Consider the following 278,569-nt stretch of genomic DNA (forward strand, 5'->3'; position numbering starts at 1 on the left):
AAGAGAAGCTTTGAAATGGGGGGAAAATAACGCTTGTCATTTTGGAAAAAAATAATAATTAAGCCTAGGGAGTTGAAGCGTGTCAAATTCCATCACTAGTTGGCTTGGCACTTTCTTGGTTCACTTTATGTCTTTTCATAGGCACTATGATGGCTACAAGATCTTCAACATTGGGAACCTATACATTATCTGACTAAATCATCCAAAAGTCATGATCTGCAACTAACACTTCAATGACATCAGCCCCAACTTGCAACTTCTTTGATACTTTTTCCAGCATCCCATATATGGCAGTTAACTTATGAAGTTCAAAGATTTTAAATTGGTGGGACACACCAATTCATCTATGAAATCTTGAAACACAGTCTTCATATGTTCAATATCAACCACTTCCCCACATGTGCTCACATGAGACTCTATATGTTGCTCCTAAAGATACCCAAAAATGGTTTCTTCTATTTTTTTTAGTAACTCATGTACTTTCTTCAATTGTTTCTTTGACCATACTCTCTTTTTAAATTAAGAGATCACATCCAATGAGATAGAGGTTTGTCACCATTTTTTAGGATCCCCAAGTTGATGGCGTTCTCAATCTTCAAACTCATAATTTCATGCAATAAAGACATGGAATCTTTATATTTCTCCACATTTTTTCTAAGAGATCTGAGATTGGTGAACATAATCTCATTCAATTTCACAACCCTTCTGCAAAGAGCGCCTAACTTCTCAATTAGGAGTAAACCCCTGATCTTCATATCTTCACCCCACCCACACCTAATTTGACCAAAATGTCTTTCCTCCTGAATCTAGCGATTAAGGCTTTGTTCTCCTCTGTAGAAAAATTGAAGGACTTGGTAGTAGAAGAATCTCCTAGGAGGAATGCCAATAGAGTGACCAATTGTTGGATGTAATCTGTAAGTTCTTTTTTGGAAACCTTTAGGCAAGCTTTTGATACCTTCAACTCCTCAAGCTCCTCCTCTATATGTTGATTACTAAACTTCCACATCTCAACCATGGTGTCATGTTGGGCTAGAACCATGTCATGTGCCTACACAATAAAATTTGTGAGGGAGAGGGATGCCAAATCTCCTTTCTAGGCCTAATCTATCTCCACAACAACATGACTGGTGTTGACATCTCTTTCGAGGGAAGCTATGATGCACAATTTCTTTTCTTTTTGGACTAGGGTAGAGGGCTTTATACCCTGAGGGATTAGGTCCTTAGTGGGAGAACTCTCCTCTACTCTTTTCCTTTTCTTCTCTAAGGTACCCCCTAGCCATGATTGTGTAGCTAAGACATTAAGTGAAGACTAGAGGGAGTCCTCATCGAATATATTCATTGCTATGGGAGAGGTTTGCTTCTACTTGGAAGAGAAAATGAAAATAATGATTTGAGTAGAAACACTAGTAGTAGGAGCATTACCTTGGTCCCCCAGGTTTTGTGGTGTTCCCTACTTCTGTGTGTCACTGTTGCCCCCATTTAAAGGTTGGCCACCATTAGAGCCATTCAAGTTGATAAATTGCACACCAACGTATTTCTTTGGCTCCTTGTCTCCTTTTTCTTTTTCCACCTCTTTGACTATTCCTACATTGGGATCTGGACCACCTCTGCATGTAGACTGAGTGGGGATGTTCTTTTCAGGAGGATGATCTCCTCCACCATTAGTTTGTGTGGGGCTAGGTGTGAGAGCTGAGGTGGTTGCAAAACTGGTGGCAACAACAACAGGCAAGGTGAATTGGAGGCTGAGGGTGAGGTTCTAGTTGATTTCTTCCTTGCCTTAGTCTATTCTACCCACCCATCTATCCTTTGAATAATTCTAACCATTATCTCATCCAAGGTTTGAGTTGTGGGCTCAAGACGTGGAGTGCAATTGATGGGGGTGTCCTTGATTTCCTTCAAATATGTAGACGAATGCATATATCGTATGTCATCTTTGATCCCTTCTACATCGATATTCACATTATACATCTTCACTTGCTAAAGTTTGAGCCTTGAATAAAATATTTTTCTGCTCACCAACTCTGTGTCATAGTTCACCCAATAATCTTCGAGCTCAAGGAAATGCCTAAAGCTTGACCCCAACTACATATTATCCCAACGTAATTTATAGGGTCAAATTTTAGTCTCAACAACCCGTAAGATTCCATCTTGTATTTCTCCTTGAATGCTTTCAATAGATTCTTGGCATTTGACCTTGATAAACATGAATAGACTCCAATAATGACAGGAAAAGGGATTCCTACCTTCTGAGCATCAATGAACAGAGTGTTCCCTTTGAGGATTCGTCACCAAAGCTCTACTAGGATGATCTTATCATCTAGGTATCATGGAAACTTCCACAAAAATCATCAAATCCTCTAATCTTGATGTAAGAGAAGGAAGGAAATTGTATGAAGTAAATTCTATACTAAGTGATTGCGGAAAGGGCTTTAGGGGACAGTCTCCTTTCCAGACAACCCTACAATTCTCTACATAGCCTCATGGTGAAGGCATTGTTCACCCTTGAAAATTTTGTGCAACTCATGAAGATGGAGGTTGGGGTAGAAATCATACACTTGGATCTCATCATATAATTCCTCAACATGGGGTAGACCGAGCCACAATTGGACCATAGCTACTGCTTTTTAACTTTGGCAGTTTGCAACCACAATGCTAACCGTTGCTTAGAATTTGCACCCAATCCACATATTCATTGTTCGTGCAAATTACTTGCACCAAGTAATAATAATGTTCAACAAAATTTAAGGTATCTTTGTTACCCTTCAATCAGTGTAATAATACTAAGATGTCTACAATGTTTTGCTTCAAATTGGTGCCATACGAGGTTCTTGATAGCTTACTCTTACTTCCCTTGGGGTTCTAGAACCATGAGGCTAACACATTCCCTTTATTTATAGTCTTCTTCTCATTGTAACTCGATGCAGAGTTCCATAAATCCATTTTTTTGAACACTTGGTGGGCAAGCAACTTAAAATAATTTTGCATAGTATGCATGTCTATGATAAGAAACACCTCATTGTTGGGCATGGTTTTGATATGATGAGTAGCCAAGTCATATTGATCTATACACTCAAGTATCCTTATGGGGCCTAGATAGCTATTGAGAACCTTGCAGTCTCCACTTGGCCACTCTCCTTCAACTTCCAAGTAATTAGGTGCAAATGTTCAAAGTTCAACCTTCTATGCAGATCACCCAAGTCGTAGAATCACAACTGGGTATCAGTTATGCTCTTCAACTTATTGTCAATCCCATTCAAGTTGGCATATCCTACGAATTTGGTCACCATGTCCTAGAATTGAAAATAATTTGTAATAGCTTTAGTTCGCTGTGAAAATAAAAATGCTTGTTTGAGAAACAATGATGATGACATTTACTCAAATTTATTTCATAAAATTTCCTTTATGGGTTTCTAGCCTGAATTTCTCGCATCGCACAAATGAGAGGTATTTGCATTAAATGGGAAGTGGCCTTTTTATGTAATGATCAAATTTTTGTTTAATGCCCACTAGTTAACGACTCGAAAGTGATCTCATCCCATCACATCACTCATGGTTCATATTCCAAGAATTAAATTTTCACTTCACCTTCCTTTTTTTAACATGGAAGTAGTGGCTCGTTTACTTGTTTGACTTCTATTGTAGCCTCTAAGTTGGTGGTGTCCCTTAATCATGCAGGATCTAGTCTCCACCTTGATTAATCTTTTTGGTGAAGTGAAAACGTTATAGAAGCCATTTTCTTACTTTCTTGATTACTCTTTTTGGTGAAGTGAAAACATTGTAGAAGCCATTTTCTTACTTTCTTGCAAGCTTTAACTTTGACATTCTCCAATTTCTCACGATGTTGCATGAGGAGAAGCACTTTCCTTAAATCTTGCCTTCAAACTTTTTGAGACTTAGTTCTTTTTCAACTTCCCGTGGGCCCAACTTGGCTTCAATTAGTGGAGTCGCAACTTGATAGCCATTTTCTTGAATTGTGAGCTATGTTTATAGCATCTTTGTTGAATATTACCACACACAAACTTAGCCTTTCATAATTCGAGAAATAATTTATACTTGTGGGTGTGAAGCTACTCCAACTCTTTTTAGGTCACAGTAGAAGCTCAAACCATGATAATCTAACTTCTCCAAAGGGGTGGAAACAACACACTTGACTCACTTTACTTCTCATTGGGGGTGATCCTAAGGACCTATTCCACCTAGCTAGACTTGAGGCCCCATACGGTTGACTTAAATGCAAGATTTTGACCTAACCCATATGATGAGGCTGGAAATGCAAAGGGAGAATGGAAAATCCAAAATCCTGATGAGAAGAGACTAGACTTAAACAAGACTTGGACTTACCCATTTTGGGATTCGACTAAGACAAGTTATTTTATGTCAGATAGTAGGAGACTAAAACAAGGGCAACATAGAGGACAACTAAGATCAATGAAGACTAGGGACATGATGGTACTAAGTTGAGGAATGTGCAAGTACCCAAGCTTATGATATAACAATACAAGAAAAAAAATACAAAGAAAATAACGTTAGTATTAAATAAAACAGAAGGTTTCAAGTCAACTAGGTGAGAAGACCTTGATGTAAAGGTTCTCTCAATAACTAGTACCATTCTTAGAGTACTATATCAAAATCACAAGAAACCTTATAGAAAGATAAAGGAGTATACTCCATAGGATGAGAGAAGCATCCATAATCCATAAACTAGTAAGTTGCATCATGTTAGGGGTCCATCAACATGCCATGAATTGCACTAGCCAACAAGTTATGTTGGGTGATTCAAGTATTACAACAGAACAATCACACTAGCAAGCCATAGTATACTAGGAAATCAACGCCTCAAGGAGGATAAAATAAAAAATGATTACAACGAACAAAAAACACAATGCAAGGTGATTAGTAGACCACTAAAGCGTGTGTTCCCACAAGGTTAAAGGAAAAAATGAGCATATATTCTTGTACATGCAGACATAAGACACATAGAGAAATACACACATAGACAACAATAACAACAACAACAACAAAACACACCCACACATGCACAATCATAAACATAGAAACAATATGCAAGGTGATTCATAGACCAATAAAGTGTGTGTTCCCACAAACCTAAAGGGAAAAATGAGTGTGTTTTCTTGTACATGCACACATAAGACACATAGAGAAAGACACACACACATATACACCACCACCAACAACAACACACAAATACACATCCACATAGACACCCACACATGCACAATCATAAATATAGAAATACACACACACAAATAAACAAATACTAACAAATGTATACACACACGTGCGCGCGCACGCGTACGTATGCACACACACACACACACACAATCTTATAAATGTGTTAATCGTATCATAATAATAAATCCTCTATTCCAATCAAAGATTAAATGTATGCTTCCAATTAAGCTCAAATTAATTCACATAAATAAATAACATTAGACAATCATTAATCGAGCAAGAGATAGTTTCATATGCATATGACTAACAATATTATGACATCACGTTAAACTAAGGGAGAACATATGAAACCATGCTATCAATGGTTGTATTATATAAATCATGATGTAATGCTAAAAAATGTAATTCCATACATATCAAATGTCATCCAAAAAATATCAATATGACAACATAACACAAATATTCCAATATATTGGTAAATGTATCGAAATATACAAATATTGTGCACCCAAGTTATATTTGTTGCTTGTTCAATTTGGTCAACATTACACTAAAGTCATATTTCACTATTGTCTGATATGGTCTAATAAGATCAAGACAATATTTTAAAATATAATATAACACAAAATTAACACAAACATATAAACTAGGTTAGCTCATTACTACTAGTAAGTCAAACAAATTTAGTTTTAACTTCATTTTAATAGATATGAGACTATCAAATTGACTTGGATCAAGTCACACTTGCAAATCTAATCCAAGATAGAGAATGATTGATCTAGAAAGCAAGATCGACCTTTGAGAATAAGAGGTGTGATTGATGGGGAATCAAATAAACTGATAATATGAATCAAATTCACACAAAAATATGTGTCATTTGTCTAGTTGTTATTGCATGAAATGCACTCTAGACAAAGGAAACCCAAAACATTAAAAAAACATTGATATGCACTTTTCATCATTACAACAAGACAAAAGTAGCCAAATTAGTGATGATTTGAATATACACATATTCACAAATAGATGATATTTCTATAAAGAAAAAGAGGAGAGTATCTCTCACCTTTTCCTTGAATGCCCATATACTCTAAAGATTTGGTTGTTGGTGTGGGAGAAATTTCGACTGTGTTGGGTGCTGAAAGAAAATTTGAGTCAATTTGTGAAAAACTGGGATTGTCCCTTTTATCACCCCAAGCTGGTATTCCTATGGAGAATTGTCCCACCATACATTTGCTGGCATATATGGAAGGAAAGAAACAATAGAATCTTTAGGGAAGAGGAAAGGCCTATGGAGGTATTAATGGGAATTATGGAGAAACTGCTAAAAGAAAATATAATGATTACCAAATGTAAGATACCGAAGGAAGAACTAGGAAGGAATGAATACCAAATAGCGAAAAGATGGGGTATCCACTGGAACTTTAATCATTTTGATAACTCTAAGGCAATAAAGAGACAACAAACAAGATGGAAACCACCAACAATAACACAACTTAAATTAAATTTTGATGATGCTGCAAGAGAGGGTGTTGGGATTGCGGGTGGAGTGCTGATGAATGGGAATGGTGAAGTGCTGCTAGTATATTATGGGAAAGTTGGTGGAGGAAGTAATAACATGGCTGAAGCGATGGCTCTACTTTGGGGCCTACAATTGATTAATGATATGCAAATAAAGGAATTAACTATAGAAGGTGATTCTAAATTAATAATTGATATGGTGATAGGGAGTCTTATAGCCAGGCTGGAATATCCAAAATATTATCACAGATATTAGACATATCCTAAATGGGATGAAAAAAATATAGTTACAACACATATATAGGGAAGGTAATATGGAGGTGGATGTTGTTGCTGCCATGGGGTTTGGGTTAAAAGAAATTACGTGCTAGAGAAGCATGGATATCCTAAAAGAGGAAATTAAGGCACTAATTTGCAAGGAAGGGGGGGGAACAAAAATTGAGCACGGCTAAACAAATAAAGACCAGTGCCAAATTTGGCAATATCATATCTAGGAAGGCAAAGCTTGCTAAATTTAATAAGAAGTATAAAGGTAAGATGACAAGACACTGTACAGGGTGGATAATAAATAGATGCAATTTGAGGCAAGAGTTACTTTGCAATTATGGTAACATAATGCAAAATTTTAAACATATTCTTTTTGAAAGTACAAAAAATATCATTACAGATATTGTCAGAGATTTCAGGGATGTTAGAGTTATGATGCAAAGTATGCATGAATCCCATAATGAAATTGTATGGGATTTCGAAGTGCCTCAAAACCATGCTTGTAGGATGTTTAAAGGCCCTAGAGATGTTATTTTCAATGTCGTAGTGCTATTATTGATTTAAAATATCCCTGTTGTCAGCAAGCTTGAGGGTAAGAAGGTTCATATGCAAATTACTGAGGTTGGGGGGTCAGGAATCAACAGAGAAGAAATGGGTGGAGATTTGAATCAATTAGAGCCAACAAAGATAGAAAATTTTAAGGATAGGATGGCGACTGCAAAGTTACCATAAATGGTATCACATTCCAAGTAAATGAGGAGGTTATTGCGATGGCCACTGGTTTCTCTTTGAAAGGGAAAAAATGGAAGAAGGTTATGAAAACAATGAACGAGGCCAACATGAATAGCTTTTTTGCTAAGGATGAAGAATTTATTCACTATAGGGGAGGCTTCCGGAGGGATAAGCTACTGGCTCCTTGGGATGATGTCTATTTGGTGATCATGAAGTACCTCATGCTCGAAAGTAGGTTTATAGTCTATTATTATTATCACTTCCCTCTCCTGAACCATTTTAGAAATAGAGACTTTATTTCTATTCCGTTCTTTCTGTTACATTCCCTCGAGGACATGATATGTGATGTTAGGGAGAAGAGAAGTAAGGCTAATAATTTCACTATCATTCACTAGGGTTTGATTTTTAGACTTTACCAATTCCATCTTGCCCTCTGTCCCTCAAGGGTTGTTGTTGTTGATAATCAACGCCATCACCAAAATTCCCCTTCAAGTACCAGCACTGGAACCATAATCCACATGCCACACCCTTCCCCTAGTAGGGATAATAAGAAAAAAAAAAACCCAAACCTGATAATTGAACAAAAGGGTAATAAAAAAATCAAAATTGAAAAGCCAGTGGAGGTGGACATGGGGATTTAGAGGAGGAGGGAGGAAATGGTAGAAGGTCGAGAAAGTTAGCCAAAACACAAGCAAGGTATAAACAAAAGGAAAATAGATTTAGGGTCGAGGAGGCAGAAGAGGACAATTCTAAGAACAATGAAAGAGAGCTGGAGGAGGAGAAACATTCTGACTCCAAGAGAGAAAAAGGGAATGAGGAGAAAGAAAAAAGTGAAAACTCTATTGATAACACTCAGGTGTTTGTTGGTAATGTCAATACCACTGAGACTACTCATGTCGGCTAGCTTTATCTTGCAGCCTATTACCTTCTGTGAGGATAGCAATAAAGTGGATACCTTCCCTATCACCATCTCCTCTCTGGAAAAGGAAAAAACCAATGTTTTTACTAACCCCCAAGTTTTGCAAGATGAGAACCAACCATTAACAAAGACTAAGGAGGCGCATAAGAATGCAAGAAAAAGAAACAAGGAGAAAGAGGAGGAACAAAACAAGAAGAATGAACAGATGGAGAAAAGGGTCAAATCTTTAGAGGATGGGTTTTACTCCTCTAAATTTGCCTTGAAGGTTACCCATGTTGCTGCTACTACCCTCCAATTATTGGTGCAGGAGAAGGATGAGACGGGGTTAGACATGGAGGGCAACAAACTCCTGTATAAATTTCTTGCTGAGGATTGGGCTAGGGTGCTCCTGGTTGGGAAAGGAAAAGATAAGGATGAGAAATAATGTGGTGGTCTCTAGGGGTTTTTAGCCCTAGTTGTTTATTTGCTTTTGCTGCTACCTGGTTTGTTGGTCTATAGCTTATTCTCAGACTTGAATTGGCTTGTTTATGCCAACAGTTTTATATTCTGAACTTTAATAGTATGTTTGGTACTATAGTCTTTAGATTGGTATAGATGATACTCTGGTAGTTGTAAATGATCGTGTGTTGTTTTTGGGCTGGGTTGGTTTGTTTATGCCAATAGTTTATGTTTTGAACAATCATAGTATGTTTAGTGCTATAGTTTTAGAATTAGTATAGTTGATACTTTGGTAGTTGTGTTTATTCGTGTGGTGTTTTTTGGTTGCTAGTTGTTCTCTGTAGCAGTGACCACCATTTGCTTGTTTTTACTGGCAGTGTGCTGGTTGTTAGCTTTTTGGTTGTACGGGCCAACCCCCTTATTTTTGTTGCTTTTTATTTCAAAAATATTATAATAAGAAATACAATTGATATATCATTAACATAATATATATTACAATATAATTATTAATATATTTATATTATCAATAAAATATACTTCATGAAAAGACATGACTCTTAATAAAAAACTATATATAGAGATTTTTAACATTGGGAGGCCAACATGGAGAAATATAGAAAAATATGAAAATATGAAAAAAAAAATACAAGGAAATATAAATAAATTAAGGTCGGTCCCTATAGGGGATATTACAAAAACAGTGAGATAACGAAGCACCCTAAAAATGAATAATCTTAATTACACACAATCCCATTATCAATTTTATATATACAAAGACAATAAATTTTTCTTATGTTCAAATGCTTTGAACAATAATTATATTTATCATAAATACATTTGATAAAGAGCATCATTGATGAATTAGTTGGGTGCAAGAATTTTAATTCCAAAAATAAAATTTAAACACATTCTATTTGAATTTTTTTAAACAAAAAATTTGAAACTAAAATTTATAATTACGAGAAAAAAGAAGAATACTTCTCTATATAACATCTCTTTTATAGTTTAACATAGATAAGTTAAATGTAATAGCCAAAATGAATGTCTGTTTCATAAAAAAATAGAAATAAATGTAATTTTTAGGCTTATGTTTTTTTTTCCCTTGTTAGGTGCCTTTAGCTCATTCCTAATAACTTTAATGATGATTTTTCCAAACAAGCACAAGCTTATCGACAAATGTCTCCTCTACTAATATAAATATCTAGACACTTAATCTAAGATAGAAAATAAAATTAAAAAATAAACCAAGAACTTATTATTAAAGCCCTTGTCAAACTATTGACATGCCTTGAAACTTCCCATTTAACTTGTTTATTAACTTGATTCCTGTGTTGCATGATTTGAAAATTGCTAATCATGGTTCAAGCCCAATAATTATCAAGATCCGAAGAAACTAGTTGCATCATTTTTCAACTCTATGAGCAATCAAATCCTGCAAATTTTTTAAATTACATTTCTTAGTCACCAAGGAAATTGTAATTAGATATTTTATATTTGAATCCATGTACATATCAATTTTGCAAATGGCACTGTCTAGACAACAACTTATTTGCACCTTAGTAAAAAACATATTGCTAACAAATAATAGTATTTCAACATATATGTTAGCTAATTGTAAGTGTTTGCAAATTACTAATACATATTAATACAATTAACTAACATAATTTTGTTTATTAGCAATATATTTTTTACCAAGGTGCAAATAAATTATTGCATGCATGTTCAAAAAGAAATATATAGTTAGACATACATACATATTAGACTATTTGAACTTAGTACTATTTAGATATTTAAAATTTAAACTTTACCATTGAATCAAATTTCTTTTAGCATAATTGTACAATTTTATAGAAATACTATTTCATTGTTCATACTCATAGTTTTTTAATATACAAAGTTCAACACATATTCTCACTATATCTCAATTCAATAACACCACGGCTACAATTGTTTGATTTTGATTGTGCTCTAGAAAATTTTCAATAGTTGAACATTACCAGTTTATCAGTCTAAAATTTGTCTCAGGCCAAATTAGTTCCGATCCTCCAAAAATTATAGCTAAACCATCTCAGATAAACTATATTTATCTCCTCCATAAGACACACCTAGGGTAATACTCAAGTCTCTTATCATCGCACTAAGACAAAGATAAACTAGATGATATATTTTTATTATTACAAATTATGGAATGACTTTTTCCTAATTACTTGCCTTTTGATAGAATAAACTTTTATTACAGGCCTTCAACTGAAGAACACCTGACTAATCTATTTTCAAGAAAAGATTTTTTATTGAGGTCTATTTTCTAAATGTATATCATTATTGTTAAAGATAGTGATATTTTTGGGTAAGTCGAATAAAATCTTTTTAAACTGAAAACGTATTTCATATAGGAGACATCTATAGAGGAAACAGATAACCTCACGATCTATCATACATTCTAAAGACCAATGAGATTTTATCATGTTTAACAAATCATGTCATATTATATTGGCACACCAAAATAACACATTCACAAACATTTTCATCTCGTATTTTATACAACTCTCCAGCAAAAACATGTTGATGTGGCCTGACATGGACCTCAAACCTAGGTTTCAGCAGTTGATTTGCCAAGTCGTTATATAAAAATGAGTCATTAGCATTACCATGAAAGTGTTTTGAGAGGTACAGAGCCATAACATCAATTGTGTCCTCTCGCCTAAAGTTGTACAAATTTGTCAGTCCCTCTTTTGAACAATTTCTAGTAACTGTCCTCTTCTGTTTCTGGTCTTCTCAGATAGTATCGTAGACAATTTGTTAACACCTGTAAAAAAATACAATTATTAACTGAAATTCATGTATTGTGTATCATAAACAATTTGTTCACGCCTGTAAAATAAACACAATGATTAAATTAAATCCATGTAATGTGTAATTGAGGATAAATATAAAAAAGAATAAATAAGAATACCTCTGCCATAGAACTCCTCAGGGCAGCTCCTTGGTAGCTTACATGAAACTTATCTTTTGCAACCAGACCCTGAAAAAGAAAATGGTCGATAAGAAGACTAAAGAAATAAAATGATTGCTCCTAAATTCCTAATAATTTAAAGTTTAGCAAAACCTTCATTTTGTTATTTATAAATGATCCCTACCTCAGTATCAATCTCTGCAGACTCAACAGTAACATTAGTATCAGCAATGATCTTGATAACCTCCATTAGCAATCCAGGACGGTCAGCTGTTTCTAAATATAGCATGCTGCAATTGCAAATTTACCAACACCGGTCTTATTTCCCATTTAAATGAAAAAACAACATTACATGAAATGGATAAATCTGCTGCCTAAAACAGAAATTAAGACTCTGAAACGCAATTATAAGATCTGGTCAGAACAGGACATGGTCCAGATCAGAAACTTTCACACTGGCTACATCAGTAGGATCTGGCTCTATATATATAAGGGTTTTGTTTGCAGTCAACTGAATGTTAATATTCTTCTGGCATGAAACTCTACTAGCTCTTCGTATAAAACTTTTTTCTTTCATTCTCTCTGTATTTTGTATTTCTTTTGTGTTTTACATTCATTTTGGGTATTGTAAGCTACTTAAACTGCTTATGAATCTCTTGCCTTTGGAAAAAAATACTATTTAGTTCTAGTACATATTAGATGCGACATAAGAGTAAGTATTTTACCCTCACTAAGAAGTTTGCCTCCTTTGTTCAAGTGTGTTACTCTCACTCACTGGAGCACATACTCCACTCTAGCATAGAAATGGTCTTATGAAGCCTCTTATAGTAAGATAAATAACATTTCGGATAAACCCTTGCTAATTTCTATAGTACTATACAATGGTATTCTAATCAATCTCATCTAACCCCTGCACAAATTAATGGTGCACCCTCTATTATTATCAACAGAAACAAGGTGTTTAGGACCAATGCACTTCAGACCATGAAAGAACCATTCATTGCATCATAGTTATAACATGAATATGTAAGACCTAAAAGAACTAGATGAATATCGTATAACGAAGTATAGCTTTATCTCAAGTAGTGAGATAATATTCAGTCACCTTTCATTAAAACTGACTTCTTTCTGCTAATTGTGTGGTGCTGAGGCACTTAGTGCAATATGCTGCCCTGTTAAGTGTCTTTTTTTCATTTTTCAAACATGAAGAGAAGATAGAAGAGAATGCGGATTTGTGTTGCAAATTAAGAACAGAGATAATATGTTCAAAAGTTTAAATTATTCACTCAAAATCTGACACAAATTGAAGTAATATTGAAAACTGTAATGTCCCTTGCAAGATTTAGGTCCATTATAACCAAAATTTACCCATTTTTAACATTCTCATGGGCAAAATTAAATGGACTAAATTACAATGATTCCATTTCTATATTATTACATAGAGAATATTGTTCATTTATTACACATATTAAGTAATTGAACTCCTTGTACTGTTTATAGTTCTTTACTATTTAAGTCTAATCTTGTTATTACTCCAGTATGGGAAGGGAGAAGACTCAAATGCAATCCAAAACGCTTAGAGACCACTTGATAGTTTCCCAGAAAGTTTACAGATCCAAGCCCATATCTGGTCACAGAACCATGCTCTCAAGGTTTTAAAGGGAGGCCGATCACTACCTTATCTTGTAAAAAAAACTATCCTTTTGGGATTTAGACGACTCCTCGTTGGGAATAATTCAATTCCCAACTCTTCAAGTACTAAGTAGTAACAAATCTGAACACACACACACACACAGACTGAATATAATATAATATATTCTGATTAAACAGATGTGTACATATGTGTGTGTGTGTATTGCTGCTGATTACTTAATATAAATTGATTCAATGTATATTTCATATCACCTTGGCCATATATTGGCTGTTAGAGCCATCAGTTGTGAGAATATATATATATATATCCCATGTGTTCTGGCTATCAAACTTGTTGCTAGACATTGAACACAGATTTATTAATCTGTCAATTTACTTGTAGTTTCCTCTATAATGTCTTCTTTCATGATGTTCGATGCCAAAAACTAATTATCTTTTTTTCCCTTCCCTATAAAGGAATGACCAAGTCTGTTTCTTATAGGATATGTAAGAATAGTAAGTCCCTTGACAAGAGATATGTCTCATGTGTTTAATACTTACATTCTCAAATACTGATGCGGCCTCCCGGAGGTTGGAGACGGAAGTGGATACAGACAGGTGCTGGATGTGACCAGAAGCCCTGTGGATGCTTCTCGGAAACCATCCACAGGCTTCTGGATGCGTTCGGTACTCCTTTGAGAAAGCTATCTCTCACCCTCCGATCAATCCTCTTCCAAAACGCTCAACTTGCCTTCACAATGCAAAATGGGAAGCAAATGAGAAGTAGCTGCAAACAAAGATACAAAATGACTTTGGAATGCTTCAACATTCACCTCTGGGTCATTTTAGGGTTTCCTTACTTAAAAAACACTTTACAATACATGCAAATTATTTTTTTAAAGAAGTTTGCCGTTTTTTTAAATTTTTCTGGGCATGGGGCTTGTGGGTGCCTACGGAAGCCCTGTGGAAATACCTTCATTTGTAAGAGAACAAGAAACTGATGATGCATTGGTCCAAAGTAAAAAAAAAAGCTACTACCAACCTCCATCCTCAAAAAGCAAGATACGTGCAACCACTAAACCAATTGTATCCTCCCAACACCCATTCTTGCAAGTATCTGTACCATGAGAGGATGAGGAAGAAGTGGGAATTTCAACCCCCAAAAGAGGCCCATTGCACACCGCATTTAAAATCCAGTCAAGAGACCATGCTGATGAAGCTATTGCACATAGCCTCTATATGAATGGGCTTCCTTTCAACTTGGTGAGATCACCATATTGGAAGGAAATGGTGGAAGTAATCAAAGAAGCACCAGCTGATTACACAAGCCCGGGGTATGAAAAGGTGCATACGACTCTATTGCAACAAGAGAGAACACATAGAAAAAGACCTTCAACCAATCAAAAGATCTTGGAAAACTTTGGTTGTAATTATTGTGTTAGATGGTTGGAAGGATAGAAAAAAACCGGCCACTAATTAATATGATTGCAGTGTCCCCCAAAGGGGCAATGTTTTTGAAGGTAGTTGATTGTAAGGGGGGAGTGAAGGATTCCCAATTCATTTCTAGAATTCTCATAAAGGCTATTGAGATGGTGGGTGGTGAGAAGGTGGTAGAGGTGGTCACAGACAATGCCAAAAACTGCAGGAGTGCAGATGCTTTGGTTGAGAGTCAATATGACCATATTTTTTGGACCCCATGCACTGTACACTCCCGTAACTTGGTAATGCAGCAGATTGACACTCAAATAGATTGGGTGAAGAAAATACCAAGAGGGGGAGGAGATACAAATAGTTGTGACTAACCACGACATGTTATAATCTATTTTTAGAACATACTCCAAATTGGAGTTGCTGAAAGTAAATTAATTTTTTGAAACTACTAATTTCATGAATTTGTAATTTAGCTAAAATTTTAATGCCAATTGTCAATTGACATATTGTTAACTTGCTTAGGTTGTTGAGACCCATTTTGCATCTCATACAATTGTTATGAGACGACTCCTCAAGGTGCAAGATGCATTGAGCCAAATGGTCATCTCTAATTAATGGGGCATGTGGAAGGCCTCAAATTCAAAAAGAACCCAAAAGGTGAGGGCTTTGGTTTTGGATGATGGTGGGCTCGTGTGGCATATGTATTGGATTTCTGACTATGATCTGCTTTTGTTATACAGATACACCTTGCTTGGGGGATGTGTATGATGGCATATACACCATGGTTGAGAAGGTAAAACATTCTGTACAAGCACATGAGACTGACCCCACAGAAAGAAAAGCCTTATGCAATCAAGTGAAAGAAATAATCCACCATCATTGGGAGAAGATGACTACCCCATTACACCTCCTTGCATATGCCTAATCTCCTAGGTACTATAGCGAGGAGGTACTTGGTATGCCGGGTAGAGTTGCACTATTTTTGGATGAGGAGGTTGCTGAGGGGTGCCACAAAGCTCTTACAAAACTTTTCCCAATGGAAGAAATGCATGAAAAGGTAAGGCTAGAATTTGGGCTGTTTGCTTCAGGATTAAAGCATTCTCCATTTGCAGTAAAAGACCAAAAATAGAATGGGAGCTATCACATGGTGGTACATTTATGGTCAACCTTTCAAGCATCTTCAACCTCTTGCAATCAAGGTCCTATAACAAGTTTTTTAATTTTTTTTTAATGTTTACCACTTGCATTCTAGAATTTACTGTTTCACACATTCTTTAAAAGTTAAAATTTATTTGCTTTTCATTTGTATGTTTTGTGACCATTATCTAGGCTGCTAGTTCTTCAGCTGTTGAAGGAATTGGAGTACATACTCCTTTATCCATTTAGTGAAGTGCAACCGATTGGGCTCCAAGAAAGCTGAGAACTTGGTCTTTGTCCACACCAAATTGTGTTTTTTGTCGCGTAAGAATGATCATAACAAGGAAGGGACAACAAAGTAGTGGGATGTATCCCTTGAGTGTGTGAATTTAGATGCAACATTCCATGATCTTACTACACTTGGAGATGGTGATGATGATGATAGTGTGGCACATAGTGCATCTAGCACAAATGGAACCCATTTTGGTTCAAATGATCTTTCAGCAGTTGGAGGAGATGATGATAATGTAAATTTTCTTGGGAGTCCTTTTAATTCAGACTCTAATTCAGATTAGTTGATTGAACCTTCAATCATGAACCAAGTTTTTATTTTGTTGGAATCTTTAACACGAACAATTGGTTACAGCTTATTGTCTAAACTCTAATGTTGAACAAGCACATATTGATATGAATTTTGAAATATCTTGAATTTTGATAAAGGGTGAAGAATCATAGTCATACTATCAAATGATTTGTTTTTGTATATTTCTTGCATTTCTTTGTGCACACACACGTGCGCGCGCACACACACACATGCTTCCTCCCACATCCACATCCAAAAAATATTTTTTCCCTGCATCCTACATCCACTTCCCAATCCGCTTCCAAATCAGTAACTTAGCTTACATTTCTTTATGCTCTTATTAATCGCACCCTTTGAACTAGTAACCACCATCTACTCAATAATCCTCTTTCCTGTCTACTAAAATATCATGTTAAGTATATAGACCGCTTTAATAGTTACTTTGAATACCAATCCATCACCCTTTAATCACTGCAAAAATGCCATCGTCTTCACTCGATAAACTTTATATGTGCCCTACATACAATAGAAGATATTGACTGCGTATGTTGTCAAATTCTTCTTCGTCATACATTTCTTATTCGGTGGTAATTATTTTAGCACTGCTTCTTACTATTTCTTAACACTTTCAGACATCTTCCATATTAATTGATATTTGATTACTTCATTGACATAAAAAATCTATTCTATTATTTATTTATTATATATTTCAATTTTATTCAATCTTATTCTATTATTAATTATTAAAGCTTATTTGGGTTACAGGACATCACAGAAACTGCGAAAACCCAGATGAGTAAATCAGATTACAAGCACAAATTTAACATACCCATTTGCTGGAAATGAATATGACTGTCTGCAGCAATTATAATCAGCAAATACAAAGGGTTTCAAACCAATACATCGACATAATGCCACAATTGGAACTGGTATGCAGCAACAAGAATAAAGATAGCAATAAATACACTTGCTGAACTCCCAAACTTCCCAAAACAGCTGTTATATATCAAATCTGCAATATTTTCCATTGAAGATTTAAGTGATAACTCACAATAAGCTCCAATGCGACTCCTATAGTTAAGCCGCTCTTAATCCTCTAGATTGTTATCTCTCAACAACATGGAGAATGTTGCCTGCAAGGGTTTCCCTTCTCACAACCAGCAAGAAGAAGCACCATCTCCTTAAGAGCCAAAGCATAAGCAATAACAATATTCAACAAAGCAGAATAAATGAGCACCACAATATTACTTATATATTACTCCTAAGATGCTTGATCCCCTTCGCCAATGCATCTCCATAACTTTTTAAAGATTTTTTTTTGAAAAAACACCATCTTTTGCCTTTCCTTATTTTTTCAGGATTTTGTAATTCCCTATTTTTAACAAATGCTTTTCTACCCAATGTTTTTGAAAATGCTTTTTCCCTATTCTTTTCACAAATAAATTTTCACTATTTTTTGTGAATATTTTTTTGCTATTTTTCGCAAATGTTTTTTTTTCCATCAATACTTTTTCATTAATATTTCCCTGTATGTCACTTTTAAATAAAAGGCCACTTCAAAGCTATATACTTTATTTTAAACATTTGGCCTTTCCATAGTCCCTTAAAAAATAAATGATGCAGTTAAATATTTAATTTAACTTCTTGTTTATCGATAAAAGACCAAAGCCAAGTCTTATATTAATGAAATTTAAGAAAAAATTACAAAAGATCTTCATGAGGTCCATGGCATCATAAGATATAGCCATTATAAGGACCATACCATTGTAAACTATAGCCATTTGAGAAGACTAAATGTCTAAAAGTTCTGAAAAAGTTTAACCAAAGTCTATTCCCCTAACATGGAGAGATCTCTAGTCTAACAGTATGAGAAATTAAACCCCCTAAGCAATACTAGAAACAAAATGAGCTAATCATCTAGAACACTGAATTATTTCTACCAAATTTAGCTCCTAGAACAAGGGAGAAAACTTAAAAACCAAAAAATTATCTTATTTGGACAAATTGAGTCCTAATGCCATGAAGAAGGCTCTCCTTCATCCATTTGGTTCATTGATGGAGCCCGGGATCTACTGCCACTTCTTTTGTTTGCCTCAAATAAGTTGTCAATAAAGAAACAATCATCGCTATGGGATGAGGAAGTAGAGTTGTCATTTGTATAAATTGAAACTCTCATTTGTCGATTCCTTCACATCTTCCATGAATCAACATTCTTACCCTTATCCCACTTCTTTTCCTCAATTGACTATAGCCTTCCCTGGTTGTCACTTTCTTGAATTTCCTCTTGAGAGGAACATACCCTTCTTTAATGAGGTAATTTTTCCACTAATCAATGTCTAGGCTGCCTTTTGCCCTAACCATGTCTGCAGAAATTCAATATTCCTTATTATTGCGAGTTTCCATGCTTCAAAATTCCTCTTGTCTGTCATTATTAAAATCAGTCTTTTTGTGATTTCTTCCTCAGGGGGATGACCAAAGCCATCTCCATTATCAAAATCCACTGGATATGGGATCATCAGATTGCGGTCCACATTTTCAATGGCTCTCTCATATCTCCTAACAGATTTTTCTTAATAACTCCTTGACACAATTGCATAGCTTCTAGCTTGGGTATTCCCATAACTAATAAAATGGAGATAAAAATAGCTAGGATATCACTTTTAACCTTGAATGTATGATTAGTATGCAAAAACCCATCCCCTAAACTATTTTTTACTTCCCTCTACGTCAAATCATCAATGTCATTCACAACTCTACTCCATCTTTCTTGAGTGACTTCACCCAGAAAAGCCATTTTCCTCCGATTTTTCAATGGTCTGAAGAAGAGAGACAATTCCATTTCTCATATCTAACAACTCTTTGCAAAAGCCCTGAGGAAAGAGAAAATAAACTAGTCTTTGATAGGTTTTTGGGTAAACACAAGACTCTAGGCAAAATGTGAGGTGTCATTATGAATAAAGCTCCTTGTTGTTCGACATGTGCTTTTATTTTCCCATACTTTTTTTAATCTTTTTGCAAAATTTCTATGTTTTAGAAGTTTCTATTTTGGGAAGGCTGTAGGATAGGTCTACAACTAAGAAAAGTGAGAAATCACCCGAGTGGAAAATATTTGTTTTCAAAGCCAAATTCATCTGGGATTTCATGGAAAAAGCATGGAAAGTTGTGAAGATTTCTAATTCCAATCAAGGAAAAGTTGTGAAAGTTCTTGGAAATCCTTGTTCCGATATCAAATTTATTAGAATTCTTGGAAAAGTTAGGAAAAGCTTTGGAAAAGAACACTGATGGAAGTGTGTCAATTACTGAAATCTGGCACTGTCTGAATTTTCTCAAGTCTAAATCTAGAATTTCCATTATAACTCCTAAAGATCTGAAATGTAATGTACTCAATGGCTAGATGCTAGACACACCCCTGTACTGGCAGTGCCAGGTGAGCAGTTATGTATACACGACCTAAGTTGCTGAATCAGGAACGAGAATGGTTACAAGTACATGGGTACGAAGCACTCGTACAACATGAATTTTTGTAGGGGCTTCGGTATGTTTTTGGTACATTCATATATATATAAGTATATATATGTGTATGTGTGTGTATATGTATGTATCCATCTATATATGCAGCTTAGAAATAGAATTAAGTTTTAAATGTCATATACCTATACATAGGCTAAACAAAACCATTACAAATTTCAAGTTTTGAAACATATCATTCTAATTTAAATTGAGTTTTTTGTATCAAGAAGATCAAGCCAGAATCTCATGGTAGAAATGTTCAAAGTTTGCTAATTAGCAGTCTACGTCTTAAAAATATCTAAGAGATAAATCTAGAACACTAAACATTTCAGCATTTAAAAACACAAATCCTAGATGTGTGCCCCCGAGAGATTTGTTTTAGAATCAGATTCTGATACATTTTGTAACCGAAAATGCCCAATTTTTTTTTCATGATTCAGCAATTTAGCAAATGACAATAACAGAGTATGCCTCCTTTGTACGAATGCTAACTACATGTTGTGTGTGGTCCAACTGTACAACCCAATATCTCTGAGCACAACTTCGTACTTGGTCTCTACGACATATCACTTCCCTCTAATAGACGTACGATATACCAATCACCTCCACCGTACGACGTTATCACCATATGGACAACAATGCCTTCACTGTGTATGACAGACACTGTATGGTTACTGTTCCATACAACAGATGTAACTCTGTAAAACAATTAATACATTTTTTGTGAATGCCTCCTCTCTGGCGTATGATCTCTACAGATTCAAACAAATAATTGAATTCCACTTGATAATGCCAATAATGCTAGTGCTAAGAAATAAGAAGATCAACACAACATAATTAACTAGAATGCACATGCAAGAGAAATTCATAATAATGATAGAACTGATTATAGTAATTTCAGACAAGAGCAAAGAATAATAGGGTGAGGAGTTACTCCAACTGAAACTGTCGATGCCAAGTAGGATCTTTCACCTCCGAAATGGTAGACAACAAAATCACAACTGGAATTTGTGCATACAAAGATACTACGAAATTCGCATACCTATAACTACTAACCCGACCTTATATGGTGTGGGAGAAACTTCCTTAAGGATTACAAAAGAGTGCCGACACAACTAAAATGTTACTAGCAATAAATTAAAAAAAGGCCCAATATTTGTCATTATTGATTGTTCAAATTTTGACTTGATCTAATCTATGGTAGGTTGAACGTTCTTAGATTGTTTGGCGACCCAAACAATGTTCTTTTGCTTCTTTGATTGAGACTTACTATTCTTACTTGTGTATGCAAATTCATGTTGTAACCTATGAATAGAGTGTCCATTGAGACCAATAAAATCTCTAGGGATTACAAAAGGTTCTCAGTTTTGTATAGCATGATTGCCAATCACACCATCATATCCATTGTCATGTCCCCTCTTTAGTCTGACTAGCAGAGTTATGTGAGTTAGCCTATCGTGGGGGTCTTGTAGGCTAGCGATTGTGGATAGAGACTTATACAGGATATTCAGTGACTAGGCTTGACTTTACAGGCAGTTGGGAGCCAGTTGAGTGCAGTTCCTTGATTTTAGGGGGTATCTCTACATTTTAGGAGGATGTGGCAGTTTTCAGATGTGAGGTTCCACAGGACCATTCCATGGTTTCAGTTTCAGGATGACAGGATGTGTTCCCTAGTTTCTAAGAGCATCCCTAGATTATACGGAAGGGACTGCCAATTGACCCATCTCGTCTGGTATCAATCACAGATAGATGACATGGTCGGTTTCATGTTTATTTGGTTGGTTTGGGCTTTCAAAGGCAATTTCCTAAGTAAGCATTTAAATAATTTATAATAAGGCTATTTATATAGCCATTCAGAGTAATAAGGGGAATATGGCTTCGTTTGGTCAGATGTGCCTTTGTGTTATAGCTTGTTGGAAAGGTCTTGAATTATTATAAACTATTTTCACTATCCGGAGACATTTTGGCACTTTGAGTTATGACATTTTACTGAAGTAAGGTTTTTCCTATAGCCTTGACGCATTTATTTGGAAAAATGTTATTTTATTATAAAGTGCGAAGTGTAATTCTCATTTAGGGTTTGATTTGCACTTGGGAGGAGTTGTAAGGAGATGAAGTCAATATTTTGGAGTATCTTTTGACATTTGAAACTTGTGAAATTGGAAATTGCTCTAGTGGAGCGATTCAGAGACTTGGGACGAAAACCCAAGTCTGGAGTGTTGAGACGCAAACCTTAACAAGGATTTGGTGATTTAATATTGGAGTTGGAAGGTACTATTCTTTGTGGTAAGGACCGACGTTCTTCATAGCACCATTTATCAGAAGTAAATATCACATTCAGCTAGGCGGCCAGACTATTCCAGCTTGGCCGTTTCTTCCAAAGGCAGCTCGGGCTTGTATTGTGGGCGCCATTCCTTATTAGCAGCCACGTTTTGCAATTTGGAGATCATATAGGGGTTTGTGGCAGAAAGCTTTCCATCTTTTTTGATTGTAAAACCCTCTACAACTAGGGTCAGGTTCATTGTAGCCAGCAGCAAATCCATTTGATATATATTTTTCTTTGACTGCAAAAATTTGAATATTATGCTTGGTATGATTTGAATAATTTTCAGATTGTTAAGTGTTTTCAATATATGAATGCTACTCATCATTCTTAGTTCTAAGCTATTTGTTATTTGTTATTTACTTGCATATATCTTCAAAAACACCTAAAAACTTGAAAAAGAGAAAAAACCAAAAAGAAATCAGAATTCTATATAGTCTACTCAGAGGTACAAAATTCTGGTCAAAGTCTTGAATTTTGAAACAAACATCAATTTCCAAGGTCACCGGGATTGGGGATCTTTCATCTATCTATTGCAAAATGGACAAAAATTAACTCATCTCAAATCAATTGGTACTTTGTACAGATGATTAGAAATACGTTTACATTTGTTGAAAGAAATTTATGTAGTGAATGGAATCCATTTGTCCCCTAGAAAACAATTGAATCTAACAATATTTAAATTTACTCCAGTATCCCATAAAAATGCTAATGGATATTTTTTAATTCCAAGAAAATGAATTTGGAGCTCTAGTCTCAGAGAAGGTATATTTACTAGTTATTTAACAATTGTGCAATGGTTCCTATTTCCTCTCTTGTATCAGGATTATATCCTTCAAAGACTAAAATTGCTTCTATTAATGGGCTAAGTTTCGAATGACAATAGAGACTTTCTTCTTCCGGAGAAACTTCTTGACAAGGTTGGCTAGAGTACATTCCAACCTCTTTTAATGAGGAATTCAACTAATTAATAAACTCTTCCATTTCTTGGGCTTTACCAAGTTCCTCATTTTCTAACTCTCATTTTTCTTATTTGGCTTGAGAAATCAATTTCTCAAGAAATTGTATGTCCTGTCTGCGACACATTCTCCTTGCCATACTTCCTACTGCCGATGCTTCAGCAGGACTTCACTAATTCAAAGGTAGGAGTTCTGATCCTGGACTAGCAAAAGACCTAGGGGGTTTGTTCTGTCCTATTGATGAGGATGACCTTTGTTGTAATTGTAGCAAGTGCCTTTTCTTAACTTCTAATTGAGCCATATTTTCTTTCATTTTCCTCCAGGTTTCTGGCCCTACATTCATAGCTTTCTGTCTGTTTTCTAAGATGCAGATTTCATGTACAATATTGGTTAACTGCATGTCAACAGAAAGAGAAGAATATGGAGATCTTTTCATCATTCTACAAAATAACGAAGATTCTGAGTCAGATTTAAAATCTAACTGTTGTTTTTGTTGCTCAACTGCATCGAAAAAATGAACAGATTCTGTCTCAATGTCATCATCTGATCAAATAATATCCTCTGAATTTGAGGGATAATCATCAACAAGTTCGTATTCATCAGAGTTATCCAACCCTGCCTCTTATACCTAACAGGCTCTGCCCTTATTTCTTGATTAGCATAGTGTTCTCCTTTACATATGTAGCAAACTAGTTTTCAGTTTCCTTTTACTTTTATTTTTTCCCTTTTTTTGAAATATCCTTTCTTTTGGAAAACCATTTTCTATACTTGGGCTTTTTAGAACACTCAATGCATTCTGAATTTTCTTCCTTTGGTTTTGTGTTTGAATTTCCTTCCCTTATTGTCACATCCATACCCAGGGGTAATCTTTTTCCATACTATAGGAGATATTAAGGGTTTAACTCTTTTAAGTTCTTTCTTTTGTCTGACCCATTTGCAAGCTTGCGCATTAATTTCTGTGAGAAAATGAACAACTTGAGGGAAGGTAATTGGCCTAAGTTCTATTTGTTCTGCAATGAGGTTTTCTAAAATCCTTTTATGGTAGTATTCCCCTAAACCTTGAAAACTTTATATGAACACATTATGCATTCTTGGTTTTGTTCATGTCCTAATTGGTAAAATTTTTAATATTTCTCAACATAATATTGATCAAACTGTTTTAAATCACATCTATTATTCACAAATATATTGTAAGCCATTCTCTCAGATGCATTAGTTCTACCCACAAAGAGCCTTATTAATTGAGAACATACTTGATTTATTCCCCTATTTATTACATCAACTTTGTAGGCATCATCCAATATATCCCATATCCTTTTTGCTACGCCTGTTACAGAATTAAGAGCTTGTTTAATATCATCATACTCAGTGACTCCCGTGTTGGTTGACATGTAGTTTGTCATCCATGCCCCTATGGCATCAATATTTCTGATGTTCTCAGTTTCACCAAAATTGTCAAAATTTACAAGAGGCAGAACCTCTGCTCTATAATTCTGCAGATTCTTGAAAGGTGTATCATCATGTCCAGAGCCATTGCTACCCCTTGCCATTTGCATTTTTCCCTTTTTCTTTTCTTCAGAGGTTGCTTCTCTCATAGCTCATAACGAGGTATCCCAAACTTTTTGTATGGTAGGAGCAGGTAGATTAGGATTAAGGCCTTTTCCTTCATATTGGACTCTGAGGTATCCTAATTGGTTGGGAATTTATGTATTTTCTGTGGCTAGACTGATTGAATTGGTTGGGTCGAAATTAAAGAATTTTGATGGCTTAACTCACTCATTGGATTAAACACAGTCTTTTCTATCTGCATTGTGTTTTGACTAATGTGTTGTGTAAGAGAATCAATTCTTTGAACAGTTTGCACGACAACAGACACTTCAGATCTTATTGCTTTAATGGACTGCTCCTTGGATTTGAAAACTGGATTGTTGGGCTGCCCACCACGCTTCAGCATGTTCTTTAAATTGAAGATAAACTTGGTGAAGCTGGGTAACTTGATCAAGAAAACCAACTTTCCACTGACCAGAAAGATGATCTTCTAGCCTCTAGGGTTTTCAGGTAGGCAATAATTTCCTGGGCATTAGCTTGGTAGCTAGCAAAGAGTTGCTGGTTGGCAAGGACTTCAGCATGCTGCTGATATTTTAGGTCCTTGGTAAGAAGCATATTCTTGTGCGTGCAAAGATTAGACCAGTTTAATAGCTTGCTCTAGGAAGGTGCCTGAGATTCATTTACAGCTGAGACATGCTGTGCCCAAAAATCTATCTGATATTTGCCAGTTGGATCATATTGAATGAAATCTTTAGATGAGGGAATGAACCTGGAATAACAGATTTGCCTGCTGGTGTACCTAACGTGCTTTCTTCAGGATTCAAATTATCGAGGACAGGAAAAGAGATTGCTTTTCTTGACATCATCTTATCTTCATCATCTTAGAGGATCTAATTACACAGACTGCACCTTAAAAAAACACAAAATTACAATTATCACATTTCTATAAATTACCTTCAAGTTCAGAAAATTGTACATGAGAACAAGAAGATACATCTAGGCCAAGTAATGGCTCTTTTGTTGTAACAAGAAATTGAGCTGAGGGTGGTTCTGACACAGGTGGAATAGTTAGAAAATGAAACATATTATACCAGACAGATCCTGGGATTATATCTACACCTTGTTTGAATTGCCATGGTGGAATCCTATAATCATGGCCTAACTCATTTACAAACTTTGAGGAAGATCCAGAATGGTATCTAGATGGGATCCGGATGAATTGAAACCTTTGTAACTGAGATTTTGCTTGCCGAGTAGAAAAGTTTAAGACAACTCTATTGTCAAGTTTCTTAATACTAACATTGTGCAATTGAGAAGGTTTCTCTACCTGAGTATCTTTATCCCATAACTCAAGTGCCCATTCGGTAGGCATTTGGATATCCTTATGTTTTACTAAATGGGGTGCTCTCAGTTGAGTTGTATGACTGGCAGATTTCCAAATGTTGACAAGGCTTCCACTCATGACATGGCTTTTCTGGGATTCAACATTAAGGGTAATGACTTATTGTACAAACTATAGTGGATCAAAAAGGTAAGGGTATGATCAACTGAGGCTTTCTTCATATGCAGGTTCATGGTCTTGAATTCACATTTTAACACATCATTTAGATTGTCATCTTTTAGACTGACTGGATAATCATGCACGCAATCTATATAAATGGGTCCACAGGACATAGTATCACAGGTTGCTCCTAGCAAAGCATGTGATATTTTTGTGAACCTAGCATGTTTTAACATCATCGTTAAAATAATAGGAAACCTTTTCCTATAATGACCTAAAATCCCAATTCTGATATAGGAGAGATGCATGTACTGATAACTATGGGGATCTATCCTTGCCTGTCTTTGCCATTCGCCTATTTCAATTTCAGTGAATAATTTTAGCTTTCTCTTAGAACCATTTTACACAGTATGCTGCAACTCAGCAATCTTGCATTTACTAACAGCTTTATTGACAAAGAATTCTTTTACAACTTTGGGAATATCTCTATAGATATTGGATGCTTCAATCCTAGGGACTCTAAACTCTTTATCAACAAACTCTTCCATAATCATCATTAAAAACAAACTCATGTAGAACATTCACATTTGTTTCTCTTAAAATAAAATCTTGTCCAGATTGAGGAAAGAAGTTTCTGAAACTTACTTCTGCATTTTGTGCTTGAGTTTGATCTTGAACTGCTTCCTCAGTGTGTTTCATCCTCTGGTCTGCCATTGATGCACACTCATATCTGCGCTCAAATTGCAAATTTTACTGCCTGAACACTGCCCTAACAACACCTAACTTTGGCTTAACAACGAGACTTACAATACCAGGTCTTACAACAATTAGATTGAGACTTGCAAGAGTTGCACAAAGAGCTATATGTGTTGGGTGGATATTTTGCAACTGGCAATTTTGGGTAAAAATCCAGTTGCAAAATAGGATGACCAGCCATAGCGTGTGAGACAGAGTCTCTCCTACCTTAAAGGAAAAGCTCCCTCTTCTCGCCGTTCCTTGGATCAACTTAAGGTAAGCAAGAAGTCGAAAGATTTTGTAAAGGGGTGTTACCAATATTCTTTCTTCTTAACTTTCAAGAAAGAATCCACTTATCCGTGGAGCAAGTAATGAGCAAGGTGAAATCTCTAACTACACTTCTATCTAAAGCTGAAAACGGTGATACCGATAAACCAACACCAACTCAAAGGCTAACTGAAAGTGTACCGATTTGGCTCTAAGTTCGGTCATACTTCTATATGGAAAAAGATTTACTAATAGGGCACAAAGACTTGTAAAAGTAAAGATATCTTAACTGTTTTGTTAATAAAGAAGGAAATACAAGCTACAGACAAGCTTCTAACTATATATTTCCACAATTGCTCCTAGTCAAAGCTCCGGCTCCAATTGCTTCTTAACTCTTTTTTATACTCAATTATCAAGAACACAAGATAACATGAATCAAAGATAATGTATGCAAATTACAGACAAAGCTTCTAATTCCAACAATTAATCTCACTCAATCAAAGTTAAGTCTCAATTACTCCTTTGTATTCACTTTTCTCTCAAAATAGTGCTACACAAACAAAGTTGTGATGGCACAATTTCTCCAGAGCTCTCTTGCATACAACATAAGATAAAAGATGATTTTACAATGAAGGGGGCACTCCTTTATATAGGCATAGGAGTTGAGAAAAAGATGGAGGAAAAAGTGGGAGCAACGCAACCAACTTTGACCTAGTCTAACTAGAAGAGAAATTATTGGGTTACATGTAACTGCACTTGCAATTTGCATTACATGTAATCACATCTTTTCATGCAATGCATCCTCTTAGATCTACAAACAGAAACAAAAAGAAAAAGAAAAATCTTAAAGATTCTTCTTTAGTGCCTTGAACTTGATGATAACATCACGCATTGTAGGAAGATCAAATATCTCCATTGTCTTTGATATGACCTCTACCCTTACTGCATCTGCATATGCTGATTGTACAACCTTAGAATTTGTTGCCAAAGAATCTAACAAGTGCTTTGTCGAGAATTTATACAGGACAAACTTGTTCATCGTGTGAGAACCAAAAACTTCAGAATCTAAATCAGAATTGATCCTGATTGTATATTCCGAACTTGCCCTTTCAACTACAATCAGATTGCCACGTTCATCAAGAACCTGACATCCCATTCGTCCCAAATCACAAGTGACACCTGTTTCTACTGCTTGACAATCTCTAAGAGTTGCTTGCAACTTTGTAATCAGCTTCCTCAATGTTTCTTCTTTGTAGCCCATAAGTCCTTGATACCTGAAGAACATTTAACATGACGGGAGAATGTCACATGAGACCAAGGCATCTAGATCAAATTTTGCAATTTCATCCCAATCATTGAGTATCCCTTTCAAATCATTTGCTTCTCGAGTCAAAGAAGAGATCAAGTTTTGCTCCATTTCATTCATCTCTTTGACACGCCCAAGAACTGCAAATGTTTCTATAATGGCTCAAACCCCTTCTAAGATGACTTCTCCTATCCAAGACTTTGTGGCTTCAATCAAATTTCTTTCCTTGGATGTCTAAGACATAATAACAACACATTGAGAAGATTGTTGCCGAATGACTTCATTTAGGTGAGAAACCTCTTGTTTGAGTTGATTTTTCTTCTCCTATAATTCATGATTGCTTTTCGATACATTAGCTAATGCATCTTGAGCATCTTGCAAACAATTCAAATGTGACTGCTTCCTGATTTCTACCTTAGTGAACTTGTAATCAAAACGAGTAAGTTCCTCAATAAGTTTGTCCACTAGTGGCTTAGCAACTTCTACAAACTTGGTTTTATCCGAATCAACTAAAATCCTAGAAACATTCTTATCTTTCAAAGATTTGGACTTAGTTTTCTTTACAGGGAGATTATCTGGAGGTACAACCACTTTTCTTCTCTTTGTTGTGATCCTACTCAACCATGCAGACAACTTTCATCTGTGGAAGTAGGTACAGTGGAGACCACTGGCATTGATCCAAATTGTATCTTCATTGTGGCTGAACGAGATTCAGTCTGCACAGTTGAATTCATAGGTGCATGATGAGAAGATTCTGTCATGAAAAGCTCAAAGCCTATCGAAGATGTATCAAGTTGAGAAACTTGACCCTTTGTAAGAGTTGGAAAATCCTCAAACACATTTCCCAAGTGTTCATATTGTTCATTTGCCAAAATGAGAGGAGCAGTTGAAGAAATAGAAAAAGCCAATGTATTTACTTCTGAAACTAGAACAAAAAGTGTGAAAATAGTGGAAAATGAATCCACATCATCATCTATCTCATTCAGAAAAGGTGCTTAATGCATGGATGGTGCATGAGTTTGTGCAGGCCTTGAGAGAGAAATGATCACGACTTCCCCTTCTTCCTCCTGATCTTCTTCATCTAATTCTATCTCTAATTCCTCCGACTTTTCTTCTGATTTGGGGATTAGTTTGGGGATTTGAGATGATTTAGATCCTTTTCCATCCTTCAATTTAAATTTAAGGGACTTCTTTACATCAGAAGAAGAAGCTCCATCTTTTCTTGCAATTTCTAGCTGCGACTTCCTTCCAAGAGGGCCAAAGCTTCCACAATCCAAACCCAATTTAGGATTAACCCTTGTTAGGCCTTTAATTTTCAGCCACTTGTTGGTGTTGGCCAAAATGGATTGCAATCTATCTAGGATAGATGTACCTTATTTCTGCTGCCATTGAATGGGAAAAGGGTACCTTTTATTGAAATTGGCCTGATGAAATTCCGGATCAAGAACATTGCCATCATCTTCGATTTGGAAATCTGAAGGTATCTCAAGCATATGTTAAGATTGATGATTTGCTGCGAAGCAATCTACAGTAATCCATCTTCATTATATCCAACTTTGTCCTCGTATCATCCAAACATTCTCGATGCGATGAACATGCGTGAAAGCCCTCTTGATTTGAGAATTCATCTCTCTAAAATCAAAGTCAAATTTGGCTTTGAACTTCTTCAAAGTGATTAATTGCAATTTTGCTTCCATATTTTTCACTTTGTGCACAAAATTAATTGAATAATTACCAATCACCAAGGGTTTGGCAGGAAGAAATACTAAAAGCAAGCCTATACAAAGTATGTTGATCAGACTGTACTTCCATGAGTTGTCTGGCTAACTCCATCAGAATGATTTTATCAGTAGCATACCTAGGTAAGGTATACGACTCACCTTTAAAGTATCCAACTCTCAAGTATGTAAAAGTTGGAAACTAGATAAAGATACAACCATATTGATTTACCTTTTCCCAAGCTTCATTAGATACCCTTTGATGGATAACTGTCTATCAAACAAGCACCGGAAATGCCCAAAGAAAGCATCTTGGACTCTTCTGTAATGGAATTTACTATTAGCCAGAGTGATTTGATCATAGTAATCCCAAACTGGAATCTGAAGATGACCTCCTTTGGTTGAGAGACCAGAGAAAGATCCCATGGCAGCAACAATGTATACAAGGTAGGAGTTCATGTAAAAAGGCACCAAAATCCCTATGTGGAGCAATTGTTGACAGAGTGCAGCGCTAATCAACTCTCCCCAAAAGATGTGTTCTTTGTTTTCCATGATTTGGAAGATGAATTTGTACATCCATGGTTTGAAATCAGTGGAATCTTTGAGACCACAAACCCTGCTGAGAAGAATGATAAGGTCTTTATACTCTTGCTTGAAGTTAGACCTATGAACGGTCTTTGACCATCTCGAGAAGTTATTCCTTTTATTATCCAACCCGTACTGATTTACGTATTTTTGATGATCTCCTTTCTTCTCATTCCAGATTTTCAAAGATGATTCTTTGGTCAGATCTATGCATTTTGCATTATGTGGCACTTCGAAGATTTGCTCAATAACTTTTGGATCAAGACTAATTATAACCCTACCATCAACATCCTTGATTGTGTTCGATTTTGGGCTGAAACATTTTGCACATCCAAGAACGAACTCAAGTTTCATGGTAGTCATAGGAAATGTAGATACCAAGTGAATATTACTTCTCTTGATACGTTTCATCTTGTGACCAACAGGAGTTTCTACTCTTCGCAGAAAGTTAGCCATGTCCACGTGTTCGATCACCGTGTCCAGCACGTTGTCAAGAATAGATGTGACTTGGGATGGAATTGCATGACCCAACTCTTTGTCAAACTGATATTTCATCTTGCCTTTAGATTTTGATGGTGAAGGCATCTCTTGTGCTTGTGCTACAACACAAAAATCCCAAAACATAAACACATCATTAGAGGAAATTGCCATACAAGTTGATTTTCGATCAACAACAAAGGTTCGAGTACAAATTTGAAACTTTATAGATCCGATGAAATGATCTCAAAGAGAAATCATATACATATGTAGTGAATGGAGATGAAATGTGGAATCAAGTATAATGGAAATGAAAATGAAAGGAGATGAATATGTGTGAAGGTGGAATGCATGCGAATGCGTGCAAATGAAAACTGCTGATTTTCAAAAATATGACTTAGGTTTTCAAGATGTTATTGCATGAAAAATGGATTACATGTAAGTGCAACATGTAATAAGGGATGGAAAGTGAGATGAGATGCGAATGTGGATGGAGAATGAGCTTTACATGTAAGTGCAGATAACGAATGAGATGCAAAATGTGGAAAGACACAGAAAGTGGAAAAACATGTATTTGCCTTAGTTGCCGATTTGTGAAACGAATCCAATTCGGGCATGTGAATCAAATCCATGGATTCATGATTTTTTTTTCCAATAATGATTCGTGTATATATATATATACTAAAAACTAAGAGAAATTATTTCATAGTATGAATCTATGATTCTAGTATGCGTCTATGAATCTAGTGTACTTGATAATTGATCTATTTTCATGATTATAAAGAAAATTAGAACATTCACATTCATGATTTTATGTTTTTGTGCCTTATATTGCCATGGATTCATGTTGGATGCTTAGGATTCGTGCTTGGATCTTTGAGGATCCGGGCAGGATCCTTGATCCTGCCCGTAGATCCATCAGGATCCTTGGGCCACGGATCCTGATAGATCCACAGGCAGGCAGGATCACGGACCCTGCCCGTATCCTCACGGATCCACGTGTGAATCCGGATCCGGATTGGACCCGAATGAGATTACATGCATGTGTGGATGATGAATGAGATATAAAACATGTAATCACATTTGACAAATGAGATGTAAAGTGTCGTGACATGGAAGATGGAAATCAAAAGTGATGATGCTTTCGCATGAAATGGAAGATGGAGTGAAGTGAAACGTGCTCAAGTTCTTGGGAAAGAACTTGCAACTTCTCCAGAATGGAGAAAAACTAGAAAGCAACACACAAAACACAAAAACTTCAAAAGAAAAACGTACCTTTGACAAATGATTCAAACATGTCAACATGAAGAGCACTTCAATATGCAATTTTGAATTTGGAGTTGGGGAAAAACCAAAAACATGACAATGAACCATTTCTTCATTTTTAAAGGAAAAATACACTTTCCTTAGCAATGATTTCAACAAGTGGCAATCATCAAGCTAAAATGTGCATAAAATCAGCAAGATAAGCACAAATAGCAAGAAAGAATATGTCCACTTACATGATGATTAAGTGCCAAAAATGATAGAGGGAAAAGCTCCAAAATTGAAATTTTCTTCAAAAAAATTGGACCTTTTCAAACTTTGCAAAGGGAATCCATAGCGGGCAGCAAATGAGGCGTTTTTAATGGCCAATGCCAAAAACATGCCCTAAGAAAGCTCAAAATCCCAATGTTTTTGGCTTTGGCATGCACATGGAATGTTTTTGTAAAAACGTGAATCTCCAAGGGCATGAATCAAAATGTTTTGGCTTCCAAAAGCCAAAATGTGAGCCAAAAATGAAGATTTTTGATGATTTCCTCCAAAACGTGCCCTTGAAAGGTGTTAAAAATAACATTTTTAGCAAGAAACCTCAACATTCATTGTTTAGAAATCCATGGATTTGCAAAAATGACTTCAATGGAGAAGATTTCAAGAAAATCCATGAAGGAAATCAATCAAAATCCTCAAAAACATGTTTTTGAGAGTTTTTGAGAGCTCTTTGCATGTATTTTCTCCAAAAACGGGTTTTGGAAGGGCACAAACATGAGTTTTTATGCAAAATGCACCTTTTTGTGGTCAATGCATATTTTAAAAACTCACTATGATGCAAAACACACCTTTTACTGGTCAATGCATATTTTAAAACATGTCTTTCGTTTAAAAACTCACCTTTTGGAGATGTATGCATGTTTTAAGTGAAAACTCACCTTTTTGGTGCAATGGCATATTTAAGTTTTAAAGCTCATTTTTTTAATGTCATTGCACATTTTAAGTGAGTCTACATGCAATGGCATCAAAAAGGTCTACCTTTGAGTGACTTTACATTCTAAGTTGAATTTTACATGCAATGGCATGAAAAAGGTCCACTTTTGATGGATTTTACATGTAATGACACGTAAAAGTCCACTTTTGATGACTTTAAGTGATTTCTTTAGCACATGTCCATTTAATTTCAACAAAATATTAATTAAATGGGACAAATTATATTTACATATCATATTAATAATACATGATGTAAATATCATTTAATAAGTAATATTTACTAGAGCATTTGATTTAAATGCTAAAAATTAAATTGAACTATATAGTTAATATAGTCACGTGAAAAATTAAAAAGTAAACTCAACTTAAACATATAATATAAAGTGCACTATAGTTACTTTAAGTGAAACTTTAATTGATAAAGTAACTCAAAAACATAACATAAAGTGAATTTAGAATATATTTTTAAAAAAGTGAATGTCAAAAAAAAAATATAACATGATATTTTTAATTCGTGTTGTTGCATAAAAAAAAAGTCCACTTTGTGGGCACCAAAACAACCATATTTTTTGGCTAACAACTCCGATTAAGCTCTAGGTTAGATCAAATTGAAGGGGAAACCGAAAGCCATGACTTGAGCAAGACCAAAGGACTGAAAGCCAACAAACACACACTCAAAAACAAAGAAAAGGATGATGAAAGCCTCAAAAATCAAGCATAGGCTCGACAAATATAGAAACGAAATTGACTTGACGAAAGCCTTCAGTAAAAGAATTTGATATGCGAATTGGAGTTGATTGATTGATCAAACATTAAGCAATTGAATAACAAATTCAAAACTTTTAAAGTTTCGTACTGTTACTAGCATTTTGTGTTGACAAAATGCAGGACAACAATATGCATGGCAAAACAAGAAAAAACACAATAATTGGCAATACATTAAATAGGAAAACATTTTAGACAAACGATCTAAGAAACATACCAACTTTGATGAAAGTTGTGAGAACAAAAGGGACCAACTTCCATTACTTAATTAGCATACTTTTACAAATAGATAATGACAGACATACAAGACTCATACTACTAGATATGATTAGAGAAAGGTCTGTGTTTAATTCCCATTGGAGCATACTCCTCTATTTCTCTTGATCATATATAAACTTTACCATACTTACTTGAAACTAGACTTTACCAAAGACTCTCCTAAGGACTTAACTCTTAGCTTCACACCTTCTGCCTTGAGAGTAGGCTCTTTGCCTAGTGTGCCTTGGGAAACTGAAGCAGATTTTATGAAATTTGAAATCCTGACCATAGAGGAGTGACACGAAGCAATCCTTATCCGAATAAGATTCCCACTATGTGCAATGTATAGCACTGGGTGGACCCCAATATCTTATGAACAAGATAAGGATGATCAACAAACTTTATGTACAATCTCCTTTTGATCACAGGAAGGATAACCCATGGTAACGTTAAGGTGGTAACCTTACCTCTTTACAACCATGGTTTGGTCTATGCCCATCTTTTTCTAACCAAGTGATGGGTAACTTGGATGAGTGACAAACCCACCCATTAGTCATCACTATCTTCTTCTCCACATACACATCTAGGACAATGATAGTCGTCATGAGGTTCTATTCTCGACTATGGATGCAGAACTGTCGATTCATGTTTACCGTACAAGTAAAATAAATCAATGCATACAGACAATGGAAATACGAATAGCAGAACTCCTTAGATTATTCGCATATGCCAGAACATTACATTATGCTTGATAAGATGAATCATGATTTACAATGATCCCAGATGGGATATAAATACTATCCGCTGAACCTTCCCGAAGGAGTCTGTCGGCCACAAACATTATGTCCGCTACAAACTATTTACTCGTCGGCTACAAAATTTGTCAGCCGACTGGATGGTCACGGTGGTGTTTCTGTAGCCGACGGAATGATTGTCGTCGGTGTTTTGTATTTTGTAGCCGACGGGTAAATAGTTTGTAGCGAACATAATGTTTGTGGCCAACGGACTCCTTCGGGAAGGTTCGGCAGATCGTATTTATATCCCGTCTAGGATCATTGTAAATCATATTCTATCTACTATTAGGGATATTATGAAGCATAATGTATGTTTGGCATATGCGAATATAATTCTGCTATTCTGTTCGTGTTCGTGTTCATTGTTTGTATGCATTGTTTTCTTTACCAGTACGGTAAACATTTGGTGCCGTTGCCCGATGGACCTGGTACGCAGGCAGGTAGATGGAAATTAAATGCCGACTCTGTTGAATAAAAATAAGAACACGGTGAAGGATAAAAATGAGATTCATGTAGCTCAAGCTAATTTAATTCTGGCATAGCAGGCAAAGCGCCAGAGGAGATTCCAGAAGATTGCTGACGAAAATCGAAGCACGGAGGAATTGCTGGAGGAGACTCGACAGCGGGTGGAGTTGGTGGAAGAAGCACAGGAGGCCTTCTTGAAATTGTGTTCGCCGAGGGAAGAGAATTCAGACGGAAGAGCATTGACTTGCACAGCTCGGAGTGCCGAGGGAGCACAAGCGTGGAGTGACCTCTTCGTCCGGGATACACTTCCACGGGAGACAACTTCAGAAGATCCTTCTTCTTCACCAAGGTTCGCAACTGTTGAGACCTCCGGTGTGGGAGTTCAGACCTCCGGTGCGGAAGTGTAGACCGCCAGTGCGGGAGTGTAGACCGCCGGTGTGGGAGTTCAGATCGCCGGTGTGGGAGTTCAGATCGCCGGTGTGGGAGTGCAGACCTCCGGTGTGGGAGTTCAGACCTCCGGTGTGGGAGTGCAGACCACCGGTGCGGGAGTGCAGACCTCCGTGTTGGAGTAAACAACGCCAGTGTTGCAGGACCCAGTAACGCCTCTCTACCAAATTTAGTTGTGATGGCGGGACCCAAAGAAAAGCTACCGAAGTTTGAGGGCAATGGTATAGCCAACCCCATCCGACATTGTAAGACATGTGAGACGATCTGGCGGGCAAATGGAATCACAGATGCCAACGAATGGGTCAGGCAATTCCCGGCAACCCTACGGGGTGTGGCGGTTGATTGGTTTTCGGATATGGATCCACAAAAGCTAAATAGCTGGGATAACATTAAAAAGGAGTTCTTGGTGGAATTTAAACTCTTGCGGGATGATAATGAAATCGTAGTAGAGATTTTCAATACCAAACAGGGGAAGCATGAAACTGTCCACGTCTACGCCAGGAGATTAAAAGACTTAATAAACAAAATGGAAAGCAAGCCGGCGAACGGATTGTAGAAAAGATGGTTCGTGGACAGCCTACGCTCGAAGTTGCGAAGGAAAATGAAAATTGTGCCACCGTCGTCATATGCAGACGCGTATAACATAGCACTGGACCTTGAAAGTGAGCAGAAGACAAAGAAGAAGAAAACTAGCTCTTCTGATTTTGATGATGACAAGCCTGCCGGAGATGATAGCAGCGACGACGAAGGCAGCAGCAAGAAGGTTTGTGCCCTACAAAAGGATATGGTTCGCATGATGGAGGAGTTTAAAAACATGCAGAAGGAGCCAAAAGGCAGTGAACTGTGGTGCACGGAGTGTAAGACCGACGGTCATACTAGAGGATCGTGTCCAAAGAACCAATTCTGCGACATTTGTCAAATCATGGGTAATTCGACAAAGGAGTGCCCCCTTAACATGAAGACAAGAGGATCTTTGCAAGTGTTTCTTACACAGGAGGCTTCCTCGTCGGGCAGTATCGGAAATACGAATAGCGTAGGTGCCACATCCGGAGGGTACAGGAATAATAACAGAGGGCAAAATAACAACAATGTGAACAATAACAATAATAATGGGAGCCGAAGTCGAACCCAGTATGATGCAAACGGCTGATTGTTCAATGCCGAGCATGTAATTTGTGGGGTCATTTTGTGCGGGATTGTATAGCGGCAAACACACCGAAATTATTATGCAGATGGTGTGGACCCGGCGATCATGAAGATTCCAAGTGTCCAAAGTCTGGAGTAAACTTGATCACTGTCGGCACGGATGTAGAGGAGGTTCTGGAAATTACACGGAGGCAAGCAGAGGGAAAAAGAAAATTGGGGGAAATGCAAACGGAAATTGGAAAGGCATCGTCGGCAGGGACATCTCAGTTGAAGGACATCATCGGCACCTTGGCAAGGAACTTCGCAGAAGAAAACATTGTACGATAGATCTTACAAACACAGATACCGGTCAAGATAAGTGACCTCACAATGCCCTAGTTACAGACGGCCATTCTGAATCATGCACCGTTTCCGAAAGCAACGAAGGACACAGGAAGAGACAGTAGGTAAGTGATGACAACAGACCCAATGCTGCTGGCACTCACATTCGGACGGCGTCCGGCGATCGTCGAGATGGGGATTTTGGAAAATGTTCTGACAGACACAATTGTCGACGGAGGGTCCAGCGTGAATGTGTTGCCGGAGGATACTTGGAAGAAGTTGGGAAAGCCGACATTGTGGCCACCTGCATTTCAGTTGCTCATGGCAGACCAACATGGAATCAAACCGTTGGGAATCTTGAAAGCGCAACCGGTAACCATTGGTATGCAACCATTTTTATTGGATTTCGCAGTCATTCCATTGAAAAGAAAAGGATATGATGCTATTCTGGGACGGGATTGGTTGGTGCAAGCAAAAGTAAAACATGATTGGAAATGAAATACCCTATCAATGGAGCGTGGAGGCAAAAGATTCATAATTGACCTGCACACACAAACGGTAGGTGAGGAGGCAGCATCGTTAGACTCAAAAGGTGAAGGCGACAGTGATGATGAAATAAATGATGACGAAGGAAAGAGGAGAATGGAACCGGATGAAGAAGGAATATTGAGACTAGATGGAGGATCAAATGACGACAACCTAGACTTGGTGAAATTGGCCTTTACCATTGGCAAATAGAAGACTACGAACTCTTTCCCAGTTGTAATATGATAAGGGTCGACGAAGGTGAGAAAAAGGAGGAAAATGGATGTCCGGAGGAATACAGAGAAGCAGATGACACAAAGGAGGTTACGACTGAAGAAGGGAAGGACATACAATACAGACCTAGAAAAAAGAAAGATCCCACCATTTGGTACACGGTGAATGGACTGCACAGGAGGAAAAGAACGCATCACACCATAAAATTACTTGAAGGGTACCAACAACAAAGAAATAAGCTAGATGCGCGACGACCGCAGGCACAGTGGGCGACAGAGGTGCCTCCGATAGTCAACGGATTTAAATTGCAACTATATGATACCAGGAAGACTTCGTCGCTGTCACAGAATGGTCAACTGACTCCGTCGTCATTGCAGAATGGTGATGCCTGGAGACAAAATTGAGGTGCTGTCTTTCTATTTTATTTTATTTTTGTCAAAAAAAAAAAAAAAACAAAAATTAAAAAAAAAAAAATTGAAAAAAAACAGGAAATATATATATATATATATAAAAAAAGAGGCCTCCGCGGGAGGTGCCCCACGGGCACTTGGCCGCGGGAGGTGTTCCGCGGACCTCCTCCGTGGGAGGTGCCCTGCGGGCACCTGTCCGCGGGAGGTGTTCCGCGGACCTCTTCCGTGGGAGGTGCCCGACCTTGCTGCAACCCCGCGGGTTTCTCATTTCCGCGAGCTTCTTTTTCAATGATTTTTGCCGCCTGTAAAACAGTCTCCCGCTAGTGTTAAGCAATCTCCCGCAGTGTTATGGTTTATGTTTTTTTTTTTTTGTGGCGCTGGATGGCAATTTGCAGTGGGGGGTTGAGATAAGCAACTGTATTTTTTGGGAAGGAGGTTTTTTTTTGGAGGTTGAAGGATTGGCGTTTATTATTTCAACAGATTTTTTCGGCTCGGGCGACGGTTTGATCTGGATACAGAATGCACGCTAGAAGGGAGCATGTGCATGTTGTCAATCTAGCAAGCGGCAGCTTTGGCTTTGGGTGAAGGTTTGAGTCAGTAGTGGGAAAGGCGTGTGGCGGACTGAAAAATTTTAGTTGGAGGATTGGAATACAGGAGGGGGAAAGAGGTGTGTGTAAGCCTGGAAGCCATGGAAGCAGTCAGAAGTGAGGAGCTATTAATTATTAAAATTTAAAAAAAAAAAAAAAAAAACGACAGATTCAAGTTGTTCGGAATGAGTAGTAGACGATGCCGAACGGAAGGGGAAGCAACAGTGGTTACCAGAAAGAGTGCAGAATCGGCAGAAAATGACAGAAATGGTGTGTTCTGTGCAGTTTTGTGTGGGTTTCGAAGTGCTAATTTGGTCTTGGCGGCGAGACGCCGCCGGGGGTGTTGCCCCCTTGACCCCCAGTCATTGCGGATATCAGTCGTGGGAGTCTGACCAGTTGATGAAGACCTGGAGCTGCTGCAGGCATAGATTGTTGTGTACCAAAGGCACTTGGAGTAGGTGTTGGCTGTGAGGCTGTCTTGGTGGATGCGTAGAGAGCTTGGGAGAAGCCGATCATCCAGCTGGAGGCAGTGCAGCGACACTTGGTTCGGGGTACTCAGGAGTTGGAAACAGAGAAAGTAGCGTGGGTGGCTATCAAGGTCAGCTTGAGAAGACAATATTGTGTTAGCAGAGGCTACAGATGCAACGGGATGAAGCTGAAAGTGATGTGACAAGAGCAGATTTTTCTTGTTACAGTTAGTCCGTTAATGTATTTTGTTTGTTAATTTGTCTTAGGTATTTTGTAATTGTCGTCCGAAGACGACTTTTCTTTTTGGGGGGGATGGTGTCAGCCGACTGGATGGTCCCGGCGGTGTTTCTGTAGCCGATGGAATGATTTTCGTCGGTGTTTTGTATTTTGTAGCTGACGAGTAAATAGTTTGTAGCGGACATAATGTTTGTGGCTGACGGACTCCTCCGGGAAGGTTTGGCAGATAGTATTTATATCCTGTCTAGGATCATTATAAATCATATTCTATCTACTATTACGAATATTATGAAGCATAATGTATGTCTGGCATATGCGAATATAATTCTGCTATTCTGTTCGTGTTCGTGTTCATTGTCTGTATGCATTGTTTTCTTTACCAGTATGGTAAACAAAATCTTTACCGACGACGTCGGCTATAGTATACAAAAACATCGACGACAATCAAGTCGGCTGAAAACATCCCCCGAAAAAGAAAAGTCGTCTCCTGACGACTAACAAAATTAGGAGACAACTTACAGACAACAAAAGAAATACTAAAGAGAAGGAGGAGGCGTCCCAGAAGGGGGCTGCTGGCGACCCAACTCATATACCTGCTCTGTCTTGATGCGCAGATCTGTCTGAATCTGAGAATTAACCTCCACGGCTTCCTTCAGTAGAAGCGCGGCATCCATAGCTTGCCTCCTGGCTAACTGCAACTCGTGCTCAGCCGCATCTTTATCCCGTACAGCCGCTTCCCCATCTCAGATAGCTGCGTCTCTATCTTGCACCAATGCTGCCATATCCTTCAACGGTGCTGCCCGCTCTGCGGCCCATGCTGCCTGCTGGTCGGCCAAGTCGGCAGCTAACTTCTCTCTCGCCTCTTTCAACTGCTAGAGATCTCTGAGCTGCAACACTTTCTGCTGCCCTGTCGGCCTCCGTGCGCTGTCGAGCATAATAAACCTCCTTGTACAGTCGCACAATCTCATGTGCTAGCTTCATCAACGGAGTGTCACTCGGTCCCAACTCCGGCTCTATGGGCCAATCTAACAACATCTCTGGTGTCTTAACCGTTGGCCAACCTCTGTCCACAAAACAAGTCTGAAATCATCGAGGACAAACCCCACAAATATATGCTTCGATCAAATGCCACTCCCTCCGCCAAGTCATAGCCTGAATTGCCACATCGTGTCCCTTCTTCAACGCAAACTTCATAGTCTTGAGGTAGTCCCTGCACCTATCCTCATCCGACCCGTAATCCTCCTTGGCGAAGCCCTCCAATGACCATTCCGCATCACTATTCTCCTTCTCGTCAGGGGGAGCCATGCCGACATCCGGTGCCGCCTCCTCTGCTGTCGGCGCAACCACGACCTGTGGCATTCCCTCCTCCTGAGGTTGAGGCTCTGGTGCTGTAGGTGAGTATTCCCGCCTGTCATGCGGGTGACCCGGGTTCGTTCCCTGGCAATGGTGCCAAATTTTTACTGTACAGGTAAAATAAATCAATGCATACAGACAATGGAAATACGAATAGCAGAACTCCTTAGATTATTTGCGTATGCCAGAACATTACATTATGCTTGGTACGATGAATCATGATTTACAATGATCCCAGATGGGATATAAATGCTATCCGCCGAACCTTCCCGAAGGAGTCCGTCGGCCACAAACATTATGTCCACTACAAACTATTTACTCGTTGGCTACAAAATCTTTACCGACGATGTCGGCTACAAAATACAAAAACATCGACGACAATCAAGTCGGCTGACAATTCAATGATGGTGGATGTTGCCAAATGTTCATTCCACATGATTCTCATTGTCATGGCTTTACAGGCTCCACAGATACCCAGTGAATGAGCGTTAATATTACCTAGTTCTTGCTGATATGTGGTGACTTGATTCCAAACCAGTTGTTGTAAGTTGTATAGATGCCTAATGCGAGTGCCAATATTCCATTGATGGAAGATTGAATCCTGCAAATAAGGACCACAGTTTTGACAGACGTAATGATTAATAAGATTGTTAACATCAGATCTAAAAGTTAATTTACATAAAACTCCTTTATAACCAAAAAAGCTAAACTGCAGTTGTGATTGGGGGTATGACCCCTAGAATCAAATTAATTGGCTCCCCTTTTCTTGTCTTTCGATGGATGGATTTAAGAATTGAATTGGCATTTGAAACTGGATTTTAGGACAGTGAATGATCTCCCTGATTGCTTCATTCGTTGGTTCTTCTTGATTTACAACTTTAAAGTAGCTATTGGGATCCCATATATTGTAGTAGTTAACAAGTATTTAGCCTATAACATACACTGCCTATCAAGTAGATAAGCATTAGCTATATTGAAGTTGTCTTTGTGCAAATATGGATTGCTAATGGATTAAGGACAACTTTTGTCATACCAATGCTCTTCTCTTATTCTAATTATCCGAACAGTCCAAGTGAATTTTGATTATCCTTCTCTGGTAAGATAACTGACAAACACATTTTTGGAATCTGGCAGATGTTCAATATCAAAGCCAAGTGTGTTTAAGACTAAGTCCATCGCAATAGATGTCCTTTGATGACCTTATCCTTGGATTCTGTTTTGAAGAATCCTCTAAGATTCCTGCAAGTCAGTTCTAATAAGACATTACTTGTGTGCTACAAACATATAAAAAGATTTCAATAAATTAATCACATCTAGAATTTCCTTGTGGGTGTTGTGATAGTTCAACTCACTACCCTTGAAACTAGCAAAGACACGTCGGACAATTTCTCCTGATTACGTTGATTCTTTATTCAAGACACCATGCCAAGTAGTCTTGCTCTCATCAATTTCAATAATTTTATCTCTATTACCTAGCAGGCTTAGTGCTGGTAGCTGTGTGCACTTTTGCTTTATGCACTTATTGATGGCATCATGGTTGCTACTCCATGCTAGAGGATTTTTCTTCAACAACTTATTGAGTTCTAGGCAACCCTGTGCGACGAATAAAATCCAGATATATAATTCACAAATCATATGAACCGCTGCAATTACTTAAGAGTAGCGACTAGTAAAGTTGCAATGTGGAACAATATATGTTGTTGTGCCTCTGTATGACCCCTACTTGGAGGATGTCAATAACCAGTTTTCAATGTTTATTACTACACAAAAAACTTAATTAACTTTTAAGCAAACAAGATATAATGCATCTAGTAATTAACAAGATTAAACCATTGATTCCTTGCTTCCCTCCTACATCTATCCTAAGGAGTAGGGCACTTGACACCAGTACATCCTCTGGTTTTACCCTGCCTCTCCCTACACAACAACATCTATCAACTCCCAAGAGTATAGCAAGAGAACAAGAGAATTGGCTAAAACATCTTAATCCCTCTACATTACGAAATATAAGATTAATAAATATAAGTCTACGTAATATTTCTTTATATAATAAATTATATTTTATGAACATACATTTAGTTATGTATATTTCTTTATTGAAAATAAGTATATATCACATACATAGTGTGTTCTTTAAATTCCTTAGTTGATATCGCTAAAGTACCTTGCCAAAGGTCAACAAGATTAACTAGAATCATATCTAGTAATACTAATATATGATGTGCATAGTATTTAATAATAAGTTAAGGATCATGGAATTGGTATGGAACAAAATACTTGCCGAAAGAGCCAAATGGATTGTGCCTTACCACATCCACATGTAATCACCTAGCAAATATCACTCCACCCTTAATTCATCTAATTTGGCATCTGCCACTAATTCTGCAGGTATCAATAAGCAATGTTTTCCCACTCATGGCTAAGGACATTTTATATCCTTTTATATCATTTGCTTGACAATCTTGTTTGATCCTGATCATAACGTGAGTCTCCCATTAAGTAGGGTAATGTGACCCATGGGGAGGGTTGCGTCCCATCAAGTATATACATCCCTATAATGAGTGGCCTATTTAGATTAATTAATAGTTAGAAACTTATAATGTTTATGAACCCTTTATTATTATTAGTTGTATATCTTGATATTAAATGAAATGATAGTTAATTATTGTAATAGAGATCTATTGATTCTTATGTTGAATAATATTGATTTATATAATTATTTGAGCTTAATTAGTTATATTGATTATTAATAATATTTAGTATTTTATTATTTTGACCTCTAGTCAATATTGATAATAATTACTGATGACATCAAATCAAATTTAGTAATGAATTGAATCAAATGTATCTATTATCAAAATTTGTGTATACATCATTTGAGGGTCCATGACAGTCCACTCCTCCCAACTTGCCAGTCAAGCAAATATATATTTTCCTCTTGACGAGTCGAAGTTGGTATTCTAAGTGTCTCTCTTGTTTTCTAAAAGAATGGACTTATGGACTTATCCCCTAGTGATGCATACCTCATTTTCATCTTTCTCAAGTTGTTCGTATCAATATATAATAGAATTTCATCAAATTGAAAATATTGGATGATAGTAAAAAGTATACATTTTAATATTTTACAAATGAAGTAAGATCAACATGAATGTAAGAGGGCATAAAGTATATGCACTCTTTCTTTTCTATTGATCCATCTTCACACTTGCATTATACAATCCTTCCTCAAGCTGATTCCTTAAGGCTTACAAAAAAGTTATATTATTAATATTGTCTTGCGGAAGGAGGTTGACAATTTATGTTTTCAAGTGTTGTAGAGACTAAAGGGGTTCCTTGATAAAGCTCCATTTGTTTCCCAATCCTTCATTTTTCTTTTCGATGTCTTCTCTCTCCCTTCATCACGTCTTGCTCTTTTGTTCGACTTTCTATCCATCTCTATATTTAGTATTGTTTTTATGTTGGGGGTTTGTTCTTTGTTGCCACATCTATGCTCTGGACTCCATTTTTCCTTACACCTGTAGCACCAATTTTTCTCCTCTAATCCTTTTTGGTGACATGTGTGCCCTCATCCCTAGGGTTCTTGGCATTTGAAACATAAGTTCTTTTTCTTAAGCTCTTCCTTTTCTTCTTCTAAGTGCGAGTTTTTGTGGAATTCTTCTCTTTTGCAAAAATCATCTCTCATAGGATCCATCTTTTTTGTGAAATGTCATAGTATGGATATTTGTTGATCCATTGTTTGATGAAAATTCTAAATTCAATGCTACCTCGAATGCATCCTAAAGATTTCCTGGTTTTAGTGCATTGACCAATCCTTTAAGTGGTTCCTTTAATCCATCTATAAATAGATAGGTGAATCTATCCTCGTCCATTCTTGTCACTCACACTGATATTCTTTCAAACTCGTTACTGTAACTTTCGACTGTTTCATATTGTTTAATATGTGGTAGTCTTTCAAAATCTTCTTGGGGATGTTTTCTATCGAATATTTTCATTAATGTTTGTGTGAATTCCTTATATGAGGCAAGATTAAGATGACCACGGGTGTTTATCCCATGGAACCACCATTCATGTGCTATGCTTGCTAGACAAAGAATGACAAATTGGAATGCATTTTTTTCATTCATGGGGTTAAAGGTCAGGTAAGTGTTCAGTGTTTGTAGCCAATCATATGCCATAATGTTTTCTGATCCAACAAAGTGTCGTCAGGATGTTCCCGACGGTGTATCAAGAGCTTCCCGACAGTGTATCGAGAGGTTCCCGACGATGTATCAGGATGTTCCCGACGGTGTATCAGGATGTTCTCGATGGAGTATCGGGAGGTTCCTGACGGTGTATCGGGAGGTTTCTGTCAGTGTATCGGGATGTGTGCTATCAGGCCGACATGTATCGAGATGTATCCAGAAGGTTCTATTATTGTAGTTGACATGTTGTATGTGGCCGACGGATACCTTCGAGAAGGTTCCTCGAACAGTATTTATATCTCCCTTCGGGATCATTGTAATCGGATATCAGAACCTAATGTAATATCTCGGCATATGCGAATAATAAGAAGAGTTCTACTGTTCGAGTTCGTGTTCATTATCTGTGTGCATTTCTTAATTAACCTATGCGGTAAACATTTGGCGCCGTTGCCCGATGGACCTGGAAAGGAAGGAGAATGAAGAGTAATGCCGAATCAGTTGAACAAGAATAAGAACAAGCTAAAAGACAAGGACAAAATATGCATTGCACATGGAGATTTGATTTTGGCGCAGCCAGCCGAACGCAGAAAGAGGTTCCAGAAGATTGCTGCAGACGGATGTAGAAGCACGGAAGCATTGTTGGAGGAGACACGACAGCAGGTGGAATTGGTGGAAGAGGCAAGGGAGGAGCTTTTGAATTGGTGTTCGCTGAGGGAAGACAGTCCAGATGGAAGAGAATCAACTCGCACGGCTCGGAGTGCCGAAGGAGCAAGAGCGTGGAGTGAACTCTTCGTCCAGGATCCACTTCCAGAAGGAACAGATTCACTTAACGGAGACCCTTCTTCACCAAACACAGCTGTTGGGATACCAAGTGTGAGCATCGAAATACCAAGCATGAGCGTCGGGATGGCGGGACCAAAGGAGAAGTTACCTAAATTTGATGGTGATGGAGCTGCTGATCCCATCTGACATTGTAAAACCTGTGAAACGATTTGGAGAGCTAATGGCATAACGGATACAAATGAATGGATGAGGCAATTTCCGGCAACCCTACGGGGTGTTGCAATTGATTGGTTTACTGATACCGATCCACAAAAGTTAAACAGTTGGGATAACATTAAAAAGGAGTTCATTGCCAAATTTCAACTCCTGCGCGATGATAATGAAATTGTAGTGGAGATATTCAATACTAAGCAGGGGAAGAATGAAATAGTCCGAGTCTTCGCAAGGAAATTGAAGGACTTGATCAATAAGATGGAAAATAAGCCAGTTGATGGGTTACAGAAAAGATGGTTCATTGAAGGCCTTCACCCAAAGCTGCGGAAGAAGATGAAGATCATGCCACCATCGACATACATTGAAGCGTATAATCGGGTAATGAACTTGGAAAGTGAGCAGAAGACCAAGAAGAAGAAGAAGAATAGTTCATCCGATTCAGATGATGATGCCTCTTCAGGAGAAGATAGCAGTAATGATGAGGGGAGCAGCAAGAATGTTCGTGCCCTTTAGAAAGACATGATTCGGATGATGAAGGAATTCAAGTACATGAACAAAGAAACTAAAGGCAATGAACTATGGTGCACGGAGTGCAAGAAGGAAGGTCATACGAAGGGATCCTGCCCGAAAGAGCAATTTTGCGAGATCTGCCAGATTATGGGACACTTCGTAAAAGAATGTCCTTTCAATCTGAAATCAAGAACACCACAGCAAGTGTTCTTGACACAGGAAGCGTTTGCGTCTGCAGAAAGCAGGAACAACAGTACAGAGGGTGCCACGTCGGGAGGATATAGAAATAATCGGCGAGGTCAGAACAACAACAACAATAGTGGCAACAACAATAATGGCGGAAGAAGTCGAATCTAGTATGATGCGAATGGCCGACCGATAGTTCAATGCCGCGCATGCAATCTATGGGGTCACTTCGCTCGAGAGTGTACAACGGCGAACACACCGAAGTTGCTATGTCGATGGTGTGGACCTGACGATCATGATGATACTAAATGTCCGAAGTCCGGAGTAAACTTGATTACCGTCGGGACGGATGAGGAAGAAGTTCTGGCTATCACTCGGAAGCAGGCGAAGCTCTACCTTGATCCGACGAAGGAAAAGAAGAGACTGGACGAAGCCTGTGCAGAAATCTAGAAAGCAACACAGGGAGAAACGATACACCTAGTACCTCTGTACGGAACTGTGTAGAACAAAACATTGTAAGGCAAATCTTGCAGGCCGAGGTACCCGTTAGGATCAATGATCTGTTGCTCACTATGCCTCAACTCCGTACGACACTTATGAATATAGTCCTGATTGCTAAGCAACTAGTAGAGCGAGAAAATGAGAAATAGGGAGACACAAGTGCAGAAGACCCGATGCTGTTAGCTCTTTCATCGGGACGCTATCCGACAGTTGTCGAAATGGGCATTCTCGAAACTATGTTAACAGACACGATCGTGGACGGAGGGTCTGGTGTCAATGTGCTGCCAGAAGATACCTGGAGGAAGTTGGGACAACCGACATTGTGGCCACCTACCTTCCAGTTGTTAACAGCCGATCAACATGGAATCAAGCCATTGGGAATACTCACAGTGCAACCGGTGATAATTGGAACACAACCATTCTTGTTCGACTTCGTTGTGATTCCTCTAAGGCAGAAAGGGTACGATGCTATTCTGGGTCGAGGGTGGCTGATACAAGTTAAGGAAAAGCACGATTGGAAGAAAAATACTTTATCACTCGAAAGCAAAGGCCGAAAGTATGTTATCGATCTGCACACTCAGATGGTTGGGGAAGAAGCCCTATCGTTAGATTCCGAAGGCGAAGAGGATGAAAAGGGGCAAAGTATGGAACCAAATCAGGAGGGAGTTCTACGACTGGAAGGAGATGACGATTTGGATTCAGTAAATGGTCTCTACTATTGGTAGATAGAGGATTATGAATTGTTTCAGAGCTGCAACGTATTGACAATAGAAGGATACAATAATGATGAATTTCCAAAGGAGTTCATTGAAATGAAGGAAGGGGATGCATCACTCGATGTGACCCCGGCACATAAGTTTTCTAAAGGGGAACCCATCAAATACAATGAAGTCGCATTGCAGACCATGAATTTGGGAGACGAAGCCGAACCACGAAACATACTGGTAGGAGACAACTGGGACCCAGTACTAAAGGCAACAGCATTCAAGATATTTTTAGAGTATTAAGGATGTGTTTGCATGGACATACAAGGACCTGAAAGGAGTACCGCCGAAGTTGTGTGTGCACCGCATTCAGTTGATCAAAGGAGCAACACCTGTACAGAAGCGGCCCTACAGAATGAACAAAAATTATGTGGCACAGGTTAAGGAGGAAATCAATCGGATGTTAGACGCCGGCATTATTTTCAAGGTGCAGACCGGTGAATGGGTATCCTCGATAGTGATCTCACTGAAGGACTCCACTCAGATCCGACTATATGTCGATTTTCGATGCTTGAATGTAGTCACCATCAAAGATCCGTTCACGATCCCATTCACAGATAGCATCCTAGAGGACGTAGCGGGACACAAGATCTACTCATTTATGGATGGTTTTTCTGGCTACAATCAAATTTCAATCACAGAGAAGGATAAGCTGAAGACGAGATCTGTTGTAGATGGGGTGTATGCCTATAATCGGATGCCGTTCGGTCTGTGCAATGCGCTTGCGACATTTCAGCAAATCATACTACACATTTTTGATAAGATGTCCATCGAAAACTTCAAGGCATTTTTGGATGATTGGTCGGTGTTTAGTGCGGAGGACAAACATCTGGCAGCATTGGGCGAGTGTATGGAAAGGTGTCGACGTTCGCGCCTAGCCTTGAACCCGAAGAAGTGCAGATTTATGGTTCCGCAGGGAAGGTTGCGCGGACACATAGTCTGTAAGGAGGGACTGAAGACAAATCCGGACAAAGTGTGAGTCATATTGGAGATGCAGCCGTCCACCAATGTAATGGAGGTAAAATCTTTCCTTGGACATATAGGCTATTATAGACGCTTCATCAAAAATTTTGCTTGGGTAGAATATCCACTGGACAGGTTGACGTGCAAGGGAGAATCATTCCGATGAGAAAAGGATCAAGATGAAGCATTTGAAGGGCTCAAAGTGCGGTTGGCTACTGCACCCATTCTGGCCTACCCGGATTGGAATAAGGAGTTTCATGTGCATGTTGATGAATCCAACTATGCAATCGGAGCAACTCTCGCGCAAACAGGAAGCCATGGGGTAGACCACCCGATTTACTTCGCTAGTCGGTTGCTATCAAAAGCCAAACAAAATTATAGTACGACCGAACGGGAAGCATTGGGGATGGTCTATGCTATGCAAAAATTTCGACATTACTTGCTGGCTACTCCGTTTGTGTTCTATGTCGATCATCAGGCCCTGTTGTATATGATCAACAAACCAGTCATTCAAGAAAGGATCAGCCGATGGTTACTCCTGTTGCAGGAGTTTACCTTCAAAATCATCGTACGGCCAGGGAAGAAACACGTAAGCGCGGATCATTTGTCACGTATTAGAACAGGAGAACCGACAGACGGGGTGAATGATGACTTTCCTGATGCACAGTTGTTTCAGATTGCTACACTACCGGAATGGTATACAAGCATCGGCGAATACTTGTCGACGGGACAATTTCCAAGTAACATGCTACCGAATGAAAGACGGAAGTTGGTGATACGGAGCGGAACATTTCAACTGATTAATGGACTATTGTATAAAATGGGACCTGATCAGATCCTGAGGCGTTGTGTCCTAGAGGAAGAAATCCCATAAGTACTGAAGGAAGCGCATGAAGGACCGACAGGAGGACACATGGGGCCAGACACAACTGCACGAAAGATACTTCTAGCAGGATTATGGTGGCCAACGGTATACAATGACGCTAGGGAATGGGTTGTTGCATGCGATACATGTCAGCGAGCTGGGAAACCCTTGAAGAGAGACTTCATGCCTCTGAATCCCTCTCATGCTCAGGAACTCTTTGAACGGTGGGGTTTGGACTTCATAGGACCTCTGAAGACAAGTAGAACTAGAAGGTGCCGTTACATTGTTGTCGCAATGGAGTACTTGACTAAATGGGTGGAGGTGCGTGCACTGCCAGACAACTCAACAGTAAGTACAACAAAGTTTATTTATGAGCAAATTATTACTAGGTACGACATTTCGTTACAATTAACAAGTGATAGAGGTGGACATTTTGTAAATCATGTGATTCGACTGCTTACCACGGAGTTCGAAATTTATCATTCACTATCAAGTCCGTACTACCCAAGAGCAAATGGACAGGCCGAAGCTACCAACAAAATCCTGGTATCAATTATATACAAATCCTGCACAGTCGAAGGGGAGGATTGGGAGGAGAAATTACCTTCTGCTCTATGGGCTTACCGTATGGCATATAAAGTTACAACAAGACACACGCCATTTCAGCTGATGTTCGAACAGGAGGCTGTAGTACCAGTAGAATTTATGATACCAAGCCTGCGAATAGCACTAGAAAACAAGTTGGGCGACATGGAAAGCTTAAGGGAGCGGCTGTAAAAACTGAACAGGTTGGAGAAGCAATTGTTAGCACAGTGGGCCACTGAAGTAACACAGAACAGGCGGAAGGCGTGACATGATAAGCACTTGAAATTGAATAGGTTTCAGCCCGAACAGTGGGTATTGAAGTACAACGACCGGAATGAGATCAAGTCGGGCAAGTTCAAATTTAAGTGGGTGGGACCGTATCAAATCTAGGAAGTAGGAGACAATGGAGCAATAAAATTATGGACTTTGGATGGACAGGAAGTGCCTCAGGCGGTGAATGGCTCGAAGCTAAAGGTATACCACAGCCAAAAGACTTATGTGTCAGAGAATGACCTTCGGGCGACCCCTTCGCCGTTGTAGACCGACGATGACGACAATCGAAGGGAAAACTGACTTTGCTGCAAATTGAAAAAAAAAAAAAAAAAAAAAAAAAAAGGGAAAAAAATTTAAAAAAATTTAATTTAAAAAAAGGAGAGAGAGAGAGAGAGAGAGAGAGAGAGAGAGAGAGAGAGAGAGAGAGAGATCACCGTACGGCCGTACAGTGGACACCGTACGGGGCCAACCCATGTCACCGTATGGCGTTATCTTCTTACCGTATAGTGTTATCCATGTCACCGAACGGTCCTATTTTGTTGATTGTGTAAGCGCATCTCAAAAAGTCAAGGTAAATTGTAAAGAGAGGTCTGTACAAATAGTGCACGTGATTCGACCTTGAGCAATCGTCAAAGATGACTGAAGATTGATCGTTGGACAAAGGCCATTGTCACTTCATCTGTTCTCATTACAGAGCGCTTGTAGATTAGGAGAGATAGGGAGAAGGGTGACGAAGCAAAAACGGGGTTGAGGGCAAGAACCTTCATGATTTATCCTCTTGGCGTTCGGAATATCACCAAGGCCCTTGACGTGGTGAATGAGTAAAAACAAAGTGGAGAGTTTTCAGACTATCATCAGCCCTACTCCGTTTGGGAGAAGCAACGAAGCACTTGATAGTCTTCCTTTCTCTTGATGGACGATCAGAAGGCATTGTGGTGAGTTCCTTGGTTTTTTTGTTTTTGAATGCATGCGATAGCTGAGGGTTGTATATAGAGAAAGAGATTGAAAGAGAAAACAGTCAGCAAAGTTGGTTGTGCATCTGAGGGAGAACCGACTATACTGCAAACAGATTTCAATGCAAACCATGCAAATTGGAGGTGTAAAGTAGCAGGGTCTAGTTCTGGTGATGGCGATGACTCTTGCTGTTTTCTAGTTCGCAAAATGCAAAGTCGAGGGTTGGATTAGGAATAAATCATGAAGGCATAATCATGGCAAAGTTCAGGTCGCAGTTGAAATCTAAATCATCATGGACCACGACTGCTAAATTGGGGTAGTAGCGTTTTGTAAATTTGTTGGTATTGGGGAGCATTGAATAGTGTTCCAGTCCGGTTGGGTTGTGTTGGGAAATCTTAGGCGAGAACCAGCATCCGTGCACAGGTGGAAGGAGTTGTTGCAGCCAAATAACTGCTCTAACGATGCCATTTTCTCAACAATTTGTAAAGCCATAGTATGCACTCAGCCGGTAGGAGGACTTGGCGAAAGCAACTGGAGGTGGATTCTGCCATGAATCGGGATGTGCAGGTGGGACCCTCACAAGCACAGCCACGAGGGAAACAACAGGCAGAACAACAGTTAACCACAGTGGAGCAACAACTAGCCGCAGCCGAGCAGCGGTTGGCAACAACACTTCAAGAGAAGGACTCAGCGCAACAGGCTCACGATCAGAAGGAAGCTGAGTGTTAGGAGGTTGCATTGATGCTGAAGGAAATGGTGGAGAACTCACAGATTAGAGCTGATTTGCAGATACAGACAGATCAGGTGTATTAGCTTCGACGCAGCCGATTGTCACAGTCAAAGACTCAGCCTTCGGGTTCATGATGTATAAGTCCATATTGTTTTTGTTTTATGAATAATGTAGATAGTGTGGGTTTTTTGTTGTCTCGTCGTTAGGAGACAACTTTTTTTTTTGGGAGAGATGATGTCGTCAGGATGTTCCTGACAGTGTATCAAGAGCTTCCTGACAGTGTATCGGGAGGTTCCCGACGGTGTATCAGGATGTTCCTGACGAAGTATCGGGAGGTTCCCGACGGTGTATCGGGAGGTTTCTGTCAGTGTATCGGGATGTGTGCCGTCAGGCCGACATGTATCCAGAAGGTTCTATTATTGTAGTTGACATGTTGTATGTGGCCGACGGATACCTTCGAGAAGGTTCCTCGGACAGTATTTATATCTCCCTTCGGGATCATTGTAATCAAATATCAAAACCTAATGTAATATCTCGGCATATGCGAATAATAAGAAGAGTTCTGCTATTCGAGTTCGTGTTCATTATCTATGTGCATTTCTTAATTAACCTATGCGGTAAACACAAAGTTCGGTATATCCATCTTCTCTTATCTTCACAAAATTCCCTAAATGATACTACTTCCCTAATATGAGGTTCTAATTTGCATAGGCTCTTGCTATATCCTAGGTTTGATTCATGGGTTGTTATATCCCTTCTTCCTCTCTTGGTGACTCTCCTCTGGGTAAGAATGGGGGTTGCATATGGGACCATGGAAGACACAATATTATTCTTTGAGTAATTTGAATCGTGTCTCTTATATGGGTAGGTTGACCTATCAGATTAATACTGATTGAATTTCCCATATTTTGTAGTGCTTGAAGAAGTGCTTGGTTTGATTTTTCTATTTGACCAATTAGAGTTTGGTTGTTTTGTTCCATATAGGATCTCATTTCATTTGCTATTTTGCCAATGGTGAGTCTTTTTGTCCTTCTCTCATGAGTTTTCATAAACATCTATTTATAGGATGACATTGTTGACATTAAGGTCAATTTGTCTATTAGTGACTCACACTTAGTCAAAATACAGTTGGTACCAAGTTTCTCAGTTGCTACCAAGCTTCATAACCTATGTACAGTTTATGCCAAGTGTAGCAGTGTTTACCGAGTTGTTTAGTGCAAGTGATGAAAACTTTAGTATTAACCGAGTTTCACAGTGTTAACCATGTTCTCCAGTGTCTACCAAGCTTGCAGTGTTAGCAATGTAAATCTAGTGTTGACCAAGCCATCGAGTGTCAACCGAGTGATTCAGTATATGTTGAGTTTTATAGTGCTCACCAAGTCACACAGTGTTGACTGAGTTAAAGCTACCTGGAAGTGATCAGTATGAACAAAGCCTCTTCATCAACTGAGTGCCAGATGATGTTGAGTGTTGACAGTGGTTGCCGAATATTAGAACATCATCGAGTTTGTCTTCAGAACCCGAGTTACAGTAGTTTGGCCGACTTTAAGAATTTTGGTGAAACTTGTATTATAGCCAACACCAGTAAGTTGTGATTTGGATTGGAATATATGTAATGCATTGTATCATATCCAAATGAGAAATGTAAGCATATGATGAGTAGAAGTGAAAATTAAAGAAGGCTACAAGCAGTATAGGGGACAACAAAGTATTATCTATCACAGTATAGGGGACAACAAAGTATTATCTATCACAGCAAGGTGATCATTACAATTCAAGGAATTTCAACCAACAAATCAGAGTTGCAGATCAGAGATCAGCCACTGGTTCATCCTAATAGGTGCATCAGTCAAATCCTTTAACAAGGTAGACTTAACAGTCTTTGATAAATCTCTTTATCGAGTGCATACTTCATTGTATGTTTTGTAAATCCTTTGACAAGGTGGACCTCATAGTCCTTATTGCTTTAGAAGTGATCAATTGTAAGCATTAACAGGCCAACTTTATATTGTAGTACTAAAGCTTGTGGGTATTATCCCCACCCCAGATTTACTTTCTATTTGGAAGGTTTCTGAGTCACCATATCTTGTATCAAATTGCTATGAATGTTTATTTGCTTTCATTCTTCCATGCATGTAGTTAGATCAGAATATTATATGAAGGATTGATTGGTGAAATAACATTAAGTTTTATTGGTTCTTGATTCACCCCTCCCCTCTCAGTAACCTTGCCTATCTCATATTTTCAACAAGCATGATTGTGCTCTGGTACCACTTGTAATGACCCCTACTCAAAGGCTGTCAATAACCAATTTTCAATTTTCATTACTACACAAGAAACTTAATTAATTTTTAAGTAAACAAGATATCTCTTAGAATGCATCTAGTAATTAACATGATTAAAGCATTGATTCCTTGCTTCCCTCCTACAATTATCCTAAGGAGAGCGCATATTTACTTTTCCTAGGGCATGTGAAACTTGTACATCATCTGGTTTTACTCTGCCTCTCCCTACACAACACCATCTATCAACTCTCAAGAGTATAGTAAGAAAATAAGAGAATTGGTTAAAACATCTTAATCCCTTTGCATTACTTATTATAAGATTTACAAATATAAGTCTACTTAGTATTTCTTTATATAATAAATTATATATTATGAATATACATTTAGTTATATATATTTCTTTATTGAAAATAAGTATATATCACACGTAAATAGTGTGTTCTTTAATATATGCATATATTATATTCCTTAGTTGATATCTATAAAGTACCTTGCCAAAGGTCAATATGATTAACTAGAATCGTATCTAGTAATACTAATATGCGATGGATTTTTGTGTACGCTATTTAATAATAAGTTAACTATCATGGAATTGGTATGGAGTAAAATACTTGCTGAAAGAGTTGATTGAGCTGTACCTTACCCTATCGATGTGCAATCACCTAACAAATATCACTCCACTCTTGATTCATTTGATTTGGCAATTGTCGCTAATTCTACAGCTATCAATAAGTAATGTCTTCCCAACTGTGGCTAGGGACATTTTATGTCATTCGCTCAACTTTCTTGTTCGATCTTGACCATAACATGGGTCTCCCATTAAGCAGGGTGATGTAACCCACTGGGAGGTTCACGTCTCATCAAGTATATACACCAATGAGTGGCCTATTTAGATTAATTAATAGTTAGAAACTTATAATGTTTATGGGCCCTTTATTATAATTAGTTGTAAATCTTGATATTAAATGACATGATATTTAATTATTTTAATAGAGATCTATTGATTCTTATGTTGAATAATATTGATTCATTTAATTATTTGAGCTTAATTAGTTATATTAATTATTAATAATATTAGTATTTTATTATTTTGACGGCTAGTCAATATTGATAATAATTAGTAACATCAAATCAACTTTAGTAATGAATTAAATCAAATGTATCTATTATCCAAATTTGTATATACATCATTTGAGGGTCTGTGACAGCCTCCGTTCCTCCCCCCCCATAAGAAGTCGAATGCCAATAAAGGTAATTGAGATTTGAGCAAAGTGGCTTTTAGAGGGATTAACCACTAAACTGTGCTATTGGCAAAGATACAGGAAATGAGGTAGATGATCAGGATGAATGGAAGGACTTTGGCTAAACACAAGGATATCATCAATATAAGGTAATATGAACTTGGAGTAATTACGGAAGATGGTACCCATATGCTGTTGGAAGATATTGGGGGTTGTCTTGATACCAAATAGTAGGACATTATATTCATATAAGCCATGTGGTACAGAGAATGCAGTTTTGTACCTATCATCTGGACAAACAACAATTTGCCAAAAGCCTTTTGTAAATCAAACTTTGAGTAGATATGGCTGCCCCGAATAGTCTGCCAAATATAATCCTTTCCTGGTAAAGGATGCAGGTTATCCTACAAGCAACTATTTAGTGCCTTATAATTAACTACCTTGTAATTAACTACCTTGTAATTAACTACATTGAGACAAAATCTGATCATTTTTCCGATGCAGTTAAGCAACAACAACTGTCAGATTTTGAATTTGACTCAGAATCTTCGTTCTTTTGTAGAATGATGAAAATATCTCCATCTTCTTCTCTTTCTGTTGACACATGGTTAACCACTATTGTAAATGAAATCTGCATCTTAGAAAGGAGACGAAAAGCTATGAATATAGGGCCAGAAACCTCGAGGTTAAACAAAGAAAAACTGGCCCAACTAGAAGCTAAGAAAAGGCGCTTGGTACAATTACAGCAAAGGCAATCCTAACCAATTGGACAAAGAAAACCCCTAGGTCTCTTGCTAGGCCAGGATTAGAACTCCTGCCTTTGAATCAGCAAAGTCCCACTGAAGCACCAGCAGTAAGAAGTATGGCAAGGAGAATTTGGCACAGACAACACATACAATTTCTTGAGAAAGTAATTTCTCAAGCCAAAGAAGAAAAACAATAGTTAGAAAATGAGGAAAATGAGAACCTTACTGAGGAACTTGGTAAAGGCCAAGAAATGGAAATATCTATTAAATAGTTAAATTCCTCATTAAGTGAAGTTGGAATGCACTCTAGCCAACTCTGTCAGAAGTTTCTACAGAAGAAGAAAGTTTAGCCATATTTTTCCTTCTCTTCTTGAGCCAGCAAAAACTCGCCATCCTTTAAACTTAAATCATGAGTGTCTAACTAGCTGTTTAAGATGACATCATACAAGTAACCATAATGCCGACCTACTTAGGTTCACGTTGTCTACTCAATGCATCCAAGGTAAAGCAAGCAAAGTGGTATAATATTCAACAACTTCATTTTCAATTTCTATGATTCATTCAAAGCCCAAATTGAGGCTATCACTTATCAACAAAGGGAAAATTATCAAAGCAAAATTGCAGGAGTCTCAATAAACCTTATATATGCATTTGCAACATTTCATGCCAAGTGCACACACTTTAGTAGTTTTTTGCACAAGCATGCAATCTCCAATAGTGTTGCACACTGTATGCGCTAGCGTCAATGTCATTGCATGCCACCTAGCATTCACCAAGAAATCAACAATCTTGCACCTATGGCATTCACATAGGTTACATACTTTAGAATTGGAATAACACTATCAAGAATTTACCCACCAAGCAATCGTAAAGTCAAGCTATTTAGAACATGAAAAGTTTCATCTCCTCATGCCCTTTTAGAACTATAATGTACATTTAGACATTTTTTCCACAATTTTGATAAATGGATGGAGAAATTGTTTATATAAAAACCAATTCGACGTGTTTACCCATTTTTGGTCACAAGAACTCGCATTCTCAGCCTTGCTATCTAAAACATGTATTCTAACCTATTCATTTCTGTTTTCAATAGAGGTATTATATTATTGCAAATATCTTTCACACCCTTTTCAAATGTACATTGGTTATCATGTTTTTGTTTTCCTTTGCATGTTCTATTATATTGTTTTTCACTAAAGATAGGATACTCCTCCAAATGTCCTTGGATCCAGCTCATAGTTTGCGGATCGAAAGGACACATACCTTTCCTTTTTTTGTTTATGGACCACTACATTATCTTAATATATGCCTTAGTGTCTTACAAGCCTAGTAGTGTTATCTAAAGGGGTTTGTCTTTTTCTTGCTGATGTACGTAGTTTAAGCGTGGTTGGAGCAGATTTTCAACATCAGCTATGGTTTTCCTTGTTTTAAAAGAAAGCAATTAAATGATCTATTAGAACTTTTCTGTAATGCACATCATGAGTTTCTTTCCCAACTCCAACAGTGTCATGGATAGTGAAGAGTTCAGTGGACATGGATATTAGGATAGCTTTAGATAAAGGTTTGAGATGGTGCCCATCACACTCGCTAGGATCATCCAACCAGGGCTGAGACAAGGCACATCATCCAAACTTGCATTGGTGCCTTCACAATAGTTATCTTTATTCTGCAGCTTCTTTGGAAACTTCTTTTGGCTCCCTCTTGCTATTATTTCTAGTTGTATTTTGGGCCCCTGGGGGTATTTATATTATCTCTCTAAACAAGAGAGAGACTTTGTAGGCCGTTCATTAATTCATAAAACAAACTAGCAAACAACATTTAAATGATGCAAAAACCATATGAAGTGAAAGATTTAAGAAAGTTATAGCTTCTATTATAGACAGGCACAGATTGGAGACGATGTGGAGTAAATGCATTTGCTGAATAGAGAATCATGATTTAGTGCAAATACTCCATGCCGACACCTGAAAGCGCAGAAATTCATAATAGCTAAATGTCAAATGTGAACAGATGTAACACTAGATAGAAAACTGAAAGCAAGAGAACATGTGTCTGTCTCCATTCTGTTTACAACTTCATTCTCCACTAAACGAAAACATACTTTTTCTTTTAATCTTTATTTTCCAAATGGTTTTCAACTCTGAGCCAAGAAATCATATATGGGTGACAAACAGATTATTTAACTGCTATTAAATTGCAAGAATGATGACAGTAATGCATATTTTATTAGCTTCCTTTTATCGCATACCTCCTTTTGGGGCCATCATCCTCAATGTGAATATGAGTAGCACCATCAATGTCCAGCTGCAAAATAAATCCCACTACCAAATCAGAAAACATTTAATGTCAATATCATGCTGCCAAGATATATATTTCATTAATAGTTACTGAATTTGTGTCCTATCAATCATGAGGATCGAATATCATATATGGTAATAAAGTTTATATTTTTCCCCTTTCAGATGATTTGCACCATATGTGCAATGCACTTATATTTCAGTCCACAGTCCAAGTGCTACTTTTGACCAGCAATCTCAAGGAACTAATGATTGCTCAGTCCATTCTAGTTTTTTATCAAACCCATCAGTATGGCCTCTGCTAAAAAAGCTATTGATCTGATCATTTAAGAAGCATGAGCATGAATTTTATATAACTGAAATACAAGGCAAAAACAGAGTTATACAATAGACATGAAGACTATGGTAAGGAGTACATCATTGATATAAAATCTTATTTTCCCAAAATCATTTACTTCAGAGACCATCTTTAGTTTTCTTTGAAGCATAATGAACTTAGCCGCTATGTTTTCATCTCTATTTGCAAACTCGTTTATTGCTTTCAAACCTTAAAATCAATTCAATCCGGCATCTTCAATATCCAGATAGAAGGCTGGGATATCTCTTCTGTTATTTGAAGAGATTCATGGATTTTACTTAAGACTTCACAACATTTTACAAACCATAAATTGGTAGTTACAACTATTTGTTAATCACATATGATTCTTAACTAGTGATTCTATATACTCTTGAAATCATCATTAAATTATGTCAAAAAGAGGCTTAGAACAAAACCACTATTGGTACAAATATTAGGGGTAAAATTTGCACTCCATCATCTTCAATTCCAAAGCCAATCAAGATAACTATGTAGAAATTTCAATTGGGAGCAAATTTTTTATATTTGGCCAGAGCTAGGATGGTTTTTTTTTTTTGAGTTCCAAGGATGACCTATCCTAGTTTGGATTGCTCCCTGGGAGCTAAACATTGATCTATGCTCAATCACAACTTGACCAAACTCAAACGGCACTTTCTCAAGTTTCAATGTCCCCCTTATATGCAAGAAAAATCATTGTATGAAAAATAATAAAACAATGAACATGTAACAAAAATATAAAGTTTAAACATCCCATCCAGGAAAAATTACAATTCATGTGGGGAAGACAGGGCTACATGAAGAAACTTGCATGCTTTCCCTTATAAATTCAAATCTGATCCATAACTAACCAGCAACAGGCTTAGGTGCTTTTTTTCACTACTGCCAATCAGGATGAAATCTATCCAGATTTTGTAATGAAAATGACCTGATCCCTGCTTTTCTATATGGTGCAAGTACAATTGATAATCTAAGTTGCCGATTCAGATTCGGATGTGGATGTGAGAATTGGGTGCATGGATGTGCAATTTTTATTTGGGAGATCTTGGATGCATTTCTACATATATCTATATATGTGTGTGTGTGTGCACACAAAGAAATGCAAGAAATATACAAAAATAAATTGTTCCACAGTATGATACTTCACCATTGATCCACATCATTGATCAAGATTCAAGATATTTAATATTTGATAGTTCAACTTCACAAACACAAATATACAAATTGAAATAAGTTCAATAATTAATTACTATATTAGTAAATTATTCATGCTCAAGGTTCCAATGCAATTTGAATTACAAAATCAAAACTTAGTTCATGATTCAATGTTGATCAAACAAGTGTGCCCAAGAAGCGCTTAATACACTCATCCATAGGGCACCCAAAGAGCATCCAGCTTCTGAACGCGTCAACATCAACTTCCAGCCTTGGATGCCACACTGGTAAGGTAGTTGATAATCACAATAGTATAACAAACTAAGTTTATTTTCAACATATTAAAAAATGTGCACAGCACTCTAGTTACATGAATTTAAATTTATTAAGCAAAATCTTGAATTAATGTCCACTTTTTTGGACCTAGTCAGTTGTTAGCCTATCGCTAGGTTCCCATAGGCTAATTAGTGGTGGTTAGCGGACAGCAGCATTCTAGAGGAGCTCAGAACCATCTTCTCTTGGCTTCCAACAACCATTGATCAAATATCAATTGATGTTCTAATTTGTTGTGATGCTCCTTGAAGCACTTTTGGCTTTTTGGGTCATTCTCCATCCTTCTTGAAGGACACAAATATTTCAAGTAAGCGCCCATTTAGGTATCCAACATTATCCTTTTGCCAAAGTTTCTTCTTGGTATGATTACTCTTAGTTTTTGGTGCCTCGGTGCATTTTCCACCAAGTGGTCAAGATTATTTAAACTATTCAATAGCAGTTAGTTATATTAAATTATTCACTCTACTGATTTGATTTTATGAAGTACTTCCCTTCAATTGGATGCCTTGACAAAACAAGGACTAAGACTAAGATAATTTTAGTGTAAAAAAGGCTTTTGAGGAAATAAGATTTTAAAAAAAATTCAAAATGTTCTTTTTCTCTCTTACTCTACATAATGGGGACTTTGGCTCTCATATTATTTACAAGTGCACATCTAACACGATGTTGTCAAAATAAAATGAAAGGAAAAGTCCTTTTATGGTCCATGGTACCAGACATATGTTTTTGGGTCTACATATGGTGACAGCAATATGGGACGACACTGTACTCATTGCAGGAGACACTTAGCTATGCTACAAACAAGGCATACATACCCTACAACCTTGTGGGATTTGAACTTGTGATCTCTCCTTCAAGAGTACAAGGTCTCCACCACTAGACCAATTCAAGGTACTTCCAAGGAGCAGAGAGTTCTTCCAAGGATTGATTGAGGATGAAAAGTCTCATCAAATCACTTACTTAGTAGTGAAGATCCTCCCAAGCTGGAAGGGTGATTTCATACATAAATCATGTTGCTTTCACTAATTCTTGGAGTTCAGGGTTTCAAGGAGAGATAAAGATATAATTGTTTGATTGATATTTTGCATTGGCTTTGGAGTATTTTCGTTGTGTCTTCATGTGGTTCTCTTGGTCGTACAAGTTGAATACAACCCACATGCCCTAGCTGATCGAACATACAGTTTTTACTCACATTGATTATTGAAGGGAACTGAGTTCATAGTGTTAGCAATTTCTAACTCCTCAGACCTGGCCGGCCCTGTTTGAAGGGCAAATGTGATTGTTTGAAGAAGCAAAACACTTAATATCATTGGTCGTACCATTGTGGCAAGGCTCCTGGAGGGTGGCATGGCTATCCCCAGTTGGAATGCCTCAGGTTTTGGTCTCTTCTCTTTGCAATAAGTGGCGCCCAGTGCATGACAAGCAATATCCAGCCTTGATTTGGTAGAGGCTTGAAGTTTGGTGAGCAATTTTGAGGGTTTGATGACTAACTGACATTTTATTCGATGACATTACATGCTAAATGTAGTAAAATACCCTTACAGACCTGATTTTTTACTTTTACAACATTATTAAGGTGCACAATGGTGCTGGTTTATTAATGAGTGATATATTGGCTTTCAGATGGTATTTTATGCATTTTGATGTTGATTAACAGGGGTGAAATCAGTTATTTTTGGACCTGTTAGAGTCTCATTCAAACCTGTAGGACATTATCTATTTGACCTTGAGTCTTGGCAGTGCTGGTTTCCAAAGAAATGCTTGGTAGGCCTATCTTTCCAGCTGGGAGGATTGTGCATGGTGATGGGATATCAGTTTGACAAATGTTGTCCACATTCTACACTAGCTGACTGTAAACAGGTCTGTGACCAAATGTATAGTGCCTCTGTCTTTAAGTATTTCGATGTTTTTTGTTGAGTGATGAATTGGTGCTTCATAGTACTTTCTTTGGATGTATTTTGCTTCAAATTTTGTAACAGCATGAATTATATAAATGGAAACATCATAAGATAAAATTCTCATATTTACATGTTAACTGCTTTGATCATTGTTGTGGCTTCTTTCAAAAAATATTTCAAAAAAGGGGGGGGGGGGGGGTGATTATAGTTGTATCACAGTTGGTTTTTCCCACTAGCATGTGCTTTACCTGTTCGTGCAACTGAACATCATCTATGATGACAAAAGAAACAGATACTACATCAGAGATTGAAAAAGACGTCAATAGTTTGCTTATAACCAGCACAATCCAAATATTGATCGTCTATCTAGAACTCAAAAGCCACAAGGGGGTTTGATTGATGACAGTGATAGTACTCCAGAGTCCAGTCATCATAGCCCACCTAGAATATGGCAAATAGATACAAGGGAAGAGCTTGTTCAGTCAGTCCTAATTCCAGAGCTGAAAGAAAATTCAGTCCCATGCTAGAGACAATGTTTGAAATACTAGCAAAGTTCAACTAAAACATGCCAAAGGGAGTTGCAGAGCGGAGAAACAATTTCCAGAATCCAACAGAGTACTAACAAATGCACAACTGCAGCAGTTTTAGGGTCCATTCCTAGGCCTCTACAACTTCCTTTCATATGCAGAGAGGAGATACAGTTCATTCAAGAGTTCAACTTCCATGGTTGATGAGAGACGATCGCTTATGTTGGGCATGATGGAATTTTCAATGGGATAAAAAATCACTGATCCCTAAATGAGTATCTACATAAGAGGAAGAAAAGGGGAGGTAGTCGAGTTGAACAGAAGGGACCAGCAGTTCAGAGAGAATTCCAGCAGGCATTGGGAGAAGATAGATTGGCACACTTTGATGGTAGTAACAAATGTCGTCGGTAGATTTTATATTATGTAGCCAACATGTTGTATTGGGCCGACGGACTCCTTCGGGAAGGTTCGGCGGATAGTATTTATAGCCCCTTCGGGAAGCATTGTAATCATTAGTTCGGATAAAAGCATAATGTAATGTTTCTGGCATATGCGAAAGAGTTCTGCTGTTCATTATCTATGTGCGTTTCTTAATTAATCTATGCGGTAAACATTTGGCGCCGTTGCCCGATGGACTTGGTACGCAAGGAGGCGAAAATGAATTAAATGACGAATCAGTTGAACAAAGATAAGAATAAGCTGAAAGAAAAGGATGACATACGCATTGCACAGGAAAATTTAATTCTGGCTCAGCAAATAGAACGTCGAAGGAGATTCCAGAAGATTACCGACGGAAACAGAAGCGCGGAAGGATTGTTGAAGGAGACTCGACAATGGCTTGATTTGGTGGAAGAAGCGAGGGAGGAGTTTCTGAACCTGCATACGCCACGGGAAGAGAATCCTGATGAAAGGAGATTGACTCGCACGGCTCGGAGTGCCGAGGGAGCACGAGCGTGGAGTGACCTCTTTGTCCGAGATATACTTCCGAAACGAACAACTTCGGTGGACGAAACCTCTTCTTCACCAAACAACGCGGAAGTCGAAAATAGCGCGGGTGTAGGAAACAGTGCAGAAGTCGAAAATAGAGCGGGTGTAGGAAACAGTGCAGAAGTCGAAAATAGCGCGGGTGTGCAGAACAACGCGGTTGTGTAGAACAGCGCAAGTGTTCAAAATAGCGCGGGAGCTTAGAACAGCGCAGGTACACAACAAAACCCTCAACATACAGTGATAATGGTAGGTCCAAAAGAAAAGTTGCCTAAATTTGATGGTGAAGGAGCCGCCGATCCAATTCGACATTATAAAACATGTGAAACGATCCGGAGGGCTAATGGCATTAACAGATACAAACAAATGTACCGACAATTTCCCACTAATCTACGAGGTGTTGCGATTGATTGGTTTATTGAGACAGATCCACAAAAGTTAAACAGTTGGGATAATATTAAGAAGAATTTATTGTGGAATTTCAAATATTGCGAGACGATAATGAGATTGTAGCGGAGATATTCAATACTAAGCAGAAGAAGAATGAAACAGTACGGGTCTTCGCCAGGAGGTTGAAGGACTTAATCAGTAAAATGGAGAATAAGCTGGCAGATGGGCTCCAAAAAAATGGTTCATTGAAGGCCTTCACCCGAAGCTACGGAAAAAGATGAAGATCGTGCCACCATCGACATATACTGAAGCATACAATCGGGCATTGAACCTCGAAAGTGAACAGAAGACAAAGAAGAAGAAGAAGACCAGCGCATCCAATTCAGATGATGATGAGCCTTCAGGAGAAGATAGCAGCAATGATGAAGGCAGCAGGAAGAAAGTCCGTTCTCTTCAGAAGGACATGCTTCAGATGATGAAAGAGTTCAAAAAAATGAACAAGGAGACTAAGGGCAATGACCTATGGTGTACGGAGTGCAAGAAAGAAAGCCATACAAAGGGATCCTGCCCAAAAGATCAATTTTGTGAAATTTGCCAGATTATGGGACACGTGGTAAAGGAATGCCCTTAAGCAAGAACACCGCAGCAAGTGTTCTTGACACAGGAGGCATCCCCGTCAGGAGGGAACAGGAACACTAGTACGAAAGGTGCCACATCGGGAGGATATAGAAACAATCAGCGCGGTCAAAACAACAACAATAATGGCGGGAGGAGTCGAATCCAGTATGATGCCAATGGTCGGCCGATAGTTCAATGCCGCGCATGCAATCTGTGGGGTCACTTCGCCCGAGAGTGTACAACGGCGAACACACCGAAGTTGTTATGCAGATGGTGTGGACCCGGTGATCATGAAGATGCTAAGAGTCCGAAGTCGGGAGTAAACTTGATCACTGTCGGGATGGACGAAGAAGAGGTTCTGGCCATCACGTGGCAGCAAGCGAAAGTGTACCCTGACCCGGTGGAAGAAAAGAAGAGACTGGAGGAAGCACGGGCAGAGATCCAGAGAGCAATGCAGGTAGAAACGACACACCTGAAGGACATGCTGAGTACCTCCATACGGAACTGCGCAGAATAGAACATTGTACGGCAAATATTGCAAGCCGAGATACCCGTCAGGATAAATGATCTGTTGCTCACTATGCCTCAGCTTCGATCGGCACTCACAAACATCGTTCCCGCTGCTCAACTACCAGGAGAACATGAAAGGAAGCAGGAAAGTGGAGCAAGTACAACGGACAAAAAGGAGAAGGAAAGGGGCGCAAGTGCAGAAGATCTGATGCTCTTAGCCCTCTCATCCGGACGCCATCTGACAGTCGTCGAAATGAGAATCCTCGAGACTGTATTGACGGAAACGATTGTGGACGGAGGATCCGGTGTCAATGTGTTGCCTTAAGACACCTGGAAAAGCTTGGGACAACTGACATTATGGCCACCTACATTCCAGTTGCTAACGGCTGATCAACATGGAATCAAGCCATTGGGAGTCCTGACAGCACAACCAGTGACCACTGGAACACAACCATTCTTGTTGGATTTCGTCGTGATCCCACTGAAGTGGAGAGGATATGATGCCATTCTGGGCCAGGGGTAGTTGATACAAGCCAAGGCAAAACACGATTGGAAGAAAAATACTTTATCACTTGAAAGCAAAGGCCGAAAGTATGTCATCGATCTACACATTCAGATGGTTGGAGATGAAGCTCTATCGTTGGATTCCGAAGGAGAAGAGGATGAGAGGAGGCAAAGTATGGAACCCGATCAGGAGGGAGTCCTACGATTGGAAGGAGATGACGATCTGGATTCGGTAAACGATCTTTACTACTAGCAGATAGAGGATTATGAGCTCTTTCCAAGTTGTAATATGCTAAGAATCGATGAAGGTAAGAAAGGAGGAGGAAATGAATGTCCGAAGGAACACAGAGAAACCGACGGAGGAAATGAATGTCCGAAGGAACATGGAGAAGCCGAAGGAGGAAATGAATGTTTGAAGCAACATAGAGAAGCCGAAGGAGGAAACCCAAGTATGACTGAAGCTGAAGGAAAGAACATATAGTAGGAACCCAAAAGGAGGAAAGATTCCACCATACGACCGCGCAAGAAGAAAGTATTACGTCGAACCACAGATATAGTAGAAAGGTGCCAGCAGCAAGGAAGACACATCATACGGTCCGCACAGAAAACAAAGTGGAAGGGTTTAATAAAAGTTGCAGCAGTACGGAGTGGACGTGTTATTGACGGCCAGAAGGGGCAACTAATGGAGTCCATGGTATGGAGCTTCGGGAACAAACTGGGCGATATGGAAAACCTAAGGGAGAGATCGTGTAACTTAAATAAGCCTCGACGATTGCAAGCACAATGGGCCACGGAGGTAACGCGGAACAGGTGCAAGGCGTGGCATGATAAGCACCTCAAACTGAACAGGTTCCAACCAGGTCAATGGGTGTTGGAATATGACGGAAGGAACAAATTTAAACCAAGCAAATTCAAAGTTAGATGGGATGGGCCGTACCAAATTCAGGAGGTAGGCGACAATGGAGCAATAAAATTGTGGACTATGGATGGACAAGAAGTGCCGCAGGCAGTGAACAGGTCGAGGCTAAAGATGTACCATACTAGGCAGACTCCGTCGTCGCAGAATGAATTCTGAACGACTCCTTCGTTGTTGCAGAACGGTGAAGTTGGGATGGAAAATTGAGTCTACTGTTCTAAATTTGAGAAAAAAAATTTAAAAAAAAATTGAAAAAAAAAAACGAAGAAAAGTGTGAGAAAGTCACTGTAAGGCTTTTAAAGCTGCACTGTATGGGCTCTAAGTCATATGAGCATGCACCGTACAATCTACCGTACGGCATACGGATATTGGAGAATATTATTGGCGACTTACAAATCACCATACAAATTTTGGGGAGTTCTCTTCACCGTACGGATTTTGCAGGGAGGAATGTCTTTGCTGTACGGATTTCGAAGTTATCTAGAAGATGCAACCTGGCACCGTACGGCAAATTGGGGTCTCCTGAAGGACACCGTGTAGATGTGAAGGATAGATTCATATAGTTGGTCGTACGGATTTTGAAGAAGACATTGAATCCCAGTTTTGGCATACGGATTTCCTTCCCCGTTTGTCGTACGGATTTAAAGAATAGCGTTTGGCTTACGAATTTGAACAATATGGTACCTGATCACCACCGTACGGATTTAAAAAGTTAAGTGTCCCACCGTATGAACTTTCAAGTAGGGTTAAGATATTTCAGTTCTCATCATTGATGTATCCGTACGGTGATATATCTGAGGTGTCCATACAACAAGTTTTTGGAAGGATATTTGATGCATTTGTACAGCGATCTTATCAAATGAGCACCGTACGGCTTCTTCTAAAAGTCTGATGTCCGTACGGACCTTGCAGTTAAGAGCAGAAAAAATGTATATCTCTGAATGCAACTGTACGACTAGTAGCAGTATTTGATTTTGACTAGCATATAGCCATGGGAGTGTAGCATACGAGCAGAAAGAAGCAGTCAGAAAGGAAGGGCAGAAGAAAGCAGTCAGAAGGGAAAGGCGCTAAATAAAAAAAAAAATCGACAAATCAAGAATGCTCAGAATGAGTATTAGATGATGCCATAGGGAAGGGGAAGCACCAGCGGTTGCCAGAAAGAGTGTGGGATTAGGAGAAATTGCAAAAATAGTGTGTTTCGTGCATTTTCCTGTGGGTTTTGGAGTGCTAATTTGATCTTCGCGGCGAGGGACGCTGCCCCTCGACCCCGCCAGGGGCGTTGCCCCCTGGACCCCCAGTCATTGCGGATATCAATCGTGGGAGTTTGACCAATTGAGAAGACTTGGAGCTGCTGCAGGCATGGATTGTCTATGTACCAAAGGCACTGAGAGTAGGTGTTGGCCGTGAGGCTGTCTTGGTGGATGCGTAGAGAGCTTGGGAGGAGCTGATCATTCAGTTGGAGGCAGTGCAACGACACTTGGCTTAGGGTACCGAGGAGTTGGAAGCAGAGAAAGTAGCACAGGTGACTATCAAGGTCAGCTTGAGTTTGGGGGGGGGATGATGTCGTCGGTAGATTTTATATTATGTAGCCGACATGTTGTATCGGGCCGACGGACTCCTTCGGGAAGGTTCGGCAGATAGTATTTATACCCCCTTCGGGAAGCATTGTAATCATCAGTTCGGATTGAGCATAATGTAATGTTTGGCATATACGAATATAATAAAGTTCTTCTGTTTCATATCTATTGTCTGTGCGTTGATTTCTTTACCTAGTACGGTAAAACAACAAATACACAATGAAGGCATGGGTTCAGATATTACATAACTATTTGGAACTTATGCTAGATAATGACAAAACTACGTTTGCACTTTACATTTGGATAAGATAGCCCAGGAGTAGTGCTAACATGGCTTAGATACATTGGGCAGCCATCTAATCACTACATACAGTGAGTTCACAAGCGAACAATTTTAGATTATTGATAAGAATGATCCTAAATTGCACTTAACAGAGCTTGCACAGCTCAAACAATATGGTTCTTGGGCACAAACATATCAGAGTTTTAGAAAACTTTGGTGATAGTTCCTAGTATCACAGAGAGGAGAAATCTAATCCTTTTCATTGTACGATGCAAGGCTTAAGGGGCTTTCTAATGAATGGTTCATAAGGCACAACACTTGGTGAAGGTTTTGCAAATGGGGTTGCAAGCTTTGGGTTTAACCATGGAAGAAACTCCGTAGTTAAGTGCGCTCAGGTTGGAGTAGTACTGGGATGGGTGACCTCCCGGGAAGTCCTGGTGCTTCACCCCTATGAGCATCACCTAGATCCAATGAGTGTTAAGTGTTCCATTTATTCTCATGAGAGATGGATTCATGTTGAATCACTACTCATGAAATATGGGTCAATGAGTTTGACTCAAAATCACACAGTTAAATCCTGATAGCAATATCACAATTTGACTTGCTATGGAAATTATCTCCTACTTATCAATTGATGAGCTCAAGAGGCTTTCTAATGAATGGTTCATAAGGCACAACACTTGGTGAAGGTTTTGCAAATGGGGTTGCAAGCTTTGGGTTTAACCATGGAGGAAACTCCGTAGTTAAGTGCACTCAGGCTGGAGTAGTACTGGGATGGGTGACCTCCCAGGAATTCCTGGTGCTTCACCCCTATGAGCATCACCTAGATCCAATGAGTGCTAAGTGTTCCATCTATTCTCATGAGAGATGGATTCATGTTGAATCACTACTCATGAAATATGGGTCAATGAGTTTGACTCAAAATCACACAGTTAAATCCTGATAGCAATATCACAGGCTTCCAATCACTCTATGATGATCAGTTCTGAACTGAAGGTCATAATTCACTCTAACCAAAAGGGGATTTGGGGTAGCAGATTGGATGCTAAGCCTAGCAAGGCTTCAGTTGTGACAAGGCCTATGTTGGGGATGGTAAGACAACGATCACTATGTTGAATTCATTTGTAGTTGGTGCTTTCCAGGCCACAGATTGTTATGCCTGTTAGGAATAGTTGCTTTTGCTCGTCTGGATTTATTTTGCAGGCAAGACAGTATCTGAGTGTCTGACATCTGTCTGCTTTATGTTGAGTATAAGGTAGTTCTTTCTTCAAAGCTATATGTTTCACCTCCTAGCTCATGGTTACATTTGTGTAATTATTCAGATGTACTTGTGCATTATGGGGTATTTTGTCAGCAGTATTCTACCATAGCATGACACTGTTTAGTGCTTTGCTTTATGAATGAGGGCCCCGAAAAGATCTCTTGTTTTACAAATTATATATATATATATATATATATATATATATATATATATATATATATATATATATATATATATATATATATATATATATATATATATATATATATATATATATATACACAGCTTTAACTGTCTTGCTACTTACATATAAATTAATGACTAGCCATGCAGCAGAGAGAAAACTACTAGAAAATGCAAGAGTTTTGGCTTAACAATATGACAACAAAAACAGAAAATGATAAAGTAGAGAAATCATTTCTTTGATGGTTAATTTGAAGTTAATAAAGTTCTGTGTTTAAATTCAAGATGGTTACCATAGCACCAAAGAATTTTGGCAGACCAAGCTAATAATGAACTATGAACCACCACTTGTGTACCTCTCAACAAAGAGGTAGCAATTGGATATGGCTATCAAGTGGGTTAGCAGTTAAATGAGAGACAACCACTACAAAGTTGGAGCTCATTTCTACCAACACCATCAAATCTCTTGACAAAAAAAGACTATTGTAGATTGTTGGTGCTAGGATCTGCAACCAGAGTAAAAAATCTCATATTGGAAAGATGACTTAGATCCTTCTGCTAGGTTAACACATCTGCTTAATCTTGTCTTGAATTTTGTATTCCTCTATATGAATAAGCCATTTTTTGGAAAAAGAAAAAATCAAAATATTGTAATGGCATGGGCAACGACTTGTTAAAATTAATGTGGGCAGTTATGTTACCAAATAAAACTTTGATACCCATATGTAGTTAGCTTCAGTTGATAGGATTACAATATACACAATTTTTTATGGAACATAATTCATGGCAGCCAATGTATTAACCTCTCTCAAACGAATTCTTATTTGCAATCTTAAACATAGATTTCAAGCTGTTGTATTATACTACGTCAAACTCACATTCTGATACATACATAAGACAAAAGATTTTTGCACAACCTTATGTATATTCTTTTTGAATGGACAATAAAGTAGGCAAAAACTATATGAGGCAATTCATATAAATAATAAAACACACAAGAAAGGAAAATAGATGATGTAAGATGAAACAAGCTGATAGAACAATCAAGCAGCCCGAGTTTTCTGGAGAAAAGGATATTCATTATTTGCAAATAGATATAATTTTATTCCAGTAAGTAATATCCCGACCATCACATATATTACTGCAACAGAAGCCACTATAAGAAAAGCCACAGATTCATAAAAATTTAAAAAGAATGAACAAAAGGAGATTCATGTGCAAGCATACCTTTTTTGTTGGAGGCTTTATCCCAAAGGCTTCTCCCATTGCCAAACACTCACTACTTTCCTGTATAAATAGCGCATAGAGTAGAGTCCATTGGGGAATAACATCAATCATTAAAAGGAAAAACAATTCAGCAAATTAACATATAACAAACTTTTCAGGAAGTACAAAATCATACAGGGTGATACTTCAATAAATTGTTAATAATGGTTAGGCGAATTCGTTCCAGCACTTCAGGATCCTCAATTTTACGGCCAGTAGTCCTGTAAATGAAAGCATAAATAATTGGAAACTAGACATTCCAATACTGTTGCATAGTTAGAATGTAGAATGTTCTGCAGAATAAGTGTTATCTAATTGTGCAATTAGCTCTTGACAGTCAGTATCCACATTCAGATAACATTAATTGTTTCTGGAAGAAAAGTATATATAAACTTGGGAGAGATTAATATTTAGATAACTCCATTAATTGTTGAAAATAGCAACTGTGAATATAAATGGCATCTCAAAAATTTCACCAAATTCAATGAAATCAACATGAAAGGAAACTTTAGGAATCATAATCTCCTTACCAGATTCCTAGGTAGTGCTCTCAATCAGCTACCTTAACAATCTTTCCTAAGACCTTACCTTATAGAGAATGTGATTAAGGCATGAGCACTTCATCAACCCTTGATTCACAACCTAGTGGTTATGAAAGGACTTTTTTTAAAGTAGTGGGTTAATGTAGTAGGGAAATCTGATTATTATTCAGTTATCAAGAAATAAGAGAATAAAGTCACAAAAAGAGCAAAAAATTAATCATGTGATAGATATGATGATATCGTACAAGAATGAGTCAATTGTGTAGTTTGTCCCACCTATCACAACTCGCAACCCATTGAAGAGAAAGGTGTTTTGTGTGTGTGTTTGCATGCAGTAGGATATCAGAATTGTAGTCAGCACACAATGCCTACTGTAATGTTTGATAATATTGGTTATCCAGCAATGTATTAATTGTGTATTTTAAGTTGGTTGTCACTCTTGGGTAATTCTAAGTGTCAATTGGTTGATGTTTGTGATTCTCTTGGCAATTGTTGGGTCTTGTAAATCTATCGTGTATCGTCAAGGGAGGTAGTATGGTGCAGTTGGATGAACTTTACTTTGGTCAACTATTTATGGTTTTCTTCTTTATAATAAATTCATGAGAAAATAAAGATATATTTTTCTCCTAAATCTAATAGCATTATTATCTTTACTATTACTTTGTGTACATCAGATATAGTAGTAAACATTTGGCAACATTGCCTTATAAGATATGAGGTCAAGATTCTGTGATTCATGCCCTTAGATCCCAATAAAGGCAAGAAGAGGTCACTAGTGTTTATTCTATAGGCTCCTCTGGCTATGAAGACCATGATGCCTACATATCCCCACTCGTATAGGTCTATGTGGATCGGAACCCTATCAAATGTTGGACCGGGCAGTTCATCGGCATGTCCCCTAACCCGCTAGTTCGAACTAGAGCACCGTCCCGGCCTCTTCATTGCTGCACTCGGCTTGCCTACTATTCTATGGGGGGTCTTCATCGAAGCGAGAATAGTTCTTTGCCCGCCCTTACCCTTACCTTATAATAGTAGGGGGTAGGGCTGAATTCTTTGATTAAACCATAAACCCATAGAATAGTAGGGGTATGGTGCCCTTATAAATAGTAGGGGTGTCATAGCAGCTCGCTTTGCCATATCTATACCCGTACAGGTAAAAGGATACTTATCTCATGTAGTATAGTAAGATATAACGCAGAACAAATACTTTATTCATATACGCAATATGCTTATTACAATTACTCCGATGATTACAATGATGATCCCAAAGTCCCTTCCAGATGGTGTACATATACTTTCCCAAAGGGGTAACTAAACCGTCACGTGCCTACTTGGATACTATTCTACCCATTGGCTACAATATAGAATTTACCGACAACAACTAGGTGGTCAAGACCAAGTGATCTTTAAGAATTGTAGAACAAGGAGTACAAAGAAGATTATGAGAAACATTTAAGGCCCTTCCTGAGATCGACATAAAAGCCAATGCATAAGATGAACTCATAATGAAAAGGAAAGGAAGCAAATTTAGCAAGTAAGGTGAAAATTGTGCACAGAGTGAGTGGGAGATTGCCAAACACTTAGCACCCCAAGACAAAGCATATCTCAACCTTGCTGACCAAACAAACAGTCAACATTAGAAAAGAAGTACAAAGGAAATATGAGCTGATAGACATATTGTTAGCATGAATGACAATGATGTTCCTATGGGGGAGTATACTAACATTGCTGGAGCATTTGGGAGATTGTTAGTATGATTGTGTGTTGCATTCATGACTGTGTTTGTCATTGGTGTCAACATACTTATGATTCTATGAAGAATGACAAAGCAATAGATAGAGATTGAGATTGTACGGTTCGAGGTTTAAAGATGAAGAAAAGCGCAATTGAGGACGTGTTATATAGAGTATCCTGATTCCATGGCTAAGAGTGCATGAGAAAATATGAAGACAATTGACAGTTATTCAAGATTTATTGAAGACAAAAATCTGGTAGAGTTCTTGAGAAGTAGATTTTGGTAATTGGATTATATCTCCTAATAGAGATAGAATCTGGTTAAGCGCAGTTAGACATAGGAAGAAAACATGACAATGATGGCGTGGTTGATTGCACTAAGTCTGAGGTTGCACGTGTGAAGATTTGTGAAGACTATGAGTTGATAATTTTATGTAATTATGAAAAGATGTATTGTAACGTGTATTGTATTATCTTTAATGTGGTCCTGTATTAATTGTGAATTGAGAAAGCCTCAAGGCTGACTCAATTAATTAGTTTGAGGACTTGGTATAAAGGAAAGATTATTTTCCTTTTGGTTAAGTGTTGAAAGAAGATGTGAAAGTAATTGTAAGCGAAGTTTGAGTAATGCGAATGAGCGAACTAGGATGTGAGATCTAGCGAATCTGATATTGAGTATCCTAAGATCAGAGAAGTATTTGGTGCAGAAAAGGCACAACAAGCTAACAAAGAGATTGCATTTGGCAAACAGATAGCAATGGACAATTGTTTATTGGTATTATTCTGCTAGGCTAATACAGAGGCCAGTTGGACAATGAGTTCGGTGGTCTTGCCCTTGAAGTTGTTTGGACAATGGGTCCTTCTACCTTCCACAACTCCTAACAGGGCTGAAATCTCCTCATAGGGATTCAAAGTCTCCTAATAGGGACTTATATGTGTTGAATGTATTTGACTGACTCATAATAGGGTCCATCCTCTTACAAGGAACCTATATGTTAGCATGTCATTTTGTGGGTACCATCCCCACCATAGTTTTCCCTCTGATCAAGGGTTTCCCTTGTTAACAAATGTGGTGTTATTGTGTATGGTTATCTTCTTGTAGTTGTTGTACTTGTTGATTACATGCTTCAGATTTAATAAGGTTAATAAGAGTTGTTTTAATTGGATAACTGATTTACACCCCCCCTCTCTGAGTTATCTTGGTGGACTTCAATTTTTAACACATATTCCATTACATTAATCTATCTATCCTAGGGGAAGTCAAGATTGGAGGATTTGAACTAAAGACCCCTAAAAGGAGGGAGTGTAGGAATGAGTCAAAGCCAAAAAGTACTTGGAGTGTTGGGGATGTTGGAGGAAAATGTGTAGAGGAGGCACACATGGCCAATAGTGCAAGGAAAGCATCCAAACATAATAGTCCAAATAGTCCACCCAAGTTTGGCACACAAGGGAGTAAGTGAAAAAGATCGCGATTCCTCTGGCAACTTTGAAAGTGGATCAGCAAAAATCGCCAAAGTTCATGTAGGACGGATCAAAAGATCCAACAAAGCTCTATAAGGCTTGCAAGAACATCTATATAGAAAGAAGGCCATCAACTTGAGAGATCAAGTGGTGACCAAGGAGTTGGTGTCCTCCAAATCAACATCAGAAGATGGAGAGTCAAGAATATGTGAAGTAAAAGCATGAAACCAAATAATGAAACACTGCTCGAGCTAGAAGTTTTCTCTCATGACAAGGCAAATCCTTTAATGGACTGTTCCATTGGAAAATAGAGGGCTATGAGGTACTTCTATGAATGTGTAACTTTCTAGAAGCTACAACTCTTGGTGAAAAACAAACAATAGAAGCTATAACTCTAAGTGAAGAGCAATTGACAGAAGCATGTAAAATTACAGATGATATTGATTACATGAGAGAAAAACATGTAATGTAAAGCATACAAATAATTGTCAAGGGAAATCAATGTAACCAGAAATTCACAAGAGAATAAGAGAGAATTTGGAGGAGTGAAAAATGGAATGAAAAGGCAAAAGTAAAGGACTTGGAGAAAATTAATAAATTAAAATTGTGAAAAATGGGGTTGGCTAGTTAGAAATATTTTACAAAAGGAGGTTTCAAACCAATACAAAACCCAACACTGGTATGACACCCGATATTGAGCACATGACCTACAAGGATTTACATCATAAAACATCTTTGCACATCATTTGACAAAGCCCATCCAACAATGTTGGCACAATAGTTTAAGATTTTGGCAATTGCATTTTGAGATACAACATATTGTATGACATTTCCAAACCCTCATAGTACAAAAAATCCCAGATCCTCTTATTTGAGGTAGTGCCATATAGGACTCGGTTTCTATTCTCATACATGATTTACCCTTCATTGTACAACACTTCAACTTCCTAATATGACTCTTACTTAATCGTACGACCTTCTGTATGAGAAGTACATCAATTTTATACAGTATGGTCAGTTTTCTTGTACAACTCAGCCATCACATATGGCTCTCATGTATGATGTTGCAAGGCATGGAATCCTCTTACACAATACAACCACACATGCAAACAACACACCAACAATTCCAAGCCATACAACCTCAATTTTCTATGTTTGGCATCAACTTGGTAAGACTCTTTAACATTGTATGACTATGTCAAATATTACTATACATTGTAAGGGTATGGTAGCTCTACAATAGTCTCCTCCACATCGTACAAGTACAACTTCCCTACGTCACATAGGAACATCTTTTGACTATGGAACCCAAATACATAGCTTCTATTACAATCTCCTCACTTCTTATGGCATAAACTTTTTATGCTAACAAAATTTTGACAAAATACAAGTATGGTTCTTTGGCAGTGTACAACTACTTTCTGGTTCTTGGCACGTTGTATGACATAGGCTGGTATAGACAATTCATAAATTGGTAGGGGCAGTCCATAAACTTGTACAACATCATCCCTTGGCATTGGTATGAAAATCTTATGCAAGCTCTATATGAACACTTCTAGTACAACCATCAATTCTAAAGTGGAGAATATGACTAGATCAGAATTTTCATATCATATGTTGGTTGAACACTACGAAATCTCTATTTTCTAGCTTTATCAAAATTGTGTTTAACATCTTAAGAAACCATAAAAATGATTTGTGTCATTGAGATCTATGTGGTTTTGAAGGTTTTTAAACGGGGGCACTGCCCCTTGACCCCAGTTTGAGTTTTTACTATAACATTGAATTTGCATAGTACAAGTCATTATCTACACTCTTGTCATTAGTCTTACTAAGATTACTTGCATACTTTTTGTCAAAAGAAAACTTTTTTCTTTTGGGGGAAATGATGTATAAGTGTACAAATTCCTATTGTTATGTTTGATAATATTGGTTATCCAACAATGTATTAGATGGTGCAATCTAAATGAGCATTTCCAATTGAAATTAATGCTTGCAATAAGTTTGGACCAACCTTGTACTATTAATTGCAATCAATAAGAACCGAAAGGTATGAACATAGTTTCATTGAAGTTCACCAACAACAATATCTTCCATTCATCTACTTCTACTCCTATTCAACATGAATAAAATCCTACCCTAAGTGAGGGAATATTGGAACCATGCAACACTCCAAAACTTTAGAAACATTCCCCATAATAACAACAATGAAGGAATAGTTTTGGCAGCATTATAGAAACAATCTCCACAAGTCTCCCCCTTAAAAAATGAGATGGCTTGCCTTATATAGGGAGCTCAATTACAATGAATGGCCAACATAACTTGAGATCAATGTGTAATGTACCATTTCTAGGTCCATTTTGATTGACGTCTTTAAATCAACTATAATATTCATAATTTTTGCTTATCAAACAATGTTTAATTATTTAGATTTACGATCAAAAGATACAAATGTTATCCAAGCTGCCTAGACACCATCTATGGACTCCCTCAAAGTTTATAGGTCCAAGCCTGCTTCACTAATGGGATGCTGACCCCTACCTTCTATTGGGATACATCCACTAAATTGGATTTATACAAGCCCCTTCTTGGTAACATTGTATATTTCCGATTATAAATCAAATAATGTCAAGGATATTATTATTTTGATTACTCATAATAACAATATAATTAGGGAAAATAAAATATATAATTACTCTGGAAAGTATCTCTAATAGATTATAAACATGCATTAAGATTAATCTTATGTTTGATAAATGCTGATAACACTATTTTTCAAATAATTCCTTCTGAATTACTTATATCTATATTAGGTATTGTCTTATAAGACATTTATTAGATCTCATATTCTCTCACTTTAAATTTATAAAAGTATATCTTCAGGCTGATTTTATTGTATATAAAAGCATTGTTAGTTTTGGTGGGCCATAGGTTTATTCCATCATCGAAATGGAGCAACTTCGTGACATTGGTAAACTCTCAATAATGAGCATTTGAATGTTTATTGTAAGTACCATTTATGCCACGTACTTACCTTGTCACTTTGTATATATATGTAATGGATATGTTGTAGCAGGCCATTGATTACGTAGACCTTATAATTCCTACTTTGGAGGTTTCTATGTGGGTTTACAATACAAGGTGAAGACACCCTCGTACCTCACTTAGTACTTATCCCACACGTCTACCAATGCTTAGTTGGGTTATTTGTATTTCAAAAGCCCTCTTTATTGTGATCGGTCAAAGGCAAGGGTGTGACGTGGGAAAAAATGTATTTTCATTTAATATTTATTAACGGGATGAGTTGGTAATTTCAGCCTCTTAAATGTGGTTTTATCACACATTATTGTTGGACAAGACACTTCTAATATAATATGTGCCATCTCATATCATATCCTAGCAAATAAGAACTTATTACTTTTAAATATGATTTTTTTCCTTATGTATTTTTCGGTTTGTTTAGTTCTTTTTCCTGTCGGATGGGTGTGTTATCTTCTTGGATCTATCATATTCATATGATGATGTGATCTTTATGTTAGTTTATAGCGAAGCTTTTAGGTCTTATTTAATTGTTTCTTATAGTGTTTGTTACAATAGAAATTTACTTATGTAATTATTTATAATAAATTCGTCATTTCATTATATATATTTTTAATCAATTTATTGAATGCTTACTAAGTATAATTAAAATTCACTATTAGAGGGTTATTAAACAATGACCAAGATTAAGCCAACACAACCTTATGTAACTATTAACTACAAGCATTGAATGCTTATCCAATCACATAAAATCACCTCCTTATGGGCCGATGAAAAAATTGAATTGCTTTTACGAACCAATGAGAAAATATGATAGGTAGAGATATGAAGTGGACTTCACATGTACACTTGGAACAATTGATTGCATGAATTAGGGCATGTGGAGCTATGATCCTTTGATTGGTTAAAGATGAGTGGGTGTCACCTCAACCTACTTATATCATAAACTTTATCAATTCAACTTCTCTATCTTTATAAAGAAGTCTACATTCTGACAATATCTCTTAATACTCAACATTGCCCATTCTTTGAATGAACATGGTGGCTCATTTTCCCAAATTGCTTCCTTTGAAGCCTTTAACTTAAAACCTTCACTGATATGACTTTTAACCTGCTTGTACTGGTATCTCACCTTGATCTTTCTCTAATGGGATTGGTGGCTGGATTGCTCTAATTGAACTAGGATTTCTGAGGGAAATTCAAGTTTGTAATACTCTTCTCCACTTCTAGACTTGGTCATCATATGCACAGAACTTTCTCTTTGAATTCCAACTTGATGACTTGAACTTAAACTTGTGGTGGCCTTCTTGACGCTTCATGTTATCTTAAACTTTCATGTTGGTATTGGTCATCTTTTGCATTGATCATAAAATCTCTTGTGATTGCAAATCAAACCTTGCCATTCCAACTTTTCCTTTCACCTTACTTGAGGTTTCTTTACTTGTAAATCGGCCTTCCTAAAATCTGATCTTCAACTTCTCCTATTCTCATGCACTTACCCAAGCTCCACCCTCCAAAGTCACCTTCATATACTCTCGTGAAACCAGAAAAAAACATGTGAAGCTTGTCAATAATAAATCAAAACGTTTTTTTACATGATTCTAATTAAGTGTTAGGGTTGTATTTGAAAAAGTCTTACTTTGAAATTGCACTTCATTTTTATCATTTTCCTCTCCATCAAACTCAAAATCTCATCATAGGAAGTACCCTCATTAATAGTCAAACCTTGTTCTAACATTGGGCGAATCTGGGAAAGTAGCTAGGCATGGAGCGGAAAACATGCATCTCTTGGCTACACATCATACTTTCTATAAGTCACTTTGTTGTTGGGTGAGCACTCTTGGCATTTTTAGAAATTAAATAGCTTGCGTGCTCGGCTACCTAGTGCAAATCGAATATTGCATTTGTGTTGGGCTCCTTGCCATGACTAGGCAACAAATGTAGCCCTGTTGGGCTCATGTCATAAACTTGATCAGAGTTTTACCTTGGGGAAAATGTTTGAGTTTAGGCACAATACATGCATTTTGAAAATTGCCCTTTCCTTGGGCTTCATTGTAAAAACCCCTGATTATGATTGCCGTACATAGCCTGGCGATCCCAATAACCCAAATCGTATTGGTGTGGAAATGAATAGATCAGCACAGTCCAAAATCACAAGTCCTTCAAATTGCAATAGCAACTCACCAAACTGACTGCCAACCCCTCCAATAGTGAAATGTTGGGTCTGATACGAATTGCAGGGCATAGACAATAAATCGCAGGCCCAGAAATGTTTAACGTTGGGCTGCAAACAGGATCTCAGATCAAAGAAATGGCTATAGGATTTTTGAACTGCAGCCCGCAAGTGCTGAGGATATGACGTCTAGCCTTTACAGCATCAAAATGAACCACACATTCCCCATGTGAATTGCCAAATGAACACTGGATATTTATTGCAGAAAATTGCACCGCCAGGAACAATTTCAGAATTGTAATAAAATTCACAATTAATTCCTTCACCAATTCCGAATGCACATTCCAATATCAGCTTCTTTGTAGACACAAGCAAAACAGTAGGGGTACAATAGCAAATTATTATAAATCAGCAATAATTTGCACAACACTCGGAATTAAGAAACCAATCCCCCAGTCACGGAAAAACATAGTAGGGAGATCTATCCAACGAAGCAACTATCCATCAGCAGTAACTCCAAACAAACTTCAAAAACTCAAGGACCCTTATACTTCAGCAAGGGCTCACCATTCAAAACTCAGAAAAAAGCCACAAGGCACAAAAAGCAAATATATTTTCAAGCGTGCCTTTCCCATTGAAATGAGCTCTTATTTATAAGCTTTCGTTGGCCAAAGTTTCTTTAAAACTCCACTTCAGAAATTGTGGAAGTTTCTCAAAAGAATTCAACACTAGAAACTTTCCAACTCGCTTTTTTAGAAATATCTCTCAAAGTCGTTATTATAATAATATAAACATTATTATAATAATGCAACTCAATGATTAATAAATAAATAAAAGCTCATGCAATTTAGTACTTTATTAATTGTAGGTGACGACCAACTGCTGAAGCCACCCACTACACTTCCAAAAATAGAAACTACTGAAAATAGACTTACTAAAAATAGTAAGTCCACAATTAAGACCCCCAAAACACCCTATCAGCTCACGAGGGTCACTATGATCAGCTAACTCCATCAACTGCATAGACCTGCCATAATTGGGGACATTACATTCATGGAAAATGTCAAATCCCTTGGGGGCAAGAACGTGGCATTTGCGGAAATTGATCACTTTTGGGGCGCAAAACAATTCGAAAATCGCATAGACTTGGGGCTTAGACAACTTGGTGCAAGATGGAAATTCACTTTGTCTTGGGGTCCATGCAACGTCTTTGAGAAAAACTTGTACACTCATTAGGCACAATGCATGTTTGAAGTGGAATTTGCTCATGCCTCAGGCTCACACAAACTCACCTCCAAAAGTTGATTAAGCATTGAATTCAACTTGTCTCTTGCTCAAATTTCTTGCATTTCATTCTCTTCAGTTAGTCATGTTAATTTTAATTTTACCTCTCCTCAGTTTATTCATCAGTTACAGGGCTTCGCTGACTCCTCGAAGGGTCTCAACATATACTCTTACTTAGCATATTGCTCCTCTGCAATAGTCATCGAGTCCAACCCAACTAGCAGATTTGTTGCTGGTTCACTCAGGCTTCTACCTTTCTTGGCTCTATTGGGATCTCGATTGACCACCTTCCCCCGTTTCAATTCTCCCCGGATGCCTCAGGTCACCTCCTTCCATCCCTCTAGGAGCTAAACGAGATCATTAGGGCTGATAGCTACAGACAATACATTATCACGACTTGGATTAACCCCCTTGGGGGTCTCCAACCGAGGATGTTCTTCTACGCTGAGCACTACTGTTGTGAGGTTTTCACACATCGCCCCAAATCTTAGGGACCCCATTTTTTCTAATCGCCTCAGCAAATTTTTGGATTGCCCAAAATTTTTGAGTTTTGAAAATTTCACGCCTTGGCACCTTCAGGACAAATGTGGGGAGGCTTAGCTTATTTTCACCCGGTTTCAACTTAATTTTTCAGAGCTATCAATTCTATCCCTAGGCCGAATAATTTTCTAAGTTAATTTCAACTTGGCAAGAAAAAATTGTGAATTATGCACCTAGATGTTTTCTTTTGAAAATCTGGATATAAATGCGTAAATTTAAAAAATCTTTCAAAAGAAAATTTTTGCTAGGCTTAAGTTTTGGAAAATCTCAAATTTTTCTTTGGTGAAAATTTTAATTTTGTTGAAAAGAGGCTAAATTGCAAAAAAATCGATTTTTGGTTCTAGATGCAATTTTAATTTATTTTTATTTTAGCTTGGCAAAATCGATTTGGTAGAAAATTGCAAAAAATTGGCTTTAATTGGATTAATTTGCCTTGAAAACTTTTAAGTTTTTAATGAATTTAGTAATTTAATATTGAAAAAATGGCTTTTGGTTAGCCAAAATCCAAATTTAATGACGTATTAATTACTAAACCCCCATTAAATGGAAATATTTAACACCCTCCAGGCCATTTAATTTCGTTTTGCAATTTGGAGCTAATTGGCAAATTTTAAAGTGCAATTTTCTTTTGGCAAAATTAAATTTTTTGAGCTAAGTATTTAATTGTGGGCCTTAGCTTGGATTTAATTTTTGTTTTTTTTTTTTCCTCCTCCAGGACTTGGTCAGCCAGCTTAGAGGGAAAGGAAATTGGGTATAAAGGAGACCCCAACTCCCATTTCTTCTTCACAATTCATTTCTTCCTCTCTATCCTTAGGCGAATTTCCTTGGGAGCAGATTTTTCCAGACTTGGCGAGTTTGTGGAAGGCAGTTTTCTTGCATTTGTTGGGCGAATTTCCTTAGGAGAAGATTTGATGCTTAGGTGATTTTGTTCTAAGGCAGATTCCTCTTCATTCTTGAGCGATTTTGCTTGCATTTAGCCATTTCCATGCTTGGGCGAATTAAGGCAAGGGCAGAACTTTCACTCTTGACATTTTCTTGAGGCAGATTTGATTTGGTGACATGGGCAATTCATGGTGAAGGTCTAATTTTTCCTATTTAGGACTGCATTTTTTTTAAAAAATCAGACTTGGCAATTTTGTTGAGACAAGGGATGCATATGGAAGTCTGAATTTTGTTTGTTGAGCAAGTGTTGGATAGTTTTAGAAATTTAAATTTCTAATTTGCAAAGGGATTTGAAATTCTTGAAAGTCATATCCTAGGTTCCGAAAAGTCGTTGTAAGTTTATTGGTTAAGGTGAATTTTCATCATCTAGAGTTGCAAGGGGTGCTTAAGCTGACATCCATCTTTTGTTCTAGTCTAAGGATTGCTCCGCTTGGTTCTTCTTGCCTTCTGGTCCACCACTCTATCATCCCGTAATAGGGCGACGAGCATGGAGGATGGTAGTGCAAGTAAGAATCCCAAGCAGGCAAACACTAAGAAAGACAAAGAGAATAAGATGCCCAAAACTTCCTTCTTCTCGAAAATGAAGAGAATAACCGACACCAATATCGGTACAGTGGACATGATACGGATGAGGGACAAACTAAAGGAAGGACAATCCCCCTTGGCAAAAAGGATATACAAGAGCAGAATTGTACATGCAACGACTTTTCCTCCCACATTGCCTTGTCCAGAATTGATTATGGAATGTGCATCCAGATTTAATCTAAACAGTAAATCCATCATTTTTGATGAAGGGAAGAGAGTGTTGGCCAGCATTGGCGAACAAGCAATTGAAGAAACATTCAACATTCCCCAATACAAGGGCATGACGGTTGTGATGATGGACCAAGCAACTAAATCATTTCAAGATAACCAAGAGGCCTATTACACGCATCTAAAGCAGAATTGGATACACGAGGGAAGGAAAGGAGTTAACAGATCATCGAGGCTCACAATGGCAGATTTCAAACTAGAATATGGTGATCTCGTTGTTCTACTCAGCCGGATCATGGGCCTAGCTCAAGGGATGCAATTTGAAAACTGGATGTACTTCTTCATTGATGAGATTGAGAAAGGGAAAATAAGGTTTGATTGGGCCAAGATCATAAGCGAGAACTTAGAATTGCAACTTAGAACTGTGCAAAACCAAAGGCAATTCTACATGGGTTCCTATCTATTCTACCTAATTGCTAGATTGTACAAGAGTCCGGGACTTAAGGCCTTAGGAGAAGTTGGTAGCGGACCGAGACAATATTTGGTACATGAATGCTATTCGCAGCTCCATTTGCACAACAACAAGGATTACAAGATATTTTGCGATGCCTTCGCCATGAAGACAATAAGGGTATTACAAGGGACACCTGCCAAGAGACTTTCATCGGAAGTAGAAGCAAGAATTAAGAAGTTTGGGAGTTGGTTCATCCAATTTTCGCAGTTTACATACATTAGAGTGGCAGGAAGTACAGTTTGTCCCAAGAGGCTTCCAAGGTACCCACCCGACAAGGTAGTTTTGTTAGAATTGGCTAGGCAACTTGAGCATTATGATAGAATAATGAGAAACGAAGAGAAAACAGGCATTTCATTCTCAATCGTAATTGGCAATGATAGTTGCCCAAATCGGGCCTCCTTGAAGCCGTGGAGAAGTAATTGGAATGGTATCATCTAGGATGGTACAAAGCAAGGCAAGGATTCGATCCTAATGGTCTTATCAAGGTATCTCATGGGAATGAATTCAAGCATGTTCCCACCATAGAAGACTTTTGGGCCAACGCCAAAGATGACTTTCATGTGAGAAAGCTAGCTTTCTCAAGGTTGTTGGTGAACATGATGAGGGCTATTAGATAGAGAGGCCTTGATATTCCAGATCAACTGGAGGATGATGGAAATGTGTTGAGAGAAGACTATGATATAGTAGAAGGAATAGAATTGAATCCAGTGGATTAGGATGACCATCAGAATCCTTCCTTGGAAGCAGTCACAAGGGTAGTGGATTTACATACGGAGTCATGGTATAATGAAGGACTAAGGAATCTACAAAGACAAAGGACTCCCCTTACCTATGAGATGATGAAACCAAAAGAGAGACAAGCAGAATCAGTCAGACAAAGAAATGAAGGAAATAGCCGGCAACAGGAAATGATTAGAAAAAGCAAGAAGAAAGTTTTGGAGGTAGAGAAGGTAAAAGAACATCCAGAGCCTCCAACCAAGAGACAGTATGCAACGCCATCAAGAGAGAGTATAATTGAGGCTAGAAGCCAAGAGGTCAATTCAAATGATAAAGGGGCCGCGGTGGAGGTGAGCTCCGATTTAGAATCAAGTGGCTATAGTGAAAGCACCGAGTACTCCCCTCTCTCGGAGAACTAGCAAGGAAATGATAAGGAAGAAACTAATAGAGAAGAAGATGGACCAATCGACATCGAGGCAATAAGTCAAGAACCCGAGGCTATTGGTGATGCTTTGTTGGTCGAACCAAATCCAGATTTGGGGAGATGCACTGCACCACTATGGTTAAGACAAATGCTTATGACAAGAGGCGAGGTGGTAACGACCCATATAGCTAAGGACATCCAAGGGTTAATGGAAAAGGGTGATAGTGAGAACCAAGAACAAATGGCAAGAACGGTGGCAAGGGCAATTAGGAGCGACAATGATGATCACCGAAAGGTTCAGATTGCTATTTCAACAATCAATAAGGCAGCAGATGAGATTGTGGCCCAAGAATATGACATAGTGGAACGTAACTTGGGAAGGAATACAGATGATATGGAGTGTGAGGAGGTCTAGCGAGGTATAGCATCAATCAGAGAAAGGTTAAGGAAGGCAAATGAAAAGATAGTAAAATTGGACGCTGAGAACAAATATTGGAGAGATAGCCAGCCTATCTAACAGCTGCACCAGGTAGCCCTTCCTCAAGACAGCGGGAGCAATTCAGGAGAGATATGAGCTCAACTACATGAAGTGAGGGATTGGATCCATGATACAATCCAAGATGGGCGAAATTTCTTGCCTTCCTTCATCTCGACATTCCAGTCATTAGTGGCCATTAGAGACAAGTTCAGATTATTCGAAGAGGAGTGGAAAAGTTTCCTTTCCATCAGAGATTTGGCTATTCCTAGGCTACAGGCGTTCATTGGGCTACCAGAGGCATATTTGCAAAGGGCTAGATTGGTTGATGAGAGAGGATTGAGTATAGTTGAATCTTGGTTTCTTGCATTAACTACCAGATTTAGAACACTTTAGGAAATACATGAGGTTGCACGACACAGTCCAAGCATCGACACTTCTATTTCAACCATGATGAGCGATGTTGGGGTGGCACCTGATTTTGAGGATATCAATGAGACAGATTTTGGATCGAGATTGGATGAGTTGGGAAAGGTTGCCATCAGGAAAATGCATTTGGGCACCCTTTCCTTTCTCAGTGCTTTTATTGAATTTGCAAAGGAATATGAGAAGGATCATGAAAGGATACTACAAGTAGCAAGCAGCGTGGCTAAGTCAGCAGAACTCAAGGCGAAGCACACACCTTGTCCTCCTATGGAAGAAGTTAACGAACGGCTAGCTAAGTTCATTTCCTTAGCTAAGAAGATGAAAGAAAAGGGAAGATTTATATTAGAAGATCATTTGATGTAAGCCCAAGTGGCAATTTCCCTTTCTTCTAGAATAGGACAAGTGTCTATCTCTGATTGGCCACCATTTTGGTGCCTTCTCATTGGTTGCCACTTTTTGCACTTTTTTCATTGGTCCATTGATGAGGTGGTAGCTTCTCATTGGCCGATGGGGTGGCAACCCTAATTAGGGTTTTGAGGATCCAATCTGGATCGTTGATTTTGTTTTGATCTCCACCGTTCGTTGTATTTCTAGCCCCTATAAAAGGCCATTTGCTCTCATTTGTAAAGTGGTTGGAGAAATTGTTGCGAAGATAATACCAAAATTGCTCTCTTTTTCATTGTTGTGATTTGCATGTTGATTAAGAACATTGGGTGTTATTGCATGTTTTCTACTTCCACTTAGTTAGATTTCCTTTCAAGTTGTTAAAGTTGGTTGCATTTGAAGTTGTTTAAGTGAAGTTAAAGTAGATGGATAGTTGTATGGTAGCATTGGTAAATGTTTGATAGGGATCAATACTAGGCCACTAGCATCCTAGCGGTTGGTTGTGAAGCTTTGTGTTGTAAACTAGTTTATTATTCCTTCGAATCATTGCACCTGTGGAAGTGAGGCCGCTAGTTAGCTCTCATTAGGTTCGATCTCCGTCCATTTGCTAACCTTCCATTCATAGGAGTAGGAGTAGAATATTGAATAGCTGGGTAGTTGAAGTTTAGAAAGAAGTTAGAGTAGGTCGAGTATTAGAACACATCCACTCACTGAACCACCATCACTTTACCATCAACATCACCATTGGCAGACACATCCTCCATCATCGCCACCATCAATATTATCTGCCTCTGCACATTTCACAAACCGAGCCACCATCACCTTCATTCCACCAAAATCCAAATCATCCTCGAATGAATAGCGTAAGGCTGCCTACGTGATTACCAGCAAATCACATTGATAAAATTGAGCGAGTATCCAACGGTGTAAGGAACATTGGAGTTATACTCATGTCTCATGAGCATTAACTTTTCAAGAGAGGAGTTGCATGTTTGATATCCCATATTGAATATTCAAATCCTAATATGTTATGTAAGTGATACAAAACTCACATCAACAACTACATAGATATTTAAGATGAGATCATTGTTCTCCCTTGGCACCTTTCTCGTCGTTGGTTTCATGCTCTTCATATCTCTTTGGGTTCCTTCAGGGTGGGCTCGCACCAGCTTCACATTCAAATGGACCATCAAAATTGCCAAGGATGATAGGATATGTCTCCTCTACTCTTTTAGGGACATGAAGTTCGAGACTCACTTTGTTTTTCGTTGTTCCATTTATGGAAAGATTAGGGGGATATTTTACTACTTGTTTAGAGGGTGTAGGAGCCTATCCTCTTTTTTCAAATACACCGACCAGTGCGACTACGATTCACATTCTCGAGTCTTAGTGCCCTTCACGATAGGATTTTGATCAGCTCAACACCTCCTTCACTTTGGTGTCTCCTACCGAGGGGACAAAGAGGGCGCCAGCTCTTCCCTCTACTTCTCAATGTCACTCTAGATCTGTGAGGCCTTGCTGTGGGTACACTTGGCAGCCCCACCCTACCTCCAGTGGTGTACACCACAAGACCAATACTCACCTTTGCCTCAGGCCTTATCCTTCAGTTCTTGGGTATTCCTCTCCTACAAGTACTTAGGCTCTTCTCCTTTCTTTTTGTTTTCTTGTTTCGCTATTTTTGAAGACACCACTTGGTGCTCCTTTTGCTGGTTGCAGCCCTGTTGTACTCTTTAGTCCCTTAGATCCATTTGTAGTCTCTTGTTGACATTAATAAAGTTATCTTATTTGTACCTTGGTTGCAAAATGCTGAGTTGATTGGAAATTCCACATTCCTCAAGGTAATTGGATCAACTTGTCAGATCACTTGTATTTTCAAACACTTCACACTCCCACCTTCTCCAATTCAAAAGCCTTAAATTGACTACAGATTTGGAATTTGATGTTCAATACTTACCTCAAAATGCTTCAATTCACACCCAAGACAATCTCCTCACTACAACCTTGCCCAAGACTTAGACCTCTATGCTGCCACAAAGACTACTAAACTACTAGCTCCTAAAGTGAAAGGAGGGGGTCCCCATTTGCATTGGGGCAATGGTGTGAAAACCTCACAGCATATCAATACCTTAATTATGAAGATCTCCCCTCCAAGTGCTCTCGTTGTAACAAGATTGGTCATGAGGTTGGTAGTTGCCCTTCTCCTGGGGCAATCACTTCAAGGAGATTCAACTTCAAAAAATGGATCAAGAAACCTGGTAATCTTGATGCTGATTTAGTTTGGTATAATCAAGCGAACTTTATGGCACATCTTGTGAGGAAACTGAGCCTACTGCTTAGGCCCTGGCTATGGAATCCACTCCTTGAGAGCAACCCTCCTCTATGTCTATTGGCGCTCCTAATGGGCCACCTCCCTCTTAGCTCATAGCAGACCCTCCTAGTCATGTCCAGCCTATTGAGGTAGCTGGAAATTGTGTTCACTCTAAAAGTTCTTTTCTGTTCAAGAAATTTTCTGATTTCTTGGATTGAGACAATTTGGTTGATTCAGTTAGAAAATGCACCGTTGCCCAAACTCCTAATGGTGTCTCCAAGCCAATCTTCCCAACTAAAAGGAGAAATAGATACAAATCAAAAGCAGATGCAGTTGATGGAGGAAGGACCATGAATGCACTCCTCAAAAGGAGCATGAGGAAGGTGACAACCAAAAAGGCTAAATGAGTTGTTTCTACCAAGTTGTTGATTCTATAGACTCTGTTACCACAACAGCTCGTTTCTCTGTTATTTCTTTTCCTTAAGCTCTATAATATTATGAGATCTCTATAGGATTCAATTATTCATTAGTCAGTTCATTATTTTTTGAGCTCCCCATTCATGGATCTGAAGAAGTCTTTATTATGTTATTTGTGCTTATAGTGGGAGTGGGCCATAACCCCACAATTTACCAATTAAAAAAAGAATGTATTCAGCACAGTGTAAAACGACAAACAAAGAACTCTAGACTTCTATTCTATATGGTAGCAATTTCATTTTACAAAATATAAATATCAGTGTTACCTGAGGACGTGTGCCTGTCCTGGAAATGTCTCGGAGACTTGGAAACACCTAAGGGACTTTGACGTTGACTTCTAGAACAAATTAGACTTTAACTCTCAAAGCAACACAAATTTGGCATATGAATTCTGCTGATTCTTATATTTAAAGGTTCTATTATCTACAAGTACATGCTTTATCCATGTTTTCATATAAATATTTTAAATTTCTCTATATATTTTTATTTTCTCTATTGTTATATAGCCATCCCCATTTGCAGTCCTCTGCCATCCCCATCCAGCTGTCCCCTACCATCCCTGTCTTGGAAACTTGGGGGAACATAGATAAATATGGCTGCTAAACTCTGACACAAGTAAGATCTTCAATAGAATAAGATATGCAATATAAGACAGCAGTTCCATGCAGCTTACACATGGGGTTGTTCCTTCAAAGTTCAAACTCATCTGGCCTGCTTAGGGTGCCAGCATGCAAATTGCAACATGTCACAATTCAATACAGAATATCAGATTCAAAACAATAGAAAGCATGGAAACTCATTTCATAAAAATAGTAGCACAGAACCACACTGAAGAATCTATCAAGTATTATAGCTAGTCAGTATGAATAAATTGATGGAATAATAATTTGTAGCAGGAAATGATTATTAAGTCAAACAAAATAACAAATTAAAAGGTAAAGCCTGTCATTCATGCAAAGAGTCAAATTATGCAGAATCTCTCAAGGAAGGAATCAAGCTTCTAGCTCTTTTTGCATGTTCAAACTTGATGGCTACATGGTAAGTTCTGAGATCACAGGGACATCAGGGACAGTTTGTCCACAAATAATTTGGGACTCCTGGCAAACGCACCCCACTTACGGAGACATCCCCAAAAGAATATTTTGCAGGACAGGAAAGAAACAAGATATCTCAAATAACCCATGGATGCATTGGGTACTGTTTGTAAATCAACTGTCTTGTAAATGGATAGAGCTGTTCCTATGCATTACAAGGCTTTGTACTAGAATTATCCCAACTCAACTCGATCGACTGCAGCTGGATAGTTTGACAACAACCAGTACAAAAATATTGTTTAAGATGAAGATCAATCTGATATTTTCATTATTTCACTCCTGATTTTTTTTCAATTAATAATACATCTAGTGCTCCATGCAATCTCCAAATACTAATGATGTCTTTTGCAATGCAAAAGTCAAAAGGTAAGTCAAACTTACAGATGTGTTATAAAGAATTTGGTACGAATAACTGATGCATCTGTGAGAACACTTCCCTTCACCACATCCAGGCCAAGATCTCTGAGTGCTTTCATCTGCATTAGAGTTATTGTTAACCCAAAAAAAGCACTAAAATCTGAATCCAAATCTACGTTAAAGTATTCACATATTCAAACATTATTAATCAAATCAAGACTCCACGAAGTAAATAATGCCTAGTGAAGATATTAGTGTTAATCATTCAGTGGCACAGTCACTGAGAAGAAAAAGATATGGCATACGAAGTATCACAAACAAAGCAACAGCAACACTAGAAGACTAAGTAATGAAGCAGGTAACATCTACAGCATTATATTTATTATTCACATTTTTGCCTTTCAAATATGAGCATAAAAGATTTTCTGCAGACTATTATCAAGAGCTAAGCTGACCAAAAAGATTCTTAGTTTCAGTAAACTATTAGTAAATTAGATTGTATGAGATACAATAAATTTTAATTCATACCCAAAGAAGCACATGAAACATATTATCAGAAAATATATTAAAAATGAAGGAATGCAATCTTATCAACTTACTAACAAACAAGGAACTCAACAAATAATATAAAAATCAATTGCCAAGCCTTTCTTGTTTTGTAAAACAAAAATAACCTCCTCATAGAAATTTTAAAAATATCATTTAATGACAATTTTACATAGTGACTGGTCAGCTGCAATCTCTGTGCAATTAGCTGATCTTTCACAATGCCTAAAATACTGTGAATCAATCAAAACTTGCTATGCATGGCATTTCCATCATTGCAAAATCAGTTCTAGTTTCAGGACAGTATGAAAGCTACATACCAACACTGTAATATTTGATCTCATGCTTGAGCAAGTTATTTGCATTTTGACCAGGATGGACCTTGTTTACCGTATGGATTAATTAAGCAACGCACACAGGAAATAGACACGAACACCGAACAGCAAATAGCAGAACTCTTATTATTATTTGCATATACCAACAGTACATTATGCTTCGATGATAAGATATGTTCTCTTCCATACAATGGTTCCCGAAGGGGTTATAAATACTTTCCAAAGAACCTTCCCGAAGGAGTCCGTCGGCCACATACAACATGTCGCTACATAACTATTTACCCGTCGGCTACATGACAAGACTTTTTCCAAAGGGACCCGTCGGCCGATGCACAATTTCTTTTCCGAAGGGACCCATCGGCCGATACACAATTTCTACTGACGACATCATCCCCCCCAAAAAGAAAAGTCGTCTCTTGACGACTATTACAAAATCTCTGAGACAAATCAACAACCAAAATACATTGACTGACTAATTGGTCTTCAACACTGTCACCTTAGCCAATTTGACATCTGACCCTAATAGCCACCTTTGCCGCTTTCTGCCTTCCAATTCCGAGTACACTGAATCAAGTGTCGCTGCACTGCCTCCAACTAGATGATCAGCTCCTCCCGAGCTCTCTACGCATCCACCAAGACAGCCTCACGGCCAACACCTACTCTCAGTGCCTTCGATACACAGACACTCCATGCCTGCCGCAGCTCCAAGTCTTTTCAACTGGTTAGACTCCCACGACTGATATCCGCAACGACTGGGGGTCCAGGGGGCAATGCCCCTGGCGGGGTCGAGGGGCAGTGCCCTGGGTGCGCTATAGGGCGGGGTCGAGGGGCAATGCCCCTCGCCGCTAAGACCAATTTAGCACTTTGAAACCCATACAAAACTGCACGGAACACACCATTTCTGTCGATTCTACACTCTTTTTGGCAATCGTTGATGCTTCCCCTTCCCTATGGCATCATCTGATACTCATTCTGAGCAACTTGATTCTGTCGCCGTTTTTTTTTTTTTTTGTAGAAAACCTCCTGTCACCCTTCTGTGATGAAATCTGTACGGCTTCCAACTTGACACAATCCGGATTCCAATCTGCTTAAAAAAACCGTACTGCAATATCCCATCGTCTTGGAAAATCCGTACAATGAAAATTAACAAATTTTGGCTCCAGAAACCGTACGTTAATCTTCTGAGGCACAGAGCAACTTTGAAAGTGGAAACCGTAAATTGCCTTAAAACCGTACTTCAAATTTGAAACCCGTACCTTATCTGAAAAAAGCCGCACTACAAAAGCCGTACTGCAAAAAATCGTACTACACAAATCGTACTACAAAATCGTACACCATTCTTTAGATGTTAAAACCGCACGGTCCAAGAAAAAACCGTACCACAGCAAAACCATACACCAACTTTGAAGATGGAAACCGTACATTGTCTTTAAAATCCGTACTGCAAGCATGAAATCCGTACATTGTCTTTAAAAACCGTATTGCAACATGAAATCCGTACGCTGGCTTTGAAAACCGTACTGTAAACATGAAATCGGTACGTTGTCTTTAAAAACCGTACTTGGCAATGAAATCCGTGCCCTGGCAATGAAATCCGTACGGGCAATGAAATCCGTACCCTGGCAATGGAAAACCGTACAGTACTATGAAATTCGTACCTTACCAATGGAAAACCGTACGGTGCTAATGAAATCCGTACCTTAACAATGGAAAACCGTACGGTACTTTTTTTTTTTTTTTTTTTTTAAATTTTAAAAAACAATCAGTTTTCCCTTCGACCGTCGTGACTGTTGGTCTGCAGTGACAGAGGGGTCTCCTGAAGGCCATTTCCTGACGCAGAAGTCTTCCGCTTGTGATATATTTTCAACTTCGACCCATTCACCACCTGAGGCACTCCGTGTCCATCCAAAGTCCATAATTTGATTGCTCCATTGTCCCCTACTTGCCGAATCTGATACGGCCCGACCCACTTAACCTTGAACTTGCCTGGGTTGAACTCATTCCGATCGTCGTACTTCAACACCCACTGTCCGAGTTGAAACCTGCTACGCCTGTTCTGTGTCATCTCCATACCGCCCAGTTTGTTCCCGAAGCTCACTCCATCAATTGCCCCTTTTGGCTGTGAATAACACGTCCACTCCGTACTGCTGCAACTTTTATTAAACCCTTCCTCTTTGTTGCCTGTGCAAATCGTATCGTGTGTTTTCCTTGCCGCCGGTACCTTTCTGCTATATCTATGGTTCGACATAATACTTTCTTCCTGTGTAGTCGTACAGTAGAAACTTTCCTTCTTTTGGGTTCGTACTGTATGTTCTGTCCTTCAGCTTCAGTCATATCCGCATTTTCTTCTTCAGCTTCTCTGTGTTGCTTCGGACATTCATTTCTTCCTTTGGCTTCTCTGTGTTCCTTCGCACATTTATTTCCTCCTTTGGCTTCTCCGTGTTCCTTCGGACATTCATTTCCTCCGTCGGCTTCTCTGTGTTCCTTCGGACATTCATTTCCTTCGGCTTTTTTGTGTTCCTTCGGACATTCATTTCCTTCTTCCTTCTTACCTTCGTCGATCTTTAGCATATTACAACTTGGAAAGAGCTCGTAATCCTCTATCTGCCAGTGGTAAAGACCATTTACTGAATCCAGATCGTCATCTCCTTCCAATCGTAGGACTCCCTCCTGATCGGGTTCCATAATCTGCCTCCTCTCATTGTCTTCTCCTTCAGAATCCGATGAGAGAGCTTCTTCTCCAACCATCTGGGTGTGCAGATCGATGACATACTTCCGGCCTTTGCTTTCGAGTGATAAGTATTTTTCTTCCAATCGTGCTTTGCCTTGGCTTGTATCAGCTACCCCCGGCCCAGAATGGCATCATATCCTCTCCGCTTCAGTGGGATTACGACAAAGTCCAACAGGAATGGCTGTGTTCCAATCATCACTGGTTGTGCTGTCAGGACTCCCAATGGCTTGATTCCATGTTGATTGGCCGTTAGCAGCTGGAATGTAGGCGGCCATAATGTCAGCTGTCCCAACTTTTTCCAAGTGTCTTCAGGCAACACATTGACACCAGACCCTCCGTCCACAATTGTTTCCGTCAATACAGTCCCGAGAATTCCCATTTCGACGACTGCTGGATGGCGTCCGGATGAGAGGGCTAACAGCATTAGATCTTCTGCACTTGCGCCACTTTCCTTCTCCTTTTTGTTCCTTCTCCTTTTTGTCCACTGTACTTGCTCCACTTTCCTGCTTCCTTCCATGTTCTCCTGGTAGTTGAGCAGCGGGAACAATGTTTGTGAGTGCCGATCGGAGCTGAGGCATAGTGAGCAACAGATCACTTATCTTGACAGGTATCTCGGCTTGCAAAATTTGCCAGACAATGTTCTGTTCTGCGCAGTTCCGTACGGAAGTACTCGGCGTGTCCTTCAGGTGTGCCGTTTCTGCCTGTGTTGCTTTCTGGATCTCTACCCGTGCTTCTTCCAGTCTCTTCTTTTCTTCCGCCGGGTCGGGGTACACTTTCGCTTGCTTCCGTGTGATGGCCAAAACCTCTTCTTTGTCCGTCCTGACGGTGATCAAGTTTACTCCCGACTTCAGACACCTAGCATCTTCATGATCACTAGGTCCACACCATCGGCATAGCAACTTCGGCGTGCTCGTCGTTGTGCACTCACGGGCGAAGTGACCCCACAGATTGCATGCACGGCATTGAACAATTGGCCGACCATTCGCATCGTACTGAATTCGACTCCTTCCGCCATTGTTGTTGTTGCCACCATTGTTGTTATTGCTGTTGTTGTTTGAACCGCGCCAGTTGTTTCTGTATCCACCTGATGTGGCACCGTCTGTACTAGTGTTCTCGTTCCCTCTTGACGGGGATGCCTCCTGTGACAGGAACACTTGTTGCGGTGTCCTTGTTTTTAAATTGAAAGGGCATTCCTTTACCGAGTGTCCCAGGATTTGACAGATTTCACAAAATTGATCTTTCGGGCAGGATCCCTTCGTATGGCCTTCTTTCTTACATTTCGTGCACCATAGGTCATTGCCCTTAGTTTCCTTGTTCATGTTTTTGAATTCCTTCATCATCCGCATCATGTCCTTTTGGAGGGCACGGACCTTGTTGCTTCCTTCGTCATCGCTGCTATCATCTCCTGAGGATGCATCGTCATCTGAATCGGACGTGTTGTTCTTCTTCTTCTTCTTTATCTTCTGGTCACTTTTGAGGTTCATTGCCCGATTGTACGCTTCAATGTATGTCGATGGTGGCACGATCTTCATCTTTTTCCGCAGCTTCGGGTGAAGGTCTTCAATGAACCATCTTTTCTGGAGGCCATCTGCCGGCTTATTCTCCACTTTACTGATTAAGTCCTTCAATCTCCTAACGAAGACCCGTACTGTTTCATTCTTCTTTTGCTTGGTATTGAATATCTCGGCTACAATTTCATTATCATCACGCAAAAGTTGAAATTCCGTAATGAACTCCTTAATATTATCCCAACTATTTAATTTCTGTGGATCAGCATCAGTAAGCCAATCAATCGCAACACCCTGTAGGGTAGCAGGAAATTGTCGGATCCATTCATTTGTATCTGTTATGCCATTTTCCCTCCAGATCGTTTCACATGTTTTACAATGTCGAATGGGATCAGCTGCTTCATCACCATCAAATTTAGGCAATTTTTCCTTCGGACCTGCCATTATCACTGTATGTCGAGGGTTTTGTTGTGTACCTGCGCTGTTTTGAGCACCCGCGCTGTTCTGAGCTCCCGTGCTGTTTTGAACACCCGCACTGCTCTACACACCCGCGCTGTTCTGGACACCCGCGCTATTCTGCACACCTGCGCTGTTCTGGACACCCGCGCTGTTCTGCACACCTGCGCTGTTCTGGACACCCGCGCTGTTCTACACACCTGCGTTGTTTTTTGCTTCCGCGCTGTTTGGTGAAGAAGAGGGTTCGTCAACCAAAGCTGTTTGTTCCGGAAGTATATCTCGGACGAAGAGGTCACTCCACGCTCGTGCTCCTTCGGCACTCCGAGCCGTGCGAGTCGATCTCCTTCCGTCAGGATTCTCTTCCCGTGGCGTATGCAGGTTTAGAAACTCCTCCCTCGCTTCTTCCACCAACTCAAGCCGTTGTCGAGTCTCCTTCAACAATCCTTCCGCGCTCTTGTTTCTGTCGAGAATCTTCTGAAATCTCCTTCGACGCTCTATCTGCTAAGCCAAAATTAAATTTTTCCGCGCAATGCGTATGTCATCTTTTTCCTTCAGCTTACTCTTATCTTTGTTCAACTGATTCGACATTTAATTCATATCCGCCTGCCTGCGTACCAGGTCCATCGAGCAACGACGCCAAATGTTTACCGCATAGATTAATTAAGAAACGCACACAGGAAATAGACACGAACACCGAACAGCAAATAGCAGAACTCTTATTATTATTCGCATATACCAACAATACATTATGCTTTGATGATAAGATATGATCTCTTCCATACAATGGTTCCCGAAGGGGTTATAAATAATTTCCGAAAAACCTTCCCGAAGGAGTCCGTCGACCACATACAACATGTCGCTACATAACTATTTACCCGTCGGCTACATAACAAGACTTTTTTCAAAGGGACCCGTTGACCGATGCACAATTTCTTTTCCGAAGGGACCCATCGGCCGATACACAATTTCTACCGACGACAAACCTGGGGATGAAATTAACTAGATTTATGATTATTGGGCTCGGAAGCTCAGGAGGTCCATACCAACCACAATTCATGGAGCTAGGTTCACAGCCCAGAGACTTGGAGGACTAAACCATTTAAAATTAAAATGAATTGTACAATCACACTAGTTCAACTATATATGCTGTGACGAAAGCTCGGACCCAACATGCGCAAGTGTTGGTTTTTTGTGGAAAAACCTGTAATGTGGAAGTAAAACCAAATGCCAGTATTGAGGTCCTTCCCCACTATCACACACTTATAGCCTAATCTCTCCTTGAGATCCCAGATTATCTTCTTTCCTAATGCAGTAATTTCCTCCTTGTGGACAGCATTGATTCTTAAAAAGCTTTTTGTCCAAAAGCTTGACAAAAGGTTATTTAACCTAAAGTAAAAGAAAAAAGCTACCGTGAGAAGAATAAGACCATTGGTCGTGTGATTCCTTCTTGGACCTTCACAGAACTAGCAAAGAGCAATAACTTTATCCAGTTTCTTTATCTCTAGCTCAAATACCTGTTAGCAATATTTTTTAAATGTATAAACCTGAAATTTGAATATAAAATTCTTTAAATCAACATCAAAATATATAGTTGAACATTTTCTTTTGTAATAGTTTCCAACAAATGTCTATTGATAAGTTAATGTTAAAGCACTCACTTCTCAAGAAAAACATCATAGTCTACCTTTTTGATTATTTGGTACAAAACACTAAAAATATTTGTTCATTTCAGAAAATCAGAGACTTTCTGCCTAGAATCCAGAAGTTCCACAATGGAACTGTACAAATTTATAAATCTTGAATTTAGTATATATTAGTATTACTAAAATCTACACTCCGAGGAAATAAAAACTTGAATTGTGATATTGCTATTAGGATTCAACTCATTGAACCATGCTTCATGAGTAGTGGTTTGCATGAACTTGGCTCCCATGAGAACTAATTGAACACCTAACACTCATTGGATCTAGGTGATGCTCACAAAGGTGAAGCACCGGGAATTCTCGAGATGTCACCCATTCCAGTGCTACTCCAGCTTAAGCATCCTTAGCTACAAAGTGTCCTCCATGGTTATACTCACTTTGCTTGCAACCCCATTAGCACTAACTTTATCTAGTTTCTTTAGCTCTAGCTCAAATAATTGTTAACAATATTTTTAACATGAATAAACCTGAAATTTTAATACAAAATTCTTCAAATCAACATCAAAATAAAGTGGAACACTTTCTTTTGTAATAGTTTCCAACAAATGTGGATCGATAAGTTCACATTTAAACACACTTCTCAAGAACAACATCAGATTCTTCTTGCTTACTGTTTACTTGTCTTCAGTCACTGTTGTTGGTTCAGTCACTGCTACCACAAAGTGATAAAGATTTCTAGTCAACTGAATCCCAAACGCCAATATAAAAATCTTGAGTCCATATCCGTAAACTAGAATCAGCGGGTAACTCAAGCAAACTCCTCACCTGAGTAATATGACTAATACCAACTAACTCCACATACCTGTCTAACATTGTTCCTGTATCTTGGATGTGAATGCAAGATGAACTCACAACATTATCAACGACCACATATGATCTGCCTACCGCAGAAAGCTGAGTATCAGGTGTGCAAGATGAAACTAAACTCAACTCCACGCCATGCTTATCCCCATGTCTCTCCTAGTCCTGTAATGCGAATGGAGTATTCACCAAGAAAGCTCGAGTGTCTTCAAACTCGCGAGAAAGCCTGTGAACTTCCTTCTCCTTCCTCCTCAAGGCATCTGAATAGTCATCGGCAAGGCTAAGAAGATGGTCACGATCTGATAGAAGATGTAAATAACTCAACTTCATCATTCCCATTCCTTCCCTAATCGCCTGTAAATCAACACAAGACAACTCTACTTGAACTCCCTTATGTCTGCCCTGTAACTGAATTATCTGGATGTGATCCTCTATCATATCCCGCATCCTATCATGATGAGATAATTAAGTCACAATATTGTCTTCACTCACCTTCAGCTGGCTGGACAAATCATGTGAAGTTCTACCAGCCTCAACCTCATGTGACGAAGCATCCAAATGTGCCTGGTACTCCCTCTCAACAAAGTCATGAATACTTAATGTCTGCTCATCTCTACCAGGTATCTCACCATCGTGCACAACAACATCCTCAAAATCATCATCTGAACCTTCTACACTGTAGTCACTGTCTATCGTAACCAAACCATCCTGAGTACCTATGACATCACCCTCTAGCAATCTGTATACAACTGTCTCAACTTGAGTATCAAGTTGACAGTTACTATCAATTTGCTTCATATCCTTCACCATTTCCTCTTGTGGCGGAGTAGAATCTGAGACCTCTGCTTGGCTGTAAGCTAGTTTCTCGAACTCCTCATGCAAGTTCTTGGTAATTGTGTCATCTGCCCTGTGAGAAGATCTGCCAAATAGAAATCCAGTCAACTTATCCACCTTAGCTGGGTCGGACAACATGTCATTCATCATACGATGGCACTTAACCAACTGTTCAGACATGTCATGGCTTATTTTCTTAAGTTCATCTCGAATGTTTAAATAACCATCCTTTCTACTGTTCTAACTTTGGATCTTCCTACTTTGTCTATCAGCTGTCCAAGATCGTGTCCTCTAAAACTTTGTACTATACCTGTCCATTCTGGATAAAGTAGAGTGCTGATCACTCGTACAAGACGGCTCTTACCCAACAGGATGGCAAGATGATCAGCTCTGATACCATTGTCATGATCCCTACCAATAGGCCACTAAAAACCTCTAATGCTGAATTGAGAAATTTTGTCAAGCACCTCACATACTAGGGTCATATGACTGATATAGCATTTCAGTTTGCTTTAATGACTCTTTTCATCAATTAGCATCAATGAGAATGCTTGCAAGAAGACTCAAAAATTGACTAACAATGACCTAACATGAATGTGCAACTTATTTTGACAATATTCAATGCATATATGTGACTGAAACTACTTGCAATATGCAGCTACAGCAACTAGTAATTATGACGAACACTTTGAGTGCAACCTAAGATGGCATTAATTCACTTACAGCCAAGTGGCATTAATACAAACACTTGGCATGCAATCTGAATTACACTACTGAAAGTAAAAACTAGATATAGGAAATTGTTAAGCAACAAATCCACTCAAATTGATGATGTAAAAATGATGCCAATGTATTCATGCAACAATAATCTAAATGCCATTACATTGATATGCAAAATTTCAGCCTTAGGCAATGCGAGCAAGTACCAAATCGAACTACTATTGCTGATATGCAAGAATGGATGTAGGGACGCAGTAGTACTCCTTTTTACACGTGATACTAACAAGCTGAAAGAAGTACATTAAATAAGAAAACCCATACTGGCTGATTACAAACTATGAATTTTCTTGCAACTACAAACTGAAATGTAGAACCTGGATTGTGCAAGTGCTAATGACTGAATGCTGGCGATGGAATGATAAAAATGCAACCCGAACTGTCCTTAAGACCAGCAATTGTAAGGCTTGCAAGTACAGCCGTACCTATACTAACTGTACGACACTTGGTAAAAGTAAATGCTGGGCTGCAAGGTGCCGAAATTGGCATGAATGGTGGCACCCAGGTTGGAGGAATACCCTCCCAAAATCTGAAAATCAGACTCCTAGTTGGATGTGAGATGTGAACAAAAAGGTGGTTCCAAACCCTATCTTGAAATTCTGAAAACTGAATTAGACTTGTAGCAAAAACTTTTTCGAACTGCTTTTTTTCGCTCTACTTTTTTTGGATCTGCTTTTTTGCTTTGCTTTTTGGATCTGCCTTTTCACATTGCTTTTTCGGATCTGCTTTTTTGCTTTGCTTTTTCGGATCTACTTTTCCACTTTGCTTTTTCGGACTGCTTTTTTTGGCCCTGCTAAAAATGCCTCCGGAAATGCTGAAATGCTAAAAATGGTCTTAGGCCCAATGATGCTCTAGCTGAAATGATTGAAGTATCACCTCCAAATGTGCAACCCTTCAAAAGATATTTCACCTCCTCAGTTATGCAAAATCCTTAGGAGTCTCCATTCCCAAAGATCAACTGACTATCTGAAGACTAGCTTGGCTCCACAATAGACTATCTGAATCACAATCTAATGTCAAGATAAGAGATAAACAACTGGATGATCAAATGCAAGACCCATAGGGTCTATTTATTCACTTTTCAGTAGCTTCCTCTAGAAGTCACTTAAACATTCTAGAAGCATCCAAATATTCTTATAGAATAAAGTGCACTTTTTATAAAATATTACTTTATAATAAAAAGTGCATCTCAACATCAAATTATAAAATTGGGTCCAAATATGTAACTTTACTTTATAACAAACGTAGGCCCAAATCACTAATCAATTGTAAGGACAAAATACTGCCAAATAGTCACTGGTCAACTCTCTCCACATCACCACCAGTCTACGAGAGCCTGTGATAGACTGATTCGACACGCTAAACAATGTCAGCAAAAAAGGGGACATGACAGCATCCTGCATATTTGACCTAGGGTTGGTGCCATGCCCCTCGTATCTCTCTTGGTTCATTCAAAGTTGGATCCTAACGACTTAGATACCAAACTGACCATCGCATTGACAAAGGGGACTATATTTTCCATTTATGTACCTTGGTGGAGACAAAAATGAAGATTCATTTCATCTTTCGCTATCCTATCTACTGTGAGATCAACGGGAGATTTTATTGACTTTTTTGAGATTGCAGGTTCTTATCGACTTTTTTCAATTACATTAACTAGCATTGCCTAGTGCTCTATCTTAGGGAGGCCATTTAGCTTTGGAATTGTACTTCGTAGCTTCTTTTTCCTCAGCACCAGGCTTTGATCAGCGTGTCACCGACTTTTACGCGCCTGTAATGTTCTCGCTACTGAAATGCTCCCACGCATTGGAATTAATGGCCGTACAAATTCTTAGAATGGGGGTCGTATGGGTAGGAGCAGTGACTGTACGGAGTTACAGCCGAATAGTGTGAGGATAGAGGCCGTACGGACTCTAGCCATATAGGGATTACTAAGTTTGCGAATGGTGTCTCTGAAGGGTAGGAGCCGTATGGTCTTATTTAGATGAAATGTACGGGACAAATGATGTGAAGGCCGTAACCATACGAGTGGATTTGAGGGCCGTACGGTGGGATTGGAGGGCTGTACGACAAGAATACTGCTTGGCTGTACGATGCAGATGGAAATGGTCGTACGGATGAGCAAGCAAGACGACTGTACAAGGGATGGATGCCACTAGGAATGTTAGAGAGGTAATGAGCTGTACGATAGATGAAATGGAATTGTGCTTAGTGCCAGAATAATTGCATTCATTAATTGATATCAAAATAATGGATTCAATTTGTTACCAGAGATACAAGTTTACGCATATGCCATAAGAAAGGACACCGATTTTTTTTTCCAGATCCGAGCTAAGTGATACAAGCAACAACGGAATAGGGTGAGGGTTGAATCCCACTGAAACCATATGAGCCAAATAGGGAAGGTCTTTCACTTCTGAAATGGCGAACAATCCAGAACTCCAACAGGAATTCGTAGTATAGAGAAATATAATCCAAAGCATACCTAAAACTTCCTACAAGTCGTGCCTAAATACCTGTCGGGAAACCATTTCGAGGGTGTACAAAGATAGCCAACGGCGACACAAACTTCTAACACACAAAAGTAAAAATGGGTCCGAGATAAATTAAATGAGTCGGCTCATTACAAAGTTTAATTTATTTTATAACGGGGACATTACAGTCCTCCCGTCCCAAAGTTTGTTTGTCCTCAAGCAAATGCAGTGCCGGATGCTGGAGAATGTGCTCGCCCTCCCACGTTGCGTCATCCAACGGTAGGTGTCCCCAGCGCACCAAGTATTCCTTCATAGTGTGGTTCCAAAAGGTCTTTTCATGTACTTCGAGGATCTCGGCAGGTTCCAAAATGAGCTTTCCTTCTTCGTTGAGTGGCGGAAGGTTGGTAGCAACTGTGACATTTTGCCCTATGGCTTTCTTCAGACAAGAAACATGGAAGACATTATGAATGCGGCTTCCCTCCAGGAGTTCCAATTCATACGCTACCTCACCAATGCGACAAACCACACGATAGGGGCCATAAAATTGTGGCTTCAATTTTTCCTTTCCTATTCCCTTTAATGAAGATTGTTGGTACAGCTGAAGCTGGAGATAGACCAGATCCCCGACTTCGAAACTCCTCTCTATTCGGTGCCTGTCGGCATACATCTTCTGTTGATTTTGTGCGCATTGCAGGTTTTCTTTCAAGCCACTCAGTATGTCTTGTCCTTCCTGAAGCCAGTCCCTCGCCCTTGGTGCGCGACTGTCACCCAGAACTGTGTCGATGAAAGAGAGGGGTTCATACTTGTATAGGGCCTTGAATAGTGTCATCCTGATAGACATGTGATACATGGTATTGTAGCAATATTCCCCCAAATGGATCCATTTTACCCACGCTGCTTGTGCCGACACATAGTTTCAAAGGTAGCCTTCAAGCCATTTGTTCACAATCTCGGTTTAACCGTCCGTTTGCGGGTGGTAACTTGTGCTTGGTGATAATTCTATTCCTGCAATCCGAAACAATTTTGTCCAGAAGATACTGATGAATCGTCCATCCCAATCACTGATGATGTTTCGGGGTAACCCATGCAGACAAAAGACTTCCCTAAAAAAACAGATCGGCAACTTGTGCAGCCCAAAGGTCCGAGGGGATGGCAAAGAAATGTGCATACTTTGTCAACCTGTCAACCACCACGAAGATACAATCCTTTCCATTCACCTTCAAAAGACCTATTATGAAGTCCATTGATATACTTTCCCATTTATGTTTGGGATTTGGCAAAGGTTGTAGCAGCCTGGCAGGAAGAGTATGTTTAGACTTGTTCTGTTGGTAGACCGTACATTCTCTTACATGTTGCAACACGTCCCCTTCTAATCCTTTCCATGAAAACCTCTCCTGAAGACTTCTATAAGTTTTGAGGAAACTGGGGTGTCTAGCCAGAGGTGAGTCGTGCACTTCCCTCAAGATCTTCTGCTTCAATTTGGATTCTAACACCAGGTATATTCGATCTTTATAGTAGATGATATCATCCAACACTCTATACCGATCATCGCGGGTGTGGCAATCCATTATTTCACAGGCAAATGTATTCTTGGACTATTCCACTAGCAGATGTGCCTTCCAGTCAGCTGAAATCCGGTCTAGTGAGCAGATGGTGGGTTTTCTGGACAAGGCATCTACAACAACATTGTTTTTCCCTTTCACATACTCAATGTCAAAATCAAAAGCTTGAACTTTGCTTACCCATTTTTGTTGCCGTTCGTTCAAGTCCTGCTGCTCCAAAAAATATCTGAGACTGTTATGATCCGTACGGACGACAAACTTGGCACCTACCAGATACTACCGGAACTTGGTTAGTGCGTGCACGATGACCGACATTTCTTTGTCGTAGATGGAATACAAGCATTTTGTTGGTGTAAGCTTTCTGCTCTCATAAGCGATGGGGTGTTTATCTTGCATCAGTACTGCTCCAATGCCTTCCCTAGATGCGTCGCACTCTAGAATGAACTGTTCAGTGAAGTCAGGTAGTGCAAGTACGAGACAAGTGCTCATGGCCTCTTTCAGCTTATCAAAGGTGAGTTGTGCCTTTTCATTCCATTGGAATGACCGCTTTGTCAGATCTATGAAAGGTGCACTGATTTGAGAGAATCTTTTAACAAACCTTTTGTAGTAACTGCACAGTCCGAAGAATCCTCGCAAATCTGAGAGTGATTTTGGGGGAGGCCAATCGAGGATAGCCTGAATCTTCTCCTCTGACAACATGCCCCAAGTACAATATCTTTTTCATACCAAACTCACATTTGGATTGCTTGGCGAACAAGGATTGTTCCTCTATGATACTTAGAACTTCATTTAGATGCTTTAGGTGCTCCTCCCATGTCCTGCTATAAATAAGATCATCAAAGAATACCAATAGATACGCAATTGTTTGTTGAAGATGCGGTTCATGCAAGACTGAAATGTAGCAGTTGCATTGGTCAATCCGAACGGCATGACCAGGAATTCATAATGTCCGTAGTGACAACGGAAAGCCGTTTTCTCCACATCTTCTTCCCTCATGCAAATCTAATGGTATTCGGAACAAAGATCTATTTTTGAAAAATAGAGCGCGCCATGTAGTTCATCCAGCAGCTCATCTATCATTGGAATTGGATATTTGTTCTTTATTGTTTTTTGGATATTCCTTCTTTTTGACGAAGACCATAGATGATGTGAATGGGCTAGAACTGGGACGGATCCATCCTTTCTCCAGCAATTCCTGAATCGTCTTTTCGATCTCATCTTTGAATTTCTTGGGATGGCGATACGATGTGGTTATGATTGGCTTTGCCTTTGATTCCAACTCAATAGTGTGTTCAAAACCCCGGTAAGGTGGTATGCCAGGAGGAATATCCATGAAAACCTTTTCATGTCTACTTAAAATATCTTGGAGCTCATCATCCTGTGGAGGTGTTCTTTGCCCTTTTATAGGTTCTGCCAAGATAAAACAATGCACAACCCACACAACATCATCATGCCAAAAGATTGCCTCCATCCGATGCGTAGAAACTTCCTTCGGACCTTCATTTGCCATTCCTCGGAGGACAACTTTCTTTCTGTCAACCACAAAAGTGAAGTCCATCCGCTTGAAACTCTGAGTGTATTCATCAAGGGTCTCCATCCATTATATGCCAAGAATGACTTCCATGTCAGCAAGGTCCACTATGAAAAAGTCCTCTGTCACTGTGTGGTTCGCCATTGTGATGCTCAGCTGAGGAACAAGGTGCATGCAGTGCAGGAAGGTCCCTCCGACAACCTTGACCTGAAAGCCTGTGTGTGCCTCCGTAGGGAGACTTCTTTGTCTTACCAAGGATGAGTTGATGAAATTTAGAGTAGTGCCGCTATCTAACATCACTGTAACCCTTTGTCCTTGAAGGGTACCCCGTACAGGAAAAATTGTGCACCTCGGGTTGCCAGCCAATGCAATGGCTCCTTTGCCCTATACCAAAGCGGCAATTCTCTCCGTATGGTTCAAACCAATGTTGGTGTCATAGTGGGGTTGGTTATCTTCGGCCGACATTTCTTCTTGTTCGTCCTCATTGTTGTCCTATATTTTGTCACCACAAAATGTTGGTAACAGCACGAAATTTTTCCAAGCTAGTTTCGTGTTTCTCTAAGCTTGAATTTGATATTCAATTGCTTAATGTTGATCGATTGATCCATTTCAATTCGAATATCAAATTCTTTTACTGAAGGCCTTCGTCAAGTCATTTTTGTTTTGCTTTTTGTCGAGCCTTTGCTTGATTTTTGAAGCCTTCACAGTCCATTCTTTGCTTTTGAGTTTGTGTTTGCTTGTTTTTGGTCCTTTGAATTTGCTCATGTTATGCCTTTCGATTTCCCCTTCAATTTGGTCTAACCTAGAGGTCAATCAGAGTTGTCAGTCAAGAGATATGGTCATTTTAGTGCCTCAAAAGTGGACATTTTAGGTGCAACAGCACGAATTAAAAAAAAATGATGTTATATTTTCATTTTAACATTCACTTTTTAAAAATATAACATTTTATTCACTTTTTGTTATGTTTTGAAGTTACTTTTCATTTAAATTTATAACTTAAAGTGACTATAGTGCACTTTATGTTATAATTTTAAGTTGAGTTACTTTTTTATTTTTCACTTAAAGTGACTATCGAACTATATAGTTACTTTTTAAATTTTTGATTTTTCAAATCAAATACTTATATAAATGTCACTTTGACTTAATGTTTATGACTTATATTGATTAATATAATGCATAAATGTTATTTTTGACCCATATTGTTGACATTTTTATAAAAATAAGTGAAATGCATAACTTAAGAGCCTAAAAGTGGACATTTTATGTGCATATGCATGTAAAAAACCATGAAAAGTGGAAACTTTTCATGCTAATGCATATGAAAACTCATTTTGAGGACCTTTTTCAAGTCATTACATCAAAAACTTGTAAAAGTGGACCTTTTTGATGCAATGCCATGAAAAGTTGAGTTTTCATGCTTGTGCATGAAAAAGGTGAGATATGTTTATAAAATATGTGACTAACTCCAAAAAGTGAGATTTTGGAGACTTGTACATTTTAAAATATGGAATGGGCTTCAAAAAGTGAGATTTTATCTCAAGACATATTTTAAAACATGCATTGGACTCAAAAAGGTCCTCTTTTGCCTTCCAACATGTTTTAAAATATGTAATGAACATAAAAATGTCCTATTATGTGAAGAAAACATGTTCTTGCTCCAAAAACCTCCTATTTTGATCATAACTTTTGATTTTCTCCATGGATTTGAATGAAATCAGTTGCATTCATCATGTTTTGGAGAGGTGATCATTTTGCCCTCATAAAAAATCAAGTTATTGCACCCAAAAACGTGTTTGAAACTCCCAAGCTAGGGCACCTTTTTTTGCATAAAACTCCATAAATCTGCCAAGTTTGATCACGTTTTTGCATGAGATCAAGTCATTTTTACCTCATTAAGTGATTACATTGGTTGAAGATCATTATTTTGGTGTTAAATCATCAAAACATTTTACTTTGAAGATCACGTTTTTTGCTTGTTTTGGCAAAAACGGCTCAAGAACATGCAATCTTTAAAACGTTGCAAAGAGGAGCCAATCTAGGGCACGTTTTGGCATTTTGCTAAATAATCTCCTTGTTTGCTGCCCTTCATCATTCGGATTTTGGAGATTTGAAAAGTTCTCATCATTTTTTGAAGAAAAATTCAATCAAAGAGCATCTTTTCCTTCATTTTTGGCACATATTCATCATGTAAGTGGACCTCTTCTTTCTTACATTTTAATTCATGCTTATCCTTGCTAATTTTACGCATGAAATCGTTGAATGGATGCCATTTGTGAAAATCTTTGCCTTAGAATATGCATTTTTCCTTTAAATATGAATTTCTTTTTCATTTTGATGTCTTTAGTTCTTCCCCAAGTTCCAAATTCGAATTTCATCTTTGGAGTGCATTGCATGTTGGCATGTTTTGAGCTGTTTTCAAAGGTATGTTGTTTTTCTTTTGTTTTGGTTTTGTGTGCTTGTTGCCAGTTTTTCTCCATTTTGGAGAAGTTGCAAGTTTTTTCCAAAAAACTTGTTTTTCCTTCACTACATGCGAAAGCATTATCATTTCATTTTTTCACATTCCGTTTCCATGTCATTACATCTCACATTTCATCCGACAAATGCGATTACATGTTTTTCACTTCATTCACCATCCACACATGCACGTAATCCCATTTTCCGTTTCCATTTTCATCCATCTCATTTTTCGCTTCCATTTGCACAACACGATTACACGAAATGCCTTACGTGTAATTACATCCAAAAGGTTCGATTTTAATCAAAAGTCATATTTTGAAAAGACAAAAAATATGTTATTTTAGCTTTCTGTGAATTTTGACTTCTTTCTTCCTCCAAAAGTGACCATATAATTCATTATCTCACCTCCATTGTTTCATTTCCATCTTCATATACACATTCGCACTTACATGAATAAATACATGTTTCCACCTCATAACATAATTTACATGTTACCCTCCATCCGCATCCGCATATACATGTAAAGTATACGCATTCACACTTACAGCTCATTTCATTTTTTCACCTTCCGTTACATATTGCATTTACATATATACATGCTTCATTCAATAAAACTTTGAAAACATTTAAGTCACTTTTGAAATCAACAACTTTCACTTTGCACGCATTCCCATGCATTTCACCTTCGCGCATTTTCATTCCATTTTCCATATTCATACTTTCATTTCATTTCATTTCACTTTTCGTTGCATATGCATATGCTTTCTCTTCGAAAGTCACTCATTTTCGACTCTTCACTGCTGCTTTGGAATTCCACTTACATGGAGATTCCTTCTGACAATGTATTTGTGTTTTGGAATTTTTGTGTTACAGTACGAACACAAGAAATGTCCTCGCCTTCCAAATCCAAGGGCAAGATGAAATACCAATATGACAAAGAATTGGCTCATACAATTCCTTCTTCAGTTACGTCTGTTCTGGATAACATACTAGACACCAAGATTGGTCACGTAAGATGTAGCCGATTTTCTACAAAGGATTGAAGCTCCAACTATGCATGAGATGAAACATATTAAAAGAAGCAACATTCATTTGGTTTCTACATTTCCCATGGCGGCCATAGAACCTGATTTTGTCTACGGATGTGCTCGGCGCTTCACTCCTAAGACAAGGAATATCAAAGACGCTGACGGCAAGGTTATTATTAGCCTTGACCCTGAAGTGATTGAACAAGTCTTCAAAGTTCCTCGTAAATCAGAATGTGTTGATTTGACCAAAGATTTGTCATTGGCTTGTTGGAATGAACAAAAAAGCAACTATCAGAAGTATGTCAACCTTTACTAGTTAGACAACAAAAGTAATTTTTCCAGGTGGCCAAAGACTCTTCATCGGTCCAATTTTAAACAGGAATACAAAGATCTCATCATCCTTCTCAATAGAATCTGTGGTCTTAAGGATTCTTCCGACTTTGAGCCATGGATGTACAAATTTATGTTTCAAATCATAGAGAACAAAGAACATATCTTTTGGGGAGAGTTTATCAGTACTGCACTCTGTCAGCAGATATGCAATGTAGGAACATCAGTACCGTTTTACATGAATTCATATTTAGTTTACATTGCTGCTGCTATGGGGTCTTTTTCGGGGCTTTCCACCAAAGATGATCGTCTTCAAGTACCTGTTTGGGAATATTATGACCAAATTACTTTGGCTAACAATAAATATCATTACAGAAGAGTCCAAGATGCTTTCTTTGGACATTATAGGTGTCTGTTCGACAAACAGTTGTGTATCAAAAGAGTATCTGATGTAGCATGGGAAAAAGTAAACCAATACGGCTGCATTTTTCTTCAATTTCCCACTTTCACATACTTGAGAGTTGGATATTTCAAAAGAGAGCCGTATACCTTTCCTAGGTATGCTATAGATCGAATTATTCTAATGGAGTTAGCAAGACAATTCATGGACGTGCAGAATGATCAACATGCGTCACATAGGCCTGGATTTGGCATCACCTCAGCTAGGCCTTTATCTATTGGCAATTATTCAATTGTTTCTGTGCCTAAAGCAAAGAATAATGGAAGCAGAGTTGCAATTGATTACATTGAAGAGGTTCAAGGCTAGATTTGACTTTGATTATCGAGAGATGAACTCTCAAATAAAAAGGGCTTATACTCATGTTCATCGCATTGAAGACATTTGGATTGACATGAGAACAAAGCTTGATATTATGAAAATGGATTATTGCAAGTTAACCTTGCAACAAATAATCGATCTTAATATTTTGGAAATCCCTCTAGATTTCCAAGTTGAAGATGACGGCGACATCCTTGATCCGGAATTTCATCAAGCCGGTTTTGATAAAAATGTGTCCTTTTCCTATTCAATGGCAACAAAAAGAAGGTACATCTATTATGGACAGGTTTCAATCCATCTTAGCAAACACTAACAAGTGGTTGAAAAGTAAAGGCCTAAAAAGAGTAAATCCTAAAATGGGTCTGAATTATGGAAGCTTTGGTCCTCCTGGCAGGAAGTCACAACTGGAAATTACAGGGAAAGATGGTGCTTCATCTTCAAATGTCAAGAATACTCTCAAATTCAAATTAAAGGGCGGAAAAGGGACTAAATCATCCCAAGTTCCTGAACCAATTCAAGAATCAGTGACAGAATCAGAAGAAGAATTGGAAACAGAATCCGAGAAAGAAGATTTAGATGAAGAAGGAGAAATTAGAATCATATCTCCTCACAAGCCCGCACAAGCTTGCATGTCTTCTCCATATGAAGAGCCCTTTTTGCATGAGGTTGATGATGATATAGATTCATTTTCTACTGTTTTCACTCACTCTACTCTCGTCTCAGAAGTTAATACCATGGCTCTTCCGATTTCATCTACTGCTCCTCGTGTTCCTGCACATGATCAATTTGAACACTTAGCAAATGTGTTTGAAGATTTTCCAACTCTTACTAGTGGTCAAGTTTCCCAACTTGATACATCTTTGATAGGATTTGAATTTTTCATGACAAAATCTTCACAACATGTTCCTATGCCTACAGCGGTGCAAACTGAATCTTGTTCAGTCACTACAGATATACAATCTGGATCAATGCCAATGGTCTCCACTGTGCTTGCTTCTACAGATGAAAGTTTCAGCCTACCTGCATGGTTGAGTAGAATAACAATGAAGAGAAGGTGGTTGTTCCTCCTGACAATCTTCCTGTGAAGAAGACTAAATCCAAATCTTTGAAGGACAAGATTGTTTCTAAAATTTTGGTTGATTCTGACAAAACCAAGTATGTTGAGGTTGTTGAGCCCTTAGTAGATAAACCTGTTGAAGAACTCACTAGCTCTGATTATAAAGTTACTAAGATTGAAGTTGGAAAGCAATCTCGTTTGAGTTCTTTACAAGATGCTCATGATGCATTGGCAAATGTATCAAAAAGCAGTCATGAGCTTTGGGAAAAGAAGAATCAATTGAAAATGGAAAAAACTCGTTTGAATGAGGTCATCCAGAAGCAATCTTCTCAGAATGTTGTTGCATCACAAACATTTAAAGAAAGAAGGTTGATTGAAGCTGCTAGGATACAGGAAATCATTGTTAAAGGAGTTCAAGCTATCACAGAGACACTTGCAGTTCTAAAGTGTATCAAAGAGATGAACAAAATGGAACTAAGCTTAATTTCTTCTTTGACTCAGGAAGCAGATAACCTGATGGAAATCCTTGAGGATTGGGATGAAATGATAAAATTTGATCTAAATGCTATGGTCTCATGTGACGTTCTTCCGTCATGTGACATGTTCTTCAGATTTCAAGGACTCATTGGTTACAAGGAAGAGACCTTAAGAAAGTTGATCACAAAATTGCAAGTGGCTCTTGAAGATTGTCAAGCAGTTGAAACAAGCCTTACTTGTGATTTGGAGCAATTGGGATGCCATTTTACTGATAATCTTGGTAATCTTTTGGCAGCAGAGAGAGTGAATTCAAAATATACAATCAGAATCAATGCTGATGCAGATTTTGAAGAATTTGGTTAGCACACAATGAACAAGTTCGTTTTGTACAAATCCTTGACAAAACACTTGTTGGATAATACAACAGCAAATTCTAAAGTTATTCAATCAGCATATGAGAATGCAGTGAGGATCGAAGCTATATCAAAGACAATGGAGATTGCTGATCTTCCTACAGTGCGTGACGTCATTGTGAAATTCAAAGCATTAAGAAGCAATCTTTAAGATTGTTATGTAATTTCTACTTCATAGTTGTTTAAGATGCATTACATGATAAAGTGTAATTGCATGAAATGCGAATTGCATGTATGTAAAAGATGTAATGCGAATTGCATGTGCAGTTGCATGTAATCCATTAGTTTCTGTAGTTAGACTTGGTCAAAGTTGGTTGAGTTGCTCCCACTTTTTCCGCCCCCTTTTTCTCAACTTCTTTGCCTATATAAAGGAGTACCCCCTCATTGTAAAATGATCATTATCTTTATACAAGAGAGCTCTGGATTAATTGTGCCAGTAGAACTTCGTTTGTGTGAGCATTATTTTGAGAAAAAGTGAATACAAAGGCGCATTTGAGACTTAACTTTGATTAAGTGAAATTGTCACTTGTATGAATTATAAGCTTTGTCTATTATTCATTCAAGTTATCTTTGATTCGTATTATCTTTTGTTATTGATATTGTATCCTTTGTTATTGATAGAAAAGACTTTTAGGAGTCTTTGTGCCCTAATTGTAAAAATTTTACCACATAGAAGTACAACAGGACTTAGAGCCAAACTGGTACGTTTTGGCTAGCCTTTGAGTTAGTTAAAATTTATCGGTATCACTGTTTTCAGCTCGTGATACAAGTGTAATTAGAGATTCACCTTGCCCATTATTTGCCTTACGAATAAGTAGATCCTTTCTTGAAAGTTAAGAAGAAAGGATAATAGTAACACCCTCTTTATAAATTTCTCAATTTCTTACTTACCTTGAGTTGATCCAAGGAACAGTAAGAAGGGGGAGCCTTCCCTTTAAGGTAGGAGAGACTCTGTCTCACATGCTATGGCTGGTCATCCTATTTTACGACTGAATTTTTACCCAAAACTGTCGGTTGCAAAATATCCACCCAACACTCATCATCGAACACGACCTCAATGTAATGGATCTTCCCCTTTTCGAGGCATTGGTGACCTGGCTCCCAAGGTCCCTTGCAGTTGAAACACAATTTCTTCCTTCGAAGTTCCTGTCTAATAACTTCATCCAATGACGACTTCCTGGGCGGAGGTTTGTCCCTCGAAAACATCAGCAGTTTAGGATGTGAGTAACTTCGAGAGGATGAGGATGATGCTGATGACGATGCCATACTTCGTGCTTTACTGATTGCTTCTGATAGGGTAGCCGGATTGAATCCCTTCACCCAACCTTTCAGAGGTTCAGAAAGTCCGTCCATGAAGAGCACTACCTGCCTTCTTTTGGAAATCTCTGTGACCAAAACAAAGAGTTTCTGAAATTTTGCAATGAACTGATCTACCGACCCAGTTTGCCTTAGTTGCGCCAACTTTTTGAAATTGAGCTCTGAATCTTTACCATCAAATCGTTCTATCAATCTCTCGGTGAATTCCACATAAGTCTTTATTTGATCATGCCCTAATGTGATGGTGCCGTGGTGCCACCATTCATGCGCCACTCTCTCCAAGTGTAACCTGACAAATTTGATTGCTTCTTCTTCTGGCATAGGATTCAGCTGGAAGTAGGTATTGGCTTTCATAACCCACACTTGCATTGATATGGAACTCGATCCATCAAATGGTGACAGATTTACCTTACTCAACTTCCTCCTGAGATCATCATTAAAGTATCCTCTGTTTCTGCCTCCCGAATATCTCATTCTTAGATCTACGTAATCTTTATAGGATATATCTTCTTCAAGGTTTGCATTCTTCCAATCTTTTCTCATCTCTTCGAAAGTTGGTTGTCTCCCTCCGTATTGTGCCTCCGTTCGTGGTGGAAAAGTTGGCATGGAAGGTCGGGAGTGTTACATCCCAATTTTTGACCTAGCTTGAAATATAGACATTGAGGTTCACATGAAGTCAATTGGCAGTTTAATTTGATATAATCTGGCGAGATGGTAAGATGATCGTTATGATTTCAAGTGCAGATGACATGTTTGTTGATCGTTAATCGCGAATTCATGGAATTAAGATGAAAGGTTAACCGTTATGATTATTTAAGATTATATAATTTATAAATTAATTACAGAGAAATTCCTTGCAGGGAGCATGTCGAAGGGGGTGGAAGCATTGTCAGAAAAGAATTAGGCAGGGCATCACCATCATTGGACAGATAGGTAGAAGACCTAGCGATTTGAAACAGGTTACATCTCTGGAAGTGCATGAGTTTTTAATAATTAATTTAATTTAATTAATTAAATTTAAATATAAACGTATTCTTAAAGGATTTTAAATTATCTTTTGCCGTAATTTTTTTTTAATAATAGTTTATATATGTGCATTTGAATATAAAAATGTTTTGGCATCTTTATATTTTAATAATTTAATGATGTTTTAAAGCACTTAAAAGATTTTAATAATTTTCAAATTATAATAATATTTGAGTTATTTTCACCTTCCAACTCTTTTATTTCTAATTTAATATTCTTTAATGATAGCATTGTAATAACCCCAACAGGTTATAACTTCTTCAAACACCAAAAATATTTATACTTCAGTGGTTTGACATTTCGCCAAACACTTTGCAAGCAAGCTCTGATACCACTGTAATAATCCTGCTCAATTCCGACCTTAAAATGCTGATTGAAAGCTCGAAGAATTTTATCAAACACTTTGCATACAAGGGGTCATATGACTGATATAACTTTTCAGATTGCTGCAATGACTCTTGTTTCGATTTGCATCAAAGAGAATGCTTACAAAAAGACTCCAGATTGTCTAAACAATGATCTAACATGAATGTGCAACTAATTTTGGCAATATTCAATACAAATATGTGACTTAAACTACTTGCAATATGCAGCTACAGCAATTAGTAATTATGACAGATACTTTGGATGCAACCTAAAATGACATTAATGCACTTACAACCAAGTGGCATTAATATAAACACTTAGTATGCAAAATTATAACATTATTTATGCCAAAAAGAGAACTTACAGCCAATTGATATTTTGTCAAACAATTGGAATGCAAACTAATAAGCTAATCATCAACTCTAGGGTTGCAATATAAATAGTCTAAAAATTATAACGCTCTTTCAATTGCAAAATCCTAGCCTTCCTTTGATACCAATAATGCCAAATGGCAAACAAAGACAAGTAAAATGTGAAATAGTGAAGTGCTGAAGCTATATTTGGTACTCAGCTGTAAACCTACATTTCTCAGTAAATATGCCAAATGGGAAGTGAAGAACCTGATTGTAGATGGCTGTAATAATTTTCTTCAATGCTATCCCTTCTGCTTTGCTTTTTTCCGATCTGCTTGTTCCACTTGCTTTTTCCGGATTTGTTTCTTTCGTTTTGCTTTTTCAATTTGCTCTTTTTGGATTGCTTTTTTCGGAGCTTCTTTTTCGGACTGCTTTTTCAGCCTACTTTTTTCGGTTCTTTTTCGGCCTGCTTTTTTCGGATTGCTTTTTCGGTTCTACTTTAAAATGGCTTCCTATAATTTCAGACCTGCTAGAAATGACCTCCAATAATTTCGGCCTTGCTAAAATTGCCTCTTGAAATGCTAAAATGCTAAAAATGGCCTTAGGCCCAATGATGCCCTAGCTGAAGTGACTGAAGTATCACCTCCAAATGTGCAACCCTTTAGAAGATATTTCACTTCCTCAGTTATGCAAATCCAAGGGAGTTTTCGTTCCCAAAGATCAATTGACTATCTGAAACCACTTGGCTCCACAATAGACTGTGACTGAATCACAATTTGATGCCAAGAGAGAAATAAACAACTGGATGATTAGAATGAAGCCCGGGGTGCCTATTTATTCTTTTTTCTCCACTTTCTCCAAAAGCTTCTAGAACATTATTTTATTTTATCTATTAAGTGACTTTATAAAATATTTTATAATTCAAGTCACTTTATTAAATTAATTAAATATAAAGTTACCTTTTAATATTTATTTATTTGATAACTTTATAGATAATTAACTTAATACCACTTATTTATTTAATTAAAATAATTAATTAGTCATCCTCATAAAATATTCATTATTTGGGATAACCTAATTAATTAAATTAATTAAATTAAATTGCCTCCAAAATGGGGACATGACAAGCATATAGCATAATTCATCAATTTAAACATTTGCAATTTGAGTTTAATCTTTTCAACTTCTCCTTGAGGTATTTGAATGGCATCTTGTAACGGCAAGGAAGCCGTAAGGTCGACTCAGAGATGTTATATGTTAGCTTTGTCATATCTGGCACCCATGCTCGTTTCCAAATTTTCTTTGTTTTACCTTCCCTTTCGAATACATCCCAACCCTACTACGGTGTTAATAGCACTCGTCTGTATTTATTATTTTGCAATCCGACCCAAGAGCAGCCGTAGATAGTTCAGAAGGAGACGACTGGAAATAAGAGAAGGCACTTCGACTACAGAACCGTGGGTGTGTTTCGTAAAGAGATATGCTTATTCCTTCCATTCTTACCATGCTTAACAGAGCCGACTGTGAGTTATTTTTAAAAGTTCCATGTTCCAGATTTTGTTTTAAACGTGCCACCTTCAATATGTATCAGATAGTTAAAATCTTCTTAGAGCCTGCCTCTACATTTTGTGTGCCATGTAATTAGGTAGGAACCAGAGGAAGACTCAAACTCCCTGTCCAATAAATACCTTTGAATTAGTCATATGTCTTAGAGATAGATTACATTCAAGAATGACAATCTTTATGAACAGTCTCTGAAGTTTTCATGGAACTTTATTTATATCCATTTGAAATATTTGATAACAATTTTGAGAGCACCAAGTATATCACCCGGCTAGGGCCAGAATGAGGAGATGAAGGTGCAAGCTATACAAATAAAGATAAATGTTCAGGCAGTCTATTATGAGAAAGGAAGTCGTACAAAATCTAAGATACTGCATTTTTATACCAGCAAATCATTTTTCCATATACCTTTGACTTGAAGTATGAATATTCCAGTCTTTAATTATGGAGCTTATGTTCCAGTCTGCCGTTTGCTGACTTTATTATCATTGCCATTAACATATGATAGTTCAAGCATTTTCCTATATTGTTCAAATGTGTAATTATTTATTTCCCTATTAAAGAATGTTATCTACTCTAGTAAATCAAATATATCCTGTTATAAATTGAAAAACTGAGATTGAGTTAATGAACCCATATCAAGATATATGTGTTTTCATTCATAGGATAATAAATAGATTCATTCTGTAGCTTGATATAATTCATGACATATGTAAAAATTAACCATCTCAGAATCAGGTACATCCAGTTATATATTTGCAAAAGAGATCTTGAAAATCAGAACACCAATTCATCAGCAATGATGCATGTTAAGGTGAAGAAATGTAAAGCAAATCCAACATACTGGAACTAATTTAATCACAGACTGAACCATGATGGGCGGTAACAGATTTCTAGTTCTTGAAAGCTAATCTTAAATCATAGATGATACTTTATTCATAAGAGTATATCAATCGTGCATATAAGAGATAGTAATGCAATGTGAGTTGAGAGCAATTAAATTTGACTTAGAATGTTATATTTTTATTCAAACCATACAAAGATGAAAATGTTATCGTAAATCTGAACACCACGGAACTCACCAAGCAATAGGGTGGAGTTAATTAATTAGTCTTTCAATTTAGAGATCTTTAGAGAAATAATTATGTAATCACAGTTAATGAAATGTTGGATGCATGTTTAACTGACAAACCGGTTGTTCTAAGGATTCCTTACACCTGGGATCCACTTGGTTGTGTAGCCAAGAAAAAGGGTGGCGAGGTGAAGGAGAGGAATCCATAATAATTTGAACCAGTATCAGTTAAGACATTTCAATATGAATTAATTGATAGCTCATGCAAATTCTTGTTATGGTGATCTCCTGCTGCCAAGATGTATGGCAGGTTTATATCTTGGAAGTCCAGTGGATGGTAAGATGTTCCTTGTCAATTCTGGGTAGGGAGGGCCTTTCTCATTAGAGATCATGTGCGGATATATATTGTGGTCCGAGGTTGGGTGGTTAAGCCCCTGACAATGTTTCAACTCTCTCAAGATGTCGGATATGTGTCATACAGAGATAAGCCATGCATTCAATTGTTTATCGGAAACAGGTATTATCATTTTTGTTTATGAGAAGGTAAGATTAAATTGAAGTATTTCATTATTATCATCATTTTACTTTCATATAAAAGAATATTGAATATAAGTATTTATCTAATCTTGAGAAACAGTCACAGATAAGCAATCGGAAGGAAAAGAAATCCGAAGCCCTATTTGATTGTGTGACAGCTAGAACCTTAAATGATATAGTGGTATTGGAAACCTTAAGTGAATCTGTGGTATTGAAAGCCCTAGTTGAACTTGTGGTCGCAGAAGCCCTAGATTAAATCCGTCGTCGCGGAAGCCCTAAATTGAATTTGTGGTCGTGGAAGCCCTAAGTGGTAAAGTGGTATCAGGAGCCCTAAATGAACTGATGGTAATTGATGCCCTAATTGATACAATGGTATGTGATGCCCTAATTTAAAATAATAGAAGTATTTAATTGTAATTATCATTTGATTTTAAGATAGCTGTTTTTAGATGATAGTTGTCATGTGAAATTGTTATAGTGTATTTGTGGACTAACCCGGGTGGTTGCAAAAGCATCCCTAGTTTGAATTCGATCTCAGATTTCCGACATATGTAGTTTTCAATTTCTGTAATAATTTCATTTGATGATATTTCAAGTTTTTAAGTAAAGAAATTTTGTTTAACTAATTTTAGCGGTAAATCTTATTCACATGAACCTGAATGATATAATTGTCTTCCTATGAAACAAAGTAATAACTGTCTTCTTTGAGTATGATAGATGTTAATTTAGACCCGGGAAAACCAGATGTTACAGGAAGCATGCTGGCTAAGGGATTGATTTCCCTGACATCGAGTCCGCGCTGTGACCATTTTGTTCTCTAGATATTTTGTTCTCCGCCAACTTCTTGAGAGTTTCTTCCATAAGTTGCTGCGTATTAGTGATCTGTGGTTGATTTCTAGCAAGTTCCCTCAGTAGAGCCACAAGTTCCGCAGCAGTTGGTTCCCATTTGTCAGCAATTTGATCAACGGAATATGTCCTCTTCCGACTATAAACTCTCATTCACTGTCCACAGGCTAGCAAGATCGAAGCGCTTTGATACCACTGTAATGTTCCCGCTACTGAAATACTCCCACGCACTGAAATTAATGGCCATACAAGTTCTTAGAATGGGGGCCGTATGGGTAGGAGCAGTGACCGTATGGAGTTACAGCCAAATGGTGTGAGGATAGAGGCCATACAAACTCTAGCCGTACGAGGATTACTGAGTCTACAATGGTGTTTCTGGAGGATGGGAGCCGTACGGTCTTATGCAGATGTAATGTACGAGACAAATGATGTGAAGGCCATAGTTGTATGGGTGGATTTGAGGGTCGTACGATGGGATTGGAGGGCCGTACGGCAAGAATACCGCTTGGCCGTACGGTGCAGATGGAAATGGTTGTATGGATGAGCAAGCAAGATGACCATACAAGGAATGGATGCTGCTAGGAATATCAGAGAGGTAATGAGCCGTACGATAAATGAAATGGAATTGTGTTTAGTGCCAGAATAATTGCATTCCTTTATTGATATCAGGATAATGGATTCAATTTGTTACCAAAGATACAAGTTTACGCATATGCCATAAGAAAGGACACCGATTTTATTTTCCAAATCCAATCCCATCGAAACCGCACGAGCCAAATAGGGAAGGTCTTTCACTTCCAAAATGACGAACAATCCAGAACTCCAATAGGAATTCATAGTACAGAGAAATATAATCCAAAGCATACCTAAAACTTCCTACAAGTTGTGCTTAAATACTCGTCGGGAAACCATTCTGAGGGTGTACAAAGATAGTCGACAGCGACACAAACTTCAAACACACAAAAATAAGAATGGGTCCCAAATAAATTAAATCAATCGGCTTGTTACAAAGTTTAATTTATTTTATAACGAGGACATTACAGCACCCATGTCCCCCGCCAAGGACATAAAGCGGCAGTTCTGCATTTTTGCTCCCAGCCACATCAAATCAATGAGACACCAACACTCCTCATCCAATAGCATTGAGAGATGTTTTGGGACCCTTGGTTGCCCAGTCCTTACCTTTGGTGATGGACTTCTTTCAGCCAAGGAAGGACCCCTAGTCGTTTTCTTGGGCATCTTTCCTTTGCTTCTTTGTTGCTTTGTTGCTTTGTTCTTTCACGTGCACCATTTGATGTCCCTGCTATGAGTGGTTTCCATTATTGTAAACTTTCAGTCCCTTAGACCCTTGTTGGTCTCTTGTTGGACATTAATAAATTTATCTTATCTTATCCTTTTTGATTATTTGGTACAAAGTGCTAAAATTTATGTTCATTTCATAAAATCAAAATTTGCTGCCCAAAATCCATTAGTTCCACAATGGAACTATACAAATTTATAAAATCTTGGCTTTAGTGTATTCTACTAAATTCTACACTGTCAGTTAATAGTAATTTGAATTGTGTTATCGCTATTAGGATTCAATTGTATAGTTTTTGAGTCAAACTCATTGACCCATGTTTCATAAGTAATGGTTCACACGAATGCATCTCTCATGAGAATGAACAACACCAAGGAAATTTCATAGTTAAGCATGCTCAAGTTGGAGTAGTAGTGGGATGGGTGACACATCCCGAGAAGTCCCGATGCTTTACCTCTTTGAGCATCACCTAGACCCAATGAGTGCTTAATGTTCCATTCATTCTCATTGGAGATGAGTTCAAGTGAACCACTAGTCATGAAACATGGGTCAATGAGTTTGACTCAAAACCTACACAGTTGAACCCCGATAACAATATCACAATGTGACTTGCTGTCGAAAATATCTCCTACTTATCAGTAATTTGAATACTACCAAAAGTAAAAATGAAAGCCAAAATCATGGAATAAGCAAACATTTTATTCAGCTAGTATCTATATAATTGTTTAGTACAGAAAGGGCCCTAAGAATAGCATGCCTTCCCTTAAATAAAACTTTCTTTTGAAATAGAAATGCTTGCGGCTATTGGTAACTTGCATCGTAATTGGTTACACAACCATCAACAACCAAATCATAAGAAATCACATCACTACCTAGCACCAACAAAACATTGTCCAGACAAAGCAGGGATGAGTTTGATGAAATAGGATTCATAGCACAAACTTGCTTGTACAGAAAAACAGACAACCTCACTTTTATGCACATTCCTCACCTAGGAAGGACCTCTAGTCTTTCTCTTGTCGGTTCGTTTGCTTTCGTGCTTGTTCTTTTCTTGGACATTGTTTGGTGCTCCTCTTGTTAGTAGTTGCCTTGGTTTTATGCTTTCAATCCCTTAGACCCTTTTGTGATCTCTTGTCAGGCATTAATAAATTTGTCTTATCTTATCTATCTTATCACCTTTGTTTTATAGTTTAGCAAGAAACCTCCACTGCAATGTATATCTCAAGGAATCAACTTCCAGTTTATCGAGTTCAAACTTTAAATAGGGAAGGAAACCAACATACACAACTTCAAATTTATAACATTCAAGTTAAATCATGAAAATTTAATAGGGGTTAGGGAAACACTTTCTGGTTTATTTATTAACGCATTTACATGCAATCAAAATATATATTTCATAGCCAATTACGAGCATGAATATTATATGGAGTTCATCCATAAGCTATGATCGTTAACCTCTAAGTATTTTGATTAGAAAAATAGTAATTTGCCTTAGATTTGTGATGTTTGAATGTTGGAATTGTGGTAGTTACATTAGTAACATATGCAAGGAAAGAACCACAACACATGAGAAACTATAATATAATATAAGATTACACTAGTGAAACACAATGTGGAAACATTGCTTTAGAGTGGAGTTGTGCCTCCTTGTGGTGTCACTACCTCTGTGCATTATTTTCATAATCAATTTAACTTAATGACGCCTCCCAAAAAAATTGTAGAACTTGACACTTCTACAATGCCCTCCAATGTTTTGTCATCTTGTGGATCTTGCTTCTACAACTCACTTTAATATTGTGCCTAGTTACATACACACACATACTCAAACTCCAAAACCCCAACATAAGATGTATTCATACATGAATATGCAAATAGATTTAAAGAGATTCCATACAACCAAGGAGCTTGATGAGATGGAATTCCAAACAATTTTCTTCAGATCTGGGAAATTTTACTCATTTGTCTTATGTGAGATAAATTTAGATAGGTATAACCCATGGTTAATAGATCTAGATAAGGCAAAAACTCAACAAACTCAAAATTTTCAACCTAGCAAAAAATTTAGCAACTTTGAAAATTTCTTTTTTTAGTACATTTCTTTTTCAAAATTCAATGACAAGATGCATTCAGCAAGTCCATAAACGAGTAAAAATAATGTTTTCTATTTAAATTGGTTAATTTGAATAGAAATCGAGTACAAATTCACATCATTGTGGGAAGTCCCAATGGATGACATGACAAATAGCTGATAAATATTATCTACTTATGATGTTCTCTCTGAAAATCATTGTTATAATTCATAAATTACATGTTACAAATTATGAAACTTCATATCTTCTTCTTCCCCACTATAGAGATGTTTTAGGAGACATTGGATTTTTAATCCTTGGAGTTTATTGTGGCTATACACTTGGGGACAAAGGCTATGCTTGTCCATCTTGCTAGTAGATGGCAATGATTCCTTCTCGGCCTCAATACCTATTGGTTGTCGTTGCACCAAAGGATTGACCTATTAACATTAGGAGCCACTTCAGTCATGTCACGAACGACCAGTGTGTTGCATAGCACAAGAAGACCAAGGACACACACCATGCAACAATACCCTAGTGCAAGCGTAGGGTCCAAATCTGTGAGATTGACTTGGATACCATTTGTTGATTGTCATTGCATGAAAAGATCGGCATGTTAATGCCCGATAAAACCACTAGACTTATAAAAGACATGGGAGGTGGTTAAGCCATGTCATAAACCACTATTGCACTGCACATCACAAGGACACCAAGGGCGCACACCTTGCAACATTACCATCATCCAATATTGATCTCCTAGGCACCCACATCCTCCAATACCTACCTCTTAAAATCAATAATCTCATCTTTGATAAACAATGGGGGTTGCTCATATCACCCTATTTTATCACTTAAGGATCAACGTCATCCAAATTAATGAGCTCTCTTTATTTGTTCTACTCTTTATGTGTACAAAGCCAAGGGTTATATTGTACAAGGACAAGGTCATTGAGGTGTTTTGAGCTAATTTATTCCTCTTTTATGGATGGCCCAAAAGAACTCCAATTGCACTCACAATTGGATACACTACAAGGTTGGACAAAATGTGGAGGGACAATCTTTAGATATTTGGGGCTCCTTCAGCCCAATCTATCCACCAAGAATCTACAAAATAAAATTCTAAATCATTAGAAAGACCAAACTATATTTTATCAAATTATTAATATTTGTAAACTTTGTGTAACTTGTGACATGCATGTGATATATAGACTGCATACTTTGTTGCTTGGTGACTACTAGTTCCTCCTCGAATAACGTGTTTTGGTGAAAAGAGTCTACCCCTAATACAGCTTAACTATGTAATTTTCTTAAACTTTGAGGGCTCTCATCTCAACTTGTGGTGTCATCCTCTAAATGCATGTCATGATGCCCTCCATAAACTCTTTGTCAAGAACAAAGAAGCTATCTAAAAAAATTGGGGTTGAATAAATGCTATGACATGGATATCTTGGTGTCATTGACAGTTCCACCTCCCACAAATAATCTCACAAATGGGATCAAATTTGAGGTTGTCCCATTATAATAATTTTGAATGGAGTCTTTTGACATAAAATATACCCCTTTGTGTTTTGATCCCCATCTACCAAAGAGAGAAGTCTATCCAACTGCCCTGACACCTACAATGTACAAATATAAAAAGATTTAAGGTACAAAATTATAATAAAAGACTGAAATTGGAAAATTTGAATTTGAATTTGAATTTAGAATCAAAGTTTTGAGGTTACCTTCACGATCTCTATATCTCTTAGTGCAAATAAAATATATATGCTTCCAACCCTCCCTCTTTCAAGCTTCTTTGAATATGATGAGCCTAGCCATGCTTAACTCACAAACAAGTCATTATACTTTTTTTTCATAGAGTTTGTAATGTCCCCATTTCCAAGATCAATTTTAATAAAAAAGTTAATATAAGATTAAACAAATAAATAAATAAATTATAACTAGAATTTATAATATTAATTATATTGATGAAATTAAATAAACAATAATAATAATACCCTATAGAATACTATTTTTATAACGAAAGAAAATAATCTAATGTGGTAGCCCCTTCCAAAAGGAAGTTTCAATGATTAAAATTAATAAATAAATAAATAATAAACTATAAAATTAATATAATTTATAAAATAATATACATTAACAATATTAACATATAAAAGATAATTTTCAATAAACTATAATTTGGGAAGAGCTATAAAACCCATGATAGACTAACTTTGCAAGTATATCCATGGCAAAATATCGAAAGGGTGCAATTGATATAAGGGCAAGTTTATGATCAATAAGGGGTGCGATTATTCCTTATGGCTCTTTGGGCCAAATGTTAGATATAAAAGGAAGCCATTAATCAGAACAAGGGCATATACGATTGAGACTTGGAAAAAGATATAGGAGATAGGACGGATATTCATGCAAACATAATAAGATTTATAAGATTGTGTTTCAAGAGAGCACGATATAGAAACTCAATTTGTCATTCACTTTACAAATCCATCTCAGCAAAGGAGAAGCACGTCAGCCTCCAACACCAATATTCTGAACCAACTTTGACTGCATGTTAAGCAGAGCAAAATAAACATGGCAGCATCCAAATAGAAACGAAGGGAAGAAAATGGGAGAGTCCATAAGCAACCAATTATCACGTTCAGCAATATTTAAGAGGCAGCGGTTCAGACAGTGATTCATAGCCATTCAGTGAAGACTTGAGATATATAAACACATATTTGCATCCACTTTAGAATACTCGGCATTTGAGGAACATTATCTGTGTGATGATCCCATTCTGATCATTTCTCTAAAAAAAAAAAAATCTTATTTTTTCAATTCTCTTCTGAATTTATTTTCCTCCATAATGTCTCTTTCCAATTGTCTTTTTATTTCAAATTCCGTGTTGATCTATTCCTCATGTTCTTCCACATTATATATCTTATATATTGAATGGTTGTGTCGTTTAGGTTTTAAATGACATTTTATTTTATATTTAAGATTATTTTTATTATAAAAATATTAATATTATTTCATATAAAATGTTTGTCTTATTTAAGATTAAAAATAAGTGGTATTTTATATAATATGATTTATATTACATCTTATTATAATATAGTTAATCTAGTAAATTGTTATTTAATATTTAATATGAATATTACTATGATAAATATTATATTTATTAATTAACAACATCAATAAGATATTAAAATAATATTAATGTAGATATTAATTAGGGCTCATGACAAGTCCACCCCTCTCAAATTTGCTTGTCCTCAAGCAATTAATGTGATTCTAATTGGTTCATAGCTCAGATTCATTCTTTTCCCTACACATGCATTAAAACACTTGCAAAGTACACATGTTAGAATATGGTGGTCTATAAATGAAGACACAAAGTAGACACATTAATCCAGGAAGACACAATGTAAACATGAGGTAGACACACGAATGAATGAAGACGCAAAGAAGACACGAAGCAAACACATTAATGCATGAAGACATGATGTAGACACAAAGTATACATGTTAAAACTTATTAGATTCCTTTTCATATTTTGAAATAGGTAAAGGTTAAAAAAATGTTTTACCAATTTTGACTGTAAATATCGTGCTACTTCCTCCTGTTTGGAGATCAAATTTCTTGACAGTGTACCTTTTTAGGAACTTCCTCTTAGCCAATATCACAATAGTAAATTCATTCCTCCCTTAATTGTAGACTTCATCTCGTGTGTCTAAGTCTATAGTGGACTGTAGAATTACTGCTACTCAAGTTTGGAAACGATCACTTGGGACTACCTCAAATTTACTCCATATTGGGATTCTCTTGCCCCGATGTCATCAAATTACTCCTCCCCCTGTGCAAACTCCCTACCCACTAATTACGTAATGGATGGTAGAATTATTGCTACTCGAATTTGGAAACAATCTCCTTGGGACTCCCTTAGATTTATATCCACATTGGGATTCCTTTGCCCCAACATGATCAAATTACTCTTCCCCCAGCTCCCTATCCATTATGCACTTAAAAGGAATAATTCTTTCTAAATTCTTGTTTTAGTTACACTCCTCTTTTTTCCTTGTTATCCATATTATTGTGTTATGTTGTTTGTTATATCCCTTTTGATTGTCTTCTATCTTTCCCTTATGTGTTTAACTACATAATGGATGGTAAAATTATTGCTGCTCAAGGAAAGAAACAATCTACCTAAGGCTCCCTCATGGCTCTCACCTGTATTGGGACTTGCCTCAATGTGATTGAATTACTCTCTCCCCTGTGCAAACTCCCTATCTATCATGCACTTAAACACAAAGGAATTCTAACAAATTTCTCTAATTTTCATGGCAGGGGCTTTCTTATCTTAGTTCAGTTTTCTCCATATACCTCTTCCCAAAAGTACTTTACATAGGTGAGTATAGAAAATTCTTTTTATTTACTTACATTTTATTTTCACTTTATCTCCTTACTTCAATGTTCTTCAAATTATACCTTTAAGTGGATGTTTGTCATATCTTAACTGATAACTCCATTATATAATATTAAATCAATATACTTATACATTAATTATTATATCTTCCATACCCTTTTCCATTATTTCCTATATCTTAGGGGTTTGTTTATGTTATATAGCCCTCCTCTACCATTATTATTCTAAAGGTCATTTATACATAATATATTAAGATCCTCCTTATATCCCCCTTATTTGTTGCTCTTCCATTTTCTTTTGTTTTGTAAATGTCTCCCTTTTAATACCCGTTTCCCCTTCCTTACTTCCTTTAACCTTTTCATGACCTTATAATATGTTTTGGTATTTCTTTTTATTAAATGTTTCTCCATGTTTTTATCTCATGCACCTTGCTATTATTAATTATTTACTAAAGAGGTGACATGTATATTATTTTTTCTGCTCCCTAATTTTATTTATCTCTGCCCATTTCTGAAGGTTGTCGACAACCTTTATAATGCTCGACACCGTACCTTTTAATTCTTATTCGAGATATTTTTGGTAGTTCCTTTGGTAATTGGCCCATCTTATTTTCTAATTCCCATTATGAATTTTTGGGCCACATACTATATATGTGGCGAATGGTCTCAATGAACCACCACCTTGTCTCATGTGGACCATAGTTTATAATGGCAAATGAGAGTAATACAATTCTTGGGTTTCGGATTCCAATGTGGTTTTAATACATGGTAGTTAATATGAAGATCGCATTCTATGTAATCCGCAATGAAAGCGTACTCCTCTACCTCTGTGGGCCCATTACTGAGCATATTGTCTTTGGTTAATGTTTTATATGACTCCGGTTAGTGGGTCAAATCTGATGTGATGCCCTTATTTTAAAATGCTCTTTCTTCAATTATTGTTTTTGGTATTTTCCAATTTGTGGGTAGTTAAATTTCATTCGCTCCATTTACCACTTTCTTTTGTTCTTCCTTTTTATTCGATGCCTTCATGCTCTATATTTCTTATGGGTTTGTATCCTGGCATGATTGTCCTAGGTCAGGGTCACACTAGAAGATTCTCTAGTGGCCTCCAAAAACTCACTCATCAATGCCTTCAATATTTTTTGATTTCATTTGTCTCACAACTTTTTTGGTCTTCAACTATTGCAAACATTCTGGATGTGGAAAATTCACAGAAGTATTTGGCACTGTCACCAAATTGCATCGGATTATAGTATTAGGCATTATCTCCAGTTTCATTAATCTTAAATAGAGATGGGTGTCTACCAAACCTTAGGGATGAGTATATCTCTCTTCTTCGCTGCATGATTATCATGCTCCCATTTTCCCTCAAAATAGGTGTCACTACACATAATTCTAATTGCAATGTGGGCTTGAGATAATTGTTGGCTAGATCTCCCTATTTGAACCGTTCTTCCTCCTTTAGCCTCCTTTGTTAGCCGTATGCTCCTATTTCACGTTAGACGACTCCCTTGCACATTAGAGCATCTTCAATGTTTGACCGACATTTAAGGTCTACATTCAAAAATACTTTCAATGATGATTCCTTTCGTATTATCTTCGGTGCATTGCAAATGTATGCTATTTATCTTTCAAAGTCTTTTGCCGTCGTGGCTGATGATAATTGTAGTGATGTAAAGTTTGCAGTGATAATAATATTTTCACGTAGTTTATCCCTTGCCGCATTGAGTTAAAGTCCCTTGTAGCGATAATAATCTTTCCATTATTATGATTTCGATCCAATCTCTTCCTTGTAGAATGCATATATATTTTTATTCATAAATCCTTTGCCTTGATGTTTTTTTCCACAGGTTGACAAGATCAAGCTCTGATACCAATTGTAATGACCCTTACGTTCTGCCATTACTATTGTTTATTACTTATTCCTTGATTTCTATGTTGTTTGTGATATTATTTCCCTTGTGCATTAGTCTTCAATTATTATAATCCATTTCCGTTGATTTTGTTTTGTTATGTATCAGACTTACTATCAAACGCACTTCCTTATTCATGTTGAATATTGTTCATTGTGTATTGCTTTTGTCTTTAGTTGCAGGTGGTCGTTAGTTCCCTTTAGGCTGGCAGGAACATGCTTTGATACCACTGTGATGATCCCATTCCGATCATCACTCTAAAAAACAAAAAATCTTATTTTTTCTATTCTCTTCTGAATTTATTTTCCTCCGATGAGCACTCTAAAAAACAAAAAATCTTATATTTTCTATTCTCTTCCAAATTTATTTTTCAATGTCTCTTTCATTGTCTTTTTATTTCAAATTCAGTGTTGATCTATTGGACTCATGTTCTTCCGCATTATATATCTTATTTATTGAATGGTTGACCTTAAGATTTAAAATGACATTTTATTTTATATTTATTATAAAAATATTAATATTATTTCATATAAAATGTCTGTCTTATTTAATATTAAAAATATTTATTATTTTATATAATATGATTTATATTACATCTTACTATAATATAGTTAATTTAGTAAATTGTTATTTAATATTTAATATTAATATTACCATGATAGATATTATATTTATTAATTAACTATATCAATAGGATATTAGAACAATATTATTGTAGACACTAATTAGGGCTCATGACACTATGTCAGTCAAATTGCACTATATTCAAACAAATTATAAAAACTTTGGATAATATCACTTTGGTCATCATTATCAAATTTATTTGATAGAAACCGTAATCTCATTATAGAAACAACATTTTGACTATAAGGATCACATTGACAACCAATAAGAGTGTCTAAATATATATAAGTAACACCATCACTGCGTAGAGGTCATATTACTGAGATCAAACATAGTACCACAGTAAGTAATTAAGGAAAGATAAGTCCCTTGTGGATAAAGGAGAATTTTCTTAGTAAGGTAATATTAAATGCACCCAATACACATAATTCATAAGGCAAAATGGATTTAGTATACAGAGTTTGAACCGTACAGGTTTACTTAAGATTCAAAAATTATTTAAGAGGTATTTCACGAATTGAGTTTAGTGAAATCAATTCTAGATAGGAGAAGGATTGGGGAGGGGCATTATAGAGTTCAAAACCAATAACGTTTTAAAACACTGGAAAAATTTATGCAAACTTCGTGACAACTAATTGCATCAAGCAGCACCATTGGGTGTGATCTCTAATCAAATTTATAACCTAAGTATGATTGTTGGTAAACATTGATATGCTACTTACATCATTTACAACCAACCTCACCTAATCAAGTTTGCCCATGTCATCCTAAAGAAGGACAAGGCAATCTGTTCCACAAGAGGTCCAAAAACATCAGTATTGCTTATCTTGGAGCATCTCTAGGCAGCCCACATATGTTGTTGCATTGCCACTTGTGATTAATACCACACTCTCTATGCCCACCTCCATGAGAAATTCCTCCAACATTAGAATCAATGTTCCTCTTCTTTTTACTTTGTTAGAGACATCAAGCGATTTTAAAAGAACCACCTCATCATTTGAACCTACCAAAAAGATTGATAATAGTACAAATTTTTTGTTTGTCCACCCATTTGACATAATAATGCAGCCATATTTTCATTGCTACTTCTTATGTTCTTCCACTATTAGCTTTGATTCTTTAATTGCATCTATAAACAACTTACAAGTACCGAATTTTAATTTAAATGAAACAAATTGCCTAAATTAAACATAAATTACAAAAAATTAATCAACATAAATATAGCCTAAAATTTAGGATAAATTTATGAACCTCCCACTTAAGTCTTTATGACGTGTCTTGTAGCCTTTTCCTACGACTATCAATTCAGTCACCATCCTCCCACTAAGATCACCTCACCACATTGAGAGGGATTTTGTTTAAAAGCATCTGCTTGCCAATGCACCTCCTTGTTCCAATTTGTACCTTCCAATGATGGTTGTGCTCCAAGTAACAAAAAAGTTATGTGGAGTGTGTGTAAGCACTTTGCTTGATGTGGACAAAGTGAAAACCATTTGTTATGTGTGGACTGCAAAGTGAGTCCACTAAGTCATCAAATGTTTATTCATCCACTTTTGCTTGAGTAAGATGAGTGACTTCATAAAGGGAAAATAATTTCTCTAGCCGAAGGCAACAAGGTTCACCACCCATTTCCTTGTATTATATAATTTTTTGCCACCAGAAAATGAATTTAGTGGATAAGTTGTTGCTAAGACATACAAATAGATAGAAAGTCGACTACAAGCTTCATTTCATCTGCAAATTGTTGAGATAAGACCAAATAGGTTGTTTGGTTCCCAAAGTCTCTTTTAAGAGTTTTGAAACTAGTCAAAAGGCAGAAATCACCCACAATACACAAGAACATGTAACACAGCAGTACTCCTTTTATTCACATATATGCTGAAGAGATTACACAGTGCTTCCAATGATGATTACAACCATGATCCAAAGTTGTACATATACCATCTCGAAGAACCTTCCCAAAGGGGCCCATTGACTACATAACAAGAACCTTCCCCAAAGGGGTCCGTCAGCTACATAACAATTACCAATGACATCAACCTATCGGCTACACAATATTTACCGACAACATCAACCTGTCAGCTACACAATATTTATCGACGACAACAAAATAGGCAAATGCATTCTTTCCTCCATGGTGATGCACAAATCAAATCCATCACTATTCTATAGAACCTTCTTTTAAGTATATGTGAAGGTCAACAAGGGCCTATTCACATGCATGGAATGTGTTTCCTAGTTGAAAGGACCACATGAAGCTATGAGGAATTTGACTATTACATGGAAGAGTTTTCTCCAATAAATCTACCATAGAAGACAGAACCAACTTCAAATTGAGTGAAACCCAAAAGCTTCTAAAGTTTGTCTTTTGTATTCTAGAATCTTATGGGTTGAAGTTTACACTTAATTGTAAATGATCACATCTAGACATCTTTTATGTTTTTCAACACAAGACCCGATTTCCAAAATCTTGAATAGATGGTGATATGTCTTTTCGGCTAGCCATGTGGATCATCTGCATGTAAGCATACATGGAGTATGTTTGAACAAATTCATTCCAAAAAACACAACTATTTGCCACAACAATGGATAGACTTTTGACCCCCCAAACTCCACCTTAAGCTAAAGAAATCTCAAGGTTAGATATGTTGCTTTAAGATGCTCCTCATAAAACCCCAAATTAGGGTCCTTGGCATGAATAACCTGCTTGATCTACCCAAGCATATTATCAAAGGTCTCATAAATCTCTCCAAGGCTAGGAGAGTCAATATCAACATATCTAATAACCCACACAATGGGGTCAAAGCAGGAGCAACTATAGCTGCAAATGCAAGCAAGTTACAAGTGAGAAACATAATAAATTTTAAAATTGTTGAATCTTGAATAATCAAATCAGCAAATGCTAAAGTCAGAAAACAAAATTCAAATCAGCAATAACAATTATTTAAATTTCTTACCTATCATGGTCCACCAATCATCATCCAGAATTCTTTGTTTTACACTTCTTCAATTTGGGGTGCTTAATTCATGTTTACAAGATTAATAATAAATAATAATGATTACATTAAATTAAAAGAAATAAATAACAATAAGATAATATTATTAATGTCCAACAAAAGACCATAAAAGGGTCTAAGGGACTGAGAGCTTACAACAAGATAGAAGATAGAAGTAGGAGCATCAAATGGTGTCCGAGAAAAGCAAGCAAGAAACAAGAAGAGAAGAGAAGTGCCGAGGCAAGGACTAGGGGTCCTTCATTGGCATAAAGAAATCGGTCACAGAAGGATATAATTGTGGGTAAGCCTTGAATTGTCTTTGAGAGCTGCTGGAGGAGTGTTGTTGTCGGGAAAAACTCATGTAGAGTCTCATAGACCTGGAGTGACTGATGGTGGTAGTAATGGACGACCTTTTCACACCCCGTGATGTAGACAAGGCTGAGAAAAAGGTAGTAACGAGCTGATCAAAGGTATGGCAGTGAGGAAGTAGTGACTGCAAAGTACCATCGTGGAGCAAGGTGGCTTACTAAAGGTAAAGTGCAAGACACCGCTGATCAATGTAACTGAAAAATGTTGAAAGAGAGAAACAACCACGGAATAGGCAATGAAATTTCCCTCTGATCTCATAAAAGGTAGGACAATGGAAAATAAAGTAAGTCTCTATCTAAACCTCCAATAAATACACAACTGACAAATCCGGTCATCTCTATTCATATGATGGTCAGTCGTGGCCCAAAGATGATGAGAACCAATTCTGAAGGAGCCAAGAGAGATACGCAGGGCATCACACCAACGTTGAGATAGGTAGCTAGGATGAACAATAACCCCATCACGGATCTCCAGAAAGTGCTCAACATAGAAGGCTATCCTTCGATGTAAACCTCTAGGAGGATTACTCCAGGTAGTGGTAATGTACTGTCTGTAGATATCAAGTCTGACATACTCATTCAACTCCCAATGCAAAGGGAGGAGGTGAACAGGGGCATCCAGTGAGAACTAATATGGAGGGAGGCGATCAATATCAATCCCAATCGAGCTCAGAAGAGAGGTTGCTTGAGCATGCCAGTAGCAAGCTCTAGTACTAGTATCAAAGCTCGCAGTCGTAATAGAGGAGCAGTAGGCTAGGTAGGAGTATCTATATCGATCACTAGTCGAATCCGCAAAACCACAGAGGCGATGAAAGAACCAAATTGAGTATGGCTGCAAGTTTGAAGGGATGAGCACCAAACTCAACCAATATAGTACTATGAGGGGTGAGCTTGTGACATCTAATAATACGTCGTAGAAGTAGAGTCTGCACGTGCTCAATCGAGGCCCAATTTGAGGCTAGAAGAGAAGGTCCCCAAACCACAGAGCAGTAAAGAATAGTCGGTTGCACCAAGGAATCTAGGAGGGATAGCTTGGACGAAGTGTCTTGAAAATGATGTTTGAAGCATTGTCTCTCAAGCATAGCAAGGGATCCCATGCCCTTACTGACTCTGGGCTGGATGACTGGTCTCATACTGAAGCAGGGTCGAAAGAACTTCACTCTGAGGTACATATATGAAGAAGTAATCTCAATCTCTTGTCCTTGAAAGAAGAAATGAAGGTGAGAGGTCTTTAAGCAATTAAAAACAATAACCTGAGTCTTAGCCAAATTGACCACATGCTGTCATTGGTCACAAAAGGGAAGCCAAACCATGAAGGGCCTCTGTAGACCCTCCAGAGAAGAAAATAGAAGAACCACATCGTGCACAAAAAGGAGATAAGATAATATTATTAATGTCCAACGAAAAACCACCAAGGTTTATGAGACTGAGCATACAAACAGAAGAGCTGGCCAAAGCAAGAGCACCAAACAATGACTTAGAAGAAACAAAAGCAAGACACACAACTAGAGAAAAGACAAGGTAAGGACTAAGGGTCCTTCCTTGTCACCAAGAATCAGTGATAGAGGGATAAAACCAGGAACGATCTATAGTCTTAGAACATCGTGCAGAGCCGTTGTAGGATTGTTGCTGCCTAGAGAGACTGGTGTAGTGTCTAACCGATCTGGAATGAGAAGTATCGGAAGGCCTTTTTAAACCCCGTAGAGGAGACAAGGGAGAGAAAAAGGTGGTGATGAGCTAGTCTGAAATATGCCCCTGAAGTATAAAGGACTACAGGGTATTTTCTCGAAGGTGGGTGGCCTCCTAAAGAGGAACTGCAAGACACCACTGGTCAATATAGCTAAAGAACGCTGAAAGACAACAATCTCTAAAAAGGCAATAAAATCTCCCTCTGATCTCATAGTAAAGAGGAAATTGAAAAATGAAGTGGATCTCAGTCTCAACCTCTGCCAAAGTACACAGCTGACATATTCGATCAACCCGATCCATATGGTGATCGGTCCGAACCCTAAGCTGATGAGAGCCAACTCTGAAAGAGCGTAAAGAGAACCACAAGGCATGACTTCAACGCCAATAAAGATAAGCAGGGAAAACAATAATAACATCTTGAATCTCAAGAAAATGCTCAGCATAGAAGGCCATCTTAAGTCACAAACCCCCCGGGGGATTACTCCAGGTAGTGGTAATGTATTGTCTATATATATCCTGTCTGACATGCTCATTCAACTCCTAACGTGAGGGGAGAAGATGAATAGGAGCATCCAACGAAAACTGGTAAGGAGGAAGACGATCAATCTCAATCCTGATTGAGCCCAACAAAGAGGTGGCCTGGACGTACCAATAATGAGACCTAGTACAAGTGTCAAAATCTCATAATCTAAATAGAAGAACAATATGCGAGATGAGCATATATGTACCAATCAGCACCCATCTCCATAAAACCACAAAGCCGAAGAAACCAAATCAAGTCGAAAATGGCTGCAAGTTTAAAAGGATGAGCTCCAAATCAGCTAAGACAATGTTGTGGGGGGTGAGTCTGTGACATCTGATGATATGCCGTAACAACAACATTTGAACCCACTCAATAGAGGCCCAATTAGAAGCAATAAGAGAAGGCCCCCAAACAATCGAGCCATAGAGAACTGTCAGTCGAACCAAGAAGTCCAAAAGAGACAGCTTGGACGAAATATCTTGGAAGTGATGCCTAACGCATTGTCTTTCCAGCAAAGCAAGGGAACCCATGCCCTTACTAACTCTGGATTGAATAGCCGGTCTCAAGCTGAAGTGCGGCCCCAAGAACTTCATGCCGAGATACATGTAAGATGAAGTAATCTCAAACTCCTGACCGTGAAAGAAGAAATGAAGATGAGAGGTCTTTAAACAGTTAAAGACCATAACCTGAGTCTTGGACAAATCGACACAAACTACCACTAATCACAAAAAGAAGCCAGACCATCAAGGAGTCTCTGCAAACTATCGAAAGAAGAGGCCAAGAGAACCACATCATCAGCAAAAAGGAGAATAGAGATCAAAACCTGATGTAAATAGCACTCGTCTCCTAGTTGTGAGGAGTTCACAAGGAAATCCTCAAGCTCATCAATATAAAAATCGAATAGTGTAGGAGAAACAGGGCAACCCTGCTTCACCCCAATGGTGCTCTGAATCAAAACAGAAAAGCCCTTCGGAGCCCTGAGCCTACCGGTTACCTTCTCATGAAGCCTCATAATAGCAATCTGCAACATATCTGAGTCCCAATTTCACAAAGTCTCTGAAATAAGGCCAACCTAGGAATAGAATCGAAAGCTTTACGGAAGTCCACAAAACATCAATACACCTTCTAAGAGCGATGCCTAGCCTCCTCAATGATGGCTCGCAGCGTGAAGACATTGTCCATAGTCTAACAGTTTGCCCAAAAACTAGTCTGTCATTTAGCTCTACAGCCTCTTCTATCAAGCTCACTAGATAGCATGGTCTTCAGAGCAGTGGCATAAAGTTTGGCAAAAGTATGCCCGATTATTATAGTCCTGTAGTTACCTGGGTTGGAAGCAGGCCCTGACTTAAGAATAGGGTAAACCACATGTCTTGACTAGGACTTAAGAAACCCAGTACAAACCACTCTATTAAAGAGTGTAGGAAGGTAAGATCCAAAAACCGAAGCACCAAGCTTGAAAAGTTCTGCCTGGAAACCATCCTCATCCGCCACTCTGTTGCATCTCAAAGATCTAACAGCCTCAATAATACTGGAGTAGGTGAACAAATGGCAGTATGGAGGTGGAGTGGAGTGAAGAGGTGGCTACCCAGGAATCTCATAAAGTGTGATGATATGGGAGGTCAAAGAGTGGAAGTCCAGAACAGAGGACAGAGGGGGAACACAGAGGGAAAAGGATACACCAAAAGATCTAAAGATTTTGAATAAGTGTGAAGCAAAGGGTTATGCACTGAGAAGAGGCAAAAGAACGTTTCTTGTGGCGAAGAAAATAGAGGTACGAAAGGCACAGGTGGGTGAAGGCAGGAGACTGAGTCTCAAAGGCGGCGTGAATAGAGCGGTGGAAAGCCTTACAATCAATATCAAACCATTTATTCATAGGACAAGTATTCCGACACTTGGCTCTAAGCGAGGGAGGGGAATAATGAGGGATAGAAAGAAGAGCAGAATCCCAAATGGTAAAGGCAAGTAAATCAAACATATCGAAGGCCGCATGCGACTCACTAAAACTAGCAGGTGTTAGAAGTCTCCTAAGGTGGTAAGTAAAGAGCTCACCATCGCTCTCGGGGTAGTGAAAACAAGTAGGAATAGAAACTGTATCGGTCGGGCAACAGGAAGACTAGAGAGAATGCGACGGGCAAGGTGAAGCGTAGGTAGCAATGCTAAAAAGAGCATGATTAGCAAAGGGGAGACAGGAAATGGTGAATCTACGAATGGAAGAAATGAAGGAGAGGTAATGACATAGTCAACTACGCTCGCACCACCACAGTGTGGCCAGCGGGTAAAGAGGTCTGATCCAAGAAGGAAGGATAAAACATTCAGAATCAACAACCCAAAAGACTCACAGAGTGGAGGAGGTGGCGGCCATAACATGAGAGTGATCCAAGAACATCCTCTGAGGTGCATTGAAGTCCCATACTAGTAGGGTCTAACTCAAACGTGCAGTTCAAATCAGAACCACGATCATGCAAAGGATTCTAAAGATCCCTAGTTCAAGTGTTGAAGTCTCCAAGAATAATAATCACCCAAAGCTACAAACTGTGAAATGCTCTCCTCAAGGTCACAAAATGGATCCCCATTCTCAGGGTCATGAATGGCATAAGGGGAGGAGGTCGGTGGAAAATAAAAAACAAGAAAAAAGTCTCTGTCGGTGCTTCCACCGACCAATCTGAACCCACATAAATCTGGTAAAGGCATTAGAGTGAACAACTGAAGTGAAACTGAAAATATTATCACGTATCAAGCAAGCTACACCCCCAGACCTACAGACCCCACCAAAAGTCTGGACCTCATCTCTGCAAACTAACAATCACCGGTATCCAAGATATCCTGTAAGAGGGCGCATGGGACTCTCATGAGTCTCGATAATGGCCAAAATATTTGAAGACCCCACCGCATCATGAAAGAGACCGGGTAATGACCATAAAGAGCCATTACCATTCTAGCAGTTGACAAGAAGAGGCAAGGACTTCCTCTTGTTAGACTGTTGTCGGAACCGTCATGCCAGTTTGGAGGTTGTCCTCGGTACCCACCCACTAGGAGGAGAATCATGAACCACAGCTCTAAGATTCCCAATAATTGCCCATTTTCCAGCTCACCTAACATCTGCCACAATTCCCCGAGCATGTTTGAGTTTTGTAACCTGTGCCTTAGTAAGATCTTCATCTAGATAAATTTTAGAGGGGAGAGAAAACAACTCTCTTTTCACTACGGTCACGAAGCCTCTCTAAAAAAGAGAAGAATCTAATGAAAAGGATATCACCTGTACCAAACCAACACCTATTCAAGGTAATATTGGAGATACTGAGGTGGTCTGCAAGAAAAGAATGCCCCACAGCAATAGGATCGGGAGTGGGTGAGAGGCCTCGAACACGCAGGTTGAGCTCACGTGCACGCTGCACACGCTCATCATCAATCTTACCCTAGACAATCTTGTCTATACTCATCCTGGGTGTAGTAGTATCCGTGTTAGTGCAAATCAAAGCCCATGATTTCACTTTCTGTTCAGTTTCAGCAATCAGAGAAGAGTGTATTGTAGCCATTTCGGTTTGTTGTTCCTTGATTTTACCCAACCCGTCTAGTTGTTCAATAACAGCCTCGAGATTGGATTTCAGCCCTTCTATTTCAGATATGAAGGTCTCTAAGAAACGTTTGATGTTCAATTAAGTTAATTGTTTGAGGTCTGAAAGTTTCGCTATCAAAGCAACGACCTGTTCTCTCGACATGGTGTTGTCAGTCTCCAGCTTAAGCACTCTATTGCAAAATCTCTGATATGTCCGAGTTTGAATCTAGGGAGGGTAGTTATCTTCTGTGGTCATTGTAAGAGCCAACAAAGAAGAACAAAGAGATCAAAGAGACCACCAGAGAAACCTGAGCATGTGTCCTTTATCTATGCTCGTAACAGTAGGCACAAACAGGTTTGGCAAAGAAATAAGTCACAGGTAGAAAAAGTCACACAAAACTGCAGCGTCCAAACATGACAAGATTGTACATAGGAAAGAAAAAAACCGAGATCACTTGAATAGAGAATAGAGATCAAAGCTTGATGTAAGTAACACCCATCACCGAGAAGCGAGGAGATCTTAAGGAGGTCCTCAATCTCATTAATATACAAACCAAACAGAGTGGGGCAGAGAGTAGCCCTCCTTCACCCTAATGGTGCTATGGATCAGAATTGAAAAGCTCTCAGGAGTCCTGAATCTATCCACCACAGTTTCGTATAGTCTCATAATAGCAGTTAACAACATCTCAAAAATCCCAATCTCACGAAGCCTCTAGAATAGAGCTACCCTAGGAAGTTAGGAACGGAATCAAAAGCCTTGCGAAAATCTACAAAGCAGCAATAAGCTTTGACCAATTGGCGTCTAGCCTCCTCAATAATAGCCCGTAGTGTCAAAATGTGCTCCATGGTCTGGCAGTCAGCCCGAAAATCGGCCTGCCCTTTAGCTCTACTACCTCTCCTGTCAAGCACTCTGGATAACATAGCATTCAAGGCTGTGGCATAAAGTTTGGCAAATGTATGCCTGATCATGATGGTCCTGTAGTTGTCAAGGTCAGAAACAGGCCCGGTCTTATGAATTGGATAAATCAGGTGCCTTGACCAAGGATCAAGGAAACCAGTACAAACCACTTTATTAAAGAGTATAGGGAGGTATGAGCCAAGGACCGAGGCACCAAACTTGAAAAGTTCGGCCCGAAACCCCTCCTCATCAACCTCTCTACTGCATCTCATGGATCTAATGGCCTCATAAATGTTGGAGGGGTGAACAAGTGACAGTGAGGAGGTGATATGGGTTGGATAGATGGCTGGCCAAGAATTTCATAAAGTGCAACAGTGTGAGAGGTTAGGGAGCCAAAGTCAAGAGTGGAGGGCGGGGGGTTGGGGCAGCGGGGGAACAAGGTGCACCAGAAGAGCCGAGGATAGCGGATAAGCGTGGAGCATAGGGACTTATACTGAGACACGAAAAAAGACCGTTTCTTACAGCAAAGAAAATGAAGGTAAGAAGAACGCAGGCAAGCATATGTGGGGGAATGGGCCTCAAAAGAAGAACGCATGGAGTGATGGAAGTATTTGCAGTCAACATCAAACCATTGGTTCATAGGGCAAGTGTTACAGTGTTTGGTTCTAAGGAAGAGCAATGAGCGGTCAGGAATGGAAAGGAGAGCGGACTCCCAAATGGCAACAAGTAAATCAAACATGGAGAAGGCCTCACAAGAGTCGCTAAAGCAAGCAAGGTTAAGGAGCCTCTTAAGATGGTAAGAAAAGAGCTCACTATCACCGTCGAGGAAGCGAAAACTAGCAAGGGGTGGGTAACAACAAACAAGAGGTGAGGAGGCTAGAGAGAAGAGAGAGAAGGCAATGAGTGGGGAGAAATGCAAAGAGCAATACTGAGGAGAGCATGGTCAGGAAAGGGGAGGCATGAGATGGTGAAGCTGTGAATGGAGAGAATGAAGGAAGAAAAAGTGAAGGCATAGTCCACAATGCTCGTGCACCCACAGTGAGGCTAGCAGGTAAAGAGCTCGGAACCCGGAAAGCATGAGAGACCGTTCAAAATCACCAGACTAGAGGACTCACAAATCTGGAGTAGGTGACGACCATAATAGGAAATCAGCACAAGAACATCATTAGAAGTACGCTAAAGTACCAAATAGGTTGGATCTATCTCCTAAGTGCAGATCGAATTAGAACAACGGTCATATAGAGGAGTCTGGAGCTCTCTGGTCGATGCATTGAAATCCCCGAGAATGATGATATCCCCCAAAGTAGCAAACTGAGAGACGCACTCATAAAGGTCAAAAAATGGATCCCCATCCTCGATACCATAAATGGCATAAGGAGAAGCCAACGGGAAATAACACATAGCAATGAAGATATCTCTCTAACGATGATTCCTATGGCCAATACGAACCCACAAGAATCTAGCATACATGTCAGAGTGAACTATAGAGGTAGAACTAAATCTATCATCTCTAATCAAAAAAGCAATACCCCCAAATCCACGGACCCCACCGGAAGCACGAACCTCCTCTCTACAAATTGATAACCACTTATAACCTGCATATCCCAGAAGAGGACGCATGGGACTCTCACGAATCTTAGTGATGACCTAGATATCAATGGACCCCACCACATTGTGAAAGAGACCAGGTAATGACCATAAAAAACCATTACCATTCCAACAGTTAAAAAGAAAAGAGCAAATGGAGGGCTCCCTCTTGTCCGACTACTGGTGAAACCGTCATTTGGTCTTGTGGGGCTATCTTGCTTCCCATCCACTAGGGGGGATCATGAATAACTACTCTAAGATTCCCAATAAATGCCCATTTCCCAGCACGTCTAGCCTCAACCACAAGACTCAGAGTGTGTTTCAGCTCTGGAACCTGTGCTTTTGTGAGATCTTCATCAAGAAAAATCTTAGAGGGGAGACAGAACAACTTTCTCTTCGCTCTAAGAGCACGAACCCTGTCAAAAAAATTGAGAAACCTAATGAAGAGGGTGTCCCCTTGGCCAATCCAACATTTATCCAGTATGATGGCAAAGATACCAAGTTGACCAGTAAGGAAAGAGTATCCAATAGAGAGAAGGTCAGAAGTGAGAGGGAGACCGCGGATACGCACGTTGAGCTCATGAGCATGTCTCACATGCTCATCCTCTATTGTCCCCTGAACAATCTTATCCAAACTCGATATAGGTGCAGTAGCAGTTGTGTTATTGCAAAGAGAGGCCCACGATTTCACTTTCTATTCAGGTTCAGAAATCAGAGAAGAGTGTTTAGCCGCAATTTTCGATTGTTGTTCTTTGATGGTATCTAACCCATCAAGTTGTACAATTATGGATTCAAGGTGGGTTTTTAAACTTGCAGTCTCAGACGTGAAAGTATCAGAAAATCCTTTAATCTCAGAAGTGCTCAAACCTGTGATATGTTTGAGTTTCATAATTGTCTTAGTCCGTGAAAGTATTTGTTCTTTGAGTTGTTGATTGTCCATTTCTAGCTTAGTAATCCAATTGTAGAGCCTCTAGTAGATTAGAGGTTGGCTTTGCAATGAGCATACATCTCCAACAACAATCGTATTCACTACAACTAGACAAATTACAACCGAGTCAGCAAAAAGCTTATCCCTAAGCAGTGTGAAGATCCCAAACGATGCAGAGAGAGAGACCAGTTGATAGCACATGCAGAGGTCAAGCATTGTCGATACAGAGACAGACCGTCAACAACACATGCAGAGGTCAAGCACTGCCAATGCAAAGATTGGAATAATCGTGAGTCAAGTATCCAGCCGTAGGAGGATGAGGTTGCTCGCAAAGAAGAAAGAATAAGAAATCATGGAGAACCAATAGAGAGAGAGAGATCCAGCGACAGATGACACAAACAAACAAACTTCACACGAGAAGAAGAAAAGGGGAGTCCAAAGCCAACAAAACAAAACAAAACGGAATGAAGAACGCCCAACCCGATGCAAAAAGCAATGATTAGAGAAGCCATGGACCAACACGGAGAAGGAAGTTAGTTGCACATTCGGACTGGTCGTTGTAGGAGATGCTCACGGTCGCGGTCATGCTCGGGGAGAAAGGTATAAATAACTATCAAATGGTAGCATGCTGAAAGATTAATGTCAACTTCTTTATTGGCTCATGATCAAACTAATTACGATGTGGCACCACTCAAAACATAAATCTGGGAGAACCCAATCAAATATAGGACAAGGAGCTATTATCAACTCATAAAGATATTGTACTGGATAGTATTTCAGAAATCAGATTACCATTGTTTAAAGTTTTAAACTTTAATCACAGCTTAGTCATCAGCGAGGGTTAATGAACGGTCGGTTACACTCAACACAATCAGCTATCACTTATAATCTTCAACAATAATTATGTAGCCATGACTAAACAATAGAGATAACATAAGCAATTAGTCATATCAGACAACAAGCTTAATTGTTAATAAGAGAACGTGATTGATCAAAAAGGTATGACTCTTGAAAGAGAATATAACACCAAGAGATGGGGGGACATATGGATAAATAAATATATAAGCAGAGTATACGCATCCAGCAGAAGAGAGGAATATACAAAAAACATACCTTGAACTGAAAGGAACAAAATGAATAGTTCTTTATACTTAACTGAAACATTCTCAAAGAAATTCCATGCTCGACACAAAATGGTGACTAGTAATTCAAGATTTTTGTAAGGAACAGTGCATACGAGCAAGGAGTAAGTAAAGGATTGGACAAATATAACTCAGCAGGCAGCATTAGCAATAAAACCGAACACCCATTCATTAGAAAAATTGCAGAAAATATATAAGGCAATGAGGATACAGATTTAATCAAAAAAAGAAAAGAAGACTGGGCAGCACTTCATAGACCATCCATTCAGCAGCAACATAAGGCATCAAAGAAGAAGATTTGCAGGGGCATGTCAGCAAATACACAAGGGAGTAGAAAAGTAACAAACAAAACTTCAGGGATTTAACTAAGTTACCGGATTCGCACCCTGGAGCTCGGGTCCGGGTCTGGATTCATTTGGGTCCGGATCCGAGCCCAGGTCCGCGACCAGTCCGGGCAGGGTCCGCATTTTGGCCTGCAAGCACGGACCCGGGAGGACCCGCAGACCAAAATGCGGACCCTGCCCGGACCGGTCGCGGACCCGAGTGAATCCGGGCAGACCCGCGGCAGGTGGGGCCAAAAAGTGGCCCAAAAAAGCAATTAAATTATGTTTTTCTCATTATTTTTTTTGCCAAACCCTAAAGTAAGGCCTATTAGATGCATTTCATTCATCTAATCTCTCATTTGCTTTGTCATTTTGCTCTCTCATTTTGGTGTGGCCATTTTGCAAGTTTGAAGAGAAGGTTGTAGAGATTGTTTGTGGAGTCTCAAATCCTTCAAATAATCAGTGTTGAGTGTTCCAGGTATGCATTTGATCCTTCCTTTTGCTTCTTTCATAGTTTGTTTTTAGTTTTTTAAATTTTTTATATTTATTGTTCTAAATTTTTATCAAGTTTTGTATAAGTTTTGAAATTTTTTTTTAAATTTGTTTTTATAGATTGCAAGAATCCAAGAATGAGTAGTCAGGGTTCAGTGGGTGGGTTGGGATCCCAAAGATTTAAAATTGATAAAGGCTCTCCTTTGTGGAAGTATACAACAAGAATTGAGCAATGTGCTGGTGGGGGAGGGTATATATGGAAATGCAATTTTTGCCAAAACCAATATAGAAGCTCCTATTTCCAAGTTAAACATCATTTGATAGGTCCACCAGGTCAAGGGATTTCCATGTGTGAGGGGCCCTTAGAGGGAGGTAAAAAAGGGTTGTCGGCTCCTCAAATAGAAGGCATGTTAAAAGAACAAGAAGAGGCTGATAGGTTAGTGTCAAAGGCAAAAAAAGATAAGTCAACGCAAATACCACCAACACCACCCTCTCAAACAATTAGTAAACCACATCCCTTCCTACCTACCCCATCTATGGATGAAGATGAAATAGAAACACCCGCATCCCGCAAGAGAGGCCCATTAGATATGGCATTTGAAAATGACAAGAGAGAAATTGCTGACATAAAGGTTGAGCATTGCCTCACTACAAATGGTGTTTCATTCAATCTAGTGAGATCCCCTTATTGGAGAGAGATGGTGAAAGCAATAAATGATGCACCTCATGGTTACCAATCCCCTGGATATGAAAAGTTGAGAACCACCATATTGCATAAGGAGAGAAAGAATGTAGAAAACCTCCTCAAACCAATAAGAGATTCTTGGATCCAAACGGCGGTGAGCATTGTCTCTAATGGATGGAAAGATTGCAAAAACCGTCCATTAATAAATGTGATTGCTATTTGCCTCAAGGGGGCAATGTTTTTAAAGGCGGTTGATTGTGAAGGGCAAGTAAAGGATGCAAATTTTATTGCCCAACTTCTAATTGAATCCATAGAGTCCGTGGGAGTTGACAATGTTGTCCAAGTAATAACAGACAATGCTAAAGTTTGTAAGGCTGCAAGTGCTTTGGTAGAAGCACGATATGAGCATATCTTTTGGACACCATGCACTGTCCACACCTTGAACTTGGTGATGAAAACAATGGGCAGCCAAATTGAATGGATGAAAAATGTGTATGAGGAGGGTGAGCAGATCCAAATGTTTGTGACAAACCACCATATGTCACAAGCAATTTTCAGAACTTTCTCCCACTTGGAATTATTGAAGGTAAATTTTTAACTTTATTTAGCTTCATTTATCATATTAATTTTTGTGTCATACTTTACAAAATTTAATACATATTCTTAAATTTTTGTGTTATCAACTTATCATATTAACTTACAATTTGAATTAACATGGTAATAGGTTGCTGAAACAAGGTTTGCTTCACACACAATCGTCCTTAGACGAGTTGTGAGGGTGAAAGAGGCATTGGGTCAAATGGTTATTAGCAACAAATGGGGTGGATGGAAGCAAGCTGATACAGAAAAGGCCAAAACTGTAAAGGATTTGATCTTGAGTGATAATTTTTGGAATAGGGTGGAATATGCATTAGAACTCACCGAGCCCATCATGTCTATGCTTCGGTATGCCGACACGGATGAGCCTTGTTTGGGGAACATATATGATGCCATGGACTCTATGCTAGAAAGAATGAAATCAGTAAGTTTAAATTTTTATACAATACTTTATCCTTGTTTATTGAGAGATTTTGATTTTTGATTTTAATTAAGTTATTAACACTACATCAAGATAACTTACATGTACATCATTTGACATCCCAGGTCATTCAGAGGAGAGAGTAGGATCCTGATACCTTGTCCACTAAGGTGGAGAAAATTGTTCTACATCGTTGGAACAAGATGACTACACCTTTACACCTCTTGGCATATGCACTTTCTCCTAGATATTATAGCAGTGAGATACTTGCTATTCCTGGTAGAGTGGCACCATATAGAGATCCTGAAGTTGCTGCTGGGTATAAGAGGGCACTTAACAGGCTCTTTAGTGATCCTGATGTGGCATCAAATGTTAGGAGAGAGTTTGTTGATTTTGTCTCAAGCAAAAATGCAGAGCCTGATGCAATCAATGACCAAAGTAGATTGGATGCCATTGGATGGTGGTGCTTACATGGGGAAAGTTACATGTACCTCCAACCTCTTGCCATTAAGATCTTGTCACAAGAATGTATTTAAGTTTTTTTTCCTTTTCTTATGGCCACTTAGCTTGTCGAATTAGCACTCTTAAATTCCTATTGTATTGTAAAATTACTTAGCTAATTTTTTAAAATTTGTTGGTTGTCTCTCTAGGTTGCAAGCTCTTCTGTTGCTGAGCGGAATTGGAGTACATACTCCTTTATCCACTCAATGAAGCGTAACCGGTTGGGTTCAAAGAAAGCAAAGGACTTGGTATTTATTCACAACAACTGGTGCCTCTTATCACGCAAGGATTCAGGATATAAGAAGGGACCAGAGAAGTTGTGAGATGTACTACCTAAGACTTCTAACTTGGATCTGACTGTCCAAGATATATCTAGAATTGCCTTTCTAGATGTTGAGGAGGACGAGGAGGAGGATGTGGCTGCATTTGGGGCTAGTGGAACCGGTTTGGGTTCCAATAATGTGGAAAATGTCAATGATATAGATGAGGATGAAGCCATTGATCCCTCATATTTTGATGACCCATTTGACCCTTGAAGGGCATTTGCATCTTTGATAAACTATGTTTAAACATTTGTCATTGACTCATTGAGTCATTTATGATTTATCACTATGTTCCATAGTTTCAAACTTTATTAAGTCATAATTTATTATCTATCAATCTGATGAAGTAGTCTATGTTTTGAAATTCCATTTTGCATTTTAGTAATTCAATGTATGATTTTATTTACAACATTAGCATAGATTAATGAGTGAGTATTTAATGTTTATCTTTGACATTTGGCATTGATCAATAATCAAGTAACATTGATATATTCATACTATGGAATGACTTAGTTTTACTTTTACAACTATATGAGTTTATATTTTTTTTGCATATATATATATATATATACTAATGAACCCACCCACGAACCGAACCCCGAACCCGAACCCGTCCCCAAACTCGAATCGACAACTTAGGGATTTAAGGATAATATTAGAATATTTTGAATGTTTCCTTTAATGCTCAAGATAGCTTCCCATATTATAGCAGTCTAATATTAGATACTTTCTATTTTGTTCCTATATTGCAGCCGTCTAATATTATATACTTGTTATTTTGCAAATATCTGGTGTTGTATATATGAGCGTGTTGCTCATTGTAAATAGATAGCAATTCATTAAAATCTATCTGCTCTTGCGTCTACTATTTTATGGTATCAGAGCAAGGTTGAATAGTTTGTTTGAGAAATTTATAATTTCTTTTTTGAAATTATCTTGGTCAAATTTCTTCCAAACTATTTAGAGCTCATGGGAACTGTTCTCACATTAGAAATTACAAGGTCTAATAGAAAGTTTGTGGTTAAATCGGCAGTTTTGTTTTCAGCTCTTTCTATTCGCGACCTGTCTCTGCTCACGATTTACCTTTACTGTGATCTCCCTTCAGTCACAATTTCTCTGTTTGGGTTTTTGTTCTTCAGTCGCAATTTTCTTCTGACCACGTTTTGTTTTCTTGGTTCGACTCGTGATTTTGCTCCAGCAGATAATTTCTGATGCTCATGTTTCCTACAATCTTTTTGGCTCTTGCTCGTACGACAATTTTAACTAGAGCCGTTTTTACTGTGAAACCCTAATTTTCGGGATCAAATTTTTTTTGAATACTATTACTTGGTGGGTTTTTTGAGATCTTATCTGGGTCTTTATCAGTTTTTTCTAGGTACCTCATTTTTTGTGCCTCGATTTTTGAGCCAACGGATTTGAAATCTAACTTCAGATTCTTTTTGGGTTTTTTGTCAGCTCTTCTGAATACTTGTTGGATCTTTTTGGGTCAGCCAAGAATTTTCTTTGAAATTTGTGCTTGTTGAACTTCATCTTTTGAAGTGTGTACCTGATTTTGTTTAACAATATTCATTTTTTTTCTTGCAAATGGCCTCTTTGACCAACTTGATGTTAGAGGGCAGTCAGTGATTTAATAACAGTAATTATAATACCTAGAAGCAACGTATGTTGACTATATTTGAGTATCGCCTCCTCGATAAACTAGTTTTGGGCACAGAAACTCGTCCTACCACAACTGGAGCTGATCAGGAAAAGTTTGATGATCATAACAGAGAAGATGTCATGCTTCTAAAGTTGTTTGTTACAAATGACCAGTTGCTTCAGATTCCCTTATGGAAGACAGCCTCTGACATTTGGAGGCACTTGCAGGAGCTACATGAGACCTCTGATAAAAGTTGAGCATTCTTGAAAAATTTGTTGTTCTCTATCATGGAATGCTTGGCTTACAACGACATCAGATCTAATTATACAAAAATTTTGCAGAACAAGGACTTCAACTATTTATTTGAGGAAGATCAAGTGAAGAGAACAGCGGAGTTGATTATCAAAATTCAGAGAAGAAGAGACAAGTTAACCAAAACTTTGCAACTGACTAGTTTGGCTCCTGACTCGGGAGGGCGATTGCATGGGTCCCATAGACTACTTTAGTCTCGTGGACGTCATTAAAATCTATCATATCATGATGGATGACAATTTGTCTTTACAGGAGCATCTCACGAAGATTAAGGACATTCAAGATCAGCTTGAGGCTATTGGTCGGAAAATGGAGGAAGAAGATATGGTAGTCATCACTCTCAAGAGTCTACCACAATCTTACGAGTACTTTGTTGAGACTCTCAACATTACATCTACGAATATTGCTCAAGCGTTTCTTGATTTATGCAACAAACTCCTACAGCAAGATCATTGGAAGTAGTAGTTTGGTAGCCCTGTCTCCTTGTCCTCTTCAAAACAAGCTTTTGCAGCTACATTTCAACCATCTCAGTACTCACAACAGGGAGGTTCTCATCAACCTTCAGGCAACCCTCAACAAAAGAAAGTGTAGTGTCACTACTCTCACAAGTACAGCCATATGAAGGAAGATTGCCATCAGAGAAGCGCTTCTGAACAAAGGAAGCAAGGAGGGTCACATCAGCAAGCAAATGTTGTTGAACACTCTGAGCAGGAGTCAATTTTTTACGCTTTTATGGCTAAAAGCTCTTCAGATCTAGCTAGGTCTTCTACTTGGTATATCGATTTTGGTGCCTCACATCACTTTTCTCATTGGCGTGACTGGATTACAGATTTCTCTCCATTCAGTGATTCAGTTGTGTTTGACGGAGGAGAGGAATACAAAATTGTTGGTCGAGGAAATGTTCAGATACAAACTGGTGGGAGTAAGCTCCTCCTCAATGTGTGCTACGTTCCTGGTATGGCACTCAATCTTCTTTCTGTGAGTCGAATCATGAGGAATTCCCCTCAGTTGGATGTGGTGTTCAATACTCAAAAATGTTCTATTATTGATCAAGAGGCTCGTCTTACTGTTGCTACTGGTCTAGTAGATCATGGCTTATATTGACTTAATCACACCGATGATTCTCTTGAGATAGCTATGGCAGCTCGTACTTCATCTCTCAACACTTTGCGGCATTAGCGATATGGACATCTCAACATCCAGTACCTATCTTAGATGTCCCAGGTGGGACTTGTTTCTGGCCTACCTGATATTCAGATACAACATCTTGGAGTTTGCAGCGCTTGTCAAGCTGGCAAACAACATTGGACTCCGTTCAATGATGGAGATTCTTGGCGTGCATCTAAGGTACTTCATTTACTTCATGCTGGCATTTGTGGCACTATGAATACATCTTCAATTACTAGTTGCAAATACTTTCTACTCATCGTTGATGATTTTAGTAGAAAGATGTGGGTATACTTTCTTAGACAAAAATTAGATGCATTTAGTACCTTTCAGAAGTTTAAATCTTTGGTTGAAAAAGAGTCAAGTTGTAGTATCATTTCTCTTAGAACAGATAATGGTGGAGAATTTTGTTCCAATGCATTCTCTGACTTTTGTGCTACCCATGGCATCAAACGCTAGTTCACTACACCTCACTCCTCAGCAAATAGTGTTGTTGAGCATCGCAATCATACGATTATTGAGATGGCTCGCTCTATGTTACAACACAAAATTGTTCCTAATAAGTATTGGGCAGAAGCAGTGTTTATTGTTGTCTACCTCCTAAATTGTTCTCCTACTCAAGTTGTTAATGGAAAGACTCCAAAAGAAGTTTGGTCTAGTCGTAATCCCATGATTAGTCATCTAAAGACTTTTAGCTCTCTTGCATATCTCTGGATTCCTGATGCTAAGCACTCAAAGTTGGATTCCAAGAGTCAAAGACTCATGATGACAAGGTATAGTGACAATCATAAGGTCTACAGACTAATAGATGTTGAAACTGATCGTCTTATCTTTAGTCCTGATGTTTCTGATGAATCTCAGGGACCTTTTCTTTCTTCTCCTAGGAAATGTTCTGAGGATCAGCCTCACAGTGTTCCTCTTCCTCTAGCTTCACCTAATGGGAGGGATGATGCAGATGATGCTTGCCATGAGGGTCCTATTGCTGATCCTGTTGAGGCTCCAGAACATAATCCTCTTCCTGCTCCTATTGCTACTCCTAATCCTCTTCCAGCCCCTCCAAACATTGGCTTCTCCACTCTCTGGCCTAAATGGTAGGCTAAAACTATTAGTGATATCAAGGATGATGAGCTCATTGAGGGTAGAGCTCCCAGAAATAAGAGCAAACAACAACCTACAGTTAATTTTGCTCTTATGGCTAACATTAATAGTGCCTATGAACACTAGACTTATTCTAAGGCTAAAGGTATCCTTGAGTGGGAACAGGCTATGAAAGCAAAGTTCCAAAGTCTTCAAAAAAATCATACTTGGGTCCTTATTGATCTTCCTTCAGGGAAGAAGCTCATTAGTTGCAAATGGATGTACAAGGTGAAATATAAAGCTGATGGAACCTTAGACAAGTATAAAGCTCATCTTGTTGCTTGTGGGTTCTCACAAAAAGAAGACATTGACTATGAGGAGACCTTTGCTCCTACAGCCAAAATGAGTATCGTACAGCTTGTCCTTGCCTTAGCAGCACATTTTGGTTGGAAAGTCCATCAAATAGATGGACGTTAAGAGTGCTTTTTCGAATTGTGACTTGCAAGAAGAGGTCTACATGACACAATCCCCTGGATTTAAGGTTGTTGGTCAAGAACACAAAGTCTGTAAACTAGTCAAAGCTCTCTATGGTCTGAAACAAGCCCCTTGGGCTTGGTACATGAAGATTGATAAATACTTAACCAATCAAGGTTTCCAGCAGAGTCCATCAGATTCAAATTTGTATATCAAACATGTAGGTGATGATATATTGTTTATAGTTGTCTATGTGGATGATTTGATCATTACTGGCAGTTCAGAACATTTGATCACTGAAACCAAACAGGATTTGTGTTGCACCTTTGATATGACAGATTTGGGACTCTTGCACTATTGTCTCGAAGTTGAGGTTTGGTAGACTGAGCACAGTATCTTCCTTTCTCAGTCTAAGTATGCCAGAAATCTTGTGGACAAGTTCAGAATGCAGGATTGCAAACCTGACTCCACTCCTATGGAACTCGGGCTCAAATTTTCAGCTCAGTCCACTTCACTTGTTGTGGATGAATCTTTGTTTAGACAACTAGTGGGCAGTCTCATTTATCTTACTGCCACCAGCCCTAACATTAGCTTTGCAGTAAGCTACATATCCTGCTTTATGACAGCTCCCAAGGCTGATTAATGGACAGCAACAAAGCGTGTCCTGCGCTATGTAAGTGGTACTTCTGATTATGGCCCTTTGTACACTCGGAGTCTAGACCCTACACTATGTGGCTACATAGATTCAAACTAGGCTGGTTCTATTGATGATCATAAGTCTACCGCTAGATATGTGTTTAATTTGGGATCTAGTGCTATCACTTGGACTAGTAAGAAGCAGAATGCGGTGGCTCTATCTTCAACTAAAGCAAAGTATAGGGGAGCAATTAAGGCAGCTTGTGAGGCAGTTTGGCTTTGGCAAATGCTTGCGGATATGCATGTTCCTCCGACAAGACCGACTCCCCTAGTCTATGATAATCAAGGCGTGCTTAAACTGGCAAAAAATCTAGTCTTCCATGAAAGAACCAAGCATGTCGAAACTCATTGTCATTACATTCGTCAGCTGGTTGAAGACAAATCCATCCAATTGTTGTATGTTCCTACAATGGAGCAGCCCGCAGATATCTTCACCAAGTCCCTCAGTTTGATAAATTTGTAAAATTCAGGGAATCTATCAGTGGTGTTGATAGATTGAGCATTATGGGAGGGTATTAATATATTTTGAATGTTTCCTTTAATGGTCAAGATAGCTTCCCGTATTATAGTAGTCTAATATTAGATACTTGCTATTATGTTCCTATATTGTAGCGGTCTAATATTAGATACTTGCTGTTTTGTAAATATCTGGTGTTGTATATATGAGGATGTTGCTCATTGTAAAATACACAAGGGAGTAGAAAAGGAACAGACAAAACTTCAAGGATTTAACGATATAAAGTCAGCAATAAACAAAGAAGTAAAGTATAGATTAAGACATTCAAGTTTTTATATTGCAGCAGGCAATAACAACAGAGGAATAAGGAAATACCAACATTTATTTAAGGTTACAAACAAGGTCTGATCAGAACCATTATTCCAGTCAATCCATCATCGGGCAGAGGTCTCTAAACGATATTGTGGAGTTGTTCAATACTAATACAATTTAACATCAGGCATCAAGAATAAGGTGGAAAAATTCATAAATTTGCGAGAGTTAGTATCATTTGATAGAGGGTTGACCATTGGTCCCTCAAAGATAACATTAATAAGATTCATATACTTCATAGTTAAATATCAAACTTAGTCATTGGGTTAGCATGATTGATGAACATCATATAATGACTTAAGATATTCATTGTGGGATATAAGAATAATAACTGAATTGAAACATATATTATCGATGTAAGTTAGCATAGGAATACAGGTTAAGGAGAATATTTCATTGAGCAAGTGTTTCTTTCAATCAAAATTAATTTGGAAGGTTTCATAATAATAATCGTTACGGAAAGGAACATTACATATACCTTGAGCCAAACGAAACCTACCAATAGATTCTTCATCCTTCTCTTTTGCTAGTACAATAAACAAATCAGCAACATTTGTTTCTTTTTGGTCTTCCCTTTCCTCTAGTAGTAGTGGGAGTGGTAGTGGTTGTGTGGGTTATGCTACTCATTGGTATTTCTATTGGACTCCCCATTTTCAATTCGTCCCCCTCCATGTCCAATCTAGTGGCCTCATTTTTGTCCTCTTGTGTAATCATTTTGCATCCTTTAACTCTTTGCCCACCTATCCATAAAAGATGGCACTGCACTCTAGTGTAGCTCCCAAAATAATGTTTATTACATATATGCACTCCCATTCCCTATTACATGCCAATTTTTTTTCTTATTCTTGTCTACTCTTGAGGCAAATTGTAGAAGAGGTTTGCCAGGGTCGAATGGGCCTTTGGCATACTTTTTGAGGATTTGGGAAGGGCACTCAAATGGATTTGAGGTTGCTGCATCTTCTCTATGAACATCCACATTAAAGCTGCATGATTAAAAGCTAGGCCTTTTTCTTTGTAATATTTGTTTTTCTTGCATAGCGGCATCTATGCTATCACAACTTCTCTCCTAGCCACTCTCACTAATGCTCATTTTTTCAAATTTTGCAATGTAATATAGTGCTGCAAGTTATTAAAAAAAGGTATTTCAATGTTCCGTTCAAAATGCCTCACTATGTGATGAAAAAAAAAATGAAAAATGGCAACAAAGTTTGAAACTAACAAAAAAATTGAAATACATACCTGGACTGAAAAAGATGTGAATGCAAAACCTCCTATTGCAATTCCAAATGCAAATCTTTCCTCGCAGTTGTTGTTGCTCTATGTATTCCTCTTCCTCTTAGCAACTTTGATAAAACTAGAAATGAGAAGAAGACTTACACGTTTAGTGTTTTAATGGTTAAATAGGGTTTACGTTATTTATTATTACATAGAAGCCATGTGGGGCCCATTCATTCAAACAAAAACAAAATTTAAATGTTATTTTTGGCTTTGTGACCATCTACGTGCCGATTGGGAAACATGGGACAACAATTAGTACCAAGGACGGGTGCAGGATGACCACGCCACCCCAGTATTGATTGTCGTCCCCCAATTTCCTCTAGCTCAAAAATTGTGTTTCAAGGACGACCCTTGATTTGACCTGTTTGGGAATGGCATGGGGTAAAGCAAAAAAATGTACCTATGTCCCCGTTTCATCCCCTGTATGGGAACATGTCAAAAAATATAGGGGATGTATCCTTATGGAGCATAAATAATCAGTCATAAATTTTAATTATTGTTGTCATTCATTTCCAAAGTAGTTCCTACCTATTTAGACATTATTTTGTGAATATTACTACTTCATGAATTGAATTGGACGACATTATGTGACTTCATGGAAGATCTATTAATTGGTATTGATTAGCTTAATCCAAATCTTGAGCAGATCATAAATGATGAATAAGAAAGAATGTCTTGGGAAAAACAAAGATTGATCTTGAGCAAATTAATCAAATTATGAGATGCTACTTCTAGAGCTTCATCAACAAGACCAATAGAACTCTAGTGTAGCACACTGCAACACAACAAGAGTCATTTTCTCACACCATGTTTTGTTATCTTGTACCTCAAAGCCAATTATGTACTTTCAATATGTTGCTATAGAGTAATAAACTATCATATTATATTATCATGCATTTTGATGCAATCAGTGATAAAAAGTTATAAGAAAAATATATAATAAAATTTTCATGTTGTAAACTAAAAAAATTCCACTCTCTTTATCTCTATGGAACTAGTAGTTAGAATGGCCGTTGATTGAAAATATAGCAGTTTTACATTTTTTTCCCCTTTTTTGTCTTTTTCTTTTGCATTTTTTGGGAAAAAAAGTCTTCATCTTTTCATTTGTTGAGGTTTTGCTAAGTTGTTACTACACCTAATATAGACTTCCCTTAATCCAACTCATTCAAACAATAAACATTCACTCAAGAGTGGGAATACATGTGTGATAGTCTCCAAGCACCAAAATCACCAAAAAGAATCTCCTATGGATAAGAAAATGGCATAAATGTTGAGAATGTTGTTATTGATTTCAAAGGTTGATGATCAAGGTTGTCTAATCTCAGAGGTGTACTCAACGTTATAGAAAATTCATTGAGCTACATGCTTGGTTGGTTGAGGTGCTTGTCATCCTTGAGCTGCTTGAGATGATTGAGTTGCTTGGCTCTCAGTTCAAGATATTTATTTGTCTACTTTCTTGCCACCTCGTGTCACAATAGATTAATGGGCTATATCAACATTTGAACAATCTAAGGCTCGATCTTTAATGTGGTTGCTAATATAAAGATGCATCGCATATATTAATGATTGGATTCCTTTGTGAGGTGAGTGGATGATATAATTTATGCTTGGATTAGCCTATTTCTTAACCCTTGTAGGATAATGGGGTTAAAAGATTTTTTCTTAGCAGTTCTAGTTGCCTTCTTCTGCAAAGTAGAGATCGGTTCAAGTTGGGTGTTTGTTTGATGTCTTCAAACTTAGTTTCATACACTTACTATTTATAGTAAGTCACCTTGCCAATGGAGCCCAATGTTAAATTTTATGATAAGGCACCTCAACATGATAGATTTGTAGTGTTGATCTTCTAGTTTAGTTGGGTTCCAGCTAGTTGATGAGTATTTATGGTATTATTATCATTAAAGTCATTTTATTAATAATAAAATATTATAAAATTATAATATAAAGTTTTATGCGCACTTTATATCCCTCACCTATCATTTAAGAGACTTGAAATGGAATAAATGATTTTAATATTTGAGGTCCATTTATTGATGCACTTTATAAAGTCAAAAGGAAATATTAAGTTTTTAAATGATTATGAAAACATTCAATGAAGTTCAAAAGAAACAAGTTTATATCATTTTACCTGATTTGAAGTACATGTGAAGGAAATCAACCTCTTAAGGAAAATATATGAGGCTTTTGAGAGAAAAGAGAAGGTGTTCACTCATTTTGACAATTAAAGACTTTGAAGTTTGTGTTTGTGCTCTTCTTGTGGAGAAATTAAAACCAGGGTTTGCTGATATTGACACCAGAAATGAAAACTCTTCATTGTTTTAGCACTCTGAGGTTGAGAAAAAACAGCTGAAGTTTGCCTATGAAAATAGCTTCATCTAGAAATCAATATTTTATTTCATTGGAGATTATAACAAGGGTTTTAAAGAGTGTCTATTATTTAATTGCTGATCAGAAGTTTGAGGATTAATTTTTGGAGCTGAAAATTGTTCTTTTTAAATCGCTATAAGTGTGATATAAGTTTGCTGCATTTGTTGTTTGTTGCCAATATTCATCATTTCAAAGGTTTTTGTCATATCCCCATTTTAAGATAGAACTTTTAATAATAATCAAATAAGATAATATTATTAAATAAATAATTATAATAAAACCATTTATTACAATTAGTATTAATAGATAAAAAATAAAAAATAGTATTTAAATATTATTATATGATATTAAAATAAATGATAATATAATCTATTACCAATAAAATAGGATCTAAAAATAAATAAAATTACAATAGATGAATAAATAAATAAAATTTACTACAAAAGATAATATTGTAGAAATTAAATAATTAAATGAATAATATAATATAAAATAACATAACTTAACTAAATCTAATGAAAAGTCAAGAGATATGTAATAAAGAGACGCGACTCCTTCAAAATAAGATATAAAAGATAGGAGAGTTCATTCAAATAAAGAGCGAGGAAAATGGAGGAATAAATGAAGGAATAATGGCAGAGGAAAGTGATGTGAAGAAAATAAGGAAGTGACTTTCTCAAAAGGTATCAATGATATTAAAAGGATGTGACTCTTTGAAAGTGTCATAATTATGAATGGTTGTGACTCTCCAAATATGTTGTAATTATAAAGTATTGTGACTTTTTTAAAAGCTAATGATTATGAAAGGGTTGTGACTTTTCGAAAGGATTTTACTTATGAAGTGCTATGACTTTTCAAAAGGATGGTAATTATGAAGTGTTGTGACTTTTTGAAAGGATTGTAATTGTGAGTGTTGGGACTCTTCAAAGAATTGTTATTAAGACAGGTTGTGATTATTTGAAAGTGAGGACATAGATACCAAATGAAACAAGGTAGGAAAGTAGGTGGAATCACAAGGACCAATCAACAAAGTATCAGAAAGATTAAGCATAATTCATTGTGGGAAGTTGGGAACGAACCACATGTGCTAAGAAAAGACAAGGTAAGCAAGGAAAGTTGTGAATTGTGTTTAAAATTGTTTAATTGCAATTATGAATTTATTTATTTTCATATGGATAATTTATACATATACAATATATACCAATGTATATATCTCTATGTAAATGTGGAATTCTAAAAAAACGACACCATTGGACTTAATGGTTAAAGGTTTAAGATCAAGAGAGTCCCTAGAGTGATCTTAATATGGTTAATGGTTTAAGATCAAGAGAGTCCCTAGAGTGATCTTAATATGGTTAATGGTTTAAGATCAAGAGAGTCCCTTTTTAGAGAAAAGAGTGATCTTAATATGGTTCTTTAAGGCCAAAATATTTTGTTGAAAGTAACATATGCATATGTGATAAGGGCCCTGGATAGAGGATATTTCTTTTACAAAAGACCTTAGAGGGAGCGCCCCATAAAAGACGGAGAAGTAATTGAGGATGGACTAGAATAGATATTATATAATTCCGAACCTAGAGATCCCTGCAAGGGTTAGTAATCCCAATACAGAGACATCTTTAAGGTTGGGTTTAGAATAAAGAGTATAATATTGAAATTAGATTTATTATTGTATAAATTCTAATGTTGGTTTTGTAGGTATTCTTGTTCCAGTTGCTAGGAACATTATAGTGGTATCAAAGCATGATCGTATCATCCTGTAAGGTCTAAGAGGATATAGGAAAATAATTCATATAAAAGGCTAATGTGGAAATCCAATGGATATTGGAAGAGGTTCAACCAAATCCTTGACAACTACCTAAGAGTTTGGACTAAAAGACACATCTTTCAAGTCAATAGAAGAAATTATCTAATTGCTCGAAGACAAGCAATTTGAGGAAGGGTGGACTGCCATATCCTCATTTTAAGATAGAATATTTAATAATAATCAAATAAGATAATATTATTAAATAAATAATGATAATAAAATCATATATTGCAATTCGTATTAATTGATAAAAAATATATTAAAATAAATAATAATATAATCCATTAGCAATAAAATAAGATCTCAAAATAAATAATAACAAAATTACAATGAATGAATAAATAAATAAAATTTACTACAAGAGATAATATTCTAGAAAGTAAACAATTAAATAAGTAATATAAGTTAACTAAATCTAATGAAAATTCAAGAGATATGTAATAAAAAGATGTGACTCCTTCAAAATACGATATCAAAGAGAGGAGAGTTCATTTCAAAAAGAAAGAGGGAGGAGGAAAAGGGAGGAATAATGGAAGAGGAAAGTCATGTGAATAAAATAAGGAAGTTACTTTCTCAAAAGGTATCAAAGATATTGAAAGGATGTGACTCTTTGAAAGGACCATGATTATGAACAATGTGACTCTTCAAATATGTTGTAATGATAAAGTATTGTGACTTTTTAAAGGCTTATGATTGTAAAGGGGTTGTGACTTTTCAAAAAGATTTTACTTATGAAGTGTTGTGACTTTTCAGAAGGATTGTAATTATGAAGTGTTGTGACTTTTTGAAAGGATTGCAATTGTGAAGTGTTGTGATTTTTCAAGGGATTGTTATTAAGAAAGGGTGTCATTTAAAAGTAAGGACATAGATACCAAATGGAACAAGGTACGGAAATAGGTGGAATCACAAGGATCAGTGAACAAAGTATCAAAGAGATTAAGAAAAATTCATTGTGGGATAATTATGAATTTATTTATTTTCGTTTGGATAACTTATACATATACAATATATACCAATGTATATATGTACATGTAAATGTGGAATTCTAATGAACGACACATATGGACTTAATAATTAAAGGTTTAAGATCAAGAGAGTCCATTTCGAGGGAAGAGAGTGATCTTAATATGGTTCTTTAAGACCGGAATATTCCCTCGAAGGTAACATATGCATGTGATAAGGGCCTCGAATAGAAGATATCTCTTTCAAGAAAGACCTTAGAAGGAGCACTCCATAGAAAACAGAGAAGTAATCGAGGATGGTACTAGAATAGATATTATGTCATTCAAGACGTAGAGATCCTTAGGAGGGTTAGTAATCCCGATATGGAGACGTCTTTAAGGTTAGGTTTAAGATAAAGGATATAATATTAAAATTAGATTTATTATTGCATAAATTCTAATGTTGGTTTTGCAAGTATTATTGTTGCAGTTGTTGGGGATATTATAGTTTTAAGGCATGTATTACCTATGAGTTCAATAATTCTAAATCCTAGATTTTTTGGGTATTGTTGGTAAAGATTATAGGGGATATTTCATCAACTAGGTTGTCATTATTTTGTAAAAATACCAAGGAACTAAGGTGACATAAAAATATGGAATTTTTACTTGTATATTCCCTATGTAATGTCCAATTTTTGAGTTGAAATCTTTATTAAAATATCTTCTATTTTTTTGCATTATATTGTTGTATCAAACATTGCAAACTTACTTGTATATTCCCTATGTAATGTCCAATTTTTGAGTTGAAATCTTTATTAAAATATCTTCTATTTTTTTGCATTATATTGTTGTATCAAAACTCATAAAACCTAACACAAAGATGAGCAAAAATTAGAAAAGCAAATATCCTATCAAGGGTGGGATATTAGAGTTTGGAAGTTTATTACTTATTTCTCTCTCCTTATTTCACTACAATGGTTCGATAGTAGATTTGTAATGTATTGGCAAGAAGAGGTGATGTTGACTATAACTAGGCGGAGGGGCTAAGGAAAATATGAATCTAACTTATTTTTTTTAAAGTAAGTTGCCATGTATTTTGAAAAAGCTTTTACTTCAGCAGTTTTAAAAATTGATTATGACCGGGATATTTCATGTTAGTGTTCCAGGACTTTGCGAGTCTGAGGCAGAGGTGGCCTATCCGAGGCAAATGGCCTCTGGACGCTGACTCGGCCAAGTCCTGGCAGAGTCCACTTGGACTCGCCGAGTCCAGGGACTTTGTCGAGTCCCGAGCCCAAGACTCTCCAAAAAAAAAAAAAAAAAAAAGTTTTAAATTTTTTTAAATTTAAAAAGATAGAAGGTATTTTTTTAGTGTATATTAATTGGAAAATGATATTGTGGTATGTCATGAATTTATTAAGGATTGAATCTTAAATCTTAAATCTTCAACTTTATATTATGTTATTCAGTTTTTTTCCTTTAGAAATTCGCTGTTATACTTATGTGATCTATGCAAAATTGTGTATGAGTGTTAAGTAGCTTCTATTTATCTCAATTATTGTGTATTTGATGTTAATTGACTAAATGGTGCATGAAAAAATCGTTAAATCCTTAAAAATCTTTGAATTTCATGATTTTTTCGATTTTTCGAGTCTTGGCCAAGTCCGGTTGCCAAGTCCGAGTCCGAGTCGGATTTTGACTTTTCAAGTCAAAGGCGAGTCTGAGTCCCATAACTATGATATATATATATATATATATATATATATATATATATATCCATAGAAGAGACATGTCTATGGTAATAAATTAATCATCAATTTGCCAATATTAATATATATGAGGGTTTGTCTAGTTGATGGTTAAATAACCATAGAAGGATAATCTCTAAGCCAATTCAATCCGACTAAAGTTACAACATTAACACTCCCTCTTAGCTAGGGAGGATTGTTACAGAATACATTATGCTCTCAACTATATAGATAGATATCATCTCAATATGATATTCTTGGAATGGCATATTTAAAGATATCAACATATATCCATCAAAATAGATGTTATCTTTCGATATCATCCGCAGTATGATTCAACAAGAATTATCAATCATGATATTTATCATACTTATATTCTTTTGTTATGTGCACTAGCATTATGTTCATGATGCCCACCAAAAGAATATGTAATAACCTAGAAAGGATTTGTGGTATCTGGTCTCTGACACACTCTGGGATAGCAACTAAATGTAGTCTATCAGATAACAATCATAATCTCAACAACTTAAAGTAATATCCTGGAAAGGATATGTGTTATCTGATCTCCGACACATTTTGGGATAGCAACTGGATGTAGTCTATCAGATAACAAGCATAACCTCAGCAACTTGAAGTAATATCCTAGAAGGATATGTGTTATCTGATCTCCGACACACCCCTAGTACAACAACTGAATGTAGTGTATCGGATAACAGTCATAATCTCAAGGACAACAACTTAATGTAGTCCGTCATGACAATTATCACGATCTCTGACATTCTAGGACAACTTAATGTAGTCTCCATCATGATAACAGTTCAAACCATTGTTAAGATCGTCACCTTACAATAGTGACCTCACAACACAAACATTGTAATAATCCCACATGGTTATAGCTTAGATTAACACCAATTACCTCTGCTAATCAGTGGTTTTCCATTTCATCAAACACTCAACACTCATGCTCTCATAAAACTGTGAAGACCCTGAACTATTTCTGCTGGAATGCTGATGAAGCAAGATGTTTCTTTTATGTTGTGTTTACAAATTTTGGTATTTTGGGTTTATTCGCTTTTATGAGATTTAAGATAATAATGGCAATTGAAAGAGGAAAGCAATACTATGAAATTATTCGCAAGAACTAACAACCTCTTGATTGCTTAATTCTGAATTTTGCATAAATATCAATACTATCAGCTATTACATAATTAAATACAGCCAACATAAAGAACCTGGATAATGTGCAGACCCAATGATGCAATGTTTTAATCAATCGAGCTCCTAGTGGCACATAACAATATCCTCCATTACACACGTTTGGCAGATTGAATACATTAATGGCCTCTAAACAGTTCACAGCCTTCATACACTACTATGTGTGCCTCAAACAGAGATGTAAATGTTAAAGTATAGCTCCAGCAGAAGCGAAGTATACTATACATATGCTAATCAGTGTTTTGTGTTTACTAATCTATACTTACCTTAAGAGTTTCGATTGCTATGATTTAATACTTATATCGGTTACCTAACCAATCGTTAGTCTAAGAATCATGAACCCGTGTACCCATGAGCCTACGTGGCCTTTGGCCACGTAAAGTCATGTCCATTCGGGAACATGACTCTTTGCTATTATATTTTATATACTATCGCCGGTGAAGAGAATCATCAATCACAAAGGTAATGATCTCCTTCCTTCAGCAATGCAATCTGCAGTATAAACAATAAGCATTATTAAGTTATTCCAAGTTGATAACATAAGTCTGAAACAGTATGTCTCTGTCTTGAATACTTCAGATTCAGTAAGCATACCTATTGAATTAGATTAATATCGTATCAATATTTCTGCAGTAATAATCAGAACAATTGAAAGCATATATCTGTGTCTCTCTATTAGAGATCCTTCATTCTTTTACATGTTATCAGAGCCATCCTGATAGAGAACCCTGATATAAAATTTGATTAAATTCCAAAAGTGTTAATATCAGATTTTAAATCTTTTCAAATCAAAATGGTGAATCATGTAAGATTAGAGGATAGACTTGAAGGGGCTTCAAATTTTGCATCATGGAAAATCAGAGTAAAGATTGTACTATGTGAAATGGAGTTGGAAGAATTAAAAGAGGAAAATAAATCTGTGCCAGAAAATGATCCAAACAAAACAACTTGCAAAAGACGCAACAACAAAGACATGAAGATCATCATAGATTCAGTTTGAGATCACATTCTTCCATCCATAGCAAATCCTAAGACAGTCTTTGAGATGTTCTCCACTATAAAGATTACTTTCGAAATTAATAACATAAGCAGATTGCTAACACTAAAGCAAGATCTACTATACATCAAGATGTATAATGGAGAAACTATTGCCTCCTATTTCCTAAGAATCTCAGAATTGAAAGATCAACTTGCGACCATTGGAAATCAAGTAGATGACAAAGAACTCAGCATTATAGCCCTAAAAGGGCTACCACTATCTTGGGAGACATTTATTCATGGACTAAGTTCTTAACCAGATCTTCTTAAGTTTGAACTACTCAAAAACAAATGCACTCAAGAAGAGTCAAGATTAATTACAAGAGGAATCATTTCAAATCAAGAGGGATAATTTCAAGCTCTTCAAATCAGTACCAATAATAAGGGAATTCATCAAAACAAGGAATTCAACATATCATACAAGAAAAGGGATTGGTCCAAAGTAGAATGCTTCAAATGTGATAAATTTGATCACACTCATAACATCTGTCCAAAATGGGAGAAAATTCAAGCAGCCCTAGCAGAAGTTAAGTATAAAAAGGATGAAAATCTTGCACTTTTTGTTGTTGAACAAAGAAATAAAGTGGATAAATTTAAAAGAGAATCCCAAAGTGAGGAATCAAAGGGAGAATGATACATTTCCAAAGGTTGAATACATAAATGACGTATGCAATGTTGTACTCAGACCTAAAGATAAATCAGTTATCTGTAAATTCAGTTTTTCTCTGCAATATAAGCATATTGAATCAAAGATATGATATATCGAGATGTTATCAGATTAGAGTACATAAGTACTAATGAGAAAACTGCAGATGTTCTTACCAAGCCTCTTGCCAAGGTTGAATTGGAACATTTCAAGGAAAACTTGATATGATCAAATTGTAATTTTTGAGTATTAAATTTGAGATTTTCAATTGTATGTGTGTTTATGCTTCCAGTTGAATAGTTGCATCAGATATGTAATGAAAGATGACAATCTTCCAAAGACATATATATTCAGAAGGTAATCATTGTAAGGTGACAATCTTACAAATGATAGGCCTATTATCATGATGAATTTTGGTATTGATCCAGATACGCTAGGCGTCATTGATAACAAACGTATTATGATCATTCTAATTATTGATTCGGAAATGTCGGAGATCATAATACATGTTATGATAGTGTTCATAACATTGAGATTTTGGTTATTTGACAAGTCACTACATTCAGAGTGTTATAGTCAGATAATTTGCTTGGTGAATGAATATCATTAATGTTGAAACTTAATATTATTATATCTTTTGAGTCTTGAAGATATCCTTGGTATTTCACTTCTCCCTCGCTAAGTGGGAGTGTTAAAGTATAGCTCCACCAGAAGTGAAGCATACTATACATATGCTAATCAGTGTTTTGTGTTTACTAATCTATACTTACCTTAAGGGTTTCGATTGCTATGATTTAGTATTTATATCGGTTAACTAACCAATCATTAGTCTAAGAATCATGAACCCATATGGCCATGACCCTACGTGACCTTTGTCCGTATGGGAACATGACGCTTTGATATTATATTTAATATACTATCGCCGGTGAAGAGAATCATCAATCACAAAGGTAATGATCTCCTTCCCTCAGCAATACAATCTGCAGTATAAACAATAAGCATTATTAAGTTATTTCAAGTCGATAACATAAGTCTGAAACGGTATATCTCTATCTTGAATCCACTTCAAATTCAGTAAGCATACATATTGAATTAGATAAATATCATATCAATATTTCTGTAGTAATAATCATAACAGTTGAAAGCATATATCTATGTCTCTCTATCAGGGATCCTTCATTCTTTTACAGTAAATTCTCCCAAATCAAAATGCAGGCCCTCTGAAATCCAAACGCAGCCCCTATAGTCTTAATCACAGCACAAAATTAGACAAGAGATTGCTGTTGTGAGTGGTATACACGCTCAGATTGCTTCACGTAGTCTTCAATTCACATGGCAGAACCTCCAAAGTAATTCACAGGCTTGGTGATGAACGCAAGTATGCATATGCAATCACATGTGTCCTTAATGGCAATAAATGTTGTCTACAAATATGTGAATGATAGCCGCCAACAACACTTTGATCACCAATTTGAAAAATCGCTAGTACCAACAGATGTGATTATGCAATTGACCCCCTCAGATGGCTTACAATATTAAATTAGAATCTTACACCAGTCACCTTCTCAATTACAATCACCATAGAAGAGAAGTAGTCTCCAATTGTTGTTTACTGTACAGGTAAAATAAATGAACGCATACAGACAATGGAACAGAACAGCAGAAATTGTATTCGCATATGCCAAACATACATTATGCTTCATAAGATGAATAATTGATAGATGATTTACAATGATCCCAGGCGGGATATAAATACTATCTGCCGAACCTTCCTGGAGGAGTCTATCGGCCACAAACATTATGTCCGCTACAAACTATTTACCCATCGGCTACAAAATACAAAACACTGACGACAATCATTCTGTCGATTGCAGAAACACCGCCAGGACCATCCAGTCGGCTGACACCATCCCCCCCAAAAAGAAAATTCGTCTCCGGACGACAATTACAAAATATCTGAAACAAATTAACAAACAAAATACATTAACAGAGTGACTACAACAAAATATCTGCTTCTGTCACATCACTTCCACATTCATCCCGTTACATCTGTAGCCTCTGCTAACACAATACTGTCTCCTCAAGCTGACCTTGATAGCCACCCGTGCTGCTTTCTCTACTTCCAACACTGGGTCCATTGAGCTAAGTGTCGCTGCACTGCCTCCAACTAGATGATTAGCTCCTCCTGAGCTCTCTACGCATCCACCAAGACAGCCTCCCGGCTAACACCTACTCCCAGTGCCTCTGATACACAAAAAGTCCATGCCTGCAGCAACTTCAACTCTTCTCAACTGGTCAGACTCCCATGATTGATATCCGCAACGACTGGGGGTCCATGGGGCAACGCCCCTGGCGGGGTCGAGGGGCAGCGCCCCCGCGGGGTCCTGGGGCACTTCGCAACCCACACAGAAATGCACGGAGCACACCATCTTTGTCATTTTTTGCCGATTCTACACTCTTTTTGGCAACCACGGATGCGTCCCCTTTCCTTTGGCATCATCTGTAACTCATTTTGAACAATTTGAATCTGTCGTCGTTATTTTTTTTTATTTTTTTAGTTTCCTCCGCCTGTTACCCTGTGGAAGAGGCCAACAAAATTATGCCGTAACCAAGCACACCTTTCCCACCGACCTCCGACCTCCGAGATAACCACAGGAGGAATCTTGAATCCAACTTCCGCAAATAAGGCAAAAAATTATTCCACGGCAAATCAAACAAGAAGGAGAGACAACCCGCATGGAACTCAAAGTGTGACAGTAAGTTAAAGGAGGGAATCGAACACGAGCTTCCAAGCCTGAAAATGGCGTGAATAACCCGCGGAAAGAGGACCTCCAGACAAGCTGCCATGGACAAGTGCTCGCAGAGCACCTCCCGCGGAAGAGGTCCGCGGAACACCTCCCGCGAACAGATGCCCGCAGGGCACCTCTCGCGGAGGAGGTCCGTGGAACACCCCCCACGGGGCACCTCCCGCGGAAGAGGTCCGCGAAACACCTCCCGCAGTCAGGTGCCCACGGGGCACCTCCAGCGGAGGAGGTCCGCGGAACACCTCTCGCGGCCAGGTGCCCCTCCTACGGAGGCTTTTTTTATTTTATTTTTATTTTTACTGACAAAAATAAAATAAATTAGAAAGAGAGCACCTCAATTTTACCTCCAGGTGTCGCCATTCTGCAACGACGACGGAGTCAGCTGGCCATTCTGTGACAGCGACAGAGTCTTCCTGGCACCATATATTTGCAATTTAAATCCGTTGAGTACCGAAGGCACCTCTTGCTCATCCAATGTCTCCAATTTTATCACCCGATTGTCGCCGACTTCCCGAGTCTGATATGGTCCAACCCACCTTGCCTTAAACCTTTCCTGTTTGATTTCATCCCGACCATCGTACTTGAGTACCAACAGCCTTGGCGGAAATTTGTTGAGTTTGAGATGTTTTTCATGCCAGGCCTTACGTCTGTTCTGTGTCACCTCCGTTGCCCACTATGCCTGTGGTCGTCACACATCTAACTTATTTCCTTGCTATTGGCACCCTTCAACCAATTTTATGGTGCGATGCATTCTTTTCTTCTTGTGCGGTTCGTTCACTGTGTACCGAACGATGAAATTTTTCTTTTTTCTGGGTCTGTATTGTATGTCCTTCCCTTCTTCAGCCGTAACCTCCTTTGCGTCATCTGCTTCTCTAAATTCCTCTGGAGACTCATTTTACTCCTTTTTCTCACCTTCGTCGACCCTTAGCATATTACAACTTGGAAAGAGTTCGTAGTCTTCTATTTGCCAATGGTAAAGGCCATTCACCGAGTCTAGGTCATTGTCATTCGATCCTCCGTCTAGTCTCAATATTCCTTCTTCCTCTGGTTCCATTCTCCTCTTTCCTTCGTCGTCATTTCTTTCGTCATCACTGTCGCCTTCACCTTCTGAGTCTGACGATGCTGCCTCCTCACCTACCATTTGTGTGTGCAGGTCAATTATGAATTTTTTGCCTCCGTGCTCCATTGATAGGGTATTTCGTTTCCAATCATGTTTTACTTTTGCTTGCACCAACCAAGTCCGTCCGAGAATAGCATCATATCCTTTTTTTTCAATGGAATGACCACAAAATCCAATAAAAATAGTTGCGTTCCAATAGTTACCGGTTGCGCTTTCAAGATTCCCAACGGTTTGATTCCATGTTGGTCTGCCGTGAGCAACTAAAATGTAGGTGGCCACAGCGTCGGCTTTCCCAACTTCTTCCAAGTATCCTTCGGCAACACATTCACGCCGGACCCTCCGTCGACAATTGTGTCTGTCAGAACATTTTCCAAAATCCCCATCTCGATGACCACCGGATGCCGTCCGGAGGTGAGTGCCAACAGCATTGGGTTTGTTATCATCACTTCCCTATTGTCCCTTCCTGTGTCCTCCGTTGCTTTCGAAAACGGTGTATGATTCAGAATGGCCGTCCGTAACTGGGGCATTGTGAGAAGGTCACTTATCTTGACCGATATGTCTGTTTGTAAGATCTGTCGTACAATGTTTTGTTCTGCGAAGTTCCTTGCCAAGGTGTCGGTGATGTCCTTCAACTGAGATGTCTCTGCCGACTATGCCTTTGCAATTTCCACCTATGCTTCCCCCAATTTTCTCTTTTCCTCCGCTTGCCTCTATGTAATTGCCAGAACCTCCTCTATATCCGTGCGGACCGTGATCAAGTTTACTCCAGACTTTGAACACTTGGAATCTTCGTGATCACCGAGTCTGCACCATCTACATAATAATTTCGGTGTGTTTGCCGTTGTACAATCCTGCGCAAAATGACCCCACAAATTACATGCTCAAAATTGAACGATCGGCCATCCATTTGCATCATATTGAGTTCAACTTCGGCTCCCATTATTATTGCTATTATTTGTATTGTTGTTATTTTGCCCTCTGCTATTATTCCTGTATCCTCCGGATGTGGCACCTGCACTATTCGTATTTCCGCTACTGCCCAACAGGGAAGCCTCTTGTGTAAGAAACACCTGCGGAGATCCTCTTGTCTTCATGTTAAAGGGGTACTCTTTTGTCGAATGGCCCATGATCTGACAAATGTCACAGAATTGGTTCTTTGGACACGATCCTTTAGTATGACTGTCGGTCTTACACTTCGTGCACCACAGCTCACTGCCTTTTGGCTCCTTCTGCATGTTTTTAAACTCCATCATGCGAACCATATCCTTCTGTAGGGCACGAACCTTCTTGCTGTTGCCTTCGTCGTCACTGCCATCATCTTTGGCAGGCTCGTCGTCATCAGAATCAGAGGAGCTAGTTTTCTTCTTCTTTGTCTTCTGCTCACTTTCAAGGTCCAGTGCTCTGTTATACGCGTCCACATATGACGACGGTGGCACAATTTTCATTTTCCTCCGCAACTTCGAGCGTAGGCTATCCACGAACCATCTTTTTTGCAATCCATCCACCGGCTTGCTTTCCATTTTGTTTATTAAGTCTTTTAATCTCCTAGCGTAGACGCGGACAGTTTCGTGCTTCCCCTGTTTGGTATTGAAAATCTCTGCTACGATTTCATTATCATCCCGCAAGAGTTTAAATTCTGCCAGGAACTCCTTTTTAATGTTATCCTAGCTATTTAGCTTTTGTGGATCTGTATCCGAAAACCAATCAATCGCCACACCCCGTAGGGTTGCCAGAAATTGCCTGACCCATTTGTTGGCATCTGTGATTCCATTTGCCCACCAGATCGTCTCACATGTCTTACAATGTCGGATGGGGTTGGCTATACCATCGCCCTCAAACTTCGGCAGCTTTTCTTTGGGTCCCGCCATCACAACTGAATTTGGTAGAGAGGCGTTACTGGGTCTTGCAACACTGGCGCTATTTACTCCCGCACCGGCAGTCTGCACTCCCAAACTGGAGGTTTGAACTCCCACACCAGAGGTCTGCACTCCCACACCGGAGGTCTGCACTCCCACACCAGCGGTCTGAACTCCCACACCGAGGGTCTGAACTCCCACACCGGAGGTCTGCACTCCCGCACCGAAGGTCTGCACTCCCACACCAGCGATCTGAACTCCTACACCCGTGGTCTGAACTCCTACACCGGAGGTCTGAACTCCCACACCGGAGGTCTCAACAACTGCGAACCTTGGTGAAGAAGAAGGATCTTCTGAAGTTGTCTCCCGTGGAAGTATATCCCGGACGAAGAGGTCACTCCACGCTCGTGCTCTCTCGGCACTCCGAGTTGTGCGAGTCGATGCTCTTCTGTCTGAATTCTCTTCCCTCGGCAAACACAATTTCAAGAACGCCTCCTGTGCTTCTTCCACCAACTCCACCCGCTGTCGAGTCTCCTCCAGCAATTCCTCCGCGCTTCGGTTTTCGTCGGCAATCTTCTGGAATCTCCTCCGGCACTTTGCCTACTGTGCCAGAATTAAATTAGCTTGAGCTGCGCGAATCTCATCTTTATCCTTCACCGTGTTCTTATTTTTATTCAATAGATTCGGCATTTAATTTCCATCTGCCTGCCTGCATACCAGGTCCATCAGGCAACGACGCCAAATGTTTACCATACAGGTAAAATAAATGAACGCATACAGACAATGGAACAGAACAGTAGAAATTATATTTGCACATGCCAGACATACATTATGCTTCATAAGATGAATAATTGATAGATGATTTACAATGATCCCAGACGGGATATAAATACTATCCGCCGAACCTTCCCGGAGGAGTCCGTCGGCCACAAACATTATGTCCGCTACAAACTATTTACCCGTCGGCTACAAAATACAAAACACCGACGACAATCATTCCGTCGGCTTCAGAAACACCGCCGGGACTATCCAGTCGGCTGACAATTGTTTTAGCTAAACAACAATTGGGAATACAAACCAGAAGAATTTCCATAATTCCAAAAAACCCTCAGCCAGATATCAAGATAATAATAATAATTAATGCCTTCCAGCAACAATAAGAAAGTAGAAAGACAAAACAAATTCTCAAAATTCCACAATACCTCAGCTATGGAAGAACGATCAACTTCAAACCCTTATACTTTAGCAAGGGCACAAAAAACCATTAACTCAGAATTGTCACAAAAACAACAAAGGCAAACAAATAATCAAATAACTGGATGCATTTCCTTTCACAATGAGCCCATATTTATAATCTCCAAAACCCACTTGTTTCCCAAGCAAAACTCCACTCAAGAAGCTTCACCAACATGACATTAATTAAAAGCTTCCATAACAATTCCCTGCCCTTTTGTATTTAATACTTGGCTTATAACAAATTAAATAAATGACCCCTTCCAATGACGACTCAAGCCTCAACTTAAATGAAATTATAAATTTAAATTATAACTTTATAATAAGTCATTTAATGATTTAATAATAACTTGGCCACTAGAAATTTAATCTCCCAAAATACTCATAGTTAAAATATGTCATTTGAAGTAGGAGCCACACCTATTATTTCTCCATGTAACCAAATGCACATTCCAAAAATAGAAAGGGTCCATCTCAATCAGCACCCAACTTCCTACAAATAGTAAATACACAAAACTAAGCCCAAATTGAGCCAAATGAAGACCAACTTGTAACTTATTGAATTGTGGAGAAGACAAGACCCTTGTCATCGGTAGAAACTATAGTCGGAAGAATACATCTAGAGCATAAGATGCTTTACAATGATCCCAGACGGGGTATAAATATTTTCCGCCGAACCTTCCCGAAGGGATCCGTCGGCTACAAAACAATCATAATCTACCCTTCAGCCTGTCAGCTACAAAATCTTTACTGACGATAACACCCTGTCGACTACAATTTCTACCGATGACATCATCCCTGCAAAAGAAAAAGTCGTCTCCGAACGACAATTACAAAATATCCGAGACAAATTAACAACAAAATATAGTAACTGACTAACTACAACAAGATAGATCACTTCCACATTCATCCTATGCCTGCACCAAACTGGTCTCCAACCCACATTGCATCTGTAGCCTCTGCTAACACAATACTGTCTCCTTAATCAAGCTGACCTTGATAGCCACCCATGCTGCTTTTTGAGAGCCAAGTGTCATTGTACTATCTTCAACTGGATGATCAGCTCCTCCCGAGCTCTCTATGCATCCACCAAGACAACTTCACGTCCAACACCTACTCCAAGTGCCTCTGGTACACAGACACTCCATGCCTGCAACAGCTCCAAGTCTCATCAACTGGTCATGCTTCCCACGACTGATAACTGCAACAACTAGGGGTCTAGGGGGCAGCGGAGTCGAGGGTCAGCGCCCTCGCAGAGTCCTGGCCACACGAAACACCATTTTTGTGATTTTCTTCTAATCCAACACACTTTCTGACAACTGCTTATGTTTTCTACATGATCATGTATTTCTCTTCCCTTTGGCATCATGCATTACTCATTCTGTCAATCTATCGTTGGTTTTTTTTTTTTTTGAACTTCTCTCTTTCTTTCTTTCTTTCTTTCTTTTTTTTTTTCAGCACCTCAATTTTGCCTCCAAACCTCGCCATTCTGCAACGACGAGGGAGTTGTTCAGACTTGGCCATTCTGGGACGACGACGAAGTCTTCTTGGCATGCTACATCTTTAGCTTCAACCCGTTGACTGCCTATGGCACTTCTTGCCCATCCAAGGTCCACAATTTTATTGCTCCATTGTCATCGACCTCTCGGATCTAGTATGGTCCTACCCATCTGACCTTATACTTTCCTAGTTTGATTTCATTTCGGCCGTCACACTTCAACACCAACTACCCCAGCTCAAACATGTTTAGTTCTAGGTGCTTATCATGCCATGTTTTGCATTTGTTCTGTCACCTCCGTGGCCCATTGTGCTTGTGATCGTCACTTATTTAGATCATTTCCTTGCTGTCGGCACCCTTCAACTAATTTTATGGTGCGGTGTATTCTTTTTTCCTATTCGGTCTGTTCATCGTGTGTCGAAGGGTGGGATCTTTCCTTTGTCTAGGTTCGTACTACATATTCTTCCCCTCAACTTCAATTGTAACAGCCTTTCCTTCTTCCGCTTCTTTGTATTCCCTCAAACATTCATTTTCCTCTTTTTTCTCACCTTCGTCGACCCTTAACATATTACAACTTAGAAAGAGTTCGTAGTCTTCTATCTGCCAGTGGTAAAGACCGTTGACAGAATCCAAATCGTCGTCCGTTGATCCTCCTTCCAACCGCAGGACTCCCTCCTGATCTGGTTCCATATGCTGCCTCCCTTCATCTTTTGCTTCAAAATCTGAGGACAAAGCTTCTTCCCCCACCATCTGGGTGTGCAAATCAATGACAAATTTCCTCCCTTTACTTTCAAGTGATAAAGTGTTTTTCTTCCAATCATGTTTAACCCTGGCTTGAATAAGCCATCTGCGGCCCAAAATGGCATCGTATCCTTTTCTCTTCAACGGGATCATGACAAAGTCAAGCAGGAACGGTTGTGTGCCAATCGTCACTGGTTGTGCCATCAGAACATCGAGAGGTTTAATGCCCTATTGGTCCACTGTCAACAACTGGAATGTAGGTGGCCACAACGTCGGTTGTCCCAGCTTCCTCCAGGTGTCCTCGAGTAAGACATTTACGCCGAACCCTCCGTCGACTATTGTGTCTATGAGAACATGTCCGAGGATCCCCATCTCGATGACCGCCGGATGCCGTCCGGATGTGAGGGCTAGCAACATTGGGTCTTCTCCACCGACGGCAATTTCCTTCCCTCTTCCTGGCTCTCCTAGTAACTTAGCAGCTGGCGCAATATTTATGAGTGCCAATCGGAGCTGAGGCATTGTGAGCAATAGATCGCTTATTTTGACGGGTACCTCAGTTTGCAGTCTCTGTCGTACGATGTTCTGTTCTACGCAATTCCTTACTGAGGTGCCGATGGTGTCCTTCAACTGAGATGTTTCTGCCTATGTCACTTTCTCAATTTCCTTCCGTACTTCCTCCAGCCTCTTCTTTTCTTCGACCAGGTCGGGGTATGGTTTTGCTTGTTTCTGTGTGATGGCCAACACCTCTTCTTCGTCTGTCCCAACAGTAATCAGATTCACTCCAAACTTTGAACACTTTGCATCTTCATGATCACCGGGTCCACACCATCTGCATAGTAATTTTGGTGTGTTCGCCATTGTACAGTCTCGGGCGAAGTGGCCCCACAAATTGCATGCTCGGCATTGAACGATCGGCCGCTCGTTCGCATCGTACTGAATTCGACTCCGGCTGCCATTGTTATTGTTATTGTTTGCATTGTTGTTGTTTTGCCCTCTGCTATTATTTTTGTACCCACCTGAAGTGGCACCATCAATGTTTGTGTTTCCATTCCCTGCTAACGCGGAAGCTACTTGTGTCAGAAGCACTTGTTGAGGTCCTCTAGTTTTCATATTGAAGGGGCATTCTTTTGTGGAATGTCCCGTGATCTGACAGATGTCGCAGAATTGGTTCTTTGGACAGGACCCTTTAGTATGATCTTCCGTCTTACACTCCTTGCACCACAGCTCGCTTCCCTTTGTCTCCTTCTGCATGTTTTTAAACTCCATCATACGGATCATTTCCTTCTGTAATGCGCGGACCTTCTTTCTGTTGTTTTCATCATCACTGCTATCCTCTCCGGAAGATGTGTTATCTGAATCGGAGGAGCTATTCTTCTTTTTCTTTTTTGTCCTCTGCTCGCTTTCCAAGTTCATTGCTCTATTGTATGCTTCTGTGTATGACGACAGTGGCACAATTTTCATCTTCTTCCGCAACTTCGGGCGTAGGCCTTCTTCCGCAACTTCGGGCGTAGGCCTTCCATGAACCATCTTTTCTAAAATCCGTTCACTGGCTTACTTCCCATTTTACTTATCAAGTCTTTTAATTTCTTGGTGTAGACGCAAACAATTTCATTCTTCCCCTGCTTGGTATTGAATATCTCTGCTACAATCTCATTATCATCGCGCAACAATTGAAATTTTGCGATAAACTCCTTTTTAATGTTGTCCCAGCTATTTAACTTTTGTGGATTTGTATCCGCAAACCAATCAATTGCGACACCTCGTAAGGTTGCCGAAAATTGCCTTACCCATTCATTTGCATCTGTTATGCCATTTGCCCTCCAAATCGTCTCGCATGTCTTGCAATGTCGGATGGGGTCGGCCGCACCATCGCCATCAAACTTTGGTAGCTTTTCTTTTGGTCCTACCATCACTACTAGATTTTGTGAATGGGCGTTGCTCGGTCCTGCAACACTGGCGTTGTTCACTCCCACGGCGTGGCTTTGCACTCCCACACTGGTGGTGTGCACTCCCACACCGACGATCTGCACTCCCACACCAGCGGTCTGCACTCCTGCACCGGCGATCTGCTCTCCCACACCGGCGGTCTACTCTCCCACACCGGTGGACTGTTCTCCCACACCGACAGTCTACACTCCCACATCGGTGGTCTGCTCTCCGACACCGGTGGTCTCAACAGCTACGAACTTTGGTGAAGAAGGATCTTCTGAAGTTGTCCCTCCCGGAAGTGTATCTCGGACGAAGAGTTCACTCCATGCTCTTGCTCCCTCGGCACTCCGAGCCGTGCGAGTCGATTCTCTTCCGTCTAGACTCTATTCCCTCGGCGAATACAAATTCAAAAACTCCTCCCTTGCTTCCTCCACCAATTCCACCCACTATCGAGTCTCCTCCAACAATTCTTCCGCACTTCTGTGTTCGTCGACAATCTTCTAGAACCTCCTACGTTCGGCTTGCTGTGCCAAAATTAAATTTTCTTGCACAGTACGGAGTCCATCTTTTCCCTTGACCTTATTTCGATCCTTGTTAAGCCAATGTGGCATTAATCTTCATTCCTCCCACCTTCCAGGTTCATGGGGCAACGGCACCAAATGTTTACCACATAGGGTAATTAAGAAATGCACACAGATAATGAACAAGAACAGCAACAGCAGTATTCCCTTTATTATTCGCACATGCCCAAAAGATTACATCCAGAGCATAAGATGCTTTACAATGATCCTAGATGGGGTATAAATACTTTCCGCCGAACCTTCTCGAAGGGGTCCATCAGCTACAAAACAATCCTAATCTACCTGTCTGCTACAAAATCTTTACCGACGATAACACCCTATCGGCTACAGTTTCTACCGACGACAACCCTCCCAAGCCAAGCCACTGCCTCAAAAGACCCTTTATCCACAATAATTAGCCTACAAGGATCACAATAATAGGCTAATCTCTGAAACTTCGACATTGACAAAAATGGGGACATTACAACATCGATGAAAGATTATCACCTCTCATGATATTTTCTAACAAGGGTTTTCAACTCAAACTTCTCTCTCATAGAGAAGAATGTATTGCAAGGAATTTCAGCTCGAACTTCTCCCTCTCAATCTGTGGACTTTTTTCAGTCCAAGGTTGCTTCTAAGGTGGCGACAGACGCCCTTTGAAACTAATATCAACCACCTGACCTCCTCATACAAGGTTGTCTCCAATAAAGTGTTAGACTCCCTTTGAATCTGATATCGTCCTTCTAATCTCCTGGCAGCAAGTTGTATCATGCTTCCCTAGTTCAACAACTATCTTGATAGCAAAAGACCTTCCAACCTACACACATGATCACTGGAGAATCCATCTCAACATTGTAAACTCCATTTGAGTCAATACTATCAAAATCACCAAAAGTTTGACCATATCTTCTATCTGCTTCGTCTCTTTGTCCAAGGTTGCCTCTACTGAACTATTAGATTCCCTCTTGATATAGGAGGATATTTCACAATCTCAACTAGGGATATTCACTTCAAGAGCCTCACTTTATCCAACATGATCATCAGATGACTAATGAATTCTAGATCAAAACTTCTTTATCATAACATTGAGTTGTTCACAATATTGGTAGCATGTGTAAAGCACCAACTTTCTTTTCTTGTGCATCTTGATACAAGTTGCTTTAAAAGGTCCATATCCATCAAGTCAGGAAATGCCTCCATATAAACAGTTGTCAAACAATGGGAATGTGGCATTGGTTATTATTACTCCCCACAATGTAAAATTATCATTCTTATATCGTTGAACAGTTTTGCATCACATCTAATCTGACAAATTTATTTATGTTTAATAGATCTCGACACTTTAGTCAATTTGATAGTCAATTTGAGGCAAGATCTTTGATAGTCAAAAGCCTCTAGTTTCTCCCTCTGACATGGAAACACACCCAACTCACATGGTCCCTATTATGGAAGATATCTTGCTCCAAGAAAGCAATCTAATGATGAGCGAATTAGCCTACTTCACTATCGTCGCTAAGAGTTAAGGACTTTTATTCATTAACTTAGATAATTTGTTTGATTCATCTTGTAGATTCTTAGTCAAGGTATGAAACTGCTGCCTAGAACATTTTGTTGCAAATTTTGCCAGAATTGAGTGTCCTCTCGACTCCTACAACAAAACTTCAGTTTGGATGAGTAATTATGCTGCAAGAAGCATTAGAGCTGACTTTGAATAGTTCTAATACTGTGAATCATATAACATTCAAATTATATTGAAACAATGTATACCAATTCTGCAATATGTATTAATGAGCTCTCATGATGCAGATAGGAATGGAAAATAATTTGTAGCATGTCTCCTTGGAAGATAATCAAATGGTTGTAGATTGAGGTTACTTCATCTTAGTTAGTATAACTCTGTTATAATAATATATAAGTATTATCGGAGACGACTACCCACAGCAAAGACAACTATACTTTGTTGACTCTATCTTAATTTCGATAAATATCCAATTCACTTCTTTATACCAACTGGGAAATGACCAATCTCTTGTACGATATTTGAGGAAGTACATGCGCATTTTCTGATTTGATGTTAGTGAAGCTAGAACTTATATATTCCATAGTGTGTCTCCGTGGACCATATCACCGTTTGAGATCCCAACTATATGAAATGGAGAGATATACAGTGGTTGTTGTGCAGAAATTTTAGAAGACCATAAATGGTAAGTTTTGAAGTTATGGTGGAGGAGGTGAAGAGTTACGACCATCAGATTAGGAACAACTACCACAAATATCTCTACTAAAAGAAGGAAACTTTAGCATGACTAATGTTTCAGGACGCCTCCTTCATGCTCAATTGCTTGCACTTCCATGTCAAGCAAGCGGACCGAGCTTCTTCACAAGTGTCTTTCTAGCTAGATAGCCTCAGCAAAGCTTTAGATCCATTTGACAGAAGCATAATCTGCAATGCCATTATGAGAGATTTTATGATGCTTGAGAATCAGAAACCTTTGCTTCTATTGGAGAAGATGCTAGAAACATCGTTGGATTTTCAAGACAAAGCGGAAGAAAGTTTTTGCAATTTGGTGACTCTACCATGTACAGAATGGTTGCCATTTATGTTATTTAAGAAGGCCCGATATTCTTCCAAATATAGAAATATTATTTGCTTGCCATTTGATCATGTGCCTGTTTTTACTCTTGTCCATGCTTAATCACATGAACATTAAGAAATTGTATATATCTAATGTGGGTGTGTCTTCTTCGTTGTGGAATGGGCTCTCAATTCAATAGTGTATCAATCTTCTTGAAACGAGGGTATTAAAATACTAATTGCCAAAAGTGGGACCTGTTGCTTGGTGTTCAACAATTGTGCTCCCTCTATGATATTTCTCTACTGATGTGCTTCATTCCGGTTCCCTAATGTGCAAAAGATTGATCAACCTCACAAGTCAAACAGTCATACTGGCAATACATATGGACAAATATTTCAAAGTTGCTTTTGCTGCTAATGAAGGATACTTAAGTTTCCAGTGTGACTAAATATATCTCATCACCGTGTTCCTTCTTCGCTTTTGATTGGATTCTCTTGCCCTATATTTCCTCCTTGGTGCTATAAGGGAAAATCTGTACAACATGATAGGGGCAGTATAACACTTTGGGATACTGCACAAAATTTGATATTCATAGAGCACGAAGAAGAAAATAACTCACACTCGAACACCTATACCACCAATGTCCAAGCAATTAGCATTTGATTATTGGTTAATTTATTCAAATCAGATACATCTCTGATTTATGCTCCACAGGAGTACGATTCATTCCAACTGACACGATTTGCTTCGACCATTTGTTTTTCTACCTCCAATGACCTCTTTTGTCACAATCGTCTATTTGACCTCTTTGATGGAATGTAAATATGCAAAACTTGCAATCTCATTTAACTCTCGACAATTATATATGCAAAGAAATTGAAGGTTTGCTGGATAGCGAGGACCTGTTATCTTCTTCATCTGTCTAGACTTGATGACTTAACAACCAACAAATATTACTTTATCGGGACTTGCTTGACAAATGTTGTTTGACCATAAATTAATTATGCATACAAGTTAAATCAATTAACCTACTTGGTAAATGCCACCTCAACCACATTAAAAATTTGCCAATAATAACAATAGTTGTTGTCTCATAATTTTGTCCAAACTAAAAAAGATTATAAACGCATCTTTTTTTCCAGTTTAATTTAAACAAACAGCTTAACATCTTCCATTAGAAAAGAACTTGTCATTTTAAGAAAATCAATATTGATAAAAAAATTGTTTGTGTATAGACCTGGGATAAGTCTGATAAAACCAGAAATTATTATCAAACCTGAGATGAACCTTCTTGAAGAATACTTTGTTGTTATGACGCGATATCATTTACTGCAGATCATTTGTTGTTAAGAAAGAAGTCTCCAACGATATCTTTCTAGAGTTTCAAAGATTGTGAACAATCCAATTTATCATGCTTGCACCAAGTACGTTAAGGTTCATCACCACTACATTTACAAACTGGTGCTCTGATACCATGTTAGTTTTGCAAGATCATTTTCTGCAAATGTAATAACACCTAATTATTTCTGTGTGTTCCAAATGCAGATTTGAATGTTATATAAATATTTGTAGAAGAGTCATGTCTCTTCACTCATCAATTTGACTATATATATATGAGAGCTTGTCTAATTGATGATTAAATAACCATTGAAGGATAATCTCTAGGTCAATTCAATCCGACTAAAGCTACACCATTAACATTTCAAATAGTGTAAATTAATTGGTGTTGGGCATATTTTATTAGTTTTTGAGTCTCTTAAAAGGTCAAGCATAATTTTTGGGCTGAATGTTTTGGGATAAAACGTAAGGTTGTGTTGTGTGAAATACACTACTTTCAACTGTTGCCTTGAATGTTTTTTTGACTGGTCTGTGTGTTGATGCTTATCATGGCATGTAAGAATAAAACATAGATGTACTAGATAAGATAAGATTATTAATATCCAACAAAAGACCACAAAAGGTCTACGTGACTGAGAGTTTACAACTAGACAGTTGACAACAACAAGAGCACAAAACAATGTCCAAGAAAAGCAAACAAAAACAAGAAAAGAGAGGACACGAAGAAAACTAGGAGTCTTTCCTTGACAAAAAGAATTCAGTCATAGAAGGATAAGACAGTAAGTGAACAGGAGCCCTGAATTGTCTCTGTGAACTTGTGGAGGAGTGTCGCTGACGTAAGTAACCGCTGCGAGATTTGATGGATTTGGAATGACTAGCAGAACTGGTAGAAGCAGTTGGCCTTCTCACAACCTGTTAAGGAGATAAGGGTGCAAAAAAGGCAATGATAGGCTGATTAGAGCAATGTCGATGAGGAAGTAGTGACTGTAGAGTACTATCACGAAGTAGAGTGGCTTCCTAAAGATAGAGCGCAAGATACCGTTGGTCACAATAATTGAAGAACGCAAAAAGAGAAAAGCAATCCCGGAAAAGACAATAAAATCTCCCACTGATCTCATAAAAGATAGGGCATCGGAAAATAAAGTGAGTCTCTGTCTCGACCTCGGCTAAAGTACACAGCTTACAGATCTGTTCTCCCTTGTCAATATGATGATCTGTCCGAGCACAAAGACGATGAGAACCAACTCTAAAAGACCCCAAAGAGATATGAAGGGCATGACTCCACCGTCAAGAAAGGTAACTAGGACAGACAATAATCCCATCACTGATCTCTAGAAAGTGCTTCACATAGAAGGCCATTCTCGAATGTAAGCCACCATGAGGGTTAGTCCAAGTAGTAATAATATACTGTCTATAAATATCAAGTCTGACATGCTCATTTAACTCCTGTCTAGATGGGAGAAGATGAGCAAGGGCATTCAAAGAGAACTGATAAGGAGGGAGACGATCAATATCAATCCCAATTGAGCTCAACAGAGAAGATGCCTATGCAAACCAACAATGAGCCCGAGAGCTAGTATCAGAATGTGCAATAGCAACCGAAGAGCAATATGAATATCTATCACACTCACCAACCGAATCTGCAAAGCCGCACAGACGATGAAGGAACCAAACCAAATCAAAAATAGCCGCAAGACTGAAGGGATGAGCACCAAACTCGACAAGAATAATACAGTGAGGAGTGAATCTGTGACATCTAATGATGCGCCACAGAAGCAATGTCTAAACCTGCTCAATCGAAGCCCAACCAGAACTAAGGAGAGAAGGCCCCCAAACCATTGAGCCATAAAGAACATTCGGCCAAACAAGGGAGTCCAAGAGGGATAACTTGGACAATGTATCTTGAAAATGGTGTTTGAAGCATTGTTTCTCAAGCATAGCAAGAGAACCCATACCTTTGGTAACTCTGGACTGTATCCTTGGTCTCATACTAAAACAAGGCCCAGAAAACTTGACTCCCAGATACATATAAGAAGTGATCTCAATCTCCTATCCCTAAAAAAGATACGAAGATGAGAAGTTTTAAGGCAATTAAAGATCTTAACCCGAGTCTTAGCCAAGTTAACGGCTACCTGTCTCTAAACACAAAAGGAAGCCAAACCATCAAGAAGCCTTTGTAAACTCTCTGGAGAAGTGAGAAGAATCACATCATCCATGAAAAGAAGAATGGAGATCAAAACCTGGTGTAAGTAGCAACTATCACCAAGGAGCGAAGACTTAAAAGGAAATTCCCAAGCTCATCAATATACAAACCGAACAAAGTGGGAGAGAGAGGACAGCCTTGTTTAACCCCAATGGTGCTATGGATCGAGACTAAGAAACCATCAGGAGTCCTAAATCTACCCACAACAGTTTCATAAAGTCTCATGATAGTCATTAAAGCTCTAAAATAAAGCCATCCTAGGAACAAAATCAAAAGCCTTGCGAAAATCAACAAAGCAGCAGTAAACTTTCTCCGATTTGTGTCTAGCCTCCTTAATAATAGCTCATAAAGTGAAAATATGATCCATAGTCTGATAGTTAGCCCGGAAACCAGCCTGACCTCTAGCTCTACAACCCTTCTTGTCAAGCTCTCTAGATAACATAGCATTGAGTGTTGTAGCATATAATTTGGCAGATGTGTGCCCGATCATAATAGTCCTATAATTCCTAGGATCAGATGCAGGACCGGTCTTATGGATTGGATAAATCAGATGCCTGGACCAAGAAATCGGAAACCCAATACAAATCATCTTATTAAATAGTATGGAGAGATAGGGGTAGAGAATGGAGGCACCAAACTTGAAGAGTTCAGCCTGAAACCCCTTATCATCCACCGCTCTGATGCATCTCATAGATCTGATGGCCTCGTAAATGTGAGACGGGGTGAACAGGTGACAGAAAGGAGGCAAAATAGTTCTGTAAAATTTTGATTGATATTTGATGACTAGAAATATATATCATAGGCATCTAGGTTGAAATAAAATTTAACAAAAAAAATTGGGAGCTATTGTGCATTATGTTTAGTAGAATATGTAGAAAATAACATTGGGTGGTAGCTTCACATATTTCTTGTAGGTTGCATTTTCTAAAACAAGAGTTGATGGATGAAATCATTTACATTATCAATAATGAAGTTGTTTTGAGAAATAGAGTCGATGTTTTGAGATATAAACTTTGAACTATGATAGAAAGTGTGCAGCATTAAATGATTTTTAAGGATTTATGTGGGGTAAGAAATTGTGATTGCAAGGAAAACGTAAGTTTTGGTGGGTAGTGATGACTACCTACATAACAACTTAGTTATGTGATTAGTGTACGAAGATGTGATTTGAGTGTATAATGATAAATGAAGTTACATGTTTGAGATAAACATTAGCAGCAATAATTCATTTGGAGTAGAGCTGAGTAACTTCAATACTAATATAATTTTTTTCAAAAGAGGGTACAGCAAAATATAAGACTATGCAAAATGTTTTAGCGTTTGAGTAGACTACATTTTCGACTGAAAGATGTATGTTCTAAAGGAAGCTTATTATTAAGTGACATTATTTTTGAAGTTGCGTATAGGTGTCTTTTCAATTTTACTAATATTTGAGTTTTGCATTTCAGAGTTGGCGCCCTCAAACTAGGGTTGGTGCCTCAACTAATTAGAGTTGGTGCTTCAAAGCATAGTTGAAAATCTTGGTCTTGGCAATATCTCGGCTGACCCAAAAAAATTCAAACTCTTGAAATCGCCATAAACTCGGCAAAAAAATCGGCAATAACCCAGTACTTTTATCAAACATTTGAAAATATATAATTTCTTAAAATAATCTTAAAAAACACAACATATACACCAAATTTGTGGAACATATAATGATTTGAGATATCTACCATATATTAATTAATGTTTGAGACATACATTACAATTAGAACTTAGCATATTAACATAGAATCATTACCAAAAAAAATTGCAACATCTAAATAAACATAAGTTCAACACATATCAAACTCCATGAAAATACAACTCCTAAATACATATTAAGTTTTAGTATTGATCAAAACTAGAAGTAGAAATCATAAATTGCGTCTACAAATAAAGCTCAAAAGAGATCGTTGTTGTTGGGTGGGTGTTGCTTAAGTAATTGCAACATCCTCAACTGGTCCCTAAATAGGTGCCTCAACAAGTGCCTAAATAGGTGCCATAATAGAAGTCTTTGATGGATGACCTCGCTCACATTCCCCCTCATGTGTTGCCGCTCCTGCATCCCAAATATCTGCCTCCATCTCAAACTCAGCTAGCTACTCATCAGTCAACAAAGGATCCTCATGCACATCCACATGATCCCCATCAAGAGGAGCAATCCAATCTGTTGCATAAGGATCAATTTCATATGAAGCCTGCCCTTGTACCCTCTTTTTGTGCAATCAAAGGTTGTACCGCACATAAACCAAGCCGTTCAAGTGCTTCTTAGCCAACCTATTGTACTTCTTTGTGTGTCTGTTCTCCAAAGTACTCTAATTTCGCTTGCAACCAAAAGCACTACAAGGTTGCGATAATATTTGAATGGAAAGCTTTTGAAGATTAGGTGTTGTAGCACCATAATCTTCCCAGCACAAATCTAAAAGGATAAGAAAGCCATTTATAATATGGTCAAGATTCTAATAAACTTATGAGCAATATAAATGGTATAATAAAACAAAACACATGTACCTTTTTACTTAGTTGCACGGTGTATCTCCTACATTTGCAATTAGGAGGAGAAACAATGGCCCCTCTTCCCTCTTGTAGCTTTGTAACTCATCAAGTATAAGGTCTCAAAGGTCCATATCAAAAACCAATCTCTGAACATGTGTCCAGGCCAACTTGAACCTCTACGTCTTCTCGAAAAGGGTCAAAGAAATAGAAAATGGGATTCAAATAGTAGGTGGTTGCATGAATCTGCTGGTGGAGTTGTCGGTTCCACCTACGATCGATTATGTTCCATATGGATCTATAATTTGGTCTCATTTGACCTATACAAGTGTTGAATGACCTCTTTGGCCCTATCCATGGCCTCATATAGATACCCTTGGGGTTTTTATCCCTATCCACCATTCATAGAACCTTTACCAACAGTACTAACACCTAGACATAAAAAATTATACAGAACTTAGCTAATTGCAATATTTGACAATTAAATAATAAATCAATCAAGACTTGAAAACTTAAATTGATGATCTCCTCCATTAGCTTGCCAAATCTAACATCAAACACAACCTTCACAACTTTATCTGCTTCAGGCTTCTTGACATAAGGACTCTATAACCATTTCACACTTGCAAATATACACCTCAAGTTGTTCAATGTTTCCAATATGCTTTGCAAGTTGAGAGAATTAGTAGCAAAGTGTGTGATCCCTACTTGCACAAGATCCTTTCACTAATGTGTTCTCTCATAAGACTCAGTACCCATGTGTGATGTACTTTGCAACATTCCTTTCATCTTCAACCACCTTCTCCACCCAACTCAATTTCCCTACATCCTCAAGGAGCAAGTCAAGGCAATGGGCAGCACAAGGGCTCCAAATAATGTGGGGTGCCTCTCAATCAAAAGTTCATCGGCTGCCACATATGCAACTGCATTATCAGTCACCATCTGAATGACATTAACCACTCTCGTTTCCACTACCACCTCATCCAAAATGTTGCACAAAATATTTGCATTTTTCACTTGATCAAAGGCATCAACTGATTTTAGAAATTCTATCTCCCTAAAGCAACAACAAAGTTAATGAGCATCATATTCCTACCATTTGTCCACCAATCAGATATAATAGTGCAGCCTCTTTGTTGCCAAAATTTTTTTTGCTCTTCTAGACACAAAAATCAATCAACCAATTGATCCCAATATAGACTACACAAAGCATTGAAGGGAATATCATTGTAGAAACAAAATCTTGCAATGGCCACCCCTTGTCTTCTCATGTACCTCTTTGTCCCATGCAGTGCCTTTCAATCCAAGTTGAGTACCAAGAGTGTTACATGGAACCCAAAATTCTGAAATATGGTCGCTCACATTGTCGGATGACAATCCTCATATTCATGGTGCAATGGAAAAAAAAATCTTTCGACCCTGTAGAACTAAAATCTCCCACTAGGGCAGCCATGGCATTTCCTGTGCTCTTTTTTGCTATCTTCTTTTTCTCATATGTATTAAAGGCTTGTTATAGCCGCGGTGGTAGCCTCTTCAGGACAGCCATCACATGGTGTGATATCATGGCCTTCTATCCTTCTAATGTGATATTTTAGTCAAGTTATGCCCCTACTCATCAACTTAGGACAATGGTTACATTTCACATCCCGTTTTGCTTTTGGTGTCCTATGTTTCCAAAACTCATCCTTATTTCTGCTGCCGGCCATTCTCTAAGTACAATTATTGGTTTTGTTACCTGTGGCTGTAAGTCTGCAAAAGCAACGATAAAAAACAAGAATATATACAAAATATCTTTGTATATTATTGTATTTTTAAAAAGTTTTTGATTCAGAAGCATAGTTGAAAGTTGAAAGTATCTTAGTATAAGATCTGATTATACATAATACATATCCATTGAGAAGTTTAAAGATGTATATGTTTGATGTAAAATTATACAGAAGATATATATTTATATCATAGCTGAAATTTGAAAATATACAAAATTCATATACATATGCAAAGAATATTATATATTTTGTGAGTGTGTCATATATGCAATATGCATAATAATATATATTATTGTATATCAAAAAATTTACAAACACTATATATAATAATTATATATTTTTAAGAAACAAATAAATCAGCAGATATAAAGTTAGAAACAACATAACAAATATATACAACTAGTTTCAAAATATATATTAAAAAAATTATAATTTATTACATGTGTCTAGACTTAAATGGTCGTTGGCATGTTTGGCTGAGATTTTCTAGAAAAATGTCTGGAAAATCGTCTGGACTATGCAAAAACATTCGCAAAATTGCCTAAGAAAATCTTTGTGGCAGCTACTTGGAAATGAGTCAACGACAATGGAAAAATGGTGCCAACAACCCTAAAAAAACTTTACATTTGGCATTTTGCTTTTTCTTTATATGTTGACTAGGTGGACATTAGCGTTTTATGCTAATTGGGCGGCAGGCATGGGACCCATTTTCGTGGAGGCATATCATGATTTAATCAAGATATATTGAAAATTTTCAAGCCACAAAAAATTATGTTATTGCCTACGAGATATGGGGCGATTGTATCGTTCGGGTTAGCATCTCACAATATATGTGCTATGCACGATATAATTGCAATATTTGCTATTATGCTTTAAAGTGGGCTGGTGCTCTATGAGTTGGTGCTCAATTTTGTAATCTAGGTTGGTGCCCTTTTTGGTTAATGAAAGTTTTATATACCGTGTTTTTTCCCCAAAAGGGTTTTCCACAAGAAATCTGGTGTTAATGTTTTTATAGTTGCACTCTTTATGTTTATGTGGTTATTAATAAAAATTTATCAAAAATGATAAAATTTCTAATATTATAAATATTCAACTTAGTAGTCTATGCATAATTCTGAAAAGCAGAGCATATCTTGATTTTCTCCTTCAAACTATGCTAATATTGGCTTTATCAAGCATTAAGAATTTATGATAATATTCAAATCAATAAAGCATAGCACAATACTCAAAACTCAATCATACAGAAGCTTCTCTATAAATGCTTGCAAATGTGCTGAATTATAGGTTCTTGTTCCTAACTCAAAGGTGACAAACCTTCCAATTCCCATGAACCCAGAAGTGATTTCATCCTTCCGACTTGTGAATACCACCTGGAATTCAAAACCAATAACTTGATGTATTTTTCACTGTTTCTGATTTGATGCTTTAATGGATTATGCTTCAATAAGTTTTTGTTTTATATTTATTGTTGAAGGAATTGATATATGAAATATGAATTTATAAGTTAATTTATTGTTGAATGAATTTTTTAATTGATATCTTGGATTATTGATGTTCAAATGATTCAATGCTTCAACACTTTTTGTATCAATGATCGATTGATTTGCTTGACTGCTAAATTGTTTGTTTTCTTGATCACAAGATGAATTGATGATTGATGCTCATCTGATACTTGTTTGCTGGATTTCTTGAGGGATTGATGATTGTGTAAATGATGCTTCTTCGATTAATCTCCCCTTTATTAGCAAAGGGTCACCACGCTTCACTGCTGCATTTAAGAATAATAATTTATTTCCAAATTCATTCCTTCATTCCAAGCTTATGCTATATTTATTCCTCGCTTAATGATCTCCTCCAAGAAAATAATCTCCCTTTTTATATCTTATTCTTCAGTAGGTGACAAACTTTCATGATTTCTAACCTTTGAAAGAGTCACAACTAGTCATCCTTAATTGTTGTCTTTTGTAAATAATTATTTATTTCCAAATTGATTGATTACTTCCTTCACAATCTCTTCTCAAAAAATGATCTCTCCTTTATACCTTAACCCTTCAACAGTCATAACTCTCCATTTTATTTCTTTTGACCATTCATTAACTTAAATTTTTCTTTTTAGTTTATTACAGTTTACTATTTAATCTCAAAAGGGACATTACATTAAAGATACTTCAAAGTTCAGATTATAGGATTAAATGGCCACAAATGCTGTGAGGGAATTAGGGACTTTACGTGAACATTTTAATATGTAAATCTCTATCTATAACTATAAAGATTCAGGGTCTACAATGACATCAACTTGAAATACAAAGTTTCTAAACAAGACATAATATATGTAAGTGTTTTTACAAATGGTTGTTTAAGGAACCATACCGTGTCCAGAAGCGCACCAAGGCGATCACCAAAACTGACCTCCACAATTGTTGCATTGGAGTCCGAGTCTTGATCTATTAAAACTATTGGAGTTGGGACAGCACCTTCATCAGCATCCTGTTAGAATGTGCACAATTCTGTATCAATTACTGTGTGATGCTTATAAAAATTCGATAATAAATGGTTAGGCACACAATGCAGCAAAACAGAAAGCCCTTCTATTAATACCAGAACTAGACCATGAGATTTTGGATATGAATCCAAGAAAAAAGGACCGCAGTTGAGAATGGTATTCACCAAGGAGACTTGTAACTCTAACAGAACACTTAAGCATGTCTATTTCATATTATTTCTATTTAAAAAAAAAAAATGCCCCTTAGTAAAATAGATGAATGTTTGGTTTTTAGTTGTCCAATCTTTTATTATGGAAGTAGGTCTAAAACAGCTTTTCCAATACAAGAGTAGCATGTTCAGATTTTTTATTTTGAAGTCATAAAGGTCCAGCAAAGAATATAGACAGTGAGATCCCAGGAGCCTACCAAATATTCTTGTCTAATAACACCAGTTGAGTCATGACAAATTTGATTCGATGTTCTGCCACAGAAAAAAAAGTTGAAAACTAGAGTCAAGCACCAATAACATAAAGTGCATTGAACAAATATAAATAATTGAAAACAGTTATAAACAACCAAAATATTTCAAGAAGATAAGAGATTTTCAAGTCCGTTGAAATATATGTCCATGTTAAATTATTTATCATATTGAAAGCATGGCTTATCTCGGATTTTTTGCAGACTATACATATTAAAGTAATGATTCACTCTGAAATTCCAACCTTGTAATCTTCTTTTGAAAACTAACTAAAAAAGCTGAGATATAAATCAACTAGTCATTTTCATTGGAATTCGGAAAAGTATAAAAACACTTCATCAACATTCTTGATATAAAGTTTTTGCATGGATAAAATATAGTTGCATGACAACAATTTTTGCCACCATCCAGAATAGAAGAAAGTGTGGTAAATAAATAATTTAAATTAACTTTGTGTTGGTGTAAATTATGTCTCATTTAATTACACTTTATTTAACTTAGGATAATGCATATTATAGTAATTTGCATAGGAGACACAAGCAATTGCATATCTAGGGAATAGGGTTGTAGGAGAAATCCCACCTTTGGTAGATCTTGTTATCACATTTTCATACTCACTTATAATGGAATAATACTGCAACCTTTGGACAGTGATCCACCTTAAGTGAAATTATCTATTATTTTCTCCTACCTACCTATAATGTCCTAACAACCCTAAGTCATACAACTTTGTCGGCACTCTCTTACTACATAAACCTTCATGTATGGCCTGCCCTCCTCCGTACTTAGATCACCTTGTGTGAGGTCTTCCCGTACAACAACCACCCTTGTCCATGTGTTCCTCTTTGTACAATTTCTATCCACTTGTACATTGTCTTTATTGATTCGTACAACATCACTAATGACAACCATACACCCTCTCACCTTCAACTCGTACAATATTACTTCATATATAATTTACCAACCACTAGAGTACACCACCTCTATCTTCACTCACCATCGTAAGATAATATTCCTTTAGCGTACGACTTGCACCCCTTAGGAGTTAATGGTGACCATACAATACTTTGTCGTACATGTACTATATGCACAAAGAGGCCTCACTTAACAATCTGTGTAAAGTTAGGCGTCTACATTATTAATGACAGAGATGATTGATTGAAACAGAGTATTTGCCAAGAATTGAGATTGATTGAGACCTGTAGATAATATTCGTATTCACCAATTTGAACAATGAAGTACAAATGAAATATCTAATGCGATATTTCACCTGTAGAGTAGGTTGGCTACTAACCATGGAAACTACAAATACAAAATAGGGAGGGTCTTGCACCTTCGAAACCGTAACGATGCCAAACTCCAACTGGAATTCATAGATAAAAAGAAAATATAAAATCCACCATGCCCACAACTATACCAAACTTGATCTTCTAGATGGGACCTAGGAAGTTTCCAAAGTCTTACAAACAGGCCAACACAACCAAATAAATTATAACCAACTAGTTTTAAAAAAGAGCCTAAAAGATATTATTAAGTTCAAGGCCATACAAACAATTCTTTAATTGAGTTATTTAATTATTTCAAGGACATCTACACAGAGATTTCTTGTTCTCAAGAGAATCCAAATTCAATCCTAGGAAACCTGCTAGGGGTGGGTTATGAATCTGCCCTAAGATCATCTTCTTCAATTTTGAGTCAAGTACCAAATAGATTGTCATTTTAGTAGATGAGATCATCGACCACCTTGTACTTTTCATCTTGTATTTGACCATCCATCAACTGGCATGCAAAGGTGTTCTTGGAGTACTCAACCAACAAATGAGCCCTCCACTCCTTTAAAATCTGAAACAATGGGCATATGGTAGTTATCTCAAGTAAAGCAGTGGCTAACACATTCTTCCTTACATCTTCAATGTCAAGGTTATATGCTTGAATCTTGTCTTCCCTGAAAATTGCCTCTATCTTCTTCACTAATATTTCTCATGGGCCTCTATTTGACATCCCTCTTAGCACCACCTTCTCGTTGTCCACCTCAAAAGGAAACTCCATCTTTTTGAAACTCTGTGTGTACTAATGGAGGGTCTTTATCTATTGAATGTCCATATGACATTTGTATCATCTAGATCTATCAAAAAGAAATCATCTATCACTGTATAGTTTCCCATGGTAATGTTGAGTTGTGGAATCACATGAGTGCAGGATAGTAAAGTTCCTCTTGTCACTTTGGCGTCAAATCCCTCATTCTCCACCATGTGCAAGGACCTATTAGCAACAAGTGATGAATTGATGAAATTAAGTGTGGCCCAATATCAAGCATGATTATGACACACTCCCCTGAAGTGTATAGTAGACCCGAAATACACTACTCCCAAAAGTTGCAGAAAGTACAACAATGGAACCTACCCTTTGTACAAGTGTGGCAATTCTCTCTGCACGATTAGTCTCTTCCTCTTTGGGTATTTTACTTTCTTCCCCATCATCGGGTACCATCTCAATATAGTAAATATTCCCTTTACCAAGACAACTGTAACCCAATTCCCAAGGCTCTTTACAGGTAAAACAAAGCTTCCTCATTTGGAGCTCCTGACCAGTGGCATAGTCCATCAAAGGTTTCTTCTAAAATGGCTCCTTGTCACTATCCTCATGTGGGAGAGGTAACTAGGAATGTGTGTTACTCTTGGAGGATGAGGTAGCCTTGTTACATGACGTCTTTTGTGCCTCTATGAGCATGTTGGGATTGAAACGATTGACCCAACCCTTGAGGGGATCCATCAATCCATCCATCAACACAACAAATCTTCTTTCAGACATGTCGGTAACCAACACTGAGAACCTCTGAAATTTTGAAATGTAATCATCTACCAATCTAGTAGTGCCAACTCCTTTAAGTTGAGCTTTGGATGCTTCCCATCAAAGTGGTCTATCAGTTTTTTTGTGAAATCTACATATGAAGTGACTCAATCGTGATCGAGGGTGACCATCTCGTGGTGCCACCATTCATGAGTGACTCCTAGATGAAGTGTTGCAAATTTGATTGTCTCATCTTTGGGCATCGAATTGAGTAGGAAGTAGGTATCAGTTATTTGTACCCATGCTTGTGCTGATGTTATCCCAAACCCATCAAAGGATGATAAGTTTAGCTTGTCAATCTTCTGTTTGATGTCATTATTATGGTAAACATAACTCCTATCATCCAAGTATTTCATTTGTAGATTTACATAATCCTTGAAAGATATATTTCCCTTAAGATTTGTGTCCCTCCAATCTTGTCTTTGTTGCTCTTACATCTCGTGGAGAGTGAATGCTCATTCTCTGCAAGGTGCTTTTGTTCTTTGGGGAAATGTCAACATGGGCAGTCGAGAATGTGTGTTGTGTGTTCGACTTTCCCATGAAAAGATTATCATTATGCCCATCATGTTCTCCATTTGTTTTACCTTCTGCCAATTTTCGCAAAGTTTCCTCCATGAGTTGTCATTGTTTCTCTTTGACCATGGCTCCATTGAGTTGAGTTTGGCTGTTGGTTGGATCTCTTAACAATGTCATGATTTCAATGTTAGGTTCCCATATTTGGCCTATAGCATGGTACCTCCTCCTAGTGTACACTTTGAGCTCATTCCCCATCCACTAGACAAGCTTGCAAAATCACTAGCTTTGATACCACTATAATGTCCCAACAGCCCTCAGCCGCACAACACCATCTATCAACATTCCCTTACCACACAACCCTTCATGTATGGTTTGCGCACCTTCATACTTAGTTCACACTACGTGAGGCCTTCCCATATAGAAATCACCTACTACCCGTACAATGTCTATCCACCCAAACTCTGCCTTTGTCTAATTCGTAAAGCGTCACTGATGACACTCATAAACCCTCTTACCCTCCACTTGTACATTATTACTTTGTACGACAATCACCTCCCACTACCATACACCTTCTTTGCCTTCTCCACTAACCACTATATGGCAAGTATTCCTCCAACGTACATTTGCAACTATCAAGAGTTAATGGTGACCGTGCGGTACTTAGTCATACATGTACAATATGCATAGAGAGGCCTTGGTTAGCTATTTTTGTCGTCGGTAGAAACTGTGTAGCTAACGGGTCCATGTTGACGATAAAGATTTTGTAGCCGACGGGTAGATTAGTATTGTTATGTAGCCAACGGACCCCTTCGAGAAGGTTCCGCGGAAAGTATTTATACCCTGTCTGGGATCATTGTAAATCATCTTATCATCTGTATGTAATCTCTTGGCATATGCAAATAATAAACGAAGTACTACTGTTGCTGTTCTTGCTCATTATCTATGTGCATTAATCAATTCTTCTCTATTGCCTTCCGCAGTTTTCGTTTCTCCACAGTACTTATTTCTTTCACGGATAATATTGTCTCCCGCAGACAGTACTTATCCTCCTGCGGGTTGCCCTTCTTACCCACGCCTTTGTTTTCTCCTACCGTGGAAAGTGGACTAGCGGCTTCAAACTATTTCTTGCCACGGCTTAAAGTCTATTGACTCCCGCGGATGTTTATTTTTCTGTGGATGGGTAGCGGTGGAGGGCTTTGCTTTTGTTTCCGCGGCCACATCTTCATTTTCCACGGTGGTGATTTCTTTCTCCCATGGGTTCTCTTCTTTCTGACCACAGGCGACTTCCTAGTTTCCGCAAGTTATATCAAGATTACGAGTTGCCTTCCCCATGGATGTCTTTGTGTCCCCATGGTGTAACTCTCCTCTTCCACGGACACCTTCTCTTGCATTTTCTTTTGCTCTTCAAGCCTTGCCAATTCTTTTTCTCCTTCTTCAGCAGCCTTTCTGTAATGAAGCTCGTCTGGAGGTTGGCGTAAGAGAACTTTTTACATCACCATTTCCATTATTGCTATCTAATACAATTTGCATTCTATTTGCATCCGAATGCTTAGTTACACCATTTTCAGAAGCAGATTCATTTCGTTCAGAAGCGGATTTGAACACTTTTGGATCTGAAGCATCCATGGTCTTAATGTTTCCACCATTTCCTTGTGTAACATTTGCTTTGGCAAGAGCGTTTTTCAGCACTTATAATTTAGCGGCTTACATTTTGCAGTAAAGATCTTTTTTGTCTGCGGATGGTTGAATGTTCACAAATATCTGTGGTAGAAAAAGAAAGAATACGGCAGAGATATTTTCGGGGTCTGGACAAAATCTTGCCATGGGAAACAAACGTAACGGAAGGAGAAACCATATATTATAAAGGTACGAAAGAAACGGTTATTATATGGAATCAGTAGGAAAAAAAACGGAAGCAGTGGAGGAACCAGCTGAAGGCAAGTATGGAGAAGAATGCTAGGGTTTTAGCTTCTGGAATCCGCGTTGTAGGGTCATCCGCTTCCAGCAGTAAGAAACAAAAAGTAAGGGCCGAACTCACGCATCTTACTATTCAATTGGAAGGGCTCAATGGCAGCGAATGCCGGAAATGGTGGCAGAAGACTCCGGACAAAAAGCTAATTAAGCAAATTTTGATACGGGCAAAGGTACATTGGGCCATCCAACTTCCAATTTTTTTCATCCGATTATTTGAATCCGTTTTGCGAACTATGATAGAAGCATATAATCCGAACAGCAAAACTAGCAGATTTTTGTACAAAAAGCATCGGATGATGGTTTCTTTAAAACCTAAGGATTTTACTAGGGTTTTCGGCATCCCTGGCCCAAGAGGTAAGAAGGTGGAAATCAAGTATCACAAGCTCTCTCAGGAACGAAAAGAACATTGGATACGATTAGTGGGCTGATATCTTATGCCCCAGGAGATGGAGTCAGTGATAAAAAGGTCTAAATGCAGAGGGCTTTGGTGAGATCTTATTCGAGAAGGCCACTGCAGGTGCATCATGAATGTCATCAAGAGCAAATTGACAGGGGCAACTCGGGCTTCAAATTTAGCATTGCCATAGATTGTATTTATGAATGGCATCATGAACGACATAGTGTATGATTGGGCTACAGTTCTTGCCACTAGGATGGAGGAGTTCATGACACTCCAGCACCGCACATTCTTTATGCCACACCATGCAATTGGCTTGTTTCTGGGGGCAGCAATTAATCAGATACCAATGGATGATTTTGAGGCTCCACCGCGGGGAAAGTTGGCACAAGGAGAGCCCCCAATATTTTATTGGAGACATTTGGACACGGGTGGGACAGCAGCGGGGCAAAAGAAGGTATTTCGGGGATTGCAAGCTCACGGGGACACCGACAGCGAATGGGAGGAGACTTCAGAGAGCAATGGGGCTGAGTACGAGGAAGAGAGTACTTCTACGAAAGTTGGCAATGAATCAATAGTTAGCGCATCCACATTTTTCAGCCAACCGCAGTTGCCAACTTCAGTGCACTTGTCCACCTCCACTTCCCACATCCCTCCCTTTGGTCAGCATCCTGCACCGGTCATAATGACCCCATCAACAGTGGGAGATGTCCCATGGATAGTAGTAGATGTTCCACGGGCAGTGGCTAAGGGTGTCCCACCGACGACACTTGTTGCACCGGTGACCACCCTAGATGTTGCTTTCTCCACGGCCGCGGTGGATGTTGTGTCTTTTATAGCTTTGACCGAGGGCTTCCCTTCCCAGGATTGTCCGCCAGACCCTTTTGTACTAGCAAAGCCACGGTTGACAGAGTTGCAAGCACCAGAGACTGAACCCCAAGTTCGTTTGGATGTGATTGATTCAGATGTTGTGGTCACTATTTCATCTTCCTTGTTGACGGAGGCACAGTCAGAGCAGCCCAAGTGAATGGAAGTGATTGATAAAGCAAGCAAATTTTTAAGGCAACAATTCTGACTCATTCCTGTAGAGGTCGGACCATCCATTCAGTCTCCGAGTCATGGAGGAGTCCCTCTAGGTCCAGCAGCCGTATCAAAGCCACAGGAGGTGGCAATTCCACAGTCGGAGGGTGCGCCTAGGAGGGAGGAGGTGGCACCAGATGTGGACATGGTTACCACAATGGTAGCAGAGACGAATAGTGATGGGAGTGGACCATGGATGATGTGTCGAAGGAAGATTATGGGTCAAATGAGGATGGATGTAGAGATTAACTCAGGGGTATGCGGGTTGTGCTGCAAAAGAGGCACAATGTGGGATTACAGGCTATGACCCGACGGAGAGAGTGGCATTTGGTTTGGGCTTATATAAGGGGGATTTGTTCGCAGCGGTTTCATTCATGTTTTGAGGAGAGAGGTTGGCCAGCAGTTGAGACACTGGAGATTTTGGCGGATTAGGCCACCAAGCCGGAGTTGGGTCTGTGCAACACTTCTATGGAGAAGCTAGTGCACAAGATAGTAGGATTGTACAAAGAAGAATACTATGCTCGCAAGCATGCGGAGGCGGACAAGGCAGCAGACAGGGTCGCAGTGGAGAGGTCTCTGGCAGTAGAGGAGGCTAGAGAAAAGGTAAATGCAGATTTGGCCAGCCAGCAAGCAGTATGGGCAGCTGAGCATGCAGCACTGTTGCGGGATAAGGAAGCGACAGAGCAGGAATTACAGTTGGCAAAGACCCAGGCTATGGATGTAGCGCTTCTCTTGAAGGAGGCCGTAGAGGTTAACAAACAGATTTAGAAGGATTTGAGCATTCGGACAGAGCAAGTCTACGAATTACGCCGGCAACAGCATTCTTCAGGATCACAGCCTCCTCTATAGTGTATATTATTTCTCTATTGTATTTTGTGGTCTCCTATTTTTGTTAGTTTTGAAGTCACCAGGAGATGACTTTTCTTTTGGGGGGGATGATGTCGTCAGTAGAAACTGTGTAGCCGATGGGTCCATGTTGTCGGTAAAGATTTTGTAGCCGATAGGTAGATTAGTATTGTTATGTAGCCGACGGACCCCTTCGAGAAGGTTCAGTGGTAAGTATTTATACCCCGTCTGGGATCATTGTAAATCATCTTATCATCTGTATGTAATCTCTTGGCATATGCGAATAATAAGCGGAGTACTACTGTTGCTATTATTGCTCATTATCTGTGTGCGTTAATCAATTAATCTATGCGGTAAACAATTTGTGCAAGGGTAGGCATCTATATTATTAATGACAAAAATGATTGATCAAAATAAAGCATTTGACAATAACCAAGATTGATTGAGACTTGTAGATTATATTCGTATTCACTAATTTGAACAATGAAGTACAAATGAAATATCTAATGCAATATTCCCCCGACAAAGTAGGATGGTTGCTAACCATTGAAACTGCAAATATATAAACAGTCTTGCACCTCCAGAGCTACAACAACGCCAAACTCCAACTGAAATTCGAAGATACAAAGAAAATATAAAATGCACCATGCCTACAACTATGCCACACTTGGGTCTTGTAAGTGGGCTTCGAGAAGTTTCTCGGAGCGTTACAATAGCCAACACAACCAAAATATTTATAATAACTAATTTTTTAAAAAGGGGCCAAAATGATATTATTAAGTTCAAGGCCATCAAACAATTATTTAATTGAGTATTTTAATTATTTTGAGGACATTGCACTACCATTGCATCTCATTGAGTCACATTGTACGCTCTATTCTCCTTTTGTCTTGCCTATTTATGTAGGCATATGTACATTGTACTCAGTTCACCATTTTGCATATTGATGAGAATATAGTTTGTTATTGTCCATATTGTTATCTCTTGCTTTGGTGCTATTCATTGGCCTCTAGATCTTGGGTTGCTATAGACAATTTTTTACACTTCATAACTACATAAGCATCTACAATATAAATTTGACCTTTTCAAAATAAATTTTAAAGTTTTCTAGGTTTGTTCAAATTCATCTTCACCTTCTAGAGGAATGTGTCCAAAATTAAGTTCTTTAGAAGGTGCAGAATTTAACTGAGATGGAATTTTAATACTTTGTCACAAGATATTCATAATTGTGTAGTATCAAATGTATGATTGAATAATTTTGAACAATGAAACCAAACCAGCAACAACCCTAAGGTTTATGATAAGTGTCATTGGGCAGCCCTATTTTCGTTAAAATTTACTGATATCCTTATTCTTGAGGTCCATAATTTTGCATCTACAACTAAACTGTATAATAATTTTTTAAAAACTACCAAACTTAAAAAAGAGCCCAGAATTTGTATTTTAAAAAATGTGTTTTTCCAGCAATACCGGATCCATAGAATGAGTTGTGGATTAGATCTGGGTTTGTATTGGGTTTGGATTTGCGGATCAATACGTCTCGAGTCTATGCAAGTTCCGTATATGATCTTGTGGATCCGTCTAAGTTCATTGTCTGTGAATATGGACGGATCCACAGGGTACTGTGAATATGGACAGATTCATAGTTCATATACGGACCCTGCACAGATTAGATGCGGACTAACCGTGAATACATGTGGACCCGAGGGAATCTAAGGCGGATCCGCCCGAACCCCCACAGGCCAAAAATGATAATATGGGGCCACAACAAGTTAAAAAATATTTTATTATTATTAGTATTTTGCTGGAAACCCTAAAATAACCCCTTTTAGTTGTTCTCAATGGTCAAGCATCATAAATTCATTGTATGAAATGATTAAGATTTACAATTATGTATATTTCCCTTATTTTTCAATATATAATGCATATTTATATACACACAAAAACTTACAAATCATAGTGGGAAAAAATCATGAATCTACAAATTTGATTCTCAAATCCAAGATTCTTGAACCCGAGATTCTTGAACCTAATCAGCAACTTAGTTTTTTTCTAATAAAGTCAAGAGGGGTGGGTCTTTATTAGAGTGCCTCCTTAAAATGAGTGATCTAAGGGTCAACTCACTACTGTAAACAAAAAGGTTGATGAGGATGATATGGTGACTTTGACCATTAATAGGTCATTTGTGGAGTCATTAACACTCACAACCAAAAGTCAAACTCTAACTTCTGATAAAATCAGCACATACTTGCTGCAAGAAAACAATTTTTCTAGAAATTTAGATAGTACATTTGTTGTTTGGTATAACAGAAAACTTAATAATTAGAATCCTGATTCTCCTTCCACTTCATAACCACCAAAAAAAGCTAAGTTTATTATTCTTCATAAATTTGGGCATGTAAAGAAGGAACATTGAAAAAAGGCAATGTCACATATCTCGGAATAAAAACTTGTGCTAAGGCTAATGCAATTGCTTCAAAGGCAGACCGTGTTGCAAAGAAATAATATGCATTCATGGCATTCTCCGAACACTATTAGTTCTAGTCACATGAATTTTATTTCATCAAGTGATAGAAGATCATACAATTGGGAGAATAGCTGATGTTAGAACTCTACTAAGTGATGCTATCAAACTCATAGTTTGTAATGTTAGGTAAGTTCCTAAAATGATAATATGGGGCCAAAACAAGTTTAAAAATATTTTATTATTATTATTTTGCTGGAAACCCTAAAATAATCCCTTTTAGTTGTTCTCAATGGTCAAGCATCATAGATTCATGGTATGAAATGATTAAGATTTACAATTATGTATATTTCTCTTATTTGTAAATATATAATGCATATTTATATACACACAAAAACTTACAAATCATACTGGAAAAAATTCATGAATCTACAAATTTGATTCTCGAACCCAAGATCCCTAAACCTAATCAGCAACTTAGTTTTTTTCTAATAAAGTCAGGAAGGGTGGGTCTTTATTAGAGTGCCTCCTTAAAATGAGTGATCTAAGGGTCAAACTCACTACTATAAACAAAAAGGTTGATGAGGATGACATGGTGACTTTGATCATTAATAGGTCATTTGTGGAGTCATTAACACTCACAACCAAAAGTCAAACTCTAACTTCTGATAAAATCAGCACATACTTGCTGCAAGAAAACATAGACATTAACGAATATTTGAATCTTTTTCTAGAAATTTAGAGAGTACATTTGTTGTTTGGTATAACAGAAAACCTAATAGTTTGGATCCTGATTCTCCTTCCACTTCATAACCACCAAAAAAAGATAAGGTTATTATTCTTCATAGATTTGGGCATGTAAAGAAGGAACATTGAAAAATGGCAATGTCACATATCTCAGAATAAGAACTCATGCTAAGGCTAATGCAATTGCTTCAAAGGTAGATCATGTTGCAAAGAAATAATATGCATTGATGGCATTCTCCCAACACTACTAATTCTAGTCACGTGAATTTTTTTCACCGGGTGATAAAAGATCGCACAATTGGGAGAATAGCTGATGTTAGTGTTTACCGTACAGGTAAAGTAAATGAACGCACACAGAAAGTAACAGCAGAACAGTAGCATAATATTCGCAATAGTAAGTGAATGATGATTTACAATGATCCCAGACGGGATATAAATACTACCGCCGAACCTTCCCGAAGGAGTCCGTCGGCCACAACTATTCTATCCGCTACAAATTATTTACCGCCGGACCGTCGGCTACGGAATACCGAAACACCGTCGGACCGTCGGCTACAGAATATAGAAACATCGCCGGACCGTTGGCTACAGAAACACCGCCGGACCGTCGGCTACAGGAACACCGCCGGACCGTCGGCTACAGAAACACCGCCGGAACCATCCAGTCGGCTAACACCATCCCCTCCAAAAAGAAAAGTCGTCTCCTGACGACTTCGTCCCGCTACATCTGTAGCCTCTGCTAACACAATACTGTCTCCTTAAATGAACGCACACAGAAAGTAACAGCAGAACAGTAGCATAATATTCGCAATAGTAAGTGAATGATGAATGATGATTTACAATGATCCCGGACGGGATATAAATACTACTGCCGAACCTTCCCGAAGGAGTCCGTCGGCCACAATTATTTTATCCGTTACAAACTATTTACCGCCGGACCGTCGGCTACAGAATACCGAAACACCGTCGAACGTCGGCTACAGAAACATCGCCGGACCGTCGGCTACAGAAACATCGCCGGACCGTCGGCTACAGGAACACCGCCGGACCGTCGGCTACAGAAACATCGCCGGACCGTCAGCTACAGAATACAAAATACTGTCGGAACCATCCAGTCGGCTAACACCATCCCCCCAAAAAAGAAAAGTCGTCTCCTGACGACTGACAAAAATATCTAAGACAAATTAACAAACAAAATACATTAATAGAGTGACTACAACAAGAGAAATCTGCTTCTGCCACATCACTTCCACATTCATCCCGTTACCTCTGTAGCCTCTGCTAACACAATACTGTCTCCTCAAGCTGACCTTGATAGCCACCTGTGTTGTTTTCTCTGTTTTCAATTCCTCGGTGCCCTAAGCCAAGTGTCATTGCACTGCCTCCAACTGGATGATCAGCTCCTCCCAAGCTCTCTACGCATCCACCAAGACAGCCTCACAACCAACACCTGCTCCTACTACCTCTGGTACACAGAAAGTCCATGCCTGTAGCAACTTCAACTCTTCTCAACTGGTCAGACTCCCACGACTGATATCCGCCACAATTGGCGGGGTCGAGGGGCAGCGCCCCTCGCCGCCAAGGCCAAATTAACACTTCGCAACCCACATAGAAATGCACGGAACACACCATTTCTATCATTATCTACCGATTCTGCACTCTTTCTGGCAACCACGGATGCGTCCCCTTCCCTTTGGTCTCATCTGTTACTCATTCTAAACAACTTGACTCTGTCGTCGTTTTTTTTTTTTTTTTTTTTAAATTATTTGTTCAAAGAAAAACCCACACCCATCTTCTACACAAACCCAACAATCTGTCCTCCGCAAATGATGAACAGAAATCTCCTCCGGCAACACAAAATTCTGAGAATTCCCGTGGGTGTATTCCCCTACTGCTTCACAACCAACAAGCTTTCTTTTCCACTTTGGGCTTTTGTCAGCAACCGATATGTTTACAAAAGACTTTGACTTGCAAATCGAACCTGTGACCTGTCAAATACAATTAGTTTGCAGCGCTTCAATTTATGCTTGCCAAAGAAGAGGCTTCCGTGCATGCCAAATCAAGACGCCATGCTCAAGACAGGCTGAAGACGGTTGGACAAGTATTGGAAAAGGAAAAAAAATTCGCGGCCTATTATAGACGCAACAGGAAAGAACCCGCGGGTTGTCTTCAAGCTACGCCATCCCTGAAAGACGACACTTGAACAAACAACGCCGTGGTTAATGAGATAATGCCGCAGGAAAAAGTTTCCGCGGGTTGCCAGACTTCCGCGGACATCCTGCCCGCGGGATTTCCTTTCTGCCCGCGGGATTTTCTTCCCGGCCGCGGATAGACTCTGCCCGCGGGATTTCCTTTCCGGCTGCGGGATCTTCTTCCCGGCCGCAGACAAACTCTGCCCGCGGGATTTCCTTTCCGCCCACGGACAGACTCTGCTTCTTTCTTCTTCTTTTTTTTTTTTCAAATTTATTTTTTTTTTTTTTTTTCAAAGAAATCAAAAAACAGAGGTACCTCCATTTTGCCTCCAAGCGCCACCATTCTGCAACGACGACAGAGGCAGCTGGCCATCCTGTGACAGCGACGGAGTCTTCTTTGCACCATATATTTTGAATTTGGATCTGGTGACTGCTGGAGGTATCTTCTGCCCGTCCAAAATTGATAATCTGACCGCTCCATTGTCGCCGGCCTTCTGAATCTGATATGGTCCAACCCATCTGCCCTTAAACTTTTCCACTTTGATGTCATTCTTACCGTTGTACGCCTTACGTTTGTTCTGTGCCACCCCCGTCGCCCACTGTGCCTGCGGTCTTCGCGCAACTGGATTATTTCCTTGCTGTTGGTGCCCTTCCACTAATTTTATGCTGCGGTGTAACCTTTTCTTTCCGCGCGGTCCATTCACCATGTACCGGATAGTGGGATTTTTCGTTTTTTTGTGTTCAGACTGTATGTTCTTCCCCTCAGCTTCAGCCATGGCAGCTTTTCCTTCTTCCGCTTCCCTGCATTCCTCCAGACATTCGTTTTTCTCCTTTTTCTCATCTTCGTCGACCGTTAACATATTGCTACTCGGAAAGAGTTCGTAGTCTTCTATCTACCAATGGTAAAGGCCACTCACCGAATCCAGGTCGTCGTCATTCGATCCTCCGTCAAGTCTCAATACTCCTCCGTCATCCGGTTCCATTCTCCTCTGTCCTTCGTCATCACTTTCGCCTTCACTGTCAGAATCTGACAATGCTGCTTCCTCGCCGACCATTTGCGTATGCAGGTCAATTATGAATCTTTTGCCTCTGCGCTCCATTGATAGGGTATTGCGTTTCCAATCATGTTGTACTTTTGCTTACACCAACCAATCCCGTCCCAGAATAGCATCATAGCCCTTTTTTTTTAATGGAATGACCACAAAATCCAATAAAAATGGTTGCATACCAATTGTTACCGGTTGCGCTTTCAAAATTCCCAACGGTTTGATTCCATGTTGGTCTGCCGTGAGCAACTGAAATGCAGGTGGCCACAGCGTCGGCTTTCCCAACTTCTTCCAAGTATCCTCCGGCAAGACATTCACGCCGGACCCTCCGTCAACAATTGTCTCTATCAAAACATTTCCCAAAATCCCCATCTCGACGACCGCTGGATGCCGTCCGGAGGTGAGTGCCAACAGCATTGGGTCTGTTGCCGTCGCTTCCCTACTGTCCCTTCCTATGTCCTCCATTGCTTTCGGAAACGGTGTATGATTCAGAATGGCCGTCCGTAACTGGGGCATTGTGAGAAGGAGGTCACTTATCTTGATCGGTATCTCCGTTTGTAAGATCTGTCGTACAATGTTTTGTTCTGCAAAGTTCCTTGCCAAGGTGCCGGTGATATCCTTCAACTGAGATGTCCCCACCGACGATGCCTTTGCAATGTCCGCCTGTGCTTCCCCCACTTTTCTCTTTTCCTCCGCTTGCCTCCGTGTAATTGCCAGAACCTCCTCTACATTCGTGCCAACAATGATCAAGTTTACTCCAGCCTTTGGGCACTTGGAATCTTCGTGATCGCCGGGTCCGCACCATCTGCATAATAATTTCGGTGTGTTTGGCGCTGTACAATCCCGCGCAAAATGACCCCATAAATTACATGCCCGGCATTGAACGATCGGCCGTCCGTTTGCATCATACTGAGTTCGACTTCGGCTCCCATTATTATTGTTATTGGTTGCATTGTTGTTATTATTCTTGTATCCTCCAGATGTAGCACCGGCAGTATTCGCGTTTCCGCTACTACCCGACGGGGAAGCCTCCTATGTGAGAAACACCTGCGGAGATCCTCTTGTCTTCATGTTAAAGGGGCAGTCCTTTGTCTAGTGTCCCATAATTTGACAGATGTCGCAGAATTGGTTCTTCGGACATGATCCTTTAGTATGCCTGTCTGTCTTACACTCCGTGCACCACAGCTCGCTGCCTTTTGGCTCCTTCTGCATGTTTTTAAATTCCTTCATCATGCGAACCATATCCTTCTGTAGGGCACGAACCTTCTTGCTGCTGCCTTCGTTGTTGCTACTATCATCTCCGGCAGGCTCGTCGTCATCAGAATCAGATGAGCTAGTTTTCTTCTTCTTTGTCTTCTATTCACTTTCAAGATCGAGGGCTCTATTGTAAGCATCGGCATATGATGACGGTGGCACAATTTTCATTTTCCTCTGCAGTTTCGAGCGTAGGCCGTCCACAAACCACCTTTTCTGCAATCCGTCTGCTGGCTTGCTTTCCATTTTGTTTATTAAGTCTTTCAATCTCCTGGCATAGACACGAACAGTTTCATGCTTCCCTTGCTTGGTATTGAAAATTTCCGCTACAATTTCATTATCATCCCGCAAGAGTTTAAATTCCGCCAAGAACTCCTTTTTAATGTTATCCCATGTATCTAGCTTCTACGGATCCATATCCGAAAACCAATCAATCGCGACCCCGTAGGGTTGCCGAAAATTGCCTGGCCCATTCGTCGGCATCTGTGATTCCATTTGCCCGCCAGATCGTCTCACATGTCTTACAATGTCGGAGGGGGTCGGCTGTACCATCGCCTTCAAATTTTGGTAATTTTTCTTTGGGTCCTGCCATAACTCTGGAGGTCTGCACTCCTACAGTGGTCGGCACTCCCACACCGGCAGTTTGTACTCCCACACCGGCAGTCTGCACTCCCACACCGGCAGTCGGCACTCCCACACCGGCAGTCTGCACTCCCACACCGGAGGCGTCGACAGCTGCAACCCTTGGTGAAGACGGAGGATCCTCCGAAATTGTTTCCCGCGGAAGTCTATCTTGGACGAAGAGGTCACTCCACACTCGTGCTGCTCCGTCCGCACTGCGAGCCGTGCGAGTTGATGCTCTCCCATCTGAATTTTCTTCCCTCAGCGAACACAAATTCAAGAACTCCTCCCGTGCTTCTTCCACCAATTCCACCCGCTGACGAGTCTCCTCCAACAATTCTTCCGCACTTCGGTTTCCGTCGGCGATCCTCTGAAATCTTCGTCAGCGTTCGGCTTGCTGTGCTAGAATTAAATTCTCTTGCGCAATACGGATTCCATCTTTTCCCTTCGCCTTATTTTGATCCTTGTTAAGCTGATTTGGCATTAATCTTCATTCCTCCCACCTTCCAGATTCATAAGGCAACGGCGCCAAATGTTTACCGTACAAGTAAAGTAAATGAACGCACACAGAAAGTAACAGCAGAACAGTAGCATAATATTCGCAATAGTAAGTGAATGATGATTTACAATGATCCCAGACGGGATATAAATACTACCGCCGAACCTTCCAGAAGGAGTCCGTCGGCCACAAATATTCTATCCGCTACAAATTATTTACCGCCGGACCGTCGGCTACAGAATACCGAAACACCGTCGGACCGTCGGCTACAGAATATAGAAACATCGCCGGACCGTCGGCTACAGAAACACCGCCGAACAGTCGGCTACAGGAACACCACTGGACCGTCGGCTACCGAAACACCGCCGGACCGTTGGCTACAGAAACACCGCCGGAACCATCCAGTCGGCTAACAGTTAGAACTCTACTAAGTGATGCTACCAAACTCATAGTTTGTAATCTTAGGTAAGTCCCTAAAAAGAACAAACAGTGGTTGTCAGTTCAAGATATCATCTTTCCACAATCCACAATGTTGCTTTTGTTTTTGGATATGGTTGTCCATTTGTCAACTTAAATAATCCTATCACGCAGGTGAATTTATTTGGGAATAAGTTTATCATCTATGATTTAAAAAAGGTGGAAGCGGTTGCCCTAGGCATGGGGCAAGGGAGGTTTTCAAACATGTTTATCTAGCCACAACGAATTTGCAAGTGTTAACTATAAAAGAGAATGGCACACTAATTTGGCATGAAATATACAAACATTTGAACCTTTAGCATTTGGCCAAACTCAACAAAGCTAACATTTTGTACGAGCAATCTTGTAAACCTCACACTATCCTCAATGTAAGGTATTTCTATAGTTCGTGAATAATTTCTCTAAAAAGATGTCTATCAACATCTTGAAAAAGAAGTTTTGACTAGTTTGATGCATACGCAAAGTTCAAGCATTCATGGAAACCACACAAGGAATTTCAATATTCTACAATCAAATGACGGAGGTGATGCTTACTTGGTAATTCTACTTGACTAATTAGAAAGAGGAAGGGAAATAAAAAAATATCAATTTTTTGCAACAATGTTCCAAAAAGATGTGTTTTTCTATTCATTTATGTATAGGACTCGCAAAGGATACAAGAATTCCTTTCATGTGGTCCACAACTATGATTACAGCAAGAGATATATATCAAAGCCAACACTCGCCCCACACACAAACAAACAAAAAAAGTTGAAGGAAAGTCATCTTCCAAATGACAAACTAACAAAATTGGAAGTTGAACAACACGAAATCAAAAACAACTAAGAAATGGGACGAGAAAACATTCCTAGATGTACAAAAGATGTGGGAGTGGATGTTGTGGATAGAAGTTATTGAAGCCCATAGGCCTACTCTATGTGCAACTTCAATGGGTAGGAGTTATTGCTACCCAATTCTCACTCCTTGCTTCCTTCATGTGTGAAGCTTCAAATAGTTGACATTTGATTGGCTTGATCATCTTCTTAACCGTCTTGACCTCTATGGCTATCACTCTAATTTGTTATGCTTTGGTGAGCTATGCTTGCTAAGAAAGTTGCTCTTGAAAATTCCATGTGTGTTTAGCCATCTAAACTCAAATTATCTACACCATGGATAGTGCTTCATCCTTGTGCAATGTTAGCTCATTAGTGGAGACTATCTGAAGCATCAGCTTATAGAACAAATCCCTGAAAGGAGGTCTTCATGCCAAACAAAGTTGTGATTACCATCTCTTCCTTCCACTATTGGCCTAGTAGGGTGCAAAGCTACCAACATCTCAAGAGTCTCTACCATAAGCCATCACTAGATCCAACACCATGATCATGCCTGGAAATTCAGCTACAACTACCAATCCCAAGTCAATGAGTGGATCTCTAGCTTCTTATTTCAACAACCCTTTTGACTGCCTTATTGTGTCAACATGCCAAGATTGATATCTCAAACCTCATTGACTTCACTAACCACATGATACAATTTCACTTTCAATTTGTACTTCGATGTGAACTCATGTCATCCTTTTCTCTAGTACACATCATTCATTGTGCAAGTATTGTCCATTCTTCTTTGCATCGTACCTCAACACATTGTCTTCCTTACACTGGACAATTTTTTTGCATTTTTAGAGATTGTTGACTATAGGCACATACTGACTACAATGTGTGTGCTAATACTCATGCCTAACATACTATCCCTTACCATTGGCATGCACCAATACACAAACTTCAGCAACACATCTTAAACTATCCCCACACGTCCTTTTGCTTTGTTGAAATGCATCTCTCCTTTATACATTTTGTTGCATCTTTCTTTCCTTTTTGCAATGACACATTAATTTCTCCGAATTTATGATCCTACATGGTTAGCAAGAACCAACAAGACAATGTGTAGACAATAAGATTTTGAAACATATCAAGGGTAGATAAATTAGGATTTCCACATAAGTAAATGAATTTATCATATGGTACAGCATATCATAAACATGAACATTTCCAAAGGAATTCTTAGAAAAGCCCAAACCTGACCAATAAAAAAGAGAAGACTTCCAAAAACTTAGTAGGGAAAAAGCACAAAGAAAATTCAGATACTTTTGTTAAAGATCCATGTTCTCTGTCAATCCCTTCTACAACTTGTCCCAATATAAGGCTCTTGTAGAAACTTAGATGCTACAAATTCTTTGGCAGACAAAGCATCTAAAGAGACAACATTACCTAAAGACATAGCTATTGAAGATTATTTACACCAGTCCCAAACAATTGCAGAGAGGTGGTAGAAGATGTTTCCTTTGCTTTTCTTGTTAAATCACCCAAGGAAGAGAGGACAGAAATAACTTGGCTCTTGTAAAAAAGTGTGGTTGAAAACAAGTAGTACTTCATCATAGAGTGTGTAGCATATAAAGATACTCATATCCAGTTTAACTACAATTTGAAAATGGATGGTACGAACAAACTACTTGAGGAGGCAAGGCTTTACAAAACAGTGAGAATTTCATTCAAGATTCATAATAGAAGAGCTCCCATCAAAAGGAATTTGAAGATGTATTAATTTTGTGGTTCTTGGTCCCTTAGACTGCTTTTTCTTGTGGATGTCATTAAAATTCCTGCATTTGTTCATTTATTTCCTACCAAGGACATTGTAGTTTGCAAATCGTGTAGCTTGACACTTGAAATTAAAAGAGAATTTGGCATACAAGTGCAGTCCTATTACTATTTTAGAGGCTTTCTTGATAGGTTGTGTTCTCAGCTGACCCAGAATTTGTCCCTACCAGGTCTCCTTCATGACGTTGTTGGTTTTGCGGATATCCTAGTCGGCACAAAGACACATGAGAGTCGCGTACCTCCTCTTTTGGGTTACACGAGGCATCTGTGCTTATCTATTTGCAGAGAGGAGGTGTGAGCTTCGAGCGGTGTTCGAGCTTTTGTGGGTGTGAGTTGTTAGGTTAGAGATTATCTCTTCATGGCTACCTCATTGATCCATTATGATGTCCATGCTAGACTCTTGTGGATCCATATCAGTCCTACTAGTTAGTATCGGAGAGATATCTATATTGTTGTGTGCTACTTTCCACCTGCCTCTTCTCCGTATGTTATTCATAGTGTTGAGGATGGGGACCTATTCTTGGACTTTCTCGAGGGTGTCTCCAAGTTTGAGGCCATTGGTGACGTCATTTTATTAGGGGATTTTAATTCCCAGACTAAAGCTGATTGGACTTGTACTTCTGAGATGGTCCCGCTAGCTTGGCGCTTTAATGCACCTCGGAGGACAATCAGGAGCCACTCTCTATTTATGGTCATCATCTCCTCCAGCTTTGTGAGTCCTCTGACCTGATGATTCTAAACGACCCCTCATACTTCCATGGTTCTAAGTTGTTCACTTGCTGGCCCCATTGTGGTGGTGCATGTTTACCATACAGGGTAAGAAACTTAACACATTTAGTATAGCACGATTCAACGCAGAACAGATACTTTATTCATATATGCACTCAATGACTACAATCCGAATACAATGACTACAATGATCACAATGATGATTCCAAAGTCCCTCTCGAACATGTACATATACCTTTCCGAAGGGGTCACTCAAGCATCACGCGCCCATTCGAATACTATTCTACCCATCGGCTACACTATACATTTTACCTACAACATCATCCCCCCAAAAGAAAAGTTGTCTCCGAATGACAATACAACAAAATATCCAAGATAGATTAACAAAACATAATACATTAACTGACTAACTACAACAAGATAAATCTATTTCTGTCACACCACTTCCACATTCGTCCCGTGCTTGCACCAAATTGGTCTCCAAACCACATTGCATTTGTAGCCTCTGCTCACACAATACTGTCTCCTTAATCAAGCTAACCTTGATAGCCACCTGTGCTGCTTTCTCTGCTTCCAACTCCTAGATACCCTAAGCCAAGTGTCGTTGAATTGCCTTCAACTAGATGATCAGCTCCTCCCAAGCTCTCTGCGCATCCACCAAGACAGCTTCACATCCAATACCTACTCCAAGTGCCTCAAAGCGTATCACCCCTCTCGAAAGGCTTGCTTCGTTGATCTTTCCACCTCTAGCACACTATGCCTGCAGCAACTCCAAGTCTCATCAACCGGTCACACTTCCCACGACTGATAACCGCATTGACCGGGGATCGCCGCCAAAACCAAATTAGCACTCTCAAACCCACACAAAACTGCATAGAACACACTATTTCTGTGATGTTCTTCCAATCCCACACTTTTTCTGGCAACCACTAATGTTTTACCACTACTTATGTCCCTTCCCTTTGGCATCATGCATTATTCATTCTGAACATTTTTTATTTGTCGTCTTTTTTTTTTCTTTTTTTTTGCTCCTATTTCTTTCTGCTGCACGGCTACATCCTCGCATCATTCACCTAATACAAATTTCTTCTCCTGTCTGTACAAATCTTTCACCCTGAATTTGTCTTGCTCTACTGCTGCACGGCTCTTACTCCTTTTCTTCATCTCAAAGTACTGCATCCGTACGGTTCTCAAGTTTTATAGCTTTGCACTCTCCTACTATACGCTGTACGGCCCCCCTCCTACAATCTTTCTCCTTTTTGCTCTCTCTATGCTAATTCTCTGTACGGTTCACGCATGCAGATTCAATTCAAGGCTCCTTCCTCAGCCGTACACCACTTATTTAATGTTCTTTTTGGTCGTACACTTGCTCCCTACTGGCCATACGGCGACTTATTCCTTTCCAGTCGTACGCTGTACAGATCTCCTTCTCCCTTCCTGTCTTTGTACGGTCACCTCCTATTTTGAATCTCGTACGGTGTTAAGCCTTCAAATCTTCTCCTTCCTTTTGTTTCATATAGTGGCTTCCATATGCCTTTAAGGCTGTACGATCATTTTTCCCTTTGTGCTCTTTTCTTTTGCACCGTACGGCTGGCTTTTCCATATACCTAGGGTCGTACGGCTATAAATTCCTTCTCCTATGCCCTTCCTCTGGCCGTACGTCTTTCTCTTATGTTTACTCTGGCCGTACAGCTCCCTCTCATGTTCTCTTTAGCCTGGTTTTAAGTTTCTTCTTGTGTTCTTTCTTTGGCCGTACGACTTCAAGTTTCTTCCTCTTGGTCGTACGGGGACTTTAATATCTCAAAGGGAATTGCTCCTTAAGCCCGTACGGAGGCTTTATCTCACTGATTTCCTACTTACATTCGTACCGAGTTTAGATTCAGCAATACTAAATGGTCGTACAGTCTTCTTGACTTCTTCCAATTTGCATGTTATATCCCTTTAAGGCCATACGACAGACTCTTGTTCCCAAGCACTTTTAATATCTAAAATTCCAGTCATATTAACACATTTGCTTCCTGCTGCATGTTTTATTATTTTATTACTTCATACTTTTAAAACTATAGTTTATTACTTGGCATTTTAAAAACTATATTCGACGTCAATATTTTATTCCTTATTATACATGTGTACATTATTTACAAACGTTTTTTCTTTCCTCAGTTGTTTTTCGACAGAGGACCATTTCTTTCATGGTATATTTTTAACTTCAATCCATTTACTGCATTTGGTATTTCTTTCCCGTAGCCCCGTTATATACAACTTCCCGTATCTTGTACGGTCCGACCCATTTAACTTTGAACTTTCCAGGTCTGATTTCATTCCGTCTGTTATACTTCAATACTAACTGGCCCAGTTGAAAGTTGTTAAATTTTAAGTGCTTATCATGCCATGCCTTATGTCGGTTTTGTGTAACTTCGATGGCCCACTGTGCCTGCAGCTGTCACTCATCAAGTTTGTTCAAATTGTACAATCTTTCCCTTAAGCTTTCCATGTCACCCAACTTGTTCTCAATTGCTATCCTCAAACTAGGTACCATGAATTTCATCAGCTACCACTCCTTGCTGTCAATAACTATATTCTTGATTCTAGAACCTTCACTCCATACAATTGCAATTTTTATTAAGCCATTCCTCTTTGTTTCCTATACAGCCCGTACGATGTGTTTTCCTTGCTGCCAGCACCTTTCTACTAAATCCATGGTGCGGTGTAACCTTTTCTTTCTGCTCGGTCCGTTCACCGTGTACCGCATGATGGAATCTTTCCTTTTGCTGGGTTCGTCCGATATGTTCTTCCCTTTAGCTTCAGCCGTAACCGCCTTTCCTTCTTCCGCTTCTCTATATTCCTTCAGAAACTCATTGCCTACTTTTTCTTCCTCAACACTCAACATGTTGCAGCTTGGAAAGACCTCATAATCTTCCATTTGCCAATGTAGCAATCCGTTCACCAAATCTAGGTCATCATCAGTTGATCCTCCTAATCTCAACACCCCTTCTTCATCTGGTTCCATCCTCTTTTTGTCTTCGTCATCACTCTCGCCTTCTCCTTCCGAGTCTAACGACGCTACTTCTTCCCCTACCATTTGTGTATGCAAATCAATTATAAATCTCCTACCTCCTCTCTCCATGGACAAGGTGTTCCATTTCCAATCATGCTTTACCTTTGCCTACTCCAGCCACCCCCGTCCCAGGATGGTGTCGTACCCTCTTCTCCTCAGTGGAATGACCACAAAATCCAGTAAGAATGGTTGTGTCCCAATTGTTACCGGCTGTGCCATCAAAGTTCCCAACGGCTTTATTCCATGCTGATCTACTGTGAGTAACTGGAAAGTAGGTGGCCATAGTGTGGGTTGTCCAAGCTTTTCCCAAATATCTTCCGGCAGCACGTTGACTCCCGATCCTCCATCTACAATTGTATCTGTCAGCACAGTACCCAAAATGCCCATCTCCACTACTGCCGAGTGCCTCCCTGTTGTAAGTGCCAGTAGCATCGGGTCTGTTGCCGTTCATCCCTTACTATCCTTTGCTTCCTCCGTCACTCTCGGGGACTATGTCATATTCATAACGGTTGTATGCAATTGTGGCATCGTGAGAAGGTCATTTAGTTTAATCGGCACTTCCGTTTGCATTATCTGTTTCACCATGTTTTGTTCCGCCAAGTTTCTTTTCGAAGTTTCAGCAGTGTCCTTTACTTGTGACTTCTCTGCTTTCATCTTCTTTTCTCTCTATTCATGCTTTTTGTAACCTCTCCTTCTCTTCTTCCGCATTCGGATATTTTTCTTTCTTCGCCTGTTCCCATGTGATTGTCAGTACCTTCTCATCACACGTTTCAATGCTTAATAGATTTACACCTTGCTTTGGACATTTTGCATCTTCATGGTCCCTTGGACCACACCATCTACATAGTAGTTGTGGCGTCTCCTTCGTAGGACAGTCCCTAGCAAAGTGACTCCAAAGATTGCATGCCTAGCACTGTATCATTTGTCGTCCACTCACTTTTACTATATTCTACTTCAGCCTCCATTGTTATTGTTGTTGTTTCCACCCCTTCCGCGTTTGTTATTATTGCAATATCCACCTGAAGTTGCATCATTGCTTGTGTTATTGTTGTTGGACACTTCTTGTATTAGTAACACCTGCTAGTGTCCTTTTGCTTTCATGTTAAACGGGCACTCTTTCAAAGAATGTCCCACCATCTAACAGATGTCACAAAACTATTTCTTCGAGCATGAGCCCTTCATATGGCCATCCTCTTTGCAATCTGTGCACCACGGTTCTCCCTTCATTGTGTCCAGATTCTTTTTCAAATTCTTGAATTCTTTCATCATTCGAAGCATATCTTTTTGTAATGCTCGCACCTTCTTGTTCGATTCCTCATCACTACTGCTACTTTCTGAGGATGAATCAACTGAATCAGAGGATTTATGCTTTTTCTTCTTACTTGTCTTTTGTTCACTTTCTGAATCCATTGCATGAGTATATGCGTCGATGTACAATGCCGGTGGTACAATCTTCATCTTCTTTTTCAGAGCCAGTCGTAGCCCCTCTACAAACCACCATTTTTTCAAACCGTAGGCTAGTTGACTTTCCATCTTCCCAACCAGTTCTTTCAGTCATCTGGCATAAGCCCGGACTGTTTCATTCTTTCCCTCTTTAGTACTGTATATCTCTGCCACTATTTCATTATCGTCACAAAGCAATCTGAATTCTGCTATAAATTCTTTTTTAACATTCTCCCATGTATTGAGTTTTTGAGGACTGGTGTCGGAAAACCAATCTATTGCCACACCCCGCAGGGTTGCTGGGAACTGTCTAACCCAATCGTCTTCATCCATCACGCCATTTTCCATTCATATGGTTTTACACGTTTTATAATGTCAGATAGGGTCTATTGTACCATCACCATGAAACTTGGGTAATTTTTCTTTAGGACCTACCATCGTTACTTTCCTTTGATTCTGAGGTACTTGCTGAGCACTCGCGCTATTCAAAGTACCCACACTGTTCAAAGAACCCACGCTATTCCAAGCACCTGCACTGCTCTAGATAACAGCCTTGTTTCTGACAACTGCGTTGCTTGGTGAAAGGTCTTCTTCAGGTGAGGTTGTTCTATTCTCCGCCTATATCTGTTCATTTGGTGTATCGGAAATGAAGAGTTCACTCCACGCTCATGCTCCCTCGGTACTCCGAGCCGTGCGAGTTGCTTCTCTTCCGTTCGGACACTCCCCTCGGCGTATACAAGTTAAGAAACTCCTTTGTTTCTTCCACCAAATTTAATCATTGTCAAGTCTCCTCCAACAATTCCTCGGCACTCCTCAGTCTACTAGGTGAGTGCACTCCCTCTATTTGTGCCTCTTCACCCTTCGGTGCCCCTCGGCAATCTGTTGAAGCCTTTGCCTGCGCTCTGCCTGCTATGCTAGAATTAAAACTTCTTGTGTTGTACGTAGTTCATCCTTATCTTTCACCTTGTTCCTATCTTTAAGCAAATTCAGCATTAATCTTCATATCATTCCTTCATTCCAGGTACGTCTAGCAACGGCGCCAAATGTTTACCTTACAAGGTAAGAAACTTAACACATGTAGTATAGCACGATTCAACGCAAAACAGATACTTTATTCATATATGCACTCAATGGCTACACTCCGAATACAATGACTACAATGATCACAATAATGATTCCAAAGTCCCTTTTGGACATGTACATATACCTTTCCAAAGGGGTGACTCAAGCGTCACGCGCCCGTTCGGATACTATTCTACCCATCGGCTACACTATACATTTTACCGACAACAGTGCAAGTGTTGTGGACTATGCCCTCACTTGTGCTTCCTTCATTCCCTTCATCTACAGTTTCACTGTCACCTGCCTTCCCTTGGCTGATCATGCTCTCCTCAACCTCGTGCTTCGCTTCTCCCCCTACTATTCGCCCCCCCTTTCCCACCCCCCACTGGCAGCTACCCGCACCCATGTTCGCTTCTACGTCCTCGAGAGTGATGGTGACCTTTTCCTCATCCATCTCAGATGGCTTCTTCCCCCTAGTGGTTTCTCCGGATTTGAACCAGTCTCCTCCATGTTCGACCTTTTAGCCATTACAATCTGGGAGTCTGCTCTCCTCTCCATCCCCCATTACCCCCGCAACTGCTCCTTACATCATAGCACTTTCCCTATGAACCATTGGTTCAATGACGACTATAAATCCTTCCACCGCTGCTTGCGCTCTGCTTTCATGTCTCTCTGATGATTTCACCAGCATGCGTCGGTCCCATAGCTGTTTCCTATGCTACAAGAAACCATTGTTCATTGCTTCCCAGGTGTTGTTCCCTTTGCGAAATGTTATCATGCAACCTAAAGCTCTTCTAGTGCACTTTATACCCTCATTGCCTCCCCGCCCTCCACCCTCGATCTCAACTCCCTCACCACCCATGCCTCCATGCTCTATGACATTCCAAGCCAACCTCCTCTCCACCTCACCCCACCTCCCAACTACCACCTTTTCACCCCGTCCAACATCTGTGAAGCCATCAGATTCATGAGCTTCAACAAGACAACTAACAAGGAGGGTTTACAAGCTCAGCTCCTTAAGCTTGGTGTCCCTATCTTGGTATCCTTTCTTCCAATGCTCTTCAATAGAGTTGTTTGCGCTAGTTTTCCTGATTCATGGTCAAGACACATCATATATCTCATTCACAAGACCGGCTTGGCTTCGGACCCAAGCAACTACAAAACTAACATGATTGGGCACACCTTTGCCAAGCTCTATGCTACAACATTGAAGATTATTCTTTCTAGCAATCTTGATAAGAGAGCTTGCAGAGCCGGAGGCCAAGCTAGCTTTTCAGCGAACTACCAGACCATGAACCACATCTTGACTCTACAGGCCATCATTTAGGAGGCTCGTCGCCACTCTACGAAAGTCTACTATTGTTTCGTGGACTTTCATAAGGCCTTTAATGTCATACTGCGGGTGGCCCTTTTCTAGAGATTGAGAGACATCGAGATTTCAGAGTCTTATTAACAGTTATTATGAGATTACATGAGTGTGACTGGTAGATTTAGGACGTCAAAGGGTTTCGCAACTCCCATTCGGAGCACTATTGGGGTGAAACGAGGTTGCCCTCTTTCCCCCACCTTGTTTGGCATTTATATTGATGAGCTCAATTCCTTTCTCAGGGACTCCTTGCTCCCTAGTGACGGTTGCTACTTACATCAAGTCTTGATCTCCATTCTCCTATTTGTCAATGATGTGACCTTTTTGGCCTCCTTTCCTGAGAGTCATGAGAGGCTTCTTAATGGCTTGGCTTTCTTTTGTCACCTTTGGCAGCTTTTATGAACCTGAGTAAGACTTGGGTTACAGTCTTCAACTATTTGAAGACTTCGTACTTGCACTTCTATTTTCAAGGTTAGAAGATCGAGTTACCACATTCTATGTCTACCTCGGGGTCAAGTGTAATAACCCCAACAGATTATAACTCCTTCCAACACCAAAAATCTTTATACTTTAGTTGTTTGACATTTCGTCAAACACTTTGCAAGCAAGGGTCCTCTGACTAATATAACTTTTCAGATTGCTACAGTGATTCTTGTTTGGATTTGCCTCAAAGAGAATGCTTACAAAAGACTCCAAATTGTGTAAACAATGATCTAACATAAATATGCAACTAATTTTTGGCAATAGTGAATGCATATATGAGTTCTAATCATGAAAATGATCACCTACAGCCAACTGGTATTTTAACAAACAGTTGGTATGCAAGCTAACTGGCTGATAAAAAATGATATATTAATGCTCAAAGACAACTATTAATGACCAGCAATTGTATCTCCTTAATTGAGAATGAGTATCCAATACAATATTCATACTAAGTTAGCCAAGACTCTTGGCATTTACAAAGATATCTAAATATGATGATTGCTGGTAAAGTAATATGCACCTACAGTTGCCAATGAAAACTAATGCAACACTAAATATCTAACTTCAATACTCCCCTACAGCAGTACGCTAATCACATGCATGATTAAATACAACTAAAGCCATGGATTGCTGATACCATTGTGAGGAATGTAAAAATGAATGATGTATCTATTAATGAATGATAGGTCTGATACGAAATGACAATTACAACAGCACTCTATAGTGAAAGGCAACTATGAAAATACACATCAAACCTGGCATATGAAGTCGCCTTAGAGAATAGATGTATTGCAATACCATTGAATAGAAAATAACCTCCTCAAGTGCCCAAGTCGTGCCTCTCTAGCTGCTGCCCATGATTGTAGATGGCTGTAATAATTTTCTTTGCTTTTTCAAATTTGCTTTTTCAGATTGCTTTTTTTTTGGATTGCTTTTTCGGACTTGCTTTTTCGGCCTGCTTTTTCGGTTCTGCCTTTTCGGCCTGCTTTTTTTCGAACTGCTTTTTCGGTCTGCTTTTTTCGAATTGCTTTTTCGGCCTGCTTTTTCAAACTGCTTTTTCGGCCTGCTTTTTCGAACTGCTTTTTCGGCTTGCTTTTTGTACTCAAATATTTTTTCTCAATGTAGCACAAATAGAAGACTGAAGTATCTTCCTCCCAGCTGCAATAATTCAAGTGATATTTCACACCCTCAAAATCGCGTACCAATTGAGAGTTTTCGTTCTCAATGACCACAAATATTTTTTCTCAATGTAGCACAAATAGAAGACTGAAGTATCTTCCTCCCAGCTGCAATGATTCAAATGATATTTCACACCCTCAAAATTGCGTACCAATTGAGAGTTTTCGTTCTCAATGGCCAGTTGTGACTATTGCAGAAACCCTAGGCTCCACAATGCACATCAACAAACATCAACATCAACAACAACAAATCTGGATGATTAGAATGAAGCCCAGGGTACCTATTTATTCTTTTTCCTCCACTTTCTCCAGAAGCTTCTAGAACATTATTTTATTTTATCTATTAAGTGACTTTATAAAATATTTTATAATTCAAGTCACTTTATTAAACTAATTAAATATAAAGTTACCTTTTAATATTTATTTATTTGATAACTTTATAAATAATTAACTTAATACCACTTATTTATTTAATTAAATAATTAATTAGTCATCCTCATAAAATATTCATTATTTTGGACAACCTAATTAATTAAATTAATTAAATCAAATTGCCTCCAAAATGGGGACATGACATCAAGTTCTCTGGACCTCGCTTCAATTTGAGACCAGCCATCCAGTCTAGAGTTAGTAAGGGGATGGGCTCCCTTTCTATGCTCAAGAGACAGTGCTTCAGACATCACTTCCAGGACACTTTGTCTAAGCTTTCCCTCCTGGACTCTTTGGTCAGACCGATGCTTCTTTATGGCTCGGTGGTTTGGGGGCCCTCTATTCTCAACTCGGATTGGGCCTCCATTGAGCGCATCCAAACTCTGTTGCTCTAGTGTATTATCGGATGTCATCGGCTCACCCCTCATAGTATTATTCTAGCCAAGTTTGGGGCCCATCCCTTCAAATTGGCCACCACTTTTTTATCTGATTTGGTTTCTTCACCATCTTTGTAGCTTTGTCAACTCTATGGGTGACTAGCATAGATACACATACTTGGCTTATTGTTCCTCAATCATAATTGCGGAGTCTGATCTGGCCTCCCATGCCCGTTGTTGGTTTGTGCAAGCTTCTTCCTTACTAGTTCGATCACAATTGATATTGACCACCTCCCTCCCTTTCAGTACTTGCTTGATACTCGCGCTCACCTTCTCCCCTCACAACAAGAGTTGAACGAGCATGTCATATTTGACATTTATAGATAGTACATCACCACAATGTGGTGTAACCTTGCTGGGGGGTTACGTCCGAAGATGACCTTTTATGTTCAGCACTTCCTTGATATTTGAGACGGTATTATTGTGCGCCCTAGCTACCTATTTAGACATTGGTGTCATGCCTTACACATCTCCCTTAGGTCCTTCAAAGTTGGCTCCCACCGGCTTCAGATCCTAACAGACCATCACATTGTTAGAGAGGACCAGACTTGTCATGTGTGCACCTTGGCTATGCCTGAGGGAGATCCATTTCATTTTTGTTTACCCTACATACTACGAGATTCGAGGGAGATTCTATTGCTTATTCAGTGAGTGCTACTCCCTTGCGGCCTTTTTCAGCTATATGGACTAGAGGTGTCTTGCATTGGATCTCCAAAAGACTGTGCAATTCCGCAACCACACTTTGCAACTCCTATTCCCCCAGAGAGAGGCCCCGATTCAGCTCATCGCCACTTTCTTTTCTCCCTTGTCTCTGACTCATGGGAAAAAGCAACCATCTTGTGCCATCACCACCAATCACTCCAAATCTGTGAGCCTCATAGTAGTTATATTCGTCAACGGCACACCCCAAGCAGTTCTCGGCTGCGGCTAGGGGCCCATTGCTCGCACTAGTCCATACCTTTGGTGCTTGACTTCTTTCAACCGAGGAAGGACCCTTAGTCCTTTCCTCGTTGGGTTGTTGCTCCTTGCTCCTATTAATCCCTATTTGCTTTTTCCCAAGCACCGTTTGGTGTTCTTGTAGCTGGTTGTCTTTCTTCTTGTATACTTTTCATTACCATAGACCCTTGGGTGGTCTTTTGTTGGACATTAATAAATTTATCTTATCTGCTGCAATATTTGTAATTTAAGTATTTTATAATCAACAAAACCCCATTTTTATTAAAAATATCAAGATTAATGTAATGATCCCTTTTAGGACCATACTTGATTTGTTCTAGAATTCCCCTTTCAAGGTTTGAATCATACTTAGCAATCATTATTTGTAATGTTTCAATAGATCTATATATATATATATATCTATATATATATATATATATATATATATATATATATATATATATATATATATATATATATATATATATATATGTATGTATGTATGTATGTATGTATGTATGTATGTATGTATGTATGTATGTATGTATGTATGTATTTCATGGAATTCCATCACTTTCACCATGTGCTAGATTTATTCCTAAGATGGTAGAATTATTGCGTGAAGGTCACGTGAAACAGGCTACAAGCAATCTCCCTCCAGGCCTAACCCTAGTATTAGGATAATCCATCATGTGCCCAAAATTGCTCCACCTCTCCCTTCCACAAACCCTCTAACTTAAGAATTCTTAGAAAGAGATAAGAGAAAGACTCATATGATCTACAATTAGAATGTTTGGTTTTTTCTATAATCTTATATTAGTGTTTGATTATCTCTTATATATTTATATAAACACAATTTCATAAACACATATAATTATGATTTATCTTTATTAATATAAAATTTCTTTATTATTTATGTATTATTCATGTGTATGAAATAAATCATGGGCAAGAAATTACAATGCTTTTGATAGTCAATGAGAAAAGTGGACACTAGGCAAAATGGATTGACTATGCTTGAAATTGGAATTTCCTGATAGCAGAAGTGTCACCTCATCGTCCTTATCTTGTAGATTTATTTAATCTTTTAGTAAAGAGAATATATCTCTTGATACTCAACATTTCAAACTTTAATTAAACATCTTCTAACAATATAATCTTCTTATGAATAAATGTGATGGTTCATATTCCCAATTGCTTCATCTTTCAGATTTTCCCATCTTCATGAATTTTTTCTCATGGCTTTGGCTTAAACTTGCACTAGTATCTCAACCCTTGAATTTGTCTTGGGTGACTTGATTTGTATCCTCTTCTCATCCCAAAATCCTCAAGCATGAGCCTTCCTTACTGTAGCATTCACTTGCAATCTTAAAATTACGAGCATCTCCTCTTGCTTGACATCTCCTTGAACAATCTTTCCTACAAGAAAAAGAGAGGACGATGCACCAAACTTGCGAAATTGATAAGAAAATATTAAAGTTCATGTAGTATTCGACGTCAAAATAGAGATGCAAAATTAACTTTCTCAGGTTAGGATCGTCCCACATGCAAATTTTGAAGTGAAAAATCATATGAAAATCAAGGAAAATAAACAAGTATTCTGATTTGCCATGTCTGGACTTTACTTTCTCTCTCCCTTTCTCTGATTTTTTTGGGGGAGAAATCCGAATTATTTTTGGAATGGTGTTTAAATAATTTCATCTACCCCCTTTATAGATGATGACATAATTGAAAAGGTGTGACCTCCTAAGTCAGCCAACCTGGCTAAAACTAGTCAATGAATTTTTTTTTTAAACTAGTTGCATTTAGTTTTCTCTCTTAAGCCGACTTGGCCAGGAGTTTGGAAGTGTTTTCGAACTTAAAATCTTCCCTCCTAACCAAAAATGAATTTCATCATTAAGTGTTTGATCGATTTGCAAAGGGGGCGGAGTTTCATAGCTTGTGAGGATGAAATCCTCATGAAAGGGTGGAACCAAGGAATTTGTATTTCACCACCTTTGAATGTTCATCCGATTAACCTCATGCTTTTCATCACCTTTTATCCTTCATCTAACACTTAGAAGCAGAATCAAATATCCAACCTGATTGCCCTCATGGCAGAATTCATAGCACTCAAGGATTAGGGGATGAGCAGAATTTCATGCTTGGAAAGGATAAAATCTTCAATCTTAGCAGAAATCCAATCGGTATGAGGATTTTGTCTTGTTGGTGCACATCATCCCTCCTCATGATCTCGTGTCAATGTCTTGGAAACAAATTTTAACATTACCATCTCAGGGCAAAAACTTGAAGGGGTTGAGGATTTCACTCATGCTTGGCAGAGATTAGAGGGGAGTAAGACTTTTGGTGTACATAAGGATTATGATCAAATCAAACTTGACTATAGTTTACCTACCTTCGAACATGCCTCCATGCTGAATCGAAGGAAGATTTGATCCTCTCAACTTCATGATTTTGAATGCTGCCATAGATGCTTGTGCTTATGAGCAGAAGCTCTCATAGTTGGATAATTATTATTTCTGCTAAGTTTGTATTCTCTTTAGTCTTTCAAATCAACAGTCGCTTCTTTAAGTCCATCGTTGTTTGTTTTTTCATAGATTTCTAAAACTCTACCAAACTCCCTTCTCTCCACGTGGGGATTCACATAGGATGAGGATTCTAACTAGGAGTTGGGTAGAATTATGAAGGAAGAGAGGACTTTATCCTCGAGATATGGCAGAATCTGCCATCTCTCGAGGGCTTCTAGTTTTGCTTTGATCTTCTCTCTCACAATCAGCTCCAAACTTCTTCCATCAATCTTTGATTTGGGCTATGGAATCATCATAACATGAACTCAAAGGGCGGATATCTAATAGGTTTAAGGATAAAAATTGGGTAAGAGGCAGATTTTGCACCTACCCGAGGATTAGACGCTTTTCGCTTGGTCAAGTTTTCTCTCAAAACTTCTCAATTCCCAACAAACTTTGAACTTCAGCCCTTCAATGAGTTACCTTACTCCCTTAAAAGTTTAAATCTCTTAATTACTAGGAAGGTGGAAATCAAGTGGAGGTCAAGATTCTCAAGCTACAGGGAGGGTAGGATTTCTATGCTAGAGAGGATTTTGTCCCTATGCAACTCTCAGCCCCTACACTTAGTGAAATTTTCCCAATCAAGCACTTGCCAAGATTAGACTTCAGTTCCAGAACATAATTGATTTTAATCTCAAGCCCTCCTTCCCAACTTCGTCAAACTCATCATCTAAAGGTTGAAGTCTCAAAATTCTTGCTAGTTGGAACCTCTAAGACCACCTACGCCTACTGTTGGAGCAAAAGAGGCGGTCCCCATTTGCAATGGGGCGATGGTGTGAAACATCACCATAGAACTCCTTTGGAAACCTTGATTTGTGAGATACTTATCAGTTTTCATGTACCATGCTCGAGAAGCCTATTTGAGGCCATAGAGTGTTTTTGCCATAGAGTGTTTTTACCAGTTTAAGTGCTTAGTGTTCTTTACCAACAACCTTGAATCTAAGAGGTTGAATCATGTACACCTCTTCCTATAAATCATCATTTAGGAAGGCACTTTTGACATCCATTTGATGGACCTTCCAATCACACCAAGCTACCATGACTTGGACTAATTTGATGGTGCTCATCTTTGTTGATGGAGAAAAGGTCTCCTCATAATCAATCCCTTCACGTTGAGGGTAGCTTTTGGCCTCGAGATGAGCCTTGTGCTTATCTAGAGTACCATCAACCTTGTATTTGATGTTGTAGACCTATTTGCTTCCAATGGGTTTCTTTCCTAAAGGAAGATCCAACAAATCCCAAGTTTTATTTACAACAAGCTATGATGCTCAGTTTTCATGCTTTCTTCCCACTTGGGTATCTCTTTCACGCCTGGGTATGTTTTAGCCTCATACACACTATGAATGTTGACAGTGAGAAAAAAATTACAAAATCAAAAGATTTTCTCTTCTTCTAAGTAACACTACCCTTGATGAGTTCATCATCATTAAGATTGCCAATCGTCTTAGCTCACCATTTAGGCCAAAGAATAGAAGTGCCAACATAAAAAGTAGGAGGTGCTATAGAATCATCATCATCAAATAGAAGATCAGATGAATCTTAAGAAAAATCAGGTGGTGTAGTTGCATGTTTGGGTGACTGTGCAAGAGAAGGAATTGGTGGAGAGACAGGAATAAGAATAATTGGCGCCTTTTCAATGGAAGCCCTCCCATTAGGTGGACCTAGTGGAAGACAAACACCCAAGTCTTGAGCCTTGAGAGACTAATCCTCTAAATCCATAACTAGAGGAGAGAGCTGAAATGGCCCTCATTCCTCATCAAAGACATTGACAATGAGACAATTAGTCTCAATATCAATTGGTCAATAGGCTTTTATTACCACTATAGCCAATTAGCATCAGTTTCTGGCTCTTGGCATTTAACTTGGTGCATTTAGCATCAAGAAGCTAGACAAAAGCAGTGGAGCAAAAAACTTTGAGATGGTTGATTTTGGGTTTACAGCTTGACCAAGCCTTTTCCAAAGTTTTTGTCATGATAACCACTATAGGAAAGCGGTTGAGAAGATAGACAACAGTGTTGACTACTTCAGCCCAACATCTCTTTGCAACACTCTTCTGTTCAAGCATAGACTGGGTCATTTCGGTAATCAAGTAGTTTCACGCTCAATGACACTATTTTGATGAGGAGTGCAGGATGTTGTTAATAGGTGCTTTATGCCATCTTGTCCACCAAAATATGGGATAAGGCAGAGGAATAAAATTCTCCCCCATTCTTAGTTTTAAGAGTACCAATATATTGACTACACTCTTTTTCTACAAATGCTTTGAACTTTTGAAACAAAACAAGCACCTCTGATTTTTTATGAGGGAAATGCGCTCACCTTTCATGGCTGAAATCATCAACAAAAAGTAAGAAATACCTGGACCCAGTAACAGGAGTAGCCATAGGTCCATAGTATCAACATGGACTAGTTGTAGTATCTCAAAATCTCTCTAGGAGTAGCCACCTAAAAACAAAGTGCAATGTTGCTACCCAACTTGACATGCTTTGCATACTCCAAGGTTCTAGGTTTGAATCTCTAGCAGCCTAATGACAAGATCTCCCCAAAAATGTTGAAAAAGATAGTGCACATTTAAGTACCCATATTTTTTTATGCCAAAGTGTACTCACAAAGGAGCAATGGGTTGCCAACAAGCTCCTAAGAATTACTGAAGTCAACAAGTCTGAATAGACCATGATTCTCAAGACGTACAACAATAGTAGGTTAAGTCTCTCAATCAATTATACTACACTTTAGCTGAGGTGAATGTTTCAAAATTTGACCAATTGAGAGAATGTTAAGTTCCATTCCTAGACAATAGTACACATTAGAGAAAATTGGTTTCCTTCATCAAGATTGAATCTGTATGCTGCCATTTTTGACAAAGGTGTAATCTACCCCTCCAAAAGTAACTCAATATGGGAACGGCTGAAAAATTTGTGAACCAACGATGACTGAAGTGGTGAAAAGCACTAAATCAATATACCAAGCAGAGGATTTTACATGATCCATATGTCTTTTAGTCATGAAGGTGTAAAAGGTGGATTCAACCTGCTTAGTGTGCTCCCCAACATGCGCTTTAGGTTGTGCATTAGATTCCTTCGCTTGAGTAGCTAAGTGTTTACAACACTCCAACTTTATATGACCAAGCTTATGGCAGTAGTTACACTGAATATTTTTCTCCTTTTGGCCTTCTGATGATTGAGTAGAGGGATTTTGTTAAAAAGACTGGGAGAACTAATAGTTGTATGTGTCCTTACAAATAGAGTTAGTTGAGAAAGCTTATGTGTTTGACAATGAATTGGTACTGCTATCAAATTGTTGTTTCCAATGATCTTGTCATGGGAGCATTATACAGAGACCAAAACATGAAACATCAAAATGAGTGGGAGCAATGTTGAGAATTTTAACAAAGTGCTCAAAGGAAAATGGAAGACTCTTCAGGGTGATCACCATCATGTCTTCTTCCATTTTGTGTCCAATAGCTTCTAGTTAATCTCGAATGTCCTTGACTTTATTGAGATTATCCTGCAGGGAAACCTATTCATCCACATGATAGTTAAAAGTATGTCCTTCAAGAAGAATGCACAACCCTTATCAAAGGTTTCATGCAAACCTTTGAGATGCATCCAAATTTCAGCAGTTGTTTTGCAGAAAGGAACTTCAATAGCTAATCATTAGTGACAAAAATTTTGATGAGCATAACAACTTGTCAATTTGCTCATAAAAATTATCTTGCTCTTTGCCTTCTTCCTCAAGATGATTAGTCTTCCCCAAAACAATTTTGTCAAGACATTTGTATTCAAAAATCATCATCATAAGTTGCTTCCAAGTATTGTAGTTTCTATCGTTGAATTTTTTACTACTGCCAGTATGAAATACAAAGGTCAACTGTGGTTGACCTGATGGCGACACAAATATGGATGCTGAATACAATCAACATGTGGTCAGATTTTTTATAAGATTAAGGCAAAAAATATACATGACTTCAAGATAGAACAATAGATTTCCAACATGAATTCCAATACAGAAATTTCAAAAGACCTACAAAAATTCAAGAACCTAGAAAAGCTCTCCAAAAACCCAAAAGGAAATTCTTATTTGAATTTGAATAAGAGTAGAAAAATTAGGGTTTTGACAAAACCCTCGATGAATGAAGAAAGGTGCAGACAATATCCACAAAAAATTCAAAGTGCGGACTACAGAGAAAAAGTGAGGAATTGAGAAACCCTAGGTGACGAAGTCAGATCAGAGAAAAATGACCATGAAAGGTCAAAAGTTGTAGGAAACGACCAAGAAGATGGTCTACTGAGTCGTTTGTAACCCACATGAATAGAAGAAAGCAACTATGTGTGCCCTAGAAGCATGGAAGTTTGATCAAGAGGGTCGACAAAATCATAGAGATGCCATTAAATGAGATTCGTGGGTTGCATAAAAACACCTTGTGTGTAACTATAGAAGAATGGATGACGTCATGCAAGGAGAAACCACAAAAGTCATTTTCGAAAAAAATAAAGCCCATAGAAGTCACAAAAATAATTAGGAAGGATGTCGATGGGTGCCACGAAAATAATTACTAAGAGCCACGAATATTTGAAAAACTTTCCAAAAAGTTTGGAAACAAATAATTTCATAAAGAAATTATTAAATTTTTCAAAAAATATTTATGAAGCTCTAATACCATGTTACACAAGTAAATGGTAAAATAATGGAATGATTATTAACAAAGAAAAAAATGTTCTTATATAATTTAGAAGAGAGATGTTTCTAAAAAGAAACATATAAATAATAGAAAGAATCTATTATACAAAATATCTACAATATCTAAAGTGACCATTAAATATAGAAACAATCTAACTAAGGAGATATTGTTCTAATAATGATTAGTTAAACAAAAGGGTGTCCAACTTGTTGGTTATGTGGTGAAGTTATTTCTTTGTACAGACAATGTCATCGCCCAAGATTTTAGGTAACACTTGAAAGCCCTAGAGAGCTTTTGTGAAGAGGTTGGGCTGCATATGAACACTAGCAAAACCAAGCTCATGATTTTCTCTTTGAAGGAAGCTTGTTAGAGATTGTGGAGAAATACAAGTGCTTAGGAATTGATTTCCACAATAGGCTTAGCTGGGAGACATGTAGAGCTAAACAAATACAAGAGGGTTGGAAAGCATCTTTCCTGCTGCAAAACAAGTGTAGAGAAGCAAAGTTATGAAATTGAAAAACTAAGAAAACTCTTTTCACCCTACTAGCAGCACCGGTTGCACTTTGTGGTTGTGAGGTTTAGGGGAGCAGCCTTTCAAATCACAAATGGAAATGAATAGAAAGAATTCAAGAGTATCTTATCACTGGTAACCTCAAAGTCAAATCAACAATTCCATATGAGATTCTCTTGGCGGAAGCGGGTATGATTTCAATGGAAGCTTTGGTGGTAACCTATTTTTTAAGCAATCTAAATAAAGTTGGAAATATGGATAATCATCGTTGTCCCAAACCAGTTGTCAAGGAGAAGCTAGTCCATAGAAAGAAAACGTGGATGAAACAAAACAAGGAGTGGCTAGCAAATGGGAAATTTGACAAGCAAAAATGTCCCTATAATAGTGAAGAGATAAAAAAATTTGTGCTAGAAAAACTCAAGGCTTCCATTAGGACAATACAAATGGGGTGAAAAAAGCTCATTATGCGAAAGAGTTCAATCCCGCTTGGGATCATGATGAAAAAGATTACTTGCAGGAGGCAATTATAAGGTAAGGATAGATTGCTAGTGGCGCAAACTAAGTTATCCGTTCAAGTTCAACAACAGGTTTGGGTATAAGAACCCAACACGTGGGTACACGAAAATTGTTTTTAAGGGTTTGGATACTTATGGGTACATGTGTGTGTGTGTGCATTATATATACAAAAAAATAAGAGAAATATACAAAATTGTAAAATTCAATCATTTCATAGCAAAAATGAGAGGTAAAATGAAATGAAAGAAGGTTTGAAAGCTTCATATTAGGGCATTTTAAGTTTATCAATAAAATAATTAAAATTTGTTTTTAAACCAAGTTTGGGTTGTGAGCTCTCACAAGTGTGCCAGCGTCTCTAGACAATGCGCTCAAGTGTGTGTTGGGTGCACATAGGGTGCGCACAAGATGCATGTGAGTTGAGCATGAGTTCATGGGTATGCGAACCTAGGCACACCCACAATGCTTGGAGCACACCCTATGCGCACCAAGCACGCACCGTAGATGAACCTATACCAGGTTTACAACTGAACCTGGTTCAAGAGCTCAAGTTGCAAACTTGGTAATGTAAAGCGCAATTAAGAGCAAGGTCTCCTCATCTAAGGTGCAAGACAAGTAGATGGATGACTCCCAAAGAAGCTTGGGAAGAAAGATTGTGTTCTTTTTGCATCAAAGAGGTAGTGGAAACTAAATGGCATTTATCTTTGAATGTGTTGCTTACCAAGATATTGATATTCAATATGAGAATATCTTAAAGGAAGGTTGCCTAGAACAAATTTTAAAAGAAGCAAAGATCAAAAAATTGTTGATTTCGTATTAAATGTCCACAACAGAAGAGCAAACATTATGAAGAACATAAAGAGATTTAGGATTGGATTCTTGGTTCCTTAGACCCCTTGGTCTCGTAGACATCATTAAAATTCATTCATTTATTCGTTCGATCATTAGAAAATATGCATTAGCTTATATGCCGTGGCCAACTCCACATGCATCCTTAAGTAGTGAAATCTAAGCTCGTGACTAATCCACGAGGGTGATCTAAGGGAATCCTTTACAATTGTCAAAAATAGTTACTAAAAATATTAGAAGACATGGAAACTTTGAATTGCAGACCCAGATTACAACTACTCATAAGCTTAAATATCATAATTAAGATAATAAGCTTCCATAGAAGAAACAAAAGCAAAAAAATATGTATCAACTGAATGAGATCATAAATGGTGGATGTAAAAATATCAATACTTTTTTATACAAAAAACTTTACAGATCCTATCCGCATCCGAGAAAAGAACCGCAGATATGCAACGGAACTACACTACATAGAGAGATATTATTGTAAAAGGAAGCCAAGATAAGCACTGAAGAAATAATATTATGCGTTGAATTCCGAAGCCTAAGAACTTTGCTGAATGATGCGAACGAAAAATTCATACTTTGGCGAGTTGGAGAGATAGATAAATCCAGTGGTAGAGTGTTGATGAGGAAAACGGCAGTGACGAAGGGCACGCGTACCCAACTTAGTGGCAGCAACTCCCTTGAGCATGGCAATTGGAGGACTTTGAAGATGAAGATGGCCCCTCACCTCATGTAATCCCCACAATTTTGCAGCTGCCATGCTCTTAAATTTCAACTACCCCTCAATTACTCTGGAAACCCTGATGTGTTTTCACCGAAAGTTGTAGCAGTTACTTCATCAGCACACAGTATATATACATATTTTTTAAACGGTATATATACGTTGTCACGGGAAATTTTATCGGCCTTTCTTGACCTTTTCCTGTTATTCACTATTCCTGCGATCCCACGGCAGTGCTTTCCTCGTAAAAGTATTAACCGTTGGATTTCGTAAAGTTGCGGGTCCTACTTGAGGGATCATCAGAGACCAACAAGCAGATTATTACTGGTAATGGTGAATTTCCCATACCAGTCACCACTTTCCCGTTTAGTTTTGTGACCACTGGGAGACTACTGAATGGATGAGGGTTTTGATGGTTCAAAGTTTCAATTTTTCAATTTAATTGACCAATTAATTCATTAAAAGAAACTTCAAATGTTTATATTTTTTCTATTTTTTCATTATTTTATAAATCACATTTTTCAATCATTCTATTGATCCATATTATTTTTGTTAGGAAGAAAAATCAATTTTCTTAACCAAAATACAAATATTTTCTCACAATTGTATTATGCATTAATTACAACTTTATCTTTTTCATATTTGTGACAACTTAATTAGATTTTCAAAAAGAATATCATTTTTATCTTTCACCTCACACCACTTCGGACAAAAATGAATGTTTTATTAATATTAATTATCACAATCTTTTTCTATTACCAAGTTCAAATATAAGTTAAATATTTTATATTTATTATTATTTTTAATATATTTATTAATTTTATATTGATGTTTATTTTTGTTAATTGTAAAATGTTATTTCTTTAAGTTTACACTATGTTTTACTAGCTACTATTTTACTTGTTGTAATTTTTTTATTATACCAATTTACAAATTGTAAAACTAATACTACCCTTTAAACTTACTAGATATTTTGGTAGTTTTAATTAGATAATCAACAATTTATTTTTGAAAATTAAATATTTCAATTATTAGTAAAAATGAGTAGTTTATCCATATAATATAATTTCTGTTGTTATTTATATATTTCTTAAAAATAATATTATTATTAATATTTTTTAAATTCCCTTCAACTGTTTGTATCAGTCTACATTTATTTATCCTTATAATAACATATCATTCTCTATTTTAGCTCTCTTCATATTCTTCCTTTCTATATATAAATCTTTATTTTCCTTCTTTTCCAATTATTAGTAGGAACTTTGATGCATTGTGTCTCTTGTTAATGCTAGTTTTTTTTATTGTAGATTTGATTAAAGATTTGTTACTCTATCTCATCTTTCTAAGTGAGGTAATTGGGTTGTTCATTGTCAATCATACTTATATAAACAACCTTATATTGCTAATCATGAACAACTTTATAATTATAAAGTGTAACTTTTTATTATGTCCATTGTATAAATGTCATTATATTGCTTATGTTGCAAAAAATCATTATGAAGTGTAACTTTTTATGTTCATTATTTTTTAGTTGCAAAATAGATATGTTCTATTTTATAGTCTTCTTTGAAAAGTACTTTGTTTTGGAGTGTAGCATGATTAATAGTGACAAAGTCAAATATATAGGCATGTAAGAACAAGAGCTCTAGAGAGCTTGAGTCCCTACTTTATACAAGGATTTGAAAAAGTAAAAGAGTGCAAGATGGTGTCTGAGCAATCATGTTCTAAAATTAAATAATGTTAAAACTGAATATCATTTTTTAATATTTTTAACATAAATCAAATATATTAGTTTGTATAAAATAATTAATAATTAAAGAAATAAAAATAAAAATGTATGTGTTAATGTTATTGTTTGGAGCAAAAAAAAAACTTATATTGTGGTTATAATTTTGTTGTGAAAAAAAATTTCAACATGAGTGCAATTGAATATAAGAATATAAAAAAATTTAAACTTTTAATTTTTTCACATAATCAAGTGAAGTACACTAATAAACAATTGTAAAAATCTATTAACATTAACATAGATAAATCGTCTACCTTCTTACAAAATTCACTTTAAAGTATCTATTATTATAAAACACTTTCAACCATATGTTATTTAAAAGATTACTACTATTTTTACCTACAATCGATTCTAGTTTTAGAATTTGCTTCTTATATTGTAAAACAATTTCAACCATATATTATTTATCAAGTTTTAGAGTTTGCTTCTTATGGAAGCTTGTCCGTAAAGATTTTTGTGATATTGCTACCAGGATTTAATTGTGTGATTTTGAGTCAAACTCATTGACCCATGTTTCATGAGTAGTGATTCAACATGAATCCATCTCTCATGAGAATAAATGGAACACTTAACACTCATTGGATCTAGGTGATGCTCACAAGGGTGAAGAACTAGGTAAAGATCTTTTTTTACCACTGACATTTGTAGAGGTATTAAACACAAACACTATATATAAAAATATTTATGAAAATGTTTATGTTCTTGTAATTGCTCCAAACCTTCCGCTCCAACTGCTCTATTACAAAGGTCATCATCACAACATTTCTCTCATTTCTTCTCAAACCCATGGAAAAACAATTATGAAGAAGGCATTGAAATTGATCACTACAAAATGTATAATTCATTATAGCACATCAATAAGCAAGGCTCTGTATAGCCTCTAAATAGATGAAATAGTTTATATGGTTTTAATCAGTCCAACTATGTCCTATGTTTGATGAATCTTGAGGAAATCAAGAAGATTGAAGTGGGATTAGATTGTGGCACTTGCAAAACCTTTCAGACTGAGAGATGAGAAGATTGTAGAGGACACTTGCGAAAATTGCTAACTTTTTTTTTTCTCTGGGTGTCCTAGAGCAGAAAAATGGCTGCAAAGGAGGCTCCTTTTGTTGCAAACCTTATACCAAACCCATTGGTGTGAAGCCAAAGCCTATTGTTGTTGAGCTTGTCGTCACTCTATGAAATCCACCAAGAAGGCTAAAAAGGCTAAGAAGGAGAGAATTTCCAGAATTTATTCCTGAAAATGACTCCAAATGTATAACAACTATTCGTTGCCTCAATCTAAAGCAATGAATGATCCTACCTATACTTTCTAACAATGGTTGTTATCATAATTAATACAACCTTATCTCTTTGGATTTTTTCTAGAATTTTTCTTCTATTTTTTACAATTGAAAAATAAAATTACCCCTGGCAAAAATCCTTTTAACCAATAGGAAATTAGAATTTAAATCATAAAAAATTTTTTAAAAATATTTCATGTTTAAACTTTGGGATATGATAATTGTCCTACTTAAATTAATTAGGTGCCACTACGGAAAACATTAGTTTGGGAAATAACAAAAATTCTACATAAGAGAATATCTAGAAGATTTGAAAATTCATTATCAACTTCAATAATAAAAAATTAATATTGTGAAAAATAAAGTGGTTGAATCAATTGTCTCACAAATTACCTTTGGAACAGTAATAGAAATAATTAATATTGTGAAATATAAAGTGGTTGGGTTGATTGTCCCACAATCTATCTTTGGCCTCATAAATGTTAAAAACATTCTATTATGTTATATTAATAGATGCAAATATTGACAAATGGTACAATCTTGTATAAAGTTGGACTCATTCTTCTAGCCTTTTTTAATCTCAAAATGTACATATCCCCCCAAATTTATTCTTCACCTTAATCTTATGCATACATATTTCAATAAATATACTCATCCTTGCATATTTACTACACTTATTCACACACCTAACAAGTATAGTTGTGATATGCTTAGATTTAACTATTGCCCCATATAGGATGATTAGTACTTTCATAGAATTGAGCCATCAATCACAAACTTAACCCCTACCTCTTCAAATTTAAAATACAAAATTTAATAAATTGTTGCAATTTATTTTCCTACATTAGATCCTATGGCCCTACATTTCTAAAAATGAAACTCTAAATCTAGCCAACTACATCTTTTATATTTGTACCCTAAGCCAACTAAGTATACTTTAATACTGGATGTTATCTTTTCACGCATTCAAGGTGCTTTATGTCTAACATATATATTTACATTATGTGGTTTCTTGTCCTGTTTGCATTGAGTCTTGTCATCTTGGTTTCTTCTCCCGTTTGTCAAACATTACAACAATCTCACTAAGGATTAGCTTGATACATCCAATGGATACCAAATATTATTGCTGAAATATAAATATTTAAGGCTCTATGTTTCCCTCTTTTGGAGATTACTAGTTTGTGTGTGTTTGTACATAATAGGTTTTTTTAATTTAATTATGATAATAGTTACTTTCATGATATTAATCTTAACACTATTTAGATTACTTAAACAATATTTAATGAGAAACTTGGTCTTTTATGTGATCTTAATTAGTATTGGTAATTTTAATGATTTTAGGCCTTTTTAACAAATGGCTATCAATGTCTAATTTAGTAGTCCTTGATTCTTTTCTTAACTTGGCTTTATTAGAACCTAAATCTTAGTTGATGTAAAATGAGTACAAACTTCACTAGATGAATTTACAACACCTACTTTACAAGTTTGAACATATATAGTTGAATTTATCATCACCTGACAATTATAAAAAAAAACTCATTTCCATAATTACTATAGCTTTATCTTGCCTTACAAAAGATACTTGGTAGAAAAACATCATACATTCATAACCCAATAATCAAAGTACATTTCATAAGAGAAAATGTGCACAGGTACATGTGAGAACTATAGAGACTATCTCAATCTGAAAGGAGGAGAGTGACCTTTATTCATCAGTCATAATTATTGTCACAAAACTTTGCACCCTTGTTTGAAGTTTGACCTAAAGAAAACCTTTTGAAACATGGAAATAATCTCCAAGTTGTCAGACTTAAACAATGAGATTGAGTCTTTAGAGAAGGCCAACTTCCTCACTATCAGGAGGCACCTAACTACTTCTTTGAAGGAAAAGGGAGAAGGAAATGCATGAAATCAAACTACCTAGTCTAATCTAGAGGGGTAATACACCAAATAGTACGTTCAGTCTTATCTTTGCTTAAAACTAAATAGTTCATCAATACATTCCCAAAGCACACAAATTCAATCTTTTCTTTAACTCAACAACCATATGTAGATCAGAAACCAATGGAATGTTATAAGGAATGAGCTTCACTTTATATCATTCAAAGGCAAAATAGATACAACATACAACTTGAAGAATGAAAGCAATAAGTTAACAAAAGGCAAGAAGGTTTTGCACATGTATTAATGGAAGAAAGAGGTACAATTGAGAAATATATTCACTCAAAGGCAGAGGAAATTACAATAGCAGAGTATACAATACATCTAATATAGAATCAAAGAAGAGACAAACCATTTGAAAGAGTTACAAAATTTGCCTTTACAGCTTAAGCATAATTGAGAAGACTTTAACTAAAACCACAAAACTCAGTCATTGTCTTCAAGTTGTAGAGAACAATAGCTACCAATTTGAGGAAGATTTGATCGGATGCATGTCCATATGTAGGAAATTTGATCTTTACATGCAAACTTGAGCCCTAAAGGGATAAAAATAGTGGCCATAACTACTCTAACTAGTAGATGGATTACCATGGTGGTAGTAGAATGAAATTTGCATTTATCAGGTCTCTAGAACACCAAAAAGTGGTTGTAAGCTATCAAAGGGTTTGTTCGCCATCCATGAGTTGCTTTGATAGTGTTCACAATAGCACCAGTTTAGCTGTGTCATCGAGTCAATTGAACTCAACCTCGCCATGTGGCCTTATATCATTGTACTTTTCTAACTGCCATGTCAAGCCTGCGATGATGCACTTGCTCTTGTTTACTACCTCACAACCCAATTTCCTTGTTGACTGTCTAAGCTTGCAAAATGGTGACCCCTTCATTCTATCCGTTATCATTTTTTTTGCAATTGTCCATCACTTCAGTTCACTAACCATTACGACCCAGTGATGACCATGAAACTAACTACTCACATCTTTGCCATGGTCTAGAACCTAGCATTCCTTTTACCTACAATGCCTTAGATATTAAATGTGTCGACTCTTCACAACCTGACATTTCACAACTTATCCTAGTTGATATCTCTTTGACATCATGACAACGTGACTTGTTATGTTATCCTTTCCATTTGGCTATATCGCCTGGTCACGGCCTAATCACTTCTTATGATTCTTTACCGCGTGACCACATGAACAAGCATCTCTTAGTTGTTTTTGCCAATGTATAGCTTGTTTTGATTAATTCCTTCTTAACACTACAATAGTGAGTTCAAATAAGTTGTTCCTTCAAACTTACTATGTCGCCAAGTTGTTGGCTTTACAACTCTTATTCACTTCAACTACGCAACCAAGAGAACAAAAAAAATTATGCATGTTGTAGCTATATTTGCCAGGTCGCAACTTATCTTGCATGTTATGACCTAATTACCATGACTATGCAACTGAAGGTAATCCTGAATGCTTTAACCTTGTCATTGCTTCACAATAAAAACCTTTGATTAAATGTTTACCCCTACAATCACATGAACAAAGTTTTCCTTAGGTGCCTCTAACCACTTTCACCTAGTCATGGTCATCTCAACTCTTTAGTCTTTAAGACCCTGACCATGTGAACACAATAGTTCACATAGTCGTTTTTGAAGTTCAAATTATCTTTTCCACTTAGGAAAATGCACAACTAAGGCCATACTAACTACTTCACTCAGTCGCAATACAAAAATTATTTAGGTGCTTAACTACCATGACTCACTGAATTAAAAAAACTTAACCACTTCACTAGGTCGCATCATAAGGTGTTGCAATCTAGAGATATGCCTTGATTGCATGATCATCTCGGTCACATGGTCATGCCTTATAAAATTTCAAAGCTCACATTAAAACACCTACACATGCTAAAATAAGATAGAACCAATTGATCTTTTTGAAAATTCAATACTTTAAAATGGGCGCAGATTAAGACCAAGGGTTTGCTAGGGAAAAACAATTAGGGGTTAACATGACTAACATTTATGGTGACTCAAAGGGGATGCTTTCCCACTAAGCATGGACTAGTGGCCTTAGCAATCCATTGGGCATGGAGTCATAAAAAATGAGCCTTGTTTTGCAACAAAAATTGTAACCTTTGCAACTGCAAAAACCTCAAAACCTTGTTATTTCACAGAGAAATAGCCCATGCTCACGCACTTGTTGAAAATTGAGAAATGCACTATTATGTATATAAACCCTTAACCTTCCCTAGAAGTAAGCCTTAAGGTAAATTCCATTGATTGCAATTCATTGAATATCACCATCAAGCCTGGATAACTGAAAAACATTGGCCTCTTTACAACTGGTAATAACATATGGGCCACTCCACATAGCATCAAACTTGGAGTTTCTACCTAGTTTAGCTCTATCTACATCCCACTTGAGAACAAAGTCTCCCTCCTTGAAAACCCTAGCTTTAGCCTTCCTATCTAAACTCCTTTTGACCTGTTGTTGATGTGTCTCAAGTGTTTGCATAGCTTGTTGTCTTCTTTCTTCTAGTTCAGTTAGTTTTTCCATCTTGATTGTCATGACATTAGCTTTAATTAGCTCTAATTGATGAGCTAATTCAAGAGAAGAAACTCTAGTGAAATGGGAAGCCTTGTTTCCCTTCCATATACCAGCATGAAGGGTGAGTTCCCAATTTCTCTCTTAGGTGTAATCCTATTAGCCCAAAGAGATAATCTTAACTTTGAATGCCAACACCTCTAGTTGTCTTCAATTGTCCTTTTGATAATCCTGGTTAGGCTCTTGTTAGAGGACTCGACCAAACCATTTCCCTTGGGATAGTGATTTGAGGAAGTGCTCAAATAGATACCATGGTCAACTGCCCAATAGAAAATGTGAATCCCAACAAAGGAATAGGCATTATCTGATGTAATTTTTGACAAGACACCAAACCTGGTAACAATTTCATCAAGGAATTCCACTACTAAAGTCTCTGTGGCATCCTTCAAAGCTACTACTTTTGTCCACCTTGTAAATTTGTTTGTTGCAGCTAAGATCCACTTGTGACCAGAGCTGGAAGGTGGATTGATTGGGCCAATAAAATCCAACCCCCACTGGGCAAATGGTTGATCAACCTGAATAGGATGAAGGGGAAGAGTTGCTAACCTTTGTTTACTTGAAAAGAAGGCACACTTCTCACATTTCCTCACATGTTTATGACAGTCATTGAAAAGAGTTGGCCAATAATAACCAACTCTCATTACCTTTATGGTTGTTGTTCTAGTTGAGAAGTGGCCACCATTAGGGCCATCATGAGACTCTTTGATCATTCTATGCATTTGATCAGGGTTAATACATCTTAATAGGACTCTATTGAGATCTCTCCTAAAAAGAATCCCATCCACTAGGACAAAAGGAATGGACTGCAATCTAAACTATCTTCTTTTAGATCTGTCTAATCCTTATGGATATCCTCCTCCTAATAAGAAGGTTTTAATATAATGTATCCAATTATTCAAATTTTCATCCTTGTTGGTTGTTCATCCTGTAATACTACTACAACCTCTTCAATCATTTCCTATGATGAAATCATTTGCTCAACCAATGCTTTACCTCTCACAAGCTTTGTAATTTTGATGTCAATGTCATATTCCATTACATTGGTGATCCATCCAACTCTTTTCTCATTGATATCTTTTTTCAAGAGGAACTAGGACAGTTGCATGTGGAACTAGGAGCTGGACCTTATTATGTGATAACAAATGTCTGAATTTCTTTAAAGCTCTTATGACAACAAGAACTTTTTTTTCCACATAACTGTATTTGTCATCATAATTCTTTATCCCTTCATTGAAAAAGGCTATAGGTTTCTCTTCATCTGCATCATTCAACTATGTCAAGACAACTGATATGCTTGACTCACCCCCAAGGGTATAGAGAATGAACTCTTTATTAAAGTTGGATTGATAAGGGTAGGAGTTGATGCTATTGTTGCTTTGATTTCTTCAAAAATGGCTCTCCCTTCCTTTGTCCAAGTGAAAACCATATTCTTCTTTAGCATGGTTGTAAGGGGTTTGACTATGGTAGCAAGGTTAGGAATGAACCTTCTTACAAAGTTGATTCGACCAAGGAAACTTTGTAGTCCCTTCTTATTACTAGGAAGTGGAAGAGAAAGGATTGATTTTATTCTTTCTGGATCAATGGTTAAGTCATCCATGGACAGAATATGTCCTAGCAATTTTCCTTAACTGGTGGCAAACACACATTTGCCTGGATTTAAGGACACACCATATTCCCTGCACTTGATGAACACCTGCCTCAGATGACCAAAGTGGTTTGCCACATTCTTTGAGTAGACTATTATGTCATCAAGGTAGACATGCACAAATTTCTCAAGCATGCTCTTGAAAGCCATCTCCATTACTTTTTAGAAGGTAGCACCTACATTGGTTAATCCAAAAGGCATTTTGTTATAGGCACAAGTGCCCCATTTAGTAGTGAAGGTTGTCTTGTATCTATCAGACCCCTAGACTAACACCTAGTTATAACCTGAAAACCCATCTAGGAAGGAAAATATTTCAAAACCATTGACCTTGGATATAGTTTTTTCTATGGAAGGGAGAGGATGGTGATCTTTGAGAGAGGCCCTATTTAGATCTCTAAAATCTACACATAATCTTATTTCTCCACTCTTTTTTCTAACAGGAACAAGGTTGGCTACCCAAGAGGAATGCTTGATAGGAAAAATAATATTAGCCTCTATCAACTTGGATAGCTAATTTCTCATCATAGGTTCCATCTTAGGATTGACTAGTCTTTGCTTTTTCCTAACAAGCTTTGCATCACTATTTAAATCTATGGTACGTTGAAATAAACTTGGGTCAAAGCCCTTTAAATCATAATATGTCCATGCAAATACATCATTGAATTCTTGACATAAATGAAGATAATTTTATTGTTCAACTTTAGAGCATACCTTTCCCAAACTAAGAACCTTTTCATCATCAATGGCAACTGGTAACTAGGTTCAGACCCCTACTCCTTGCTTGATCATCAAGATTGAAAACACCTTCTAAAGTGATTAGACCCTTAGGCAACTTGTTGGAGCTGAAGCTCATGATCTTATCACCATATTGGCATTGTAGCTTGGATTGATTCTTATTAGAGAATTTTGCTTCACTTTGTAGAAAGTTGATAATTGTACATCAAAGTCAAACACCTACTAATTGGCATGGTTATCTAGAACTGCAAGTCTTACAACTAGTCTAATGTGTTGCTTTCTTTGGTCCCCAGCATGCTTTGGTACATCATAGTGAGCATCTATTATTGCAAGTCTATCAACATGTTTGTTATCTCCTCTAGGGACACTTTGGATATTGAATGCTTGGAAGCCCTCAAAAAGATCCCAAACTTTGTACTTGTATGATTTGAATAGATATTCTTTGTGATGTTTTGGCTCCTTACTTGGTTAACAACCAACTCGCTATCTCCAAAGACCTTTAAATATTTAACCCCCCTCTTTTGTGCAAGTTGGAGGCCTTGAATCAATGCTTCATACTCTATTATGTTGTTAATACAACTGAATTGGAGTGTATAAGAGAAGTAAAATTTCTCCAAACTAGGGGAGACAAGCATCACACAAGCCATTCTTGTTTCTCAAGCCATCAAAGAACATGCTTCTTAATCCATCAGTGCCCTCTTCTATTTTTATGGGATTAGGAATAGGAGCACCTTTCTCCATTACATAATATATACCAAAGCCTATCTCTTCAGCTTTGTGTACTGGATCAAATTGAAAAGCAGTGGCCCAATCATCTAAAAGATAATCAAGAACATTTATTAGGGGATTGGAAGGTTCATGTGTCATGCCCTTATCATCTATCTCGTGGATTGAACAATTCATGTTTATAGGGCTAGGTGTGTAGGTCTCTATGTGATTAAGGGTCATAGGTTCTACCCTTATGGAAGCTTTTGTCCCATATCTTGTCCTAAATAACATATATAGGACCAATCTAATGCAATATAACCACCTATCTAAGTAGTGAAGTCTCTGGAAAGACGGATGAAAAAATGTGGATCAACCTCAACTATTGATATGTCTTGATTGACAATACAACTAGGGCATGCATGCAATTCTATTTTCACATTTTTTAGGATTCCTATTGTTTTAACAGAGCTGCCATCTGACTAAAGTTCATCTGTAACTATTGGTTCATATTTAACCCCAAGGAGTTCAGTTACACATTTAGGCATCACATAACTACTAGCTCCAGAATCTATCATGCAATTATGAACTATTTTGTCCCCTATAATCAAAGAGACATAAAAAGGAGGAGGCTTGTTTTTCTTACTTGTGTCTCCTTTTTTTGATTGCACCAAACTTGTTGCATCATCCAAGGTGGCCGACTAATTTGACACTTCTATACTCTTTAACCCTTATTGTAGTAGCTCCAATTGTTGTGGCATAGTGAGAACATCCCACATAGGAATATTAACACCAGTCCTTTTCATCTAATCTATTATGTTGAGAGGAGTGCCAACTATTTTGACTAGCCTTGGGAACTGATGACTAAATTTGAGCAGCCTGAGGTTCAATAGACCTCTTGTTGCTTATGTTTTTCTTCTATTGGGGAGCAACATTTGATTGTGCATTTATAATTAAATTATGAGGGACAACACCTGAAGTTGAAGCCTGGTTTGATGGAGGAGGTGTAACACTCTAAATGGCTCTTCTTTGCTTCTAGTACAATGATCTATAACATCATAGTTATCATGGTTAGCATGACAATGTTACTCTGGCTAATGGTTCATAAAAGAACAATCACCCTACTACTATAGGTTAGAAACATCAGTAGGTTGACAAGCACTATATTGTTGTCCCATTGTTTGATCATGTGTCGTTAGTGCTTGGGATGGTTCTGCCCTATAGAATATATAATGCTCATATAAATAATTGCAAGAAGGACAAAGATCTTTCTCTTGAGAAAGGTTGTTTTGAGGAACTAATGTCCTTACTGGATTCATAGCCGAGATATTACCCATAGGCCTATTTTGCATCAATGGGGCTTGACCTTGATCTAGTGGTCTATTATATGTGGAGTTTTGGTGACGAGGTTGGAAAGACCTATTTTTTTTAGCTTGTTTCCTTTCTAAGGTCACCACCTTGTTGCTCATCTTTTGCACCGCTGAGAATTTGTCTTCCAACTTCTTTTCTAGATTGGAACCTTGATCTTGCAACTTCTTTCTAGTTTGGAACCCTGATCTTGCAACTTCTTTTCTATATTTTACATCAGGGCCTGCATCATGTTCTTCAACTCTTCTAACTCATTGAAGGATGTAGCGGTTATTGGGGTTATGGCAAGAGGTTGGCTTGTGGATGTGGTATGAATAGGGGCTACTATAGGCTGATGAGTAGGCATGCCAGGAAAGAAAGGCATTGGAGGCCTTAGAGCTAACTTCCTTCCTTGAATCAAGGTATTTTCCACTCTTATGGAAATTTCATATGCAGCTGGTAAGGTATCCCCTCCCATGGTTTGTAAAGTAGTAGCAATATCACTATTGAAAGCTCTTAGGTAATACAAGAAAGCATTACAAGGGGAAGTTTTTACTGCAACAAGTATTCTATCCTATTTCTTTTGGAATCTATAATTAAAATTTGTCATATATTCATGGGGTGCTCTCTTGTTCATAGTTAGATGCTCTAAAAGTGATAGGTGATCACTTTTATCTTCAAAATGTTTGCATAATATTTCTCCTAACTCATTCTAGTTATTATAGAATTATGTGGTAATCCCCTATACCATTGTAAAGATTTTCCCTTTAATGATGAGGCCAAAAGTCTAACAATAACATCATCCTCTATAATACCATGTAGATTGCAGATGTTTGAAACTTCTTGAATATGTTCTATTGGGGACGTAGAAGTTTCACCAGTAAAATATGCTAGACATTTAAGAGCAGATACTAGGATATCATGCCTTGGGCTAAGATGAGAGGACACCTTGCATTGAAGGTAGCAAAAACCTAATTCCTATGGAGGGCCATATGGAATAATGATCTATTTAGATGAAAAGATGGTACCCTAGGTTGTGATCTATCAAGTATTGGAGGAGTAGAAAGAGATCTAGCAGGTGTACATGCTACTTGTGAACTCCTAACTAGTGATAGAGAGAGTCTATTTCACTTTTTTCTAGGGTTTGAAAATGAAAGTTCACAAATTGAAAAATACCTCTAGAAGATGGCCTTATTTGACCTTGGGTATGAATTACATCAATTCTGGTTTGGAAACCAAGATGTAGAGATGGAGTTACCAAGTGCTTTGAATGAGAGCCTCCTTAAGGCTTGAAATACTAAGAGCAACACTATCTCCTCAGCATAAGTTTGAAGTTCCTTTCTTGAAACTAGTGAACCAATAGACTTCAGAAGTGCATATGTCCCACCTAGCATGCCAAAAGTTGTGGTATGAACGGTGGAGGTTTTGGAAACTGATTTGAATCTTTAAATGATTGTCCCACTAGGCTTTCCCAAAATTGTGGTGTGACCGATGGAGGTTTTGGAAACTGATTTGAATCTTTAAATGATTGTCTCACCAGCTTGCCAAAAACTGTTGTCACAAAAGTTTGCACCCTTGCTTGAAGTTTGACCTAAAGCGAACCTTATGAAACATGGAAACAATCTCCAAGTCGTGAGACTTGAACAATGAGATTGAGTCTCTGGAGAAGGCTGACTTCCTCACTATCAGGATACACCTAACTATTTCTTTGAAGGAAAAGGGAGAAGGAAATGCATGAAATCAAACTACCTAGTCTAATCTAGAGGGGTGATACACCAAATAGTACATTCAGTCTTGTCTCTGCCTACAATTGCACAAATCATCAATATAATCCTTAAGTATATAGATTCAATATTTTCTTTAATTCAACAACCATATGTAGATTAGAAACCAATAGAATGTTATAAGGAAGGAGCTTCACTTTATATCATTCAAATGCAAAATAGATACAACATACAACTTGAAGAATGAAAGTAATACATTAACATAAGGCAAGAAAGTTTTGCACATGTATTAATGGAAGAAAGAGGTACAACATAGAAATACATTCACTCAGAGGCATAAGAAATTACAGTGGTAGAGTATGCAATATAGTTGATACAAAATCAAAGAAGAGACCAACCCCTTGAAAGAGCTACAAAATTTGCCTTTATAGCTTAGGCATAATTGAAAAGACTTTAATTGAAACCCTAAAACTCAACCATTTTCTTCAAGTTACAGAGAACAATAACTACTGATCCGAGGAAGATTTGATCAAATGCACATCCATATGTAGGAAATCTGATCTTTGTGTGCAAACTTGAGCATTGAAGAGATAGAAACGATGACCATAACAACTCTGATGAATTACCATGGTAGCAGTAGAATGAAATTTGCATTTATCAAGTGTCAAGAACACCAAAAGGTGGTTGTAGGTGATCAAAGGATTTGTCCTCCATCTATGAGCCACTTTGATAGTGCTCACAACACTGCCAGGTCAGTTGTGTCATCGAGTCAATTGAACTCAACTATCAACCTCGTCATGTGGCCTTATATCTTTGAAGTGTTCTACCAGATCATCTTGATTTTCTAACTATTATGTCAAGCCTAAAATTATGTGCTTGCTCTTGTTCTCTACATCACAACCCAATTTCCTTGTTGACTACCTAGGCTTGCGAAACTATGACTGTTAGATTGTGGTGACTGATCAGGAAAGTACTGTACATACTTCATAAATAGTGGGGTTCGGGGCATCGCCCTCAAAAAAAAATTTTTGGGCAATATCCGACATGGTAGCCAACATATTATGGCCAACATGTTATAACCCTATAGCGGTTTAATACTTGTATAAAAAGGGCTTAGGGTTGGGTATTTTTCATCATGTTGTGATGCGAAATTGGTTCTTGCGGCAGTATTGAGTTGTAAGGGATTAAGGATTGTAATCAGGTTGTAACCACTGGATTGTAATAAGATCGGACTTGCTGTTTGGTGGACATAGCCCAGGGATTGGGTGAACCATGTTAAATCTTGGTGCCTTGTGTTCATTTCTGTGTGTTCTATTATTTTCTATTATTGGTTATATTTGCATGTAGTTTTTATTTCTGTCCGTGGTTTATCCCAACAAGTGGTATCAGAGCGAGGTTGTCTTTCAGTTATCCTCTACAGGAAAGTCTCACGGTTAAGTGGGAGTCTCACGGTTGAGTGGAAGCGATGGCAGATGAGGGTAAGTTGAGGGTTGACAGGTTTAATGGGCAGAACTTCCAGTTATGGAAGATGCAAATGGAAGACTATTTATATCAAAAGGATTTATGGAAGCCGTTGGAAGGCAAAGCCAAGAATCAGGGAACTATGTCAGAGGCTGAATGGGATCTTTTGGATAGAAAGGCACTCGGAAGCATTCGGTTATGCTTGGCACCATCGGTGGCATTTAATATTACAAAAGCAAAGATGACAGAAGATTTGATGAAAACCCTAGCGACACTGTATGAAAAGCCCTCCACTTCAAATAAGGTATTTCTCATGAAGCGTTTATTTAATATGAAAATGGCAGAAGGTGGATCTGTTGCAGATCATTTAAATGAGTTTAATACTATTACTAGTCAATTATCTTCTGTGGGTATCAATTTTGATGAAGAAATTAGGGCTCTCTTGATTTTGTGTTCTTTGCTTGAAAGCTGGAATGGCTTGGTAATGGCGGTGACTAATTCTGTTCCTGGATCTAGTACCCTAAAATATGATGATGTGATCGGTGTTATTTTAAGTGAGGAAACTCGTAGAAAATCCTCAGGTGGATCTACATCAGGAAGTGCTTTAAATGCACAAAGCAGGGGCAGAATGACTGAAAGAGGAAGTAACTCTGGAAATCGTGGGAAATCAAGAGGAAAGTCAAAGGGGAGGAGGTCTCAATCGAGAGGACAAAATGATTGCTGGTACTGTGGGAAACCAGGGCACAAAAAGAAAGATTGCTGGAATCGAAAGAAAAATGAAGGAGATAAATTAGATGGAGACAAGGAGGCAAATGTGGTAAGTAACAAATCCGAAGAGGATGCTTTGCTTCTGTCTTTAGAGAGAGTTGATGATTCATGGGTTTTAGATTTCGGTGCTTCATTTCATGCTACACCTCATAGAGGTTATTTCATTGATTATGTCCAAGGGGATTTTGGGCTTGTTTATTTGGGGGATAATGAACCCTGTCAGATTATTGGAAAGGGAAAAATTAAGATTAAGTTGCAGAATGGGAATCATTGGCTACTACATGAGGTAAGACATGTTCCAAAACTAAGTAGAAATTTAATTTCAGCAGGGAAACTCGGTGATGAGGGTTGTGTAGTTACTTTTAATGATACAAATTGGAAGGTTTCAAAAGGTTCCCTTGTAGTAGCAAAAGGTGTGAAAGTAGGCACCTTATATCTTTGTACAGGTCATATTGTTCCTTCTACTTTGATTGTTTCAGAGAAAAATGAATATTCAGGAACAATTACTGTAGTTGAGCAGGGAGAACAAGTAGTTGTTGTAGATTCTGATACAGCATTGTGGCACAATAGACTTGGGCACATGAGTGAGAAAGGTATGAAATTACTTCATTCAAAGAAAGTTTTACAAGGTCTGAAATGTGTGAATATGGATTTCTGTGAAAGTTGTGTGTATGGAAAACAAAAGAGAGTGAGTTTTGTAAAGACAGGGAAGGAAAACAAAAAGGAGAAATTAGAGCTTGTGCATACAGATGTATGGGGACCGGCTCAGGTATCTTCCCTTGGTGGCTCTCATTATTATGTTACATTTATTGATGACGCAACTAGAAAAGTATGGGTTTATTTCCTTAGACAGAAATCTGATGTATTTCAAACTTTTAAGAAATGGAAATGCTTGGTTGAAAATGAGACTGGTAAGAAATTAAAATGTCTCAGATCTGATAATGGTGGTGAGTATTGCAATCATGAATTTGAAGATTATTGCTCCACTAATGGTATTCGTAGACAAAAAACTGTTCCAAGGACTCCACAGGAAAATGGAGTGGCTGAACGCACGAACAGGACTATAATGGAGCGCGCAAGGAGCATGAGGTTGCATGTTGGGTTGCCCTTACACATGTGGGCGGAGGCTGTCAATACTACAGTATATTTGATTAATAGAGGTCCCTCTACTCCTTTGGATTGTGGTATTCCAAAGGAAGCATGGACTGGTAAGAAGGTGAGTTATTCTTTTCTCAAGACCTTCGGTTGTGAAGCTTTTGTTCATATAGACTCTGAAAATAGAACCAAGCTAGAAGCTAAATCAAAGAAATGTGTCTTTGTTGGATATGGCATTAATGAATTTGGTTATAGGCTTTGGGATTTTGAAAATCATAAAATTATAAGAAGTCGGGATGTCATATTCAATGAAAAAGTGTTGTACAAAGATCTGTTGCAGCAACATGAGAAGAAAGAAGATGATTATGTAGTACTGGATGATACTCCAAAAGATGATGTTCCAGCCATTCCTCATGATGTGCAACAACTGCAATGATAAATACCACACACACCAGTGAATGTTAGACGGTCAACAAGGCAAATTAGACCTCCTCAAAGGTTTTCTCCCTCTTTGTATTCTATTTTACTTACTGATGCTGGTGAACCTGAAAGTTATGATGAAGTTGTGCAGGTGGCTACTAAGACTCAGTGGGAGTCTGTAATGAAAGATGAAATAGACTCTTTGCTGAAAAATAAGACATGGGATTTGTGCAAGTTGCCTGCAGGTAAAAAGGCTTTACAGAATAAATGGGTTTACAGGTTGAAAGAAGAGGAAGGAGGTAAGAAAAGATTTAAGGCCAGGTTAGTTGTAAAAGGATTTGCACAGAAAAAGGGAATTGATTTTGATGAGATATTTTCTCCTGTTGTTAAAATGACTTCTATTCGTACTATTTTAAGTCTTGTGACTACTGAAGATTTGCATTTAGTGCAGATGGATGTTAAAACAACTTTTCTTCACGGTGATTTGGATGAAGAAATATATATGGCTCAGCCACAGGGTTTTGAGGTTAAAGGTAAGGAGAACTTAGTGTGCAAATTGAAGAAAAGTTTATATGGCTTGAAGCAAGCACCTCGGCAATGGTATCTGAAATTTGACAGTTTTATGCATGAGCATGGATATAATAGGTGTCATTCAGATTACTGTGTTTATTTTAAGAATTTGGATGATGATAGCTACATTATTTTATGTTTATATGTTGATGATATGCTTGTAGTTGGGTCTAACATGGATCATATTAAGGGGCTGAAACACCAATTAGCACATGCATTTGCTATGAAGGATTTGGGGGTAGCAAAACAAATCCTTGGTATGAAGATTTGCAGAGATAGGAAGAACAGAACATTGATGCTATCTCAAGCTGATTATGTTGAGAAGGTGTTGCAATGTTTCTCTATGGAGAATGCTAAAGCTGTCAACACACCTTTACCTGGTCATTTGAAATTGACTAAGGAGATGTGTCCCAAGACACAGGAAGAGGAGGATAAGATGTCCAAGGTACCCTATGCTTCAGCTGTAGGAAGTTTGATGTATGCTATGGTATGCACTAGGCCAGATATTGCACATGCAGTGGGAGTCGTTAGCAAGTATATGAGTCATCCAAGATTTGAGCATTGGAATGCTGTCAAGTGGATTCTCAGATATTTGAGAGGAACATCCAATAAGTGTTTACACTTTGGGGGCTCTACTATTGATTTATAGGGCTATGTTGACTCAGATTTGGCTGGGGATATTGATACCAGGCGGAGTACTACAGGTTATGTCTTTACTGTTGGTGGGTCAGCCGTGAGCTGGGTTTCTAGGTTACAGAAAATTAATGCTCTCTCCACTACAGAGGCAAAGTATGTTGCTGCTACAAAGGTAGCCAAAGAGATGATATGGCTTCAGTTCTTCTTGGAAGAATTGGGACATCCTCAGAAGGATAATTATTTGTTCACAGATAGTCAGAGTGCCATTCATCTTGCTAAGAATTCAGCTCTGCATTCTAAGACCAAACACATCCAGTTGCGGTACCATTTCATTTGGTCAATTTTGGAGGATGGACAGTTAAAGCTGGAGAAGATACATACCAATGACAATCAAGCAGATATGTTGACAAAGGTTGTAACAAGGGAGAAGCTAAACTCCTCTTCAGCTTCGATTGGTCTTTTAGACTAAACATGAATAAAAGAATAGTAGAGTCCAGGATGGTTTGATCCAGTGGGAGCCCCATGTGGTAGTGGTATTGCTACAGGATCAGTCTCCAAGTGGGAGATTGTTGTTTAGTGTGGAGCCTGATCAGTCCCCAAGTGGGAGATTGTTAGATTGTGGTGACTGATCAGGAAAAAAAAATTTTGGGCAGTAGCCGACATGGTAGCCGACATATGGCCGACATGTTATAACCCTAAAGCAGTTTAATACTTGTATAAAAAGGTCTTAGGGTTGGGTATTTTTCATCATGTTGTGATGCAAAATTGGTTCTTGTGGGGGTATTGAGCTGTAAGGGATTACAGATTGTAATCAGGTTATAATCACTGGATTGTAATAAGATCGGACTTACTGTTTGGTGGACGTAGCCCAGGGATTGGGCGAACCACGTTAAATATTGGTGCCTTGTGTTCATTTCTGTGTGTTCTATTATTTTCTATTATTGGTTATATTTGCATGTAGTTTTTATTTCTGTCCGTGGTTTATCCTAACAATGACCCCTTCATTCTATGGTTTATCATTATTTCACAATTGTCCATCACTTTAGTTCAATAACCACTACGACCCAACGATGACCATGAAATTGATTGCTTGCATCTTCACCATGGTCCAAAACCTAGCATTCCTTTTACCTGTGATGTTGCAATGCCTCAGATATTAACTGTGTTGCCTCTTCGTAACTTGATAGTTTTCAATGCTTTCTAGCTCAGTCACTACTTTGCAACTTATCCGAGCTGATATCTCTTTAACATTACAACAATGTGACTTGTTATGTTCTCCTTTCCATCTGGCTATATCGCCTAGTCGTGGCCTAAACACTTCTAACAATTCTTTAATGTGTGACCACACAAACAAGCATCTCTTAGTTATTTTTGCCAGGTCGCAACTTGTCTTGATTAATTCCTTCTTAACACTACGACAATGTGATCAATTAAGTTCTTCCTTCAAACTGACTGCGTCACCTAGTCACTGGCTTTACAACTCTTATTCACTTCAACCACATGACCAAGTGAACAAACAAATTTATGCATCTTGCAGCTATATTTTCTAGGTCACAACTTATCTTGCATGTTGTAACCTAATTTCCACGACTGTGCAATTGAAGGTAATCCTGAATGCTTTAACCTCATTGCTTCTTCACAGTTAAAACCTTTGATTATATGTTTACCCGTGCGACCATGTGAAATTTTTTTTCCTTAGGTGCCTTTGATCACTTCCACCCAGTCATGGTCATCTCAACTCTTTAGTCTTTAAGACCCTGACTGTGAAAACACAATAGTTTGTGCAATTGTTGTTGAAGTTCAAAGTATCCTTTCTACTTAGGTGACTACACGACTAAGGCCATACTAACTGCTTCGCTTAGTAGAAATACAAAAAGTATTTAGGCACTTAACTACCATGACTCAATGAACAAAAGAAACTTAACCACTTCGTTGGGTCACACCATAAGATGTTGCAATCTAGAGATATGCCTCAACCATGCAAACAACTTGGTCATAAAATTTCAAAAGTGCACATTAAAATGCCTACACATGCTAAAACAAGATAGAACCAATTGATCTTTTTGAAAATTCAAAACTTCAAAAAGGGCACGGATTAAGACCAAGGGTTTTCTAGGGAAAAAGAACTCGAGGTTAAAATGACTCACAATAATTAAAGGGGATTGAGGGTCATTTTCCTCAAAAGCATCCTCAAACCTAGAACTAGGGATTTCCAACAAATTCATGTCCAAAATTGGATTCGTTCCCAAGCATCCACTTTATCTTATGCCAAATAGTATCCCATTAAGTTAGTATCACTTGAAGATCAAACATGAAAGTAAGCCATCAAGAATTTTAAGTTCCTTTTCACAATTGAGAACCACTTAATAAGTATGTTTTGGTCTAAGGACAAGAGAATGGTATAGATAGGGACAAGATGTCTATTATGTAATGGAATATCATAGTGTCATGGCTAAAAAATGTACATGTTATTTTAGATATTAGCCATCATCTTTTCTAGGTTCCCGGATATTTGATTTGAACATCCTTTTGCAAAGTTAGAGGATACTTGGTTTACTAGGTTCTATTAGACAACACATTGCCACAAACATTGAAGAGATGTCACTATGGAATCTATACTAGCCAGTATTTGTGATAAATTCCTTGCCTAGAATCATGTAAATACATTTGATAGTCAGGAAGTGTGTATTGAGCATAACTGAATTTAGGTGTTGTGCAAAGATGGGTTAATAAAAAGCTATCTAGAGAGTTGGTCCCCTCAGCTTAATAATGGTATTCATAATGTGAACCATGCTAACTACTTAGGCGAATAACACTTAAATACTATAAGAGGAGAAAGCCTTAGCAACCAAATGTGTGGTCTAAATGAGAAGGGAAAGCAACATAAAATCAAAAAGACTAATAGGGTGAGAAATGAGGGTTATATCAGATGCTAAAATAAAAGGATCACAATAGCACAATTGGGAAATATAAATAACAAATTATCAAAAAATTGCCTAGAAGAGAAGGGAGGGACACCAATATACCAAAACAACATGAAACCTTGACCTTGATTAGGTAGAAATCAATACGTCTTATGCAATATTGGAATTCATACATTTGTGAGTAGTCTTATTCTTGGTAGTCTTATCATATGCTAGTTAGATACCATTTAGAAATCTTAAGTTTGTATTCTTGTTCTATTAATTTCTTTTTACGTTGTTATCTTATTGATAGTTGCCTTTATTTCTTTGTGATTTAGATTCTTTAGAATATGCAAATTTGTGTTCTGTTCACTACCCGTCTTGGAAAGGGTGTTTATATATATTATTATCTAGATTGCTATTGATTGCAATACCAAAGCCTAGAGTACTTTTTTTTTCTTCCAATATCTGAGAGTGGTTGCTCAAATTTTACTGAATCTAATGCTAATAAGAAGATACCTATTGATATCAATAGATTTTCTAATTAGATTTGAAGACTTAGTTACATATGATGTTAGTTTTTTTTTTCTATCTGGGGTCTAGAAATAGAATGGATATAAACAAGGTATAATCCATTTGATACAAATCTCACTTTTAGAATATGTTTATAGGAAAGGGATACAATTTATTATTCAATAAGCATATACATGCTTATGATAATTCAATACAAAAATATCAATTTACTTAGAATAGATATCTTAATTAAATTTAGCTATCCAATCGTTAATCTCACTAATTATAATGCAATCTTTATCAAGTCATAGAAGTCGTATGATAAGATAAATTTTAGTGTGGTAGTTGACATCCAATTACATTAGGTCATTATGATTAACCTTATGATAAGTCATATAAGTCATATGATAAGTCTTAAGTGTCTTCTTATTTAGTCATTATGATTAACCTTATTGGATGTACTTCTGGACTTGAAGAGTGTTGAACCATTCATAATTAAACTAAGAAGAAACATAACAATATTAATATATAATCCCCCATGATTTAAATACTTCATAGGTACTTTATTAATCTATCAAATAAAAATATCTCTAGTTAAACAAATTGATCCTGAATTGAACAAAAAACTAAAATTTATTAATCTTAGCTTTCATATTTACAATCAAGTTACAACACATCCTTAAGTTGAAGTCCATTACAAAAAAGAGGTTTTACTGATAGACTTGGACAACCTTAATTTTATTTTTTCTATTCTCGACTTGGTGATAGTCCACCCTATTTTATCTATCAACATGCATTAATAAAACTATGTCATCCACAACTAACAGAACAGAACCCTTGCAATCTACTAGATACCTTAAAAACCCATATAACTAAAAATAACTTGATTACTCAGCATTACCTATAAATATCTTTCTATGGTACATTCAATAATATTATGAAAAATAGACAATAATACAAGTGACAAAATTTATGTTGAGAGATTCTTTTGGAAAGGAATTCCACACCCAAAGAGATCTAAGGTTTGTATGAATCCTTCAAATAAGTTTACAATACAACAAGATTGTTTAACAATATTGTGTTGCTTCAACAACCTAGAAAATAACTTCTACTAAACAAGTACTCAATTCATGGAAGAGTTAAGATGAGAATACCATTGTGGTATCTCAAAAAAAAGGTGAACTCCACTTGCAAAAACCATATGCCTCACCTCTTAGGAATCATATAAACATATTAAACAAAAATTAAAAGTTTGCATGACCTTCACATGGGCACCTGACCCAAAACATTTCAAATTTATCCTATCTCAAATATATTGTTACTCTTTGATGGCTTCAACTGCTAACATGCACAACATGCAAATCTAGGCTCAACACTAAATATAACATATAAATTATATATGTTAACATGCATGGATCTTGATATGACAAATATTATGTCTGTGTAGCTAATCATTTTGTTCAAAGTTGAACTAGTAGCTTCTCAGTAGCTCAAGCACTGTATCATTGAATGGCACATGTAATAGATATTGTGATCACAACTTTTTTGTTGTCATTATCATTTTTAAGAATTCTTAACAAAGAAAATACACAACAATATGGTGGGCTATACTTGTCAACTAAGTGTCATTGCTTTTTGAACCTTCTAAATGTGAGAGTAATGGACTTCACATGCTCTTTTATATGTACATATTGCACACTTAGAACTCTAAACCCTTTTATTGTTCTCCAACATTTGATAGATCCAATTATTCTTCTCATTGTGTGTTTTCCTACTATTCATTTTGGTCTTCAAGAGCATTATTTTTGTCTTTTTTATTTTCTTAGGTTGTTCTTTACCATAGTCAAGATAACTGGGAGACAACTGCTTATTAGATTCCTTCCCAAGAGTTTAATTATTCTCTTTTGTAAAAGGTGATGACATTGATAGAATAATGTATAGTAAAAATAGGGCAGCTTAAACATCACACACTAACGCTTGATTCTTAAGGTAAAAGTGTTGAATAGTCAAAATTGACATATTTTTCCAAACTTAAATTCTTCTATAGTATGTGATGCTTAAAGATGTGAACCAAAAATTGACATCTAGAATTAAATTGTGGCCCATTTGGTTGCGGGAATTGGATGTGAATAAGAAAATCTAAATACTTGCATTCACCAATTTGACATTTGTTTGCAAAACACAAAATTGGAATTAGAATTCGCTTATCCTAATTTGACCCCAAAATAAGCATAACGGAATTCCTAAAAAAAGATGGAATAAGAATAGCTTATTCTTATTCTAGTTTTAAATAAACCCAATTTGATGGGTTGTCAGATTCGTAACTTTGTCGTTTGAATGTATTTTGCCACTCAAATGCATTTTTGGACTATTTTGTTCGTTCATCATAAGATATAAACTAGGTCAACATTATTTAATTTTTAATATGTATTTTTTTAAATGACAAAAAAGACTAATATTAGATTTGATATCTTTTCCAAACTTTCATAAAATTATCTTTACAAATAAATCTTGTGTTTAGTCTTATAATTAAAACTATGTTGACAGATCTTTTAAATATCAAAAAAATGATCTCGACTTATTTTTTATTTTTTATTTTCTTTAATATATTTAAAAATAAAATGATTTTAGTTTTGATTTAATTTAGAATTAAATTTATAATATACAATATAATATGTCATTTGAATTTCGATGAATTTCAAAGGTTGTGGTATATCATTCACTTAAAAAAAAAAATTAAAAATAAAATAAAGGCTAATTAAAATACTTAGGTTTTTAAAAAATAATTAAAAATGAGTTTTTATAAATAAAATTTTTACTTATTTAAAATTTTACCAAACTAAAAAAATTAATTATTAAAACTTTAAAACAAAACTTATTCCAATTCCTATTTCAATTGTTGCAACCAAACATAGAATATGCATATTTCGACTCCTCTTCGAGGTCAACCAAATACATCCAAATGATATTCTAGAACTTATTTTAAGAATGCACAAATACCAGAAGAGAGCTTATTCCAGCATAGATGAATGTTGCATTCGGCAATTCATATGGCCAAATGGAGCCTGTAGGAACCCAACTTCAATCCCATTCCACTAGCAGTTTATGACATGTTGATCTGGCTTAACTTTCGAATTGAATACTAGGGTGACAAGAATCTAGAGAAGATTGGGAGAACCCCAAACACTCTCTTAGATATCAATTATAATATCATTGAGAAGAACCTATGTTCCTTTTCCAGAATAAAAATTGTTGTTGTCAAATCCATTCTGGATCATATCCTAATAGCCTCACCAAATGGCTCATGGCATCGACAAATAGAAATTGATTTTTTGTGCCTCGAATAGGGCAACAATCTCCACTCCTTAGATTATTACAAAGTGCTTGTTAGAAAAGCGATGAATAAATGACCCAGGAAACCTCATCAAATATGGGTAGAAAAAGGCAAAGTGATGTAACAAAATCCCTCCTTGATTGCTCCATACCCACATTCTTCATCTACCAGTAAATATCTCAAGGAATCTATAGAAGCAAATCCCACAACAAATACGAAAGATGAAAACCACATGGCATCCAATTCGGATGTTGAAGTAATTTATAGAGACAAAATTAACAATCACAGTCCTAGTAATATTAGCCAGTTTATCAACATTTTTTTTGGTAGAGCAAAAGAAACCAAATGCAAGATAAGCAATAAACAAATCCAAGAAACTTGAGCCAAAGAAAAAGGAATTGTCAAAGTCCTGAAATTTCTCAAAAAATCCAAGGGAAGAGAGAACTCCCTCACTAAGTAATGAAATTATTAATATGGCATGTTGGGGATTAACATCCCCTAACAAAACAATGCTTGGTCAAGCGGGCTATTGGCAGAGTCAACTTTGGTGTCATTCTTCTTCAAGAGACCAACCTTTCCAATAACAAAACTCTTGAATTCCTCAACAAATGCCTTAAAAGGGTCTATTTGTTTGCTAGCATAGGAATTGAAAATTAGAATAGAAAAATAGAATGGGAATGGAAATGGGGAATGTGAATAGAAAAGGGCAATTCCAATTTTGTTTGGTTCACTTTTCGATTGAGAATATGTTAATTTGTTGTTTGGTTGTACAAAAATGGAATAGGAATAAAGTTAAGTTTTGTATTTTAAAAAAGATTCCCTTAAACTTTTTTTTAAAAATTTATTGTTTTTTGGTTTATTTTTTCAATAATGGTAGAAAGGTTAATTTATTTTCATTTTTAATTTATTTATTTCATTTTTTTAAACAAACAAATGTAATAAAAAATATTATTAAAAAAATGTTTTATTTTTTTTTTAATTTAAAAAAAAAAATTTAATTAATTTTTTTTTTTGTTTTTAAAAAATATTTATTTAAAAAAAAAAAAACAAATTAGGAATAGGAATGGCCTATCTATTTTTTGGCATAGACATATGTCCGTTTTAGGGGCAAAATTGGAATATGTCTTCCTATTCCCAATTCTGATTGAGCGTACCAAACAACAAATATAAAACGTATCCTAATTTTCTCTTCGTATTCCAGTCCTATTCCAGCAATCAAACGGGCCCTAAAACTGAGAAAGTTACTTCCAAGATGCTAAATGAGTCATAGGTGGACTCGACTTCATCAAAGTATCCCCATTGGCTTCACAACTAATCTCTATCCAAAATTTACTAAAGACAAACAAAGTTTTTTTTTTTCTTTTCTAGATTCATGAAAAATGTACTGAGTTTTTTCCAATTTTTTGTTGTTGTTTTCAACTACAAACTATGCAGATCATAAAGATCAAATGCTAAATATTTTAGCAAAATCCATGATGTTTTCAATTTTTTGAAAATTGCTCAACTGTACAATTTGGATGGAGGATAGCCGCGTCCATCACTAGATGGCATGTAACATCACACACATTAGAACAAATACTTGTCTTCCACTTTTTAATGTTTATGGGCCTACAAAAATGGAAGAGAAAGGACATGTATGATCGGATATAACCACATTCATCAATACACTTGACAAAGGTAGTATAATATTAGGAGGAGACTTCAACGCTCTAGTATGATGTTGGTGAAAAAAGGACTCAAGAAATCCTCCAAAGTCATGGAGGACTTCAGTTCCTTCATCTCCTCTTCAAAAATTTTGGACGTCAATCCAAGAAATGAGATATTTCAGTTCCTTTATCTCCTCTTCAAAAGTTTTGGAAGTCAATCCAAGAAATGGGATATTTTCTTGGACAAATAAAAGACTCAATTTTTCACCTATCTCTGAGAGATTAGACATATTCTGTGTTTGTGAGGACTAGATTTATGGCTCTTTTTCTTTCCTTACCTCCATCATTCCTCAAGTTGGATTTGACCACCTTCCTATTCTTCTACAATTAGAATAGGACATCCCAAATTAAAGAACTATTTTAGTTTAGAGCATAGGGATGCAAATTTTACCCCTCTTCTTAAAATCTGGTGGAGTGTAAAGAAATTGATTGAGGTATCATTGAAAGAGAAACTCCTGGAAGTTCTTAAAAAAGAAGAAAAAAATTGGCGGACAAACTTTTAGAGAAATGTGGATTGCTGACAAGGACTTAAGTACCAAATTTAGCTTAGCAGGACTCGAGGATTTGAACCCCTTCAAACCTTGGATGTATAAGTACATCTCACTCATAATACAGTAAAAAAAGAATGTGTTTTGGGCTGAATTGGTGAGTGACTCAATATGTGAGCAATTGGTGAACATACTATCTATTGGTGTGTTCAATGTGAACTCCTACATGGTATACATTGCTGCTACTCTAGGCACCTTTTTTAGTTTATCAACAAGACATGACAGGTCTAGTTCATGTGTGGGATACTATGAGCAACTTTCATTAAAGAAAAGTCTGATGCACTTGAGGAGAGTTCAAGATGCCTTTTGGGCATTTTGTGTGATTGTTTGATAAAGAACATCCTAATAAGCAAGTATCCGATGAAGCATGGAATAAGTAAATGAGTGCGGTTGCATGTTTTTACAATTCCCCAACTTCACACATCTATGAGTTGGATGATTTAAGGGAGATCCATACACACTACCAAGGTACCCTACTGATAAAATCATACTCATGGAGTTGGCAAGGCAACTTATGAAAGTCCAAGCTTATTAGTCTAGTTTGCACCAACCCAGACTAGGGATCTCATCTTGAAACACATTGAATATTGGAGGATACTCAATAGACATTTTGCCTAAAGCAAAGAACATGGATTTTGAACTCCAAAGGATCACATTGAAAAAGTTTGCAGCTAGGAGTTGTTTTGATTGGAGAGGATTGCATGACAAGATGAGGAAGCAGTTCTTGCACATATATCATCTAGAAGATCTCTAGATTGATGTACATGCTGAGGTGGATGTATGACGTATGGATTATACTAAGTTGACTTAAAAGAAGATTGTAGATTTCAAGTTGGCATCAATACCTTCAAGTTTTAAAGACGTTGATCAAATTCTAGGTCCTAAATATTTTCAGCATAATGTGAAGAAATTACCCATTCTTCCTCCTACATGGTCATGCAAAGAAAATATGTCCATTTGGGATAGATTTGAGCCTATTCTTGCTAATACCAATACATGGATGAAGAGAAGGGTCTCAAATGCATCAAGATAAATTCTAGCAAAGATTTTGATCGTACTGGTCCAACTGATTTGAAATCAGAAATAAATCAATGTAATTAATTTAATAACAATTTCATACATATACTAATAGAGACTTCATGGGCAACGAAATCCTTAAAATCATAGAGGGCTTCAAAAAATATCACAAATTTGTCAAAGAGACAAATCATACTTTAATCTCTCTAATACCTATAAAGAAAGCATGTGATTCCATGAGCAATATTCGACTGATTTCCCTCTAAAACACATCTACAAGATCATCTCCAAAGGCCTTCCCAAATAGACTCAAAAAGATCCTTCCATCTCTCATATTGAAACATCAAAATGGATTTACCCAAGGTAAGGAAATCTCAAAGAATGTTATCTTTGTCTTAGAAGTTCTTTATACAATGTGTCAGGAAAAAAAGAAAGGTATGGTTATACACTTGATGTTTCAAAAGCACTTGGTAGGGTTATCTAGTCCTCTCTTGTTCATATTCTTCAAACTTTTGGCTTTAGTAACTACTGGATCAAAACCATTCTATACTGCATTTCTTTAGCCAATTTTTTAGTCCTTATCAATGAAAATGTATGTGGTTTCTATAACGCTCACAATGGATTGAGGCCAAGTGATCCTTTTTCCTCCTCTTTGTTTTTTGTCATGGTAGAAATTTTAGGTTGTGGCATCAACCAACACTATATGAGAGGCCTTTGGAAAGGCATTTTTGTCCATCCTAGCATTGACCTTGCTACCCACTCCCAATTCATAGATGACACTCTATTATTTGCAAAAGCTACAATCAAGAAAACTCCCTCATTAATCAAGTGTTGGTTGACTATTACTTTGCCTTAGGCCAAATCATGAACAAAGATAAGTCCCAAATCTTAATTTTTTAATACTGACAGATTAATGCAAAGGAATATTTACAACATCGCAGGCTTCAACTGGCTCACTTCTCATTACCTATCTTGGAGTCCAAATTAATGTCAGTTATAAGAAAAACCAAATCTCTGAAGATGTCATCAACAAATGTCAATATAAAGCAAAGTAATTGAAGAAAAAACATGTTTTGCAGGCTAGAAGAATATTAGTTATCAAGGCCATACTATATGCTATTTCCATATACAGTTTATCATGTTTCAACATGAAATATTCAATAATTAAAAAACTAGATGGTCTTCTTATAAAAAGATCATTTGAGAAGGAACCAAATACATTAGGAAAGTACCACTCATCAACTATAGGACACAACATACCTACTCAAAGCATAACGAGGGGCAAGATTTACGAAAATGAAACTACAAAATAATGCTTTGGGTGGTAAATTAGCATGAAAATTTTATACATAGTTACATAAGTTATGGTGAAAAATATTTAAAGCTAAATATCTTGACCCAAGAGATCTAGACATAATCTTAACCATGGAAAATGTAGCGAGAGGCTTTGCTTTGTGGAAATTCCTCTGGAAAAGCATAAGCATTCTCACTGATCATTTTTTGTGGCAAATTGGTAATGGAAGGAAAGCCAAAATTGGAGAAAAACCCATCTATGAACTCTTTGAAGATCGATAATGGAGCTCACTAATAGAAAACACTATCAAAGATAAATTAACACATTGTTTTAAGTACCACTTCACTCTTGAGAGAAATAGACATGGAAAACAATCTCTAAAGGGGAAAAAGATAATTGTGAAAAGATAGAGAATATATTAAGGAGTAGAACTATAATTAATTGATAGTTGTAATGAAGATTCCATATTTGGGTGTACTATTTAAACATGAACATACAATACTAGATTAGGATATGAAATCTATAGACAACAAATCAAAAACTTTTCCTAGCCTAACCAACTCTGTTGGAATAAAGCTATACTCCCCAAACTAGGAGATTTTTCTTGGATTGCACTGCATGAAAGAATCTTAATAGGTAATAGATTGAAGGCTATCAATATATCAAGACCCAACTAATGCATAATGTGCAAGCAAAGTGAGGAGACCTTAAGTCATTTACTATTGCATTGTCCATATGCTACCATTTGTTGGGATTAGTTCTACAACTCAATTTGACTTTTTCACTGTCAGAAATGAAAGACTTTTAAACTTTCTTTTGGCTTGGCCTAATTAAACAAGAAGTAAATGAGGACTTCTTTGGCCAATAGGACCCTCAATGGTCACTTGGAAAATATGGAAAGATAGGAATAAAAGAGTCTTTAAGGATGGATTCCTATCAACAAAGTCACTCATCATCAAAATTAAAATCGCAATAAAAGAAATAATAAACAAAAAATTAAATCCACTTGTCAGATATTACAATGATTGGGATAGTGTAATGGAATCAAGATGGTCATTCAAAAATCAAGATTCACTCTTTCTCTGAAGAAAAGAAAATAATCATTGGCTCACTACCCCCAAGGATTGGCTCAAGATAAACTTCAATGGAGCAAGCAAAGGAAATCCAAGGACAGCAGGATTTGAGCCATCATAAGAAAGGAAAAAGGTATTTTCAGCTCAGGAATTTTTGGAAGCATAGGTACTACTAAAACTAATGAAACAAAAATGTGAGCATTAGAAGAGGGAAGTTTTCTCTCTATAGAGAGTAAAAATGTCAATGTGGTAATAGAAGGGGACTCTCAAATTGTTATCCAAGGCATCATGCAATTGAAATTCCAAAATTTGAAGCTCTCTAGATGGATTCCTAGGATCAATCACCTATTTAATCAATTGCATCAATTCAAGCTTCAACATATTCATAGGGAAGACAATTGAGTGGCTCATGCCCCTGCAAATTTAGGGGTGATATCAAATAAAGATAAAATTTCCATCACAAATTAATTCCCTAATAATATTTTCTTAGATTTATTAAATAAAGGGATATTCCAAGGATCCCTACAACTCTTTTTTCATCTAGTACATGTGTGAGACAAGTCATTTCTGTTATTACTTTAATTAGGAAATTAGTTTATCATCCTTAAGAGGATGTTGAAACATTGCACACACCTATTATGAATGGTGACATTCATATACATGGGAGTTACACATTAAACTCCTCTTCTCATCTATATTTAAGAGGCATCTCTCTCTCTCTCTCTCTCTCTCTCTCTCTCTCTCTCTCTCTCTCTCTCTCTCTCTCTCTCTCTCTCTCTCTCTCTCTCTCTCTCTCTCTCTCTCAGGATATGCTTCATTCGCAATGTCACAAGGGGTTTTTCTTTGTCTTTCCTTTTTCGAATCCTCATGTCACTCTTGATGGCTCTTTTGGTGCAAGTTATATGTGTAAACCTTCCTTTATGGTAACATACTTCATCAACTTAAGTCTCTTGGATTTCATTATTTCCTTACTTTATTTCTTCTTACTAACATGGTATCAAAGTAGGCTTTTAATCCTTGTTTTGAGTGAAGGTTAATCTTGTTATGGAGCTCACCTTGCTTGAGAGGCATTTTCTTTTTAAGAAAAGGAGTTAAGTTCATTTCTTTAGACGTATAGTGTAGTAGTTTGTCTTTTGTCTTTTTTGAATTCTTTTTGGAAGGCTTGCTACTAAAGAGTTGTAATTTTCTTCTATATATTCACCTAACCTCAATCATGTAATCAAGGTTAAAACAGTTTTGCAAATTATTTATCTAATTTATTTGTTATTCCAACACTCTTAACTCTCTTTTTTTAAGTTTTTAGAAGATGTATTTGCACACTCTCTAAGTTTTTTTTAACCATGCTTTTTTTTTTAAAGGTTTCTTTCCTAGTTTTTTTTAAGAAAATGTTCAAACTCTATTCTTCTTAATATAAATTTGGTAGTCTTGTGCTCAAAATAACAAATTGTAAATATTTAGCTCATAATAAATTCTATTAATCAAAATCAAACATTACAACATATAAGCATGACCATCTTTGTCTCAGACACTTAACCCTCACATTTGTAGCTTATTTATCTTCCCGACATTACCCATCTTTCTCCTAAGTTTCATGTATGTTGCATAACCTATTGATTCTACAATTACCTCTATATTACCATCTCTTAATGAGGCCCTCATTTATGGGGAATCCCTTGCCATCATATCGAGATGTCAAAATCTAGCCAGATAAGTCGTTTCCCTATGGAAATACTCTTAATCTCTTTGGATCAAACCATCCTTGATATCCAAGAGCCTAACCATCATCATATTTTTATCCAATTCCTTTATGGGAATTATCCCTCACACCCATGTCTTTGATCCATGAAGCTCATATTTGTTGATTGCTTCATCCAAAAATACCCGCATTTACAAATGTTGGCTCTATACATGTTTGTTCAATATTACACATTATATCATATTCCAACAACATATAGCATACATTCGCTAAAAGAACTGACAATTTTTGTGTCAGGTATATTCCTTGTGTTGCTATTGGCATAAGCACACCATCCTTGGTAATGCATCTGACAACATGTTCAACCTCATTTGACATTGCTTCAAAAGAACCTTGAAATCGGCCTTGGCTAAATAGCCAAAAAAATGCACCTAACGCAATAGGTTTTTTAATTTATTAATTTCTTTAAAAATTAGGTGCAATTTTTAAATTAATTGATAAATTAAAAAATTTGTCATGTCAAGTGCATTTTTTTGGCTGCATAGACATCGCCCTCGAAATCACACCTCACATACACAAATGGCATAGAAAATTCCCGTGTGAAAATAAGAAACCACATGCAAAATTTAGGACCCCATGACCCACCTCATGCCTGTTATGTTCATTCACAATGTTATATCATTTAGTAGATATCCAATATTTTCTTAGCCATGCTTACTCTGCTTGTTCAAATTAATATAGTTTAGTTTCTTCATATCTTATATCGAGTTACTATAATTTATAGTTATACTATTATTTTATACATTTCATGTTTAGAATCTATAACTTATTAATGTATTAATTCTCCTATATTTTGGTGTTTGAGGCTTTGTTTTTACTTGTATTGAAACATTGATAGTTGTTGCTATTTAGCAAAGCTTTAAGTGTGTATTCCATAAGCTTTTCATAACATATATGTGTCAACCAACATCTTGGATACTTCCATATAATAGTCATTACTTTTGGATATTAATCGATCCTCCATTAATAGTTGAGGGTGCCAGAATCTCTGTTAAAAATTGTTTGATTAAGGAAGCCAAATTTGGAATATAATATTGTAGAAGAACTCAAGAAGACAACTTGGTTGTGATACCATGATACATTTTAGATCACTGCAAATGTAATAGCACTATATGTTCGTTATGTGTTTTCCAAAAGCAACAATCTCTTTGTATTTGTATTGAGAATAAACCAAGAAGAAACATATATATATATATATATATATATATATATATATATATATATATATATATATATAGTTTAGTCTCATAGATTTATCTGATTGAAGCTACCAAATATCAACAATAACATTGATTTTCATGAACATTTAATGATGTGGTTTATATATTATATAAAGTTCTCCCTTATAACACTTCTTTTTTTAATGTTCTATTATAGTCATTCATTTACTCTTAAGTTTCCCCTTATAATTGTGTTTTGAATTTTATTATTTTTAAATACAAATTTATTTTATCTTACTAATTCTTGTTCTTTGTTTTCTGTAAATCGTAGCAAGAAATATATATTCAACATATTTTACATTTCTACTCATGTATTTAATATTTCCTAAATGTAACATTTTTTTCATACAAAATTATAGTTTATATAACTGCTTATATAGAAGTTTACCATTCCATTCATTTGATTATTTCACTTCTAGTTCAAACTTAATTTCATTACCTTTTTAACAAACATAAAAATCATTCAAACTTCTCCTATCGTAACTCAAAGAGGTAATTACATTTTTATTTTGCATGATTCTCATATTGGCTACTTTATTGCCATACCCATGCTAATGTTGTTCATTTGGATTGTATTTCCAAATATATGTTTAATATTTATGGGGAATATTTTGACTTTATTCAATCATTATGCATTTCAATTAAATTGTATATCCATGATTTGGAGTACATTTACTAGTATATAATCAACCTTTTTGAAAGTACATTGTCACTTATGATCCTTGCATCTTTGGAGCTATGTTATTGCAGGAGGGTTTTTCTTTTTAAACTCTTCCATTCTTTTATCATCCTCATGTAATAAGGCATAGTATTCCTTGCATAAGTTATCGACATTGCTAAATCCATACTACAATTGTTCACAACTTATGAGTTGTCCTTTGAATTATTGTCTTGGTGATCACTATGTTTTACTCTCATAAGCATACTTTGTTATCAATATAGACCCAAACCATCTATATTTGCAGCTTTTGTGCATTTTTCTTGATTCCATCTTTATGATCCTAGACCATATTTATTTTCACTTTGTTGCACTTATGGTAGCTTTATATGTATTTTATTTCATTTTTTTTATGGTTTTGATACCATATATTTGTGTACACTTTCATTGTATCCTTCGGTAATTGTGTAGGATACCCAAATTTCAAGGTTAACTATTCGAGATCAATCAAGACTATCTGAGTCCTAGTTACTTTATCTTTTGAAGGAACCCATGGAGTTTCCCTCCATCCCATATATTAGGTTACACTTCCATCTTTGAGGTTTTCTTCATTTACATATTGCACCTTTGTTGCATTTGTTAGTAAGTTGTGTAGGGATAACTATTTCTAAGGATAACTATTGAAGATCCATCAACTTTGTCTAATTCATAGTAACCTTTTTTTGGGCCCCATACATGATCCCTTCATCCAAGTTTTGGTATGTGTTAGTGGTAAAATGGAAGCACATAAGATGTAGACTTCCACTTTACGGGTTCACCAAGTCATTCAAATGTGTGTGTGAGGTAAAGAGGGGTCAAATATGATTCCACTTATGATCCAAATTACATTAGCTAGGACACAAAAGAAGAAGGGAGATAATACAAAATTCAAACTATAAAGAGGAATACAATACAAGGAAACACACTCTCTTAGACCCTTGATAGGAAAATGTGAATGTGGAATTGAACTAATCGCTTAAAAAATGTAAATCTAGATGCTATATAAGGAAAATTAGCCCAATTGAGATGCAAATCTAGGGTAAAGATGTGAAAGGAAATAAAATATAAATGTCTCACCTTGAAATGTGTAGAGGAAGATGTATTTTCGCTCCAAAACTCGCAGAACTATCTAGTTGAATATCTATTCGCGATTCTTGAAATAAAACGCCAAAAGGAACAAAACCTAGAAATATCCCTAGAATCTAAGAGTGAAGGACTGGTCCAACTTGGGAATATGTCTTACAACTAGGTTGACGTGGTCCAATGATCTATAACTAATGACTCCAAAAATCTTGTGAACATCAGGTTCTAGATTAGTAATCTTTTTCACTCCTAACCTGCAAATCAACATAGAAAAGAAAGGTTTGGGGTTTAGGTTTGATGAGGGCTTGCCTTGGTCAAGCCCTAGGTTAAGGAATTAACCATAAATTAAAATGCAATTGATAAAGGAAATAATTTCATGTAGTAGATCTGAATAATATCAAGTGAAATATACAATTACCTTCGAAGATGCAATTGCCCTTGATATAGGATCAAGTATGTAAGTGTACTAGCCTTGACTCAAAGAAACAATGGAAACATCAAAGAAGTCAAAATCTCATGTATGGAAATATATGTGACATGCCATGGATGAATAACAGAAAATGAATGAATTGGATTGATGGATCTTCTCCTTAGAGCCAAACTCCACTACCACCTTGAAGGAAGAATCTTGATGCAAGAAGGATATGCTTCGACATGAATGCTTGAATATGCTTGCTTGAAGAAGAATGTCTTGATTTCTTATGGATGTCTTGAGAATGCATGATTATGAAAATGAAGCCCCCAATCCTCCTTTTATATTAGTTTTCGGGTGAGAAAACAACTCAGGCCAACTGGGGAGGTAATTAAATTAATTGGTAAACTCATGAACTTTTGGGCCTCGACCTCCGTGATCACCAGGGACTAGGTTGACCTAGGTCAACCTAATCCTACTAGATAGGTCAAAAAGGCCACAAACCATAATGAGGTGCAAGTGAAAAGGTTATCAAAACAACAACTACAAGACCATGTCAAAAAGTGAGAGATGACAAGGAAGAGTGAAATGGGAGGGGAGAGGAGAAAAAGATATCAAAATGACACTAAGGGGGGCTAAAAGGTCTTCAAATGAAGTGTGTCCATTTTAAGACGATATAATATGCACTTATCTATGTTGATATTTATCAACTTGATCCTTTTTTTCTTCTCAATGGGATATTATTCTTGAATTTTGTTGGATCTCTCATTTATTCCAAGGCAATATTTTTTATTTACTCATAATTCTTAGAACACATTACTTGGTAGGATATGTCATTTATATTCCCTTGAAATACAGGATGCCAACTAAGATCAGATGTAAAATTTGAAGTTTATTCTTCCTTATGGCTTATACAATAGTTAATTTTTTATGTACTAGCTTATATCTCTTTGTAAAATACTAATGTGGTAATGAATTTGTTACCTCATTGCTTAGATCATGCATCATCCAGGTCATGGATTGGCCACCCATTTACTTGTAGTGAGATGACTCATTAGAAGACTGTCTATATCCATGGGATTGACATGATGTTGATGTAGACTTCATTAGTTGACATTGTATGTGATCATTTGTGCATTGGTATGTTTGTTTTGAGATGACAACATAGATAATGTTTCAAGACCTAAAACTTGTGGCTTTACCTTGATATCATATTAATGCAATATTATTCTTTTAAAGTTGAAGTATTTATGTTGCTCTTTACAAAAGTTATACTATTTGTATCTAGAGTAGGCAATCTACTAGAGTTTTTTTCATCTTTGTTAATTCAAGTGCAACATCATCAAACATTCCAAAGGATACTTCACTTCTCTAGGCTCTTTCATACACTCTTGTACACCTTCTAACTATGCACCAAATCAAGCATCTAGCCAAAGAAAACAACACGTGTGCACTTAGATCCCATTGTAATTGATATCGTTCAAATCTCTCATTTGAATTAAAAACATGAAAATCAAGTTGCAAATATTGTACTATGACACTTTATTGTAAAATTTGGGGCTTCCACCCATTGATGTAAACTCCTCAAGTAAAGATTATGGAGGGGTGTTAAAAAAATAATCTTTCCTTGGATGCTTTAAATAAAAGAATATTCTAAGGATCCCTACAATTCTTTTGTTCTTTAGTACATGTGTGAGGACAATTCATTTTTTAATTCATTTCATAAGGACATTAGTTTATCTCCCTTAAGAGGATGTTGACACATTGAATACACCTATTATGAATGGTGGCATTCATAGACTTGGGATTTACACATTTAACTCCTCTTCTCATCTCTATTTAAGAGATGCATCTCTCTCATTCTTCAATAACACAACTCCTATCACTATGGATGTTATTACAAACCAACTTCATGCTCTTTCCCTCTCTTTTTCTTAGGCTATGCCTCATTCATAAAGTCACAATGAGTCTTTCTTTTCTTTTGCCCTTTCAAAGCTTTGTTCAAGTTTACGCTTGGGATAATCAATACTATGTTGAGACTTTATTTCGACCCAGATTCCTATTACCCTTTAAATGTTGATCACACCAACAACACTTCCAAAGAAGAGACCCCCATAGAGGAAAAATATGGGGATGTGGACGATGAAGAGGACAATGAAAACAATTGAACAATCTTGCACCGTAACAGAGTCTTTATCAAGAAGGATTGGAGAAAATTTTTTAAAAGTGTTTCATAAGAGGATTTAACAACATTAAAAAATCTACAAGCATCAAGAGATTGCTGGCTAACACAAAACTCCTTTGATACACTCACAAGTTGGGGCACTGTCACTTCCCAGATCGTCTAACATTTGTGTGGCAACTGAAGACCCTTTTTTTTTAATGTTCCACGATATTACAAATTTATTTGACGATATTATAGTCTTAACTAGTAATGTATGTTGTGGTTTAATTAGGTCTACAACATTTGATCATTTACCTTCTTCTTTTGTATTGTACAGAGAATATATCAAGGCTGAAATGTTGAAGCTAGGCTTCATTTCAGCCCTCTAAATGTAGATTCTTGCACTATTTTAATATAAATAAAGGGTGCTATCCCTACAACGATAGCACTTACCTTTAAAAAAAATAAGACATACAAATGTATAACAAAGATCACTAATAGTCATATTATTGATAGTAATAATTAACAATAAATCACATACATACACCTACAAAATCAATAACAAATTATCAAAGTTTCCACCCATATAGTCAAAATTACAATAGTATTGGAAGGTTTTCTTTCTTTTTTCTTTTTAAAGAAAAAAAGGAGTTCACACGGGAATGTGAAAGTGAGCTCATGAGTATTCAAAATATGTCCTATTGACATTTGAAGTGCTAAATATTTAGATTCAACAAACAAATAAATAAATACTTATCTTGCACCAAAAAGAGGTGCAATAGTTATGTTGATAGTAATATATAATTTGAATAAGTTGTGTGTTAGAGTTCTAATAGTTTTGTTGTTTGTCTTTTACTCTTAATTGAGACAAAGAGTTGTAAATACGTTTTAAACAAATTTATAATTGTGCTTAAATAATAAGTAAGTATTATCTTTGTTAAATCTAATAAGCTATATGTAATTTCATAAATCAATTATTTTTTATTAATTAGTTTGCATACACTCAAATGCAAATCATACAATCTTGAAGATAACGTAAGAATTAAATCTAGAACATTATTCATTTTCCTTAGTTGTCATAATGATGAGAGGTACTATTACCTATGGTATATAGAATTTAGATTTTAAATATATAATAATTAATAAATTTAAGACTTTGCAAATTATTTTATTATGTGTTGATTTTAGTAATGTAACAAATTATAATAACTATCTTACAATTATTTGAACTAAATATTTTAATGTCCTTATTTATTATTCTTATAAAAAGATTAATTTTTTCCATTTAGCAAAAAGAGGGGTAAAAATTTATTAAGACAGAAAGAAATACAACAAGGAGAGCTCAATAAGGAGCCCGATCCTGAGCAACAAGATCATCAAATTCTTGCACCATCTCAAAAGAAAGTTGCCTCCTATCCCTAATATTCCAACTCGGATCATGACTAGATGCCCATTTGGCTAAACAATCAGCAGTTCTATTCCATTCACAAGGAATATACGTGAACCTAATGAACTGAAAAGAGGAAGAGAATAAAAGAATTTGCTTAACAACAGTGGCCAGCTGCCAACTAACATCCTCAAGCTCTTGCGAAGAAAGCATGTTCACCACCACCTGGGAATCAGACTCACAGATAATCTTACTCCATCCCCGCAAGCAACATTGTTCCACAGCATATAAAATAGCCTGAGCTTCCATGAGATTGTTAGTATAATCACCCTTATGAACTGAGAAGAAAAATTTAACATCCCCAGAACTACAACGAGCCACTCCGCCAATACCAGCCGGACCAGGATTCCCACGGGAAGAACCATCAGTGTTAATTTTCAGAACTCCACAGAGAGGAGGAGTCCAGTGCCCATCCCGGTTAACCCGACCCTTCCTCTGATGGTTTATTGATATACAAACCATGATATTATGAATTTTGTAGCACTACAAAAGCATTTCTCAACTTCACTCTTCAGACAGTGTTTGATATTTTCATCAAAACTTCAAAACATTTGTTAATATCTTTTAACCTCTGTAACATATTTATTTAACCTATTGATATCCGCTGAACAATTCAATACTCTTTATCAAGATACTGCTGATTTGAAATTTATGAAGAATTTGCTCCACTTCACTCATTTTAAGACTGGAGATTGAACATTAAAACACGTCAGCCACACACAATAGTAGAATACATTTTAACACATCATTGATCACTTCTAGCTTTTTCAATGTTGTGATCTAACAAAAACTTTGTTTGAAAATTCCATTTTGGTACATTCCACATTCCACCCAAATGTTGAAATGGGTTTTCCAAATGTCTTGAGATTTCCTTACAAAATTCATTTTGCAAACCATTTGCAATCATTTCATTACATTGTTCAAAGTGATATCCCTATCAGAAACTATGGCAAACACTTAATATGCATATTGTGTTTTGAACTTTTCATGCATTTGACCTTAAGATTTATTGAGGCCCCTTTTATCAAATTGTTCTGCAATAATCGTATTCCATGAAATCACATATTCTGATAAGACATTTTGTCGAAGAGTTCACAAGCCTTGTACTGAAGGTATTTGTCAAATGCGTCCCCTGGAATGCCTTTGATCCCACATTTGGCACACACCATTATCACATTCGTGGCTATGCATGCATACTCGCTAAGACATTTCCAACTGTATTGTATGAAAAAACTTAAATCATTTATTGCATTGCTGTCAATACGCCAACCTAAGGCTTTTATTTTGGCGTTAAGAGGAAAAATGCAATCAAAGGTTGTGGAGCTCGACTTTGCTTCTACCTGTGCATTTGATTGAAAGCTTTAAAAACGTTTAATCCAAAGTCATTTTCTACAACTTGTGCAATCATTCAATTCCATGATGACTTCTCTCTAGGGCAACTCAATCAAACGGTCGCCAAATGTTTGGTTGAAAATTATAGATTGTTATACGCCTGAGCATGGGCATCGCTCCTCTATGAATTTGGGGGAACCAAATCCCTCATTGTAAACGACTGCAATGGAGGAAAAGCACCATCTCTCCCAAATTCAGAGGGTAATTTCATCGATGCCTCACAATCTACAGTTGCACGAGCCTGCAACAATGGCAATGTTTCTAGACAATGGAGGCTTCGTAGGCTATAACCAATGTTCAAGCAAAGAAACCGTAGTTCCAAGAATTTACAAATCCAACTTGAAAGTACTTGCAATTTAGTACAATTTCATAGTTGAGCTTCACACAACTCTATCATGGCTGTCATGTCTTCTGGAAGACACTCCAGCTTCGACATTCTTAACAAGAGACTCTGCATCTTATGCATGTTTCCTGTAACCGCATCTAAAATCAAAGTATCTTCTTCACTGTCAAGATGCATACGTCTTAGGTTTATCAATGTCTTTAGGCCGCTCAAAATTGCTTAAATTCTTTGGCTGGTTAAACACAACTTTGCCATCCCTTCCATAAGCTCAGATTTGGAATGCCATATCTATGTATTGTTGGTTTTCAAAGCATGTAATTCTTTCAGTAGCATAATTGTGCAGGGAAAGTAGGTTAAGGATGTGCAACCGCTCACATCGAAAAGCTTCAAAGACTGGAGTTTGCAAATCTTTGAGGACGTGAATTTCAACTCGGGGCATAAAGAAAGACGAAGAGATCACAACTTCTGCAAATATCTTCGATAAATCTTTAGCAAGGTAGCGAGTTCGGTAAGGGCACGATCCAAGAATTTCTTCGATACAGTAGCTAGGGTTACAGGCAGTCTTCAGTGGTTGATATTCTTTGGAATTTTGCGTGAGACACACAAAATGAAATCTGCAAATGAGCAACTTTAGTCTTCAGACTTTGTTTCGAAAATTTATGTTGTTGACATTCGTCAGAGTTAACTGAGGTAACAGAAGGGATTGATAAGAAAAAATGTTTTTTCAACTCAAGTAACTCCTAAAAGGATAATGACAACTACAAATTCATGATCACGGCACCTATAACCCATTCAAATGCAGAATACTCGAGATATTGAGAAGCTACCAGTTCAGCGCTGAATAAAATGGCAATATCTCTGCACCTGATTAGACAATTTATTTATATTTATTAATTAATGTAAAAATTACAGTACAATATTTTTCTGAATTTTAATTTATTTAAAATATAGAAACAAAAAGTCCAGTCATATGTATTTTGACCCCTCCGAACACAAACAATATTTGTCAAAACAACAGTCAACTCCATCTCTCAAATAAACAAAAAGAGCTAATAAATCACAGACTTTTAAACCAGTTACCCATTTCATTTGCTTACCATCGTAATTTTCTGCTAGTTTAATTAGCATTTTTCATCTTATCCTACGTCCATAAGAAGATTTAGCTTATTATAGCTTTACTGCACATTGCTTTTAAGGTTGCTCCAGCCGACTAGACTAGAGATGAGAAACATGGGAGTGCATGGTGTGAAAATATTTTCCCAGGCGTGCGTAGTGGTAGATTTGGCTATGCATACCATGTATTATTGACATAGCCAAATATTCTTGGACTGTAAGATAGGCTTCAAAATTTTAAGGCATTTTCCAAAATAACAAGTCACGTCTACTTGTCAACATGTGGGATATCGCCTCATAGTATTATAATAGTAACAACTTTCAATCCAAGGTCTACACTGCAAGCTTCTATTCTCCGTAAGATCATGCTATTCAATATTTAAATTGAGTTTTAGTTGTTAATTTTCTGTAAGATAGATCTTTTATCTTAGCCTTAAATCCTAGCTTACCTGTGTGTAGCAGGCATCTCTCGAAGTGGACGGTGGATGCTCTTTGGGTGCCCTGTGGATGCGCACAGGAAGGGCTTCCTGAGCACCCCAATGCTCATGGAAGCTAATAAAGTATCAAACCTAAAGAAGAAATTTGGGGATGCGGCAAAATGAAGTTTGCAGCAGTTTTTTATATAGAAAACATGAGAAAAGTAGTTTTACAATATAGTTTGGTGCTGTTTTGTATGAGATCCATCATACACTTTAACCAATAGCATCAAACTTATTGACAACTGAGCTCTAGATAGGAAGGTAACACTCCGGAAAAAAGGAAATATTCCCAATAAGGTAGCACTCTTGGCTAACTGCTTTTAGATACTGCACACACTCATGATCTGCAGAATGTTCTCGACACCATTTAATCCCCCTCCCATGCCTGGTCACTGTCACCGGTTGCTTGTTCATATTTGCTACATGACAATTATCTGATATGATTTTCATGATAATTGCTTCTGGAACATTTGTTGGAAAAATAGGACTGCTGCAAGTGTAAATGCATTGTCATGTGTTTGGTATATGTTTTTCAAATGCAGCTATTAATATATTTATATGGAGAATGAGCTATGAATAAACATGTAGATATCTTCTAGAGTTTATCACACTGACACTACAAAACATTATCACTCCTTAGCAAGGGAGGATAAACACAACCATATAATACCTCACTGTAATATAAAAAAATCAAATGTCAACTCATTTGACATTCTGGTTTCTTGAATGTCAACTCATTTGACATTTAAATATCAATTTATTGGAGATTTTGGTTTTTTGAATGTTGACTCATTTGACATTTGAATGTCAACTCATTTCACATTCACTAAGTTCCTTTGAGTAATAGCCTCTTGAATGTCAAGTTGCAAAATATTCACCAAGTACTGTGAGCAATGGCCTCCTGAAGTCAACTTATTTGACATTCACCAAGTACTCTATGTAATGGACTCCTAAACATCAATTTGCATACCATTCACCATGGACTCAAAGAGTTTATAAGGTATGTGCACTCGCATTATCATAATGCGTACCATATAAACATCTACTATGTAAAGTATAATCTATCATGATTTGTATAGACATTGTAAGATATCCATCACAATAGATTAAGTTATTGAAAGATCGTCACCTTTCAATAACTTCTACAAATATAAGTGATAATTATTTGAAAGTCGTCATCACTTCCTCATGATATACACAAGTAGGCCCATATAGTCTTGAAGAATATTTAGGAATCACAATCCTCTTGATTGCTACAATTTATTGGTTATTGAAGAATCTATCTTTAACATGGTCTACTCCCTCTTAATCAATATGTCCGAGATCACTGAAGGTTGATAGAACCATCTTCTCTATCTACTCCATCTCTTTCAAGCATGCATCTATTGAAATGTCACTCTTTTTGAATCTCAATCTGCCTCTGAATTTGAAATCAATCTTCATTTTCCTACAATAATATTCTTGGAAGAAAAGATCAAATCACATAATTCTTATAATAATAATAATATCTTTAATAATTATTCTCAATAAGATGAATTATTATATTTGAATACCATTCCTTTCATTATATATAAAGCTATAACATGCCATGCTATAGTTATTCAGTCAAAAACATCTTATATTCAAATAATGCATAAACATTATATCATACCTTAACTCAATCCACGTTTGCTTACCATTCTCTTAGCCCAATGCTTCCTCGTTATTCTAATAATTGTACCTTGCCTCGTACCACTGCATACTATTGATTAGACTTCACCTTGGGTTTATCCGCTGCAGTTGTGATGCACCACCTTTCCACGTGGTTGTTTTTACATTCTTTCTATGGCCATTATTGGATTGTTTTGTATATGCATGATTGTACTTCCCATTTGATTCCAAATCAGATGGTTGCAGACTAGATTGAGGGTCTGAATCCTATTTTCTCCTCCATTTATTTGCAGTGATTTGTTCCAAACACAAACAAGATATAAATTTATTTCAAGATCAAATCAAGGGGTCTACCCATAGTACACATTTTCCTTTTGACGCCCGTGCTTATAGAATATTCAACTTCTTATTTAATACTTCCATTTTATTTCCCTCTACTACTATTCGATGGTGGTCACATATCTATTATGCGAATGGGTTTATCACCTTAAAGATGGAGAAAATGGTAAATTTTGTTTCCCTCTATATTCATATCTTATTCACTTTATCTCTAAAAATCTACTATGCAGTTTTCTCCTAAAGTTTTACAGTGTCTCATCCTCCTAAGGCTTTGATTTCTTCCATTCATCATCTTAATATATTTTTCCTATACATTTGCAACCAGCTCTAATACCATGTTAGAGTGACAGGATCATTGTTGATACCATGTTGGAGTAACAAGATCGTTGCAAGTGTAATTGGATTGCCATGTGTTTGGTATATGTTTTTCAAATGCAACTATTGATATATTATATGGAGAATGAGCTATGAATGCATGTCTCTTCAAGGACATGTCTATTCATGATATTAATCATTATAATTATATACATACAAATTATATATTATCTTTCTCTAATTTATAAATAATAATAAAATGTGTATATATATTTATGTACATCTCATATATATTAAATATGTATACACATATCTTCTAGAGTTTTCACACTAACAACACTTTCATAGAATTAACTAGCATTCTCTATCTTACCAAATTAATGAGATAGGAGGACGGGGGAACACATGTTATATATATGGATCCAAAATCCCCACTAAAAAAAGGTGTGCACTTGAACCTCACATCTGCATCCGAATTGGCAACTTGGCTTGAATCCCACGGCTAAAATAGATACAAATTTATATATAAATACAATATTATTTTCTAGATTGATAGTAGGTGAGTTTGGGAAGGACCCAAACCCTTCTAAGTTTTTATACAAATCACAATCATATTAGAAACAACTTGGTGTCTAACTAAAAACTAGAATTATGTCCGGTGTAAGGAAACATTTTTGTGAACAAATATACTCCCATAAAATGTATTTTTTTATTCTGATCAATAAATGGCCAAGGCCTTATCATATATAAATTTAAAAAATTAAAAAGAGAATCAAATTTTCCGTTGAAATGGGCACTAGTAGGAAAGAAAGGAGAAGAAAACATCTAGTCTTGCTGATAAAGAGGTTCTATATTATTACATCGAATAAAAGGGGCATACATCAGTTTACATTTTTTTATTCCAGTTTTGTCAAAGAGAATTTCATCCTTCAGTCTGTGTAAGGAAACATTTTTCTGAACAAATACACGCATAAAATGTACAATTTTTTATTCCAGTTTTGTTGAAGAAAGAATTTTATCTTATCCTCACTGTGGTCCAGGGACTAAAATGAAGACAACAGCTCTGCATGACTTACTCTAAATCACACTTAGATTTGAGATTTCATGTATGAAAAATAGAACACTTCACTATCATGAAATTTTCAGAGGCAACTACACATACACACTAAAATTTCACACATTATCATTTACATTACTATCTTTCATATTACCATTTGACGATTCAACTCAAAACACAATCTAAACTACCAGCAAATCATCAGGAACTGAACACAATGTCTTACAATTAAATCCAGTCTACACTCGGGAAGAGAACTCTTCTGGATTTACAGTGCAACCTCATGGGCCCTAACATTATCATGATGCACTCTTCTCGGTGGATCTAACCAATAAAAAGTAATACATTAGATGCTATAATTGCATCCTGAAATGACTATACATTGGTATCTGTATTAATTCACTTTTTAGAAACAGCCA

At 37.7% G+C, this 278,569-nt stretch overlaps 1 protein-coding gene across 1 annotated transcript; it reads right to left on the minus strand.

The window, feature by feature from the left end:
* Positions 1 to 11,523: 11,523 nt before the first annotated feature.
* LOC149566133 (ACT domain-containing protein ACR12-like) lies at positions 11,524 to 231,692 on the minus strand. Its single transcript, XM_089819562.1, has 10 exons — positions 231,446 to 231,692; positions 190,972 to 191,026; positions 190,433 to 190,549; positions 92,492 to 92,586; positions 72,960 to 73,044; positions 72,785 to 72,844; positions 60,015 to 60,070; positions 12,205 to 12,310; positions 12,021 to 12,089; positions 11,524 to 11,873 (listed from the first exon to the last, which is right to left on the minus strand). Exons 1-10 carry the CDS (start codon positions 231,625 to 231,627, stop codon positions 11,811 to 11,813), a joined length of 888 nt encoding a protein of 295 aa, XP_089675688.1. The 5' UTR covers positions 231,628 to 231,692; the 3' UTR covers positions 11,524 to 11,810.
* Positions 231,693 to 278,569: the final 46,877 nt, after the last annotated feature.

The sequence above is a fragment of the Cupressus sempervirens genome, chromosome 3, assembly GCF_028749045.1.
Source record: "Cupressus sempervirens isolate cs-2001-9-10 chromosome 3, ASM2874904v1, whole genome shotgun sequence".
Taxonomy (NCBI): domain Eukaryota; kingdom Viridiplantae; phylum Streptophyta; class Pinopsida; order Cupressales; family Cupressaceae; genus Cupressus; species Cupressus sempervirens.

What these genes read in the sequence shown, in the direction of transcription:
- LOC149566133 (XM_089819562.1), bottom strand. Translation starts at nt 231,627, where the DNA reads ATGGCAGCTGCAAAATTGTGGGGATTACATGAGGTGAGGGGCCATCTT. An exon ending in ATTTATTGAAGTATCACCCT is followed by an intron (nt 72,845 to 72,959) that starts GTATGATTTTGT and finishes CTATTTATACAG; the next exon opens with GAAAGTAGTGAGTGTTTGGC. An exon ending in TGAGGAGTTCTATGGCAGAG is followed by an intron (nt 11,874 to 12,020) that starts GTATTCTTATTT and finishes ATTTTTTTACAG; the next exon opens with GTGTTAACAAATTGTCTACG.